Source organism: Crotalus tigris, unplaced genomic scaffold (genome assembly GCF_016545835.1).
Source record: "Crotalus tigris isolate CLP2741 ecotype Arizona unplaced genomic scaffold, ASM1654583v1 scf7180000017774.6281472, whole genome shotgun sequence".
In the NCBI taxonomy this organism is placed as follows: domain Eukaryota; kingdom Metazoa; phylum Chordata; class Lepidosauria; order Squamata; family Viperidae; genus Crotalus; species Crotalus tigris.
In genome coordinates this window covers 1,522,560-1,743,824 of record NW_024096625.1, presented here as the reverse complement: position 1 = coordinate 1,743,824, position 221,265 = coordinate 1,522,560, and the positions used below count along the sequence as shown (strand labels likewise).

Below are 221,265 nucleotides of genomic sequence, written 5' to 3'. Positions count from 1 at the left end.
AGCAGCAGAAGAGTGGAGATAAAGTTGAAGGCATGGTTATTACAGAGCCTGTGGGAGGGGCAAGACCCAAAAGATCTTCGACAGTGGATCTGCAGGCCATGCTCCAGAGGCTCCAGGCCAGTGGAGATGGCCAGGCTCCTGACCTGGAATGTTAATGGCTTAAATGTGCCACAGAAACAAAGAAAGGTTTTCCACTCCCTGGAGATTGAATGAGAATTTGTTTACTCGGGAAGAGTTTGTACAAAAATGTAAAGAGCATTTAAAGGACTTTTTTGCTATAAACATGAATAAGGGAACATCGATGTCCATGGTTTGGGATTCCAGTAAGGCATATATGAGGGGAATTTTGATTCAATTGAATAAGGTTTTTAGGGAAAAAGGATTAAAAAGACGTAGAGAAATAGAAGAAGAGATTAAATTAAAAGAACAAGAGTTTGTTCTTAATCCAACTGACAATAATTTAAAGGTATCTATAAAGATGCTTAAGGAACAATTTAATATGTTGATGGCAGATCAGGTGGCTACTAATTTGTCGTATATGAGACATAATACTTTCTGTAACGCGAATAAGCCTGGGAGATGGTTGGCTTATCAGTTACAAAAGAAACAGAAAGCTAGAATTATAGAGAAAGTAAAATATAAAGGTACTGAGGTTTTTCAGCAAAATTTGATCCAAAAGAGTTTTTTAGATTTTTATACAAAATTATATTCAAGTGATAACATAAAGGGTGTGGATATAGACAAATACTTACAATCTGTGCATTTTCCTAAACTCTCAGAGGAACAACAAAATGGGATGAATAGATTAATTACTGTGGAGGAAATTGGTTTAGCTATTAAGCAGTTAAAGGTTGGAAAATCTCCGGGAACAGATGGATTGACTTCGAGGTATTATAAGACTTTATCTGAAGAAATGATGGAGCCTCTAAAGGAACTTTTTAATAGTATTATGTTGGGTACACAAGTGCCTCCTTCTTGGAAAAGAGCTTTTATATCACTGATTCCAAAGGAAGATCAGGATCTTACAGAGCCTAAGAATTATAGGCCAATTTCATTATTAAATGTTGATTATAAGATTTTTACAAAAATTTTGGCAAACAGATTAATGCAGGTTATGAAGGACTTGATTCATAATGACCAAGCAGGATTTATAACAGGGCGATATATGAAATATAATGTTAGACAAATTATAAATTTAATTGAATACTTGGATAAGAATAATCAGATTCCTGTGGCTTTTATCTTTTTGGATGCTGAAAAAGCCTTTGATCAATTAGATTGGAAATTTCTATTTTCATTGGTAGAGAAAATGAATTTTGGGGATAATTTTTTACATGCACTTAAAGCTATATATCAGCAACAATCCGCACAAATCGTTGTAAATGGGGGATTGACTGAGAATTTTAATATTGAAAAAGGGACAAGACAAGGATGCCCATTATCCCCATTGTTATTTGTTTTAACGTTGGAAATTTTATTGATTCAGATTCGAGAATCAAAAGTAGTTAAGGGCGTAAAGATAAGGAAGAATGAGTATAAATTGCGGGCTTTTGCGGATGATTTGGTCTTAATTTTGGAACAATCGAATCAAGCGATTGATTGTTTATTAGAACTTATAACACAGTATGGGAATGTCTCTGGTTTTAAAGTCAATAATTATAAGACTAAGATATTATCTAAGAATATGTTAGTTAAGGATAGGGAAAGTTTGGTCAAAGCCACAGGTTTTCAGATGTAAAAAAGGTTAAATATTTGGGAGTATATTTAACCGCTTCAAATGGAAAATTGTATAAGAATAATTATGAACCATTATGGGGAAAAGTACAAAAGGACTTAAAAGACTGGAAAAAACTGCAATTGTCATTGTTGGGGAGAATTTCAGCTGTAAAAATGAATGTTCTACCAAAGTTCTTTTTTTGTTTCAGATGATACCTATTTTAAAAAAAGAGGCAAATTTGGATGAATGGCAAAGGGGTATCAACAATTTTATATGGGCCGGAAAGAAACCAAGGGTTAAGTTTAAGATTTTACAGGATGCTCAAGAAAGAGGAGGACTTAAGGCACCCAACTTGAAATTATATTATGATGCAGCCGCTTTAACTTGGTTAAGCGATTGGCTCAACTTCACAAATAAGGATATTCTGTTTTTGGAAGGTTGGGACTTAATATATGGTTGGCATGCATACCTGATTTTCAATAAGAAAATTGATCGAATTTTTAAATTACATATTTTGAGGAATGCCTTACTTCGTGTTTGGAAAAAGTATTATTTTAGATTGAATTATAAAATACCTATCTGGGGGATTCCCAGACATGCAATTGAGGGAATTTCTCCCCTTATGCTGCGTTCATGGGTTTGATAGGGATGAGAGATGGGCAAGTGTAGAGAGGAAGTAGGGTAGTGAGAGGAGAAGGGGAGGGGAAGAGAGTAGGATGGGAGGTGAGAAAGAGGAGGGAAGTAGGGAATGTTTTAAGAGAGGGTGGACGCGGCCTGGGAGGAGTGCGCAGGTCGTAATAATGTTTATTGTATACTTTTTTTTATAATGTTTATATGGAAAAAATAAAAAACTTTCATTAAAAAAAAAGAATTTCATTTTGTTAGATAGCGCCCAATGTTCAAGTCTGTCAAGATCCTTCTGTATCTTAAGCCTATCTTCTGGAGTGTTGGCTATTTCTGCCAGCTTGGTGTCGTCTGCAAATTTGATGAGTTCCCCATCTATTCCCTCATTCAAATCATTGATGAAGATGTTGAAGGGCACTAGGACCAGAACAGAGCCTTGGGGCACCTTACTACACACTTCCCTCCCTGTAGATGCAGTTCCATTGAGGACCACACGTTGAGTACAGCCAGTCAGCCAGCTACGAATCCATCTGGTGGTGATGCTGTCTAACCCACATTTTTCTATCTTATCAAGTAATAGGTTGTGGTCTGCTTTATCAAATACCTTACTGAAGTCCAAGTAAATTATATCCACAGCATTCCTCTGGCCAACTAATTTTGTCACCTAGTCAAAGAATGCAGTAAGATTTGTCTGGCATGATCTGTTTTTTGACAAACCCATGTTGGCATTTGGTAATGACTTTGTTTGCCTCTAGGTGTTCGCTGATTTGTTGCTTGATCATCTCTTCCAAGATCTTCCCACGTATTGAGGTTAGGATGATACGTCTGTAGTTTCCTGGATCCATTTTTTTCCCTTTTTTGAAGACGGGAACAAACCAGCTCTTTTCCAATCCATTGGTAGTTCCCCAGTACTCCAGGATCTTTGAAAGATATAACTCAGTGGTTCTGAGATCACATCTGCCAGTTCCTTCAGAACCTTGGGTATAATCCATCTGGTCCTTGTGATTTGAACTCATCTAATTTGGACAGGTGCTCCCTTACGATTTTCTTGCCTATTTTAACTTGTGTTTCTAATCTGTTTTTTATGGCACTGTTTTTCATAGGTTGGACTGTTTTTTCTCTTTGTGTAAATACGGATACAAAAAACAAGTCGAGTAGTTCTGCTTTCTCCCTGTTGCTTGTCACCTTCTTGGTACTTTCTCCTACTAATGGACAAATCATTTCCTTAACTTTTTTCTTGTTTTTTACATGTTGAAAGAAGCTTTTTTTGTTGTTGTTATTTTTGACTTTTGTTGCAAGCCTTAGTTCATTTTGAGCCTTAGTTTTCCTCACTTCATCTTTGCAGGCTCGGGCTATTTACTGATATTCTGCCTTAGATATATACTCCTCTTTCCACTTTTTATACTTGTCCTTTTTGTCTTTCAATTTATCACAGAGTTCTTTATGCAGCCATGTTGGTTTCTTTTGAGAGCTATTATTTTTCTTCTTTGTTGCTATTACATACATATCATTTATATACACAGCTTAAATACTGTGACAATGTACTTTTCATGGATCTATATAGAGGACATAGCCAGTACGGAGTACAAAGATTTCATTTACTTTCACAATGAGCTGAATTTTTGTGATCATTACTGATATACTTTACTTCGGAATCTAATGCCATAAAGTATAATTCAATTAGAAGAATTTTTAATGTAAAAAAGGATACCTCACCTGGGCTGCAGAGGGTGTAATCAAGTTTGATCAAACAAAAGTTTAAATTACATCCTCATCAGCAAGTATACATATCAATATTTTTTTCATAAATATTGTTCTCAACCTCTCCTCTAAGTCCTTTATTAACAGCCTCAGTGAATATAGACCAGTGGCACTCACCCCTATTATCATGAAGTGTTTTGAAAAACTGGTCTGCAGGTACATTGTGTCCTGCCTCCCATACACACTTGATGTCACCAGTTTGCATACAGAGCAAAAAGATCCACCGAGGATGCCATAGCTATCATTCTCCAAATTGGTCTGACTCATCTGGAGCAGCGGGGGACCTATGTAAGCATGTTCTTTGTAGATTTTAAATCTGTATTTAACATAATTCTTCCATACATACTGGTGTCTAAACTTGTCAATCTCAGACTTTCACATTCAATCTGCCTTTGGATTATGAGCTTCCTGTCTGGCTGCTCTCAGAGGGTTAGATTAGGCAACTATATCTCTTCAGCCCTTATTAATACGGATTCCCCATAGGGCTGTGTGTTGAGTCTCCAACTTTAAACCCCCTACACTTATGACTGCACCCCCACTCATCCCAGCAATATTATTGTTAAATCTGCAGATGATACAACAGTGGCGGGGCTTATCTTCAAGGGGGATGAATCTGCCTATCAGGATGAGGTGGAGCAGTTGCTCTTGTAGTGCAGAGACAATTTGGTTCTCAACACAACTAAGACCAAGGAGCTTATAGACAATTACAGGAGGAATAGATTAGATGTTCAGCCCCTGATCATCAGCGGAGACTGTGTGGAATGGGTGGCAAGCTTTAGGTTTCTGGGTGTTACCATAAAGGAGGACCTGACCTGGAGAGCTCATGTTATAGCATTGGTTAAGAAGGCCCAGCAGAGATTATATTTCTCAAGACTTCTGAGGAAACAACAAGTGAATGAAAAACTGCTGGTGATCTTCTACCATTGCTCCATAGAGAGCATTCTAACCTATTGCATTTGTGTGTTTGTTGCACAATAGAAGATAGGAAAGAACTCCAGAGGGTCATTACCATCGCCCAGAGGATTATTAGCTGCCCTTTCCTCTCCCCCACCCCTGGACAAACTGTATAGTTTCCGTTGTCTTAGGAAAGCTCATAATATTCTTAAAGACTCATCTCATCCCATTCTTTTTTTGAACAATTACCATCTGGCAGATGGTATGAGCTAATAAAAACAAAGACAAATAGGCTGAAAAATAGTTTTTATCCCAGAGCCGTAACCATATTAAAAACCAATGCATAGTGCAACATTAAAGTGCAATATTAGGGGCAGTGCAATGATGAATAGAATGTGAAGGATGTGTGTATATAATGTATGTTCTTATTTGTGGCTTTTACTTGTCTATAGTGTGCACTGTGGACAGCACTTAATTTCGTTATGAGTTACACAAAGACAATAAAGATATTCTATTTTATTCTGTTCTATTCTATTCTATATAGTATCATTTGTTTGAACAATTATGACAATATGATATTATTCTAAATTTTCAAAATTACTAAGTTATTAAGCATCAATTAATATTGTTTTGGTGTTTCCCATTATATTTGGATATTTACACTGCTCTGGAAGTACACTAGCTGTCAGTTGGCTTCTGGTTATTATTCAAAATATTAGTTTTTGCTTTTAAGTCCTACAAACTTGGGTTCTAGTTATCTGTAAGATTGCTTTTTCCCATAGTTGTTTGCCTGTCCAACTGATCAAACAGAATAAACTCCCCTCAGGTCCCATTTATTTAAGAATGCCATTTGACAGAACTTAGAAAATGCTTTTTAAAAAAATTGCTATTCTGATGCTTTAGAGCAGGGGTGTCAAACTGCCAGCCCGTGAGCTGGATGCATCATAGCAAAATGTGCCCACCTCATTGCCGGCAATGGCAAAAAAGTCACAATATGTCACGTGACATTCTGAGTTTGACATCCCTTCTTTAGAGGGTTTTTTGTATGTAAATATGGTCAGCTCTTTTCTCTTGGATTTCAGGGAAACAGACCTGGCTTTTCTATTTAGCCAAGGAAAAAGCATGAATATTGGAATGCGCTGGCAGACATATATTTTCTGTATTCTTTATGGATCCTATTATGATAATTATGATTTTAATAGGTCTATTTTTGTTGAGATGTTCTAAAGTCAGAGCTGTTAGGAATGAAGAAATACAAATATAATTAGTTAGTTTGTTAGTTAGTAGTAAAGTGACACCATTTTTGGCTTGTGTTGCAACTACATTCCTGTTTGGACAATAATCTGATCACCTTCATAGCTTAAACCATATAGCCATGGACAGCTAGTAATGGGGACCCACAAGATTATAAACTTTTAATATTATTATGTGCATTTATATACATTAGACAATTCCTCTTCACTCAATGTAGCCTAGACAAACCAAAAGGTTGAACATGCCTGGTTTAAACATAAACAGCCTCCAATTTATACCACCATATGCAAATTTATATAGAGCTATCCTTGTAGCATTCTTTCTTACCTTCCAAATTTGTCTTTTTTATTAAAATCCGCACCTGTGTTGAGCAGCAGATTAAGGCACTCCAAATTTCTGAAAATTAAGAGAGTTAATATCTGATTATATTTTTTAAAAGAGGATATGACCTTTGACTCTCAGACTTTAATTACTGAAATCTTTTTTTTATAAAATAGCACTATAAATTCTCTAATATTTTAAATTTCTTATGCATAATTACTTCTCCATGTGTTTATGCCAATAATGTTAAGAAGGTTATTTTTTTTTCTTTTCACCCAATTATGTCCAATTCTCAGAAGCTATCTAAAGCATCCCTACAGTTTCCTTGGCAAGGTTTTTCAGAAGTGGCTTGCCATTGCCTCCTTCTTAGAAATGAGAGAAACTGACTAGCCCAAGATATATAAATCCTCTAGTAGAACGTAATGTTTTGAGGATACTTCCAAAATTTAAAACTTTCTTAAACTACAAAAATACAAACCCTCCAGCTGCAGCTGCATGAAGGCAAGTCCTGCCAAAGTCATCTGAAGTATCTATTTCAAAGCCTATGAAAGAAGGATTTTGTGAAACTACTGATAAAATTCATCAACTTTATCAATTCGAAACAACATGCCATTAATACATCTTTTTAATGCTGTAACTGATTATTTATAGAAATATAGTATATCAATAGGATGCTTATTTCATATGGTTTTCATCTTAGTTTTGAGAAATCAATAATTTTATCTTTTACAATAGAATACTACATTATGGTCTAAAGTAATGTAGAAGAGATTATGAACATACAGTTCTGACTTTCATCTTCTTAGCAAAAGCCAGAAGATATTTTTTTTGTTTTTAAACTGAAATAGAAACATGATAAAAGACAAACTTGGAGAAAATAAAATCAGTAGTATATATATTTTACTTACATTGGAAATAATTCCCTTTTATCTCTTTCATATACCACTGAACTAATCAAAAATAAAATAATTATCTTTCCAACCTATTCTATTCAAAGTCTTGTACTTTATGAAATCAGGAAAGGTTCACGTTAATTTTTAGTGCAAGTCTCAATATGAAATTTCATTAAAGAGATATAAGATTTAAAACTTTATAAGAATTCTGAAGAATAAATGCTTACATCATACATTCACTACAATTAAAGGTGTAAATAGTTCAAACATTAAATGAAGAAAGTGTATCTGAATCTAATTTTAGTTCTAGGAATGAAAATAAAAATAATGCACAATAATACAGAAGGCAGGAGAATAGCAAATACTTTTTACTGTCTAAAAATGATACTTCAAACTAGAGCATTTTTTTCCTATACCACTGTCAAAAACTTGGTAGAAAGCAAATGGGAGTCTTACCTAGGCCACTCTATTCATCTCCAATTAATTAAATTAATAATACCGTAAATAAACTTACAATATTTGTTAAGTATCTATTAACACTCTTATTCCCTCTTCCCAACAAAAAAATAAAAATAAAAAGCTAACAATATTTATTTTATCTATAGTAGTTTTACTATGAAATTAAAACTATAATTATTTCTCTTACCTAGAAAAAAATAATTAAATTTAGTATAAACACTATCCATCAGTTTAATTGTGGATGGCATGCATAGTCATGAAAAGTAAGTACAACCCACTGAAATTTTTGACTTTCTCAGTAAATTTCAAAAAATAGATATTTGATCTTCATTTCAACAATATTGATAGATGAAGATATTATTACAATATCATGCACCATTTATATTTTGTAATTAATATATATATATATATATATATATATATATATATATATATATATATCTATATATAATAGATATATATATATATATATATAATAATTATGAATTAGAAATCCAGGAAGTATACGAATCCCATGTACAACTTGTCCCCCACGATACATCGTACAAACCCACCGAAGAATAAGTGGCAAGATATGAGAACTAAGATACTCAGTCCCAAAAAGAGGAACCACATCTTCCCTGGTCCAAGCACCTTAAGCCCACAGGACATGAAAATGACTTTAAAATACCAGAACCATTGCCCAAAAGTGAAACATTTTAATAACAGAATAACCGAGAGAAGCCATCGAGATAGAAGAAACGCCCACACACAATGAACAGCGAGATGAAACCTCCCGCCTACCAGCCATTTGGAAACCCGCCCTTATTGACAAACGAGTCCCTAACACAAAGAATGACACCAGACCCACACTCACGAAAACCACACAGGATGTCACCACCACACATCCATGCAAAAAGCAAACCCAAACCCACACCGATGATGAGGCACGACCACAAACAAGAAGCCAGACCACAGCTGCATCATTAGCCACTTTAAACCCCTCCAATCCATACATGAAGCAAACTGACACCCTCCATGAAGAGGAGGCACGACCACGAAAGCGAAGCCAAAAAATAGCAAGGCAGCCCAAAATCTTAAACCCCTCTGCAACTCAGACTAACCTGAGCACAACCAAACAGAACACTCCCCCAGCCAATCAGAGCACAGCCAAGCCCCTAACCATTCAGAACACACCTCCACCCAATCAGAACACAGCCAAGCTTCCACCCAATCAGTTCATACCCCCACTGGCAGTTAAAAGGAAGAAACAGCTAAGACCACACATTGCTGCTCAAAGCACGAAGCTGAAAACACCAGCCTGAAGATGACGAATGGGACTTCGTCGAAACGTCGCCAAGACACTTCCAATTTTACGCGGGAGAAAACCCGAACAACCAAAGACCTACATACAAATACCCGCGAAAACCTCAGAATATATATATATATATATATATATATATATATATATATATATATATATATATATATATATATAGGTCTTTGGTTGTTCGGGTTTTCTCCCGCGTAAAATTGGAAGTGTCTTGGCAACGTTTCGACGAAGTCACATTCGTCATCTTCAGGCTGGTGATTTTAGCTTCTTTCTTTGAGCAGCAATGTGTGGTTTTAGCTGTTTCTTCCTTTTAACTGCCAGTGAGGGTATGAACTGATTGGATGGGAGCTTGGCCTGTGTTCTTATTGGTGGAGGTGTGTTCTGATGGTTATGGCTTGGCTGTGCCTGAGTGGCTGGGGAGTGTTCTGTTTGGTTGTGCTCAGGTTAGTCTGGTGCAGAGGGGTTTGTAAGATTTGGGTTTAGGGAGTCGTTTGTCAATAAGGCGGGTTTCCAAATGGCTGGTAGGCGGGAGGTATCATCTCGTTTGTTCATGCTGTGTGGCTGTTTTTCTATCTCGATGGCTTCTCTGATTATTCTGTTATTAAAATGTTCATTTTTGGCAATGGTTCTGGTATTTTTAAAGTCAATTTCATGTCCTGTGGCTTTAAGGTGTTGGACCAGGGAAGATGTTGGTTCCTCTTTTTTGACTGAGTTCTTATGTTCTTCAATGCGTGCACTTATTCTTCTGTTGTTTGTCCGATGTATGTGGTGGGACAAGTGGTGCATGGGATTTCGTATACTCCTTGATTTTCTAATTCAATTTTATCTTTGGGGTTTCTAAGGATGGTGGATATTTTTCTGTTTGTGCAGAATGCTGTTTTGATGTTGTGTTTCTGAAGGATCTTACTGATTCTGTCTGTGGTGCCTTTTATGTATGGGAGGAGGGCTTTGCCGTTTTCTTGTTCTTTGTCTTGGATTTTAGTGGGGGTTTCTTTTTGGATTAGATTTGTAATCTTATTTCTATGGAATCCATTGGATGTTAGTACATTGGTGAGAGTGTGTAGTTCGGGTTTTAGGTGTTGTTTGTCAGCTAAGCGTTTTGTTCTGGAGATGAGTGTCTTGGCTACAGAGTTGATCTGTGCTGGGTGGTGGTGTGAGAGAGCGTGCAGATAGCGGTTTGTGTGTGTTTTCTTCTGGTAGATTGTGTGTCCTAGGGAGCCATTGGATTTCTTGTAGACTAAGACATCCAGGAAGGGAAGTTGGTTGTTAGTTTCTGTTTCCATGGTGAACTGTATTTTGGGGTGTAGGCTGTTGAGGTGTGTGAGGAGGTTGTCCAGTTTTTCTTTCCCATGTGGCCAGATTATGAAGGTGTCGTCTACGTATCTGAGCCAGAGTTTGGGTTTGTGATCCGATTTTTCTAGAGCTTGGGGTTTACAGTGTTCCATGTATAAGGTTGCATGACAGGTGAGAGGGGTTGATCCCATGGTTGCGTCCTTCTTTTTTTGTATTTTTGTCCGTTATAATGATGTCATGTGTTGGATAGGCAGTGGTTGGTCAGATCTAAGAGTGTTTTGGGGGGGTTTATTTGTTGAATAGCTGTCAAGGCTTCTTTGATAGGCACTGGGGTGAAGAGGGATATGACATCGAAGCTCACGAGTAGATCACTGGGCTGTAAGTTTTGTTTCTTTATGATCTCTATAAACTGGAATGAGTTTTTTACATGTGAGGTGATGGATTCTGCATAGGGCTGTAGTTTTTGGGAGAGAAATTTGGCTAGGTTTTGTAGAGATGAGCTTATGGAGCTGACTATGGGTCTGAGTGGGGTTCCTTCTTTGTGTATCTTGGGGAGACCATAGAGTTTGGGGCATCTGGATGATTCCTCTCTGGGGATGATTCTTTGCTGGATCTCTTCGCTAATAGGGGAGGCTTTTATTTTGGATCTGGTGGTTTTTTCCAGGTAGGTGGTGGGATCTGTATTTATGGGTTTGTATGTGGAGTCTTGGAGTAGGTTGGTTAATTTGGTTTGGTAGTCAGATGTGTTCATAACCACCGTGGTGTTGCCCTTGTCTGCTGGTAGGATTATTATGCTGGTGTCTTCTTTCAGGTTACGTAGTGCTGTCTGTTCCTCTTTTGGTAAGTTGCTTTTGGGTGGCTTGCTGGTGCAGAGGATGTTGGTGATTTCGAGTCTGATTCTGTTATCATCGTCGGGGTTGATTTTGGTCAGGCTGGTTTCATCTCCACATATAATGGTTTCAGTGGGGATGTGTTTGGGAGCGACTGCAAAGTTGAATCCTTTGAAAGACATTGGTTTCGGCTTTGTGAGGATTCCTATCTGAGATGTTATGCACTGTTTGTTTCATGTGTGTGCTGTTGAGGGAGGCAGGGGTTGGGTTTCTGGCGTTCTTGTAGTCTTCGGAGTTTGTTTGGTGTTGTATCTGTCTTGAGGTGGTCGGTGTTTCGGCTCTCCAGACGGCTAGTTTGTTTGGATTTGGTCCAAAGTGCGGGGTGGGTCTTGTTGCTGATTTGGTGGAGTGTGAGGAGATCTTTTGTAATTCGGCTCTGGAGGAATCTTTTTGTGTGAGTTCATTTCTTGATTAGGGCCAATTCTGTTCTTTTCAGGATCCCGTTTGTGGCTGCGATTGGAGTGGATTTCAGTTGAAACATTGGGGATTTAGATTTTGATTCGCAGTTAACGTAGAAATCGAGGTCACATAAAAAATGGGAAGCTCTTTGGACTTCAGTTTTCATAGGTCCTGTTCAGATGTGGAGTTTCCTCCCCGTAGAGGTTCGATATATGTTTTCTGAGGTTTTCGTGGGTGTTTGTATGTAGGTCTTTGGTTGTTCGGTTTTTCTCCCGCGTAAAATTGGAAGTGTCTTGGCGACGTTTCGACGAAGTCCCATTCGTCATCTTCAGGCTGGTGTTTTCAGCTTCGTGCTTTGAGTAGCAATGTGTGGTCTTAGCTGTTTCTTCCTTTTAACTGCCAGTGGGGGTATGAACTGATTGGGTGGGAGCTTGGCTGTGTTCTGATTGGGTGGAGGTGTGTTCTGAATGGTTAGGGGCTTGGCTGTGCTCTGATTGGCTGGGGGAGGGTTCTGTTTGTTTGTGCTCAGGTTAGTCTGAGTTGCAGAGGGGTTTAAGATTTTGGGGTTAGGGAGTCGTTTGTCAATAAGGGCAGGTTTCCAAATGGCTGGTAGGCGGGAGGTATCATCTTGCTTGTTCATGCTGTGTGGGCGTTTTTCTATCTCGATGGCTTTTCTGATTATTCTGTTATTAAAATGTCACTTTTGGCATGGTTTCTGGTAATTTTAAATCAATTTCGTGTCCTGGTGGCTTTAAGGTGTTGGACAGAAGATGTTGGTTCCTCTTTTTTGACTGAGTTTCTTTATGTTCGCAATGCGTGCACTTATTCTTCGTTGGTTTGGTCCGATGTATGGGGTGACAAGTTGGTGCCTGGGATTCCGTTACTCCTTGATTTTTCTAATTCGAATTTTATCTTTGGGGTTTCTAAGGATGTGTGATATTTTTCTGTTTGCAGTGCAGAATGCTGTTTTGATGTGTGTTTATGTATATCTTACTGATTCTGTCTGGGTGCCTTGTTATGTATGGGAGGAGGGCCTTTGCCCGTTTTCTTGTTCTTTGTCTTGGATTTTGGTGGGGGTTTCTTTTTGGATTAGTTTGGTAATCTTATGTCTATGGAATCCATGGGATGTTAGTACATTGGTGAGAGTGTGTAGTTCGGGTTTTAGGTGTTGTTCGTCAGCTAAGCGTTTTGTTCTGGAGATGAGTGTCTTGGCTACAGAGTTGATCTGTGCTGGGTGGTGGTGTGAGAGAGCGTGTGCAGATAGGCGTTTTGTGTGTGTTTTCTTCTGGTAGTGTGTGTCCTAGGGAGCCATTGGTTTCTTGTAGACTAGCATCCAGGAAGGGAAGTTGGTTGTTAGCTTCTGTTTCCCTGTGAACTGTATTTTGGGGTGTAGGCTGTTGAGGTGTGTGAGGAAGTTGTCCAGTTTTTCTTTCCCATGTGGCCAGATTATGAAGGTGTCATCTACGTATCTGAGCCAGAGTTTTGGTTTGTGATCCGATTTTTCTAGAGCTTGGGTTTCAAAGTGTTCCATGTAGAGGTTGGCAATGACAGGTGAGAGGGGTGATCCCATGGGTGCTCCTTCTTTTTGTTTGTATTTTTGTCCATTATAGATGAAGTATGTGTTGGATAGGCAGTGGTTGGTCAGATCTAAGATGTGTTTGGGGGGGTTATATTTGTTTTGAATATCTGTCAAGGCTTCTTTGATAGGCACTTGGGTGAAGAGGGATATGACATCGAAGCTCACTAGTAGGTCGCTGGGCTGTAAGTTTTGTTTCTTTATGATCTCTATAACCTGGAATGAGTTTTTTACGTGTGAGGTGATGGATTCTGCATAGGGCTGTAATTGTTTGGCGAGAAATTTGGCTAGGTTTTGTAGAGGTGAGCCTATGGAGCTGACTATAGGTCTGAGTGGGGTTCCTTCTTTGTGTATCTTGGTGAGACCATAGAGTTTGGGGCATCTGGATGATTTCTCTCTGGGAATGATTCTTTGCTGGATCTCTTCGCTAATGGGGGAGGCTTTTATTTTGGATCTGGTGGTTTTTTCCAGGTAGGTGGTGGGATCTGTGTTTAGGGGTTTGTATGTAGAGTCTTGGAGTAGGTTGGTTAATTTGGTTTGGTAGTCAGATGTGTTCATAACCATCGTGGCATTGCCCTTGTCTGCTGGTAAGATTATTATGCTGGTGTCTTCTTTCAGGTTACGTAGTGCTGTCAGTTCCTCTTTGGGTAAGTTGCTTTTGGGTGGCTTGCTGGTGCAGAGGATGTTGGTGATTTTGAGTCTGATTTTGTTAGCGTCATCGGGGTTGATTTTGGTCAGGCTGGTTTCAACTCCACATATACTGGTTTCAGTGGGGATGTGTTTGGGAGCGACTGCAAAGTTGAATCCTTTGGAAGGACATTGGTTTCGGCTTTGGTGAGGATCCTATCTGAGATGTTATGCACTGTTTGTTTCATGTGTGGCTGTGAGGGAGGAGGGGTTTGTTTCTGGCGTTCTTGTAGTCTTCGGAGTTTGTTGATGTGTGTATCTGTCTTGAGGGTGGTCTGTGTTTCGGCTCTCCAGACGGCGAGTTGTTTGGATTTGTCCCAAATTGCGGGGTGGATCTTGTTGCTGAGTTTGAGGTGGAGTGTGAGGAGATCTTTGTTAATTCGGTCTAGGAGGAATCTTTTTGTGTGAAGTTCATTTCTGATTAGGGCCAATTCTGTTCTTTTCAGGATCCGTTTGGTGGCTGCAGAGTTGGAGGGGAATTTCAGTTGGAAACATGTGGGGATTAGATTTTGATCTCGGCAGTTACGTAGGAATGCGAGGTCACATAAAATGGAAGCTCTTTGGACTTCAAGTTTTTCATAGGTCCTGGTCAGATGGTGGATTTCCTCCCCGTCGAGGTTCGATATTTGTTTTCTGAGGTTTTCGCGGGTATTTGTATATAGGTCTTTGGTTGTTCGGGTTTTCTCCCGCGTAAAATTGGAAGTGTCTTGGCAACGTTTCGACGAAGTCACATTCGTCATCTTCAGGCTGGTGTTTTTAGCTTCTTGCTTTGAGCATCAATGTGTGGTTTTAGCTGTTTCTTCCTTTTAACTGCCAGTGAGGGTATGAACTGATTGGGTGGGAGCTTGGCTGTGTTCTGATTGGGTGGAGGTGTGTTCTGAATGGTTAGGGGCTTGGCTGTGCTCTGATTGGCTGTGGGAGTGTTCTGTTTGGTTGTGCTCATGTTAGTCTGAGTTGCAGAGGGGTTTAAGATTTTGGGTTAGGAGTCGTTGTCAATAGGGGCACGGTTTCCAAATGGCTGTATCCCGGGAGAGTATCTGTCGCGCTTGTTCATGCTGTGTGGGCGTTTTTCTATCCGTGGCTTCTCTGATTATTCTGTTATATAAATGTTCACTTTGTCAATGCGTTCTGGTATTGTTGAAAGTCTATTTTCGTGTCCTGGTGGCTTTTAAGGTGTTGGACCAGGAGATGTTGGTTCCTCTTTTTTGACGTGTAGTTCTTATGTACTTCAATGCGTGCACTTATTCTTCTGTTGGTTTGTCCAATGTATGTGGTGGGACAAGTGGTGCATGGGATTTCGTATACTCCTTGATTTTCTAATTCCATTTTATCTTTGGGGTTTCTAAGGATGGTGGATATTTTTCTGTTTGTGCAGAATGCTGTTTTGATGTTGTGTTTATGGAGGATCTTACTGATTCTGTCTGTGGTGCCTTTATGTATGGGAGGAGGGCTTTGCCGTTTTCTTGTTCTTTGTCTTGGATTTTAGTGGGGGTTTCTTTTTGGATTAGGTTTGTAATCTTATTTCTATGGAATCCATTGGATGTTAGTACATTGGTGAGAGTGTGTAGTTCGGGTTTTAGGTGTTGTTCGTCAGCTAAGCGTTTTGTTCTGGAGATGATTGTCTTGGCTACAGAGTTGATCTGTGCTGGGTGGTGGTGTGAGAGAGCGTGCAGATAGCGGTTTGTGTGTGTTTTCTTCTGGTAGATGGTGTGTCCTAGGGAGCCATTGGATTGCTTGTAGACTAAGACATCCAGGAAGGGAAGTTGGTTGTTAGCTTCTGTTTCCATGGTGAACTGTATTTTGGGGTGTAGGCTGTTGAGGTGTGTGAGGAAGTTGTCCAGTTTTTTTCTTTCCCATGTGGCCAGATTATGAAGGTGTCGTCTACATATCTGAGCCAGAGTTTGGGTTTGTGATCCGATTTTTCTGAGCTTGGGTTTCAAAGTGTTCCATCTAAAGGTTTGCAATGACAGGTGAGAGGGGGTCCCATGGGTGCTCCTTCTGTTTGTTTGTATTTTTGTCCCGTTATAGATGAAGTTATTGTTGGACTGGCAGTGTTGTCAGCACTAAGTATGTGTTTGGGGGGGTATATATTTGTTTTGATAGCTGTCAAGCTTTCTTTGATAGGCACTTGGGTGGAAGAGGGATATGACATCGAAGCTCACTTAGGTCGCTGGGCTGTAAGTTTTGTTTCTTTATGATCTCTATAAACTGGAATGAGTTTTTTTACGTGTGAGGTGATGGATTCTGCATAGGGCTGTAGTTGTTTGGCGAGAAATTTGGCTAGGTTTTGTAGAGGTGAGCCTATGGAGCTGACTAGAGGTCTGAGTGGGGTTCCTTCTTTGTGTATCTTGGGGAGACCATAGAGTTTAGGGCATCTGGATGATTTCTCTCTGGGAATGATTCTTTGCTGGATCTCTTCGCTAATGGGGGAGGCTTTTATCTTGGTTCTGGTGGTTTTTTCCAGGTAGGTGGTGGGATCTGTATTTAGGGGTGTGTATGTGGAGTCTTGGAGTAGGTTGGTTAATTTGGTGTGGTAGTCAGATGTGTTCATAACCACCGTGGCGTTGCCCTTGTCTGCTGGTAGGATTATTATGCTGGTGTCTTCTTTCAGGTTACGTAGTGCTGTCTTTTCCTCTTTGGGTAAGTTGCTTTTGGGTGGCTTGCTGGTGCAGAGGATGTTGGTGATTTTGCGTCTGATTTTGTGAGCGTCATCGGGGTTGATTTTGGTCAGGCTGGTTTCAACTCCACATATAATGGTTTCAGTGGGGATGTGTTTGGGAGCGACTGCAAAGTTGAATCCTTTGGAAAGGACATTGGTTTTGGCTTTGGTGAGGATCCTATCTGAGATGTTATGCACTGTTTGTGTTCATGTGTGGCTTGTGAGGGAGGAGGGGTTTGTTCTGTGCGTTCTTGTAGTCTTCGAGTGGTTAGTGTGTGTATCTGTCCTTGAGAGTGTCTGTGTTTCGGCTCTCCAGACTGCGAGTTGTTTGGATTTGTCCCAAAGTGCGGGGTGGATCTTGTTGCTGATTTTGAGGTGGAGTGTGAGGAGATCTTTGTTAATTCGGTCTAGGAGGAATCTTTTTGTGTGAAGTTCATTTCTGATTAGGGCCAATTCTGTTCTTTTCAGGATCCGTTTGGTGGCTGCAGAGTTGGAGTGGAATTTCAGTTGGAAACATTTGGGGATTAGATTTTGATCTCGGCAGTTACGTAGGAATGCGAGGTCACATAAAATGGAAGCTCTTTGGACTTCAAGTTTTTCATAGGTCCTGGTCAGATGGTGGATTTCCTCCCCCTAGAGGTTCGATATTTGTTTTCTGAGGTTTTCGCGGGTATTTGTATATAGGTCTTTGGTTGTTCGGGTTTTCTCCCGCGTAAATTGGAAGTGTCTTGGCGACGTTTCGACGAAGTCCCATTCGTCATCTTCAGGCTGGTGTTTTCAGCTTCGTGCTTCGAGCAGCAATGTGTGGTCTTAGCTGTTTCTTCCTTTTAACTGCCAGTGGGGGTATGAACTGATTGGGTGGGAGCTTGGCTGTGTTCTGATTGGGTGGAGGTGTGTTCTGAATGGTTAGGGGCTTGGCTGTGCTCTGATTGGCTGGGGAGTGTTCTGTTTGGTTGTGCTCAGGTTAGTCTGAGTTGCAGAGGGGTTTAAGATTTTGGGGTTAGGGAGTCGTTTTTAAATAAGGGCAGGTTTACAAATTGCTGGTAGGCGGGAGGTATCATCTCGCTTGTTCATTCTGTGTGGGCGTTTTTCTATCTCGATGGCTTCTCTGATTATTCTGTTATTAAAATGTTCACTTTTGGCAATGGTTCTGGTATTTTTAAAGTCAATTTCGTGGCCTGTGGCTTTAAGGTGTTGGACCAGGGAAGATGTTGGTTCCTCTTTTTTGACTGAGTTCTTATGTTCTTCAATGCGTGCACTTATTCTTCTGTTGGTTTGTCCGATGTATGTGGTGGGACAAGTGGTGCATTGGATTTCGTATACTCCTTGATTTTCTAATTCAATTTTATCTTTTGGGTTTCTAAGGATGGTGGATATTTTTCTGTTTGTGCAGAATGCTGTTTTGATGTTGTGTTTATGAAGGATCTTACTGATTCTGTCTGTTGTGCCTTTTATGTATGGGAGGAGGGCTTTGCCGTTTTCTTGTTCTTTGTCTTGGATTTTGGTGGGGGTTTCTTTTTGGATTAGGTTTGTAATCTTATTTCTATGGAATCCATTGGATGTTAGTACATTGGTGAGAGTGTGTAGTTCGGATTTTAGGTGTTGTTCGTCAGCTAAGCGTTTTGTTCTGGAGATGAGTGTCTTGGCTACAGAGTTGATCTGTGTTGGGTGGTGGTGTGAGAGAGCGTGCAGATAGCGGTTTGTGTGTGTTTTCTTCTGGTAGATGGTGTGTCCTAGGGAGCCATTGAATTTCTTGTAGACTAAGACATCCAGGAAGGGAAGTTGGTTGTTAGCTTCTGTTTCCATGGTGAACTGTATTTTGGGGTGTAGGCTGTTGAGCTGTGTGAGGAAGTTGTCCAGTTTTTCTTTCCCATGTGGCCAGATTATGAAGGTGTCGTCTACGTATCTGAGCCAGAGTTTGGGTTTGTGATCCGATTTTCTAGAGCTTGGGTTTCAAAGTGTTCCATGTAAAGGTTGGCAATGACAGGTGAGAGGGGTGATCCCATGGGTGCTCCTTCTGTTTGTTTGTATTTTTGTCCATTATAGATGAAGTAGGTGTTGGATAGGCAGTGGTTGGTCAGATCTAAGATGTGTTTGGGGGGGTTATATTTGTTTTGGATAGCTGTCAAGGCTTCTTTGATAGGCACTTGGGTGAAGAGGGATATGACATCGAAGCTCACTAGTAGTTCGCTGGGCTGTAAGTTTTGTTTCTTTATGATCTCTATAAACTGGAATGAGTTTTTTACTTGTGAGGTGATGGATTCTGCATAGGGCTGTAGTTGTTTGGCGAGAAATTTGGCTAGGTTTTGTAGAGGTGAGCCTATGGAGCTGACTATAGTTCTGAGTGGGGTTCCTTCTTTGTGTATCTTGGGGAGACCATAGAGTTTGGGGCATCTGGATGATTTCTCTCTGGGAATGATTCTTTGCTGGATCTCTTCGCTAATGGGGAGGCTTTTATTTTGGATCTGGTGGTTTTTTCCAGGTAGGTGGTGGGATCTGTATTTAGGGTTTGTATGTGGAGTCTTGGAGTAGGTTGGTTAATTTGGTTTGGTAGTCAGATGTGTTCATAACCACCGTGGCGTTGCCCTTGTCTGCTGGTAGGATTATTATGCTGGTGTCTTCTTTAAGGTTACGTAGTGCTGTCTGTTCCTCTTTGGGTAATTTGCTTTTGGGTGGCTTGCTGGTGCAGAGGATGTTGGTGATTTCGAGTCTGATTCTGTTGGCGTCGTCGGGGTTGATTTTAGTCAGGCTGGTTTCAACTCCACATATAATGGTTTCAGTGGGGATGTGTTTGGGAGCGACTGCACAGTTGAATCCTTTGGAAAGGACATTGGTTTCGGCTTTGGTGAGGATCCTATCTGAGATGTTATGCACTGTTTGTTTCATGTGTGGCTGTGAGGGAGGAGGGGTTTGTTTCTGGTGTTCTTGTAGTCTTCGGAGTTTGTTGGTGTGTGTATCTGTCTTGAGGTGGTCTGTGTTTCGGCTCTCCAGACGGCGAGTTGTTTGGATTTGTCCCAAAGTGCGGGGTGGATCTTGTTGCTGAGTTTGAGGTTGAGTGTGAGGAGATCTTTGTTAATTCGGTCTAGGAGGAATCTTTTTGTGTGAAGTTCATTTCTGATTAGGGCCAATTCTGTTCTTTTCAGGATCCGTTTGGTGGCTGCAGAGTTGGAGTGGAATTTCAGTTGAAACATGTGGGATTAGATTTTGATCTCCAGGTACGTAGGAATACGAGTCACATAAAATTGGAATCTCTTTGGACTTCAAGGTTTTCATCGGTCCCTGGTCAATGGTGGGATTTCCTCCTCCCCGTAGATTCGATATTTTTGTTTCTGAGTTTTTTCGCGTATTTGTATAGAGTCTTTGTTGTTCGGAGTTTCTCCGCGTAAAATTGAATTGTCTTGGCAACGTTTCGACGAAGTCACATTCGTCATCTTCGGCTGGTGTTTTTTAGCTTCTTGCTTGAGCAGCAATGTGTGTTTTAGCTGTTTCGTCCTTTAACTGCCAGTGAGGGTATGAACTGATTGGATGGGAGCTTGCTGTGTTCTGATTGGTGGGAGGTGTGTTCTGAGATGGTTAGGGGGCTTGGCTGTGCTCTGATTGGCTGGGGGAGTGTTATCTGTTGGTTGTGCTCAGGATAGTCTGAGTTGCAGAGGGGTTTAAGATTTTGGGGTTAGGGAGTCGTTTGTCAATAAGGGCAGGTTTCCAAATGGCTGGTAGGCGGGAGGTATCATCGCGCTTGTTCATGCTGTGTGGGCGTTTTTCTATCTCGATGGCTTCTCTGATTATTCTGTTATTAAAATGTTCACTTTTGGCAATGGTTCTGGTATTTTTAAAGTCAATTTCATGTCCTGTGGCTTTAAGGTGTTGGACCAGGGAAGATGTTGGTTCCTCTTTTTTGACTGAGTTCTTATGTTCTTCAATGCGTGCACTTATTCTTCTGTTGTTTTGTCCGATGTATGAGGTGGGACAAGTGGTGCATGGGATTTCGTATACTCCTTGATTTTCTAATTCAATTTTATCTTTGGGGTTTCTAAGGATGGTGGATATTTTTCTGTTTGTGCAGAATGCTGTTTTGATGTTGTGTTTATGAAGGATCTTACTGATTCTGTCTGTGGTGCCTTTATGTATGGGAGGAGGGCTTTGCCGTTTTCTTGTTCTTTGTCTTGGATTTTGGTGGGGGTTTCTTTTTGGATTAGGTTTGTAATCTTATTTCTATGGAATCCATTGGATGTTAGTACATTGGTGAGAGTGTGTAATTCGGGTTTTAGGTGTTGTTCGTCAGCTAAGCGTTTTGTTCTAAAGCCACAGGACACGAAATTGACTTTAAAAATACCAGAACCATTGCCAAAAGTGAACATTTTAATAACAGAATAATCAGAGAAGCCATCGAGATAGAAAAACGCCCACACAGCATGAACAAGCGAGATGATACCTCCCGCCTACCAGCCATTTGGAAACCTGCCCTTATTGACAAACTACTCCCTAACCCCAAAATCTTAAACCCCTCTGCAACTCAGACTAACCTGAGCACAACCAAACAGAACACTCCCCCAGCCAATCAGATCACAGCCAAGCCCCTAACCATTCAGAACACACCTCCACCCAATCAGAACACAGCCAAGCTCCCACCCAATCAGTTCATACCCCCACTGGCAGTTAAAAGGAAGAAACAGCTAAGACCACACATTGCTGCTCAAAGCAAGAAGCTAAAAACACCAGCCTGAAGATGACGAATGTGACTTCGTAGAAACGTTGCCAAGACACTTCCAATTTTACGCGGGAGAAAACCCGAACAACCAAAGACCTATATACAAATACCCGCGAAAACCTCAGAAAACAAATATCGAACCTCTACGGGGAGGAAATACACCATCTGACCAGGACCTATGAAAAACTTGAAGTCCAAAGAGCTTCCATTTTATGTGACCTCGCATTCCTACGTAACTGCCGAGATCAAAATCTAATCCCCACATGTTTCCAACTGAAATTCCACTCCAACTCTGCAGCCACCAAACGGATCCTGAAAAGAACAGAATTGGCCCTACTCAGAAATGAACTTCACACAAAAAGATTCCTCCTAGACCGCATTAACAAAGATCTCCTCACACTCCACCTCAAACTCAGCAACAAGATCCACCCCGCACTTTGGGACAAATCCAAACAACTCGCCGTCTGGAGAGCCGAAACACAGACCACCCTCAAGACAGATACACACACCAACAAACTCCGAAGACTACAAGAACGCCAGAAACAACCCCCTCCTCCCTCACAGCCACACATGAAACAAACAGTGCATAACATCTCAGATAGGATCCTCACCAAAGCCGAAACCAATGTCCTTTCCAAAGGATTCACCTTTGCAGTCGCTCCCAAACACATCCCCACCAGTATATACGGAGTTGAAACCAGCCTGACCAAAATCAACCCCGATGACTCTAACAAAATCAGACTCAAAATCACCAACATACTCTGCACCAGCAAGCCACCCAAAAGCAACTTACCCAAAGAGGAACAGACAGCACTACGTAACCTGAAAGAAGACACCAGCATAATAATCCTACCAGCAGACAAGGGCAACGCCACGGTGGTTATGAACACATCTGACTACCAAACCAAATTAACCAACCTACTCCAAGACTCCCCATACAAACCCCTAAATACAGATCCCACCACCTACCTGGAAAAAACCACCAGATCCAAAATAAAAGCCTCCCCATTAGCGAAGAGATCCAGCAAAGAATCATTCCCAGAGAGAAATCATCCAGATGCCCCAAACTCTATGGTCTCCCCAAGATACACAAAGAAGGAACCCCACTCAGACCTATAGTCAGCTCCATAGGCTCACCTCTACAAAACCTAGCCAAATTTCTCGCCAAACAACTACAGCCCTATGCAGAATCCATCACCTCACACGTAAAAAAACTCATTCCAGTTTATAGAGATCATAAAGAAACAAAGCTTACAGCCCAGCGACCTACTAGTGAGCTTCGATGTCATATCCCTCTTCACCCAAGTTCCTATCAAAGAAGCCTTGACAGCTATTCAAAACAAATATAACCCCCCCCAAACACATCTTAGATCTGACCAACCACTGCCTATCCAACACATATTTCATCTATAATGGACAAAAATACAAACAAACAGAAGGAGCACCCATGGGATCACCCCTCTCACCTGTCATTGCCAACCTCTACATGGAACACTTTGAAACCCAAGCTCTAGAAAAATCGATCACAAACCCAAACTCTGGCTCAGATACGTAGACGACACCTTCATAATCTGGCCACATGGGAAAGAAAAACTGGACAACTTCCTCACACACCTCAACAGCCTACACCCCAAAATACAGTTTCACCATGGAAACAGAAGCTAACAACCAACTTCCCTTCCAGGATGTCTTAGTCTACAAGAATCCAATGGCTCCCTAGTGACAACACCTCTCCAGAAGAACCACACACAAACCGCTATCTGCACGCTCTCTCACACCCCCACCCAACCAGATCACTCTGTAGCCAAGACACGTCATCGCCAGAACAAAACGCTATCTGCTTGACGAACAACACCTAAAACCCGAACTACACACTCTCACCAATGTACTAACATCCAATGGATTCCATAGAAATAAGATTACAAACCTAATCCAAAAAGAAACCCCCACTAAAATCCAAGACAAAGAACAAGAAAACGGCCAAGCCCTCCTCCCATACATAAAAGGCATCACAGACAGAATCAGTAAGATCCTCCATAAACACAACATCAAAACAGCATTCTGCACAAACAGAAAAATATCCCCCATCCTTAGAAACCCCAAAGATAAAATTGAATTAGAAAATCAAGGAGTATACGAAATCCCATGCACCACTTGTCCCAACACATACATCGTACAAACCAACAGAAGAATAAGTGCACGCATTGAAGAACATAAGAACTCAGTCAAAAAAGAGGAACCAACATCTTCCTGGTCCAACACCTTAAAGCCACAGGACATGAAATTGACTTTAAAAATACCAGAACCATTGCCAAAAGTGAACATTTTAATAACAGAATAATCAGGGAAGCCATCGAGATAGAAACACGCCCACACAGCATGAACAAGCGAGATGATACCTCCCACCTACCAGCCATTTGGAAACCCGCCCTTATTGCCAACGACTCCCTAATAACCCAAAATCTTAAACCCCTCTGCAACTCAGACTAACCTGAGCACAACCAAACAGAACACTCCCCCAGCCAATCAGAGCACAGCCAAGCCCCTTACCATTCAGAACACACCTCCCCCCAATCAGAACACAGCCAAGCTCCCATCCAATCAGTTCATACCCTCACTGGCAGTTAAAAGGAAGAAACAGCTAAAACCACACATTGCTGCTCAAAGCAAGAAGCTAAAAACACCAGCCTGAAGATGACGAATGTGACTTCGTCGAACCGTTGCCAAGACACTTCCAATTTTACGCGGGAGAAAACCGAACAACCAAAGACCTATATACAATACCTCGAAAACTCAGAAACAAATATCGCACCTCTACGGGAGGAAATGCCACCATCTGACCAGGAGATATGAAAAACTTTAAGTCCAAGAGCTTCCATTTTATGTGACCGTCGCATTCCTACGTAACTGCGAATATCCAAATCTAATCCCCACTGTATTCCTTTTCCACTGAATTCCACTCCACTCTGCAGGCACCAAACGATCTGAAAAGACCAGAAAGTGTCCCTAATCAAATGACTTCACACAAAAAGATTCCTCCTAGACCGAATTAACAAAGATCTCCTACAACTCCACCTCAAACTCAGCACAAGACCACCCGCACTTTGGGACAAATCCAAACACTCGCCGTCTGGAGAGCCGAAACACAGACCACCCTCAAGACAGATACACACACCCACAAACTCCGAAGACTACAAGAACGCCAGAAACAACCCCCTCCTCCCTCACAGCCACACATGAAACAAACAGTGCATAACATCTCAGATAGGATCCTCACCAAAGCCGAAACAAATGTCCTTTCCAAAGGATTCAACTTTGCAGTCGCTCCCAAACACATCCCCACTGAAACCATTATATGTGAAGTTGAAACCAGCCTGACCAAAATCAACCCCGATGACGCTAACAAAATCAGACTCAAAATCACCAACATCCTCTGCACCAGCAAGCCACCCAAAAGCAACTTACCCAAAGAGAAACAGACAGCACTACGTAACCTGAAAGAAGACACCAGCATAATAATCCTACCAGCAGACAAGGGCAACGCCACGGTGGTTATGAACACATCTGACTACCAAACCAAATTAACCAACCTACTCCAAGACTCCACATACAAACCCTAAATACAGATCCCACCACCTACCCGGAAAAAACCACCAGATCCAAAATAAAAGCCTCCCCCATTAGCGAAGAGATCCAGCAAAGAATCATTCCCAGAGAGAAATCATCCAGATGCCCCAAACTCTATGGTCTCCCCAAAATACACAAAGAAGGAACCCACTCAGACCTATAGTCAGCTCCATAGGCTCACCTCTACAAAACCTAGCCAAATATCTCGCCAAACAACTACAGCCCTATGCAGAATCCATCACCTCACACGTAAAAAACTCATTCCAGTTTATAGAGATCATAAAGAAACAAAGCTTACAGCCCAGCGACCTACTAGTGATCTTCGATGTCATATCCCTCTTCACCCAAGTGCCTATCAAAGAAGCCTTGACAGCTATTCAAAACAAATATAACCCCCCCAAACACATCTTAGATCTGACCAACCACTGCCTATCCAACACATACTTCATCTATAATGGACAAAAATACAAACAAACAGAAGGAGCACCCATGGGATCACCCTCTCACCTGTCATTGCCAACCTCTACATGGAACACTTTGAAACCCAAGCTCTAGAAAAATCGGATCACAAACCCAAACTCTGGCTCAGATATGTAGACGACACCTTCATAATCTGGCCACATGGGAAAGAAAAACTGGACAACTTCCTCACACACCTCAACAGCCTACACCCCAAAATACAGTTCACCATGGAAACAGAAGCTAACAACCAACTTCCCTTCCTGGATGTCTTAGTCTACAAGAAATCCAATGGCTCCCTAGGACACACCATCTACCAGAAGAAAACACACACAAACCGCTATCTGCACGCTCTCTCACACCACCACCCAGCACAGATCAACTCTGTAGCCAAGACACTCATCTCCAGAACAAAACGCTTAGCTGACGAACAACACCAAAAACCCGAACTACACACTCTCACCAATGTACTAACATCCAATGGATTCCATAGAAATAAGATTACAAACCTAATCCAAAAAGAAACCCCCACTAAAATCCAAGACAAAGAACAAGAAAACGGCAAAGCCCTCCTCCCATACATAAAAGGCACCACAGACAGAATCAGTAAGATCCTCCATAAACACAACATCAAAACAGCATTCTGCACAAACAGAAAAATATCCACCATCCTTAGAAACCCCAAAGATAAAATTGAATTAGAAAATCAAGGAGTATACGAAATCCCATGCACCACTTGTCCCACCACATACATCGGACAAACCAACAGAAGAATAAGTGCACGCATTGAAGAACATAAGAACTCAGTCAAAAAAGAGGAACCAACATCTTCCCTGGTCCAACACCTTAAAGCCACAGGACATGAAATTGACTTTAAAAATACCAGAACCATTGCCAAAAGTGAACATTTTAATAACAGAATAATCAGAGAAGCCATCGAGATAGAAAAACGCCCACACAGCATGAACAAGCGAGATGATACCTCCCGCCTACCAGCCATTTGGAAACCTGCCCTTATTGACAAACGACTCCCTAACCCCAAAATCTTAAACCCCTCTGCAACTCAGACTAACCTGAGCACAACCAAACAGAACACTCCCCCAGCCAATCAGAGCACAGCCAAGCCCCTAACCATTCAGAACACACCTCCACCCAATCAGAACACAGCCAAGCTCCCATCCAATCAGTTCATACCCTCACTGGCAGTTAAAAGGAAGAAACAGCTAAAACCACACATTGCTGCTCAAAGCAAGAAGCTAAAAACACCAGCCTGAAGATGACGAATGTGACTTCGTCGAAACGTTGCCAAGACACTTCCAATTTTACGCGGGAGAAAACCCGAACAACCAAAGAAATATATCTATATATATATATATATATATATATATATATATATATATATATATATATATATATATATAATTTGAACAGTGACATCTAGTGGAGGATTAGAGAAAAGTATAGCAGCATTGACCCAGAATTTGGCAAGATGCCTAGAAATAGCAAAAAACAGCTGGGAACAAAGCATTGAGCTATCTACTTTTGAGTGAAACTACATATGTTTAGAGACTGCTGACCTTCTGGGATTATAAACACTCTGACCTGCATTCTTAAACCTAAGAACTGTTTGCAGAAAAAAGAAAAATCTTGGCCTTTGGCTAATCTTCTAAAGCAGAAATTACTGAAAAACTTTTAGATGGTCAAATACTTTGGACTGAATTCTGACTGGTGGTTGATAATTACAAGACCCCTGAAAAGAAGAACTGTCACAAAATATTGTTTTCAATGGCGCCTTGACAATTGGAAACGTATTGGATTATAAAACCATTATATAAAGATAAGAACTACGTAAGATTTGGCTGTTTGGATTTTAAGTTGGGCTGGCTTGATAAAGCTAATTAAAAAGATTATGACACTGAAGAAAACTACATAGAGGGGAGAGATAAAACAGATATTATATACCTATCTAAAAGTGATAGAAAAAAATACCCAACACCTTCTCCTAAAGACCCCAGTTTGGAGCTTCAAAGATCTACAGGAACAATGAGTGAAGACAAAACAAATATATTCCAGGAGAAAATATACAAATTTCTGCGACAAATTCAAACAATAATTATTTCAAGCCATGATGAGATTAGAAATAAGTTTGACAATATCAACGAACATATCTCTAACTTAAATCTACAACTAAATAACACTCAAAAAATGACAACAAAGAATGAACAAACAAATCAGATAACAGAACATAAATTAAATGAAAGTGACTTAAATAGAAAAGCTACAAATGAAGAAAATTACAATTTAATACAAAAAAAAATCTGCCTTACTATAATAAAGAAGACAAGAAAGATGCTTTATCCTCCATGACTTCAAACCAAATTTGAGGGTAAAAAAGAACTAGTAAAATGGGTTAAAGAACTGTCAGAAGAATCATTAAAACATGGGAGACAAAAACCTGATACTTTACTTGATTTGTCTTTTTTTTCCCCAACAACACTTACAAAAATACAACCTGGCAAGCCAAACTTACTGATTTGGAATCAGTATATATAGAGAGATGGTGTATTATAGGACTAAATATTGTTGGAATATGGCCAAAAGAATAGATAAAGCTTGTAAAGGGGCCCTATAGTAAGAGGAATAAGATATATAATACTTTTAGAATATATGAAATGTTAAAACATTGAGAGGGTCTATTTAAATGAAAAGTTTGGATATTTAAAGGTTATGAATTTTGAGAAAATTATGACTGATAAAAGTGGTCTGAATACTGAGGGGAAACTAAGCTTCAATAAGAATCTTGAAAACAGGACATATAATCATTTAATAAGATGACCTTTATAAATACAATGGAAACAAGCTTAAAAAACATGTTATATGTCAGTGATGGCGAACCTTTTAGAGACCGAGTGCCCAACTGCAACCCAAAACTCACTTATGTATTGTCGGGTGCTGGGTGGGCGCGGCCAATTGGGTGGGTGTGGCCCATTAGGTGGGCATGACTCATTGGGTTGGTGTGATCCATTGAGTGGGTGTGGCTTCGGTGATAACGGCAGACTGGGTGGGACTAAAAATTTCAATCAATCAATTCCAACTTTGCGAGATCTTTTTTTCCCCCGCGAGAAGTCGAAATTGATTGATTGATTTGAACCTTTTTTTTTGCACACGGCGACAGAGGCCTAAAGCGAAAAGGTTTTATAAAACCCAGCTGAAGGCCTAGGACTGGGGCAATGGCGCACGTGCCCACAGAGAGGGCTCTGAGTGCCGCCTCTGGCATGCGTGCCACAGGTTCGCCACCATGGTTATATGTTAATGTTATTATTATACGCATAAATACTAAAAATGTTTATATTCAACTTGGTATATACTGAAAATATTAAAAATTATATTTGTTTAATGTAGACAAAAGAATATTACAGGAAGAAGAGAGGATCAAGAAATATATTACCAACATATTAATTGTAGAAATCAATTATCATTGACTGTTTTAAATATATGAACCCAGACAACACACTGTTCACGAGGCACTAAAGATTGTTATTGTAAAAAAATAATAAAATATATTTTTTTAAAAAGAGATGGGTGGTTTTGAAAAAGCAGGCATACATAGTGAGGTGAGTGCTCTTAACGTAGAGGCATTTTCTGGAAAGGGAAACCCCCCCCCCTTTTTTGTATGGACCACAAAAATCTAGAAGCTTTAAAAACTTTTGGCCAATGTCCTCTCATGACTGCCATAATACAATAGTTCTAAAGTTGAAGTCGTTAGCCCAGTCATCTCCTCCCAACATCTGGCATCAGCCACCATTACCAGAGCATAGATAAAACCACCCCGCAAATGCCAGATGAGTTACTGGCAATGCTGAAAGGGGCTTTAGAAAAAGATAATTGGTTCAAAACCACAAGCCAAGAAAGCACCATACAGGATGGCTTAGCCTGGATGGGGGTCAAATTGTATATAACAGAGAATCAGTGGACTCTAATCCTCAAAAAAAAAACCATGACTCAAAGACTGCAGGACATTTTGGTTTTGTAAAAACCTTCCACCTAGCAAAATGCCAATTCTGGTAGTCATCTCTGAAAAAGGACATTGAGAGCTAGGTGGCTAGCTGCCCTATCTGTTTATAAGCCAAGAGGCATCCAGGGAAAACCCCAGGTCTCCTACAATCAGTAGCAAAACCCCAAGCACCCTGGAAAAAGAGTTCTTTATAGTGGAACTTTATAGTGGAACTACCAGAGAGCTCAGAAAACATGGTGATCTGGATGATAACCAACCCCTTCTCCAAACAGGTGTACTTCATGCCTTGCCCCAAGATCCCCTCAGCACGTATCCTGGCCAAGCTCTTCATTCAACACATGTATAGACTTCATGGGTCCCCACAATGAATCAACTCTAATTGTGAGGTGCAGTTCACTTCACAATTTTGACAGGAGTTCCTGAAACTACTTGGCGCCATCCTGGACTTAGCTTCTCCCATCATCCCCAGACAAATGGAGGCTGTGAACATGCTAATGGGGTCTTGGAACAACACCTGAGATGGTACGTTAACTAACACCAGGACAACTGGGCTGACCTCCCTTTTGCAGAGGTAGCTTATAATAATGCAGTGCATAGCAGCACTAGTTTAACACAATCCAAAATCGTGACAGGCCAGGACTTTGTGGCCAAATCAGAACTACCACTGACCAAACCACAAACTATCTCGTTTGTGGAGTGGACTGTTAAACTTCAAAACATCTGGCCAGTAGACCGCAAAGCCCTGGAAGAAGCATAAGAGAGATACAAAAAACAAGCTGACAAAAAATACTCCAAACCGAAAGACTTTAACAACGGGGACAAAATCTATGTATCCACCAAATATTTCCAGTCCATGCAACTCACAAAGAAGGGGATGTCAAGCCAGAGGTGTCAATCCAGAACAGACTGACCAATCAAGGATGAAGCCATGAGAATGGAATGTGAACTTCAACCAAAGAAACGCCAAAACCGTTCCCAAAACATCTAATTTGAATATCATTAGACACTGATGGACTGGTCTTGGGGGGAGGGCCAGGGAAGGGGGAAAAATGCATGCTTTGTGTGGAAATATTCAGATACAACTTTGCTTATGCTGTAACTGCTTGACTTTAGCAAAAGTAAACCTTTCACTTCAAAGTGAAATAGAGAGCCTTTTTTTCCTAAATGTTCAAGTTGGGATAAGCCTGACATTAACTTACTAAGAAATAGGTTGTGGTCTATTTTGTCAAATGTCTCACTGAAACCCAACTATACTATGTCCACAGAATTTCTCTGGTCCACTAATTTAGCCCCTTTGTACAAGTAGGACATGAGGTGATAATGAGAAAATCTGGGAAGTGCAGCACAATTTCATGCTAAGCGTTAGCTACATAAAACAAATCAGACCAATCAGCTTAACATCAATACCTGGAAAGATCCTAGAAAACATAATCAAAAAAACGATCTGCGAACAACTACTGTGTTTCCCCAAAAGTAAACCCTACTCCAAAAGTAAGCCCCAGCTGATTTTCGGGGGGATTTTTGAAAGTAAGCCCTAGTGTGGGGCAGGGCAAGTCGGCCCAGATCTTCTGGCTAGCTGCCAGAGAGCCCCTCCTGCCACCGGCCTGCCAAGGTCCTTCACCAGCAGCCGCCTGTGGAACCAGCTACTGTCCCACCGTCTACTTGCCTGCAACCATAATGAACAAAACCATCGGCGAGCCCTGGCCTCCACCTGTTCTGCCTGCTGGCCCTACTGCTGCTGGGACATTTCTCGGCTGCGTCAGGTGCTATGTGGTAACAAAGTGGCTGCCCGTGCTGCTTCTGCTTCACGGGGCTCTTTGCCCACCTAGCCACACTGCTCTGGGCTGCCTTGCTGGGCTGCACCTGCCTGGCATGGGGCGAGTCGGCCCAGATTTGAAGTGCCAGCCCGCCACCGGCCTGCCAGGGCCATTTGCCAGTGGCCACCGGTGCCACTGTGCTGGCCATGCCTTTGGGCTGCTTGAGCGCCAGCCTGAACGCCTACTTGCTGCTGCCACCAGCCTGCCAGGGCTATTTGCCAGCAGTAGCCGGTGCAACTGCACTGGCCACGCCTCCACCTTTGGGCTGCTTGAACACCAGCCTGCACGCCTGCTCAGTGCTGCAAGCGCCGGGCTAAGGGCTGAACCTGGCACTCTTCGGGCCCTGGCATGCACAGCAGCTTTCATGCCGGCTGGGTACTTTTGGCCTCTACTGGCTGCTCCCGCCGGATCGCCTTCTGTCCAGCTGCTGCCACCGCCGCCGCCACCATGAGGTGAGGCAGGTGGCACGGGGGTGGAGTTGCTTCCTTTCGCCTGCCAGACACCTGCCAAAGCCGCGCAGGGTAAGGTTGCCACACCCGCTCCTGCCCAGATGCCCTTGCCTCTCCAAGCGTTTTTTTTACTAACCTGCTTCAGCTGCATTGCATTTCTCTGTCACTTCTCAGCCTTTGTGGGACAAAAAATGTTTGTGGGACAAAAAAAAAGTTCAATCAGACTTTCTTATTTCTCGTGAGATCTTAAGAAGTTAGAAAGTCTGATTGAACTTTTCTTTTTTCTTTTTTATTCCATAAACAGCCCTTAGTCCGGCGCCTTCAGCAATGAGTAGACCCTGGCGAAGGGCCCTGGCAGACCAGCGGCGGGGCGTCACTCTGGATCTGGGCCGACTCACCCCACACCAGGCTTGGCACCCTTTCCACCACCACTCACCATGACTGCACCGGTCCACCACCACTCTTGCACTGCATTGCTTCTCCACCCCACGTACAGGCCCCTTCTCATCTGTGTGCTCACGGCCTACTGATACCAGTAGAAGCAAACAAAGTCATAACTAGTAGCCAGCACGCATTTGTTAAAAACAGATCATGCCAAACCAATTTCATCTCATTCTTTGATAAAGTTACTAAACTAGTAGACCAGTGAAACGCAGTGGACGTAGTATACTTAGACTTCAATAAGGCATTTCACAAGGTAGACCACAACCTACACCTTGGTAAGCTAGGAAAAGGTGGAATAGACAACATCACCACCAAATGGATCTGCAGCTGGCTAACAAACTGTATTCAGCGAGTAGTCTTCAATGACACTACATCCACATGGAGTGAAGTAAGCAGTGGGGCACCACAAGGTTCCATCATAGGCCCAGTACTCTTCAATATCTTCATAAATGACTTAGATGAGGGAATTGTAGGGGAACTCATCAAATTTGCAGAGGACACCAAACTGTCAGGAGTAGCCAACACCCCAGAAGACAAACTCAGGATCCAAAAAATCTTGACAAACTTGAACAATGGGCCCTATCCAACAAAATTAGTTTCAATGTGGAGAAATGCAAAGTCTGACATTTAGGCAGGAAAAAACAAAGGTACAAATACAGATTGGGCGAGACCTGACGTAAAGACAGTAACTGTGAGAGGGACTTGGGAGTCCTGGTGGACCATCACTGGCAGCAACCAAAAAAGCTAATACAATCCTGGGTTGTATAAACAGAGGCATAGAATCAAGATCACGCAAAGTATTATTACCACTTTATAAAACTCTAGTGCACGGGTCGGCAACCTGCAGCTCCAGAGACGCATGCAGCTCTTTGAGCCATCACCTGCGGCTCCAGAGCCTCCTCTGCCATTTGCAGAGGAGGGGGCACTTGCACTTCCCTTCTGTCTCTCTGCCTCAGGTGGACTTCCCCCTCGCAGGGCTCCTGATTGACCCTGCGCCTGAGTGCCCCACCCCTTGGGAGAAGCGCAGCTAGGAAATCCCTTTCCTGAGCTGGCCCCGTCTGAGGTGCACGGGGCCATAGAGCTGTGCGGGGAAGCCCCAGGATCCCCACTGGGAGCGGCCCGCCAGAGGCTCCGCTGAGCAGGCCAGTCCTCCCGCAAGCCGTGGCCCAAGGGAGAGCAGCCCCAGCGATTGCCAGTCAGTGTGACCGTTGGCCCTGCTGGCCGGGAAGGCATGCCGGAATCACGGCTGCCAGGAAAGAAGAGGGAGATGCAGCAATGGTAGGAGAAGAGAGACTCCTCCTGGGGCTTGGCACTGGTGGCGGCTTCCTTGTCCTCCTCCTCCCCTTCTTCCTCCTGCTGCCCCAAGGGCGGCACAGGCGGTGCTGGGGCAAGAGGGGCACCCGGGGGGCCAGCTGGGCCGGCATAGGTGCTGGCAGGGCCGATCAGGCAGAGCAGCCACAGCATTGCAGCCAGGGCCAGCGCGGCACAGTCCCTGCCACAGCTACATCGGATGGGCGGAGGGCGAGCCAGGCAACGCAGAGTATTGGTTGGGTCGGCAGCAGTGGCTTTCTCACCCTCCTCCTCCTCCCCTTCTTTCTGTTGCTGGCCCCCGGGCGGCTCAGGCGGGTGCCAGGGCAAGAGGAGTGCCCGGGGAGCAGCCAGGCTGGCGGAGGAACTGGTCAAGCAGAGCAGCCATAGCATTGCGGCCAGGGCCAATGGCCCATGTGGCACCAGCCCCCACCGCCGCCTGCCGCAGCTACATCAGATGGGCGGAGGGCGAGGCCAGGCAGCGCGGAGTCTTGGCTGGGGCAGCAGCAGCAGCTTTCTCACCCTCCTCCTCCCCTTCTTCCTCCTGCTGGCCCCCAGGTGGCTCAGGCGGGTGCCAGGGCAAGAGGGGTGCCCTGGGGGGAGCAGCCGGGCCGGCGGAGGGGCTGGTCAAGCAGAGCAGCTGCAGCATTGCGGCCAGGGTGAGCAGCCCGCCGTGGCTACATCGGATAGGCAGAGGGTGAGGCCGGGCAGTGCGGAGTCCCAGCTGGAGCGGCGGCGGCAGCTTCCTCGCCCTCCTCCTCCCCTTCTTCCTCCTGCAGCCCCCCGGGTGGCAGTCCAGGTTGGGGCAGTGGCTGGTGCCAGCATCACTCCCTGGGCAGCCGAACTGGCCCGCGTCTCCCTGAACCGGTCCGGGCGGCACTCCCGGGGGGGGTGGCTGCCAGTGGGGGCATTGCTCCCTGGGCGGTCCCTGGGCAGCTGAGCCCATTGACTTCCATGGGGACGCTTGGCAATGGCCGATTGAAACAGCTTGATCCTTGATCCTTGAAACAGCTTCAAGGATCGAGCTGCGGGATGGCTTTGAGTGGCAGAGAGAGACACAGAGATGCAAATGTGTCTCCACAGGAGATGCAGCAAGGGCAGGAGATGAGGAGGAGTCAGCCTATGTCTGTGCACATGCACAGACTTAATCGGAGGCTTCCAAACCTGACACCCATACACACGTGGATGTCTGGAAAAAAAGGGGGAAAAGTGGGTATGACTATTTAAAGACCCCCACTTTTCCTTTCCTTCCTCCTCTTTGGCAGTGTTGACTTCTGCTCCTCCAATCCTGGTTGCTCCTCACAGTCCCTGCCTGCCACAGCTATTTCTGAGAGCGGAGATCAGCTGCCTGCTGGGCAAGCCCCGAAAGCTTTCTTCCTCTCCCTGATCTTGCCTTTCTTGCTCGCCCTTTGATAGAGGTGTCTGCTGGGTTTCCTCAACCTCCTCCCCCCCCCGTTTTATTTTAATCCCACCAACGCCTCCCTCTTTTGCAAAGTTGACATTCCGGGGACTCAGACCTCACTTCACTTCTGGAGTCACTTGGCGAAGCTTGAAGGAGAGGCTGCCTGCTCCCACCTCCTGCGGAGCAGAACTGCTGCTTCCTCGCCCTCCAGCAAAAGAACCCCAGAGAGGTGGAAGACGTCCTTTCTCCCACTTTCTGCTTCTCATCCTCTTTTCCGAGCACCCCAACCAGAGCGAGCCAGAAGCCTCAACTCCGGCTTCCCACAGCAGGCTGAGATAGGCGAGCCTGAGCAGGCGTCTGCTGCTGCCTCGGAAGATTTGCCGCAGCAGCTCTTTCTCCCCGTTGGCCTCCTCCTCCGCTCCCTGGGAACCTTCACGACAAAAGGCGGAAAGAAGAAAGTCCCAGAGAGGGAGAGTGTGGGGTGGGGGGAGAGCAATCTTTTCTGAGGGGAGGAGAAGCCAGGATGGAGCTGGATGGGGGCAGAGCCGGTGCAAGTCTCGCCTTAGGCTCCACTCTTTAATCAAGCCCCCTGTCCATGCGCACACATTATGCAGCTCCCAGTTTTTTCTTTTGTGAGGAGAACGGGTCCAAGTGGCTCTTTCAGTGTTTCAGCTTGCCGACCCCTGCCCTAGTGAGTCCACACTTGGAATGGTCACCATATCACAAAAAAGATGTTGAGAGTTTGGAAAAAATTCAAAGAAGAGCTACCAAGATGATCAAAGACCTGGAGACCAAAACATACAAAGAACGGCTATGGGACTAAAGAAAATAAGAAATAGGGGAGCGTTCCAGTATCTGAGGTGCTGCCACAAGGCAGAGGGGGGCAGGTTGTTCACCAAAGCACCAGAGGGAAGGACGAGAAACAATGGTTGGAAACAATCAAAGAAAGAAGCAACCTGGAATTAAGGAGAAACTTCCTGACAGTGAGGACACTCAACCAGTGGAACAGCTTACACCCAGAGATTGTGGGTGCTCCATCACTGGAGATTTTCAAGAATGGACATTCACCTATCTAATTCATTATTAGAGGATTCTGGTATGAGCAGGTCATATTGGGGAGAAGCCATATTGACTGCCAATTATATAGTTAACAGGCTGTGGAGTTCCTCCATTAATAATACTCCATATGCCATTCTATATGGGAGAAAGCCATCACTGGCACATTTGAGAATTTTTGGAAGTACTGCGTGCGTACATATTCCGAAAGCAATCAGAAGAAAGAGACAGCAAAAGGCAAGAAAGCTCAGGTTTGTGGCTATGAGCCAGGGTCAAAAGGATATCGCTTTAGCGATCGAAATAAAAGAAGGTCTGCTAATTTTGCAGAACAAAATTGGGACAGAATTAATGCAAATTCTGGATATGTCTCACTTAATGACGGTGATCTATTTAACGACAATAACTCATCTAATGATAAAAAAATGATTATTGAAGATGTCACTGTTCAGGGAGGAGAGGCTGAACAAGACATGAAACCAGAAAGACTTGAGACACAGGAACAGTTAATACCACGTTGGTCAGAGCGATGTAACAAAGGCATTCTGCCTGACAGGTATTCTTCCAGCAAGGTAAAGGTTTGCAATGTGTGATATGAGCCAAGAAGTTATAAAGAGGTGTTGGCATTACCAAAAGCTGAACAAGAAAGATGGAAGGAGGTCATGGATAAAGAGATGAAATCCATGGGAGAACATGAAGTATTTAAATCAGTGATTTTACCACAGGGAACCAAAGCTGTGGGTTGTAGGTGGGTATATAAGAAAAAGGTATTGCCAAATAATGATGTACAGTATAAGGCCAGGTTAGCGGCACAAGGTTTTTCACAATTAAAGAATTTGGGAGAAATAAAAAATTATCTCTGTGTAGAGATACAGAAAAATGAAAAAGGTGGTTATATTCTCAAAGGAGAAAAATTGAGCAGTTATTGAAAAATATAATATGAAAGATTGCAATACTGCTCCCACACCCATGAGTACAGATTTTTATAATAGTTTAAGTGCGGACAAAGGTGAAACCTGTGATCAAGGGATATATCACTCAGCAATAGGGAGTTTGTTATATCTATCACAGTGGTCCAGACCAGACATAGCTTGCGCAGTAAGCATTTTGAGTCGTTTTACTGCTGCACCTATAAAGTTACATTGGATGGGTGTAAAAAGGGTTCTCAGATATTTAAAGGGAACTATAAATTTGGGTCTTCAAATACAGATTACTGAGGAATTGAAATTAAAGTGTTATGTCTTGATTCACAGTGATCAATCAGGATTCATAATAGGGCGATACATGAAATATGTTAGACAAATTATTAACTTAATTGAGTATTTGGATAAGAACAATCAGATTTCCGTGGTTTTTATATTTTTGGATTCTGAAAAAGCCTTTGATCAATTAGATTGGCAATTCTTATTCTCACTGGTAGAGAAAATGAATTTTGGGGATAATTTTTTACATGCACTTAAAGCTATATATCAGCAACAATCTGCTCAAATTGTTGTTAATGGGGGATTGACTGAGACTTTTAATATTGAAAAAGGGACAAGACAAGGATGTCAATTATCTCCATTGTTATTTGTTTTAACATTGGAGATTTTGTTGATCCAGATTTGAGAATCAACGGTAATCAAGGGCATAAAGATAAGAAAAAATGAGTATAAATTACGGGCTTTTGCGGATGATTTGGTTTTGATTTTGGAACAACCGATTAGAGTGGTTGTTCCACTCTGTATTAGAACTTATAACACAATATGGAAAAGTTTCTGGTTTTAAAGTCAATAACCATAAGACTAAGATATTATCTAAGAATATGTCAGCCAATGACAAGGAAAGTTTGGTTAAAGCCACAGATTTTCAGATGGTGAAAAAGGTTAAATATCTGGGAGTATATTTAACTGCCTCAAATGGAAAATTGTATAAAAATAATTATGAATTACTATAGGCAAAAGGATTTAAATGACTGGAAAAAACTGCAATTGTCACTGTTGGGGAGAATTTCAGCTGTAAAAATGAATGTTCTACCAAAGTTTCTTTTCTTGTTTCAGATGATACCTATTTTAAAAAAAGATGTAAATTTGGAGGAATGGCAGAAGGGTATCAATAAATTCATTTGATCTGGGGAAAAACCAAGAGTTAAGTTTAAGATTTTGCAAGATGCCCGAGAAAGAGGAGGACTTAAAGCATCTAACTTGAAATTATACTATGATGCAGCCGCCTTAACTTGGATAAGTGATTGGCTTAATTTAACAAATAAGGATATTCTTGCTCTTGAAGGGTGGGATTTAATGTATGGTTGGCATGCATATTTAATTTTTAATAAGAAAGTGGACCGGGCTTTCAAATCACATATTTTGAGGAGTGCTTTACTTCAAGTTTGGAAAAAGTATTATTATAGGTTAAACTATAAAATACCCATCTGGGGGATTCCTAGACATACAATTGAGGGGATTTCTAAGGGGATGAACTTTGATAAAATTTCGTATAAAGAATTATTAACTTGGTCTGGTTCGGATTGGCATTTAAAATCTCTAGATGTATTAAGGCAAGAAAATATTCTACAGTCATGGTTTCAATATTTACAAATAGTGGACAGGTGGACTGTAGATAAGAAAGAAGGAATAACACTAGAAGATGGAAATCTGGTTATTCAGATTAAAGATCAGAGTCAGGCCCACATAAAAAGAATTTACAATGCTTTAATAGAATTAGACTCTGAAACAGAATTGGTTAAAGACTGTATGATTAAATGGGCTCAGAATATCCAGGAACAGATCCCATTGGACTTATGGGAGACAATTTGGATTAGAAATGTTAGATTTACACAAGCTCAAAATTTGAGGGAAAATTTTTATAAAATGTTTTACAGATGGCATTTAGATCCTAAAAAACTATCTTGTATGTATCCAAATGTACAACCCAAATGTTGGAGATGTGGTAATATGGATGCGACATATTTTCATGTTTGGTGGAATTGTAAAAAGGTAAAGGCTTTTTGGATTATGATTTGGTGGAACATTCAAAAGATTTTTAAAAGGAAGATAAAGTTCACCCCTCAATTATTCCTATTGGGTATCTTTGTGGATTTAAATGACAAAGAAACTACTTTAATGTTGAATTTATTAACTGCAGCAAGGTTATTAGTAGGCTCATATTGGAAGAAGGACTCGTTTCCTACTTTAGAAGAATGGATATTTAAAGTTTCTAATTTTGCAGAAATGGCAAAAATTTCTGCTTATTTGAAGGATCATACACAAGAAAGATATATTATTGTATGGAGAAGATGGATAGATTATATTCAGAAAAAAATGGGACTATAAAGTTTCATTTACTTTATGAGTAAATTTTATAGTAACTGTTGTAGAGATTTGTTTATACGACTTAATTTAAGGGGAGTTAAAGGTTAAGTATGATTTTTTTTCTTTTTTCTTTCTTCTTTTCTTTTTTTATTATTGTTAACTTTCTTATTAATAACCCTGTACTCTGCTCTGGGAAGCGAGGGGGGGAGGGTTGAGGGTGGGTGGGTGGGTGGGTAATGATAATATAGTCATGGAAATGCTTGGGCATTTCTCCTATGCTGCGTTCATGTGTGTTAGAGGGATGAGAGGGGAGGAAGGAGCAGGGAGGAAGTAGGATGGTTAGAGGAGAAGGGGAGGGGAAGAGAGTAGGAGGGGAGGAGAGAAAGAGGAGGGAAGTAGGGAAGGATTAGAGAGGGTAGATGCGGCTGGGGGGAATGGGCAGGCGGTACCAATGGAGGAATTTATTTTAATTGAATTGTATTTTGTATGAATAAATGGAAAATAAAAACTTTTTATTAAAAAAAAAGAGTTAGGAGCTGAATTTTCAGTCTCAGGTTTGTCTCTGTATCTCTCCGTAAGAAGTATTCATTGAGCTATGTTGCTGTAAAGAAGAATGTATGGTATTATAAATATTTTGATATAAATATAAAGGTTATTTTGAATCAGCTAAATGCAGTCAACTGTGAGAGCTTCTGATTTATTTTTTCACCAATAGAGAAATTAAAATTCTCTAACAGAACTTAAAGCTGTTTACCAGTAGAATGTTTACTGAAGATGTGACAATGGGAAAAAAAAATACAATGTACAAATACTGGTAGAAAGCTAAGAGATAATATGTAGCTAGTTAAGAGGAATGAGTGTAAAAAGTGAAAATAGCCATGCATATGTCCATAATGGAACCAAGAATTCAGTATATCAACAATCACAGAACAAAATTAAATGGTCTGGGAAAATTTATGTATAAGACACTGTGCTGGCTTCCGGTTCCGGATCGTGGAGCCTCCGGACATGCGGAGAGAGCCTTCTCGCCGCTGTTTGATTTCCCTTCGTCAGAAGACCTTGGAAAGGGTCGAAAGTTGCCCTGCAGGGGCGACCAACCTTGGGGAAGACTCTTGCTAGATCGCAGAAGGGCAGCAGTCCTTCCGTTTGATCTGAGGCAGCTCCCAAGAACCGATGAAGAAAAGATCAGCCATTAACATGGCCAATCATCAAGTTGCACCAGCCGAAAGCCAAAATAACAACTAAGCACAACGAAGCAGGAGTGGAGGATTGGGGTGAGACCCTTTTTTTTACCTTTCTTCTTCCCTAACCACTTTCCTGTGAAAGCTCCTTGAAACTTTTCCCTGCTCTCAATACAGTGTCATTTGCGTACTTGGGATATTAAATTTTTTGGGAAAAAAGGACAATTAATCTCAATAACCAAATAACTGGAGTTTTGATTTGTGGATACCTGAGGGTCCTAAAACGTCCTATTATAGAGACTTAATATCTTCTTTAACTATTAACTTTGGAAAATATTTTTTTTGTGTGTTTTGACTGAATAAAAGGCTATTTGGCGTCTGGGAAAGGATTTTTTGGTCTGCTGGGGACATCTTGTGGTGAAACCTGGCATAGCAACTGATTTTTTTTCTTATCAATTGTTCCTGTTGATTTCCCTGATTTACCCTTCATATTATCTAAAAAGATAAGAAGTGGAAACAGCTGGGTGGTGACAATAACTTTTGCAAAGTGTGGAGGTGGACAATGGCTGATTTTTACTAAACATAGCCTCCACTAAAGGACTATCTCTAATCACCATGGAAATGGAGGAACCCTACCCACAACTTAATTATAAACTTATCCTTGAAAAATTTTTTGAAGCCACTGAACTAATAAATTCATGAGTGAAAGCCAAGGATATTTTCACAAAACTACAAATTGAACCCCAGACTCAAATTGATCAACTGACAAGCCAAAAAATAACAGAAGAGGAACAATTTAACACCGAAGAAGATTTTACTCAACAACATGTACAATTGATTGAGAACTTTGATATTCAAACATTGACATTAATTACAGTACCTATAACTCCAAAAGCAACAGGAATTGATCAACAAACATGCTACACTGAGAATCTAGACAACCCAGACAACCAAATAATAATGACAACAATGGACGTGACTTTCTATTTTACTCAGATGAAACTGCAAGAAGAAGAAGAGGACCAGATGGAACCGATGATAAATATTTTAAACCAAACATGGAGATTTGAACTATTAGGGCAACAACCTAATAATTACAAAGGGGCCAGTTCTCTTGAAAGATTGATAATTGGATGTTCTCCTTTGATTCAAACAACAGGTGTGGAAATAAAGGGAGATACAGCTGAAAGTTTAGAGGCTCTGGGATGGAAACCTGCTTGGCACAAAAAGAAAGCCAGAGTTAGATTTAAAAATGGGATTCAGAAAATGGGCCAAGCAGCTTTTTAGAGATAATGATTCCTTTAACATTTAGGATTTAGATTTATAATGGGAATTAAAATTAACTCTTAGATTATAACTTCAATTGTTATTTGGAAATAGATTTGTGACAATGAAAGACATTTTGCTACTAAATGAGGAGTTACTAGGATGAGAAATAGAATATACTTGTCAATAAAGTAAGAAGGTAAATTTTGGAATAATATGTGTATTTTAGTTACATTAATTATTTTATAATGAAATGAGGGAAATTAAGGTTATCCGAAGCTTAAACATTGGTTATAAAAGGCTAAATTGGAATATATAAATTGGAATTAAATAAAACCTAAAAACAGGACTTGGATATGTATAACTAAAATGTTATTGATAAATGTGATGATTGATTGAGCTTTAGTTAGAAACTTATTAATATGAATATAATATAATATTTGTGGGAAATAGGGAACTTTTATTGATGTAACCTGAGATATATATGAATGACTTTGTTATTGGACTATTGATTACCCTATCACCATGCTGCTTCCTAAGTATTTGGATGTAAAAATTTGAAAAATTAATAATTAATAAAATTTAAAAAAAATGCTAAAACAAGAAGTCATAAAGTCAAGAATGATGTCAAGATGACAAATGAATCAGAACTGAATGCAAGGTGAACGGCCATTACAAAAATATATTGAAGTGGTTTATCATATGGAGTGTGTGAATAAATACTAAATTATAAAATAAATATCTATAGGAACAGTAAATGAATTGAGAAGAAAGGGAAGACTGAGAAAGTTATAATTCAATGGAGTGGAGGTAATCCCCAAAAAGAGAGGTAAGATTTGTCTGAAATGATAGGGTTTCCTGCCTGAGCAGGGTGTTGGACTAGAAGATCTCCAAGATCCCTTCTTATTATTATTGTTGTTGTTGTTGTTGTTGTTAATCTAGTGATCTAGTGGTTAAGATGCCAGAAGACTGAATTCTACTTCCACCACAGGCATGAAAAACCATTTGGGTGTCTTTGTGCTAATCATTCTCTCTCTAACCCACCTCACAGGGTTGATGTTGTGGGGAAAATAGGAAGAAGAAGGAGTATTAGTTATGTTCACCACCCTGAATTATTTATAAACAATAATAAAGGGATAAAAAATAAAATAGATTTAAAAATAAAAAGGTGTTATCAGTATGTGGACATAAGAGAAATATTATTTGCAAAGATAGAAAGGTATATAGACCGTGAATGTGCAGAGATAAACTAGATGAAGTAAGAATAGCTATTTATTTTTGCTCGTCAGCTGCTCTTAATGTCTTTTGTTTACTGCCTTTTACTCTTTTCTGCATTTTGCACACAGTACTTTCCCTGAAAGGTAATAATGTTATGGGCACATATCTAAGTACGTTCTTTGATAAAATATGTATTTTGTGTACTCTTTTGAAGGTATTTTTTATCTAATAGCCACTACATGCTTAATTATTTCCTTGGCAAATTTATATTGAGGACTTGTTCTAACCCATCATATTTCCAGCTGGAAAATCATGCAGAGATGATCAGTTTGATAAGTAATTTATTTTCCAGCATATCTGTCTTTCACTGATAGCTGAAAACTCCCTTGGAAGCACTGTTTACTAAAGTGGATAGAACTTTAATATGGAAGTTACAAAAATATCTGAGCCAACTAAATCCAATATTAAATAAGGAACAATTCTGATAGTCAAGATCCTAGTCTGAAAACTAATTGCTGGATATAATGCCTATAGTGCCAATCACAGATCAAGAGCTCTTAAACCAAAACAGGCAGCACAAACACCTAGTAAGGTAAAAAAAAAAATGCCATAGGAAAAGGCCTGGAATCCACTTATTCAGCCAGTTAAGAATAATAAAAAGAAACTTCTGGTTTTTGGCATATTACTGCCATTAGCAGTAATGCATCTCAGTGGGAGAATGCTATCCCTAGAAGGAAGGACATTTTAGGGCAGCAGTTCTCAACCTATGGGTCGCGACCCCATTTGGGGTCGATCAACCATTTTTCGGGGGTCGCCAAAGAAGGCGATCCGCCATTTCCTCCCCTCAGGGGGCGCCGCCACGCATGCGTGCCGCGCATGGGGGTGCCGCCACGCATGTGCGCCCCCGCCCCATGCGCACGGCGCCGCGCATGCGCAGAACGTTTGTGTGACGGGGGTCGCCGTCACACAAACGTTGAGAACCACTGTTTTAAGGCTTAATGGAGATATGTCTAACTAACTTGTCTATAGTAATATGAAAGTTCTCCCTCAAAGGAAGATTATGGATTTGATCTCTCATGTAAAATCAGAGATGACTTTGGAAATAACTGAATTCCTTCTGAACTAATTAAAAAGTACTATGAATTCTGGGTACCAATCTGGCCATTGTTTGTGATTACTGATAAATCTGACCATGTTCCTAAGGAATAGTTGGTTGCCATATCCTCATCTTCAAAAACAGTAGGCTCCTGTCTGTTGATTATAGATGTTTTTAATTCTATTAGCAAGCTATAAGACAGACATTAGAAATTAGGGGACTAGCTGGAGCAAGAAAATTAGTTGATGAGGAGGCAGGCTTCTATTGCTGTTATTTGGTAGACCACTGTTTTTGAAAACTACTACTTTAATACAATAACCTTTATTTTCAGAAAAGGTAATCAAGCAATGGATTTGTGAGCACCTAGAAATGAACAAGACAATTAATAGAAGCCAAAATTGTTAAAAACAGATTGTGCCAAACAAACCTTATTTCCTTCTTTGATAAAGTGATTAAATTAATGGATCAAGGAAATGCTATGGATATAGTATATATACCTGGACTTCAGTGAGGTATTTGACTAAATAGACCTATTGGTAAATAGAACAATGTAGAATAAATAATACCATCACGTGGATTGGTTAACCATCTGATTCAGCTTGTAGCCCTCAACAGAACTATATCTACATAGAGAGAAGCATGCAGTGGAGTACCTCAAGGTTCTATATTGGGCCCACCATTCTTCAACATGATCTAGATGAGGGAATAGAAGAGAAACTCATCAATCTACTAACAGCAACCAGTTGGGAGAAATTACTAACAGTTTGGAAAATAGACTCAAGATTCAGAAGGATCTTGAAACACGGACCCTATCCAGTTCAGTGGTGAGAAAAGTAAGGTCTTGCACCTAGGCAGAAAAAACAAATGTGCAGGTATAGAATAGCCAGTACCTTGCTCAACCATAATAACCTCGAGAGGGATCTAGATATCCTAGTGAGAGGTCCCCAATGCTGGCCCACCTTTGTGCCTTGAACCTTAAGGAACCAGGCCACGGAAATGGTGGGTGAGCATGAGCATCCCGACTTGCGCAAATAGCAAGTTGCACCTCTCCCACCCGCCAGTTCGCAAAGTCGAAAAGGTTGGGGAATTCTGTCATAGTGGACCATCACTTAAGTATGAGCCAGCAGTGTGCTCAGCTGTCAAAAAAGCCAAAGTAGTCCAAGGTTACATCAACAGAGAGATAGCATCAAGATTACAAGAAGGGACAATACAGCTCTGTACTGCACTAGTGAGACTACACTTTGAATACAGTGTACAGTTCTAATAGCCATAATTCAAAACAGATTGCAACCCGAGATAGAGTGCACAGAAGAGTCTGGAGGCTAAACTGTACAATGAATGGTTAAAGGAACTAGGTTTGTCTAGCCTAATGAAGAAAAGGATTCCCCTGATAGTTTCTTTCAGTAGTTGAGTGGCAGTCACAGAGGTGAGAGGGCTGACTTATTCTCCAAAGCGTCTGAGAGCAGGACAAGAAGCAACAGCTGAAACTTGTTACCTGGAAGTAAGAAGAAACTTTCTGACTGTGGGAGGAATTAATCAATGGAACAGTTTGCTTCCCAGAGTTGTGGATGTTCCACCTCTGGAGATTTTCAAGAAAAGATCGTACAGTCCCTTATCCAAAATAGTATAAGGACTTCTGCCTTGAGCAGGTGGGTGGATTAGAAGACCTCCAAGGCCCCTTCTAGCCCTATGTTTCTATGATTTCAAATCAGTAGTTGATTGCACGTGCTGTGGTATGCTCCAGGGGAAAAAAAACTCTAGTCCAACCCCTATCCAAAGCAGGAGTCCTTATAGTATCCCAGACAACTCTTCTCTACAGAGAAGACGTAATCCCCAGGATGTTTATTATATGAACAAACACAGGTCTAAAGAAAGTTAAGGGTTAGAGATTGTCTAAGAGCATTTTATTATTACCTGAGACTTTTTTTCCTATTGGTCTTTACCTTTTAAAAATTCATGGTGGTCTTAAATCCAAGTGGAATCAATATTTTACAGCAGAACTTTCCTTTTTTTGGTGTAACTGTCTAATCTATTTGGAGTACTCCTTGGAATAGTAGAGCATAATGTAGAACAGGGGTCTTCAAACTTGGCCCTTTTATGACTTGTGGACTTAATTCCCAGAATTCCTCAGCCAGGCACACTGGCTGAGGAATTCTGGGAGTTGGTCCACAAGTCATAAAAGGGCCAAGTTTGAAGATCCCTGATGTGGAACAATAACTTAAAAGATTCCCCAATCTTTCCTTACCAAAAAGCAGAAAGTACAGATTGATAGCTCAAATGTGCTACAAAAATTTCAGTCTTTGCTCACAGAAGAGTCTTTACTTTGGGCTCACTGCAGTGCTTTCTTCTTGGTGTTAGAATAACTTCCACTCTTGGAATGCTGATGCCTCTACGGTGATGAACAAGTTGAAACAACTGAGCTGTGCTGTATTGACACTTCTACAGAGATACCTGCACTGCTTTTATTTTCTCAGTTCTGATTATAGGCTGTTCAACAAAATGCTATTTGTTTTTCTTATTTTGTGACAGAAATTCTTCTATAAGATACAGTATTGTAAAATTGTGTGCAGTAGCATGTAAGAATTGCAAAGTACCATCAGGTAATAAACGCTTATTTGCTGCTGTTACTTTCAATCATTCTTGCCTCCTTGGGATTCTTTGGCAAATCCATGCAGGTTTTTTTTGGCAACATTTTCAGAAGTTGCCATTATCCTTTTCCTAGGGCTGAGAAAGAATGACTAGTCTAAAGTTAACTGTATCTGTATGGTTGTTAAAACATTGCTTTTTTGTTGTGTAGTATTAGATAATTAAAAATGTGTCAATTTCTTTTAGGAATTCTTACATTAAAATATTCCTATCCTTTATAGTAATAATTTTGCCATCTTTGGCCATTCATTCTCTACTTTCATCAAATCACTATCGTATTATCATCCCCTCTCCTCAAAAAGCTAAGGATACATTTTAATTTAAACTGTACATGTTACCTATGAGTTCAATTAGCTTTTAAACTCCAATGTTCATAAAGTAGAACCCTCATTTGTCATTTATATTCATTTACAAGAATGATGGGAAACCTAGGATAGTGGTAAGAATGCTTACCCATACCAGAAATGAGGATCATTGGAAATGCAGTGGTTGAGATTTCGTTGAGCCAAAGCCTTTTTTTTATTTAAAACAAACTCTTGCAATTTCATTTTTACTTCTGTACTTGCCACTGCACCTAAAATACCAAACCAAAAGAAAATAGATATAACTACATAAAATTGATGAACTTTAACTTTAACCTTTTCAATATTATAAGCTGGCAATAATATTTTTATAATGTAAAAAAGATACAGAATTAGAACCAGTACTTGAAAATAGATAATTATATTTATCTTTTTCCTATAAACAGAAGATCAGTTAAGTAAGATTTCAGGGATAAAATTATACAGAGTTTGCAGCACCTAAAGAAGTTATTTAGCTTTTGTTTAAGTAAGTATTCTACATATCATTTTTGGTCATATCAGCCTATGTACAGAAAAAAATCTCTTAAAATGGTTCATTTTTCTTCATTTTATTTGAGCAATTCTATATAATTATTATATAAATAATCTGGTCTATTAAATAGAAAACCTGGCATGTAAAGTAGAAATGAATTTTAATTTGAGTTCTGTTTTTTGTTAGATTTCTAATTTTGAAACACGATTTCCTGTAGTCCTGCAGTGTCCCTGAGTTAGTCGGAAAGGTGAACAATTGTGGGGGAGCTGCAGCCGCCCTAAGTTTGAATAAGGTTATATGTAGCATTGGGGGAGAGGTGTGTGTTATATCTTTGAATGGCCATTAAGTGACCAGTGTATATAGAAGTCTACCTGTAAATATGTCTGATAAAAATTTAACCATCTATCCAAAACATGCAATTTCCAACCTTTCTCTCTTTTTTTAAAAAAAAACTTTTTATTAATTTTCCAATGTTACAATTATATCTTTCAAAAGCAATGTGGTGTCTGAGTTACAAATATTATTAATACTATTACAACTATTACAGCCAATATTTCCTCTCTTTTTTCCCTTAATACATACTGTCTCTTGTTTAGATTAGCATACTTCTTATTCTATCCATCAGTTACTTAATAGCTTTCTTATATTTATCAATAATTTTATATATCTTATTTATTTTAACACTCTATCTTTTGGACTATTAATAACCTTATGAATTTTCCCAGCTTTAATTTTACGTTGATATTTAAATTGAACATTTAATATTTATTATTTCCAAATTTTTAAATGACTCCAATTCCCTTTGTCACAATTCCCCCCAACATCTAGTGTTCCGGATACATATCTTATCTATCTCACTTCTATATCAACAGATTAGTAATACAATATAATATTCTTGTTTTCATTATAATTTCCAAATATTATAGATTCAATAATCAAAATTTCTCCCATTTCAGCATTCTTTCTTATGTCCACTTTCTCATATTTAAACTTATAATTTTTATTCTTATCACTACATCAAAACATGTTAATTATATTACATCGCTCTTAACATATATATGTCTTAATCACCTTTATCTAACCTTTATAAACAACTCAATATTTCAATTTAACTGTTGATATTTATGCATCTAAATTTTGATTAGCCAACATTTTTCTTTATCTTCACATCATAACAATATCTCATATTCAAAATATAGGTCTTGTCTACTTAAGTATATTCTATTTTAAACCTCCTAAATATGTCCACATTCCATTCTTCTTCAGCCTTATTCTGGCTTTTTTTCTTTGCCAAATCATCTTCCATGTCCTGGCTTCAGGGTCCTTAAAGAATGCTTGTATTATTGTATATATTATGTCATATTGAGATGACCATCCAGTCGCCATTTTTGGAAGGCTGAGGGGTCTGGCAGGATTACCAGATCGTCTCTTTATTTTCTCCTCTTGATGTAGTTGTCCTGAACTGTTTATATCTTTTCTTCCATCTGTTTCTCTTCTTGATCTTCAAATTCCTTCTGATTTACATAGCAGGTTTTTTCCTTCATCCAAGTTGTGAAGCGTTGTCTTACCTGAACATCTTTTCTCAGCATGGTGATGGAGAATCCACTACAGATGGGTTGATCCTTGACTTCCTGCCAAAGACTAAGTCAATCAACCTTTGCCACACCTCTTCCCCTGGGCTAAGGACCCAGTCTCGACAAAGGCAAAGCCGTTGATGACATTACCATGTGGTGGCTCAAATACCCCTGACAAAGGGCCTGACGGACCTAAACAGGGGGGAGTGGATTCTCCATTGTCATGCTGAGAAAAAGCGTTCAGGTAAGACAACGCCCCTTCTCCAGCATGATCAATGGAGAATCCACTACAGATGGGACATATCAAAGCCTCACTGTCCCCATGGGTGGGAAGCACTACTCGGCGGAGGACTCTCCAACCAAAAGCAACATCCGCCAAAGCGAACCTATCCAGGTTATAATGCCTCACAAAAGAGGAAGGCGACCTCCGTGTCGCTGCCCTACAAGTTTCCGCGATCGACGCCTGTGTCGCCCATGCCTCTGAGTGTGCAGCACAGCGGGTTGAATGTGCGGTGATCTGACTGGGAACCAGCAAGAAGAGTGCCAGGTACTGCCATGTAAGCCCCAAGCCATCTGCCAATGTCAGAGGCAGATACCATCATGCCCATTGAAGAGGGCTGGAATGCAACGAAGAGGGCTGCAGATTGCGAAAAGGTGCGCACGCGTGACATAGTGACGTAAGACTCAGCGAACGTTCAAGATGTGCCACTTATGTTCCAAGTTGTGAGACTGTTGAGGGCAAAAATCTGTCAGCACAACCTCCAGCACCCTGTGACACAAAGAATTGATCTCGGGAACGAAAGAGGGATCCAATCACAGGACCATCCTGTCGACATGGGAGATGCATAAGTCATCCCTGAAAGACAGAGCTGCCAGTTCAGAAATGCGCCAAACTGATGTAAGGCCACGAAAAGGGCAACCTTAAGCATCAGAAACCTCAGAGAGTAGGTTCTGACAGCTCAAATGGAGGTGAAGTGAGGGTCTGCAGGACCCTGGACAGATCCCAAGGGATATCTGTGAACCCCATTCGGTCTGGTGTTGATTGCTCCCTTAACAAAGGGGCACACCATGGGATGCTGAGCCAAGGACCCGGAATTATCCTACAGAAGCACCGTGGACCAGGTAGCACTTAGCTGCGGATTGTATAGGGCGTCTAGCCCTTCCTGAGTCCCCCCCCAACAAATAATCCAAAATCTTTGGAATAGTGATCATCAGTGGGCTCAATTGTTGCTCTCCACAGTGGGTACAGAAAACTTTCCATGTGGAATCATAATTCCTGTTAGATGATGGCCGTCTTTTAGCCTGAATCACAGTATCAATGTCTGATGAGCAGAGCTCTTGCGTCAAGAGCTGCCGTTCAAATGCCAGGTGGTCAACCGGAGTCACTGGTACTCAGGGCGTTGTAGAATCCCCTGGCTGATGGAGATTCAACCTGGAGGTATCCTCCATGGAGAGATCGAGAGACCCACAAGATTGGCAACCATGGCCGTCCGGACAGTGTGGAGCAACCAATATCCCCTCTGCTTATTCTTGCAGTATCTTACAGGGAACTGCCTGAGTCAGAGGAAGAGGAGGGAATGCAAATAACAGACCCCTGGCTACAGCCTGCGGAGGGCATCTGCCCTTTCCGCCCCTGGAAATGGGAACTGGGGAAAAGGCCTCAGGGACTGGGAATTCACCAGAGTAATGAATGAAACCAGTACTGGAAACTGAACCTCTCCGATATCTCCCAGAGAAGATCTGGATGCAGGCTTCACTCGAAGTGATCCACTGTCGCCCTGTTCAAGAACACCGCCTGCCGATTCACCTCTCCCGAGATGAGCTCGGCCCGAGGGAGGAGAGGTTGGTCTCTGCCCAGGTTCCCAATAATTGAGCCCCGGCCATAAGGGACCTGAAACGGGTACCCCCATGCCGGTTGACATGGGCTTTCACCGCCACGTTATCCGTGAGGACTGAAACATGTTGCCTTGCCACTGTGCTGTAAAAGTGGATTAGAGCCAAGTGTATAGCTCTGAATTCCAACGCGTTTATGTTGCGTTTCAGGTCTGAGCGGAACCACCGGCCCTGAGCCAGCTGTGCTTGTAAGCGCACTCTCCAGCCGAACAAGCTGGGCTCCAAAGTCAGGATGATCCAGGTAGGTTCCTTGAACAAGGTCCCCCTGGCTATCGCTGGGGAGATCCACCACTGGAAGGATCTTAGGGTCTGAGACGGAGCCTTTACCCTTGAGCTGGAGAAACTGGTGTCCAGTCTCTGGAATGGAAGCCAGAACCATTGCAAGTTCCTGGAGTGTCATCTGGCCCAAGGCACTATCGCTATGCAGGAAATCATATTTCCAAATAATTAGAAGAGTGTAGCCAGGGCAACTACCCACTCCCCTTCTACCTGGATGACCAGGGATAGGATGTAGTCTAGCTGCGCCCAGGAGAAGGAGGCGGGTGGAGGGAACTGTCTGGCTCTTCAGAAAATTTACTGAAAGCCCGTGACTCAGGGGGTCTTGGCAGACAATGGCAGGCCTGACAGAGCCGACTGAACCAAGGAGGATGGAACGAAAATATCACCAAGATAACACTGGATACGCACCGGTCAGTCCTGAAATGTGTGACCAGCGCCACCTGGGCCCTATAAACACCCTGAGGCCAATGAGAGGCCGAAGAGTAGGGCCCTACAATGAAGTGTTGGCCTGTGTGGCAGCACTTGAGGAACTGCCGGATTGGAGCATTCCTGCCTGAACCTCTCGTATACCAAGTGAGTATTGATTCCCTTAAAACTCGAGGATTGAGGTGCATTGTTGTCTGCCATTGCATCGTTGTCTGCCCTCGCAATCAGAGATATCTCGGTGGTGGCCAAGAGGGATCTCAAAGGAGACGTCTCAGTGGTATGCTGAGAGGGGTCTCAATAGTAAGGAGCAGATTACTGATAGTGGCAGGGCCACTCGATGGAATGAACATTTGTACTCAAGGGTTAAGTGTGGCTACAGGACCAAATTAATGGTACTGCTCTCACTCATGTAATGCTCCTGATGGCAGCAGGACCAGTAAGAGCACATCCAGTGCTCTGGTCAATGTCACTGTGGTGGCAAAACCCAAATTCAATAGTAATAGCCAGCTCACAAGTAATTCACTTAGTGACGTTAAGATCAACTTAATGGCAATGGCCACCACACTAGTCCTAGCTAGTGGCGGTAATACCAACTTAATGGTATGGCCATACCTTCTCCTGTCAGGATAAGGAGGTAGTCAATGCTAGGCTAGGGTCTTATGCGAGCCCAAGATAGCAGTTGTAATGCTCGCCTCCTTATATCGGTCCAAAGCCCTGAGGCCTGAAAGGATCCAACGAAGGGAAGGAGGCTAAGCAGATTTGAGGCAAGGAGGGCTGAATTGAATGGAGTCCGACCCTTGATATAACAATTAAATGGTATTCAAATGCCTAGCGATTTGTGTTTCTGTAGTAGGCCGAATCCTCATCGCAGACGCAGACATCTGAAGACCAAGCCCTCCGTTGGAAGGGGCCATGGAGAATTGTTGCACTAAAGCCTGGTGTCTCCTGCTGGCTTCCTTCGCAACAGCCGCAGACCGAGATAGTTTGGCCGTGAGCTTCCTGATTGCAAATAAACTATATCCCAGTGGTGAGCTGAGAGGGATCTCAATAGCAAGAGGCCAAGGGCTGGATAGTGGTGATGGCTGCAATAGCCAGCACACTCATGATTCAGATAGTGGCTATGAACCAACCTAATGGAAATAGCCAGTACACGGAAGTCTAGTAGTGGTTGTAAGGCTAATTCAATGGCCATGGCCAGTCCACATGTGATCCACTCAGTGATAGCAAGACCAAGTTAATGGTATCAGCCAACACACGTATAATCCACTTAATTGGTGGTAAGCCAAATTAATGGTTATGGCCAGCACAATTGGTTCCTTTAGAGGCGGCAAGATCATCTTAATAGCAAAAGGTTGTAGAAGGGAGGTTTTTTTAAAACAAATTTTATTTGTTTTTTAGATCTTAATACAAAGTGTTGGAGACACACCATGGTGTTGGGGTAATCAGAAATACAAAAACAAAACATATGTAATTAATTCAATCAGTACATCAAATATTTCCTCTCTATTTCCCTCAAAAAGCTTATATATTTAAAATAGTCTATTTCTAACTTAAATTGCTATTAATCCTAAACCTGTTTTAGAGCTTTATGCAATTATAATACCATAATCAAACTTAACTGTAAATACACACATTATCAATTCAGGTATCCCTTCCAAATATATCCTAATTTTTTAATTTCATCATAAATCTTGTTTATTACTTCTTCCACTAATATCTCCCAATTAAGATAAAATATTAATCTATTCTATACATATCTAATGCATCCATCAATCGATTTCTAGCTACAAAATAATATCAACCTTAAATCATTTGAGTCCCTTAAACAAGGTTCTGATTTCATCCAATTAATTATCAAACCTAATAATATCCATATTATCAAACAAAACACATCATCTTATTAGAATCACATTCAATTAATTATTAATTCGAATCCCGATCTAGAACATCTCTTCATTTTTCTTCATTCTATTAAATAATAATTTTCATACAAATAAACCTATTACTCCAAAATATACATTCTTACTTTATTTATAATATAAAATAAATAACTTACGACCACCAGGAGAATCCAAGTAGGAAAATACTTTAATAAAACCAAGCTTTCGTTGGGAACTCCCAACATCGTCAGGGTTGAAAGCCACTTTACTTTATTTAATATATATATTCTAATAATCCCCCTTTTTCTTATTTCTACTCAAGAACTTAATCCTTAACTCAATCCACAGTTCTAAAATGCCTTATATCCAATATATATAACTTTAAATTTCTCTTTTCAGTCTTATTCTAGGCTTTTTTTCCTGCCAAACAGATTTCCATAACAACACTTCCCTTTCATCCGATAGGTCTCTCTTTGTTGCTTGTGATGCCACTTGCGGCATTAATAAGCTTCTTGTTCTCTGCATTGGACCTCCATTTCTCTTATTCTTGAAGCCTCGCTGCTTTGAAGGTTCAAATTTCAGTCTTTGCTTTTTCTGATCCTCAAAAATATAGGTAAAATGCTTGTAGGGTGAAATAAGTTCCTCTGTATCCTCAATAAAGTCATCTTTTAGTGTATTTTGGTGTGTAGATAGTCAAGTGTAGTCTGAAAGTCACTTTTCAAATTTAAAGAAGAATCTCTGGTTCTTAGTTCTGTGGTAGTCTCTTTCATTGTAACAAATTCCTCTTTAATCTCTCTTAATTCCTCTTCTGGTATGTTTTGGTTCGTAGCATAAACAGTTGTAGTCTGAAAGTCAGTTTGAAAGTTTGGGGCAAACTTTCCTTATAGCACATATTTCTTCAGAAACCTCATAGATCTTTTCCAGTATAAGCTTGCAATTTAAGTGAGAGTAGAGTTTCTCCATTTTAAAAATAATCAAAGAAAGTCCTTTCTTTATTATTATTATTATTTTAATGAGGGCTGTAATTAAACAGTGTCAACCCCCTCAGTTCCCACAGCTGCACCAGCTTATCTTTTCCAAGAATAATCTGAAGGTCAAATCCTTCTCTCCAAAGAATAGTTGCAATATTAACTTTTCACCACTAGATGTCCTCAGTAAATAGAAAATCTTTTCCAGACACCTTTTTTTCCCTATCTTTTAAAGGAAGTGGGGAAAGAAATAATCTTCCAATATTAGCTACTTACACAATTTGAAAAAGCATTTTTTCCTGTATCCCCAAATGACTGAAAATAGAGTGTAGTCTTTAAAATTTTTTTATTCTCAATGCCTTTCTTCCCACGCATACAGAAGCTGCTTTTTCCAAACGGGGAAATAATTCCAACCAAGTTTTTTCAGGCAAAAAAAAACAAAGTGGGGGAAAGAGAGGGGCAAAAAGGGTCTCACTCGGATCCTCTGCGGTGGGTCTAATATCGCTTAGCTGTAATTGTGACTTTGGCCGGTGCAGCAGGATAATCGGCCATCTTGCAGGACGATCGTTGCTCCGTAGGCCCTAAGAAAATAGCTGGGGCCACGGGAGAAGCTGCCGCTCTCCCGCAGTCACCAGCAAGCCTCCTTCTTGGTGGTCGCCCCTCCAGGGAGACTTTCGACCCACTAGGGGGTCTACCAACGCAGAAAACCCGGCTGGACTGGAGACGAGTCCCCAGACCCGACCGGCATCACCGCGTACCGGAACCGGAAGTCAGAAGGGATGAGGTCTTTAGTCCAGATGCAGCTACGCTCTGTCGCTTTGTGCCTCAGAGAAATGTTTCTCTAAGGCCTGGAGCCTCCTGCTGGCCTCCTTTTCAGCCGCCCTAGAAGACTTCTTGACAGAAATAGACTCGGTTAAATCTACCGGCCGCCTCCTATTTGGAGAACTTGGACTTCCCCTTTTCATGGAAGTCTGAGATGCCAAGTTGTCTGCCATTGCAATCACACCCAGTGGTGTGCTGAGAGAGATCTCAATAGTAAGGAGCAGAGTACTGATAGTGGCAGAGCCACTCAATGTAAAAAAACAATATACTCAAGGTTCCAACGTGCCTGCAGACCCAAATTAATGGTACTGCCCTCACCCATGCAATGCTCCTGATGGCAGTAGGACCAGTAAGAGTACATCCAGTGCTCTGGTCAATTCAACTGTGGTGGCAAGACCAACTGAATGGTAATAGCTTGTTCATAAATAGTTCAGTTAGTGACATGTGTCTCACTTAGTGATGGCAAGACCAACTCAATGGTAAAAACCAAACGTACATGTGTTTCACTTAGTGACGGCAAGACCAACTCAATGGTAACAGCCAAACTTACATGTGTTTCACTTAGTGATGGCAAGACCAACTCAATGGTAACAGTCAAGTCACATGTAGTTCACTGAGTGATGGCAAAACCAACTCAATGATAAGATCCAATGCACATGTGTTTCACTTAGTGACGGCAAGACCAATTCAATGATAACAGACAGTTCACGTGTAGTTCGCTTAGTGATGGCAAGATCAATTCAATGGTAACAATCAGGTGCATGTGCTTCATTTAGTGGCGAGTAACAGCCAGCACACATTCACCTTCAGAATGGTCATGAGACCCTGCTTCCAAAGGTGGCTTTGCCTCTGCTGCCTCTGCTTGCAGGCCTGAACGCCCAGAGGCTGAATAGAAATTAACATATAGATTGAATTGAACCAAGGCGGCAGTTATACTGAATCTGTACTTGATGCAATAATTAGTCCCTTTTAGATATAAATATGCAATGGTATTGCTGTAGTTGTGTGAACAGAGATATTAATGCAAGTCCAGATTGCTGGTTGTGATGCGCGGCCTCCAAAAGAATGGCCGTCCTCAGCCTCGTTGAGATCTAGGGTCTCAGTATATAGTGTAGCTGGATTTAAATTCCGTTGCTGCCTTTGCCTGGTAACCAGACACAAACATAGTTCCGGGAACAATGCTGGCTTTCACCCCTGAATAAGCAATCAGACTTGAAAAGGGAAAACAACAACTTAAACGCTGCCTGTTTCTGCAGCCCGCCCATACAGCGCCCAAAATAGCGATGTTGCTGCCTTTGTCTGGTAACCAGACACAAACACAGTTCTGGGAACAATGCTGGCCTTCGCCCCTGAATAAGCAATCAGCCTTGAAAGGGAAAAACAACAACTTAAATGCTGCCTGTTTCTGCAGCATGCCCATGGGCGAAAATGAAAGTAGCTAGGGCTTCAGCCTATGCCCGGAGAAAAGGCGGCCAGAATTAAGCACTCAAGCGACATGCTTTCAAACCGATCGACACAAGAAGGAAACCAAGCAAGGGGAGACAATTAAAGGGAAAATCAGCGAGACTCCACGTGGCGTCTGTTGGCGCACGCTAAAACAGCCATCCTACAAAGGCTATATACAAGGCTTCAATGTATATATATATACATTGCTTACTGGTGTACACCGCTTAGAGAGTGCTTGCACTTAAAGCGGTATATAAGTCTCATAAATAAATAAATAAATAAATAAATAAATAAATTGAAGCCTCAAATCCCCTGAAAACCCGGCAATTCAACCTGTGCTGTGAAAGCACAGCAACTGGAGAAAAAATCCACAATAGATGGGAAATAAACAGAGAAACAATACCTGATCTGTCTCTGCCTAAAGTCTGGGCCAATCTTACCACATATTTCATTGGGCTGAAGACTAAGTCGAAACTGGATCCTTAGACCAGGGGAAGAGGCGTGGCAAAGGTTGATTGACTTAGTCTCTGGGCAGGAAGTCAAGGATCAACCCATCTGTAGTGGATTCTCCATCAATCCTGCTGGAGAACAGATTTTTTTCTGAATTTTCTATTGTCTGTACTTGTTGGGCAGTTAGGTCTTCTGTGATAATATTTAATTGTTTGATTTTTTTCTGTTGTATTCTGTATAGATAAATTTTTAGTTATAATCAAAGTCTGTGTTTGCATATCTAAGATGCTTTATGGTTTTTTCCCGAAAACTCTTATTTCACCACCAGCTGTAGGAAGAATTTGGTTAAGTTTGGTAAGGTATTTTCAATATAGCAAAAATTTTGTTTTCGCATTTCTTCCATAGAAAAGGTCTATTCTTGCTCTTCCATAGTGATGAGTTGAATTGAAAACTTTTACAGTTTTTTCCCCCCAGTAAATAAGAAACAGAGCTAAAAGTCTCACATCTGGTGTTCAAGGTCATATGAATCTTATCTTGTTTTCTGAACTGTCAGCAAAGTCTTTTTTCTTTAAGAATAATAAATTGAAATTTCAGGTTTAGCCACAAGATGTCATATCACTGTTTAAGGAATTCCTTTAAATCTCAAAGTTATTTTAATCCTTTTGGGTTTTTTCTTCTATTTTAAGAGGAAAAACCCAGACTTTCAAATAAAAATAGAAAGTAAAAAGTAGATAATCAAAAATCTTTTAATCCACAAGCTTTAGGAAATAAAGTTCCGATTGGGATCCAATTATTTTTTCAACGTTTTCAAAACTCCTCTGTATATTCGATTGCCACTGTTTCTAGAGGGAGGGCTAAAATCCTCCTTCCCTCTCCACAGGAGGGAAAGTACTTTAGCAGCTTGAATAGGTACAAAAAAGCAATTGGGATTTAAGAGAGGTAGATCTCACCCAATCCTTTCCACACTGCTTTGAAGTTGCCAGATGGTAGTGTGACTTCGGATGTCTGCAGCCTAGGGAGGAGCCATATTTCTATGGCCAGTCCTTTCGTCCGCCAATTTGGAGGGATCGCCAGCTCCAACAGGAGAGTTGCTGCTCTCCTGCGGTCCAGCGAGAACCCATCCTTGCTGATCGCCTCTTCGGGGCAATTTTGGGCCCTTTTCAGGCCCCCCCCAGCAATCTGAAACTGAATGGGGGAGAGAGAGCAAGTCTCCCAGCTGTCCATGGCGGCCGCACAGCAAACTGGAAGCCTCAATTTCCAGCCTTTCTCATTCACCAAGATCCAAGAAATCTACCATGCATATGGTTCTGTAATGCCTACATAAAAATTAAGTTAGTAACAGAATGTTTGTCAATTATGAACATTCAATTTTGCAGGATGCAAAAGGGTTAGAAGGTCTCTTCCTGTATTTCCTAGAAATACCCATAACATTGGAATGGCAATTGATACTGTAAAATTTGATTGACTGAAATCGAAAGGAAGACTGAGCATCTGCAACATATTTAAGGTGTGAGGTTCTGTCAATATGCACAACAGTCCAACTGCCCTTATCCAATTAGAAAAGGCAAGAACAATATTGCCTCATAGCAATAGATAGGAGGGACCTATACAGTATAGGAACAAACCAAATAAAACTGGTTAATAAAATACTGAAAATAATAAAGAAAATCAGATAGCAGTGCCACAATCTTCACAATATTTCTACTGTGGTTTATTATTTATTCTATGGCATACTCACACATATTTCAGTAAAAACGAACAGAGTTAAAATACAAAACATAGAATATAGAATCTGAAATCTTAATAGGAAGATTACAAATATTGCAAATATAATATTGCAAATATAATTTTTATTTCATTTGTCGCAGCCAGAAAATCAGCGAAATCTCCATTATAAGTTCTGTTTTGACACTGTCACTATATGTTGGATAGTTTTTCAGCCCCACAGTGTTGTTAAATATGGGCTGAAAAGTCTGATAATATTCTCAAGGTGGGCATGAGCCAACAGGGCTCAATCTCACAAAAAAGTTGAATCTTGGAACATAGTAAAATAGTAGATTATGCACACACAGTTCTGTAGGTCCACCATGAAGACTGTGGTGAATATCCTTGGGCTAAATTAGGATTGTAGTTCTAATGTCGTTTGAAATCTATCTATAAAATAGGCTCTTGATTAGTTTTTCCAGGTTAAAGCGGAAGGAGCAGTCAATGAAGTACATGTTTTTTCTTGATGTTTTGTTGCAGAGAAATGTGTCTATTACATAAGCATAACCTAGCATGCTTTTACTTACTTTCTTTTCCTTTCTCTTTATTTTTAAGCTGCTGGAGCTTCTGCTCTCTGTGTTGTTTCTCCAATTCTTGCTCCTGCCGATGCTGTTCTAATTTTCTCTGGTGTTCCAATAGTTCCTGATGATGTTTCATTGCTAAAATCTCCTGTTGCTGCTGTTAGGCCAATAAAAGAGGGGGAAGTTAAAAATGCACACAATTCCTTAAAATGGCATCTTAATATTTGTCAGAATAAAGCATTTTAAAGGAAGGAAAAAATTACATTCTAAATAAGAAACCAAGGGAGAAACTGAAGATCTGTGTTTGATGATATCACAACACAGATTCTGGCAAGCATACTGAACAGTATTTTCACAACATAATTCTGTATCATAAATTATTTTTTAAAAAAACCATCATTCAGTAATAAAAAAATTCCACAACTTCTACAAAATAGAAGTACAACTATAGTCTTCAATCTATTTATAGGTATCTACCTGGAAAGGAGGTATTGCTCTACATTTACGGATACTTTGTTAATTATGTCACTTTTATTAAAACGGGGTAAGCAGTGTTGTTTTTTTAATTGTATATTTGTAACTGGCTGACCAACCACATTCAACATGTAATCCTTAATGGAACTGCATGTACATAGAGGGAAGCATGCAGAGGGGTAACCCAAGGCTGTATCTTAGGACTAGTACTCTTCAGTATCTTCATCAATGATTTAAATGACTTGCCAAAAAAGCAAACATAGTCCTAGGCTACATTAACAAAGGGATAGAATCAAGATCACATAAAAAGTTAGTACCACTTTATAATGTCTTCATAAGACAGCACTTGGAATATTATATCCAGTTTTGGTCGCCACAATATAAAAAAGATGTTGAGACTGTGGAAAGAGTACAGAGAAGAACAACAAAAATGATTAGGGGACTGGATGTTAAAACATATGAAGAACGGTTGCAGGAATTGGCTGTATCTAATTTAAAGAAAAAAAGGACCAGGGGTGACATAATAGCAGTGTTCTAACATCTAAGGGGCTGCAGAAAGAAGAGTGGGTCATCCTATTCTCTAAAGCGGAATGAGACAATTTGGCCACAGCCAATTCACCACAGGACTCACTGCAGAACAATTAAACAAATACAAAAGTTAAATTAATTTCAACAGAACCATGGCCAATAATAATAAAACAAAGAATCCAGAAATACAAAAGTTACAATAATTTCAACGAAAACACGGTCACAAATAATAAAAGTAACAGAATAAAACAATCAATACAGCATTAAATTGTCCCGTGGGTAAGTTGTCCCATGGCAAGTTGCGTTGTGGCAAATTGACCGTGGCAGGTTGTCCTAGAACCCTCCCCCCCGAAGGCAGGACAAGAAGTAATGAATAGAAACTGATCAAGGAGAGAACCAATCTAGAACTAAGAAGAAATTTTCTGACAGAACAATTGATCAGTAGAATGACCAGCATTCAGAAATTGTGGAGATTTTTAAGAAGAGATTGGACAACTATTTGTCTGAAAGGTATACCAGAGGGTCGGACTAAAAGACCTCCAAGTCTCTTCAAACTGTCATTCTGTTAATTACTTTAAAAACACCCAACATGAATGATGAATAAAATTATGAATAAAATGAAATTATGTACGAGCAGTTACTAGAATGGCTAAACCTATCTGGATCTGGATCATTTAACTATTGGACAGCAGTGCCTACAAAATATTGTAGTTCTTGCAGGTATCCAGGGAATCTTCTGAGGAGAGCATTCTGTCAAAATATGATGTAAAGTTTGTGGCACATTCCCTCACAGAAAATCTTTCTGCAGCTTTTTTGCCTGATGTAAAAAAAAACCCAAAACCCTAAAAGTTGTGCCAGAAATGGAGGACTCTGAGTCTTTGCAAACTTTATCTGTCCATTTAACTGCATGTAGAGTCCAGCTAGGATTTAAAGGCTAGACCAGTGACGGTGAACCTTTTAGAGACTGAGTGCCCAAAAACTGGCCCCGCCCCTGCTCCACCCCTTCCCCGCCCCCACCCTGCCTGCCCGCAGGGCCATTCACCACCTCCAGGGCCCGCCACAGATCGCCGAGGCAACCCAGCAGCGCCATGACAGCCATGCCCTCTGCCTGCGCCCTGCAGCATCAACTGTGCACAACGGGGCATGAGGGCAGAGTCTTGTCTATGCTTCCTGGCTGCCATGTCCTTGGCTGCGCTGCTCCGTGTGGGCCACGCTCGGGGCGACTCTCCTCCAGGGGAGCTGCTGGTGAAGAGGGGGTCACGGGGGGAGGTGAGGCTGGGACAATGGCACGTGTGCCCACAGAGAGGACTCTGAGTGCCACCTCTGGCACCGTGCCATAGGTTCGCCACCACTGGGCCAGACTGTAGACTGCCCACTACAGAAAGTCAATCAATCAGGTAAGGTTTTTAAAAAGGGATATTGATTGGATGGGAGAGTTTAGTTTTAGCACCTAATTGGAAAGGGTGAGGGAGATATAAAAGTTTGTCCCTCCCAGCTTTTTGTTTTTTTATAGAAGAAATGTGCTTTAGGCGGAAGGGAGGAGATTAAGCAAGGGAAAGGTTTTAGGAAGTCCGTCCAGAAGCTGCCTTAAGGGCCAGTTTACCATAGACACAGAAAGTTTGGTAAGTAGCTGCTATTTTAGGGGTGCTGAAAATGGCAACTGCTTCCAAGAGGCATGGGGAGCAAGCCTAAGCAGCACAACAGGGGATGGGTGGGAAGACAGGCAGGAAAGGACACTGTAGCGCTCCTGTAGTCTGTCATAACTGCGAATGACTGCAAGAACATTTCTTCTGTCATAACATGGAAACAAGTTCGTATGTAGTTTGGGGGTGTTAGTCATTGTTTTAAATAGTCATTAAATGGCCTGCCATTTCTTGAGGATAACCTGTATAGCATCCATGCAAACAGAGGAGTCAGAGAAGCCTGGAAGCCTGGCACCTAAATAAAGGAGCCAACAGCAAACTACAGAACTAAATGTGTTTTACCAACCAATCAGATGCAAGATCCAAACCATTCACAATAAAATGACAAGGCAGATCAATTAAAACTAACAATCCACCCACCAATTAATGGACACTTCCCTACAAGCAGCCAATCACCACATAGAATTCAAACCTGCACAGATTATGAATGCAGCAAGGTAACCCTCATTCTAGACTGTTGCACTGATGAAATGTCTATTTCTATTTGCAGGTCCAAAGACAAAATAAAGCAGAGGTAGTATTAATAGTAATGGGGGCAATCCCAAAGCAACTGGAGCACCATTTGCACACCATCGACATTGACAAATTTACCATCAGTCAACTGCAAAAGAAAGCTTTACTCAATACAACTCACATCCTGTGACAATACCTCTAAGTACCATAAAACATCAACCTCTTCCTATCCCAGGTCCTTGGGAAGGGCTCAATAAGTAGATAAAAATGCCAAATCCAGTATGAACATGTGACTGACCGTATGATGAATCATAATAAAAGCATAAAGTTCAAGTTCTTTAATTGAAAAATTAGTCTTTTCAAAAGGTACTGTATTTTGGAACAAAAGATTCCCACAAAAATGTGAAACCGTGTATTAAAATTTTGAAAATTTTTTTGCAAATATAATATATTCTACATAAAATATATAATAAACTAGCAAATTACATTCATTTTAAAAGCATTAACCTTGCCACAAACATTAAGGCAGGAGTGTCAAACTGCCAGTCCGCGGGCCGGATGCATCACCAGGAAACCGCGCCCACCCCATTGTCAGCAAAGGAGAAAAAGCTCCAATACATCGCGCGACGTCATGTAAGATCGTGAGTTTGACATGTCTGCATTAAGGTGTAAATGTTGCCATTTAAGAGCACAATTCAAGGGGTTAATTATTGCCTTTAAATCCCTACATGGCACGGGACCAAGTTATTTGCAATAGAAACTCTCTCTAAAGACATTTGCCCATCCTACCAGATTGGATAGGGTGGGCCTGCTTTTTTAAAAGTTGCCATTTTATGGGACCTAGGAAGTGTGTCTTTTCTTTGGCAACCCCTGCCCTATGGAAGACCTTTCCCCCTTTTTGAAAGCTCCCCTTTTAACCTTTCAAAAAACACCCAAGACCCCCCTCAGGTGCTGGGATAGGATGAATTTGATGAGATGAACTTGTGGACTGCATGGGTGAGTTTAGTTATAGTGTCAGGTTTTTTGGTTCTAGTAAGTGATTATCAGTGAAATTTCATATAGGATAAAAACTCCAAGGTAGTTAATATATTCATTACAAATAGAAAACTGATTGCTTAATGCTATGATAAGAACTTTAACCATCTATGCCAAGGGATTTTAAATTTAAATTAACTAGGTTAGTAGATCAAGGGAATGCTACAGATGTATATTTAGTCTGCATTAAGGCTTTTGATAATATAAACTATAACTTTCTTCTTGATGAACTAGAACGACATGGATTCATAGTTGACTGAACAATCTTTTTTCAATAAATGATTCTTAATGAGACTATGTCCACATGGAGAGTATCGGGCCCATATCAACATACTTGTAAATGATTTAGATAAGAGAAGGATGCTTACAATATTTGCAGGTCACACAAAAGTGGGAGATTGCTAGACTATCACAAGACAGTCTCAAGATTCAAAAAATTCTTGATATACTTGAGCATTGGCCCTTAGATATTTTGCTATCAATAATGATGAGAATTGCAAGGTTCTGCACTTAGGCAGGAAAAATCAGATGCACAGGTACTTGTAAGAATGATTGTGGAATCTTGGTGGGCCACAGATTAAGCATTTATTTATTTATTTATGAGACTTATATACCGCTTTAAGTGCAAGCACTCTCTAAGCGGTGTACACTAGTAAGCAATGTATATATATATATATATTTACATTGCGCCCAACAATCTGGGTCCTCATTTTACTACCCCGGAAGGATGGAAGGCTGAGTCAACCTTGAGCCGGTGAGATATGAACCGCTGACCTGCTGAACACAGTCAGCTAAAGCATGAACCAGCAATGTATTGTAGCTGCCAAAACAGCCAATGCCATTTGAGGCTGACTCAACAGAGGAATTGTGTCAAAAAGACAAGAAGTGATAGTACTAGTCTATGGTGCACTGCTCAGCTAATAGTAATGGAACACTGTGCCCACTTCTGGTCACATGTCAAAACAATGCTGAGGAAGTGAAAAGAGGGCAGATGAGAATGCAGCAAGGATTACAAGGGGCTTGGAGGCTAAATTCTATGAAGAATAGTTCCAGAAACTGGATATGTTTTACCTAAAGCAGGGGTCCCCAACCCCCAATCCATGGACCAGAACTGGGCCGCTGCATGTCAGAAACTGGTCCACGCAAACAAGCGAAGCCCCATCTGCAGGATGCAGGCAGCATGTGAAACCACGCCCCTTCCGGTCTGCAGAAAAACCTCTTTCCATGGAACCGGTCCCTGATGCCCAAAAGGTTGGGGACCACTAACCTAAAGAACAGCTTTTTCCCGTGAATTTGTGGGTGCTCCATAATTGAGGTTTTTTAAGAAAAAAAATGGATAGGCATTTTTCCAGGATGTTGTGAGGATTTCTGTTCTGGGCAGTGGATTGGACTAAATAATCTGTAAAGTCCATTCATACCTTACAGTTCTATGAGTTGAAGCAAACTGATTCTAATACAGATTTTTTTTCTGATCTGCATTATATCTAGCCATCTCTTTCCCTCTCAGCCTGTGCTCACCCACCATTATGGCACACCTCTTCTTTTTCTCAAAGCAGCTCTTAAGTTTCTTTGATCAATGGGGATTTATTTAAGTATCTTTTGTCCTCTGAAGGGAGAGCCTGCACCAGTTTCTGAGCTCTACTAGTACAGAATGGTTCTTTGGAATACATTTTCCATATGTTGGTCTCCACCAAAGAGATTTTCCTGTCCTCTGGTTTCTTTTTCTCTTCTCTTGTCACTCCTGAAGAGCTTTAGCTGTGCTGTTCAGGAAATTAGCATTTTCCCTCATGTGTTGTACATAGCAATCTTGTCTTCATTCACTCTTCCAATAAGAATATATGCTAGCACTTGTAGCAGAAAAACAAAACACTTTTGCTGATCATGATGATATTACCTTTGCTGTCCATGTGGTTTTCAACCTCCCCCACTGAACATTCCAGCCAAATCCACAATTTTTTCCCCATGTAACTAGCTCTGGTTCTAAGTTTTCAGAAACCATTTTTTGGGATGAAGATTAGCCTGAACTAGAACAAAAAAGAATAAAGAGACTCCCTTGGTAAAGTCTTGTTTATTCTCGTTGTTCGCTTAAATCACTAAGACACTATGGAAACTGAACTTCTTGCACATCAGCAAGAATAATACTCCAGTCAGTGTGTCAGTCAGGGAGGCAGGGAGGCACATACACAAACTGAATTTTTAAAAATATAATATATAAGAACTATAAGCTTGCACATATACCCCACATCCCTACCCTTCAAGCTGCATCACACACCTTTATGTGTTCATGTAGTTGGGCTTCATGTTGACGAGAAAGTTGTTCATGTTGTCTCTGGAATTCTGCTATGAGGATCTGTCTTTGGATTTGTTGTTTTTGTTTGAGGGCTAACAATTCCTGTTGGAGCTGCTGTTCGCGTAATGTAGGTTCAGTCACTGATATGGAGAATTGATGATCCAAGTGAAAATCCATAGATGAAACTTGCAAGGGTATTGTTGCGGACACATCAACTACAAAAGAGAAAAAGTCCATTCATCTGCAATTATTATTCAGTAAGCTATAAAATATTTGTCCTATTATTTATATTAAACAGTGTTAAGTCTGGACTTTGAAAACATAATAGTTTATAATATTGTATACTTTTCAGAATAAAGTCTGTTTTCTTTTTTTCCCTTTTATTGTTATAAATGTAGATATATTGTATTTTACTTTTATTTTAATGTTGACTTCAATACAATGATATTTATGTAATATGTTTATAAATTATTAACACTATTATTTAGAAAGTTTAAAGTATTGAAAACAATTCTATTAATATTAATCAACTTTCATAATGTCAATATTACAAGCATAACATTATTTAGCTTTTTCTAAAATTGAATGTAACATAAAAAGAACTGCTGTATTTCCTATAATAGTAGTAGATATATTGACAGTATTTTTTATCTGAAATCTGTTTTTCTAATATTAAGGAAAGTTTTATTCAATATATTGCACTGCTATTAGAATTTCCATATATCTGTCTATGTTGCAAAGCATAAAGACTAGATTAAAAATATCACTGTCAATAGCAGTATTCTTTTTTGAGGCATTTGATATTTGAAAATAATATCGGTAGGACCTGCAATTTGTTTTTGAGTGTTTGCTGCTGCATCTAAATTAATTGTCAAGTTCGGAAAAAACTTCATGCTGTTCCAGATTCTTTCTTTGTTCTCTTGACTTGCTAACAGAGACAGGGAGAGAGAATGAAATGTGTGTCGTATCTGCAGCTGTGGAGATTGTTTTGGAAACTAAAGGTTCTTTCTCATAATAATTGTCTGCAGCTTAATTGGGTAATATGACCTGCATGGTCAGGAGGGGAAGGGGGTAGCTATACTTTGAACATATTGCTTTTGCGCCAGTTTAATCAGAGCTGACTTAGAGTTCATTACTGCCAGAATGCATTTCCTAATAAAATCTAGCAGTAGAGATTGAAATGTCTCAGGTATGCTTGCTTTGTTGGGATCATCGACTGGAGTGGTAACATTAAATCAGCTCTCATTAAATTTAAAATTCAATTAAGGGGTACTGAGCCCCTACACCCTATCCGGTCACCTCCAGAAGTGCTGTGAAGACTCAGGGGAAGATGCCTGGATGGAAGAGGAGGAAAGTTTTGGAATGGAAAGGACCGGTGGACTGGAGGCATTTTGCAGTAGGCAGCAGTCAGTTGATTGAGCAGCAATGGAAGAGATGGTATAGCATGCAGGTGTGGGGAGAGGAGCCAGCTGGGAACCAGGAGTGGATTCCCCGGGAGAGGTCCAGCCAACTCCTGCCAGCCACATGAAGCCTGTCATCTCGATCCACCCTGAGGGCAGCGACTACTGCAACTGGGGAGACGGCCAGCCCCCAGGGGATTGCCACACCTCAGTACAGTGCAAGTCTGAGACCCGGGGCTGCCGGTCCTCCAACAACCACACAACCACTATGCATGGCAGATCAGCCGCTGCTGCAATCATCAAAGCCAGCTGCTCAACCTGGGCCCTTCCCCTATGCGGGGGAGTGGGTTCCAGGACATTGGCTTGTGCTCAGAGCCCAGCAGCCCCCCTCGCTAAAAGCAACCTTTGATGAGACCCCAGAGAGCTGGCCTTCTTCCTAAATCAGGTGCAGTTACACCCGGATCAGTTTGGCCAGATGTATCCTGACGAAGATGCCTGCGTGGAGATTATTGTGGCGAACCTTGAGGGAGAAATCACGCAAGGGATGGTCACCCTACACGACGAGGGAGCTCCCAAGCTGGGGGACCTGGCTGTATTCCTGGGAGAGCTCAGAGCCCAGTTTGGCAACCCCACGCAAACCCAACATGCTGAGGCTGAGGTCCAAACTGCTAGACAGAGGAGCAGAGCTGTAGCGGAGTACATCAGAGAGTTCAGGAGCATCACGAGAGACTACGACACTGGCCCGAAGGACTCCTGACCCAGTACTTCCGAGAAGGGCTGAATTGTGACCTGTTCCACTTATGCCTTGCCCGAGGGATCCTAGATCGGCTCAATGATTGATACCAGCTGGTCACCACTATGGAGCTAGACCTCGCAGTATGCAAAGGCTGCGAAGAGTTTGAGACACGGCTGAAGAGGGATCAAGAAAAGTTCATGTTAGGAGGTAAGCAGCTGGCGATGGCGTCCCCTACCTCTGCTGAAGTTTTGAGTCGCGCCTTCATCCTGTGCTTCCGCTGCGACCAGGCCATTGGGCAATGGTATGCCCAGCACCAATGCCTAGAGCGGGTCCTGCTGCCCCTGCCCCTCCCGAACCTGCCATGAAGAAGGGGAAGGAGAAATCGCGAGCAGCAGCCCAGGTCGTTGAGGTCCCCCATCCAAGAGAGCGATGGGGATGGAACCCCGACCAAAGAGCTACAATGATTCTCTATGGCAGTGAGAGTGAAGGAGAGGACGACCCGATGGTAAGTGGACCTGTCAACCACCTTGAAGCTAGGGTAGACCTCAAGGCATCCCGCAAGGGGGTGAGGGTAAAGGCCATCATAGACTCAGGCTGTGAAGTTCAAGCAGATTGATAGCACATTGATAGGAGGCAAAGCCACTTCCCATCTGACGGAGATGGTGCAGCTAGAATTGGGGACCACCAAGAGACTACTCATTTTATGGTCGCCCCACAGATGGCAGAGGATATGATCCTGGGCCTGGCTTGGTTAGCCAAGTGGGGGGCCCAGATCTATTGGAAGAAAGCCTCAAAATAAATAATTATAAGGAAGCAGGCCCCAAACCCTTCTGGCAAGAGAAAAGAGCAGCCTGAGAAGGAAGGGGAGGCGAAGAAAACCGCTGAGTGCAGCAAGGGAGCATCAGAGGAGGGGGAGGAGCAGCAATCCGTCCTGAGGGAGTACGAAGACCTCATGGAGGTGTTCAGGGAGATCCTGCCCGGGGCGAAACTTCCCAAACCAAAAATGTATTCCATGACTCCGACGTAGATGAAGGAGTTGAGGGACTACATTGATAAGAACTTAGTAAAAGGGTTTATTCAGGTGGCGAAATTTCGAGTAGTGGCACCAGTGCTCTTTAAAGAAGGGGCGTTGTCTTACCTGAACGCCTTTTCTCAGCACGGAGATGGAGAAGCCACCCATGGGTTTAAACTGTGTTCCTGCCCAATCAAATCAAGTCAGCCAAACTTGCCACGCCTGTCCTGGACCAGGGTGTCCCAGTCTCGATGCGGGCGAAGCCATTGATTGACAGCAAGACGTGTTGGCTACTGACACTAACCGTAGGCCTAAAGGACCTGCGAGGGCGGGAGTGGATTCTCCATCTCCCTGCTGAGAAAAGGCGTTCAGGTAAGACAACGCCCCTTCTCCAGCACTGGAGATGGAGAATCCACCAATGGGACATACCAAAGCCTACTGTCCCTGAGGGTGGGTAGTAGACTGGTCCGATGTGGCACTTTGATGTGAAACTTGTTGGAGAACTCTCCTACCGAAGGAGGCCTCCGCCAAGGCGAACCTGTCGATCTTGTAATGGCAGATAAAGGGTAATGGTGAAGACCACATGGCCACCCTACAAACGTCCTCGATGGACGCCTGAGTGCCCCAAGCTGCAGAAGTAGCCATGCTACGGGTTGAATGGGCCGTGAAATGTCGTGGAATTGGCAATGACTCAGACTGGTATGCCTCCGCAATACACGCCCTGATCCACCTGCCAATGGTGGAGGAGGATACCTTCCGGCCCTTGGAGGAAGGATGGAAGGAAATGAAGAGGGCTTCGGAGTTGCGGAAGACAGCTGTCCGTGAGATGTAGTAATGGAGTGCTCTGCAAACGTCCAGAAGGTGCCACTGCCACTCCAGAGTGTGTAATGGATTAGGGCAGAAATCTGGAAGTACGATTTCCTGAGCCCTATGGAATAAAGAATTGACCTTTGGTAGAAAAGTAGGTCTAGACCAGTGGTTCTTAACCTTTTTGAACGAATCGCCCCCTTGAGCCAATGAGGAAGTTCTCATTGCCCCCCTCCCTCAACATAACCTTTCGTAAGAAATAATTCTTCAATTTATGCAAACACTTTTTTTGTTTTCTTTAAAATTGTCAGCAGGACATATCGATGCAAATAATTTATTTCCAGTCTTTATCTCAACTTTGTGAAAAATTTTGGTGCTACCCATCACTTTATTCCCAAACTTCGTGATACGTGTATTTCATTATTATCTTATTTATTCAAGACACTTAAATGTAATGACCACTGAAAACAAAATTCAATTGCAAGAAAGTGAAATGCCCGAAAAGAGAAATAGTAACATTTAATGATTGAATTACAAGTGAAATTTAAGACTCAAAAAGAAATATAAAAATGGCACAAGAACAAACCGCAATGCAGGAACTAAGAATTTCAAGACGAAAACTCTGAAACTAAATTAAGATTCGAGGTAAGTATATATAGTCACGCACACTGTAAAAAGGATTAAAAAGACACAAAGAAAATATAATATCGAACTGGAGTGCACGCTAAAAAAGTACAATACAAAGAGACATACAAAATGTTTTACGGAGCACAACAAAAATTCGAAAACGAAACCAATGCATATTCACATATGTACGGCGTTCTGTACTGAAGCTAGCTGGAGGAACATTTGAAAACACAATTCAATCCACTAATAGCGAGTGATCTGATGTTTTTGTACGACAGATATACAGCGATTCACTGTACAAAAAAGTCTCAAAAGTGTCCCTAAAACTTCTCGCTCCATCGCCCCCATATCGCCCCCTTTTCGTTCCTTCGCCCCCGCGTCAACCCTTTTCGTTCCATCGTCCCCCTTAAAAATGAAATCGCCCCTTGGGGGCGATATCACCCAGGTTAACAACCACTCATCTAGACGAAGGACCACCCGGTCCTGTTGAAAGATGCATAGGTCATCCCTGTAGAAAGTGCCGCTAATTCTGATATCCGCCACGCTGAAGTAATAGTCACCAGGAAGGATACCTTGTGTGACAAGTATCGCAAATCACACGTACTGACAGGCTCAAAGGGCAGTTTAGTGAAAGCCCGAAGAACCTGCGGCAGTTCCCAAGAGGGGTACCTATGCACCACAGGGGGCTTGGTGTTTGTGGCACCCTTGATGAATGAACGAATCAACGGATGCTGACCAAGGGATATTGCGGTGTCACAGGTAAGAAGAGTGGAAAGAGCAGCTACTTGTCTGCATAACGTGTTCGGCGCCAAACCCCTCTCCAGACCATCTAGGAGATAGTCTAATATCTTTGGGATTGTTAAGTCAGAGATGTATAAATTACGGTTCGTGCACCATGAACAGAAATTCTTCCACGTGGCATCATAAATGCAGTTAGTAGAGGGCCTATGGGAGGCCTGGATCATGGATATGACCCCTGGTGAGCAAGACTCCCAGGATAGGAATCCTGCGCTCAAGTGCCAGGCGGCTAACTGGAGCCATTGGGGATCTGGGTGAAGAAGAGTCCCTTGGCTGAGTGAGACCTGATCCGGAGAATCCTCCAAGGGGATGTTATGGAGAGGTTCACGAGGTCGGTGAACCATGGTCTCCGTGGCCAGTACGGGACTACCAGAACAAGCTCCGCTCTCTCCTGAAGGAGCTTGCGGATAATCGCTGGAAGAAGAGGGAGAGGGGAAATGCGTAAAGCAGTCCCTCTGGCCACGGACTCCGCAGAGCATCCGTCCGCTCTGCTCCTAGGGACAGGAAGCGGGAGAAGAACCATGGAAGATGAATGTTTGCTGGAGAGGCAAAGAGGTCCAATATGGGCAAGCCAAAGCGTTTGGAGATCTCCCTGAAGAGGCTCGGATGTAGACACCATTCCGAGTGGTCCACTGTGGACCCGCTCAGGAAGTCTGCTTGTCTGTTCGCCTCCCCTGATATGTGGTCAGCCTTGATGGAGGCGAGGTGGGCCTCTGCACAGGAGCCCAGTAACTGGGCCTCAGTCATGAGGGCACGGGATCTGGTACTCCCCTGCTGGTTCACATGGGCTTTTGCCGCCACGCTGTCCATGAGGACTAGCACGTGACGCCTTGCTACTCTGTCACGGAAGTGACGGAGTGCCAGGTGTATTTCTCTGAGCTCTAACCAGTTTATGTTGTGTCGGAGGTCTGAGCGGGACCAATGACCTTGGGCCCACTGCGACCAAAGGTGCACTCCCCAACCGAACAGACTGGCGTCTGTCATGAGGGTGAGCCAGTTGGGTTCCTTGTAGGAAGACCTTCTGGCTATGGCTGGAGAGAGCCACCACTTGAGGGACTGCAAGATATGATAAGGGACTTTTACCCTTCGATTGGAGGAGCTGGTGTTCAGCCTTTGGAAGGGGAGTAGGAACCACTGAAGGTTCCTGGAATGAAGCCTGGCCCAAGGGACGATTGCAATGGCCGAGATCATTTTTCCCAGTAACTGGGAGAGGTTGGCCAATGTTGCTGTGTGTTCTCTGCATACGTGGAGGATCAACTCCCAGATGCTGTCCCGGCATTCCTGAGAGAGATAGACCCGGCATTCTACCGTGTCTATGACGGTCCCTAGACGTAATAGCCTGGTTGTGGGGACCGTATGACTCTTGGAGAAATTTACTGAGAATCCGTGCCTCTGGAGCACCCTTATCACCAGTTCGAGGTCCGACTGAGCAACCTGGACTGACGATGACTGGATTAGAATGTCGTCCAGGTAACACTGGACTCTGACAGGCATCATTCTCAGGTGAGCAGCCAAAACCGCCAGGATCTTGGTAAAGACCCTTGGAGCCGAGGATAGGCGAAACGGGAGCACCCTGTATTGGTAATGATGACCCCTATAGGCGAACCTTAGAAATCTGCGGTGGTTGAGAGAGATGGGGATGTGGAGGTATGCTTCCGTGAGGTCAATGGACGTCAGAAAATTCCCCTGTCATACGCTTCTCAAGATGGAGTGGAGCATTTGCATCTTGAATTTTTTGTATGCAAGATGATAATTCAAGCCTTTTAGATCTAGGATAGCTCTCCATCCCTCCGAGGCCTTGGGGACGACGAAGAGGATGGAATAAAATCCCCGACCTCTCTGATCCAGCAGCACCGGTTCTATGGCCCTTATGCTTATGAGGTGACGAACGGCCTCTTGCATTAGGTCTTTCTTTGTGGTATTTCTTAAGTGGGGGCAAGATATGAAATGTCTCGGGGGACTGGAGACAAATTCCAGGGACAGACCATGACATATGGTGTCCAGAACCCAGGCGTCCATGGTGGTGGCCTCCCACTGGTGGGCAAAGAGGGACAATCTGCACCCTATGGGAGGAGCCACCTGAGAGTCACTTGGACTGACGGAATGGGCGACCGCCCCCTCAAAAGGGCCGCTTGCCCTGAAATTGCTGTCTGGGTTGGGAAAATGATCTGTCAGGTGGCCTGTCTTACCTGGCAGGAAAGGGACGGTTGGGCTGGTTATATCTAGTATTAGCCCCCGAGCGAAAGGACTGTCTCCGGATATAAGAGGTAGTCCTTCTGTCTGTTCACTTTATGAGGTGGTTGAGCACCTTGCGTTTGTCCTTATTTTCTGTTAGGAAAGGCGCTAAAGCCTCCCCAAACAGTTTTCTCCCCTGGTACAAAGCTGCTGACAAGCGCCATTTGGACTTTGCATCAGCATGCCAGCATGTGGCGTGCAGTTACATTCAATGCCATGACTTTGGAAGAATATCTGGCAGCCTGCAGCGTGGCGTCGGAAAAATATTCTGCGGCCACCACAAGTTTACTCAGGTCCTGATGTGTGCGGATATCCTCCGCAGGAATTCTGGCCTGGAGCTGCCGGAGTCAGAGGAGAGAGGACCTAGTAAAAAAGGAAGCAGAGGTGGCTGCTTTAACAGCCCACGCTGTCGCTTGATGGGTTCTGTGGAATGTTAGTTCCCATCTGCGATCCTCTGCCTTCAGGGCCTCCAATATATCCCCTGAAATAACAGTAGGGGATACAAGAGGATCCAGGGGCTCGTCCACCACGGGCACCTCCAGCGCATCAGCCAAATCTTGGGCAACGTTGAACAATTGTTTGTCCTTCCCACTGGGAAGGGAAAAGGTGCCCAGGGAGGCCCACTGTTTCCAGACCGCATTCAGGAAAAGGGGTGGACAGGGCACACGGTGTTGAGTTGTTACCGGTTCGGTGAAGACTGGGTCCGCCTCAGAGTCTGGTGCAGTCGAAGTTGCCGGTGCCAGGGGATCAGGCCCGATATGGGCTGTGGAGCTGTTCTTACAGAGCAGGGGAACAAAAAGAGAAGGGTTAAACAGACCCCCCCGAAGCTGGAGGATCCGAGTGAGGAGCCTCCTCATCCGACCATGGTGCATCCAGTTCTAGATCATACTCATGAGGGGATGAGGCCCTGGAATATGAGGATTGAGACGGGGAAGAAGGCGCCTGATATGCCACAGTAGCTGATTGAGGGATTGGTAGTGAACTAACCGACTCATCCCTGGTTGCCTGTGACCTGGCCTCGAGAGCTCGCTCAACTGCCTGAGCAATAAGCACCTGGAGGCGGTCCTCGGAGGGAAAGTTGGCTGGTTCGGCTGTCCTGAGTCCAGTAGGAGTGAAGGTGGCTTCGGGCACCAGGCGCTGAGATAGAGATTGAGAACCATCGCGATCTAGCCCAGGTGCAACAGTAGGGGTGAGAAGATCCTTAGGCAACCAGACCCCCTGGGAAGAGGTAGAGGGACCCAGGGGTAGGTCAAAGGAAGAGGCCTGTTCGGCTTCAACCCTGGCCTGCTTTTGATCTCTGGAGAATTCTTTTTCCAGGGCCTGGTGTCTCCTGCTGGCCTGCTTCTCCGCCTCTTTGGAGGCTTTTCCAGCCGAAAAGGCCTTGGCCGACGCCAAGATCCTGCCAGCTATTACTTGGTTGGAGGATCTATGCCTTTTCCTGCCCAAAGAGGAAGGCAAAGGGTCCTTGCTCATAGGAGCCGTTTTGTCCTCCATCTTGGCAGGATAAACACAGGGTACCCCTGGTCTGTATGACAAAAGCACAGGTGCACGAGAGGGTACCCCTGGTTTGTCTGAATCAACTCCAGGTACATGAAAAGGTACCCCTGCTTTGTTGAGTAAAGAGCAGGAGATATACTGGTCTCCCTGCTCCCTTGGTCACCAGACCAGTCCTGTTGAGTGGCTGGTCGTGTCTGAGGCTGTGCAGTGTTGCCTGGCCAGCTAGTTGAGAAGTGGTAATGCAGCTTATGCGACAGGCGGGCCTGTGAAACGGCGAGGTCTCTGCCCCCCTGAAGTGACCAGGTCTGGAGACACCTGGCTCAAAATTCCAAGAGATATAGTTGAAGACAACTGCAATCTGATGAGAAGAATAAGAGGCCTGTCTGGTGTAGGAATAGGGCCCTGAGGCCTGTCTGGAGCAGAGGCGAAGAGGAGAATGCCACCCAAAATGGTGGCCATGCTTCATATCCAGCACCCCAATATATATAGAGAGGTAAGAAACCCTCCTATATCCCCCCTTCCTATCTCCCTATAGCTAGCCAAAGTCAATATAAAGGTGTAGAGGTGGAGGAAGGAGCCCTCTCCTCCAGATGCCTTCCTACACAGAAGGAGTCAAGTTGCCACGCGGTCCCCAAAATGGCGGCTGCGTGAGGAAAATTCAATTAGGCCTGAACTCTTGATGTAACAATCCAGCTCTAACAGGCCTTGGAAAGTTGGCCAGCCAAAAGAACGGGCGTTCGTGATCCTCTAGAGGGCGTCCGCAGCTTTTGGAGAGCAAGCGGAGCTCGTCCGAGCACCCTCAGACTACGTAGTAGAGATCCGGAAGACAAAATGGACCTCTCGGAACGTGTGCAAGCTGTGAGCAGCCGCTTTAGCTTGTGCACACTTCAGGGCACCGGAGCTTCAGGCACAAGCTGAAAAAACCGTCAACAGTAAAAAAGCGGACCTCCGGAATGCGCGCTGGCTTCCAACGGCCGTTTTCAGCTTGCGCACGCGCCCGGGCATCAGAGCTGCAACCGCAAGCTCTGGAAAAGAGAAAGAAAAGCCTGAATATTGGAACGAGCTTGCCAAACGCGCGCTGGCCTCAAACAGCCGTTTTCGGCTCTCACACACACTCGGTAGCCTCTTTGGCCGGTAGCCTCAGTGAGAAAGGAAGGCTGAGGGAGAAATTTGAGGCTCAAGGAGTGAAGGGGGTAGTTTGCAGAGGAGAGACAGCTTCCCCAGCTAGCAATCATTGCTGCAAAAATGGGAGTGGGGGGGAACGAAAGCCTCCGTTCCTCCAATAATGTAAATTTGTGTTGTGGGGAAAAGGATAGTCTACAGAGCTGACCGCAGCTCTGTTCAGAAGACTTCCGGTTCTGGTTTGTCTCGCACGGGGAGACTCGTCTCCTCATCGGCTAGCCTTCTCTCCGCCGGTAGACCCTTATGTGGGTCAAAAGTCGCCCTGGAGGGTGCGACTTCTGTCGAGGAGGCTCTGCTCGGCTGCTGAAGAACGGTGGCTGCTTCAGCTGTCCGAGCTATCTCCAAGGACCTACGGAGAAGAAGATCGGCCAATAAAATGGCCTATCACCCTGCTGCTTCAAACCGCAAGCCCAAGAATATCTAAGCTGTAAGAACCCCCGTGGTGAATTCAGGTGAGATTTTTTTTTTTTTTTGCTATTCTCTCTATTTTATTTTATTTTTGGTACCTGTAACAGCCTTGTTGGAATTATTTCCCTGGCTTGAAAAGGCAGCTTCTACATTCTTTGGGAAGAAAGATAGAAAAAAGGAAATGGTGTTTGGAAAAGACCTTTCATAATTCACTGAGGACATCTAGTGGCGAAAATTTCATACTGCAATTTCTGGTTACTTGGGACCTGACCTTCAAAGTGTTTTTGAAGAGAAAAGATAAGTTATGCAGCTGTAGGAACTGTGGGGGTGGATATTGCCTAAATCATATCAAATATAGCCTCCACAAAAAAGAAAAAAGAGACTCTTTTTAATCACTATTAAAATGGAGAACCCTCAGTCACAATTAAACTGTACACTTATATTGGAAAAGATCTATCAGGCTACTGCAGAAATATGTGCTACAATGAAAAAGTTTACTACAGAACTAAGATCCAGAAATTTCACTTCAAATGCTCAAATGGATGTCCAGGCTACATCTGTCTATGGTACAGATCAAAACATACTAGAAGAGGAATCAACAGAGATAAAAGAGGAACTTATTCTATCTTACAAACCTTCCATCTGCAACTTAGAGGAACAGAAGAAGCAAAGACTGAGACTTCAAACTACAAAGCAACAATGCTTCAAGGAGGAGGAAACAGATGTCTAATGCAGAGGATGGGATTTTTATCCTTTCAAAGGCTACTGCAAGCAACAAAAATAGATCCACTGGCCAAAAGGGAAGCATCTTTATGGAAACCTGCTTGGCACAGAAAAAAAGCCAGAATTAGACTGAAAAGAGAAATTTAAAATTGTGTAATGGATTAAAAGGCAATGTTGGATTTATGGATTGTTTTAAGGATTATGATTTAGAGTTAGAAGCAAGAATATATATATATGTATGTATGTATGTATGTATGTATGTATGTATGTATGTATGTATACGTATACGTATAGATATGAGGGTGATTTTTAGAACAGATATTTTAAATAGATTAAGAATGTACTTTCTGGAATAATAGATTTATTTTGATGAAAATTATGTATTGGAATTGAAAAAATGTTGATTTTTTTTAGATTGGGATGGTTTTAATAATTAATGGAGTGTTTTAAATTAGTTAATCTTTTTGTACAGTAACATAGATGTGATAAGGTATGATAATCAATTGGATGAAATTTGAAGTTTGTGTAATGAATTGAAATGAAGTAAGGTTTAACATTTTTTAACTAAGATAGTTATTGTGTAGCGGAAGAAGAAATAAATGAGATTGGTGATAAAAGGAGGGATGAGAGAGATTAAGAACTAGAATATATCTGGAAGGGATACCTGAATTGATAACTTGTTGATTTAAGTTAAATTTGATTATGGTAATTGTAAACTGATAAAGCTTTAAAACAGGTTTAGTAGTAATAGAAATTTAATTTAGAAATGGAATATTTTAAACGTATGATGTTACTTGAGGGAAATAGAGAGGGGACAGTGAATGTATTAAGTTGAGTTGTTTATATTTTTACCTTTGAATGTCTGATTACCCAAACACCACGGTGTGTCCTGAGTACTTTTTTAAAAAAAAATTAAAAAACCAATAAAATATCTTAAAAAAAAAAGAAGACTGAGGGGAAATAGAAAATCCACCAATGGAAACTGTACCTGCCTAAGAGCCAAACTTGCACGTCTGTTCTGGGCAAGATCAAGTCGAGACTGGGACACCCTGGTCCAGGACAGGCGTGCAAGTTTGGCTGACTTGATCTGATTGGGCAGGAAAACAGTCTAAACCCATTGATGGATTCTACATCTTCAGTGCTGGAGAAAAGATGGGTCACTGAGATTGTGTGTTATTTCCATGGGATTAACGGAGTGTGCATAAAGAACATGTATCCCTCCCTCTCATGAAGGACATTCTAAGACATTTAGTCAAAGGGAAAATATTCAGGAAATTAGACCTGTGGGAGGCGTCTTATCGGGTGAGAATTAAGGAAGGCGATAAATGGAAGACTGGATGACATCCTCAGTTACACTGAGACCATGGGGAACACGTGAAACTCGTGCAACAGGTGTTGAAAAGTTATTGGACGCTAAGTTGTATGCTAAACTGTTGAAATGCGAGTTTCATAAGATCAGCCTGCACTACTTGGGCTACAGTATCTCATGTGGGGGTGTGCAGATGGACCCAGCAAAAGTGAAATCCATCTTGGAGTGGCAAGCCCCTCGCACCCACAAGCAGTTACAAAGCTTTCTAGGGTTTGAAAATTTCTATAGACAGTTCATCCTTTCCTTTGCCAAGATTGCCTTACCAATTACTGAGCTGTTGAGAACAGGGAATGGGGGGGAAGGCCTCGACCAAATCAGCCCTTGAAGTGGACAATGGAATGCTAAGTGATATTCGAAAACCTAAAGAGGCTGTTTGCAGCTGACCTAGTCTTGAAACACCCAGATCCAGAGGAACTGTTTGTAATTCAGGCGGATGCCAGTTATGTAGCCATGAAGTCAGTCCTCCTCCAGCAAAATGAGGGAAAGTTACAACCATGCACATACACGTCTCACAAACTGAATGAAACAGAATGGTGATGGGCTGTTTGGGAGAGAGAGGCATTTGCAGTACAATGGGCATTATTGACATGAAGACAAATCCTGGAGGGAAGTAATGCGCCATTTGAGGTGTGGGCTGACCATAAAAATTTAGAAGCCCCCCCCCCCCCCGCAAGCTCTCTCCCAAGCAAATCCAATGGGCACAGTACTTCAAAAGATTTCAAAAGTACATTCCAGGGGTGAAGAATTTCCTTGCTGATGCCCTGTCCTGCATGCCCCAGTACAAAAGAACTCGGGTGGAGGTGGTGAGTTCTATTGTTCCCAATAGACAGCAAGCGACGCAAACTACAATTAGGTGGCAAGAGAAGAGGAGGAGCTCATCCCCAACTGATGCGGTTGGTTTGGCGTGGAAGGGGGACAAACTATATGTACCAGAAAGCCTGTGACTACAAGTCCTGCAACACAGCCACGATGCTAAGCAAGTGGGTCATTTTGGATTTCGAAAGGCTTTGCACCTTGCTAATCATCAGTTCTGGTGGCCAAAGATGAAGAAAGACATTGAAAGCTATGTGAGGAGCTGTGCAGTTTGTGCAGCCAGTGACAGACTACCAGGGAAGAGTCTGAGACAGCTGCAGCAAGTAGCTGATCCGAGCAGACCATGGGAGGAAATAGCCATGGACTTTATAGTGGAGCTACTGGAAAGTGGGGGAAACACCATGATTTGAACTGTGAAAGACCTGTTCTCCAAGGAAGCCCCCTTCATCAAGTGTGCTGGATTCCGCTCAGCCTAGAACAGTGGTTCTCAACCTTTCTAATGCCGTGACCCCATAATATAGTTCCCCATGTTGTGGTGACCCCCAAGTGGGTGTGGCCACCAATAAGAGGGAGTAGGTGTCAATGCTGCAAATACTGTATATTCTTGCTTTGACAATATGCAAAACTGTCTGGCATTTATTGGGTTAATACTTAGCTTAGACTGGGCGGGGGAAAAAAGCCCGGGAAAGAAAGAGGAAGTAAACGTTTGACCTTCTCACTAATTGGATAATGTGACCTGTGACTGCATGAGAAGGGAGGGGTTGAGCAAGGAAAGCTTGATGCCAGCGACCGGAAGTTCAGATTCTGGCATCAATTAGTCCAATGGTGACCGGCATAATTTGTAGCTCTGCAAATAAAGACTTTAGGAAACATGCCTGAAAGTTCTTTGAAGTGCTTCATTAGTCGGAACTTGTGACATCATGCCAGAATCCACACTTTTTTCAAACGATCTACGTCCCGATCTATCAACAGCTGCCTTTATGCCTGAAAGGAGCTGGCAAAGTTTCGGGGGAGATCTCATCATGGAGAAAGAAAGATTGCCTGAAACCAGCCCCGCAGCTGCAGCAGTTTCCCCGGGGGGGAAAGCGACAGCCAGCAAGCTGGGGGAGAGAGAAATTTGGCAGATTGCCCATCCTCTTACAGAACTACTCAAAACAGGCAAAGGAGGAGGGAAGCCACGACCGGGCCAACCACTAGCATGGACAATGAGCTGTCAAACAGCTTTTGAGAATTTAAAGAGACTATTTGCCGCTGAACCGGTTCTAAAGCACCCCTGCCCAGGGGAACCCTTTGTGATTCAAGCCGACGCCAGCGATGTGGCGGTTGGAGCAGTGTTACTTCAAAAGAACAAAAATGGGATCCTGCAACCCTGTGCCTACACCTCTAAGAAATTCACTGAGAGCGAGCGAAGATGGGCAATCTGGGAGAAAGAGGCCTTCGCAATTAGGTGGGCGCTATTGAACTGGCGACACTATCTAGAAGGGAGCAAGGTGCCATTTGAGGTATGGACTGATCACAAGAACCTAGAGGCACTGAAAACTCCTCGCAAATTGTCACCAAAGCAAGTACGGTGGGCACAGTACTTTAACAGCTTCAACTTCACTCTAAAGTACATACCAGGAGGAAAGAACTTTCTAGCTGATGCGCTATCCCGGTTACCCCAGTACAAAAGTGAATGAGAGCAGGTTAACGAGGCAATTATTCCCAATCCACAAACTGTTACTCAACTTACACCTCGCAGGGTCCCCAATCCGGATGACCCTGGAGTGAAGAAAATAAAACGAGAGCTCCTCACTGACCAATGGTTCAAAGATAATCAAGCGTCCCTAACATGCAGGGATGGCTTGGCTTACAAAGGGGGGAAGTTATATTTGCCAGAAGCGCTCCGTCTAAATGCTCTCAAACACAGCCACAATGTAAAGCAGGCTGGACACTTTGGATTTGAAAACCCTACACCTCACCCGCCGGCAATTTTGGTGGCCGGGGCTGAAAAAGGACGTGGAAAACTTTGTAAAAAGTTGTACTGTATGTGCTACAATGAAAAGAATCCCGGGAAAAACTCCTGGGTTACTGCAACCCGTGGCAGACCCTTCTCAACCTTGGGAAGAAATAGCTATGGACCTTATAGTGGACCTACCTGAAAGTAGGGGAAATTACAGTACTTGGTACAATGGAAGGGAGACCCATTGTCTGAAGCCACATGGGTGAAATCTAGTGAAGTGAACGCTGACAGATTGATCAAAAGGTTTCATGTGAAACACCCCAACAAACCGAAAGATAACACTTAACATATGCTTTTGTTTACTTTACAGGTTCTGTCCTTCTTGTAAGGGGGGCCGGATGTCAATGCTGCAAATACTGTATATTCTTGCTTTGACAATATGCAAAACTGTCTGGCATTTATTGGGTTAATACTTAGCTTAGACTGGGCGGGGGAAAAAAGCCCGGGAAAGAAAGAGGAAGTAAACGTTTGACCTTCTCACTAATTGGATAATGTGACCTGTGACTGCATGAGAAGGGAGGGGTTGAGCAAGGAAAGCTTGATGCCAGCGACCGGAAGTTCAGATTCTGGCATCAATTAGTCCAATGGTGACCGGCATAATTTGTAGCTCTGCAAATAAAGACTTTAGGAAACATGCCTGAAAGTTCTTTGAAGTGCTTCATTAGTCGGAACTTGTGACAGTAGGACAGCTAGGGAAAAGGGAAAAAAATGGCGGACAGCGTGGTTTGGTGACCCCCATGAAATGGTCATTTGACCCCAAATGGGGTCCCGACCCACAGGTTGAGAACCACTGGCCTAGAAGCTAGCAAAGATGTTTTTGCAGCACATGTACTGGCTGCATGGAGAGCCTAAGTGCATCATTTCAGATTGTGGGGTCCAGTTTACTGCTAAGTTCTGGAAGGAGTTTTTAAGGATTGGGTCCTCCAAGGGGCTTAGCTCCGCTTTCCATCTGAGTACGAATAGGGCCGCAGAATGAGCTAACGCAATAGTGCAGCAGTACCTGCGTTGTTATGTCAACTACCAGCAAAATAATTGGGCAGCACTCCTGTTTTTGCAAAGTGGCACATAACAATGTAGTGCATAGTAGCACCAATTTCACGCCATTCAAGCTAGCCATGGAGGTAGAGTTCATGCCAATGCTCGAATGCCCTCAGAAGCCTCCCCCCTCAGGCACCTTAAATGAATGGGTAGATTTGTTCCAACGTGTTTGAAGTGATGCCAAGAAAGCTTTAGCTAAAGCAGCAGAAAGTCAAAAGAAGCAGGCAGACAAGAAACAATCTCCCCAGAGGATGTTCTATGTAGGAGATAAAGTGTATCTATCTACTAAGTACCTCAAATTGAGACAAACGTGCAAAAAAACTAGATCCAAAGTACATTAGCCCTTTTTCTACTGTGAAAGTTATAAACCCGGTGACAGTGGAGCTGAGATTATCTAGAATACTGGGCAAGGTATATCCAGTATTCCATTGTAGCTTGCTGAAGCCATTTCAAGACTCCAGAATGAGGCCAATGGGGACAGCAGTCCCAGGTCCAATAATGGTAAGGTGGGGGAGACGCCCTATGAAGTCAAGCGGATTCTGGATTCCAGAATCCACAAAGGAAAGTTACAGTACTTAATTCAATGGGAAGGCTAGCTGATGACAGAAGCTAGGTGGGTAAAGGCTGACCACACAAAACCAAATCGTTTGGTGAAGCGATTCCACAGTAAGTATCCCCAGAGATTCCACAGTAAGTATCCCCAGAAGCCTGGACCCCCACCGGGGATGAGGTAACACAGGATAATGTATATTCATTTTGTTTTCCAGGTTCCTTTCAACTTCTAGGCGGGTCAGCCTGTCAAGTTCAGAAAAAACTTCATGCTGTTTCAGATTCTTTCTTTCTTCCCTTGAACTGCCAACAGAGATAGGGAGATGAGAGGAAAGAATAGAATGTATGTTGTATCTACAGCTGTGGAGATTGTTTTGGAAACTGAAGGTTCTTTCTCATAATAATTTTCTGCAGTTTAACTGGGTAATGTGACCTGCATAGTCATGGGGGAAAGCGAGTTGCTATGCTTTGAATATACTGCTTTCACGCCAATTTAATCAGAGCTGACTGCCGGAATGCATTTCCTAACAAAATCTAGCATTAGTGATTGAAATGTCTCAGGTGTGCTTGCTTTGTTGGGATCATCAGCCGGAATGGGGACATTAATGTTAGTTGCAAAGAATCAGGACCACTTGTAAAGTTGCACCATATAAGATTTATTCAAATCTATATTCAAGAATCTAATCAACTGTCACCACGCCTTAAGGACAAATGCATACAAAGCCAGAATTGAAAAGACAGCAAGAGACAGTAAGTGCCACCTATGCAAAGAAACTGAAGAAACAGTGGACCACCTGGTAAGCGGCTGCAAGAAGATTGCACAGACTGATTACAAGCAGTGGCATAACAAAATAGCAACAATCGTACATTGGAAGATCTGCAAGAAATAATATTTGCCTGCAAACAAGAACTGGTGGGAGCATAAAATAGAGAAAGTCATAGAAAATGAAGAAGCTAAATTGTGCTGGGACTTTAGAATTCAAACAGGCAGGACCTGCCACATAACACCTGGGACTTAACAACTGTTGATTAGAAAGACAAAAAAGTCTGGATAGTTGATATGAGAGTACTGGAAACAGCAGAATAGAAGAGAAAGAACTGGAGAAGATAACAAAATACAAAGACCTACAAATAGAAATAGAATGACTGTGGCAAACGAGCAAGGATAGTACCAATAGTAATAGGCGCCTTGGGTGCACCCCCAAAACATCTGGAGCACCACTTGATCACCATTGACATTCACAAATTCTCTATCAATTGCAAAAGGCAATGTCATGGTTCCGACAGATGAAACTCTTCAACATCAGATTTTTGGCATTGACAGGCAGCTTTACGGGGAACAATTTCCATCCTGTGACATATTCTTGACATAAAGTATAATAAATAGTATTCTTTCATACGTAGCACCTTTAATTGTTAAAAGATATTTTACAATGAAGTTCTATGTTAACTACAAAAGTTACTAGTAATAGAATACTATATGTACTATGATTATCATTTAAATAAAACTGATTATAAAGTATGACAAAAATCAGCAAGAAATATAAATGAAAGCTACTACAAAGCTGATCACTAGATACTATTTTGAGGATTTTCTTGAAGAAACAAGTATCTCAATCACAGAACAGTCAGCAATTTTAAAAAATTATATCAGATATTATTAAGCCTAACTCAAGAACAACAAACAAAGCATGTATAGGCAGGTACACAAACTGGAATGTTGCTGTTTTTATAGTACCCAGTTAAAAACACCTATGTCACATGTACTTCTTCCAAGCAATTACCATTTCACGTATTTATTTTTTTTGCAAAACATGATCATACAAAATAATGGAAAGAGTTGAAACAAATTAGACAAACTAGAATCTATAATAATTTGCAGTGAGAATATTGTGAAAGAAAATAAACTTTCTTCCAATTTTGTTAATTCACTCCAAGCAAGCAAGCAAGCAAGCAAACAAGAAATTGCAGTGCTTTCCCTCTTACCAGAACTTGGAATATGATTTACTCTGGATGTGGTTAGCAATTCTACTGGCTGATCTCTGCTAGAAAGTCCACCTGAAAAAAAATAATAATCCAGCTAGTGTTAATCTAGTTCAATTCTGATAAAGTTAGAGGTTCCATGCATCAATTGACTGAACAATTAAAAAAAACTAAAAGAAAAATCAACTATGCCATTAAGTTCAACAAAAAGTTTAATTGTCAAGTATATGTATCTCTTACATTGTATTTTAATCTTTAATTTTGTTTAATTTAGCTTTTATATAGTATGTTTTATTTGCAACTTATAATTTACATTTTATTTCTGAAAAAGTATGATACTGACAAGAGAAAAATAGACTGAAAATTTTTGATTAAAGATAGTAGTAAAGATAGTCCTCAACATACAACCACAATTGAGCCCAAAATTTCTCTTGCTAAGTGAAATGTTTGTTAAAGGAATTTGCCCCATTTTACAACCTTTCTTTCCACAGTTGTTAAATGAATCATTGCAGATGTTATGCAGCTGGTGTGTGTCTTTTGAATTCTAGAGTCCCAGGGTCAGTTCTGCCATCTTTGGCTTGGTGCCTTGCTAGCATCCTGCCATCAAAAGCTAGGAGGAAGGGGGCAAGTGGGACAGGTGGGCAATAAACATATAGGGCGATGTGATAGGAAATAGGGAGGGGGAATTACACCTTGATGAAAACCTGAGAGCTTGTGCCAACCTTCAAGGCCATACACCCTGAAAATGTAATGTGGATTGCCCCAAACATTTCAGTAGTTCTTAAAATACCTATGAAGCTCTCCATTGACTGGAAGATGAATTGATCAAGGGGGAGAGGGCTGGGATGAGGGGGAAAATTTCTGTCCTTTTGTGCGGGAATCTTAGTTCTAGCCTGACTTAATGCAGCCAGCAACCTTTAGTAAAAGAATCTATCACTTCACCCGAATTGAGTTCAGGGGTCTTTCTTTCCTAATGGAAATGACTGGGGCAAGTCTAACGCCCAGAGCACTTTAACTTCTTCATTATTGTTGTTGTTGTTGTTGCAATAATCCATCTTTCTGCCAAGACATAACATAGATGCTCAGTCATCTGAAACGCGAGATGGGTGGCAAATAAATAAATAAATAAATCATGTAATATCTTATAAGCATTATTCTATTAAAACTAACTCAAATAGAAAAGATACCGATTCCTGTGTAAAATGCAAGGTAAGCAGGATTGAGTTCATCACCCCAAGGACTGCATTCCATTGCTTCAAACAAAGAAAAGGGATGGGGTGGCTGTTGCAGTTCATCAGGTAAAGAGGGAGTGGAAGTTTTATTTGCTTTTCTTCGTAAGGAGGATATTTTAAGCAGAGGCTAGAGCGAGGGGGAGTGGGATTTTATTGCTTTCCTTTGTAAGGAGGGTATCTCAAATGGAGGGGAGAGAGAGAGTGGAGTTTTATTGCTTCCTTCATAAGGAGAATATCTCAAACAGAGGCAAGGGTGTGTGTGTAGAAAGGACTTGGCTGAGGCTCCTAGCCTCAGATTTTAGCAATAAAGATAATGGGGGGGGAGGGTTTTGACGCCGGACCTGACTGAGAAGAAGCAACAGAAGGACAGGAGAGACTGGTGGTGGCTACTGTTGCTGCGAAGCCTGGAGGCTATTTGGACTGTGATTATTGTTGCTGGTACAGGTTTTAGACTTTGTGGGGGAGTTGCCCTGGGGGGGGGCGAGCTATTGCTACAGCACACTGACTGTTGTTGTTTCTACTACCGTCTGGAGCCGGGGTTTTCCGCCATCCCACTTGACTCTGAACGACCGCTGAGGAATCCTTAATTCCTGCTGCTATAACGGCCTTGGGCTGTTGGATATCATCATAGCATTGACTATCGTGGCTGGTTATTTTCGTTCCTGGAAGCCTCTTCTTGACGACAAGAGCCTGCTACCTCCCAATTCTGCATGACCTCTGGCTGGAAGAGACATCTTATCAGCCCTTAGAGAATATTACTGCAGGGCTTGACACAGGGGGACGGGGCTGAGAGGGGCTGGGTTTTTGGCGGCCTCCGAGGAGGTAATGCTACATAATTATTCCATTTTTTTCTGTTCTTTTCCAGTCAATATATATTCTTGACCTAATTTTTTTTTCTTTCAATATATTGACATTGTCTTGTTTTATGTAGGTCTCTTGTAAACAAATAAGGTTGGTTTTGTGTTTCAAACTTGCTGGGAAAAAAAATCCTGGGTTTAAATCCAGGCTGGGTCATTTTAAAGAACACACAGGGCATGTTGCATGGATCAGAGGCAGAGTTTATTTCAATAGTTTGTGGTGTAGTACAGCAATCAAAAAGAAGGCTACACAGTATGCCAGGAGTATTTATAGTAACAATAGGCTTTGATTGTGAAATGTATTAGATATATAAATTGTTCTTGTCAGGAGGACATGTGAAGTCCCTATGGCGTATGTTTATCTTAGATATCTAATCTCTAATGTCAAAAAGTGAGTTACAAGATTGGAGAAAGCCCTGGCAAACCACTCCACCAAAAAAAAACCCAAGTAAATTCTATAAAAAGGATCTCAAACATGTCAGATTGGATGCCCAAAGATAGGACAACAGGAATCCCAGTTGCTGAGGCAGCCAGTGGCATAAGTAAATGCCTGCATTGTACAGAAAAACATCAGATAGCCACATGGAATGTCAGAGAAATGAGTCAAGGTAAATTAGATATTGTTAAACGAGAGATGATCAGATTGGAAATTGATCTCCTTGGTGTTAGTGAGTTGCACTAGACAATGGCTTTTTCCAGCTGGAGGAGTTCACTGTCTATTACTCAGGACATGGTATCAGGAAAACAAATGGAGTGGCATTTATTGTGAGCAATAAATCTGCTAGAGAATTGGAAAGCTTCTCAACTATTAATGACCATCAGAATTTGTGCCAAGCCCCTCAACATCACAGTTATCCAAGTCTATATCCCAATGACTGCAGCAACAGAGCTTGAAATAGAGGCCTTTTCTGCCATGGTCCAAGAAACTCTGAAACAAGTGGCCAAAAAAGTCATTTCTTTACATTCTGGGAGGCTTCAAAACAAAAGTTGACAAACAAGCAGAGACAGGCATCACTGATCATTTTGGATTAGGTGTGAGTAACGACACAGATGATCATCTCATTTAATTGTGCCAAAAAAACTGATTTAGGATCATGAATACAGCACAAGTGCCGCTTATACACTTGGACCTCAATGAACTTCAATGTAATCAGACTGACTATATCCTATGCGTTCATCGATGGACCAGTTCAGTTCTTGCTGTTAAGACATATCCAAATGCTGATTGTGGCTCAGATCATAATGTTGGTGGCAAAGATAAAAGTCAAACTATGCACTATCAAAAAAGCAATGCTTCCAAAGAAATTTGATGTCACCAAAATCACTACTATATGTATAACTGAAGTAAAAATAGGTTTGAACTACTGGACACTGCTAAGAAAATGTGGCAAGAAATTCAATCAACTATTTTTGGAATTGCAGCCCAACACATACAAGAAGCGAGAGAAACAATACAAGTGGCTCTCAGATGAAACCATCAAAATAGCTGAGCAAAGACAAGCAGCAATCAAATGGAAAGAAGCAAGAAGATTGAATGCAGCTTTCCAGAGGGCAGCAAGAAAGGACAATGAAGTTCAGGTTGAGTGATATAAACAGCTTGAAGCAGAAAACATGAAAGGTCACACCAGGAATGCATTAAGGCAAGTCAAAAAGATCCGAACACCATTTATTGCTTGTAAAGGCATCATTAAAACAAGCAAGGGAAAGAAGTTTTTAACTCCCAAAGTCGCAGTCCAAGCCTCTCCACTACATTTGGGCTAACTAGGCAATGGGTGCACCCAAAGTCCAGTAAAGCCGTCATCATGCCCCTGCGCCCCAAGGAAGGCACCATTAATTCTACACTGATCATCACTGGGATTAGGGAGCAAATTACCATCTGGTCTTCTTCTCCTCCACTGTTGCTATCTTGATCCCACTTCAGGCCATTGATCAGAGTTACCTCATCTACACTGGATGATGGGATGAACTCTATGATCTCAACCCTTTTAGCACCCCCTCTCGGGATTTACAGGTTGCTTTAGTCTTCTTGGGAGCTTTGCGCATCGCGATTCTTGTTTGGCACTGGGAAAGACAGTCTACTAGTCAACCAGCTAAGGCTCTGGAACTCTTGGATGTAGGCTGCAATGGATCTCTTCCCTTGCCTGATTGATTTTATTGGGTCACTGCTTTCCGAATCACCAAGAGGTCTTCGAACCTCTGCCGTAGGGCCAATATGAAGTTGGTGGTGTAGCTCCTCAACATCATCATTATGCAGGGCTACAAATCATTCGGCCACCTCACTCCCAAGGCCTGGACAACACAATATACTCTGGCCAGGTCACCTGGCAGGTACATCCCGTACTCATCCATGGAATACTACACTTGAGCTAGGAAGCATGCCAGCTGCTTCAGGTTCCCATTGCAGTCCTGGAGGGACTGCTGCCCCTGGTACTGGTGGAGCGACAGGTGCCACTGGGGCCACTAGTATCACCAGGACAGCCGGTATTGATGGGGTGGGAGCTGGTTGAGCACCTGCTGCTGCTGGATTTGGTGTTGGGAGCTGGGACTGGTTGATCTGTGTGGGATGCTGAGCTTGAGTTGGCTGCTCCTGGCACCTGTTGAGCTCCCAGGGTTTCTGGTTCTCCCTTCACCCTGGAATGTTCCATCTCTTCTTTTTCCTTTTCCAGAATAGACATGTTTGCATAATTTCCCTGGTAGTCATTACCTCCAGAAAAATTGGTATGCAGATCTGGCTTAATGTCAGACCTGCCCCAGCCTTGTCTCTTAGGAAAAAAAACAATCTCGATTCTATTTGTAGCAAAAAGATTACTTTTACTAAAATCCAAGTGGTTACAGTAGCAAAGCTAGGTCTAAGAGTTTGCTCGCAAAGATTCCCTAGTTATTTTCCCCTTCTTCATTCCAACCCGTTATCTCCCTATTATCTAGTCATATTCAAAGATGTTTTGGTAACTGTTCCTGCAACAGTTGGGTAAAAGGATAGGAATTGCATCCATTCCCAGGTCCACAGCTTTAGGATGTCTCAGGATGGCACAAGGATCACTTTTGGTTTCCCCCTAGTCTTCCCACAGCTCCCTCCCCCCATGCTTATGGCAGAATGGCATCTAACGAAGCATTAGTGGAAGCAAAGGGTGGCAGCTCTTATATGTACGCTAGCTTGAATATTCTTCACAATATTCATAATCTGTTATCAAGTCATCAGTGCTGATATTTTCTAACTCTGTCTTTAAACTGGTTTAACATTCTCCATTTTGTCCTTTAGATTACTATTCACTGCTGTCCTTTGTGCTGACAATTTCTTATATATTTCATTGAAATGTATGAGTGATTCTTCATCACCATTCCTCCTCTTCTTTTCCCTTGACGCTGTTTCTTTTGTTGTATGTAAAGAAAAATGTCTTTATATACACAGTATTTATTTATTTTTGCTTTATCCAAACATGTTTTCTAATTATTCCAACTCATGATAAATAATGAATCAGTCAGAGAGATGGAGTGCTACTTCTTATTCTCCTGCTTTTATTACCATATTCTTAACCCTCTTACTTTATCTTCACTTAATGACTGAGTTGTTAGTCAATTGCAGTCACTAAATTAGGACTAACTATAGTTGGAACTCATAACTTCCTCCCAATTTTTATAATTTTATTAAGTATTTTGATTATAATAGTAAAATCAAATAAAAACAAAACTTAAGAGAATGTGAAATTTAAAAATGCAAGAAAAACAAGAACAAAGAGAAAACTAATATAATAAAGAAATGAAATATACTTCTAAACTTCATCACAATAAGTATACAGATAGTCTTTGATCTACAACCAGAATTGCCACCACTGCAGCACCCCTATGGTCATGTGATCATAATCTGGGTACCTGGCAACCAGTTCACATTTATAACTGATTGCAGTGTCCCTGTAAGGACCCACTTCAATCCCACATCTCTTGTTTTATTAGAGTTAGATTCGGAAACAGAATTGGTTAAAGACTGTATGATTAAATGGGCTCAGACTATATAGGAGCCGATCTCATTGGATTTATGGGAGACAATTTGGATAAGAAATGTTAAATTTACACAAGCTCAAAATTTGAGAGAAAATTTTTATAAAATGTTCTATAGATGGCACTTAGATCCTAAAAAATTATCTTGTATGTATTCCAATATACAGCCCAAATGTTGGAGATGTGGCAATAATGATGCGACATACTTTCATATTTGGTGGAATTGTAAAAAAGTAAAGGCTTTTTGGATTATGATTTGGTGGAACATTCAAAAGATTTTTAGAAAAAAGATAAAGTTTACTCCTCAACTATTTTTACTTGGTATTTTTGTTGACTTAAATGAAAAAGAAACTACTTTGATGTTGAATTTATTAACTGCAGCAAGGTTACTAGTAGGTTTATATTGGAAGAAAGATTCTTTGCCTACTTTAGAAGAATGGATATTTAAAGTATCTAGTTTTGCAGAAATGGCAAAAATTTCTGCTTATTTAAAGGATCACACACAAGAAAGATATATTATTGTATGGGGAAGGTGGATAGATTATATTCAGAAAAAGTATGGAATTAAAAAGTTTCATTTATTTTATGAATGAATTTTAAATATTATAGAGAATTGTTTTATAGGTTATGGAATTAAAGGTTAATTATGATATTTTTTTTCTTTTTTTTTTTCTTAATTATTATATATTTTATTATTATTAACCCTGTATTCTGCTCTGGGAAGTGAAGGGAGGGGGGTTGGGGGTGGGAGGGAGGGTAGGTTTTTTTTGTTTGTTTGTTTTTTGTTTGTTTGTCTCTTTTTTTGTTTTTTGTTTGTTTGTTTTTTCTTCTACTTTAAAATTTTATTGTATTTTTATAAATGATTGTATGTTTAAAAAATAAAAAAATTTAATAAAAAAAACCCCACCTCTTAAGAAAGCAGAACTCTTGGAGACAGTTTCCATCCACAGGAACTTTTATTAAAAGTAGTTGATAGCAGGCATAATAGACAGGATCTGAGGGATTCCTTTACAGATCGATACTTTAAAGTGTCCCCAAGCAAACCCTACCCCACAGTTCATCCAGACGGCTCAGACCAGCCAATCCCCAGGTGTTAAGTCCATCGCGGAAAAGGGGAGATAACACTGGTCTGGCTCTGGTTGTAGCATGATGTTCAAGTAGCTCTTCGCACCTCCTTTTGAGACCGGAGAAATAAGCCAGGCTCCGGAGGTTGTATTTCTTTCTCCCCTTTTCCTAGCTGACAGGTTAGGGCAGTGATGGCAAACCTTTTAGAGACTGAGTGCCCAAACTGCAACCCAAAACCCAGTTATGCATCATTGAGTGCCGGCTGGGCGTGGCCAATTAGGTGGACGTGGCCCATTGGGTGGGCATGGCTGCAGTGGTAAGGGCAGACTTGGTGGGACTAAAAAGTTCAGTCAATCAATTCCAACTCTGCAAGACCTTTTTTTCCCACGAGAAATTGAAATTGACTGATTGAACCTTTTTTTTTTGTATATGGCAGTGGAAAGTTTTATAAAACCCAGCTGAAGGCCTAGGACTGGGGCAACGGCGCGCTGAGTGCTGCCTCTGGCACCCATGCCATAGGTTCGCCACCACTGGGTTAGGAGAAGAAAGTTCAGAGAGAGATGCAGTGTAGGAAGCAAATTGTTACATTGTAGCGAGCAGCGGACACAGGCAATAACAAAGTAAAAGGTTACATTGTAGCGAAGAGAGGAAGCAAAAGCAATAACCCTGCAGGCATATCCCCCCTTCCCCTTGGTAGTATGGCAGAACCCAGGGAAAAGTGAGATTTGTTTTTAGATCAGAGGAGATAGAAATAAAATAGAAATGGGTTCTCACATCCTGCCCCCCTTAAAAATAGGAGAGAAACCTGTAGAGAAACAAAACAGGTATAGAGGTTAGTTTGGTTTGTTGGGATATTCTGTATGAAACTTCTTTAGTAGTTTAGGTGCTCTGACGTGACGTTTATGGACCCACTCGTTTTGTGAGGAGAGAAGGTGTTTCCATGCTACTAGATATTGAGTTGCCCCAGGATACTTCCTAGAATTAGGATTTCTTTTATCTCGAAGTGTTGTTCTCCTTCAACCATGATTGGAGGTGGTGGTGGGGGATTTTTGGCCGTAAGGGGGACTGTTGTTCTCGTTTCAGCAAGCTGCAGTGAAAAATTGGATGTATTTGCCTGAGGTTTTTGGGTAGTTCTAATTCTACTGTTACTGGGTTTATGAGTCTTTTAATTGGAAAAGTTCCTATATATTTTGGGCTAGGTTTTTTACAGGGCTGTAGAGATTTTAGATATTTTGTAGACAAATATACCATTTCTCCTACAATGAATGGTATGGGTTCAACTCTTTTTTTATCCGCTTGTGCTTTGTATACTTGTCTAGCTTCGTCTAAGGCTTTCCAGACTACTGGCCAGGTGTTTTGTAATTGTGCTATCCATTCTTTAAGCAATGGGATTGCCGGTTCATTTGGGATTAGTTCTGGCATAGGGTTGAAAGTCTGACCGGTGGCTACTTGAAAGGGAGTGTTGCCTGTGCTGGAGTGGACTGAGTTATTGTAAGCCACTTCTGAGAAAGGAGTAGGTCCATCCAATTCCTTTGCTGGAAATTAATAAAGCATCTTAATAAAGCTCAAGTACTGAGTTAGAATGTTCTGTCTGTCCATTGCATTGAAGATGATGACTAGATGACAGTCCCTGAGTGGTTCCTAAGAGGGATAAAAATTCCTTCCAAAATTCTGACATAAATTGCACTCCCCTATCAGATATGATGCATTGGGGTGCCCCATGCAGTCTATAGATGTGCTGCACAATAGTTTCGCTAAAGTTTTTGCGGTGGGAATCTTTTGGCAACGGATAAAGTGTACTTGTTTGGAAAACAGATCCATAACCACCCAGATGACAGTGTTTCCATTGCTTTCTGGTAATTCCACTATAAAATCTATGGATATTTTTTTCCAGGGGGCTGGGGGATTAACTACTGGTTGTAACAGTCCGGGCGATTTCCCTTGCAACCTCTTAGCAGGTGCACAAGTTGGGCAACAGGCCACATAACTTTCTATGTCCTTTTTCATGGACAGCCACCAAAATTGCCTTTTAATTAAATGTAGTTTTTACAAATCCAAAATGCCCTGATTTTGTATCATGGCATAGCTGCATGAAAGTGACCCTCTGGGTGGTTGGTATATATAATTTCTCCCTCACCCATGGCAGTCCGTCCTTGATTGTGCACATGTATCTATTTTTCTGGAACCATTCATCTGTTTCCAAAGTTTTCTGGATTTGGATTCCAGTTTGGCTACCCAGCTGCAGCTTTATTTTAGCTTTGGCTCTGGTGGTTACTGGCGCTGCCAGTTGTGGTTCAGGCATGAGTGATTTAGAAACTGGTGGCTCACATGCTGTTATATTGGGGCATGGGAGACAGTACATCTGCCAGGAAGTTTTTTCGCCTTGCAAGTGTTTGAGCATAAAACGGAATTGGTGAAAATGCTGGGACCAGAGGGCTTGCTTGGGAGTGAGCTTCCTGGGTGTTTTTAAGGCTTCCAAGTTTTTCTGGCAATTCATGGTCCATTCCACTGGTTGACTAGGGCGGGGCTTTCCCTTGATATGCTTTGTTCGTAAGAGATCTGTTAGGGGTTGGACCACCGCGGCAAATGATGGGATGAATTGCAGATAAAAATTCGCAAATCCCAAGAAACTTTGAAGCTGGCACCTTGTCCTGGGAGCTTGCCAATCCAAAACTGCCTGCACCTTACTTGGATCCATCCCCACCCCGTACCCCGAAATACGATAGCCCAGATAGTCCAGCTGCTTTTGATGAAACTCACATTTCGACAGTTTCACATAGAGGTGGGCATCAAGAAGCTTGCGTAACACCTGTCTAACGAGACTGACATGTTCTTTCATCGCAGTTGTATATATCAAGATGTCATCCAATACACGAGGAGCCCTCGGTATAGATGTTCATGCAACACTTGATTAATTAGTTGCATGAAAACCGCAGGGGCCCCTTGTAGACCAAATGGCATGACACGAAATTGAAAACTGCCCAATGGACAATTGAATGCCGTCTTCCATTCGTCGCCGGCTTTGATTCGTACTCTGTAATAAGCCTCTCGAAGGTCTAGCTTAGTAAATATGCAGCCCTCCCCCAGGTGTGCTAGCAAGTCCTTCATGAGGGGAAGGGGGTATAAATGTTCAACACATACCGCGTTTAAACCCCGAAAATCGACACACAACCGTAGCGACCCATCCTTTTTCTCCTTGAAAAGAACTGGAGCAGCTACTCGAGAACGGGCTGACTGGATAAATCCTCGCTCTAGGTTTTGGTCGATATACCTACGTAACTCTTGCAACTCTTTCGGCGTCATGGCATACATTCGCGGCTTTGGAAGTTTGACTCCTGGCATCAACTCAATGGCGCAGTCCGTTGATCGGTGAGGGGGCAACTGATTGCATTCCTTTTCACTGAATACGTCTGCTATATCGTTATACTCCTTGGGAAAGGGGTGTATACCCTCCTTCTCCTGGAGTTGTGCTACCATCGGAACCACGGGAACCCGATCCCCAGAACAAGTGTCTAGCGGTAGTGGTCCTATCCTTAGACGTACCCTGCGATAGCCACCCTCCCACCATATGGTGGGAGTCCACTTATCTAACCAGGCCAGTCCCAATATGACCGCCTCCGTCATGATAGGCACAACAATGAAGCAAAGGACTTCCCAGTGGTCTCCCAACTCCATACAAACCAGTTCGGTGACATGGGTAGCTGGAACCCCCCCTAAAATGGACCCGTCCACTTGCTCAAACCGGATGGGTTGTGCTAACCTGTGTATCTGGATGCCACTTTCCACTGCTACCATCCTGCTAATTAAGCAGCGTGTGCATCCAGTATCTATCAAGGCCTGGCATTCCCTACGCACCCCTGTAAGAGGACTCGTTAAGGCTATAGGCAGAACAAATGGACTAATGGGGTCGCTTACCATTGGATCGGTGGACATGTCGTCTGGACTATCTTCGTTGTCCGCTGGTTGATAACATGCTATGGGTTCCATTGCAACCGGGGAACCCCGTTGAACCCCAGGGCTTGCTTGTTGTTTCGCAGCTCTCGATCCCTCCACGAATTTCTTCGTTGGGGTAGCACCACTGACCGCTGTGGAACTCCATGGGCTAGGCGCTGGGCACTCGGCCGCTCGATGACCCGGCTGGTTGCATCGAAAACAACGCAAAACAGACCCCCCAACTGCACTAGGGGGCCTCGGCGTTGTCAACTGCTGGCTCTGGCCTCCCTCTTGCAGCCTTTCTCCCGGACGTCGCGAACGAGGGGTGTCCTCCCCTCCTCTATACACCTCTTTGAGGCCCACCTCCAGATCAACAACTACTTTGAACCACTCCCGGAGCTTATTTGGAACCCCCCTATATACACAGGCCTGGCAGAGATCATGGTCCAGACCTGCTCGAAAGTGATGTACAAGCAAACGCTCCGGCCACGAAGAACACAACCGACCAGCCAATCTGCAGATGTCCCGAACATACTCTATGGCCGGACGCTTTCCTTACTTTAATGCAAGGAGTTCTGCTTCTGCTCTCTGGAGTCATGTAGGATCTTAGAACTGCACATGTAGAGCATCCAGAAACAAACCTGCACTACCCAATTCTCGGGCGTGGTTGCTATAAAGGTCGGCAGCCCAAGCTGCCGCCTCTCCGCACAAAGCAGCGGTAACCGCCCCCACCATGGCCCACTGGGAAGTGTACAATTGGGTGTACTGGTCCAAATGGCTTATTGCCTGACCTAAAAACATAGCCAGCTGATCAGGATTGCCATCAAAAGTTATGGGAATGGGGGGGGGGCATAGACCTCCTGGGACACACGGTCCTGCAGGCTGGCCTGGCATGATATTGAAAGGCCCAGAACCAAAACCCTGGGACTCTACACCTCCCCTGATTGGAGGACCTCTGGCCGCACTCCTGGACCCTCCCTGCTGTGCTGGTTGCGACTGCGCCGGTGGCCCGCTGGGTAGAACCGTAGCTACTGACCCACCTGCTCGAGGCGGCATATGCAGCCTCGGGCTACTCAACCGGAACCTGGACGATGGGGTGCGTGCCGTGGAGCCATCCTCCTGTTGCCACGCCACAGGACCCCGGTAACTGGCCTCACTGAACCGGTTACGCAACACATCCATTGTATCCTGTCCTGGGGCCGTGGAGTAGCTCCAGTCCTCGTCGTCGTCACCTGTAATGCGCCGCTCTCTCCATTCTGAATGAGCGGCTTTGAGTCTGGGCGTGAGGAGCTGCCCAGTCTACGCACCGGCCGTCGGCGGGCTTTGCCACCACTCTTCCTGGGGTTTAGCAGCCACAACCTCCTCCACTCCGCCTCCCGGATTCATGGCCAGCACCAACTTCGGCCGCACCACAGGTTGGTCCGGTGCCTGCTCCAGCACTGGAACGGATTCTGCAGCCACGCCAGGGTCCGCCTCCCCGTCTCCTTGAGGAACGTCCTGCGTGCCTTCCGCCATCTCTCTCACCCCAGGAACGGGGACAAAAGGAAAGCTAGATGAAAAGGAGTGCTGACTTACTGTCAGAGTATCCGCTGTCGTCCATGAATGAAGAGACAGGAACGCTGAACTCGTCAAAAGGTTTATTCTTCAGATGAAACAAAGTCAGCACTGGGAGTGGCTTTCTCCCAGTGCCCTATAAAGGTTTGCCACACCCTGTATCCCCGCCCCCAACCCCAAACTAACATCCACTCGAGCCGGATAAAGGTCCCATCTGCTCCCTGTGCCCTCCCTTTCACCAGCATGACTCCACCTCCGTGCTTCCCAGTCCGCGCAGACCCCTGTGTGCAGCCAACAAGCTCCGCCCGCTCCTCGTCCGATCGGCCCGGTAAGGTTTTCCCACCCCCTACGCTGTCCAAGACCGCCTGTAGGGCCGCCTCAGAGTTCCGACAATCCCCCGCGCTCCGCAGCATCGGCTCAGGAAATGGCAGCCTGCTCCGGTTCTGCGCCGGCGCGTCGGCAGTCTCCTGTGTCTCCGTTGGCGACCGTCCATCGGCAGACGTTGGGTCCACGCTCTGCCTTGCTGTCATCTACGTCTGCACGACTGCTGCAGTATGCGAGTCCTGGGACCGGGTCCGTTTGGTCTGGGCAGCAGCCGTATTGATGGGCGGCATGGCGGGTCTCGGCAGTGGTGAGCTGTTGTGTGCACCCCCCCTTCCCCAGTTACATGGCAAGCCCCCGGAGGCTTGACACTAGGTTTTTATTTATGAATTTTTCCATTTCCTCCTTCTCTTTAGGGCTCATAGATATAGTCTGGGCTTTGGGAGTTTTGCCCCGGGCTTGAATTCCATGGTACAATCCGTGGGTCGGTGAAGGGGAAGCTCATCCGCCCGCTCTTCACTGAAAACTTCAGCAAGGTCTCAGTATTCCTCTGGTATTTTGGGTAGCCCCTATTCCTCTCCCATAATGCTTTCTCCGTTCCTAAGTTTGGTAGGGCTCCTTGGGGTTTTAATTTCGCACAATCCTCTTTCAGGAAATTGAGTTCTGCCGTCCTCCAATTTACCCAGGGGTTCCATTTCTTTAACCATTCCAGCCCTGGGATCACTCGGCATTTCATGCCTGGGGTCACTACAAATGTTATGTCTTCCTCATGGTTCCCCAGGGATAAGTGGACTGGTAAAGTGGCTAGGGTAGCTGGCACCCCCCCTGCTATGGATCCATCTAACTGGACAAATGAGATTGGTTGTTTCAGCCTCCTCACCAGGATGCCCAAGTTCCCCACTAGTGTCGGGCTAATGAGGCAGCGCGTGCAGCCAGAGTTTATTAAGGCTTTCACTTTGACAGCTTCAGGCATGGAGGGGGCTAATATAGTCACTGTCTTGAGGATGGGTGTGATGGGTCCACTTACCAAGGGTTCGCCCTACGCGCTGACATCCGAGGTGTCCACCGCCCCTGTGGTGTAGGCCGGAGTTCCCTCCCCACGCTTGTCAGGGGGTGGGGACTCCACAGCCTCTGTCGCCCTCATGGCAGGCTCTCTTGGGTTGGCTGGGGACTTCCCTGATTTCCTGGCCGGTGATCAGTCAGGGTTGCGCTGAGGGGCTTTCGAGCGGCATTCTACTGCGCGATGCCCCTCTCTCCCGCATTTGAAACAGCCCGTTGACTTCTTGGCCATAGCCGGTGGTTTCACTGGCTCACGCATTCACTCAGGAAGCGAGCGGCCCCATGCTTTTCCTCGGCGGATGCCTCTTCAGTAGGTTGATCTCTGCTTCCTCTGCCAGGATGTACCATTCGTCGAGTTGGCATAGGTCCCCTCAAAGCAGGCAAGCATCATATAGGTTGTAGTTTAGGCCATCTTTGAAATGGCTAAGGAGGATGTCTTCCGGCCAGTTCAGTTTGTTGGCGATGGCTCGGAATTCTTGTGTATATTCGGCTACCGGGCATCTGCCCTATCTCATCATTTTGATTCTCTAGCGGGCCTTTTGATCACCCAGGGGGTCCTCGAATCACCTTCTTAGAGAGGACATGAAGCGGTTGAAGTCGTAGAGCTCTGGGGCGTTAGAATCATACAGGTTCACCATCGTGCAGATTGCACGATACGCATGAGGGCTTTGTTGCTGGGGATGTCCCGTCCATATTCTTCCATGTAGTTAAGGACTTTGGTTAGGAAGAACCCCAAGCATGGCTCCCCCCTGAATTTCACGTCCAGCAGCGGGAATCTTTGGATGGATCAGTGCCTTTGCTGTCGATGGTATTGTCTCCCATCCTGATTGACATTTGCGGGTTGGAGGGGAGTGGGGGCTACCGAAACGGTAGTTGCTGTCTCTGCGGACGTCCCCGGGGCTAGTTTCCGATTCCCCCTCAGTGTCTCTCCGGTTGTAGCCCAAGGTATTGGTGCGGCCCCAGGATTCAGGGTGCTCCTCTATGAGGGTTCTTTTCATCAGGTCAATAGCTTTCTCTAGGATCCAGTTCGAGTGCTGCTTGCGACCTTCTTCCTCTTCGCTAAAGTGTCCCCAAGCAAACCCCATCCCACAGTTCATCCAGATGGCTCAGACCAGCCAATCCCCAGGTGTTAAGTCCATCGTGGGAAAGGGGAGATAACATTGGTCCGGCTCCAGTCGTAGGACGATGTTCAAGCAGCTCTTCGCACCTCCTTTTGAGACTGGAGAAATAAGCCAGACTCTGGAAGTTGTATTTCTCCCCCCCCCCCTTTCCTAGCTGACAGGTTAGAGAGAAGAAAGTTCTGAGAAAGATGCGGTGTAGGAAGCAAATTGTTACACTGTAGCGGGCAGCGGACACAGAGGCAATAACAAAATAAAAGGTTACATTGTAGCGAATAGAGGAAGTGAAAGCAATAACCCCACAGGCATATCCCCCCTCCCTCTTGGGAGTATGGCAGAACCCAGGAAAAAGTGAGGTTTGTTTTTAGATCAGAGGAGATAGATAGAAATGAAATAGAAATGGGTTCTGACAGCCCCAATATCCCATAACTGCCATGTGAAATTTCCCCTGCTGCTTTCCCAAGAAAATCAGTGGGGAAATGAGTCACTGTGATAAGTCTCTCCCATCTGCACAACCTCCTTCAGGCCCTTTATGTTCAGACCACACTGGCCACTCCCACCTCTGCACTGTACCCTCATGCACTTTATTTGACCTGTGCCAGACTCCATGAACTGATTTGCACTCCCGCAATTCCTCCTCGACCCATGCCATGCTTTTTGTGTACCACACACACTTCCCAACCCATGCTATACCCTCATGCACCCTTCCTGCACTTCTTTTGCAATGTCTTTGCACTCTGCTTCACTTTCATATACCTTCCAAGATTTCACCCACCCTCACAATACCCTTTCACTCCACAACCCAGCAGAATCCTGACACACACACCTGCCTATCTGGATCTTGCAACTTCCTGCTTACTTTTCACTTTTGCACTGTTTGTGGGAAAGCTTAGCCATTGCCAAGCAACACATTTCCATTGACTTTGGTCCTGTGAAACTGGTAAGAAATTGCCTCACCTAATTGTAGAATTCTGTTTATGATGGCAACAGGACTGCAGGGATTGCTGTCACTAAGTATGTGGTAGCGCTTTTTAATGGCATTCCTTAGCAATGGAAATTCCAGTCCTAATTGCCATCATAAGTCAAAGACTAGTTGTATTTCTGTTTGAAAAGAAATTGTTCCAAATACCTTGAAACAGATCTGCACAGCATCTCATTAAATTGGGCCAACCCCAAAGATATTTAATAATTATAACTAACATATGAGATAACCCTTCTTCAAATAATATACATAATCAAATAGTGGCATTTCCACTAGAGCAGTGGTTCTCAACCTTTTTAATGCCGCGACCCCCCAACCGGTCGTAAGTCGAGGACTACTCAACTGGTTGTAAGTCGAGGACTACTCAACTGGCGCAGCACCGTTTGCAGAATGGGACTTTTGGCGGGCTCAGCAGGGCAGAGACAGCCTGGACAATTCCTATTGGCTTTTGAAAGCCAATAGAATTAGACTCTATTCAAGAGAGTCTATTCTATTGGCTTTCAAAAGCCAATAGAATAAAAGGGAGTAGCACAGCTAAGGAAAAGGGGGGGAAAATGGTGGACTGCGTTGCTTGGCGACCCCCATGAAATGGTCGTTCGACCCCAAATGGGGTCCCGACCACAGGTTGAGAACTACTGCACTAGAGGGACTTCAACTGAAAAACATAATACATTTTAATGAAATTTTAAACCACCTTTCAATAAAGAACTTACAAAAGTTGTTTTACTGGTAGTGCTATTTTTTTCTGATCTCTCAAGAGAACATTCTGGATAAGTCTAAATGGGTGGCAAGTGTAATGACTTTGCTCTACCTGTAGAGTGTGTTTCAGAAGAAGTACTGAAGAATTCTGTTCAAAGTCCAAAAACTTCTGTTCTGACGTTCCTGAAGTATGTATTTATCACCCATGGTTTTAAATATGTAAAAGTACAAAACAATTTTGATATCCAAACTAACTCCCTATTCCACCAAAGTACTAGAAAGTTGACTTTTTTATTCTAATAATTAATATTCCATGTTTGTAATAAATGTTTGCTTTAGCACATAAGGTATTAATGTCTTTAGTGTCTTTAAGAAACCTGCCTTGTCAATTGGCAAATGCCCAACTTAGATTTGCAGGTAATCAGAATTCCTTACATCCATATTTGTCACTTTTGGTTCATAATATCCTGTAACAGTTCTGATACATTTATTCTAATAAAACATTCAGGCTGCTGTAAACTTTTATTCCTTATTTCATTCCAGATACTTAAAATCCAGAGAATAGACATCACATAATTTGTTTTCAGGACATATAATTTTTCCACAATTTTTTGGCTTTAGAAAAAGATTGAATTTTTTTTAAAACCTTACCTGAATGGTTTTGAGAACTCATTGCTAGCAGAATCTAATCTCTTTAATGAAGTATGACAAAGGCTGGCTTCCACATAGACAATAATCTTGAAGAGCTTCAGTATTCCAGAACATAAAAAGTATATCCAGGAAGCAGATTCATACTCATTAGATAAACTTTCAGTCAGAAAAACATTTTATTATGTAAAATAGTGCAATCCAGAAGAATAGTAGCTTGTATACCTGTAAAAAAAAGTATACCTGTAAAAAAAAGTCTTATACATTTGAATGCTTACACAAAGAAAGATTCGTATTCAAGAAGCAATGCCATCATAAATAAAGTATAAAGATAATACCGGTAATCAGATAGAAAGTACTTGCATCCCTCCCTATACATTCTATTTTTCTTTTTCTCTTGGTCTTTCAGAATATGCCATGCTTTAATTACTCTCCCTCAATAAGAAAGAGCAGCATTGGAAGGGCCTGTCACTAGCCAGTATTTTCTTTCAATGGGGTATTTTTTTGTATCTCGGTTATTCTTCCTGTTCAAAACAAAACAAATTATAGTTAAGTGCCTAGCCTTCCTTAATTTGTAACCTTCAGACGCTATTATCAATAGTCACGAAGATGCAAAATTAAAGAAAATGATTTTTTAAAGTAATATTTTCAAGAAAAGGGATTTGTCCTGGAAAAATAAACAAAAGTTATTTTATTTTATAATAGAGTTATTTCTCTATTATTTGAAATAATTATATGATATTGTATTGTATTGTATTATACTCCATGAACTGTTTGTATATATTAATACTGTTATAGAGCAATATGCTTTTTTCCCTTTTTTGTAAAGATATTTTTTATACAGTGAATGACATGAAGCAATAAAGCACATTTTCTCACATTGGTGTTGACTGCTCTATTTGGTAATGGCCTCAAAAATTTATCTTGTAAAAACAATATATACAGATTTCTTTTAATTGCTGATTGCCTGTCTTAAGGCGGTAGTGTCAACCAACCTTGGTTGATCTTGGAGACATTAGGCTAAATTGAGAAAAACTTTTAAAAAATGGAACAAGATGGTGATTAATCACTTTTGCATTGTTGCCAAGAAAAATCAAGGATGAGATTGTGAAATCCGAAGATAATGAATCAACTGAAAGAATTCTTCTTAAAATGTCCACATCATAGGGATGTTTGTATTGTAATTACCTTAGTATGTACTCTGTAGAAGAGCAATACACAATGGCACAATGTAAATAATTATTTAGTTGATGTGTATGTGCTGTATTTCATTCTTACAGCATACTGCCATAACATTGTGCCAATAATTAATGTTAAATAAATCCTAAAATAACTTGTTTTTTTTCTAGGACAAATCCATTTTCTTCAAAATATTACTTTAGAAAAATCATTTTCTTTAATTTGGTATCTTGGTGACTAGTGATTATTAAATATATTTTATCAGAATGGAAATAGGTGCCTCTTCTGTATTTGCTTTATTAGAATTTTAAAAAGGAAAATTAAGTTTCATGAAGATCACCTGTTTTCACTTGATGTCTTGCAATACACAGCTTTAACTATTTTCTCATTTTAGGAATATCTGTACTTTTTGTAAGCAGTTAGTTCAGACATTATTTATATTTTCATCTTTTTTTTTCCATCTTTCATTACCTCTAAAACTATTCAGTGTGGTATAGCAGTTTAAAGTGCTAGACTAGACCAGGGAAATCCTGTGCAAATGCAGATATAAAAATTCCCTGTTTACTCTGGGCTACTCATTTTATTTCAGTCCAATGTACAGAACTTTACAGGGAAGGAATAAAATACTGTCTTGAGTTCCTAAAAGAAAGGCAGGAAAGAAATCAAATAAATTACCACTATACTCCCTCATTCTCCTCACAATAATTGGCATAATTGTATAATCTGCAAATCTTCATTCCCATCCTGGTCTGCTATTTTTTCCTTTGCATTCTGCTTTTTTTTGGCTCATTCTCTATTATATATTTCTTTCTGGGCTTTTGCCAGCCCTTCCCCTTTGTCCTAATTTAATGCCCCCCTATCAGCCCTCCATAGGATATCAGGGATTCCAGGGATTTTCTTTATTGTAATAAGGAAGAATGGCAAAATCTTGAAATCCTGTCCAAGTTTCCCTGTGCCTAAACAATATCAAGATGGAGATTGTTTTCTCAAACATTCCCTTTATCTCAGGACTGTCTAATCTTTTTTCAAAGTCTCTCCTTAAAGACTCATTCATTCTTTGCCTCTTAACAGCATTCTTATGCCTTCCCCAAGGTTAATTTCATAAGCCTTTACACACATGCTTTTATCAGAATCAACCCCTCATCCCATATATGACAGGTCCAGCATTTTATCAAGGACAACGGCAGAGAATCACTTCTTATATGATGTTGTTTTCCTGGTCAAATTGTCAAAAATGAGCTAAATCTTAGCATGATTTTAAACTAATTAATTAACAATGGGTCATTGCCCTCAATGAGGGACAAAAGATCAAAAATCACCTTAGTGCAGTGGTTCTCAACCTTTCTAATGCCGTGACCCCATAATACAGTTCCCCATGTTGTGGTGACCCCCAACTACTTATACATCGCCTGGTGCCAGGGGCGTGGCCAAGTGGGTGTGGCCACCAAGTGGGTGTGGCCACCAAGTGGGTGTGGCCACCAAATTGTGGTGACCCCCAACCATAAAATTATTTTAGTTTCTATTTCATAACTGTAATTTTGCTACTGTTCTGAATCGCAGTGTAAATATCTGATATGCAGGATGTATTTGCATTGGAAATAATTAAGGTATAGTGATTAATCACAAAAACAATATGTAATTATATATTGTTAAATATTTATTTTTAATTACAAAAAAATGAAATTTTGTGTTGAAGCATGGTGTAGCATGGGTAACATTCTTAATATAACAACACTAAACTACATTGCTACATTTTTCAACAGTATGCGCAAAAAGCCAACATCAGTGTGAAGGTTGAGGTTGCTTATTTTTCACCAGATCACAAATTCTCGGGGCAGTCTTTGCAAGAGTACACCGAAGATCATCTTCCACAACAAGTCTATTTCTGTATTTAGACTTGATAACCAACAAGCTGGAAAACCCTGTTTCACAAAGATATGTTGTTGGAAATGGAAGGTGCAACACAGTCTCAGACAGAACAGGATATGACTGCAAACATTTGATCCAGAATTTTGTAACTGGCATTGTGGAGAAATCAGTTCTCGCTGCATCACTGTTAATAAGTTCAATGAACTCCTCTTGTGCTGTCTCAGGAACATTTTCAACGTTGACTGTGAATGGGCTTCTGGCAAGTGCAAATGGGGTGTCAGGTAGATTTGGAAAGTACGATGAGGTTTCATGTGCAAGCATGCGCAGGTGTTCTTTAGCAGAATTTATCAACGTAATCCTGTTGTCTGGTTCAATGTCATGTTCCTCAAAGAAAGCAGATAAGGTAGGCAACATGAAAATTTTATTTTCATCCAATTTTTTTTGCCAAAGCTGCAGTTTCATTTGGAATGATCGGATCTTTTCAGACAAATCAAGGCACGTTGCATTTGGTCCTTGCAATGATAAATTTAACTCATTCAAGATGGCAAAGATGTCAGCCAAGTAAGCTATTTTCTGCAGTTCGCTGTTATCGCTGAAAAGAGCTTCAAACTGCGGTCTTGCTTTCTGAATAAAAAACATTTTGAGTTCATCACAAAGCTCAAAAACATGTTTTAAAACTTTTCCTTTTGACAACCATCTCACTTCAGTGTGAAATAGCAGAGCATTGTTTGGCGCATCCAACTCATTGCACAGTTGTGAAAACAATCGTGTTTAAGCTGCTTCCCTTTACAAAGTTGACACAATTTATGACGCTTTTCATTACTTCTCGTAATTCTTGTGGCAGTGTCTTTGTTGCTAATATTTGCCGATGAATCATACAGTGAGTTCCGATGACTTTTGGTGACTCATTCAGTACCAAACGTTGAAATCCAGATCTACATCCTAGCATAGCTGGAGCACCATCTGAGCGAACACCACAAACCTTTTCCCAAGATATGTTACGTTCTTTCAGAAATGAACCAACTGTGTCAAATACATCATGTGCAGTAGTTGTTGTTTCAAGAAGTTTGCAAAACAGAAACTCGTCTTTAAAGTTGCCATTGTTAATATACCTCACGTAAACCAGTAACTGGGAACAATTTGCAAGGTCTGAGATTCATCAAGCTGGATACTAAATATTGGAAGTGGAGCAGATTTAATTTCTTGGATTATCTGATCAAGAATATCAGCAGACATGTCATCTATTCTTCTGAGGACAGTGTCATTGGACAAGGAAACTGCATTCAATTTCATCACAAATTCGTCTCCGATCATAACTTGAACAAGGTCTTTGGCCGTTGGCAACAGTAACTCCTCTGCGATAGTGTGAGGCTTATTGGCTCTGGCAATTCTGAGTGCCACCAAATATGACCCTTCAAGGGCCGCTACATTTTGCTTGTGGTACTTGCCACCAGTGTCAAGTCTGCCTTTCTTCAGTCCATCAGCTTTGGATCTGAAATAGTTTGTGTCCTTGCCAGCATAGCTTGAATGCTTGCCCTCAAAATGGCGTTTTAAGTTTGTTAGGCTTCATTGATTCTGCTGATAAAACTTCGGAACAAAGTACACACTGCGGTTTCTTGATTCCCACTGTATATATAGACGTGAAGCCATATTGTAGGAAATCCTCACTATATTTCCTTTTCCCGATGTTCTTCGGATCCATTGTCTTGAATGGTTTGCTAGTGAAAACATGTAACAATAGCTCCAATAATACAAAACATGACATATGGCATAGTTCATTAAAATTTCCTATGATTTACCATTCTCTGTGCTGTTCTATTTACAAACCCAGTGTTTCTCAATCTTGACAATTTTATGGCATGTGGACTTCAACTCCCAGAACTTCACAGCCAGCAATCACCAACTCCATGGGAGGAGTCTTACTCCTTTTGTGGAAAATCAACTCTACTATCCTGGGAAAAAAACCAGGCTCATGCAATTCAGATTTTTAGCCAGAGATCTGAGACCATGAGAAAACACAAGTCCATATTTAGGTGGCCACATAACTGAGTATTCATCATGATTTGGGAGCCCAAGATGCACCACCCAATCTCAGGGAGGGTAGGCAGAATCTGCCCAGTATTTGCTGAAATACATTGCACTCAGATTTCATTCTGGGAATGAAATATTAAAAAGGAAAAGAGCAGAAGAAATCAACTTTTATTCCCCATTTTCAAACCATCTTCCTGGAAGTCATAACATGTAATTAAGCACTTCAACAAAGTAATTACTCCATTATTTGAGTAGGCAATCAATTAAGAAGTTGCACCATGTAAGGAAAGAAAAGAAAATTAAACAAAAGAAAAAGAAAAGGAAAGGGGACAAGAGGACAGGACAGGACAGGACAAGGAACAATAGAGGAAGAAAGGAGAGGGGGAGGAGAGGAGAAAAAGAAAAAAGGAAAGAAAAAAGAATAGGGGAGAGGAGAGGGGAGGGGAGGAGCAAACAGGAGTCAATATTTTCTCAAATGACAATCAATGATTCATCCACAATATGTAACATTGATCCTGAAGTCCAATTTTTTTCCCACCAGGCAATCCCCAGGCTACTATAATTCAGAAAAGAGGAGGGCAAGTTGCCCATTCTTAACTTCCCATTGCTGACCCACCATCTCTCCAGGTTTAAGGGATGGGAAATCCTGTTTTTTTCTTTTTTTTACACGTAGCAATAAGCATCTTTCCCTTGAGTAGAAAGGTATTCCCAAATGAAGGATTTATTTATATATCCTATTTAGAAACCACCCATCTCCCTCATGGAGTGACTATTGTAGTTATACCCCACCTGTATTAATTTTACAAATAACTCAAGGCAATGAACATACCTAATATTCCTTCCTCCTCCTACTTTTCCTGACAACCACCACCCTGTGAAGTAGATTGGGCTGAGAGAGAGTGACTGGCCCAAATTCACCCAGCCAGCGTTCATGCCTAAGACAGGACTAGAACTCACAGTCCTAAAAGACAACAGATCTGGGAAATCAATAAACAAGATCTAACTCAATTCTTAAAGCATCTAATTTTACCCCATCCAGGCAGAATCCCTAAATGTGCTTTTTTGTCCTTTAAAAGAGAATCAATATTCGCGATTCCTTACTGGGGAGGGGAAAAATATCTCTGTGCAGGGACTCAGGATTCCAGCAAAAAGCCAGTGACTTCTACCTTTGATGGGCTATGTTTGCATGCAGAGCACATAGGACGGACACACACACACACACACACACACACACACACACACACACACACACGGTCTCTATGTACAATGCACCGTCTTGCATAGATCAGCCCATGATATTGACAGCCCTTTTGCTAGTAAATAAATAATGCAGCAAGATGTGGGTTGAAAAGCAGGGAGGTGGGAAGACGAAGCAAAAGATCAGGGGATGCTATGTAGTCTCTGAATAAAGGGGTTCCCTGCATCAGATCAGAGCATGACACACTCCCTGCACAGCATTTACCATACAATGAGAGGGCCAAGCCATTTTGCTGTTTCAGGCAGAGAAATGAATATTGTCTGTTTGGTAGTAGACAAGATGCAAGGGAAATTATTTTAGCCCCTCCCCCCCAGGCAGAAAAATCCCACAAGCAACTCCCTGGCAATTAAAATAATAGAATAAAATTAGATAAGCCACAGTCTGCTGTCCCTTCGTGACACCCATTACCAGTTGTCTGAAGCAGCCAGCTAACTCCATCTATCCACACCAGCCTTGTCAGCAGCACAGCACGTGGCTTTGGCGAGAGTCATTAATCAGGAAGCCCACTGATTAAAAACCTAAGGCGGGTGGAAATGTGGCAGCCCATCCGGAACCAACCTCCATCACGCAGCCAAACAATCATCGTCAAGTCAGGCAGCCACCGGGATGGGACAAACACAATTTCTGAAGCCTGGTTGGCACATCCAGTGCCAGCCCTTGGCACAGGTGTAGGCAGAGAGAAAGGTCGAAGGGAGATTCCTCCACCTCCTCCCTCCCTCAATTTTTCGGATATAATTTTGAATGGATAAACTAAAGGTACCACGGGGATCCCTAGTATCATCAAGACAGAGCTTCTCTTGGGAATTGCCCGATTCACAGAACATGGCAAATTATTAGTCTTCTCACCAGGAAGATGGAAAAAGATTGATTTTGCACGTCTGTGCAAGAAATCCTGATGCTGCACGAAAGGGAGGGGGTGTGCATCTTTCTCTCCCCCCCAAGGATAGACACTTGCTATCATTAGTTTAGACCAGGGGTAGGCAACCTTGGATCTTTTATGACTCATGGACTTCAACTCCCAGAATTCCTGAGCCATTTACTTTCCCGGTTTTATCCTTTGATGCTGTTCTCGGTGTCATGGTAGCCTGTTTCACTCGCCTATTCTGGATAGCGAACCGGGCTTAAAGTCAGTGCCACAGGTGCGGATGAGTTTTTTGGGGGAACCCCTCTCGGCTCGGAATGGTAGCGGCGTTATTAAAGTGTGTTGCTTTGGTGAGTTGGTTGCGCTTAGCAAAAGGAACGGCTGGATATTCCGGCTGGGCGGCTTCTTGGATTTGTTGGGAGGATGGGATAAGGACTCCAGAGGCCAGAAGAGGAAGTTTTTTTTGTTCCCAAACAGTACGAAACTTTTTTGGGGGTTTAAGGAAGCCAAGAGTGGCTCTGGAATAGCAAGGCGCCCGCCGCTTTCTGAGTGTGAAAATCGGGAGAAGTGGGACGGCTGAAGTTTTCCCGTAGCAGTTTCCTTCAAGGAACTGCCCTAGAGATGCCGGTGAGAAGGAGTGATCGCTATCTGCCTGCTCGGCCGATGTTTTCACTGTGGTCTACTCTACGGTAAGTTTTTAAGCATCCTCGCCTTCCCCGTTTCTTCATATATCCCAGGGGTAGGCAACCCAAAACACTCAAAGAGCCACTTGGACCCGTTTCCCACCAAAAACAAAACACCGGGAGCCGCAAAACCCTTTTGATATCTAAAATGAAGATAACACTGCATATATCCTTTTTTACCTTTATTATAGGTGTGTGTATATATGTGTGTGTGTGTATGTGCGCGCACACACAGACACACACACACACACACACTAAAAATAAAAGTAAAAATATGACTCTTGGGAATATCCATACTATTAAAACAATGATCACCAGGAGAATGCTTTAAGAGAATAAAATTACATACACACAAAGGTAAAAAAGGATATATGCAATGTTATCTTCATTTTAGATGTCAAAAGGGTCTCTCTCTCTCTGTCTCTCTCTCCCTCCCTCCCTCTCTATCTGCCCTTGGTCTGCCACTCCTCTTTCCCCACTCTTTTTTTCTCTCTCTCTTTCCTCTCTCTCTCTCCCTCCCTCTCTCTCCCTCTCTTTCTCCCCCCCCTCCTATCTGCTGCTCACCTGGCAAGCTTCAAGCTGTTGTCCAACAAGCTCAGGGGTAAGCAATCTCGTCTCTTTTATGACTCATGGACTTCAACTCCCAGAATTCCTGAGTCAGCCTAGCTGGGCTAGCTAGCTCTCTCCTGCCCTTCCTGCTTCCTGCAGAGACGCAGCAAAGGGAGGAGCTCCGCCCAGTAAGCTTTTCAGCTCCTCGGAGAACACTGTGAGTGCACTCTCTTTTACACACACACACAAACACAAAAACACAACACACACACACGAGAGAGAGAGAGAGAGAGAGAGAGAGAGAGAGAAAAGCAGGGAAGCACAATTGCCTCTCTCTGTCTCTGTCTCTCTCTGCAAAGGCAGAGGAGGCTGGGAGCCACGGGGGAAGGCTCAAAGAGCCGCATGCGGCTCCGGACCCGCAGGTTGCGACCTGTGATATATCCCCACGTCTATGTAAGGACTCCTGATGCTGCACGAAAGGGAGGGGGTGTGCATCTTTCTCTCCCCCCCACAAGGATAGACACTTGCTATCCAAAAGCATAAAGGGGGGGAAACTAGCAACAAATCAAAATACGAAATACGTATGTTCTCCTCCTCCCCCCATATCTGGCTTAACTACCCCCTCCTACACTCACCAGATCCTTAAGAAAGGAAGAGAAGGCAAATTGGTAAACCAAAACTTACCGCTTTTGCTTGTTTTCTTTCTTGCTTTCTGCTGCTTGCTGTCTCTCGCTTTCTGCCGCTTGTTCTCTGTCTCGCTTTCTGCAACGTGCTCCAAAAGCAAAACTTTCTAACTTTATATAGAAAAAAGCTGCGCATGCGCAAAGAGGAGGGAGGCAGGAACGGCACATTCAAAAGCCAATAAGAGGGAGTAGGACAGCTAGGGAAAAGGGAAAAAAATGGCGGACTGCCTTGTTTGGCGACCCCCGTGAAACGGTCGATTGACCCCAAATGGGGTCATGACCCATAGGTTGAGAACCGCCGCCTTAGTGCAATCTGGAGTAAATTCTGCTGGCAGAGTTCACACATACAATTCCCACTGAGTTATGAAAATCAAAAATTGATCTTGGGCTTTTTCAAACTTCTCTGGCATACTCTCACAAGAGTACAAAAACACTGGATGGACTGCATGTTGTTGTTTTGCCGCACTGAGACAAGTCTAATTGCTGTGTTAGTTGTATTATAGCATGTACAGGTTCATTATTTGTACATCCACTGGTTGATGTTTCAATAATGTAGCAATTTGGGGCTTTCAGTGTGGAAATAGCAAGTTGAAGGAGCTCTTTTTTGTCTCTGAGGTCAAGTTCACAGATGGTTAAGGCTCAGGTATGTTCCTTGGAGCCTGTAGAATAACCCAGATCAAGGAAAATTTGTGAAACTGACTAGACAACTTCTGGACAGCCAATGCTTGCAGTAAAGTCATGAAATGAAGAATTTTGTGACTGACTGCTTGCTAAATGACTGGTTGGGAAATGGGATGACTAACAGTTCACTGCTGCAATACAACCCAAATGTATTTAAACACTAGAACTGATCTGCTAATACACTGTTACATTTTTTTACATTTATGAGAGGCTTTCTTTGGCTACAGAATGATTTTCTCTTGGAACTTTTCAATATTTTTGAAACTATCTTTGTTTTTGTGTATAATTAATTTGTTTATATAGAATAGAATACAGCTGGAAGGGACCTTGGGAGTCTTCTAGTCCAGCCCCCTGCTCAAGCAGGAGAACCTATACCATTTCAGACAAGTGACAGTCTAGTCTCTTCTTAAAACCTCCAATTGGTAGAGTTGATATAAAGCAGAAAGTCAAAAGTATGGACTTCAGACTACTTTCTTTGGGACTAAGCTGTTAACATTATATTGAGATTTTTTTCTCTCTGCTGATTTGACTGGATTTCTAAATAACTATAACTTAATACATCAGGTGGACTTTGCTTTTACTTATATATTTATGGTTACACTTTTACTTTTTTTCCATTAGAGTGTTAACTGGTAGCTGATAATAAAGGTTATGTTTTGCTAAAAAAGAGGAGGAGGAAGAGAAGGAAGAGGAGGGGGAGGGGGGAGGCTACAAGAACAGCTTAAAGGGGGTAGTCTGGAGATAGTGTCATTAAAGCAATACTGAAGAATTTACTACAAACGTTGTGCAAGTAATACACTCTATGGAAAATAAATCTGAACCCTAGGAAAAAAATTGCCAGTGAACTATGAAAGCCTATTGTAGAAGTTAAACAAGTGAATGAAAGAATGGATCTTATTGAAAATAGAATGGAGGCTAACATTGATTGGCTCAGAGAAAAGAGTTTTGCCTAACATTCCAAGGGATTCCTGAACATGCTGATAAGGATATAAAACGGTCAAGCACTATCAAAATTAGACTGGGATGAAAAAAGAATGGGAACCAAAACTATCAAAATGAACATTAATTCAACATGTATTATAAAAGAAAATTCCGAAAGTTGTCAGCTGCCATCTTATGCTTGCTTGTGCCTCACTATTATGCAGTGACAGACTGCCATAAATTGTGGGGAAGAGGGATACTTGGGGGGAAACCGAAAGTAGAAGTTGCCATGAGATGCTGTTCCAAGATCACCCAACTGCAAGAAGGGGTAGCCACATATCAACCTGGACTCAGGCTGGCTGTTGTAGAAACACCTTGCAAGAATTTGATTGATGAGCAGCAAGAGGCAGACAACAAGGGGGAGAAGGGGTGTTGTCTTACCTGAACGCCTTTTCTCAGCATGTAGATGTAGCATCCACCGGTGGGTTATCTCAGCCTTCCTGCTCAGTTGAGACTAAGTTCGAAGTTCAGCCACACCTCCTTAGGGCAGGCCTTCCCCCAGTTTTAACAAGGTGAAGCAAATATGACGAAGTCTGACGCAATGGCTCCTCCTGTAATTACACCTGCCTAGACTGACTGTTAAGGGTGGGTGTGGATGCTACATCTACATGCTGAGAAAAGGCGTTCAGGTAAGACAACACCCCTTCTCCAGCATGATGGATGTAGCATCCACCAGTTGGACATACCAAAGCCACCCATGTCCCTGCCGGGAGGGACAGTCTAGGCATGTGTCCCCTCAGAGGAGACAACCTGCTGCAAGACCCTTCTGCCAAATGAGGCTTCCGCAGCAGCAAACCTATCAAGTTTGTAATGCCTTATAAATGAAGAGGGAGAAGACTAAGTTGCTGCCTTACAAATCTCTTCAACCGAGGCTTGCGTAGACCAGGCCACTGATATGGCTGCGCTACGTGTTGAATGAGCTATGATATGTTTCGGTACAGGCAGGGATTGAGATCTGTATGCGTGAGAAATACATGCCCTGATCCATCTTCCTATGATTGAAGATAAAACCTTCCTACCCATGGAAGAGGATTGGAAAGACACAAACAGAGCCTCCGATTTGCGAAAAGCGGCAGTCCGCTTGACGTAATGTCACAAGATCCTGCGCACATCTAATTTATGCTACTGTCTCTCCAGACGATGAGTTGGGCTTGGGCAAAAGTTAGGAAGAACCAAATCTTGGGACTTATGGAACTATGTATTGACTTTCGGGATGAAAGTAGGGTCCAATCTAAGGACCACTCTGTCATCCAGAAACCTACACAGATCACTTCTGACCGAGAGGGCGGCCAGTTCCGAAATATGCCTTGCCGACGTGATGGCTACCAGAAAGGCAACCTTCAAAGAGAGGAAATAAACTGAGCAAAACCCTATGGGTTTGAACAGTGCCATCGAGAGGGCTTGCAACACCTTCGGTAAATCCCATGAAGGGTATTGGTGTACTGTGGGGGGGGGGCTGGTGTTAATTGCCCCTTTTAGGAAAGTGGCAACTGCCAGGTGTTGAGATAGTGAGTAAAATTTGTCACACGTGAGGACCGTTGATAGGGTCGCAATCTGTCTGCGGATGGTACTATGTGAAAGACCCTTATTCAACCCATCTAAAAGGTAGTTAAAATATCAGGAATAGTGACCTTTAAAGGTCTAAGACTATGAGTGATACACCATTTGCAGAAATTCCTCCACGTGGCATCATAAATTCTATTAGTGGAGGGTCTCCTTGAGGCTTTATCATGGATACGACCTCAGACGAATAGGACTGTCTGACTAAACTCTCCCGCTCAAGTGCCAAGCGGCTAGTTGAAGCCACTGGGGATCTGGGTGTTGGAGATTCCCTTGACTGAGTGATATACGGCTCGGCGGAATCCTCCACGGTGGAGATACCGACAAGTCCACGAGGTTGGCAAACCACGGTCGTCTTGGCCAGTGTGGGACCACAAAGATTACCTCCACCTGTTCCAGAAGGATCTTGCGAATGGTAGCCTGAATGAGTGGAAGTGGGGGAAATGCGTAGAGCAGTCCCCTCAGCCACTTGCTGCGGAGGGCATCTGTTCCCTCCGCCCCCGGTGACAGGAACCTGGTGAAATACCTGGGGAGGTGGGAATTTGTCACCGAGGCAAACAAATCCACCTGCAGTTGTCCGAACCGCTCTGAAATTTCCTTGAACAGAGCCGGGTCCAGCCTCCACTTGTGGTCGACTGTCGCCCTGCTCAGTGAATCAGCTTGACGATTTGCCTCCCCTAATATGTGCTCTGCACTGATGGACTTCAGATTGGACTCTGCCCACAGCCCCAGATCCAATGCTTCCTGCATGAAGGACCATGACCGGGTCCCTCTCTGCCTGTTGACATGTGCCTTGGCTGCTACGTTGTCCGTCATTATCATGGTTCCCCGTCACGATGTCGGAAAAGTGACGGAGAGCTAGACGTTTTGCTGTCAATTCTAGCTAATTTATATTGTTTGTAAGGTTTGACTGTGACCATTGACCCTGTGCCATGTGAGTCTGTAGATGAGCCCCCCAGCCGAATAGGACAACTTGAGCCTGGGAGGTTCCTTGAATAGGGACCCCTTGTTCAATGCTGACGACGTCCACCATCGGAGGGATGACAGGATATGGTGTGGAACTCTCACTTTCCTTGTTGAGGCATTCACGTTCCATCTCTGGAAGGGGAGGAGGAACCACTGGAGGGCTCTGCAGTGCAGTCTGGCCCATGGAACAATGCCCAGACAAGACATCACCTTGCCCAACAGTTCAGACAGCTGGACTAGCGAGACTACCCTCTCTCTCCGGATCCCTTGGATAAGCGACCTGATGCTGTCCTTGCATTCCTGGGAGAGATAAACCTTGCACAGGATGGAATCTATTATAGTCCCTAGGTGGAGAATTCGAGTGGAAGGAACTATGTGACTCTTTTTGAAGTTTATTGAGAATCCGTGTTCCTGCAGTGTCTCTATCGTAATCTGTAGGTCCAATTGGGCGGAATGGAAAGAACTGGATTGGATAATTATATCATCCAGGTAACATTTTACGCGCGCCGGCATCAATCTGAGGTGGGCTGCTAGCACTGCCAATATCTTTGTGAATACCCGAGGGGCTGAAGAGAGGCTGAAGGGTAGAGCTCTGTATTGGTAATGCCGATGCGCATAACAAAACCGGAGGAATTTGCGATGTTGTGGGAGGATGGGAATGTGAAGGTACGCTTTGGTCAAATCTACAGAGGAGAGGAAATCCCCTTTCCTGATGCTGGCCAGAATTGATTTGAGGGACTGCACTTTGAATCTCCTGTAGGCTAGAAATTAATTTAGCTCTTTTAGGTCCAGAATCGCCCTCCAAATTCCCAAGGCCTTGGGAACTACGAATAGGATGGAGTAGTACCCCTTTCCTATCTGATCCCGCGGTACCAGTTCTATGGCCTCTATTTCTAGCAGATGAGATATGGCCTTGGACACTAGCTCGGCCTTGTGTGCGTTTCTTGAGGTGGGACACCGAATGAAATGGTCTGAAGGAATGGAAAGGAACTCTAAGGCGAGACCATATCTTATGGTCTCCCTCACCCAGATGTCGTTGGTGGTGACCTCCCAAGTGTCGCTGAACAACGCTAAGCGACCGCCTATGGGAGGGTCCACTCTGGCGTCACTTGGATTTCCTGAAGGGGTGACCCCCAACCCCTTGAAAGGGACGTTTGGACTGGAACTGACCTTTAGTTCCAGAACCTTGGCGGTCCTGTTGCCAATCCTGCCTGGGGGAGAAGGAGCGAGAGCCTCTGGACCAATCCCAGGTTTGTCCGGTCCGAAAGGGCTGCCTCCCTTCCCAAGAACCCCCGGCACAAAAGGCCTGCCTGCGAAATTCCTGTTGAGGTCTTCTATCCACCTTCTTAGAGGGGTGCGCCAAAACCTTTCGCTTATACTTACCCTCTATCAGGAACGGTTCAAGAACCGGACCAAATAGCTGCTTCCCACTATAAGTGTCCGTTGATAGGTGCCACTTTGATTTCAAGTCTGCCCTCCATTGTTTGAGCCACAGAAGTCTGCGTGAAGAAATCGTGGCCGCAATGTACCTAGCGGAAAACTTGGCAGATTGTAGGGAAGAGTCAGCCATGTATTCTGATGCAGCCACCAGTTTCCCTAATGTCTGGTGAGTACGCACCTGTTCAGGGGGAATCAGACCTTGTAACTCACGAAGCCACATAATGGATGTCCTTGCAAAAAAGGACGAAGACATTGCTACCTTAACTGCCCATGCCAAGGCTTGATAAGCTCTGCGAAAGGAAAATTCAAACCTTTTGTACTCCGCCTTTAGATTCTCTGCCATATCTCCTGGGATTGTGGATGTGGAGAACAGAGAGGTGAGCGGAGTGTCCACCTTAGGCACCTCTAAGAGAGTCAAATGAGGAAGAGACATTAAAGAATTTCTTATCCGTGCTATTGGGAGAAGGCAAAGTGGCCAATGAGGTCCACTGCTTCTCCACGGTAATGCGGAATATGGTAGGACAAGGACTCTGTTTCTCCTCCACTACCTTTGCCGCAAACAAAGGATTAGATTCCTGTGTAGCAGAGGTAGATGGTTTGGGTTCCTGTTCCGTGGCCAAATTGGCCGTGGTACAGGCCTTCAGGAATAAAGACCTGAACAGGGATGGATCAAAAAGACCCGTTGTCGGAGTCGGGTCCGGAGCCTCCTCCTCATCCTCTGACATGGGAATATCCACCGATTCCAGGTTCACCGATTCACCTTCTTCTAATTGAGATGATGCTTCAGAGACACCTGAACCTGGTATCTGAACATGCCCCGCCTATAATGCAGGTGTGGGCAGAGGCGGTGGTGCCTGGGGAAACCCTTGACTCATTGAAGAAGTCATAAATTGGTTGAACGCCTGATGCATATAGCTCTGGAACTGTTCTGCCCACATGCCTTGATCTGTGGAACGAGCACCAGCCGCTGTGGGAGGATGTGTGGCCACTGGAACTTGTTGTATGATGGAAGTGGAAGAAACAGAGGGAGGAGGAGGAGGAGGAGGAGGAGGAAGATGAGAAGGAGGAGAAGAAGAATTTCAGTTTCCCCTTGAGGAGACCAAGCCCTGGGGGCATCATAAAAGGCACACTTGGAGGCTCAAATGGGGACCAGTCCAGTGAAACAGTGGGAACCACTTCAGCCTCATTGGACCTGAGCCTTTGAATTCTGGAAAATTCCTTTTCTAGTGTCTGATGTCTCCTAGTGTCTGATGTCTCCTCGAGGCCTCTCTCTCAGCAGCTTTGGAGGGTTCCTTGGTGGTTAAATGTTTGGTTTTAGCCTTTTTCTTTCCCCCCATGTTCAATTCAGAAGATCTGCGTTTTGGTTGTGTGTGGGGAACTCCAGAACCCTGCGATGTCTGAGGAGTTTCACTGTCTGCCATCGCTCGCTGGATATTCCGAGTAGGAGATATCCAGGAATGGGGGAAAAAATATGCAGATCTAGTTGTCAGAGAGGGAAGTTCCCACGCTCTGAACAATAGCAGTGGCAAACAGCCAGACAGTCCACTAGAACTGCCTGGTTAGGCCCTGCTGACAACATCTCCTGTGAACTACGAGGAACAGGTAATTCAAATAGTCCCTTAATTATAAACAGAATTGGATTATGTGTATATGTCCTGGATTCCACTCTTCCTTTATTCAGAATAATAAGGTAAGTCAACAAGATATACTGTGTAATTTCCCCCTTAGGAGCCTAACACAGTAGGCTATAGTATAAAATACTCAGGCCTGAAAAATACCACTGGTAAATAAGACCTACAAACGGTGACCACGCCCAAGGTGCAATGCAAAATGGCGGCCGCAAGCCTCGTGTCTTTCAAAATGGCGACGCCCCAGGGAGAATTTCTCCAATGCATAATTCGGCTGGAATAACAACAATACTGGGGAATCCTGCAACACTTGCTCCTTCTCCTTCTTTATCTATAAGGCAGAAACACTTGCAGTTGGTTGCGCAACCTCCGCTGCGATCTGGATCAAGGCTGGAGTCTTGTGGTCACGAGGAAAGAATGAGGCCTCCTAACCAAGCCACGCTCCACTAGAACCGACGACGAGACAGCCTGCTCCTAAGCGTCGAAATCAGGCTTCGTTTTAGCGCTAAACAGCTGCTTAGCGCTATTCCTGGCTCCGACAGAGTCGGATTGATCAGCCCCAGAGGTCTACAAGCCTCTGCTGGCTAAGGCTCTACTTGCCTTAATACTACTGAAATACTACTAAAACTACTAACAGTAAATAACTTCAAAACAAAACACAAGTTAAAGAAAGCTTAAATGACTATCTATTCAATTAATTAAGTTTAAACTCTAGTCTAACAGAGGAGCCACCAAATTTGCGTCCTCCTGAGCAGAGACTAAGTTAAAACTGGGGGAAGGACCGCCCCAAGGGGGCGTGGCTGAACTTCGAACTTAGTCTCAACTGAGCAGGAAGGCTGAGATAACCCACCGGTGGATGCTACATATATCATGCTGGAGAAGGACGTGATGATTTTGACATGAAAATCTCAGTTCTGTCTTTGCACTATTGTAATTCACTTGACCTCTATTAAACTATATTTTTCTCAACAGATGGAGTTAAATATCATTCTTACTTAGAGGGTCAAGCTAAGATAGGTCTGATATTAAGCCATCATTTTTTAATCCATTCAGAGGATTAACCTACCATGGGGAATTTGTAATTTTTAAAACCATAGCTAGCTCTGGCAAAGACCAAGTGGAGTTGGAAGCCAGGAATGTTTCCCAATGGGACTAGAGGGAAGCCATGAGAGCCCTGACCTGGGAGAGGAGCCAAAAACTCTACCAGCCTGAAGGAGGAACCAATAAGTCACTGTATAGCCCAGTGCCCATCCTGAGACAGCCACAGGGAATCCTGCGCTGCTGGCCCCCCTCCCCCAAGAGATGGAAGGAACCTCCATCGGGAAGTCAGAGGAGCCACCAACAGGGATGTCCATCACTAGAGGGATTGGAGCCAAGCCATGCCAACAGGGGGAGGGAGCAGTACAACCTATGACAATCCCAGAAGGGAGCTCCTGATGTATCCATGGATGAGAGGATTGAACTCATTGAAGAAATGTGAAGGGAACTCATAGCCCATCTCCCTCTAGAGCAGCCTGCTCCTGCACAGGCACAGCAGCAGTGATCCAGCTGGTCACTCCACCACCCCCTGCAGGGCCAGAGAGGCAAGATGACCATAGGATCCCAGAGCTGAAAGTGAGATTTGGCAGAGATGGAGAATAGTTGGGGTACATCCTCAGTCAACTTTGGAACTTCATGGCACACCATGGCCAGAACTTCCCGGACAACGAAACCAAGGTGAACTGCGTTATCATGGCCCTGGAGGAAGAAGTGGCCAACAAGATGGTCTTGCTCCACATGTTGAAAGTAGCTTCCTCTTTGTTGAGAAAGTACAGAGTGGGCGTGGCTAGCGTTGCACCTACTCCCACCCTGTCAGCCTTTAAGAAAGCCATTAAAACTCTCCTGTTCCGGCAGGCCTGGGGCTGATGTCCCCGGGGGGCGGGGGCGGGATATGATCGGACACCCTGTATGAATGTATTTATTTTATTGTTTTATTGTCAGATTATTGTTTTAATTTTGTACGCCGCCCTGAGTCCCTTGGGATTGGGCAGCATATAAATTTTAGAAATAAATAAATAAATAAATAAACATGACGATCTGTCACAGGGCTCCGTGAAAAATCATCGAAATTCTCTTGACCTGGGGTCTGGAGAGACCCTAGCCAACCCTGTAAGGGTTAGTGAAGAAGAAAGGACATTCTGCGGACCGCAGGGACATCGCAATTTCCTGTGGGAACAGAGGAGAAGCTCTCAGACCGGGTGTGACAAACGGCCATTGTGTGCCTGTCAAAAGCTATGGCAGCCCAACCAGAAAGATACAAGAAGTTTGAAGAAGGGTGTGTTTGCTCTGAGTGAGATTTTTTTGATCTCTGTTAGAAAATATTTTGTTCTCCCTTAACACTGGATTTGGCTGAGAGTCATCATCATAGGCATCCTTCAGTCTCGAGAGACTATGGTATCATGCTCTGGAAAGAGGTCCTAAAACAGCATCTGGTGTGGCTAAAAAGGCCAATTCGAGAGTGGCAGTCCCTTCCACACTGAGGGCACATAGAATCTGTCCTCAGTCCAGCCCCCAGATTTCGCTGGTTCCGGGACTGCCTCTTTGCCTCAGCCTGCCGCATAAGTGTCTCTTCGAATTGGAGAAGTCCATGCTACATCTTTAGCCTCCAGGCTGAACGGTCAGAGGTCAAGGATTCCCAGCTGTTAATGTCCATTCCCACGGCCTTCAGATTTCTCTTGCAGATATCCTTATATCGCAGCTCGGGTCTCCCTCTGGGACGCTTTCCCTGCACTAGTTCTCCATACAGGAGATCTTTCGGAATCCGACCATCAGCTATTCTCATGACATACCCAAGCCAACGTAGATGTCGCTGTTTCAATAACGTCTACATGCTAGAAATTCCAGCACATTCCAGGACTGCGCTATTTGGGAATCTGTCATGCAGGTGATGCCGAGAATACGTCGGAGACAGCGCATATGAAAGATGTTCAGCTTTCTCTCCTGCCATACGTAAAGGGTCCAAGACTCAATGCAATACAAGAGTGTGCTCAAGACGCAGGCTCTATAGACCTGGATCTTTGTATGTTCTGTCAACTTCTTATTAAGCCATACTCTCTTTGTAAGTCTGGAAAATGTGGTGGCCACTTTACCAATACTATTCAGCTCAGTATCTAAAGAGAGAGTGTCGGAGATAGTTGAGCCGAGGTACACAAAGTCATGAACAACCTCCAATTCTTGTGCAGAGATTGTAGTACAGGGAGGTGAATCCACATCCTGACCCATGACTTGTGTTTTTTTCAGGCTGATTGTTAAACCAAAGTCTTGGCAGGCCTTGATAAAACAGTCCATAAGTTGTTGACGACTTATGGGGGATGACAGGGAATGAGATGGCTGGATGGAGTCACTGAAGCAGTAGGTGTGAACTTAAATGGACTCCAGAAGATGGTAGAGGACAGGAAGACCTGGAGGAATGTTGTCCATGAAGTCGCAGTGGGTCGGACACGACTTCGCAATTAACAACAACAAAGTTGTTGAAGATCTTCAACAGAGTGAGCAGTAACGGCAGCATCATCAGCGAAGAGGAAATCCCGTAGCATTGCTCTCAGTCTAGAGAGATTAAAGAGTTTTCCATCTGATCTGGTTCGGAGATAGATACCCTCTGTTGCAATTCCAAAAGTGTGTTTCAGCATGACAGCAAAAAAGTTCCCAAATAAAGTTGGTGCGAGGACACAGCCCTGCTTCACTCCACTTCAAATGTCAAAGGAATCAGATGTTAAGCCATCAAACACAACAGTGCCCTTCATATCCTCATGAAAGGACCTGATGATGTTGAGGAGCTGAGGTGGACATCCAATCTTCAGGAGGATTTTATATAAGCCGTCCCTACTAACCAAATCAAAAGCCTTTGTGAGATCTATGAAGGCTACAAAAAGTGGCTGTCTTTGTTCCCTGCATTTCTCCTGCAACTGTCTAAGGGAAAATACCATATCAGTGGTGGACCTGATGACTTGGAATCCACACTGTGATTCTGGATAGACTCTCTCTGCTAGCACCTGGAGCCTCTTCAGTACGACATGGGCAAGCAGCTTCCCTACAACACTAAGAAGAAAGATGCCACAATAGTTGTTAAAGTCACCCCGTCGCCTTTGCTCTTATACAGTGTGACAATATTTGCATCCTTCTTGTCCTGTGGTACTCCACCTTCCCTCCAACAAAGGCAGAAGATTTCATGCAGTTCAATGGGGATATGCAGTTCAATGGGGATGCTCTTTGCAGCACTTCAGAATTTCGGCAGGGGTGTTATCTTTCCCAGGTGCCTTGCTGGAGGCAAGAGAGTCCAGGGCCGTGTTTAGTTCTTCTAGAGTTGATTCACTTTCAAGCTCCTCCAAGACAGGCAGGCACTCAATATTATTTAATGCTTCTTCAGTTACCACATTTTCTCTGGAATATAACTCAGAGTAGTACTGCACCCAGCGTGCCATCTGCTGTGCTCGGTCCTGGATAACCTCGCCTGTAGCAGACTTCAGAGGGGCAAATTTCTTCTGTGTTGGACCTAAGGCCTGCTTGATGCCATCATACATCCCCTTGATATTGCCTGTGTCAGCTGCTATCTGGATCCAAGAGCAAAGCTGCAGCCAATAATCGTTAGCACATCTCCTGGCGGTCTGTTGGACTTTGCTACGTGCAGCTTGCAGAACCCGTAGGTTGCGCTCACTGGAACAGGCTTTATATGCAATTAGAGCTCTCCTTTTTTCCTCAATGGCTGCTGTCAGTTCCTCCGAATAGGCTTCAAACCAATCTGCTGTCTTTCTGGTCTCTTTACCAAATATTGACAAGGTGGTGTTATAAGCAGCGTTCTTGAAATATTCCCAAAGTTCAGATGCATTTGCTTCAGCCGGGCCTGGGAGAGTTTCCTTTAGTGCTTGTGCAAATTCCTCCACTTTGCCCTAATTGCGGGTTTTGCTAGTATCGATACGTGGTCTTCCTTTCTTCTTCGAGTGATGCAATCTCTTTATTTTCAGTTTTATTTTGCTGCACACCAAGGAGTGGTCTGTATCACAATCAGCACCCTGATAGGTGCGTATGATTGTAATACTGGGAAGGTTGGAGCGCTTGGTAAGAATCAAGTCAAGCTGGTGCCAATGCCTCGATCTTGGGTGTCTCCAAGAGACTCTGTGTTGAGGCTTTGTTTTAAAGAATATATTGCTGACACAAAAACTGTAGTAGCAGCAAAACTCCAACAGACATTGGCCATTTTCGTTCATCTTCCCAACGCTGAACTGACCTAAGCAATTGGGCCAAGAACTATAATCAGCTCCAACTCTGGCATTAAAGTCACCAAGGATAAACAGTGGTTCTTTCTCAGGGATTTTCTTGATAGTAGCAGCCAGATCATCGTAGAATTTGTACATATGCGCTAATAAGAGTAACCAGTCCTGCTGATGAGTGCGTATGCGCTAATAAGAGTAACCAGTCCTGCTGATGAGTGTAGCTGCAAGGACAGAATTCTTTCACTTCCAGCAGCAGGTGGAGTAATGAATCCTAGTAGGGTGTTTCTGACTGCAAAACCAACCCCGTATTCCCTAGTCTCATTTGAAGGTTTTCCCTGCCAGAAGAATATGAAATTTCTCTCCTTAACAGATCCCGAGTCTGACAGCCTTGTTTCTTGAAGGGCAAAGATGTCCATCTGCAGTCTGCTCAGCTCCATATTGATGACAGCTGTCTTACGTACGTCATCCATTTCTTGCAGGGGTCATTGTCCGAAAATTCCAAGTGCCCAACTTTAGGGCTAAAATTTTCTTAGGTTTGTTGTATGGTGCAGAGTTATCAATCTGCTTGTCGGCTTTAACCCTAAATCCCACGCACCCAGTGAGGTTAACAGACCATGGCAGGGTGGCACCTTACTGGCTGGGAGCTGCCCAGCTTAAGGCGGGCGGTAGCTGCCCAATGAGATACTATGACCTCTTCCACCATTGAAAGTGGCCCCTGGCGTCACGCTCCATGCCAATCAAGCAAAGATTTATAACCGGTAACTGCCACTTCCCGTGTTATTTCAATATTATGTGGAAAGCTGGAGAATCCTTTCCAGAGCATGAGGCCTGGGTAGATTAATATGGAGGATAAGCTGTTACCCAGGCAGCAGATCCCCCTTCTCCATGTAGCTGAAATAGTCCAATGGAACTGAGAAGCCGATACAATTAGTTCCAGCTGCATCACAGGAGTTACCAGAACGTGATTGTATGCAGTCACGAACTGCTTCCAGGACTCCGGCTCCAGATTTTGCTTTGAGGTTAACTCCTGAAGCCTTTTCCAGTAGTAGATATAGCCACAAGGCAGTGGAGGTTTGAAATCGGAGTTTCCCTTCTCCTAGAAGATGGTTCTGCCGCTTTATCCGCCGTTGGGGCATACAGCCCTCTTCCGCCTTCAAAACTATTGACCATCTTCTCCTGTAACCCTGGAAAGGGGCCCTTACAAGGTGCTACCAGCCGTGCCAGCTGGACCAAGGTTTTTTAAGGAGGTATTACTCTTCCAGCACTCCTCCTCACTCCAGGACTCCTGCTCCAGATTTTGCTTCGGGATTGCTCATTCACTCCTTCACTTACTACCCCATTGCTTCCAAACGCCATTTGCTCATTTACTCCCACATGTACTAGCCCGTCAGTTGCAAACGCCATTTACTCATATACTCCCTCACTTGCTGCCCCTTCTCTTCCAAAATGCCATTTACTCATTCATTCATTCCCTCACTTACTTCCTCATCACTTCCAAACGCTGCCATTTACTGGACAGGGTTTTAATACCTTGAAACCAAACCACAACAAACCACATCTAACTACATTACAACAAGCCAAACCACAAAAATCACATCATAACAAATCAAACCACAACAAATCAGACCCGTGCTTTTGTTTGTTGTGGTCTTCTTTTATGTGGTTTGGTTTGTTATGGTTTTATTTGTTTTGGCTTTGTTGATTTAGTTGGTTGCTATGGCTGAGAGTGGGACTAAAAAAAAGAGGTGGGATTTTAAATCTTCTGTGAAGTCATTAAGAGGACGGAAATATGAAGAAGGATTTATTATTCTCTTTTTAAGTAAAATCAAAAAACAGAGACTAAGAAAGTAATGGGATTGAATTCTTGTTTTTCTTTTTTCAATAAGATTTGAAATAAGAGCTGGAAGTTGGACAATTTATACTTTATAAAAGAAAGTTTAAAATTTTAAAACTAAATAAAAAGAGAATAAAATAGAGGAAAGCAGAAAGTGTGCCATCTATTGGTCCTTACTGGCAGAGAAAGAGATCAAGAAGCGAAAGTGGTTGACCTTGAACATGAAGCGTAGATTGGAGTGGAAACTGTAAATAATAACTAACTTTGGCACTGGCAAATTGTTTAGTCTGGAAAGCTGGAACAGAGAGTAGAAGCAGTATGATTGGGTGAACCTAGCAGCTCTCTGGCTCTAACAGATAATAAAACAATCAAGCAGGCGGAAGCTGGAAAACAGCAGGAACTTGTTTTCAGGCTAAACAGAAGAATTTTTTTGAGATTTGTAAAATCTAGAGACTTGCAAAATATAGAGACCTGCCAGACTTTGATGGATTATAAATAACCTTGATGGGCTTTGATGGACTACAAATAATTTTTGATATGATATTTGTTAAAGAGGAAGAAAAGAAGAGACTAAAATAGTTATAGAAAAACTCTTGGGTTATTTTGTAAAAGAGTGTTGGGGACACAGCTGGGCCTTTGTGGATTACAAATAAGTTCTGATATAAGATTCGTCAAAGAGGAAGAGAAGAAGACTTCCAGTGGATCAAGTAGCTACGATGGCTGCTTTTCACAAAGCAGCCCGTTCCTGGGTCATGTAAAAGCCGCGGGACTTTGGCTATCAGCTGTCCCGCGGCTTGAATCTCTTCCCTGGGAGAAATGGAAGAGCCGCTCAGGTAGAGGTAAGAGCTCCCCTGGATCCCCATAATTTTGGGGATCGGAGGGTAGAGCTCCCTCGGAGCCTGAGCCAACTCCGCGTTCCGGGACATCTTTGTCCCGAAGTTCTGGGATGAAGCAAGGCGCCGCTCCCACATCTGCTTTTTTCGGAGGCTTGTGAGTATTCAAATGCAGAACAGAGCAGACCAGGAGAAAATGGATTTAAGATTGATTGTGACTTTAACGCCTGCAAGCATCTTCTCCCCCTTTTTTTGTTTACTTTCCCTTTTGAAGAAAGGGAAAGTGAAAGGCAAAATGGCGACTGTCTTTCTTGTTTGACTTTGCAACAAAGTTAAAAGTTCATGTTTTAAATATAGAGGCAAGAATTTTGTTCCTCTTTCTTTTTTTTCCTTCTTTTTTTTCTTTTTATTATTATTTAAAGAACTGTGATATTGTAGAGGCAAGAATTTTGCTCCTTTGAACTTAACAGAATGGCTTCAAAATGTTTGGTCTCTGTCCCTAAAGCTTCTATCTCCTCCCCAATGACTCAACCTGCTTCTCAGTCTAAACCAAAATCACCCCCACCCTCTCCTCCTCCTGCAATCCCTCTTAAAGACTTACAAGAGGCTTTAAAAATGAATGCTTTGGATATTAAAGAGGAAGTAAAAGATCTTATAATTGCAGAGAGGCTATTACAGAAGAATTATTGGAGAAAAAGAACAAGCAGGTCAGAGAAGACATATTATTTGCATTTCAAGGTCTTGCCCTGCATATTGAAAGGATTGACGATAAAATGGAAGAGATTACTGAAAATGCAGCAAAACTGGAATTTAGAATGGAGAAAGTGGAGAATAAGATAGAAGTTACACAGGATGAACAAACTATTTCACAATACAGAGAAATGGAGTTCGCATTGCGCATCTGGGGACTGAAAGAAAATTCCCAGGAAGATTTGAAGATGCTTATTGTTAAAGATATTGCTCTTAATCTTGGATGGAGACCAGAAGTAGTTGGGAATGAGATAGAAAATATCTTCAGAGTTAACTCACGGGTTGCCAGACAGAGAAATCTACCAAGAGATGTGGTTATTTACTTTTCCAGAAGATCTATTTGTAATGAAATTATACAGGCTTTTTATAAACAGAGGTTTCAAATTGCAGCTAAAGATGTGATAATTTTAAAAGAAACACCTCCAAAAATTTTAAGAGGTAGAAAAGATTTTACTTTTCTGTCTGATGAGTTAAAACGTCAAATCCAGTTCAGATGGGAGATTCCAAGAGGAATAGTAGTGAATTATGATGGAATACGTTACAGATTTACTACAGTTTTAAAGGCAAGAGATTTTTATCACTCTATTCTAAAGGCAAGACCGTCTTCACCTCCACAAACAAGGATAATTGAAGAGCCTGTTATGGCAGGAGCTTCCTCATTTATGGTCATGGAACAAGCGGTGTTGCCTGTACAGAATCTTGAGATAAAAGATCAAAGGATGACACGAGCTGCCCATAAACGCAAAGAAAAAGAGCAGCAGCAGAAGAGTGGCGATAAAGTAGAAGGAATGGTTACTACAGAGTCTGTGGGAGGGGCAAGACCTAAAAGATCTTCGACAGTTGATCTTCAAAGGCTTCAGGCCGGTGTAGATGGCCAAGTTCCTGACCTGGAACGTTAATGGCTTAAATTCACCTCAGAAACGGAGAAAGGTCTTCCACTATTTGAAATAACATAATAATGATTTGATATGTTTGCAAGAGACTCATATAACTTCCAAGGACTCAAAATATTTGACAAATTCTCGTTTGGGATCACATTTTATAGCTCCAGCTCCAAGGGAAAAAGGGGGTGTTGTAATTTATGTGAAGAAAAATTTATCGGCTAAATTAATTGAGGTTGATCTTGAAGGAAGATATGTCTTTGTGGAACTACTGTTACAAGGCAAGAAAGTTCTTATTGTTGGATTATATGCCCCTAATCAACAACAGAAGCAATTCTATAAGCTTTTGCATGGGAAGATATCCCAGTTGGATTATAAATCTGTAATTTTGATGGGTGACTGGAATGGAGTTTTGGATATAACTATAGATAAAAAGAGCTCTTCAAAAAATTTCACTCAAACTAAATTACCCAAAACTTTTTTTGATTTGAAAGAAGAGTTGGAACTTATTGACATTTGGCGAGAAAGGAACATAAGTGATAGAGATTTTACCTTCTATTCGGATAGACATCAGTCATTTTCAAGGATTGACTTCTTTTTGATTACTAGTGATTTTCTTTCTAGGGTGAGAAAGGTAAAAATCTTTCCCAGGACCCTTTCAGACCATAGTCCTGTGTGGATGGAGCTATACTTGGAAGATGGGAACAGAAGGCCTTGGAGACTGAATGAGAATTTGTTTACCTGGGGAGAGTTTGTACAAAAATGTAAAGAGTATTTAAAGGAGTTTTTTGCTTTAAATATGAATAAGGGTACATCGATGCCCATGGTCTGGGACACCAGTAAGGTGTATATGAGGGGAATTTTAATTCATTTAAATAAAGTTTCTAGGGATAAAAGGATACAAAGACGTAGAGAAATAAAAGATGAGATTAAAATAAAAGAAGCGCTTGCTCTTAACCCAACTGATAATAACTTAAACGTTTCTATAAAGATGCTTAGTGAACAATTTAATATGTTGATGGCAGATCAGGTGGCTACCAATTTGCGTTATATGAGACATAATACTTTTTGTAATGCGAATAAGCCTGGGAGGTGGTTGGCTTATCAGTTACGAAAGAAACAGAAGGCTAGGATTACAGAGAAAGTAAAATATAAAGGTACTGAGGTTTTTCAGCAAAATTTGATTAAAAAGATTTTTTAAGATTTTTACACCAAACTATACTAAAGTGATAATATAAAGGGAATGGATATAGATAAATATTTACAATCAGTACATTTTCCTAAACTTTCTGAGGAACAGCAAAATGGGATGAATTGTTTAATTACTGTGGAAGAAATTGGCTTAGCTATCAAGCAGTTAAAGGTGGGAAAGTCTCCAGGAACAGATGGATTAACGTCGACGTATTATAAAAATTTATATGACAAAATGTTGGAGCCATTAAAGGAGCTTTTTAATAGTATCTTGCTGGGAGCACAAGTTCCTCCTTCTTGGAAAAGAGCATTTATATCATTGATTCCGAAGGAGGATCAAGATCTTACAGAGCCTAAGAATTATAGGCCGATATCATTATTAAATGTAGATTACAAGATTTTTACAAAAATTTTGGCAAATAGATTAATGCAGGTTATGAAGGATTTGATTCACAGTGATCAATCAGGATTCATAACAGGGCGATACATGAAATATAATGTTAGACAAATTATTAACTTAATTGAATATTTGGATAAGAACAATCAGATTCCAGTGGCTTTTATATTTTTGGATGCTGAAAAAGCCTTTGATCAATTAGATTGGCAATTCTTATTCTCACGGGTAGAGAAAATGAATTTTGGGGATAATTTTTTACATGTACTTAAAGCTATATATCAGCAACAATCTGCTCAAATTGTTGTTAATGGGGGATTGATTGAGACTTTTAATATTGAAAAAGGGACAAGACAAGGATGTCCATTATCTCCATTGTTATTTGTTTTAACATTGGAGATTTTGTTGATCCAGATTCGAGAATCAACAGTAATCAAGGGCATAAAGATAAGAAAAAATGAGTATAAATTACGGGCTTTTGCGGATGATTTGGTTTTGATTTTGGAACAACCGATTAGAGCGGTTGATTGTCTATTAGAACTTATAGCACAGTATGGAAAAGTTTCTGGTTTTAAAGTCAATAACCATAAGACTAAGATATTATCTAAGAATATGTCAGCCAGTGACAAGGAAAGTTTGGTTAAAGCCACAGATTTTCAGATGGTGAAAAAGGTTAAATATCTGGGAGTATATTTAACTGCCTCAAATGGAAAATTGTATAAAAATAATTATGAATTACTATGGGCAAAAGTGCAAAAGGATTTAAATGACTGGAAAAAACTGCAATTGTCACTGTTGGGGAGAATTTCAGCTGTAAAAATGAATGTTTTACCAAAGTTTCTTTTCTTGTTTTAGATGATACCCATTTTAAAAAAAGATGTAAATTTGGAGGAATGGCAGAAGGGTATCAATAAATTCATTTGGGCTAGGAAAAAACCAAGGGTTAAGTTTAAGATTTTGCAAAATGCCCGAGAAAGAGGAGGACGTAAAGCATCTAACTTAAAATTATACTATGATGAAGCCGCCTTAACTTAGATAAGTGATTGGTTTAATTTAACAAATAAGGATATTCTTGCTCTTGAAGGGTGGGGTTTAATGTATGGTTGGCATGCATATTTAATTTTTAATAAGAAAGTGGACCGGGCTTTCAAATCACATATTTTGAGGAGTGCCTTACTTCGAGTTTGGAAAAAGTATTATTATAGGTTAAACTATAAAATACCCATCTGGGGGATTCCTAGACATGCAATGGGGCGTTGACTTACCTGAACGCCTTTTCTCAGCACGGAGATGGATAATCCACACAGTGGGTTGAGACTGTATTCCTGGCCAATCAGATCAGTCAGCCAAAGTTGCCACGCCTGTCCTGGACCACGACTATCCAGTCTTGACACGAGCGCAGCCATTGACTGATAGTAAGACGCTTTGGCTCAACTAAATATACCCTATTATCCTAGTCTATAAGGGTGGGTGTGGATTATCCATCTCCGTGCTGAGAAAAGGCGTTCAGGTAAGTCAACGCCCCTTCTCCAGCACTGGAGATGGATAATCCACGCAGTGGGACATACCAAAGCCTATTGTCCCTTGGGTTGGGGAATAGACTGGTCCCGTGTGTAACTTTGGTCTAGAACCTGCTGGAGAACCCTCCTACCGAAGGAGGCCTCTGCAGAGGAGTACCTGTCGATTTTGTAATGGCGAATGAATGGAGAGGGCAAGGCCCAAGTGGCTGCCCTGCATACTTCTTCAATAGAAGCCTGCATGGCCCATGCTGCTGAGGTGGCAGCGCTCCTTGTGAAGTGGGCCGTGATATGCTTGGGGACTTGCAAGGACTCCGACTGGTATGCCCCAGTGATGCATGCCCTAATCCACCTACCAATGGTAGAGGACGAGACCTTCCGGACCCTAGTGGTGGGGTGGAAGGATATGAAAAGCGCTTCCGAGCGTCGGAATTCCGCTGTGCGTGAAATGTAATGTCTTAGTGCCCTTCGTACGTCCAAGGTGTGCCATTGTTTCTCCAGGGGATGAGCTGGGTTTGGACAGAAGTCTGGTAGGACTATTTCCTGTGATCTGTGAAAAAAGGAGTTGACCTTTGGAATGAAGGAAGGGTCTATTCTTAGGACTACCTTGTCCCTGTGAAAGTGACACAGGTCCTTCCTCGTTGAGAGAGAAGCTAACTCGGATATCCGTTGAGCTGACGTGATAGCTACTAAGAATGCTACCTTATGGGTCAGGTAGCGAATATCACATGTTTTGAGTGGTTCGAAGGGCGCTCTGGTAAGAGCTTGTAGCACTCGTGGTAGTTCCCACGATGGATACCTGTGCACGGTTGGCGGTCTGATGTTCGCAGCCCCCTTGAGAAAGGATCGTATTAAGGGATGCTTGCCCAAGGGTTCACCGGGGCTGGCAGAAAGTATAGTTGAGAGGGCGGCGATTTGCCTGCGTAGTGTGCTTGGCGAGAGGTCCCTCTCTAGGCCATTTAGTAAAAATTCTAGGATCTTGGGGACTGTGATCCCTTCGAGTAACAATTCCTGTTTAGAGCACCATGATTGGAAGCTTCTCCACGTGGCCTCGTAGATACGGTTCGTGGAGGGGCGCCTTGATGCCTTTTTGACCCTAATTACACCCTGTGAGCAAGCCCCCTTGGCTAAAATTGACCGTTCAAGAGCCAGACGGCTAGTTGTAGCCATTGTGGCTCTGGGTGGGAGATCTCCCCCTGCTTGAGGGAGATCCTCTCCGGAGGAATCCACCATGGATTCGTGCGGGAGAGACTCCTCAGGTCTGCGAACCAAGGTCTCCTTGGCCAATAAGGGGCCACAAGGATTACCCTGGCTCTTTCCCGCAGAATCTTGCGTACTACCGCCGGAAGGAGAGGTAAGGGTGGAAACGCGTACAGGAGTCCCCTTGGCCATGGGCTCCGTAACGCATCCGTCTGCTCTGCTCCCCTGGATGGGAATCGGGAGAAGAAGCGAGTTAGGTGGGCATTGGAAGGAGAGGCAAATCGGTCCACCTGGGGAATCCAGAAGCGGTGACAGATCTCCCTGAAGATCTTCGGGTGTAGTTGCCACTCCGAGTGATCTATTGTTGATCTGCTCAACAGATCTGCTTGGATGTTTGCCTCCCCCGATATGTGGTCGGCCTTTATGGAGGCCAGATTTTGTTCCGCCCAGGCCCCCAGTAGGAGGGCCTCGGCCGAGAGCGAGCGAGTGTGCCCCCCTGACGGTTTATGTGGGCCTTGGCTGTCACGTTGTCCGTCAGGACCAGTACGTGCCTGCTTTTTATGCTGCTGTGGAAATGCCTTAACGCTAGGTGAATAGCCCGCAGCTCGAGCCAGTTTATGTTATGTCAGAGATCCACCGCTGACCCTGTGTCCACTTGGTCCCCAAGTGGGCTCCCCAGCCAAATAAACTCACATCTGTTGTGACTACTACTCTGTCTGGTTCCCTGAAGGGGGGCCCCCTGAAGAGAGCTGGAGATAGCCACCACCTGAGGGAGTGTCGTACTCCCAGAGGTATGCCTACCCTCTTCCGGGATGCACTGATTTGCTGTCTCTGAAACGGGAGCATGAACCACTGCAGTTCTCTTGAGTGCAGCCTTGCCCAAGGAACTATTGCTATAGTTGATATCATCTTCCCTAGCAGCTGGGAGAGGCAGACCAGCGTCACTGACTGACCGCGGCTTACCTGTTTTACGGCTTTCCGTATGCTGCTGAGGCGTTCCTGTGATAGGTACACCTTGCACTCCTCTGTGTCTATGACCGCTCCCAGATGGAGTATTCTCGTAGTTGGGGTTAGGTGGCTCTTTGGAAAGTTCACCGAGAAGCCGTGGTCCTGCAGCAGCTTTATCACTAACTTTAGGTCTGCCTGAGATTGTTCAGCAGACGATGACTGGATTAGAATATCGTCCAGGTAGCACTGGACTCTGATCGGGACGTTTCTTAGGCGTGCTGCCAGAACCGCCAGAATCTTGGTGAACACCCTGGGCGCTGATGACAGGCCGAATGGAAGTGCCCTGTATTGAAAATGGTGCCCCCTGTAGGCGAACCGTAGAAAGCGGCGGTGAGCCAGAGAGATAGGGATGTGCAAGTATGCCTCCGTGAGGTCGATCGATGCCAGAAAATCCCCTTTCCTTACGCTTCCAAGGATGGAGTGTAGTGTCTGCATTTTGAATTTGCGGTATTTTATGTAGAAATTTAGCCTTTTTAGATCCAGAATGGCTCTCCAACCCCCCGAGGGTTTTGGGACCATGAAGAGGATAGAATAAAACCCCTGGTCTCTCTGGTTCATAGGCACCGGTTCTACGGCCCGTATGTTTAGAAGGTGCTGAACAGCCTCATTCATGAGCCTTCTCTTGGTTGGGTTCGTGGGACAGGGGCGGAAGCGGTTCGGGGGCTTTGAGAGAAATTCTAGAGATAGACCGTGACGTATGGTGTTCCTGACCCATACGTCCGTGGTGGTCTCTTCCCACTGGGGAGCAAACCCTGCTAGTCTGCCCCCCATGGGAAGGTCTGGGTGGGAGTCATCTGGTACGGCGGAAGGGGCGGTTGTTCCCCCGAAAGGGCCGTCTTCCCTGTGTTTGTCTATTTCTTGTGTTCTGTCTGTCCCCCTGTCTTTCCCTATCCTGTCTAGCTTGGAAGGGTTGGGAATTTTGGAAGTAGTTGACCCTGGTTTCCGTACGAAAGGATTGTTTCCTTCCCCAGGAGCTGGGTCTCTTGTCCTGCCTTTTAAGCATGTGTTTAAGGACCTTGCGCTTGTCCTTGTTCTCTGTCAGGTACGGCGTTAGTGCCTCACCAAACAGCTTTGCCCCTTGGTATGGAGCCGAAGCCAATTTCCACTTGGATTTGGTATCCGCCTGCCAGTTCTTTAGCCAGAGGAGGCGTCTGCTCGTGTTGTTTGCCGCCATTGCCTTGGCTGAAAACCTGGTCGCTAAAAGCATCGCGTCCGACGCATATTCTGTGGCCGCTACCATTTTGCTGAATTCCTGGTGAGTGCGTATGTCCTCCATGGGAACCCAGCCCTGTAACTCACGGAGCCAACAGAGTGTGGCTCTGGTGAAAAAGGACGCGGAGGTAGTTGCCCTGGTAGCCCAAGCTATTGCCTGGTGCGTTCTCCTGTAGTTGGACTCACTCTTTCGGTCCTCGGCTTTAAGAGCCTCAGCAAAATCTCCTGATATGGCCGTGTCCGATATCAGGGGACCTATGGGTTCGTCCACCACCGGCACCTCCAATGTTCCCTCTAGCTCCCTTGCTACGTTAAATAGCTTCCTCTCCGCATTGCTAGGAAGCGGTAGGGAGGTTGGCGCTGCCCACTGTTTCCTTATTGTGTTTAGGAACATGGTCGGGCATGGTATGCGGTATTGAGTGGTTACCTTTTCGGCGAACGTTGGCTCAGCCTCCGTGTCAACTGTGACAGGCTCCGCTGGTGTCCCATGCCCCAGATGGGCTGTGGCCTCAGCCTTGCGCAGAATGGTAACAAAAAGAGAAGGGTTAAACAGGCCGCTGAAGGACGGCCCTTGAGGTGAGGTGTCCTCCTCTTCCTCAGACATTTGAATCCCTTGTGACGTACCTGGCTGGTCCAGGTAAGCTTCCTCTGAGACCGACGAGTCTGAGAAGGAGGAGAGGTCCTGATGGTCCTCCGTTTCCTCCCGATGCCTCGTTCTAAGTCCTAGAGGTTTGGCTTTGGAAGTTTGAGCCCTGGCCTCAAATGCACGGTCCACTGCCTGTGCTATTAGGGTAGCTAGCAGATCCCCCGTCAATGCAGGAGGAGTAATCATTGCCTGCGACCCTGCAGGTGCTGTGGTTAGCGTGGTCCTTGGGGTTTCCTGTAACCTCCGTGGGGAGGGGGACCGGGAGAGCGATGAGAACTCGCCTATCCCACCCTCTGTTTGGGACTGTGATGAGTTCCCTAATGACCAAACGGCCCGTGGGGATGTAGGGAGACCCAGCGGTAGATCGGGACCTATCCCCCCATTCTGCCTATTTTCAATTCTGGCCCTTTTCTGGGCTCTGTTGAACTCCTTTTCTAGGGCTTGGTGTCTTTTGATTGCCTGTTTGTCAGCCTTCTTTGATGACTTCCTTGCAGCCTTTCTAGGGGCTGCAGAGGATTCCGAATCCTCTGAAGCGGGTTCTCCAGAGGATGAAGGCAGGGCTCCAGTGGAGGGAATGATTGCTTCCTCCATTCTCCACTAACGCCGGGCCGCGATAGGGGGGACCCAGGTAGTAGGAGAGCTCCAACTTTGAGTAAGGACAGGCGCACTACTGGGGGCGTCTGGAACTCAGGAGCAGACTCTGCAAAATTGTCAGAGTTAGTCACTGTGCACGGATAAGAACAGGCACGCTAATGGGAATGCCTGGAACCCGGCTTGACTATGGTGGGTAAGGACAGGCACGCGACTGGGGATGCCTGGAACCCACCACTAAATCCAGAAGCGTACGGGCCACTAATGGGGGACCCGAAGTCCGGGATGAGCCAAAGGCAACTAAACACAGTTGGTTATGAAAGGTTCTTATTTACTTTGGATTGTAGACACCAAGTCCTGGGACAAGCAGCTATGTGTCTGATTTGAATGTCTCTAAATGAATAATAGATGCTCTAGTATCCTAGTACTGCTTGCCTATTCATTTACTCCAGCAGCTGGACCTAGGCTTCTCAAGGAGCTTTGGATCCCCTGCTTGCACAAAATATAGCCGCCGCTGCCAGGAGACTACTGCGCATGTGTTAAAGAAGCAGGAGACTACTGCGCCTGTGCTAAAAAGGCTGCCTGTGCCACGTGTGGTTGTAACAAAGAGCCGCGCGTGCTCCCAGCTGCCCAGACAATGGCGCCTCGTTTAAAAGACCCTGAGCAGCCTGGTGAGTGAAAGAAACTGCTCCTTCGCTCGCCAGCTGTTTCCCGTAATCAATCTCCCTCCCAGCATGCGTCCCCTTTGTCCTCCGCTTCCCTCGCTAATTGCTTGCCTTTCTGTCTTTTTTTGTTTTGTTTTAAACGCGAGGGGTTGCCCGAGCCTCCCCGTTTGTTTAAGGCGGCTGCCGGCTGCTCCGGCTGTGGGAAGGTGGTTGGGGTTTGGGTGAGGGAGGGGAGTTAGGGAATTCCCCCTTTTAAGTGAGGGTGGTTTCCTCTGTAGGGAATTTGACTTCCTGAGTCTTACAATTTAGCAAGGGAATTTTAGAGTAATCAATTAAATGAATTAAATTATCTCTAATTAACTTTTAAACTAAGCAATTTCAGCTACTAGAAAAAAATCCCCCCAATGGAAAGGAACTATACCTGCCCAGGAGCCAAAGTTGTACGTCTGTCTGTGTGGCCAGATCAGTCAAGACTGGATAGTCGTGGTCCAGGACAGGCGTGGCAACTTTGGCTGACTGATCTGATTGGCCAGGAATACAGTCTCAACCCACTGCGTGGATTATCCATCTCCAGTGCTGGAGAATGAGGGGATTTCTAAGGGGATGAACTTTGATAAAATTTCGTATAAAGAATTATTAACTTGGTCAGGTTCGGATTGGCATTTAAAATCTCTAAATGTATTAAGACAAGAAAATATTCTACAGTCATGGTTTCAATATTTAAAAATACTGGACAGGTGGACTGTAGATAAAAAAGAAGGAATAACACTAGAAGATGGAAATCTGGTTATTCAGATTAAAGATCAGAGTCAAGCCCACATAAAAAGAATTTACAATGCTTTAATAGAATTAGACTCTGAAACAGAATTGGTTAAAGACTGTATGATTAAATGGGCTCAGAATATCCAGGAACAGATCCCATTGGACTTATGGGAGACAATTTGGATTAGAAATGTTAAATTTACACAAGCTCAAAATTTGAGGGAAAATTTTTATAAAATGTTTTACAGATGGCATTTAGATCCTAAAAAATTATCTTGTATGTATCCAAATGTACAACCCAAATGTTGGAGATGTGGTAATATGGATGCGACATATTTTCATGTTTGGTGGAACTGTAAAAAGGTAAAGCTTTTTGGATTATGATTTGGTGTAACATTCAAAAGATTTTTAAAAGGAAGATAAAGTTCACCCCTCAATTATTCCTATTGGGTATCTTTGTGGATTTAAATGACAAAGAAACTACTTTAATGTTGAATTTATTAACTGCAGCAAGGTTATTAGTAGGCTCATATTGGAAGAAGGACTCATTGCCTACTTTAGAAGAATGGATATTTAAAGTTTCTAACTTTGCAGAAATGGCAAAAATTTCTGCTTATTTGAAGGATCATACACAAGAAAGATATATTATTGTATGGAGAAGATGGATAGATTATATTCAGAAAAAATATGGGACTATAAAATTTCATTTACTTTATGAGTAAATTTTATAGTAACTGTTGTAGAGATTTGTTTATACGACTTAATTTAAGGGGAGTTAAAGGTTAAGTATGGTCTTTTTTCTTTTTTCTTTCTTCTTTTCTTTTTATTATTGTTAACTTTCTTATTAATAACCCTGTACTCTGCTCTGGGAAGTGAGGGGGGGAGGGTTTCGGGTGGGTGGGTGGGTGGATAATGATAATATAGTCATGATGAATGCTTGGGCATTTCCCCTATGCTGCATTCATGTGTGTGAGAGGGATGAGAGGGGAGGAAGGAGCAGGGAGGAAGTAGGATGGTTAGAGGAGAAGGGGAGGGGAAGAGAGTAGGAGGGGAGGAGAGAAAGAGGAGGGAAGTAGGAAGGATTAGAGAGGATGGACGCGGCCTGGGGGGAATGGGCAAGCAGTACCAATGGTTAGGAATTTATTTTAATTGAATTGTATTTTGTATGAATAAATGGAAAATAAAAATTTTGTATTAAAAAAAAAATAGGAAGAGAAGAAGAGTTGAAGACGGTTCATGAAGGACGTTTTGGCCTATTTCACAAAAGATATTTAGAGATATATTTGGGACTTTGTGGACTATAAATAATTTCATATAATATTTCTACATAATATTATTATAAAGAAGAAGAGAAGAAGGGTGAAGAACTATATTTAAAAGAACTCTTGGATTAATATACTATAGGTTCTCCGGAAAGAGTTTGTAATAAGAGTGATGGAGGGATCTGGCAGTGAGATTGTTAAACATAAGGAATTTATTGAAGCTGGGAGGCAATTGGGTACGAGACTACGGAATATCTAGAAGTGTATTGCAAAATTGTTGTTTATTTTATTTGTTAATATTTAAAGATGAAGAAAACTACATCAGCCCTCTCCTCAGCAGTATCAGCAGCAGCTTCGAGTCCAGCCAGTCAAAGATATCTGGATAATATTTTGCAACAGGAGAAAATAAACATGATGCAAGCGGAAACAAAAATGATGTTTCAATCAATTCAGGAATCAATAACCAAATTACATGAAGAGATGAAGGGAAGAATACAAAAAGTGGATGACAAAGTAGAAAATATTCAACAAATAATGACTAAAAATGAAGAAAGAATTAAGAAGATAGAAGAAAAATCAGAACAACCTGAGAAAAAGGTGGAAGAAATAGATCAGAGACTGACTCAGGCAGATAAGAGCCTTGAGGGAACAGTAATATCTTTAGAAATGGAGAAGGCTAAATACTTTTTGAGATTTCGAAATGTAGAAGAAGAGAAAGGGGAAGATCTTGCTGGCTGGGGTGTTGGAACTGAGTAAACAGGAGGCGTTATCTGAAATGGATGAAATTTTCTGAGTTCACACAAGTTATGCAAGAAGGAATAAACTCCCCAGAGAAATACATTAGATTTTTGAAGATTAGAATGAAAATACTCCATAGAGTAAAAGGAAAGCCAATAGTTTACAAAGAGAAAGAAATAGTTATTTTAAAACAGATAGTTAGAAGGGTGAGAGATATAAGGAGACAACACCTATTTCTGGCAAGAAAACTGATCAAACTTTAGATGGTTGATACCTGAAAGACTGTTGGTGACTTGGCATGAGAAAAGATATAGGCTAGGTTCAATAGACAAGGCAACAGAATTTTATGACTATCATTTTAGTATGGAGGAAGAAAAGGAGAAAAGAGTGAAAATGGATGATAAGGGACAAGAAGAACCAAATGGAGAGAGAACTGTACAGTTAAAAGAAAGTGAAATGGAACAAAAAGAAAGAGCAGAATGGGAAGGAACTAGAGCAAAGGAACAGAGAGAAATAAGAACCACCAGGACAATTAGACCTATTTATAAGTGAAATGATGGAGGAAGAAATCATTTTACTATCAGTGAATGTTAATGGACTGAACTCAGTAGTGAAAAGGACATTTTTAAAATAAATTAAAAAAACTGAATTTAGATTTGATTTGCCTTCAAGAAGTACATACTAAAGATGAACAGTAAAAACTACTGGAAAACCCCAAATTTGGGAAATTATATGCTTCCTTAGCACAAAAAAAGAGGGGTGGCTCTATACATTAAGGAAACAATAAAATCAAAACAAATCTATAAAGACGAATAGGGGAGAATTTTGATGGTAGAAGCAATAATAAATTATAAACACACATTATTAACAGCAACATATGCACCAAATAGTAACAAGAAGTCTTTTATGAACAATTACATAAGAAAATTTTAGAAATGGAATATGATATTTGTATTGTGGGATTGTTGATGTAAAATTGGACTATAAAATAGTAAAATAAATCAAAAAATATATATTTTAAAATGGTAGAAGAAATAGGAATACAAGATGTATGGAGAAAATTAAAACCGGAGGAAAAAGAGCGTTGTCTTACCTGAATGCTTTTTCTCAGCAGGATGGTGTAGAATCCACTGATTGGGTAATTTAATCCCTCCTGCTCAGACTAAGACGCCTCCTTCTGGGTGTGACTTTCCCCAGTTTTGTTGAGGCGAAGCATCCAGACGCAAGGCTCCAAACAAAAAACAAAAGACACATGCCTAGACCAACGCTTAACAGGGTGGGTGTGGATTCTACACTATCCTGCTGAGAAAAAGTGTTCAGGTAAGACAACGCTCTTTTCTCCATCAGGATGGGTGTAGACATACCAAAGCTGTTCATGTCCCTATAGGGAGGGAAGTCTAGGCTTGTGTCCCCTGAGAACTAACTATTTGCTGTAGGACTCTCCTACCGAAGGCAGCCTCTGCTGCTGCAAATTGATCTATCCTATAATGTTTTATGAATGAGAAGGGAGAGGACCATGTCGCTGCCCTGCAAATCTCGAGTGATGCCTGGGTAGACCAGGCTGCTGAGGCTGCAGCACTACGTGTAGAGTGAGCAGTAATGTGTGAAGGGACTGAGAAATATAAGCCGACCAATAGTGGAGGAAGAGACCTTCCTACCCATGGCAGAGGGCTAAAAGACACGAATAACGCCTCAGACTTCCTGAAGACCAAGGATCATTTAATGTAATGGCGCAGGGCCCTGCGCATGTCCAACGCATGCCACCGTCTTTCCAGACGATGGGAAGGGTTAGGACAGAAGTTAGGAAGGACTAGGTCCTGCAAACGATGAAACCCCATATTGACCTTTGGAATAAATGCAAGATCCAACCTGAGGACCACTCTGTCCTCATGGAATGTGCATAGGTCCTCCCTGACCGACAAAGCAGCCAATTCTGAAATTCTCCTGGCCGACGTGATGGCCACTAGGAAGGCCACCTTCAATGTAAGGAAGTGAAGGGAGCAATTGCTCAGAGGTTCAAATGGAGGAGAAGTTAAGGCCTGTAACACCATGGACAGGTCCCAGGATGGATAACGATGAACCGTAGGTGGCCCTACATTGGCCGCGCCCTTGAGAAAAGCACTAACTGCTGGATGTTGAGATAGGGAAACTTGGTTGTCACAGGTGAGAATCGTCGACAAAGCTGCTATCTTCCTACGTATGGTGCTGGTTGACAAACCTCTATTTAACCCTTCAAGTAAGTAATCCAATATGTCTGGGATGGTGACAGCAAGCGGAGAGAGACGCTTCTTGTTGCACCAAGAACAGAAATTTCTCCAAGTGGCGTCATAGATCCTGTTGGTCGAGGGACACCGCGAGGCCTGGATGACAGAGATAACCCCAGAGGAGAAAGACTGTCTGGTTAGACTCTCCCTCTCAAGTGCCAAGCGGCTAATTGGAGCCACTGTGGATCTGGATGTTGGCGGTTCCAATGGCTGAGAGCTACTCGGTCTGGGGGGGATCTTGCATGGTGACGAGAGCAACAGGTCCACCAGGTCGGCAAACCATGGGCGTCTTGGCCAATATGGAGCAACTAAAATTAGCTCCGCCTGTTCCTGGAGGAGCTTGTGAATAGTCGCTTATAGTAGCGGAAGAGGAGGGAAGGCATAAAGTATGCCCTCCGGCCATCTGCTCCGGAGGGCGTCCGTTCCCTCCGCCCCCCCCCTTGTCGGGAACCTGGAAAAGAACATGGGGAGCTGTGTATTGTTCGGGGAGGCGAAGAGATCTAAGATGAGCTGTCTGAACCTGTGTGATATTTCCCTGAACAGGTCTGAGTCCAGCTTCCACTCTGAGTGATCCACTGTGGCCCTGCTCAGGGAGTCTGCCTGTTGATTTGCCTTCCCCGAGATGTGTTCCGCTCTGATGGAGCTCAGAGTGGACTCTGCCCAAAGCCCTATGGCCAGGGCTTTCTGCATGAGTGGCCAAGAATGGGTCCCCCCTTGTTTGTTTACGTGAGCCTTGGCCGCAATGTTGTCTGTTAGGATCAACATGTTTCCCTGACACAAGGGGGGAGAACCTTTGGAGAACCAGGTGGATGGCCCTGAGCTCCAGCCAATTTATGTTGTGAGTCAGGTCTGACCTGGACCACTGACCCTGGGCTAAGTGGCTCTGAAGATGTCCCCCCCCCCACAACCGAAAAGATTGGCACCTGTGGTCAGGGTGAACCTGGACGGTTCCTTGAAAAGGGTGCCTTTGTTCAAGGCAGACGAGGTCCACCATAGAAGGGAGGACAGGGTGTGATGGAGGACCCTAACTTTCCTGTTGGAGGCACTGATGTTGCGTCTCTGAAAGGGAAGGAGGAACCATTGGAGGTTCCTGGAGTGGAGCCTGGCCCACGGAATGATGCCCAAGCAAGAGACCATCTTCCCCAGGAGTTGGGATAGTTGTACCAGTGGTACCCTCTTTTCCCTTCGGATCTGCTGGGAGAGCTTTCGAATGCTGACCTGGTGCTCCTGGGAGAGATATACCTTGCATAGGCTGGAATCTATCAGTGCTCCCAGGTGGAGCAAATGTCTTGTGGGTGTAGTGTGACTCTTTTTGAAGTTCATGGAGAACCCGTGATCCTGAAGTGTTTGGATTGTGATTGCCAGGTCCGACTGGCCTGATCGGAAGGATTTGGACTGTATCAGTATGTTGTCCAGATAGCACTGTACGTGTACAGGCCTCATCCTTAGATGAGCCGCCAGCACAGCCAAGATCTTTGTGAAAACCCTCAGGACAGAGGATAGACCGAAGGGGAGGGCCCGATACTGGTAGTGCCTGTGCACATAACAGAACCGCAGGAACCTGCGGTGTTCCTGGGGGATCGGAATGTGTAGGTAAGCCTCTGTCAGGTCGGTGGAGGAAAGGAAATCCCCCTTCCTGATGCTTGCCAAGATGGACTTTAGGGTCTGCATCTTGAACCTCCTGTAAGTGAGGAAGTAATTTAGACCCTTTAGGTCCAGTATCGCTCTCCAACCGCCTGAGGCTTTGGGGACTACGAACAGGATGGAGTAGAACCCTTCCCCGATCAGGTCCTGAGGAAACCTTCCTATGGCTCTGATCTCTAATAAGTGTGTGATGGCTGTCGTGACTAGTTGTGTTTTTGATGTATGGTTTGAAACCGGGCACTGTATGAAACGATCTGGGGGAGAAGATCGAAACTCTAGGGAAAGACCCTTTCTTATGGTCTCTCTGACCCAAGCATCCATGGTTGTTCTCTCCCAGATGTCGTAAAACAGTGCCAGTCGCCCCCGATGGGGTAGTCCTCCTTGGCGTCACTTGGACCGCCTGTAGGGACGACTGCCCGAACCCCTGAAGGGGCGCTTGGTCTGGGACTGACCCCTGGCTCCACTAATCTGGCGATCCTGTTGCTTATCCTGTCTGGAATAATAGGATCGTGAGCCTCTGGCCCAATCCCAGGACTGCCCTGCCTGAAAGGGCTGCCTCCAGTCCCAGGAACTACTGGGACAGAATGATGGCCTACGATAATCCTGTTGAGGCCGTCTATCTGATTTTTTAGAGGGGTGGGCCATCACCTTGCACTTGTCCTTGCCCTCAATGATATAAGGCTCTAGGACCAGGCCGAAAAGGTGGGTGCCACTGTATTTGGATGTTGCTAGGTGCCACTTTGCCTTTAAATCAGTGCGCCATTGCTTCAACCAGAGCAGCCTACCGGACACCACTGAGGCTGCAATAGATCTGGCCAAACATCTGGCCGAGTACAAGGATGCATCCGCAATATATTCAGATGCTGCCACGACTTTCCCTAGTGATTGGTGCACTCTGACCTGATCCGGCAGAATGAGCGCTTTGAGTTCCTGCAACCACATTATTGCCAAACGTGCAAAGAAGGAGGATGAGGTTGCCGCCCTTATGGCCCAAGCCGAAGATTGGTGAGCTCTACGAAAGGAGAACTCAAACTTTTTGTCCTCTGCCTTCAAGAATTCAGCCATGTCCCCAGGAACGGCGGTATTGGAGAACAGAGATGTCAGTGGAGTGTCCACAGACGGAACTTCTAGAAGAGAAGCAAAGGAAGAAGAGACATTGTAAAGTTTCTTGTCCAAACTGCTCAGGGAAGGAGTGGTAGCTAGGGATGCCCATTGCTTTTCCACCGTAGTCCTGAAGACTAATGGACATGGGATCTGTGGGTCTTGACCTTTTCCGCAAACGGGGTTGGCTTTCCGGTTGGTTGAGGAAGATGGTGTCTCCTCCTGGGCCGAGGTAAGTTTTACTGTGGCAATGGCCTTTAGGAGGAGAGACCGAAAAATGGATGGATCAAAGAGACCCAAAGAAGTCACCTGCTCAGGTGTTGGGTCCTCATCCTCAGACAAGGGAGTGTCTGCTACTCCCAGTTCCATTGATCCCTCCTCCCCTAATTGCGAGGAGGTCTTCGAAATATCAGAGCTGGGTCTAGTGTCACGTTCCATCTGAGGTGAGGGAATAGATGTGGGAGGGGAAGATGTGACTGCACCTGGCTACTCCCAGTGGAAGACATAAACTGCTTGAATGCGTGCTGCATGAAGGCCTGGAATTGAGTCTGGGACCACATTTCCCCTTGGTCCCTGGAGCTGGCCCCAACCTCCGTTGAGGCACGCCTGCTCTCAGGTGTTTGATGTAACAATGAAGGAGAGGAGTGAGGAGGACCAACCTGCTCAGTTTCCCCCTGAGGAGACCAAGACCTTGGGGCATCCTGTGAGGATTCAATTTGAAGTTCTGACAAAGGAGTGTCCAGTGGGGCGGGGGAAACCATTTCAGTCCCACTGGACCTGAGCCTTTGTGCCTTGGAGAATTCTCTCTCCAGTGCTAAGTGTCTCTCGCTCGGCTGTTTTGGAGGTATCTTTAGAAGACAAATGTTTGGTTTTAGCTTTTTTCTCCCCCCCCCCACGTCCAATTCCTCTGATCTGCGCTTTGTTTGTGCGGGGGGGACACTGGTCTGAGTTGCCTGGGGCGAGGAGCTGCTGCCATTGCAGTCTAGGTACTCCTGGACAGTTGTGCCTAGAAATGGGGGGAACCAACACGCAGATCACACAGTCAGAGATGGAAAACCGATCCTCGCTCTGAACAGATAGCAATGGCAAGAACAGCCAGACAGTATTCTAATACTGCCTGCACAGGCCCTCTGACTAAAGGTCACTGACTAACTGAAAAACAGGTGGTCAGAAAATATTTCTTCACTCTCCGTTCCTAGGTCATGAGACCAGATATTTGTACCTTTGACTGCTTGAATGCAGACAAGCCCCACTCCTGGGATAGCCCCCACGAGTTTCACCACACCTGCTGTGGCTATAAATAAATATCTTCCCCCCTGAACAGGTCTGCTCACAGACCAAGGCACTCAAGCAATAACAATTCAATGGTTCACTCAGGCAATAACAATGCAATGATTCAAGTAGGTCTTCAAAATGGTGTCCGCCACGTGAGCCGATCAAAATAGTGGCCGCGCTATGACCATACGGTCAAAATGGCAGCCGCAAGTATTTTAAGGCCTCCGGATAAGCAAACGGAAATTCCTGGGATCTTTTAAGGGAGGATTGCTTGCTTGCAGCAAGGAATGAAATAGCCTAATTACTGATTCCCCCTGGTCCCCAAGCACTTGCGGTTTGTAGCGCAGCCTCCACTGCGATCCAGATGAGGCTGTAATCAGGAAAAAGCCTTCCCCAAAGCCACGATGTAAATGAAGTGCTCCGGAGGCCTCACTGCCAAAAGGCCGATCTCTGCTTCACAGCTGATCAGCGGGATTTTAAAAAACGGCTTGAGATCGCCGGAATGGGAGCCCCCAATCAATGATGCTTGCAGCCTCTTCCTTCGGAGCCCCGAAGGGCTGCAAAGGAGCAAGGACAGAGTCCTTTCCCCCCCCCAACGCAATCTCAATCGATTTTTAGAATTTGTATCTCAAGCCGAATTAGTCCAATTGAGTGATCAAATGTAAGTTTAAATGTAACCAATTTTGATCTGAATGAATCCAAAAAGCGAATCTGACCTAGCTAAGGAGCCTTCAATAAAGCGTCTTGCTGAGCTCGAGACTAAGACAAAATTGGGGAAAGTCACACCCAGAAGGAGGCGTGGTGAAGTTTTTTTGTCTTAGTCTGAGCAGGAGGGATTAAATTACCCAATCAGTGGATTCTACATCCATCCTGATGGAGAAAATAGTATACCTTCTATTCAAATAGGCATAAATCATGGTCGAGAATTGACATGATATGGATGTCATCAGAGCTACAAGAAAATATACAAGAAGTAGAATTGGAGCCAAACACCTGGGCAGACCACAGCCCAATTAAACTTAAATAGAAAGGACAAATAAGAAAACCAAGATGGACATTAAAGCAGTCAATACTAAAAGATAAGGAGTTTATATAAAGAAGGGATAAAGAAATGGATCTCTTTTTTTAAAGAGAATAAAAATGGAGAAACGTCCTTGCAAAATGTATGGGACACTGCCAAAGCGTATTTTAGAGGATTAGCCATCTCTTATATAGGAAGGAAGAACAAGGGGAAAGAGCAAAAACAAAAAGGGTTGGAAGAAGAATATAAAAGATTAGAACTAGAAGTACAGAAAGAACCACAAAAACCAAATCTTAAAAATCAAATGGTATTAGTAAAACATAAATTAAATATATTAGAGAAAGAGGAATTGGCATAAAAAAATCAAAGCAGCAAAACAGAATTTTTTTGAAAATGCAAATAGGCCGGGAAGATGGCTGGCATACAGACTTTAAAAAGAGAAAGAAAAGAAGTTGATACAAAGATTGAGAGATGGGGCGTTGTCTTACCTGAACGCCTTTTCTCAGCATGAAGAATGGAAATCCATGAATGGGTTAAAAAAGTCCTTTAGCCCAATCAGACCTAATCAATCAAGTTGCCACACCCCTGCTGGACTGGACCTTGCCCCAGTTTCGAAAAAGGGCGAAGCTAATGACTGTGTGGCGTGTTGGCTCCCAGTGTACTGACACTGACCTGATTGTGAATTCCAAAGAAAAGGGAGGAGGTGGATTCTCCATTCTTCATGCTGAGAAAAGGCATTCAGGTAAGACAATGCCCCTTCTCCAGCATGAAAAAGAATGGAGAATCCATGAATGGGACATACCAAAGCCCATGTGCCCCTACGGGTGGGAAACAGGCTGGTCAGGTGTCGACACTGTCTGAACCACCTGTTGTAAAACATGGCAGCTGAAGGAGGCCTCTGCAGAGGCAATTTTGTCAAGCTTGTAATGATGGATAAAGGGGGAAGGGGAACACCACGTCGCTGCCCTACAAATATCAATGATAGAAGCTTGAGTGTGCCACGCAGCTGACGTAGAGGCACTGCGTGTGGAATGCGCCATCAAACGGCTTGGCACAGACAGGGAACATACCCGGTATGACTCCGCAATGCAGGCCTTGATCCACCTGGCAATGGGAAGAGGAAGAGACCTTCTGTCCCCTAGAAGCCAGATGGAAAGATACAAAAAGTGCCTCCGATCTACGAAAGGCCGTTGTCCACTTAATATAACATTGCAGGGCCCTGCAAACATCCAGAGCATGCCATTTCCGCTACAAGTCGTGTGATAGGTTAGGACAAAAGTCCGGAAACACAACCTCCTGTGCCCTATGAAATAAGGAGTTAACCTTGGGAATGAATGAGGGGTCCAACCGCAAAACCACTCTGTCCCGGTGAAAGGTGCATAGGTCTTCCCTTACGGAAAGAGGTGCTAATTCCGAGATGAGCCTTGCTCTTGTCACAGCTATTAAGGCCACCTTAAGGGATAAGTGGCGCAGAGTGCAAGATCTGATGGGTTCAAAAGAGGATCCAGTAAGAGCCTGTAGTACCGAGGCCTCTCCCAAGTGGGATAATGATGGACTGCAGGAGGCTTACTGTTTGTAACCCCCTTGATAAAGGAACGAACCCTCGGATGTTGAGACAACGGCGGGGAATTGGCACAGGTGAAAACCGTGGAGAGAGCCGCCACCTGCCTATGGATAGTGTTGGGTGCTAGGCCCTTATCCATGCCCTCCAATAGATAGTCAAATATTCTTGGAATAGTAACAGAAGAAATGGACAAACTATTTTGATCACACCAGTGACAGAAGTTCCTCCAAGTGGCATCGTAAATCTGATTTGTCCCAGGCTGCCAAGAGGCCTGAATCATTGAGATCACACCCCGAGTCAGGAACTGACATTCAGATGCCAGGCGGTTAAATGGAGCCACTGCGGGTCTGGGTGTTGTATGACCCCTTGTAGCAGGATTATCCGATCTGGAGGAATCCTCCACGGAGGAGCTACGGCGAGGCTCACGAGATCTGTGAACCATGGTCGCCTCGACCAGTGTGGGGCCAGAAATATCAGCTCCACTTGCTCTTGCAACAGTTTTCTAATGACCGCCGGAATCAGGGGAAACGGTGTGAAGGCGTATAGTAGTCCCACAGGCCAAGGGCTGCGGAGAGCGTCTACTCCCTCCGACCCGAGAGGGAAAATGAGAGAAAAACCATGGGATCTGAGCATTCATTGGGGAGGCGAATAGGTCAACACTCGGTTGACCGAACTGTTGTGCAATCTCTCTGAAGAGACGTGGATGCAGAATCCATTCTGAATGGTCTACCATAGAGCGACTCAGATAATCCGCCTGCTGGTTCGCCTCCCCTAAAATGTGCTTCATCTTCAGGGAAAGAAGATTCCGCTCCGCCCATGATCCCAGTAACCGGGCCTTGGACATCAGGACCCGCAATTGAGTACCACCCTGCCGGTTGACATGGGCCTTTGCCACCACATTGTTCGTCAGGACCAACATGTGGCACCCTGCAATCGTTCTGTGGAAGTAGCAAAGTGCCAGGCGTATAGCCCTGAGTTCCAGCCAGTTGATGTTTTGTCTAAGGTCTCACTGGGACCACTGGCCCTGGGCGAATTGATGTTGGAGGTGTGCCCCCCAGACGAATAGACTGGCGTCCGTGGTCAAGGTCACACAAACTGGCTCTCTAAAAAGGAACCCCTTGGACAAGGCTGGGGAGAGCCACCAGAGAAGGGATCTGAGCATCTGTGCTGGAACTCGTACCCTCCAGGGAAAAGAGCTTATGCCCCACCTCTGGTAGGGGAGTAAGAACCACTGGAGCACCACTGGAGCTGTCTTGTGTGAAGCCTGGCCCAAGGAACGATGGCAATGCAGGAAATTAGTTTCCCCAAAAATTGGAGAGCAGGGCTAGGGTCACCCATTGTTCCCTGCGGACCTTGAGGACCAGAGTACGGATGCTGACTTGATGCTCCTGCGATAGGAATACTTGACAAAGTGTCGTGTCTATTATAGCGCCTAAGTGCAATAGGCGAGTGGCTGGAATCAAGTGGCTCTTTTGAAAATTAATTAAGAAACCATGACCTTGAAGCATCCCTATGATTAGCTTCAGATCCGTCAGTGCATTCGGTGCAGAGGACGACTGGATTAGGATGTCGTCCAAGTAGCACTGAACGCGAATTGGGACTGACCTGAGATGTACGGCAAGTACTGCCAGGACCTTGGTGAAAACCCTGGGGGCCGATGACAGGCCAAACGGGAGAGCCTTTTATTGGAAGTGATGGTTGGAGTACCTGAACCTGAGGAATTTTCTGTGATTTGGATGAACGGGGATGTGAAGGTATGCCTCTGTAAGATCTACTGAAGTCTCCCTGCTGTACACTGGCCAAGATGGATTGAAGAATCTGCATCTTGAACCTGCAATACGACAGACGCGAGTTTAAAACCTTGAGGTCCAGTATCGCCCTCCATCCCCCTGAAGATTTCGGTACTATGAATAGGATGAAGTAAAATCTCTGCCCCAGTTGGTCTGCTGGTACTCACTCTATGGCCTCTATGCATAAGAGATGTTTAATGGCTTCCTGCATGAGGCCCTTTTTTACGGGATTCCGTGACAGGGGACAGGTGATGTAGTAACGAGGGGGGGTTGTCACGAATTCCAGGGACAAGCCGTCCCTGATAGTGGTGAGCACCCAAGTGGTGGTGGTCCTCCCATTTGCGAATGTAATAAGTCAGTCTGCCGCCTATCGGAGGAGTCCACCCCAAGTCACCTTGACCTACGGAAAGGGCGGCCTCCCCTGCCTCGAAAAAGATGTTTGTTTGGGACCTGCTATCTGGGCCTGTCTCTGTAACCGGACCGGTCCAAGGAACGGTCTGGTCCTGCTGGAAAGGGCCGTGATACATTACCTAAGATCGATTCCGATCCCAATTGAAAGGGGGGGCGACGGCTATATGGGCTTTGGAAAATTGCCTTTCTAATGCCCTGTGTTTGCGACCAGCCTGCTTTTCAGCCGCCTTAGATGTTCTTTTGGTTTTGGCCTTGATTTTCGCGGCCGCTTCTTGGTTGGATGACTTGTGTTTCTTATTTCCACTGGAGGTGGCCCACCGTTAAGCACAGAGTCACACTTTGCGACAAATGCCTCACATCACTAAGGGAGGTCTCCTCTCCCTCCCATATATAAATATACATATATATATAAAGTCAATCAGATAAAAATAAAGAGCTCTGAGATGTAAGATAAAAGGCTTTTTTAATTAATTGCTGAGCTTTCATTAACAACCTGTTAACATCATCAGAGCAAAGCCCCCAATTGAGATATTCCAGGGGTAAGCTAACAAAACGAAAGTTATATTCTATGACTCCCAAACAGCTAGATAAGCTATGAAAGTTCATTGATAAGAACTTAGCCTGGGGTTTTATTCAACCAGCCAAACACCAAGTGGCAGCTCTTGTTCTTTTCTGAGAGAAAAGGGACAGGTATTTTCATCTCTGCATGGATTATAAGTGTTTGAACGTGGACCCCCTGCCCCTCATGAGGGACATGCTAGCTCACCTGTCGAAAGGGAGAAACTTTTCAAAGCTAGATTTGCAGGAGCCATACTAACATATCAGAATCAGGAGGGGGATGAATGGAAAACTGCTTTCAACTGCCCCCCTAGGAGGTTTCCAATTAAGAGCCCTCCTTTTCGGATTACAAGAAGCCCCAATGGTGTTCATGCAGCTGATTAACAAATTATGAGCACCTGTATAAAGAAGGTTTTGGTGTATTTGGACGATATCTTAATGTACACAAGGGGTAGGCAACCCAAAACACTCAAAGAGCCACTTGGACCCGTTTCCCATCGAAACAAAACACTGGGAGCCGCAAAACCCTTTTGATATCTAAAATGAAGATAACATTGCCTGAAGATGACGAATGAGACTTCATCGAAACGTCGCCAAGACACTTCCAATTTGACGTGGGAGAAAACCCGAATAACCAAATACGTATGTATGTATGTATGTATGTATGTATGTATGTATGTACAGGGAGTATACTTGCCTTTAACCCTGACGATGTCAAATGTATTTGACGAAAGCTTCTCTTAAAGCATTCTCTTGGTGATCACTGTTTTAATAGTGTATGTATGTATGTATGTATGTATGTATACATATATATACATAGATAGATAGATAGATAGATAGATAGATAGATAGATAGATAGATAGATAGATAGATATGTTAAAAATCAATAAAGTCGATCACCAAGAGAATAAAAATAGAAAATTTATTACTGAACCTAGCTTTCGTCGGGGACTCCCGACATCATCAGGGTTTAAAAGTAGTTGTTAGGAAAAACTTATATACAATCACTAATTGCCTGCATCCGGCTTCTACATCGTGTCACGGGTCCCAGCTGAACATGCTGTGTTCTAAGTGTATCTCTTGCATCAAAGTACGGTTCTTTCCTATTCCTTCCCTATGCTCCATCACGTACATCTCCTTCGCTAACCATAGGGTTAAACGGAGTCCTTCCACTTCCCTCACAGGGGGTGGCTATTTCCTTCCCACCGCCCTCCTGCCCACGGTTCTGCTTGCTAGGGGGGTATGTGCTTTCTCCTGTTTTCTCCTAATCCCTCCATCTGTCTCAGCCTAGCTATGGTCAGATCCCCTCATCCTTTGCGACTGCAGCCTAGGTATTCCGTCCCATTCTGTATTACCCACTCTCCTGCTCATTGTATTGTATCTAAATCCTGCACCCCCATCCTTCACCAGGGAATCCCTCCATCGTGTAGCCAAACACACTCCACTCATAGTCCTCTGTTCCCCTATCGGACCGGTCTGTGCAGGATTGCTCTCTCTTTCCTGACGTAACCTAGTTGCCATTGAGCATCCGCTCATTCCATTCGCTGGGGAGTGGTCAAATCCTGTCATTTGCGACCGCAGCCTAGGTATTCCATCCCATTCTGTATTACCCGCTCTCCCATCCCTTTCCATAGGTGTTATCTCGGGTTGTATATCATTGAGTCCATCGGCTCTCCCCCTATGCTCCTGAGGGCAACTCTTTTTAGTCATATGGATAACGGTCCGTCTCATAATCCTCCATTCCTTTATCAGACTGGTCAGCACAGGATTGCTCTCTCTTTCCTGGCATGACCTGGTTGCCATCGTGCATCTGCTCATTTCATTCACCGGGGAATTCCTCCGTTGTCGTCGATCGGGTCTCGGATGGATGCCTGTAGTTCGTAGGAAGTTATTTAAAGTCATACTGATCCAATCCAGTGCTAAAAGGATGTCTGTTTGATCGTGTTGTGGCGAGGGCGTCCCTTTCTTCTCCCGGTCATGTAACGGTGCCTTGACCTTCTCCAATGATTTGAGGGTCGATTCATGTGCCATGTCCGTAATGTCTGTTGTGCTGGGCACATATCTATGTGGCGATTGACAGAATCCTTCCCAGAGAACCAGACCTCTTTCAACAGGCGGCCCCCTTTTGTGGCATCGCTAGCTAGAATTTGTGTGTGGTCAAAATCAAAACGATGACCATTTTCAGCCATGTGCGACCAGATCTGCAAATATTGTTCGCACCTCTTAATCGCCAACTTGTGCTCATGTAAGCAGGTCTTCAATCTTTTTGACGTTTCTCCCACATAATTGCTCTGACAATCCATGCAATCGATTTTATACACCACCACCGATTTTTCTGCAGTGGGAAGTGGGTCTTTGGGGTGCATGATCTTCGATCATAGAGTCTGGTCAGGCTTATGTGCCACCTTTATGTTGTAGGGGGCCAATAGCCTGGCTGTGGCCTCGGACACGTTGCTAATATACGGTAGGGAGATGCGTGTTGTTTGTATTTGGGGTACTTCTTCCTGGTAATTACGTCGGGATTCAGATATACTACTATGGCATCTTATGAACCATAGTGGATATCCATTCAGTAGCTAAAAGGTGTGTGTGTATGTGTGTATAAAATAAAGGTAAAAAAGAATATATGCAGTGTTATCTTCATTTTAGATGTGAAAAGGGTTTCTCTGTCTCCTTCCTTTTTCTTTCCTCTCTCTCTCTTTCCTCTTTTTTCTTTCCTTTTTCTCTTTCCTCTCCCCCTTTCTCTCTTTCCTCTCCCTCTTTCTTTCCTCTTTCTGTCTTTCCTCTTTTCCTCTTTCCTCTCCCCCTTTCTCTGTTTCCTTTTTCTCTTTCCTCTCCCCCCTTTTCCTCTCTTTCCTCTCCCTCTTTCTCTCTTTCTCTTTCCCTCTCTTCTTTCTCGTTCCTCTTTTCTTTCCTTTTTCTCTTTCCTCTCCCCCTTTCTCTATTTCCTCTCCCTCTTTCCTCTCCCTCTTTCATCTTATCTCTCCCCCTTTCTCTCTTTCCTCTCCCTCTTTTTCCTCTTCCTCTTTCTCTCCCACTCTCTCTTTCTCTTTCCTTTCTCTCTCTTCTGTCTCTCTTTCCTCTTTCTCTTTTCTTCTCTCTCTTTCTCTTTCCTCTTTCTCTCTGTCTCTGTAAAAGCAATCCTGATCTATATGAGGTTGTCTTATAAGGCTCACACAGTAACATGAAAAGAAGGGGCACAAACTAGATCCATCTTCTGGTAATCTTAGAGGACAGTGTGATGTTTGTAAGCAATATAATCCTGCACTGAAAAGTAAGCTGAGGAACTGACTTGGGTTTGCTGAACTATAACACCTGCTGATAGGACTCTGGGAGTTGTAGTTCAATCCTATTTGGAGGATCAAAGAATTCCTTCCCAGATATATAGGATGTTTAGAGAAAACATTTAGCAAAGTGTCTGTGGCACAAAACTCCAATTTATGCAAAGTATGGGTGGGGAGAGGGAGCAGGATGGGAGGCAGTGGCTCCGGCGGCGGGAGCGGTCCCGACGCGTCCTCAGCCAAACGGGTGGGGAGAGGGAGCAGGATGGAAGGCAGCGGTTCCGGTGGTGATCGCACGGCACGGCTGCTGCATTCTAAGCCGAATGGGCGGGGAGGGGGAGCAGGATGGGAGGCAGCGGCTCTGGTGGTGATGGCACAGCACAGCCGCTGCATTCTAAGCCGAACGGGTGGGGAGGGGGAGCAGGACGGGAGGCAGCGGCCCCGATAGCAGCGGCCCGGCCCGGCTGCCGCGTCTTCAGCCGAACAGGTGGGGAGGGGGAGCAGGATGGGAGGCAGCGGCTCCAGTGGTAGTGGCCCAGCCCGGCTGCTGTGTCCTCAGCCAAACGGACGGGGAGGGGGAGCAGGATGGGAGGCAGCGGTTCCGGTGGCAGCGGCCTGGCCCAGCCACCACGTCCTCAGCCGAACGGGTGGGGAGGGGGACAGGACGGGAGGCAGCAGCTCCAGTTGTGGTGGTGTGGCCTGGCTGCCATGTCCTCAGCCGAACGGGTGGGGAGGGGGAGCAGGACGGGAGGCCGCGGCTCCGGTAGCGGCAGTGCAGCCCGGCTGCCACCCCCGCTGTGTCCTCAGCCACTTTGCTGTCATAAGAGGAGGGCGCCAAGGCCGGGTGCACCATGGGCGACTGCGCTGGCAACGGGGAATGCCGCTGCAGGGACATCCCGGCTGGCCCTGCTGCCCTCACAACCCAAGGTCTCCTTCTCCTGCAGTGGCGGCGGTGAAGTGGTGCGGCTGCCCACTCGCCACCACGCTCAGCGCGACCGGCAGCAGCAGCAGTGGGAGGACGGCCAAGAGGACCGCGCAGCAGGTAGGGAAAGGCCAGGCAGGCGCCACGGAGGAATCCGCTGCCCATGAGACAGCGGAAAAACGCAGGCGGAGAGGGGAAGCGCTGGACGACCCTGACTAACAAAGGCGGTGGTGGAGCAGGGCGAGGGGAGATCTGCTGGGCAGGGAAGAGGCACCCCAAGACTGGCCACCTGCGGCTCCTTACCAGGGACACTTTTCCAGCAATCCTCCCGGCCACCACCTGTAGTACGAAGAAGGAAAGAGGTTTGTGGGCAGTCCCACAAACCAAAGAAGTTCAACCAATCAATTCAAACTTTATGAGAAGTTTGAATTGATTGGTTGAACCTTTTTAGTCCCACTTTTGTTTTCAGACTGCACATGGTGGCTGAGGACAGGGAGCCGCAGGAGACAACTGAAAGAGCCGCATGCGGCTCCGGAGCTGCGGGTTGGCGACCCGTGATCTACATCAAGACCAAGACGGAGCATGTGAAACTGGTTAGGTAGTTCTAAAGAAACTCCACTCTGCCAAATTATATACTAAACTATCAAAGTGTGAATACTACAAAGACAGGATTGACTATTTGGGCTATCGCATTTCGCATGAGGGGTTGGAGATGGATCCGGAAAAGGTGCAGGCTGTCCTGGAGTGAGCCCCTCCCCACACCAGGAAGCAATTGCAGAGCTTTCTGAGGTTTGCCAATTTCTACAGACAATTTATCCCCTTATTTGCCCAGATTCCACTCCCTATTACAAATCTACTGAAAACAAAGGGAGAAATTAAGTCGAAACCCAACCAGCCATTAAAGTGGACTGTAGAATGCCAAGTCACATTCAAAAAGCTTAAGAGACTTTTTTCCACAGAGCCGGTGTTGAAACAATCGGACCTGGAGAAACCATTTGTGATTCAGGCAGATGCTAGTGATGTGGCCATAGGCACGGTGCTGCTCCAAAAGAACCAGGAGGGTCAGTTGCAACCCTGCGCCTATGTATCTAAGAAACTGATTTGAGACAGAACAGAGATGGGCTGCTTGGGAGAAGGAACCTGTGCGATGCATTGGGCCCTCCTTATTTTGGAGACATTTTTGGGAAGGGAGTAAAATCCCCTTCCAGGTTTGAACTGATCATAAGAATCTTGAAGCACTAACCCCCCCCCAGATAACTCTCTCCAAAGGCAGGACAAGAAGCAACGGATGGAAACTAATCAAGGAGAGAAGCAACCTAGAACTAAGGAGAAACTGCCTGACAGTTGGAACAATTAACCAGTGGAACAACCTGCCTCCAGAAGTGGTGAATGCTCCAACACTGGAAGTTTTTAAGAAGAGACTGGACAGCCATTTGTCCAAAATGGTATAGGGGTTCCTGCCTGAGCAGGGGGTTGGACTAGATAACCTCCAAGGTCCCTTCCAACTTTATCATTATCATTATTATTATTATTATTATTATGGATCATCACACAGTCAGCCAGATGTTCAGACTAGATTTGGCATTTTGTCTACCTATCGAGTCCTTACCCAGGACCTGGGATAGGCAGATGTGGATGTTTGATGGTATTACAGGTATCGTCGCAGGATGGAAGCAGTTCCTAATAAGGCCGCCTTTGCAATTGACTAATAGCAAATTTGTCAATGCCAATGGTGTTCAAGTGGTGCTCCAGTTGTTTTGGGATTGCACCCAAGGAGCCTATTACTATTGGTACTACCCTTGCTTGCTTTTGCCACAGTTTTTCTATTTCTATTTGTAGGTCTTTGTATTATTATTATTGTTATTATTATTATTATCAATCATCGCACAGTCAGCCAGATGTTCAGACTGGATTTGGCATTTTGTCTACCTATCGAGTCCTTACCCAGGACCTGGGATAGGCAGAAGTAGATGTTTGATGGTATTACAGGTATCGTCGCAGGATGGAAGCAGTTCCTAATAAGGCCGCCTTTTGCAATTGACTAATAGCGAATTTGTCAATGCCAATGGTGTTCAAGTGGTGCTCCAGTTGTTTTGGGATTGCGCCCAAGGAGCCTATGACTATTGGTACTACCCTTGCTTGCTTTTGCCACAGTCTTTCTATTTCTATTTGTAGGTCTTTGTATTTTGTTATCTTCTCCATTTCTTTCTCTTCTATTCTGCTGTCTCCAGGCACTGCCACGTCCACTATCCAGACTTTTTGTCTTTCTTATCGACAATTGTTAAGTCTGGGGTGTTATGTTGCAGGTGCTTGTCTGTTTGAATTCTGAAGTCCCAGAGCAGTTTAATTTTATCATTTCTATGACTTTCTCTATTTTATGATCCCACCAGTTTTTGCTTACAGGCAAATGATATTTTTTGCTGATCTTCCAATGCACCATTGTTGCTACTTTGTCATGCCGCTGCTTGTAGTCAGTCTGTGCAATCTTCTTGCAACAGCTTACCAAGTGGTCCACTGTTTCTTCAGCTTCTTTGCATAGGTGGCACTTACTGTCTGTTGCTGTCTTCTCAATTTTGACTTTATATGCATTTGTCCTTAAAGCTTGGTCTTGTGCAGCCAGAATTAGTCCCTCGGTCTCTTTCTTCAATTTCCTGCTCTTAGCCATTGCCAGGTCTTGTTATTATCTGCTTTCCCAGCTATTTTTTTCATGTATTGGCCATGTAGTGCTTTGTCTTCCCATGCCTCTATTCTTTTCTTCATTTGGTCTTTCTGTAGGCCAGTTTGGTCTCTCCAGTAGTCAGTAAGCCTTCCTGATATACTAATTTCAGTGCATCTTCATCATTGTTCTTCAGATATTCTTCCAAAGCCATTTTTTCTTCTTCAACCATCTGATGTACTTGTAGCATTCCATGCCCACCTATTTGCCTTGGTAGATAAATTCTATCAATGTCACTGCGTGGATGAAGGGCATGATTCATTGTCATTATTTTTCTGGTCTGCCTATCCATTGCTTTTAGTTCTGCTTGAGTCCATTCCACTATTCCAGCTGTGTACCTAATTACTGGAATTGCCCAGGTGTTGATTGCCTTTATGGTATTTGCTCCATTGAGTTTGGACTTTAAGATCTTCTTCACTCTCTTGATGTATTCTCCTCTAATCTTTTTCTTGACTTCAGTGTGCTTGATGTTGTCAGCTTGAAGGATACCCAAGTATTTGTAGTACTCTTCCTCATCCAGACTCTTAATGTTATTTTCGTGGGGCATCTTGATTCCTTCAGTTTTCACTATTTTTCCTTGTTTGATAGTAAGTTTGGCACATTTGTCAAGCCAAACTCCATTACAATATCTTGGCTATATATACGGACAGTGTTGAGCAGCGATTCTATTTCAGATGATGTTTTTCCATACAGCTTCAGATCATCCATGTAAAGGAGATGGGATAGTCTAGCAGATGTTTTTGATGTTTGATAACCATTATTATTATTATTATTATTATTATTATTATTATTATTATTATTTTCATTGATTTAACTTCTCAATCTATTATCTGCCAAGAGGGAAAATTTTCCTGGCAAATGCTTTGTCAAGAATGCCACAATATAACACTGTGAAATCGGGGGCAGTTAAGCCTTTATTTTCAAAAGCATCAATTAGCTGCTCCGGTCGTTACACGGGTGCAGTCTAAAGGCACCCTGGCCTTAGACAACACAATGGCTGGTGAGTTCAAAAAAGCACTGGAGAGTGATGAGTTGTTCCGGAGCCATAAAAACCACTGTTCAGTGCAAGATGGGTTAGCCTGGATTGGTGGGAAGTTATATGTTCCCGTAAACCAGAGACTGAAGATCATGCAGGCATGCCATGACTCAAAACTAGCAAGAGACTTTGGGTTTATTAAGACCCTTCACTTGCTTAAGACCATTTTGGTGGCCTTCTTTAAAAAAGGACATTGAAAGTTATGTAGCCACCTGCCATACCTGTGGCTAAACAAAGACAAGGGAAAACGCCTGGGCTCCTAAAGTTGGTAGCAAGCCCTTCAGCACCCTGGAGAGAGATCTCTATGGACTTTTTTTTATAACATATTATTAATTTTCTAGTTTTAAATATAAGTATTTAAAAAGCAACGTGGTGACTGGGTTAATCAATAGTTCGATAACAAAATCTTTAGTGCAAATCTCAAGTTACAACATCAGATATTTCTTCTCTTTTTCCCTTAACTCTCTCGTATTCAAGCTAGTACAATTCTCCAGCACTGGAGATGGAGAATCCACCAATGGGTTTAGACTGTATTCCTGCCCAATCAGATCAAGTCAGACAAAGTTGCCACGTCCCTTCTGGACCATAGAGATCCCAGTCTTTGACTTGATCTTGCCCAGGACAGATGTGCAAGTTTGGCTCTTAGGCAGGTATAGTCTCCATTGGTGGGATTTTCTTTTTTCCCAGTTGCTGAACTGTGCTTTGATCAGTAATAGAATTTGGCTCCCCTATTATAAATTAATCCATTCAGGAACATCATAAAATTTCAAAATTCCAACAAATTACATAAAACAGAGGGAAAGAGAAACTGAAAGTATAGGAGGGATCTCCATATTTTCCTTCTTCCCTGCTGCCAACCCTGTTCAATTTTCCCTTAACCAGGGTCCCTAGACTAATTGAGACACAGGTAAAATAGCGGCTGCTATTTTCCCAACCGGTCTCAGCTTGGTTCCACTCTGTAGTGGAGCTTGCAGCTGCAGCTCCAATGATTCGTAGGCGTAGGTGGGAGGAGACTCCTCGTTGTTTCCGACGCTGTTAGGAACCTTATCAAAATTTTGGAGGTTGCGGCTGCAACTCCGAAGATTGATTCTGCGGGGTTTTTTTTCCCTCTACTCCTGTAGCTTGGTTTTTTCTCCACTGCTTCTCAGGCAGTGCACAGATATAGCTGGGTTCCAAGCGCCCTCTATCGTGCGTCTGTTCTTATCCACGCTACTGACTTACCTGGATTCCAGGCATCCCCATTAATGCGCCTGTCTTTATCCAGTATTTAATTCTCTCTGCATCCCAGGGGCCCCTATCGTGTCCCTGCAGTATCAGAGAATGGAAGAGTATGTCAACTACAAAGGGCACTTTACCATCCTCAGTGACTCCTTTGAATCCTAATCCTACTGGCCTGGTGAGCGCAGATAAGCCTGCGGCTAAAAGCAAGGACAAAACTACCACCAAGGCTTCAAAGAGGTCAGAAAAGCAGGCCAGCAGGAGAGTTTTCCAAGGCGCAGAAGAGGGCCAGGACAGAGGCCTCCCAAGTGGAGGAGTTGGCCTTGGACCTACCTTTAGGTCCCCCAACTTCCCCCCTGGGCATATGGTCAACAGGGGATTCATTCCATTCCCCAGCACAAAGTGGAAGTGGCAGAGTTCTGCCGGGTTCCCAAACCACGGTTTCACAGGCTCCTCACGGAATCCCAGAGGCGACATTCACTCCTACTGCAGCAGGCCTCCGACCAAACGAGCTCCTCCCTACGGAGGACTGGCTCGCCATATTGATAACACAAGCGGTAGACTGCGCTCTTGATGCCAGGGCACAAGCTTCTGGCTCGGGGACTGTCCCTCCTACTACTACATACCACTCGGTCCCTCAGACCTATTATTCCCCATCTTCCCCATCTGGGTCCACCTGCTCTGAGGGTTCATCCCTTCAGGCACATGACACAGAACAGGGGATTCCAATGTCTGAGGAGGAGGATCCTACCCCAGAAGCCCCCTCATTCAGTGGTCTCTTCAACCCTGCTTTCTTTGTCACTTTGCTCCGCAAGTTCACATCCACAGCCCACCTAGGCCCTGAGCCTTCCACATCTACAACCACTGTTTCCCCAGAAGGGGAGGCGGATCCAAATTTCATCGAACCGGTGACCACTCAGCATCGCATCCCTTGTCCCTCCATGTTCTTGACTGCGATAAGGAAACAATGGGCATCTCCCGCCTCCTTTCCTCCTCCACGTAATACTGACAAAAAGTTATATAATGTGGCTAAGGATCTGGAGGAGGCACTGGAAATGCCTTTGGTGGACGAGCCATTCAGGCCCCTAGTATCTCCCACTGCCATTCCCAGGGATGTCTCGGAAGCCCTCAAAGCAGAGGACCGTAAGTGTGAACTCACTTATCGTAGAACGCATCAGGCGGCTGCATGGGCTGTTGGCAGCCATCTCAGCATCCTTTTTCAACAGATCCGCTCTCTGCTGGCTCAGGCAACTTCAGGCCTAGCGGAGGATATCCGTACACATCAGGATCTTAGCAAACTGGTGGCTGCCACAGAGTATGCGTCTGATGCCACCCTCCAGGCTGCCAGGTTTTCTTCCAGAGCTATGGCGTCTAATGTAACTGGCTGCCAGATGCTGTGGTTGAAGCACTGGCAGGCAGATGCCACATCTAAATGGTGTCTTTCAGCTGCTTGATATCAAGAGGGTAAATTGTTTGGGGATGCATTAAATCCTTACTTAACTGAGGACAAGGATAAGTGCAAGGTCCTTAATCACCTCATTAAGAAACCAGACAGATGGCAAAGTTATTACCAAAGGCGACAGTCATTTCATGCAGGAGCTAGGTATAGTTACTCCCAACCTATGCGTTCCTTTCCGGCCAGACAGGACAGACAGGAGAGACAACCTGACAGACAGGCCTAGAAAGCAATCTCAGGGCAAGCGGCCCTTTCGCGGGAACGGCCGACCTTTCTACCGACCCAGGTGACTCTCTGGTGATTCCTCCCATAGGGGGCAGACTCTCCCTGTTCACCCACCAGTGGGAGGCCACCACCACATACGCGTGAGTACTAAACACTGTACGTCACGGTCTGTTCCTAGAATTCATTTCCAACCCCCCAGCTCATTTTCTTTCTTGCCCCTACCCACAGAACCGAACAAAAAGAGACTAATGAGGGAGGCCGTTCAACATCTGTTAAGCATACGGGCCATAGAACCGGTTCCAGTGGACCAGAGAGGTCAGGGATTTTACTCTATCCTCTTTGTCGTCCCGAAAGCATCAGGGGGATGGGGAGCCATTTTAGATCTCAAAGGTCTGAATTTTCATCTGGCTTACCGCAAATTCAAAATGCAAACACTCCGTTCCATCTTGGGAAGCATGAGGAAAGGGGACTTTCTCACGTCTATCGACCTTACAGAAGCATATCTTCATATCCCCATCTCTCTCGCCCATCGCCGGTTTCTAAGGTTTGCATACAAGGGGCACTATTTCTAATACAGGGCGCTCCCATTTGGCCTCTCTTCGGCTCCCAGCATCTTTACCAAGATCCTGGCGGTACTGGCAGCTCATTTATGAATGATACCAGTCAGAGTCCAATGTTACTTGGACGACATATTAATCCAGTCATCGTCCATCCAGTCCGCAAGGACGGACCTCAAACTGGTGATAACACTACTCCAAGACCATGGGTTCTCCATAAATTTTCCAAAAAGTCACTTGGTCCCCACAACCAGACTGTTGCACCTCGGGGCCATTATAGACACAGCGGAGTGCCGGATGTACTTGTCACAGGAATGTCAAAACAGCATAAGAAAGTCCATCCAAAAATTACATGGGGGTCGGTCAGTAACATTGGTCAGTCTTTCTCAGCTGTTAGGCAAGATGATTTCGGCCATAGCAATTGTCCCCTGGTCCAGGCTTCATTCCAGGAAACTACCGTGGTTCATGCTCCCTTTTCAGAGACAGAACCTCAGTGCCTCCCTACGACGGACAAGTCTCCTGCCACAGGTGGTGCGTTCTCTCAGGTGGTGGCGATCAACCGCCATGCTCAGAGGGTTATGTTTCAGGGAACCAGATCGGATAGTAATAACCACAGACGCCAGCTTGTTCGGCTGGGGAGCACATCTGTGTACACAGTGGGCTCAGGGCCGCTGGTCTTGCTCAGACCTGCGCCACAACATAAATTGGCTAGACCTAAGGCCCATACATCTAGCCCTGCGTCACTTCCGCAGTCTGGTGAAGGGGCGTCATGTACTGGTCCTCATGGACAACGTGGCCGCCAAGGCTCATGTGAACCGCCAAGGGGGCACCAAATCTCGGGCCTTACTGATCGAGTTGCTCTTACTGGGTTCTTGGGCAGAACAAAATCTGGCCTCCATCAGGGCCGATCATATTTCAGGGGAGGCGAACACCCAAGCCGACCTTCTGAGCAGAGCCACAGTGGATCACTCAGAGTGGCGCCTTTACCCGAGACTCTTCAGAGAGATCTGTCACCGTTTTGGTCTTCCACTTGTGGACCTCTTTGCGTCCCCAAGCAACGCTCAGCTGGCTCGGTTCTTCTCCCGGTTCCCGTCTCCAGGGGCAGAGCAGACGGATGCTCTTCGGAGCCCATGCCCTCAGGGAATGCTTTATGCATAAAGCATTCCCTCCTCTACCTCTTCTCCCAGCGGTAATCCGCAAGCTTCTTTGGGAGCAAGCGGAGATACTCCTAGTGGCCCCTTATTGGCCAAGGAGGCATTGGTTCGCCGATCTGATGAATCTCTCCCTAGTAGACCCTTGGCGGATTCCTCCGGAACAGGTCTCTCTCAGTCAAGGGTCCATCCTTCATCCGGACCCCCAATGGCTCCAGTTAGCCATCTGGCACTTGAGCGTTCGCTCTTAATGCAAGAGCTCTGCTTGCCAGGGGTCATTACTGTCATCCAGGCCTCCCATCGTCCTTCCACAAACCGGATATAGGAGGCCACATGGAAGAGTTTCCAATCGTGGTGCTCTGGGCATCACTTATCACTTGCGGGACTCACTGTTCCACATATTCTGGACTATCTGTTACAGGGCCTAGAGAAGGGCCTGGCCACAAACACGTTGTGCAGACAGGTTGCTGCTCTTTCCACAGTCCTCACCTGTGACTCGTTGGGGTCCTTGGGATATCATCCATTAATTTGCTCTTTCCTTAAAGCGGCTAATTACAGGCCTCCTACGGTACACAGGTACCCTTCATGGAATCTACCACGGGTCCTTAGGGCTCTTACCAAACCTCCCTTTGAGCCCCTGAGGACGTGCGACGTCCGATACCTGTCCCACAAGGTGGCATTCCTAGTGGCAATCATGTCGGCACGCCGTATTTCAGAATTGGCAGCACTTTCTACAAGGGATGACCTGTGCATTTTTCATCAGGATAGGGTGGTCCTCCGACTCGACCCTACTTTCATCCCAAAGGTTAACTTTCTGTTCCATAGGTCCCAGGTAATAGTGCTGCCGGATTTCTTCCCCAACCCATCGCATGCGCTGGAAAGCAATGACATAGACTGGATGTTCGCAGGACACTTAGGTACTATATGTCGTGGACAGCGACATTCCGCAAATCGGAAGCCCCTTTTGTATCCTTCCATTCTTCCTCCAGGGGACGGAAGGTGTCTTCTTCCACGATTGGCAGGTGGATCAGGGCGTGTATAGCTGAGGCATATCAGGCTGAGTCTTTGCCGGTTCCACGGCGGGTCACGGCCCACTCTACAAGGAGTGCGGCCACTTCTGCAGCATGGGCCACCCAGGCATCCATTGAGGACATCTGCAGGGCAGCTACATGGACTTCACCATCTCCCTTCATACAACATTACAAAATTGATAGGTTTGCCTCGGCTGAGGCCTCCTTCAGTAGGAGAGTTCTCCAACAAGTTTTACATCAAATTGCCACACCGGACCAATCTACTACCCACCCTCAGGGACAGTAGGCTTTGGTATATCCCATTGGGGGATTCTCCATTTCCAGTGCTGGAGAAGGGGCCTTGTCTTACCAGAACGCCTTTTCTCAGCACGGAGATGGAGAATCCACTCCCACACTTGTAAGTCATGTAGGCCTAAGGTTAGTCTTTTAGTTTATGAGCCACAACGTCTTGCTGTCAGTCAATGGCTACGCTCGCATCAAAGACTGGGATCTCTATAGTCCAGGATGGGCGTAGCAACTTTGGCTGACCTGATCTGATTGGGCAGGAATACAGTCTAAACCTATTGGTGGATTCTCCATCTCCATGCTGAGAAAAGGCGTTCAGGTAAGACAACGCCCCTTCTAGTTATATCAACTCCGAGGTGGCGCAGCAGTTAGAGTGCAGTACTGCAGGCCACTTTAGCTGACTGTGTTCAGCAGGTCAGCGGTTCAAATCTCACCGGTTCAAGGTTGACTCAGCCTTCCATCCTTCCGAGGTAGGTAAAATGAGGACCCAGATTGTTGGGGGCAATGTAAATATATATATGCATTGCTTACTGGTGTACACCGCTTAGAGAATGCTTGCACTTAAAGCGGTATATAAGTCCCATAAATAAACAAATAAATAAATAAACTCAATAAAAACATCATTATTACATCTATCAATAAATTTTTAGCTTATACATATCTTAATTACATTCAATCTTCATAAATAATCCATATCCTGTTATTAATATTTGCCCAATTTTTAGTTTCTCATCAATATTCCATTTAACCTTTGATATTTATAATTTTCAGGCTTTGGGTAACCAAGATTTCCCTTTTCTCAATTCATAACAAAATGTAATATCCAAAATACACATTTTATCTATTTGAGTATAATCTATTTTTTAAAAGGTGTCTATTTCCCACCATATTAAATCATCTATTTAATAATACAATATCTGCTTTAATAAATCAAAACCATTATGTATATTACCTGGGTTAATCAATAAATCAAACATAGTCATGATAATTCATTTTCTTTTCCCTTTTAGGTCTAATTTTTAAATATTAAACAAATAAAATCCTTATTTTCAACTAATTTGCAAATATTTTAAATTTAATAACCAAAATTCCCCTTATCTCAACATCTCCCTTTAACCCTCCAATTAGTAATATGAAATCTCCTCTAGTAAGTCAAAACCCCAGTTTTCTTCAACTTTATTCTGGCTTTCTTCCTTTGCCAACTAGCCTTCCACGTGTGCTTTTAGATCAGCGGTTCTCAACCTGTGGGTCGCGACCCTTTTTGGGGTTGCACGAGCCCTTCACAGGGGTCACCTAAGACTATCGGAAAACACATATTTCTGATGGTCTTAGGCAGGGCTTGTCAACCGCCTTCTCTCCCTCACCCCCTCTGCTCCACCTCACTTGTTTCTGGAAAATATGCTGCTTGGCGGCAGTCTGCACGAACTCTACCAAATGTGCCCTGCAGGGGGCGCATGAAGAGCGCAGGCGCAGAGCAAGGCACCGCCCTCCCCAGAGACTCACTGTGCAGCAACCGGATTGACTTCCCGTGCATGCAGGTTAGGCAAGGGGAGGCCACGCAGCACCCAACTCTTGCCCCCGTCAGCTGGCGACCCTCGAACTTGCGCTTGTCAGCCGGGAGGTCTGGCGAAGGCTGCAGGTCTCCTTTGCCACCCCGCCCGTCGTCGTCTCTTTCTCCGCCCGTTCATGTTGAGCCTGCCGGGGCTGGACAGGGAGAGAGGGAGGGAAGGAGGAAGGGACTCCTCCTCTCCTAAGCTTTGATCGGCTTCCCAAGGGCGCCACGATCCTCACAAAAGTGGGGGGGGAAGCAAAGGGGGCAAGAAGGGGCGATGTCTTACCTGAACGCGGAGATGGATAATCCACTAATGGGTTAACTTAATCCTCCTGCCCAATCAGATCAAGTCAGCCAAACTTGCCACACCTGTCCTGGGCCTGATTTGCCCCAGTTTTCGACGACGACGCAGCTACTGACTGACAGCATGACATATTGGCTCACAGAACAGACCCTAAGCCTAAGGACCTAATTGGGTGGGTGTGGATTATCCATCTCCATGCTGAGAAACAGCGTTCAGGTAAGACAACGCCCCTTCTCCAGCACTGGAGATGGATAATCCACTAATACGACATACCAAAGCCCACTGTCCTTACGGGGGGGAAGCGGGCAAGTTTGGAACCGTGCTGTGTGGCACCACTTGTTGGAGGACTCTCCTGCCAAAGGATACCTCGGCGGAAGCATACCTGTCCAGTTTGTAGTGCTGTATGAACGGTGACAGGGAAGACCATGTGGCTGCCTTACACACTTCTTCGATGGAAGCTTGCATGGCCCAGGCCGCCAAGGTGGCCGCACTGCGTGTAGAGTGGGCCGTGACACGGGGAGGAACCGGCAAGGAATTGGACTGGTACGCCCCCACAATGCAAGCTCTTATCCAATGAGTGATTGTGGAGGCGGAGACCTTCCGATCCCTGGACGAAGGTAAGAAAGAGACAAAAAGAGCCTCAGAGTTACGGAAGGGTGCTGTCCATTTGATGTAGTAACGGAGAGCCCGGCGGACGTCCAGAGAATGTCATCGCCATTCCAGCTCAAGGGACGGGTTGGGGCAGAAATCAGGAAGGACGATGTCCTGGGTCCTATGAAAAAGAGAATTAGCTTTGGGAACAAAGGTGGGGTCTAAACGAAGAGTGACCCGATCCCGGTGGAAGATACACAGGTCCTCCCTGACCGACCACCATCTCAGAGATACGCCGGGCCGAAGTAATGGCTACCAAAAAGGCGACCTTGAGGGATAAGGATCTCATGTCGCACGAACTGAGGGGCTCAAAGGGAGCCCTGGTAAGAGCTTGAAGGACCCTAGGAAATTCCCATGTGGGATACCTGTGGACCACCGGTGGCTTCCGAGACATCCCCGGGAATGGCAGTGATACCCTGTCTGGAGGGATTTTCCAGGGATGCGATTGGGAAAGACCAACTAGGTCAGCGAACCAAGGTCTCCGCAGCCAGTAAGGGGCTACCAGGAGGACCTCTGCTCTCTCCTGTAGGAGCTTGCAGATGACCGCTGGGAGGAGGGGAAGGGGGAAAGGCATAAAGTAGGCCGTCCGGCCATGAGGTCCGGAGGGCATCTGCTCCCTCCGCCCCGAGCTGGGAACCATGAAAGGAACTGTGGGAGCTGTGCATTTGCCCTGGAGGCAAACAGATATATGATGGGGAGACCGAATCTGTGAGTGATTTCCCTGAATAGTCTCGGGTGCAGATGCCATTCCGAGTGGTCCACAGTTGACCTGCTCAGGAAGTCCGCCCTCTTGTTTGCCTCCCCCAAGATGTGGTCCGCCCTGAGCGAGGCGAGGTTGGCCTCTGCCCAGGAACCCAGCTGCTGAGCCTCGGCCTGGAGCGCCCGGGACCGGGTGCCCCCCTGCCTGTTCACATGGGCCTTTGCCGCCACGTTGTCCGTAAGGACGAGTACATGCTGTTTCACTATGCTGCGGCAAAAGTGGCGGAGAGCAAGGTGTATGGCTTGATGCTGTTTCTCACGTCCGCCCGAGACCACCTCCCTTGGACCCATTGAGACTGATAGTGTACTCCCCAGCCGAACAGACTGGCGTCCGTCATGACCGTGAGTCGCCTGGGCTCTTTGAAAAGAGACCCTCTGGTCATGGCTGGAGAGAGCCACCATCTGAGGGAGCGTAAGATGTGAGATGGAATGCTTACCTCTCGGGTGGAAGTGCTTGTTCCCTGCTTTTGATAAGGGAGTAGACACTACTAGAGAAAAATGTAAGTAAAGATGACACATATCTAATTATTCACATGGTTGCGGCGGGAAGGATACTATTTGCTCAAAAATGAAAAGCAATGGAAGTACCGAGTGGGGAAGTACTAATTAAGAAAATTATGTATTGCACAGAATTAGATAAGATAAAAAAAAGATTAAAAAACCAGGAAGAAACAGATTTTTATCAAATATGGAATAAATTTTATAGATAGAGGGAAAAAATGGAGGTCACAGCAAAGAGATCAGTTAAGATAGAGATCAGAAATGTACAGTTGTATATAGATATATTGTATGTAATTAATGTACAATATGGACTGCGATGTGAGTCAAAGACGATTTACCATGTTCAATGTTTTTAATCTTTTTTTTCCTTTGTACTCAATAAAAACTATGTAAAAAAAGATGATTAGGGGGCTGGAGGCTAAAACATATAAGGAACGGTTGCTGGAATAGGGTGTTGTCTTACCTGAACGCCTTTTCTCAGCATGATGATGTAGAATCCACCGGTGGGTAATCTCAGCCTTCCTGCTCAGATGAGACTAAGTCAGAACTTTAGCTACGCCTCCTTCTGGGAGTGTCCTCCAGTTACTGACGAAGCGAAGCATCCATGACGAAGTCTGACGCAATGGCTCCAATTATCATGACACCTGCCTAGACTGCCTTAAGGGAGGGTGTGGATTCTACATCATCATGCTGAGAAAAGGCGTTCAGGTAAGACAATACCCTTTCTCCAGCATGATGAATGTAGAATCCACTGGTGGGACATACCAAAGCCGCTCATGTCCCTACAGGGAGGGAAAAGTCTAGGCTTGTGTCCCCCAAGAAGAAACTACTTGCTTCAGAACTCTCCTACCAAACGAGGCATCCGCCGCTGCAAACCTATCAATCTTGTAATGTTTCACAAAAGAAGAAGGGGAGGACCAGGTCGCTGCCCTACAAATCTCTTGACCGATGCCTGAGTGGACCAGGCCGCAGACGCAGCTGCACTGCACATCGAGTGAGTGGTGATGTGCGTAGGAACTGGAAGTGACTGAGAAAGATAGGCCCAAGCAATACATGCCCTAATCCAGTGGTTCTCAACCTTTCTAATGCCGCGACCCCATAATACAGTTCCCCATGTTGTGGTGACCCCCAACCACTTATACATCACCGGGTGCCAGGGGCGTGGCCAAAGAAAAGGGGGAAAAATGGCAGACAGCCTTGTTTGGCGACCCCTGTGAAATGGTCGTTTGACCCCAAATGGGGTCCCGACCCACAGGTTGAGAACCACTGCCCTAATCCATCTACCAATGGTCGAAGAGGATACCTTCTGATCCATGGCAGAGGGCTGAAAGGACACAAACAAGGCCTCTGACTTACGAAAGGCTGAGGTCCGCTTAACATAATGACGCAGAGCCCTGCGCACATCTAACTTATGCTATTGTCTCTCCAGACGATGTGACGGATTAGGACAAAAATCTGGAAGAACCAGGTCCTGTGACCTATGAAACCAAGTATTAACCTTTGGAATAAAGGAAGGGTCCAAATGAAGGACCACCCTATCCTCAAAAAAGGTACACAAATCACTCCAAACTGAGAGTGTGGCCAATTCCGAAATCCGCCTAGCCGATGTGATGGCCACCAAGAATGCTACTTTTAAGGAAAGAAAATGAAGTGAACAAGACCTGAGGGGCTCGAATGGCGGAGAAGTCAGGGCTTGTAACACCTTAGGCAAGTCCCAAGAGGGATAACGATGGACCACAGGTGGTCTGGCATTAGCTGCTCCTTTCAGAAAAGCACTAACTGCTGGATGATGCGATAAAAGAACCAGGTTGTCACTGTTATCTCTTCTATGGTGGGCTTCATCCGCAATGTCCAAGGGGACCATTTTCAAGGAGCCTCTCAGGCTCACCTTGACTACAGACGCCAGTCTGTTCGGTTGGGGTGCCCATCTTCAGACTCATCTGGCTCAGGGACAGTGGTCCCAGTTGGATCTAGCCCACAACATAAATTGGCTCGAACTCAGAGCCATACACTTAGCACTCCGTTGGTTTTCCTCCCTAGTGACGGGACAGCACGTCCTGATCCTGACGGACAACGTGGCAGCCAAGGATCACGTCAACAAACAGGGAGGGACTCGGTCCTAGTCACTCATGCAGGAGCTGGGTCTGTGGGCAGAGTCCACTCTGGGTTCCATCAGAGCGGAACACATCTCGGGGGAAGCAAATCGGCAAGCAGATTCCCTGAGCAGGGTCGCAGTAGACCACTCAGAAGCCCACCATAGAAGGGATAACAGAGTGTGATGAGGAACCCTGACCTTCCTGATGGATGAACTGAGGTTCCGTTTCTGGAAGGGAAGGAGGAACCACTGAAGGCTTCTGGAGTGAAGTCTGGCCCATGGAACGATCCCCATGCAAGAAACCATCTTTCCCAGGAGTTGAGACAGCCGGACCAGAGGCACTGTTTTCTCTCTCTGAACCTGGAGCACGAGCTGTCGGATGCTGACCCGACGCTCCTGTGAAAGATAAACCTTGCAAAGATCGGAATCTATGATCATCCCTAGATGAAGGAGGCACCTTGTGGGGATCGTGTGGCCCTTTTTGAAGTTCACGGAGAACCCGTGAACCTGAAGAGTATGTACCGTGATTTCCAGGTCTGACTGAGCCAACTGGAAGGAACTGGACTGTATTAGGATATCATCCAGATAGCATTGCACGCGCACCGGCATCATCCTGAGATTGGCCACCAATACTGCCAAAACTTTTGTGAAAACCTTTGGGGCTGAAGAGAGACCAAAGGGAAGGGCTCTGTATTGGTAATGCTGGTGCGCGTAACAAAACCGAAGGAACCTGCAGTGGTCTGGAAGTATCGGAATGTGTAAGTAAGCCTCTGTCAGATCTATGGCGGAGAGAAAGTCCCCTTTCCTGATGCTGGCCAGAATGGACTTTAGGGACTGCATCTTGAACCTTCTGTAGGTCAAGAAGTAATTCAGGCCGTTTAAGTCCAGTATCTCCCTCCATCCCCCTGAGGCTTTGGGGACAATGAACAGAATGGAGTAAAACCCCTCTCCTTCCTGTTCCTGTGGTACAGGATCTATTGCCTTGATTTCTACCAAATGGGAGATGGCCGTGGCTACTAATTCTGCCTTGGTTGTGTTTCGAGACACTGGGCACTGTATGAAATGATCTAGAGAAGGTGAATAAAACTCTAGAGCTAGACCGTGTTTTATGGTCTCTCTGACCCAAGAGACCTCCCAAATGTCGCTGAACAGTGCCAAGCAACCTTCTATGGGAGAGTCCTCCTTGGCATCACTTGGACCGCCTATAGCAGTGGTTCTCAATCTTCCTAATGCCGCGACCCTTTAATACAGTTCCTCATATTGTGGTGACCCCCAGCCCCCCATCCAGATGGCCGGGGAGGGGGGACAGGAAGGCCGCTCCGCCCAGCCTGGTTGGAGAAGCGCCATTCCTCTCCCTCTTTCTCTCTTTCTCTTTCCTCTCTTTCTCTTTCATCTTTCTTTCCTCTTTCTCTCTTTCCTCCCTTTCTCTTTCTCTTTCCTCTTTTCCTGTTTCTCTTTCCTCTCTCTCTTTCCTCCATCTCTTTCCTCTTTCTCTTTCCTCTTTCTCTTTCTTTCCTCTCTTCTCTTTCTCTCTTTCCTCTCTTTTTCTCTCCCTCTTTCTCTTTCCCTCTTTCCCTCTTTCCTCTTTTTCTCTGTCCTCTTCCCCTCTTTCTCTCTTTCCTCTCTCTCTCTGTTTCCTCGCTCTTTCTCTTTCGGTCTCTCTTTCTCTTACAGCAGCATCGTCAGGGGTCCCCGCCACCCCTGGCTCAGCCTCTGCTGCGCCTTCAGCCGAACAGGCCGGGAGGAGGAGCAGAACGGGCGGCAGTGGCGCCGGCGGTGGCGGCACGGCATTTTGAGGTTTCCTCCCCACCGCCCCTGGCCCAGCTGCCACCCCACCATGTCCTCAGCCAAACGGGCAGGGAGGGGGAGCAGGACGGGAGGCAGCGGCGGCATGGCAGCATCGTCGGGGTTCCTCGCCCCTGGCCACCACCCCGCCACGTCCTCAGCCGAACGGGCAGAGAGGGGGAGCAGGATGGGAGGCAGCGGCTCTGGCGGAGGCAGTACGGCAGCATCGTCGGGGTCCCCGCTGCCCCCGGCGGCCACGCTGCCCGGCCTCGCCCTCCGCCCATCGATGGAGCCGCGGTGAAGGCAGCACCTGCCCGAGCTCCCTGGGGGGCAGCAGGAGGAAGGAGGGGAGGAGGGCGAGGAAGCAGTCGCCCCAGCCGGGACTTCGCACTGCCTGGCCTTGTCCTCTGTCTATCGATGGAGCCGCGGTGGGGGGCTGGTGCCGCATGGCCCGCCAGCCCTCCACCAGCCTGGCTGCTCCCCCCAGGTAGCCCTCTTGCTCCGGCATTTGCCCGACCCACCCAGGGGGCACCAGGAGGAAGAAGGAGAGGGGGAAGCTGAGGAAACCGCTGCCGTCACCCCAGCCAGGACTCCGCGCTGCCCGGCCTTGCCCTCCACCCATCCCCTGCCAGCACCTCTGCTACCCAGGCTTCCCCCCAGGCACCCCTCTTGCCCCGGTGCTCGCCTGAGCCGCCTTGGGGGCAGCAGGAGGAAGGGGAGGAGGAAGAAGAGGGCAAGGAAACCACCACCAGCGCCAGGCCCCAGGAGGCAGCTCTCCTCTCCTACTTTTGCTGCATCTCCTTTTTCCTTCCTGGCAGCCTAGACTCCGGCGCGCCTTCTCGGCCAGTGGGTCCAATGGTTGGGCTGGCTGGGGATCGCAGGGGCTGGTCTCTTTTGGGCCGCGGCTTTCGGGGAGGGGCTTCCCCAGGCAGGAGGAATCCCAGGGGCTCCCCCGGGCAGGAGGGATCCCGGGGCTTCCCCAGGCAGCTCCAAGGCCACGAGGCCCTGGCCACGCTTCTCCCAGGGGGTGGGGCAATCAGGCACAGGGCCAATCAGGAGCCCTGCAGGAGATAAGTCCACCTGAGAGAGAGAGAGAAGGGAAGCGAAAGTGCCTCTCTGTCTCTCTTTCTCTCTGGAAATGGCGGAGGAGGCCATGTGGAACGGTGTCTCGGTTCCTAAGACCATCGGAAATATGTGTTTTCCGATGGTCTTAGGCGACCCCTATGAAAGGGCTGTTTGACCCCCAAAGGGGTTGTGACCCGCTGGCCTATAGGGATGGACCCCGGAGCCCCGGAAGGGACGCTTGGACTGGAACTGGCTCTTGGCTGCAAAGCTCTGTCAATCCTGTTGACGATCTTGCCTGGGGAGAAAGGATCATGAGCCTCTGGGCCAATCCCAGGACTGCCGGTCTGAAAGGGCTGCCTCCATTCCCAGGAACCACTGGGATGGAAGGCCTGCCTACGGAACTCCTGCTGGGGCCGTCTATCCGATATTTTGGATGGGTGTGCCAGGATCTTGCGTTTGTCCTTGCCCTCAATTATGTGTGGTTCGAGAACTGAACCGAATAAGTGTGTACCACTGTACTTGGCTGTCAACAGACGTCACTTGGACTTTAAGTCAGTCCGCCACTGTTTCAGTCACAGTAGTCTGCGAGAAGCAACTGTGGCTGCAATGGATCTAGCGGAATACCTGGCCGAATGAAGAGAAGCGTCTGCCATGTACTCTGACGCTGCCACTAGCTTCTCTAATGTCTGATGTGTCCGAACCTGATCAGGGGGAACGAGAGTGCCTGGAGTTCACGGAGCCACATGACTGATGCCCTTGTGAAAAAGGAAGATGAAGTTGCAGCCCTGATCGCTCAAGCCGAGGATTGGTGAGCTCGGCGAAGAGAGAACTTGAAATTCTTGTCCTCTGCCTTCAGGGCCTCAGCCATATCCCCTGGAATAGCAGATGTGGAAAACAAAGAAGTTAGAGGAGTGTCCACAGAAGGCAAGTCTAAGAGGGAAGCAAATGAAGAAGAAACCTGATCAGTTTCCCCGAGGAGACCATGCCCTAGGGGCATCATGGGAAGGTGCAAAAGGAGGCTCAAATGGAGAAGTGTCCAATGGAATGGGGGAACCACTTCAGCTTCACTGGACATGAGCCTTTGGGCTTTGGAGAATTCCCTCTCCAGCACCTGGTGTCTCCTCGAGGCCTCTCGCTCGGCTGCCTTGGAGGGCTCTTTGGTGGATAAATGCTTTGTCTTGGCTTTTTTCTCCCCCCCCCCCCGCGTCCAAATCAGTTGATCTGCGCTTTGTCTGTGGGGGGGGGATACCAGAACCCTATGATGCCTGGGGCGAGGAACTGTCTGCCAATGCAATCTAGATAATCCGGGCAAGGGATAACCAGAAGTGGGGGGAACCCAAACACGCAGATCTAGTTGTCAAGAGATGGGAAACCGACCCTCTCTCTGAACAACAGCAATGGCAAAAACAGCCAGACAGTTCACTAGAACTGCCTGTTTAGGCCTTGTGGTACAGTGCCACAAACTAAAACAGAAGAGGTGGATTCTAAATAAATTCCCCTTTGCTCAACCACACTAGTAAAGAAGAATATACAACCTGAACTTCAATGAGTAGTCAGAATAATAATGCAAATGCAACGAGGCAATCACTGATGTGATTCTCTTAATAACGCACTAAATATCCAGAAAAGAGCAACAAGTTCTTCCCCCCAGTGAAGGCCTGACACAGCAGGCCAGAGCAATTGAGAAAAGCAGGCCCCAATAAAGCTGAGGAACACGAGGTCCCTACAAAATGGAGTCCACGCCTAATTCGTGCTCAAAATGGCGGCCACGCCCTGAACACGCGTTCAAAATGGCGGCCGTGCCTTTTAGTGCCTCCTAAACAATGGCAATACACAAAAAATGAAGGAGAGGGAACTACAAGGTCCCCTGGAAAGGAAAGGCTTTGAGGAAATTGCAAATCAAATAGGTTCCCTTCACCCCGTTCTTTAAAGGCACTTGCGGTTTGGTCACGCAGCTCCGCTGCGATCCGAATTCGCCTGCTTCCAATCAGAGAAACCTTGTGCATTGGCAACAGTAGGAAAGGGAAGCCCTCCGGTCTGTTGAGCTCCGAGGAAACTCCTATTCGCCGCGACCCAGCTGCTGGGCTGATCCGCGCTCCCGTGGATCAGCTCGATCGGAGCAAAAAAACCTCACTTTACATCAGCCTAGCTCTGCAGGAGCCTGTAGGCTCGTGAGGCCCAAAGGCCTGAGAAATATCCAAAAAGGATTAAACTACTCAATCCTTGCCAATTTGAATCCAAATATCAAAGAATAAAAAAACACCCTAATTTAGATGATTTGAGAATAAAATGAATTCCAAATAGAAATCAACCAATTAATTAACTTAGTCTACTGAGGAGCCAAAGGAGTTGAGTCCTACTGAGCTGAGACTAAGTCAATAACTGGAGGACACTCCCAGAAAGAGGCGTGGCTAAAGTTCTGACTTAGTTTCATCTGAGTAGGAAGGCTGAGATTACCCACCGGTGGATTCTACATTCATCATGCTGGAGAATGGGTATGTCTAGTTCAGTGATGGCGAATCTTTTAGAGACTGAGTGCCCACACTGCAACCCAAAACTCACTTATGCATCGTCGGGTGCCGGGTGGGTGTGGCCCATTGTGTGGGTTTTTAAGAAGAGACTGGACAGCCATTTGTCTGAAATGGTATAGGGTTTCCTGCCTGAGCAGGGGTTGGACTAGATGACCTCCAAGGTCCCTTCCAACATTATTATTGATGATGTTGTTATTACTATTATTAAATGTCAAGATGTAGTCTTTGTCTGAGCCTGAGCTTGAAGCCCTCAAGGACTTCATTGAAAAGAATTTGAAGGGCTTCATCTGGCTGTCGACAATCCCTTTGGCAGTTGCGGTTTTCTTCATCAAGAAGTCATGGAAACTAACGTTGTGCTATGATTATTGCAAGCTCAATGCCATCACAGTGAAGAACCGGTATCCGCTCCTGCTCATTCTAGAATGCCTGGAGTGGTTAAGGTGGGCCTGTTTCTTCACGAAGTTGGGCTTACGAGGGGCCTACAATTTGGTGAGAATCTGTGAAGGGGACAAATGGAAGACAGTTTTCCATACCTGGTATGGAAATTTCAAATACACTATAATACTGTTTAGGCTTACCAGTGCCCCAGCCATGTTTATGCACCTTATGCATGATGTTTCAGGATCTCTTGGACACCTTTGTGATCTACCTGAACGACATCCTGGTATATTCATCGTCTGTCAAGGAACAGTGGTGCTACAGCGATTGCGAAAACCACCTTTTTGCGAAGTGCAAAAAAAGTGCCATGTTGCTCACACTACCATTTAGTTTTTGGGCCACCAGATCTCACACAAGTATATTACTGTCGATCTAGAGAAGACCAAGGTCCTGCATTCATGGCAACCCCCGCACAGAGTGAAACACATTCAGAGACTTCTGAGGTTTGCCAATTACTATCAGATATTTACTCCCCAGTTTGCCACAATCATTGTTGTTGAAGAAAAGAGTGCAATTCACGTGGGGATTGGCTGAGCAGCACGACTTCGAGGTCCTGAGGAAGGCCTTTGCTATGGACCCATCCTTCGCTACCCTGGTCTGTGATGGCTATTTGTGGTGGAGTGGTTGGGCAGAGTGCTGCAAGCTGCCTTGAACTTGAAACTTGTGTTTATTACTCATGTAAGCTCAATCCTGCTGAGCATAATTATATCATCTGGGATAAGGAGTTGCTGACAGTCTAGATGGCTTTTGAGATGTGGCAGCACCATCTAGAAGGCTCAACATCACATGGATGGGCCATTGGAACCTGGACCACCTGAAAATGGCCAGGAAGCTCAACCAGCCGCAGATTCTATGGTATCTCCTTTTTGTCTGTTTCAATTTTCAAGTAACCTACAGACCAGGGGGCTGTAACCAGAGGGCTGATGCTTGTCACACAAACTAGAATATACCTGGGCCAAGACAAGGTGTTCCCCGGGTCAGTGATTCTGGTCAAAAAGTTTGCAGCAACCTAAGTGCCCATCAACTTGGAAGAGCAAATCCAGCTAACCCAGCATTGGGACTCATTTGCCTAGGCCAAGGGAGCAGAACTGGACTCTACTGCTGACCCATCAGGCCCTTGGTTACACTCAGAGGACTTGTTGAGGTTCCGGGGAAGGATTTATGTGCCCAAGGGGCTCTCCCATAGCCTCATCTTGCACCAGTGCTATGACAAATCTGCAGAGAGGCACTATGCCTGTTCAAAACTTTGCACAGTGTGCGCTCTGATAGCCACAGATCCATCATGATGTGGAGTACTGGGTGACCTCATGCCCAGAGTGCTGGCAAGCAAAGAAAGAGCCAGGACATCCACCCGATCTACTACAACCATTGCCTACTTTAAAAAGGCCTTGGGGAAGCGTGTCTCTGGACTTCATCACCAACCTCCCAAAGTCGCAAGGGGCCACGACTGTGTTGGTGGGAATGCTCACCAAGATGGCCCATTTTGTGCCATGCACAGACATACCCGCAGCATGGGAGACAGCACAATTGTTCATGTGCCACATCTTCCAGCTGCACGGATTCCCTGACTGCATTGAATCAGAATGAGGTACCCAATTTACAACCCAGTTTTGCCGTGGACACTCTTGGGACTCCTACAGGTATAATGCCTCTTGTCCTCGTATCATCCGGAGATGGATGGAAGCACAAAGCATGTGAATACTGTGCTGGAGCAGTATTTGTGATGTTTTGTGAATTTCCAGCAAGACAACTGGTGGATCTGCTGGCATTGGCGGAGTTTGCCTACATTGCACAGCACAGCACACGCATGTCCCTGTTCTTGGGGCCTACAGGTTTCAGTCACATTTGTTTCCTCTGAGCCTTGCAGACTCACCGGTCCCCTGGCACCAGATTTCCTGCAAGAACTCAACGCTGCACACCAAGTGCTGCAAGAACAGTTGGAGTGGGCCAAGGATGACTATAAAAAGTTTGTGGATTGGCAGCGATGAGACATGCCTCCCTTAATGATCAGCGGCTGGGTCTCCATCTGGCACCTCCCTACAATGCAACCATCTCGCAAACTGAACCGTCGCTTCTTAAGTCTATTCCCGGTGAAAGCTGTCATCAATCTGGTGACATATTGTCTGACTTTGCTTATCCAAATGCACATCCACCCAGTATGCACCAGTCCCTACTTGTGCCTGCCATGCCAGTCAGCCCCACCAGGTGTCAGATCCCCTGCTGGAGCTACTGCAAAAGCAACCGGAATATGAGGTGCTGCACATCATGGATTCCTGAGTCCACCGAGAGCACCTCCATAATAGCCTGGAAGGGCTATGAGCCCAAGGACATGTCTTGACAGAATGCTGAAGTGGTTCATTCCTCCCAATTATTTCAACATTTCCATTAATAGTACCTGCAGAAGCTAGGTCCATGGGGACCTGGGACAGCAGGTCCTGCCAGGGGGGATAGTGTCATGGATCTGCCTTCAGATCCCTCCAGATGCAAATTCAGAGGAGGAGTGTTTGAGTCAACAAAGCACAGAACCGAGTATTGGTCAGGATTGGGGTTCGGAGAGTGCTAGCCTGATGCAGTGGCCTCAACTGGATTAATTGGACAAGCAACAGGCAGATGCTGAACAATGCAAACCATAGATGCAGCAACTTGTTCAATGGACTGCAGGCGAGGATTGGGAGCAGCTGACATCCACTAGCAATGAGGAGCTGGTGGAGTCCAGACCTCCTCCTGCTCCAAGTATGCAGAGAGGAGACAGGCACAACGCCAGTCAGCTAGACTACTCGCAAGGAGGCAACTTCGCCTCTCATGAAGGGCTGCTCTGGTGTTGCTTACTTAATCCTGCCCTGAGGACTTGAGTATTGCTGCACAATGAGAATGCACTATGGGAACCTGCACAATGGGGATGTTTTACGAGGACCTGTTTTGGGGGTTTGAATAAACACTTATAGAACTCTTGCTGTACGTGCGTGGGGGGGAGGGAACAGAGTAGCACAATAGGCCTATCACTTTGCTCCAAGAATAAGAGAGTTGGAAGGGACACTAGAAGTCTTCTAGTCCACCCCCCTGCTCAAACAGGTAACTGTATACATTCCAAACAAGAGGTTCTCCAGTCTCTTCTTAAAAGCCTCTAGAGATTGAGAACCAACAACCTCTGAAGGAAAGTCATTCCACTGTTTAATTGTTCAAACTGTTAAGAAACTTCTCCTTAGTTTGAGATTGCTTCTCTCCTTAATTAGCTTCCATCCGCTGCTTCTTTGTTTTGCCTTCTGGTACTTTAGAAAATAAGCTGACCCACTCTTCTTTGTTGCAGCCCTTAAATATTGGGACTCTGCTATCGTGTCTCTCCTAGACCCTCTTTTCACTAGAATAGACATCCCAATTCTTGCAATCGTTCTTCGGTTTTAGCCATCAAGCCCTAATCATCTTTGTTGATCTTTCCTGCACCCATTTCACAGTCTCTACACTTTTTTTATAATACAGCGACCAAAACTGGATGCAATATTCTACGTGTGGTTTTACTTCTTTTTTTAATAAATTTTATTAAATAACAAAAAAAGAAAAAGTTTAAAAACATTGAACATGGTAAATCAGACTTGAGCAACATCTTAGTTCATTCCTATTCATAATTAATTAAACTCTATACAATAACATCACTCTGCACTCAATCTTAACTTATCTCATCACAGTGACCTCCAAATTTTTTCCCCCATTTATAAAATTTGTTCCATATTTGGTAGAAATCCATAACATCCTGATTTTTAAGTCTTTTAGTTAACCTATCTAATTCTGTGCAATGCATAATTTTATAAATTAACATTTTCTCACTAGGTACAGATGAATTTTTCCAATTCTGAGCGAATACTATTCTTGCCACTGTAACCACATGAATAAATAAATACATATCCTCTTTACTAACATTTTCTTCAACAATTCCTAACAAAAATGTTTCAGGCTTATACTGAATATTTTGTATGCTCATTTCTGTTACCCGTTTCCAAACCGTACGCCAATACCCCTGTGTTTCCTTACATGACCACCACACATGAAAAAGTGCCCCTTTCTTTTTTACATTTCCAACATAAGGCTGAGTATCCTTTATACATTTTGGCTAGTCTTGCTGGAGGGAGATGCCACCTATAAATCATCTTATACGAATTTTCTTTATAGGATGACGCCAATGTAATTTTATTATTTCGCATCCATACCTGTTGCCATTGATCCAAATTAATATTATATCCTAAATCTATCGCCCATGTCACCATTGTTTCTTTAACTTGTTCTTTAAATAACCTATGTTCCAATAAATGTTTATAAATATTCTTTGTTTTTTCTTCGGACCAAGCAAAATTTTATCTAGTCTTGTCTATATATACCCCAATCATGTTTATCTTTCAAATATCTTGCTTGGATCTGGAGATAAGACCACCACTCTATCTTTATTCCTTGTTGTCTTAACTCTTATCTAGATTTTAAAAGACCCTCTTCCGTCAAAATATCTTTGTATCTAATAACCTTATCTTTCCTAAGCAAGGTGTATAACTGCCTCCAATGGAGAAAACCAAATCGGGATCTTTGTATAGTATTGTGATTTAACTGTATTCCAACTTTTAATTAACCCTTGCCACACTTTGTGCTTTAAAAAATATTGATAGTTTCTGCTTTGCTCCTTCCACATATAAGCATGCAATCCCTGTTGAAGATCAAAACCCTCTAACTATATACATCTATGATTCTCTAAAGTTATCCAATCGCTAGTCCAAGATAAGGCCGCAGCTAGGTAATATAATTCCCAGTCAGGGAAGCCTAGACCTCCCCTTTCCTTAGCGTCTTGTAGTGCCTTCAATTTTATTCTAGCCTTCTGACCAGACCATACAAATTCTAAAGTTATTTTATTTAACTCTTTAAAAAAATTTCTTATCCAAATAAATTGGAATATTCTGGAACAGAAATATCAATTTAGGTAGAATATTCATTTTTATAGCAGCAATTCTCCCCAGTAATGAAAGATGTAAATTTCTCCAACGCTCTAAATCAACTTTAATTTTTTGTATTAATTTAACATAATTATCTTCTTTGATTGAAGAGCAACGTGCAGAAATAAATATTTAAATTTAAATTTCTAAATATTTAAATTTAGAAACTATTTGTATACCTAATTTATTCTCGAGAGATCCTTTTTGTATATTAGTCATATTTTTAGTAATAATCTTTGTTTTATTTTTATTTATTTTTAAGCCTGCATATTCTCCATAAACTTCCATAATTTCAAATAATTTCTGCCCGGAATATTCTGGGTCTTCCATAATAAATACTAGATCATCTGCGTAAGCCTGAAGTTTATATGTTTCTCTCTTAATCTTAAGTCCTCTAATCTGTTCTTCTTGCCTTATCGCTCTAGCAAGAATTTCTAGAGTATAAATAAACAGCAATGGCGAGAGGGGACATCCCTGTCTAGTACCTTTCTGTATATTAAATCTATCAGTGGCCACCCCGTTCACTATAATCTGCGCGTGTTGTTCAAAATATATTGCATTTATTACATTTAAAAAATTCCCTCCGGCTTCCATTTTTAATTGTTGTTATCATAAATTGCCAATTAACGTTATCTAAAAGCCTTCTGTGCATCAAGGAACAGTAGTGCCACTTGCCGATCGTTGTGAAATTCATAAAATTCAAAGATATCTAAGATTGTTCTCATATGTTTAATTTGCCTGTTTGGTAAAAAGCCGTTTTGATCCGGGTGTATAAAATCAATTAGATACTTTTTGAATCTCTCCGCCATTATTGCAGCAAAAATTTTATAATCCGAATTCAATAAAGATATCGGTTTATAATTTTGTATCCATATTTTTTCTGCGTCTGCCTTGGGGATCAATATTATATTTGCTTCTAACCAAGATTTAGGTATTTTAGCTTCGATAAGTATCGCATTAAAGATCTCTAACAGGTATTGATTAAACACATTTTGTAACTCTTTATATAATTCTGCAGGTATTCCATCTGGACCTGTCGCCTTATTAATTTTTTGTCTATTTATAGCCTTAGTTAATTCAAGCATGCTTATTTCCTCATTTAGTTTAGATTTTATTTCCTCCGGTATCTTTGGCAACTCTGCCTTTGCTAAATATTCTATTATCTGTTCCGTGCTTTTTTCCACATTACTTTTATATAAATTTTCATAGTATCTTTGAGTGATACCCCTTTTTATGGTCTCCTCCCCCTGAATTTCTCCATTTTCATCTACCAAGTTTGTGATCCATGATTTCTCTTTCTTTTTTCTTAATTTGTATGCTAACCACATCCCGATTTGTTTGCATGCTCAAAGTAATTATGATTTGCTACTTGTAATTTTTGTGCATACTTCTCCGATTCTTCTAGATTAAGTTTATGTTTAATTAAATCCATTTTTATTTTCAATCTTTTATTTCCAGGGTCTCTCTGAAGCAATCTTTCAGCCTGTTTATAATTTGTCTCAAGACTCATCTTATATTGCTGTTTCTCTTTATTTCTCTTAGCAGTATACGCAATAACAAGCCCCCTTAGATATGCCTTAGCCGTGTCCCAAAGGTTCTGCAAGGATGTATCCTCATTATCATTCAATTGGAAGAACAAAAACATTTCTTTCTCTATGCTTTCTCTAAATTCTTTATCTTTAAGAATCCCTCTTTGGAAAGTCCATCTTGGCCTATATCTTTGGCCTTTCAAGCTAAAACCTATCGGATTATGATCGGCCCAAAGACTAGGTTCTGTATCTATTTCGTATATTTCTGAGGCTAATTCTTTAGAGCACCAAAGCATATCTATCCTAGTCCATGATCTGTGTCTCCCAGAATAATACATATATTCCCTCTTTTCCAAATTCCTCTCCCTCCAAACATCCTGCAAGCTAAAATCTGTACACATCTTGAAAAAAAATTTTGGAAGTATTTTTTTTATGTACTTTCCTTACCTCTGTACATTTATGGTCCTTAGTGTTATCTACAATCGCATTGAAATCTCCGATTATACAGAAACCATCTCCCTCCATATCTCTCAGCCTGCTATATAAGTTTTTAAAAAAGGATACTTGAGCATCATTTGGAGCATATATTACTACAAAAATTATATTTTTTTGTTAAGCTTAACTTCAACAATCAAAACTCTACCCTCTTTATCACTGTAAATTTGTTTCGAAACAATCTTCTCGTTAACATACAACGCCACACCTCTTTTTTTCCTGATTGAGTGAAACATATAGTTGACCTAATTTAGGTCTTTCTAATAAAGATTCCTGGCCAAGTTTTATATGAACTTCCTGTAAAGCTATGATATCAATTTAAGAAGATTACTAAAAATCTTCCTAACTACATGTGGTTTTACAAAGCTTTATAAAGCAGTACTAATACTTCACATGATCAATTCTATTCCTTGTTAATGAAACCTAGGATTGCATTATTGGCTGCTGCCGCACACTGCTAGCTCATATTTAAGTGATTGTCCATTAGGATTCAAAAGATCCTGCACACAATTCCTATTACTGAGCTAGGTTTCACCTAATCTGTACTCGTAGGTTTGGCTTTTCATGTAACACCTTACTTTTATTTACATTAAATTTTATTTTGTTAAATAAGGCCAATGTTCAAATCTATCAAGATCCACCTGCATCTTGAGCCTATCTTCGGGAGTATTGAGCTATTTCTGCCAGTTTAGTGTCAAATAAAATTTGAGGCACTCCCCTTCTATTCTCTCATCTAAATTGTTTATGAAGATGTTGAAGAGTACTGGGCCTAAAACAAAATATTGGGGTATCCCATTGCTTACTTTCCTCCATGTAGATGTAGTTCCATTAAGGATTACACATTGAGTGCGATTTATCAGCCAGTTATCAATCCATTTGGTAGTGCAATTGTCTATCCCACATTCTTCTAGCTTATCAAGAAGTAGGTTGTGGTTTACTCTATCAAGTGCCTTACTGAAATGGGGCGTTGTCTTACCTGAACGCTTTTTCTCAGCAGGATGATGTAGAATCCACCGGATGGGTTATTACAGCCTTCCTGCTCAGCAGACTAGGTCAGAACTTTGGCCACGCCTCTTCCTTTAAGCATGTCTCCAGTTTTGACGAGGCGAAGCAGCTCTGACAAATTCAACACGATGGCTCCATCTGCTATAAATCTAGCCTAGACTACCTACACGGGAGGGCGTGGATTCTACATCATCCTGCTGAGAAAAGGTGCTCAGGTAAGACAACGCCCCTTCTCCAGCAGGATGCCTGTAGAATCCACCGGATGGGACATACCAAAGCCGCTCATGTCCCCTTGGGAGGGAAAGTCTAGGCCTGAGAACCCTGAGAAGAAGCAACCGCCGCGAAGGCATCTACGTGGTAATGTTTGATAAAAGCTGACGGAGAAGATCACGTCGCAGCCCTACAAATCTCCTCCACTGAGGCCTGCGTGGACCATGCCGCTGACACGGCAGCACTGCGTGTGGAGTGAGCTGTCACGTGTGAAGGAACCAGGATCGATTGCGAAGAATAAGCTCTGGTTATGCAGGCCCTAATCCACCTATCTAAGGTAGAAGAAGAGACTTTCTTCCCCATGGCCGAAGGTTGGAAGGATACAAATAGGAACTCCGACTTATGGAAAGAAGCAGTACGTTTCACATAATAGTGCAGAGCCCTGCGTACGTGCAATGTATGCCACTGGCATTCCAATCTGTGTGTGGGATTGGGGCAGAAATTGGGAAGGACTAATTCCTGAGACCTGTGAAAAAAAGAATTAACTTTTGGGACAAATGAGGGATCCAGTCTAAGGACCACCCTGTCCTCGAAAAAGGTGCACAAATCTGCTCTGACGGAGAGTGCGGCTAATTCCGAAATCCTCCTAGCTGAGGTAATAGCCACGAGGAAAACCACCTTTAAGGATAAGAAATGAGAACACGAACTGAGGGGTTCGAACGGTGAGGAAGTCAGGGCCTGCAGCACCTTGGTCAAGTCCCAAGATGGATAACGATGGACTATAGGAGGCATGGTGTTAACCGCTCCCTTTAGAAATGCACTGATTGCTAGGTGTTGCGACAAGGGACCAGAATTGTCGCAGGAAAGGACCGTTGAGAGGGCCGCTGTCGACAGATGGTATTGTATGACAAGCCCTTGTTCAAACTTCTAACAAATAATCGAGGATATTTGGAATTGTGACCGAAAGTGGATCTAACTTGTGTGAAGAACACCAGCTGCAGAAGCCCCTCCATGTGGCGTCATAGATCCTGTTCATCGAAGGACATCTCGATGCTTGTATCATCGAGATCACTCCAGACGAATATGATTGGCTGGCTAGAGCTTCCCGCTCAAGTGCCAAGTGGCTAGCTGGAGCCACTGCGGGTCGGGATGGAGGAGGTTGCCCTGGCTTAGGATCACTCACTCCTGAGGAATCCTCCACGGAGGTGAAACCGAGAGATCCACTAGGTTGGCAAACCACGGACGCCTTGGCCAGTGTGGAGCAATCAAGATTACCTCTGTCCTTCGAGAATCAGTTGGCATATGGTTGCCGGGAGCAGAGGAAGTGGTGGAAAGGTGTACAGGAGCTGTGCCGGCCACCGACATCGGAGGGCATCTGTCCCCTCCGCTCCCCGTGTCGGAAACCTGGAAAAGAACCTGAGGAGCTATGTGTTTGCTGGGGTAGCAAACAGGTCCAGGTGGGGTCGTCCGAACCTCACTGCAATCTCCTCGAACAGAGCCGGATCCAGGCGCCATTCCGCGTGGTCCACCTTGGCCCTGCTCAGGGAGTCTGCTTGCCGATTGGCCTCCCCTGAGATATGTTCCGCTCTGATGGAGCCCAAATTTGACTCCACCCAAAGACCCAGATCCGATGCCTCTCGCATCAGTTCCCAGGACTGGGTCCCTCCTTCTTTGTTTACGGGAGCTTTTGCAGCCACGTTGTCCGTCAGGACGAGGACATGTTTCCCCTTCACTAAAGGGGCAAAATGAAGGAGCGCTAGGTGTATGGCTCTGAGTTCGAGCCAATTGATATTGTGGGCGAGGTCCGGGTGTGACCACTGCCTCTGAGCCAGATGGGTCCCCAGATGTGCTCCCCAGCCAAACAGACTCGCATCTGTGGTTAGGGTGACCCGTGTGGGCTCCCTGAAAATGGTTCCCTTGGTCATGGCGGGTGATGCCCACCAAAGTAGGGACAGTAGTGTGTGATGTGGGACTATGACCTTCCTGTTGGAAGAGCTGAGGTTCTGTCTCTGATAAGGAAGTAGGAACCATTGGAGGAGTCTGGAGTGGAGCCTGGCCCATGGAACAATACCCATGCAAGAGACCATCTTTCCAAGGAGCTGTGACAACTGTGCCAGAGGCACCCTTTTGTCCCTCCGAACCTGGTGCACCAGTTTCCTGATGCTGGATCGGCGTTCCTGAGAAAGGTATACCTTGCAGAGCATTGAATCTATTATTGTCCCCAGGTGTTGGATTCTTCTCTTGGGAGACGTGTGACTCTTTTTGAAATTCACGGAGAACCCGTGGTTCTGGAGCGTGAGTATTGTGGTCTGAATGTCCACTTGTGCGGTCTGGAAGGAACTGGACTGAATCAGGATATCGTCCAGATAACATTGAATGCGCACCGGCATCAGCCGGAGATGGGCTGCTATGACTGCTAATATCTTGGTAAAGACCCTTGGGGCTGAGGATAGCCCGAAGGGAAGAGCCCTGTACTGGTAATGCCTGTGCACGTAGCAGAACCTGAGAAACCTGCGATATTGTGGGTGAATGGGAATGTGTAGATAAGCCTCCGTGAGGTCTATTGAGGAGAGGAAGTCCCCCTTCCTGATGCTGGCCAATATGGATTTCAGAGACTGCATCTTGAACCTTTTGTAGGTTAAGAAGTAGTTTAGTCTCTTTAAATCCAGTATTGCCCTCCACCCTCCTGAGGTTTTTGGAACCACAAACAGAATGGAGTAAAACCCCTTTCCCTCCTGGTCTCTTGGTACCGGTTCTACGGCTTGAATTGTAACTAGATGAGAAATAGCTGAGGCTACCAATTTTGCCTTGGCCTTGTTTCGGGAGAGTGGACACCTTATGAAGCGGTCTGGCGGGTGAGTGTAGAACTCTAATGTGAGACCGTACTTGATGGTCTCTATTACCCAGGCGTTGGAGGTGGTCAGTTCCCAGACGTCGCTGAACCTTTCCAGCCACCTCCCGATGGGAGATTCCTCCCTGGAGTCACTTGGATCGCCTGTAAGGATGGCCTCCAGATCCTCTAAATGGACGCTTAGACTGGAATTGTCCTCTGGCTCCTGTATTTTGGCGATCCTGGGAACGATCCTGTCTGGGGTAGAAGGATTGCGAGCCTCTGGACTAGTCCCAGGATTGCCCTGGCCGAAAGGGCTGTCTCCACTCCCAGGAGCCGCTGGGACGGAAACCTTGTTTGCGGAACTCCTGTGGAGCTCTCCTGTCCAGCTTTTTAGAAGGATGGACTAGAATCTTACGTTTGTCCTTGCCTTCACTGACGTGCGAATCCAAGATGGATCCAAATAGAAGTGTCCCGCTGTATTTGGATGTGGACAGACGCCATTTGGCCTTCAAATCTGTCTTCCAATGTTTCAGCCATAGGAGCCTGCGAGAGGCCACTGTGGCTGCTATCGATCTTGCGGAATATGTGGTTGAATGGAGGGAAGCGTCAGCCATGTATTGTGATGCAGCCACTAGTTTGGCCAGGGTATGATGTGCTCTAACCCAGTGATTCTCAACCTGTGGGTCGGGACCCCATTTGGGGTCGAACGACCATTTCATGGGAGTCGCCAAACAAGGCTGTCCGCCATTTTTCCCCCTTTTCTTTGGCCACGCCCTTGGCACCCAGTGATGTATAAGTGGTTGGGGGTCACCACAACATGGGGAACTGTATTATGGGGTCGCAGCATTAGAAAGGTTGAGAACCACTGCTCTAACCTGATCCATAGGGACGCTGGCTTGTAGTTCGCAGAGCCACATGATACAAGCCCTGGCGAAGAAGGAGGAAGTTGCCGCCTTGGCTGCCCAGGCTGAGGCCAGGTGTGCCGACGGAGTGAGAGCTCAAATTTCTTGTCCTCCACTTTCAGTGCCTCCGCCATGTCCCCTGGAATAGCAGATGTAGAAAACAAGATCAGTGGACTATCAACAGTGGGCACCTCCAATAATGAAGCGAAGGAGGGAGAAACGTTGAACAGTTTCTTTTCCCTGCTGTTTGGATCCGGAGGAGCTGCCAAAGAGGACCACTGGTTTTCCACTGAAGTACGAAAGACCTCTGGACAAGGAATGTACTTGTCCTCCGCTACCTTCATTGGGAACAGAGGGTTGGTCTCCTGGCTAGTGGAAGATTTCTCCTCCTGTACGGAAGTAAGATTAACAGTGGAAATTGCTTTGATCAAGATGGACTTAAGGAGGGAGGGGTCAAAGAGAGCCGAAGATGAGGCCTGGTCAGGAGCAGTCTCTTCATCTTCTGATAGGGGAATGTCAGATATGTCTAGGTCAACCAATTCAGCCTCTCCTAGCTGTGAAGAGCTCTCAGAAACACCTGTGGCGGAAACAGTTGCTACCCCAGGCTGGGGTGTAGGTTGAAATGTCACTCACTAGTCCCTTGGAGGACATAAACTGGGAAAATGCATTTTGCATGAAAGACTGAAATTGAGCGGACCATATATCCTCCTGAGACCTGCCACTAGGGCCAGCCACAGCTGGGGCCTGGTCTGGTGATGATGATGAAGAGGAGCGAGGGGAACCAATCTGCTCAGTTTCCCCCTGAGGAGACCGAGATCTTAGAATGTCTTGAATGTCGGCTCAGATACAGGTGCCTCCAATGGGGCGGGGAAAACTATCTCAGCCTCATTGGACCTGAGTCTTTGGGCCCTAGAGAATTGTTTTTCCAATGCCAAATGTCTCCGTGAGGCCTCTCACTCAGCTGTTTTGGAGGGCTCCTTCTGGGAAATATGCTTTGTTTTGGCTTTTTTCTCCCCCCCCCCGACTCAGATTCAGTGGATCTGCGTTTTTGTTGTTGTGGGGGGGGGAGCATCCTGGAGCCCTGTGAGGCTGAAGGTGAGGCGCTGTCTGCCATTGCGCACCGGGTATACCGAGTAGGAAATACAGGGGTTGGGGGGGGAATCCCAAGTACGTAGATCAATTGACAGAGATGGAAGGAAAGCAATCCTCGCTCTGTACAACTGCAATGGCTGGACAGTCAAGTGGCTTGCTAATCAATCCCTTGTCAGGCCGGTGACAAATGTCACGCTCTACTGAGCAGTTGGAAATCAAGCTTCCCTTTCGCTCCTTCACCAGGAATGTTTGAAAGAGAAGCACTAGTTATTAATAACAACCTAGGGCGAGTTCAGGATTGATTCTGAGGGCGAATATTGAGCCTGATAACTGGCTTCTCTGTCTCTTCCCCCCCCCAGTATGAGCTGACAAGTCAGCTCTTTAACGAGAGTCCGGTATTCCTCTTGTAAGGGAGAAAAATGTCCCCTGAGTTAACAGACAAAAAGCGGAGGAATCGCTGCAAAAAGTGCCCCCTAGATGGCATCCGTGTGTAGGCCACACCTAAAATGGCGCCTGCTGCTGTGACGCACTCAAAATGGCGGACGCCAGTGAGAACGTGTGTTCAAGATGGCGAGAGCGCGCCCTTCCGAGCCCGGAGGAATGAAAAGGAAAGGGAAAGCAGAATCAGTAAGAAGAATTATAGCCAAAGTTTGTAAAGGCCAAAAGACTTGCTGTTTTTAGTGTTCTTCCGAATTGTGCTTTCCCTGCACGGAGTCCTCCGAGTGCAGCCGGCTGCTTGGAAAAGCTCTCCACCTCTCAACTGCTCAGCCGCTGGCGTTCCCAATAACCGAGTAGCCCCCTGCAGGGGGAAACGATCTGGCTGCCGATGAACTGAGGCTCGATGGAGATCGCAGAGAAAGAGCTTGAGTCCAGTCGATTGACCGGCCGCGGAGCTGAGGCTCGCAAGCCAAAGCCAAAATCCAGCTGATCCCTTTACTTTTTTTGAATTAAATTTGTAAATGCCAATTGATCCTAATCAGATAACTAACTAAAGTTTGATTTAAAGAAGAGTGCCTAATTAACCTAATCGATCTATGGAGCCTAACAAAAAGTATGTGCTGCCAAGCCCAAGACTAAGTCAAAACTGGAGACACGCTCAAAGGAAGAGGCGTGGCCAAAGTTCTGACCTAGTCTGCTGAGCAGGAAGGCTGTAATAACCCATCCGGTGGATTCTACAGGCATCCTGCTGGAGAACCAAGTGTACTACGCCCACAGCATTTCACTGGTCCACTAATTTAATCACTTTGTCAAAAAAACAAGATTTGTTTGGCATGGTCTGTTTTTGACAAACCTGTGTTGGCTTCTAGTTATAAGTTTTCTCGCTTCTAGATGTTTGCAGATCTGTTGCTTATCTTTTCCAGCATCTTCCCATATATTGATGTCAGACTAGTTAGTCTGTAGTTTCCTGGATATGTTGTTTTTTTCCTTTTTTTGAAGATGGGAACATTAGCTTTTTTCCAGTCCTCTGGTAGTTTCTTGGTGGCGCAGGATCTTTGAAAGATATGGTTCAGTGGTTCTCAGATCACATCTGCCAACTCCTTCAGAACTCTGGTTTATAATCCAACTGGTCCTGGTGATATGAACTCATCTAGGCTAGAGAAGTGTTGTCTTACCATTTTCTTGCCTATTTTAACTTGTATTCCTAGTGTGTCTTTTATGGTTCTGCATTTGGTAGATTGGGCTACTTTTTTTCCTTTTGTGTGAAGACAGATGCAATAATTGAATTAAGCAGCTCTGCTTTCTTCCTGCTGCCCGTCACTTCCTTGCCATTTTATCCTATTAGTGAACTGTTCCTTTTCTTTTTTCTTATTTCTGATAAATTGAAAGAAACTTCTTTTACTATATTTTGGATTTGTTGCAAACCTTACTTCATTCTGAGCCTTAGCTTTCCCAACTTCATCTTTGCAAGTTCGTGATATTTGTTGGTATTCCAACTTAGTTTATGTGTTCCTCTTTCCATTTTTTGTACTTATTCTTTTTGTCTTTCAATTTATCAGAGAGTTCTTTGTGTAACCATGCTGTTTTCTTTTTGGACTTCTTGTTTTTCTTTTTCAGTGGTATTAAGCTGGACTGGCCTTTTATAATCATATTTTTCAGAGTTTTCCAAGCTTCTTGACTTGTTTTCTTTTTTTAAGATTTTCATCCATGGAATCCTTCCTAAGCTCTAAGTTTGTTAAAATCAGCTCTTTTAAAGTCTAAGACACTGGTTTATGTTCCAATTGTTTGTGTTTGCATTATATTGAATTTCAATATGACATGGTCACTCTCCCTCAAAGTTCTGGCAACTTCAACCCCCTCTATCACTTCTTCTCTGTAAGAATTAGGTCCAGGATAGCAATTTCTCTAATTCCCTCCTCTACCTTTTGGATGACAAAGCTGTTAGCTAGGTTGGTCAGGAATTTCTTCAATATCCCACTTGATACAGAGTTTGTTTCCCAGTTGATGTTAGGGTAAAGTCCCCTATTACTACTGTGGTGTGTTTTCTACATACATTAGCAAAAAGTTCATCTATTTCTTCTGTCTAGTTGGATAGCCTGTAGTAGGTTGCTTTATTTAGCTGCACCATAAGTATGCTAAAAGTTAAAATCTCTTCTGCTTGGTGAGGTAATGTAGATTTCCAAATGTAAAAAAGCAACTGTTGCCATGGTAATTGTGATACTGCACTGACCTGAAATGACTTGAAGCCTATTGTTTTAAAACATTAGGCTCAGGAGCAGTAACTAATCTTTGATCATGGAATTCTCAGTGCAGGTTGCCACTATTCCCATCTTGCACTGAGAGTTTACTGAAAACAGATGTGATCTCAGAACTACTGAACTATAACTTTCAAAGATCCTGGAGCACTGGAGAACTACCAGAGGACTGGAAAAGAGCTAATGTAGTTCCCATCTTCCCAAAAAAAAAAGGGGGGGGGCAAATGGATCCAGAAAACTACAGACTTATCAGCCTGAACTCAATACCTGAGAACATACTGGAAAAGATAATCAAGCAACAAGTCAGCAAACAACTAGAGGCAAACAAAGTCATGACTAAAAGCCAGCATGGGCTTGTCAAAAACAGATCATGCCAGACAAATCTTACTACATTCTTTGACCAAGTGACAAAATTAGTGGATCAGAGGAATGCTGTAGATATAATTTACTAGGACTTCAGTAAGGCATTTGCTAAAGTATACCCACAACCTACTACTTGATAAAATAGAAAAATGTGGGTTAGACAGCATCACCACCAGATGGCTTCGTAGCTAGCAGACTGGCCATTCTCAGTGTGTGATCCTCAATGGAACTGCATCTACATGGAGGGACTTGAACACTGGGCACTAACTAACAAAATGAAATTCAATGGTGAAAAAAGCAAGGTTCTACATTTAGGCAAGAAAAACCAAATGCACAAGTACAGCATAGGTGGCACCATGCTCAATAGTAGTAACTGTGAGAGGGACCTCGGAGTCCTAGTAGACAATCACTTAAATATGAGCCAGCAGTGTGCGGCAGCTGCCAAAAAGGCCAACACAGTACTAGGCTGCATTAACAGAGGGATAGAATCAAGATCACGCGAAGTATTAATACCACTCTTCAATGCCTTGGTAAGGCCACACTTGGAATACTGCATCCAGTTTTGGTCACCACGATGTAAAAAAGATGTTGAGACTCTAGAAAGAGTACAGAGAAGAGCAACAAAGATGATTAGGGGACTGGAGGCTAAAACATATAAGGAACGGTTGCTAGAATTGGGTATGTCTAGTTTAACGAAGAGAAGGACAAGGGGGGACATGATAGCAGTATTCCAATATCTCAGGGGCTGCCATAAAGAAGAGGGAATTAAGCTATTTTCCAAAGCACCTGAAGGCAGGACAAGAAGCAACGGGTGGAAACTAATCAAGGAGAGAAGCAACCTAGAACTAAGGAGAAACTTCCTGACAGTGAGAACAATTAATCAGTGGAACAGCTTGCCTCCAGAAGCAGTAAATGCTCCAACACTGGAAGTTTTTAAGAAGAGACTGGACAGCCATTTGTCCGAAATGGTGTAGGGTTTCCTGCCCGAGCAGGGGGTTGGACTAGATGACCTCCAAGGTCCCTTCCAACTTTATTATTATTATTATTATTATTATTATTATTATTATTATTATTATTATTATTATTATTATTATTATTAAGTATGTAGCGGGGTGCCCCAGGGCTCTGTTCTGGACCCAGTGCTGTTCAACATCTTCATCAATGATTTGGATGAGGGGATAGATAGGGATAGATAGATATCTGGTGGTGAAAGGAAAGTCCGATGCTGTAAAGATTTTTTCTCCATAGGAACCTGGAATGTAAGATCCATGAATCAAGGCAAGCTAGACATAGTCAAAAAAGAGATGACAAGACTGAGCATCGACATCTTAGGAATCAGCGAACTAAAATGGACAGGAATGGGTGAATTTAACTCAGATGACCATCAGGTATACTACTGTGGGCAAGAATCCCTCAGAAGAAATGGAGTAGCCTTCATAGTCAATAAAAAAATAGGAAAAGCAATACTGGGATACAATCCTCAAAATGACAGAATGATCTCTATTCGAATCCAAGGCAAACCATTCAATATCACAGTAGTCCAAATCTATGCCCCAACCACTGGTGCTGAAGAGGATGAAATTGACCGGTTCTATGAAGGCCTACAGCACCTTATAGAATTAACACCCAAAAATGATGTCCTTATCATCATGGGGGATTGGAATGCTAAGGTAGGAAGCCAAAAGATAACCGGAATAACAGGCAAGTTTGGCCTTGGAGTACAAAACGAAGCAGGGCACAGGCTCATAGAATTTTGTCAAGAGAATACGATGGTCATAACAAACACTCTTTTCCAACAACCCAAGAGACGGCTCTACACATGGACATCACCAGACGGTCAACATAGAAATCAGATTGACTATGTGCTCTGCAGGCAAAGATGGAGAAGCTCTATACAGTCAGTAAAAACAAGACCAGGAGCTGACTGTGGCTCAGATCATGAGCTTCTCGTTGCAAAATTTAGGCTTAAATTGAAAAAAGTAGGGAAAAGCACTAGGCCACTCAGGTATGAACTAAATCATATTCCTGATGAATATACAGTAGAGGTGACAAATAGATTTAAGGAACTGGATCTGATAGACAGAGTGCCTGAAGAACTATGGATGGAAGTTCGCAACATTGTACAAGAGGTAGCAACTAAAACCATCCCAAAGAAAAAGAAATGCAAGAAAGCAAAATGGCTGTCTGAGGAAGCTTTGCAAATAGCTGAGGAAAGAAGGGAAGCGAAAGGCAAAGGAGAAAGAGAAAGATACACCCAATTGAATGCAGAATTCCAGAGAGTAGCTAGAAGAGATAAGAATGCCTTCTTAAATGAAGAGTGCAAAGAAATAGAAGAAAACAACAGAATAGGGAGGACCAGAGATCTCTTCAAGAAAATTGGAGATATGAAGGGAACGTTCATGCAAAGATGGGCATGATAAAGGACCAAAATGGCAGAGACCTAACAGAGGCAGAAGAGATTAAGAAGAGATGGCAAAACTACACAGAAGAACTATACAAGAATGAGCTTAACATCCCAGATAATCACAATGAGATGGTCACTGACCTCGAACCAGACATCCTAGAATGTGAAGTGAAATGGGCCTTAGAAAATCTGAGCAACAACAAAGCTAGTGGAGGTGACAGTATTCCAGCTGAGCTATTCAAAATCTTAAAAGACGATGCAGTAAAAGTGCTACACTCAATTTGGCAGCAAATTTGGAAAACTCAACAGTGGCCACAGGATTGGAAAAGGTCAGTTTACATTCCAATTCCAAAGAAAGGCAATGCCAAAGAATGTTCAAACTATAGCACCATTGCACTCATTTCAATGCTAGTAAAGTTATGCTTAAAGTCCTACAAGCTAGACTCCAGCAGTATGTGGATCGAGAACGACCAGAAGTACAGGCAGGATTTCGAAGAGGCAGAGGAACTAGAGATCAAATTGCCAACATACGCTGGATCATGGAGAAAGCTAGGGAGTTCCAGAAAAACATCTACTTCTGCTTCATTGACTATGCAAAAGCCTTTGATTGTGTGGATCACAACAAATTGTGGCAAGTTCTTAAAGAGATGGGAGTACCAGACCATCTCATTTGTCTCTTGAGAAACCTATATGCGGGTCAAGAAGCAACAGTGAGAACTGGAACACGGAACCACTGATTGGTTCAAAATTGGAAAAGGAGTCCGGCAAGGCTGTATACTGTCGCCCTGCCTATTTAACTTATATGCAGAGCACATCATGAGAAAGGCAGGGCTAGATGAATCAAAAGTTGGAATTAAGATTGCCGGGAGAAATATCAACAACCTAAGATATGCAGATGATACCACTCTAATGGCAGAAAGTGAAGAGGAACTAAAGAGCCTCTTGATGCGGGTGAAGAAGGAGAGTGCAAAAGTTGGCTTGAAACTCAACATTAAGAAAACCAAAATCATGGCATCCGGCCCTCTCAATTCCTGGCAAATAGATGGGGAAGAAATGGAGGTAGTGACAGATTTTATTTTTCTGGGCTCCAAGATCACCTCAGATGGGGACTGCAGCCAAGAAATTAAAAGACGCTTGCTCCTGGGGAGGAAAGCTATGGCAAATCTAGACAGCATTCTAAAAAGCAGAGACATCACCCTGCCAACAAAAGTGCGTATAGTCCAGGCCATGGTTTTCCCAGTTGCAATGTATGGCTGTGAAAGTTGGACCATAAGAAAGGCTGAGCGCCAAAAGAATTGAGGCCTTTGAACTATGGTGCTGGAGAAGACTCCTGCGAGTCCCTTGGACTGCAAGGCGTTCAAACCGGTCAGTCCTAGAAGAGATCAACCCCGACTGCTCTTTAGAAGGCCAGATCCTGAAGTTGAAACTCAAGTACTTTGGCTACCTAATGGGAAGGAAGGATTCACTGGACAAGAGCCTAATGCTGGGAAAGATTGAGGGCAATAGAAGAATGGGACGACAGAGAATGAGATGGCTGGATGGAGTCACTGAAGCAGTAGGTGTGAATTTAAATGGACTCCAGAAGATGATAGAGGACAGGAAGACCTGGAGGAACGTTGTCCATGGGGTCGCGATGGGTCGGACACGACTTCGCAATTAACAACAACAACAACATAGATAGGGAACTCATCAAATTTGCAGACGACACCAAGCTGGCAGAAATAACCAACACTCCAGAAGATAGGCTTAAGATACAGAAGGATTTTGACAGACTTGAACATTGGGCATTATCTAATAAAATGAAATTCAATAGTGAAAAAAGTAAGATTCTACATTTAGGCAAGAAAAAACAAATGCATAGGTACAGTATAAGTGGAACCTTGCTCAGTAGCAGTAACTGTGAGAGGGATCTCGGAGTCCTAATGGACAATCACTTAAATATGAGCCAGCAGTGTGCTGCAACTGCCCAAAAAAAAACAACAAAAAAAAAAAACCAACACAGTGCTAGGCTTCATTAACAGAGGGATAGAATCAAGATCACATGAAGTGTTAATACCACTTTACAATGCCTTGGTAAGGCCACACTTGGAATACTGCATCTAGTTTTGGTCACCACGATGTAAAAAGATGTTAAGACTCTAGAAAGAGTACAGAGAAGAGCAACAAACATGATTAGGGGACTGGAGGCTAAAACATATAAGGAACGGTTGCTGGAACTGGGTATGTATACTTTAACGAAGAGAAGGACAAGGGGTGACATAATAGCAGTGTTCCAATATCTCAGGGGTTGCCACAAAAAAGAGGGAGTCAAGCTATTCTCCAAAGTACCTGAAGACAGAACAAGAAGCAATGGATGGAAACTAATCAAAGAGGAAAAGCACCCTAGAACTAAGGAGAAATTTCCTGACAGTTAGAACAATTAATCAATGGAACAACCTGCTGGGTTGTGAAGTTGTGAATACTCCAACACTGGAAAATTTTAAGAAGAGACTGGACAACCATTTGTCTGAAATGGTATAGGGCTTCCTGCCTGAACAGGGGATTGGACTAGAAGACCTCCAAGATCCCTTCCATCGCTATTAATAATTTTATTATTATTAGCATTATTAGCACTATTGGTATTAGCATTATTAGCATTATTATTAACTAAAACTAGATCTGTGTTATCTAATAAAGGATGAAACATTGTATTCATTCATACACAACTAATTATAAAGACTGCAATTCTAGGCCGACTTTTCTGGGACTTTCACTGAACCAAAGAGATTGACCTCTATGTTAGTATTTTCATGACACCAATGTAAATCAGTAAATAGATATAATAAGGGATATAATAGATCTCATGAATACAGATCTGATGAATTTGATAAGGTATACCAATAAACAAGGGATGTTCTCATTAGACTCAAGAACAACCACTTAAAGCAGCACAGAATTTCATCTAGTACAGTTATATACTGAATAGATAAGAAAGTGACATGTAAAAGATAATTACTCTTCAGTCCACTGTTCTGAAAATAAATATTAAAAAATACAACAGATATTGGTAGGAGTCTACTTTGGTTCTTCTGACAGCTCAGTGGGATTTCTCTTCACATGCTATTTCACAGCAGCAATTTTAGCAAATTTAAGTTAGAAAACAGAGGTCATCCTATTGGATGGGCTAAAAAACAGCACCTTTTCTTTTTCCAAAACTGGAACCAGAATTGAAGGGGGAATCATAATACCATGGCCCCCATTCCTAACCCCCTATTGATAACAGGGTGTTATCAATATATCAAAAGCTGCTGAGAGATCATGGAGGTAAGGACAAATTACATTACCCTTGGGATCAATTCTATCAAGTCATTGCTTGATGACAGTGACTAAACAGGTACATCACAAAGTACTTACCTACAAGATTACCCAAATCACCCACCAGAAATTATTAGGGTTCATAAGCTATCTGGAGTAGACCTCCTGAATTGGTCTGACGATATAATGGAAATCATAGGCAGCACTTAATCTCAACCTAACCAGAGAATGATCTGGCTGTGGCAAATGACTGATGGAAATAACCCCCATATCCAGCTCACCAGCTGCTCTAAGACAAAAGTAAGACTGAATTTTGCCCACCCACATGCACTTAGCCACAAGTGACATGGCGTAGATTCATGGTACCACAGCAGCCATTACTCACAATTCTTTTTCTTATTAACTTCTTCAATATCAATCAGTTCAATACTGCACAATCCAATGTTTTTCCCTGATCCTTTTTCCCCAAATTGTTTTTATTTTCCTAACACTATGCAAATACACTTCTTGCTAATATATACAAAATTGAATATAAACATCCTCATATTTTCTAGTGTTATACAAATAATATCAGTTTAAAACCTCTTTTCTAATCAATTTATATTTCAAATGTATTTGCAATTAAAATTTCCTTATTAAATCAATATTGTTTTTCATGTTCTTATTTAAGTTTAATTTCCCATCAATATTCAAAATATCTTTGTCAGTTATAGTTTTCTCAAGATTAGTTACATTTATATAGCTAAGAGTTTCATTTATACAAGCCATCCTCGTATTTTCATATTCCCCGTATGAAGAAAGAGGTGCTATTCTAGTTAAAATCATATCTTTCTTAGTATAAAAATCTAATTATATCTAAGGGTTATCCATTCTTTTAATCGTATTCAAACAAATATTTAATCATATAATGTCCCCTCTAGCAAGACAAATCTTCTGTTTTTTAAGTTTAATTCTAGCTTTCTTCCTTTGCCAAATAGCTTTCCAGGCCAAGGCAATTAAATCAACAAAGAATTTTTCCTCTATTTTTGTGAAAGTTGCTTGGAATGAGGAAGACAATTTATGTAAGGTGTTTTTGAGGGGGAATTCTGTCCATTTATATTCCTTAAGCAACTCCCACTTTCCTTCTCTCTCAGCTTCTCTTTTAATTTTTTGTCTCTGAATTTCTGGCATTTCCCCTAACAGCTCTATAGTCCATTTTTTAAAATCTTCTTTCTTGTCTTCAAGTGTATTTTGCAGACCTAGGGAGTAAAATGCCTTTTTCATTTTCATTATTATAGCTGGGTCTTGCAAGATTTTATTTGTCTGTAGCAGTTTGTATTTCCCTTCTTTTATGTCTTCCATCTTTGGATCAATTTTCTTTGAATCATTTTCTATTTTCTGGGCTGTTTGTTCATACTTTGTAGTCGTTGTCTGGGAACTTACTAGTTGTAGATTTAAATTAGAAATTTGGTCATTTATGTTAATTACATTGTTTTTAATCTCATAGTTTCTTTTTCTGTCTTCTTTATGTGAAATGTTTGGTGAATTAATTGTAGCATAGAATATATCTCCTGAAAAGTGTTTGTTTTTTCTTGAGGCGTCAGTCCTGCAAATCCTTGATAAGCCTGGCTGGGGGGTTCAAATGGAGGTGTTGAATATATTTTCCTACCACTTTTGGCTGGGTCTGAGGCCTCCATTTTGTTTCCTCCCCTCCAGATAGTCTGTCAGAGCTTTTGAGATCTCCAAATAGAAGTCTTATCTAATATCACCAATCTTGATGGCAATAGAACAAAATTTCATCTAGTTTTTCTGGTCTTTATATATAGCCTTTATAATCCAATGGGTTCCAAGATATGAGTCCAGCACTAAAAGCAATGTTTTGTTATAATCCTTCTGCTTCGGCATCCAAAAATTATCAGTCAGGCCAAGTTGCAATCCACAGTATTCAAAATGTTCAAAATATTCAACCACCCTAAAAACAATCCAAAGCTCTCTCCCAGCCTAATGTAGCCAAAAGTCAATTTTTTCTTTCTCTCCAAATAGCTCTTAAGATTAAAAGTCAGAGCTCAGTAGATATTTATAGTCCACGAAGGTCAGGGTGGTAAGTATGCCCAAATATTTTGCTCTGTTGCCAGCTGTTCTCTGTTGAGCTAGGAGTCATTGAGCAACCAAGAGGCTAGGTTTCTAAGTTTTTTCAACCCTCAAAATATTCTCCCCAATATTTTTTCAAAGAGAAAAACAGTTATTTCAGTTCTCAAATTTGTCTAAGCTATAGCTTTATATTGTTTCCACTTCAGTATTATGTATTTCTGTCCCCCATAAAAAAATTAAAATGCTAAGAGCCCAGCAAGGGCTTTGCCGATCCCGGAGAGATTGGTAAACTGAGAGGAAGCTTTAGAGAAGCCGGGTGGAAAGCAAACACCCGAGCAGAAAGGAGCAGCACTTTTAAAATTGGCAGAGAAGAAGCCAGTCTTTAAGGCCGGCCTGGAGCGATGGCGGCAGTCTGAGAGGGAGTGAAAAGTAGAACTGACAGCTTCATAACAGGAGACGAGGAAAACCCCTGAAGGAGGTAAGGAACATTTGGCTGAGAGAAGGCGCAGAAAAAGCAAAGCTATAAGGAGAGAAATGTTTCAACAGAACACTCCCCCAGCCAATCAGAGCACAGCCAACCCCCCAGCCAATCAGAGCACAGCCAACCCCCCAGCCAATCAGAACACACCTCTACCCAATCAGAACACAGCCAAGCTCCCACCCAATCAGTTCATACCCCCACTGGCAGTTAAAAGGAAGAAACAGCTAAGACCACACATTGCTGCTCGAAGCACGAAGCTGAAAACACCAGCCTGAAAATGACGAATGGGACTTCGTCGAAACGTTGCCAAGACACTTCCAATTTTACGTGGGAGAAAACCCGAACAACCAAAGATCTACATATATATATATATATATATATATATATATATATATATATATATATATATATATATATTCCTTACTATCTATATTATATATATATTTGCATATTTAAGCTTAGACTATATCAGTGGTTCTCAACCTTTTTAATGCCGCGACCCCCAACCGGTCATAAGTCGAGGACTATTCAACCGGTCTTAAGTCGAGGACTACTCAACTGGTGCAGCACCGTTTGCAGAATGGGACTTTTGGCAGGCTCAGCAGGGCAGAGACAGCCTGGACAATTCCTATTGGCTTTTGAAAGCCAATAGAATTAGACTCTATTCAAGAGAGTCTATTCTATTGGCTTTCAAAAGCTAATAGAATAAAAGGGAGTAGCACAGCTAAGGAAAAGGGGAAAAAATGGCGTACTGCGTTGTTTGGTGACCCCCGTGAAAAGGTCGTTCGACCCCAAATGGGGTCCCGACCCACAGGTTGAGAACCACTGGACTATACAGATTGAAAACCAACTTGATCAACAAAAACAACCTGCCATAAATTGGTATATGCAAAAGTGGAGAAATATTATTCAACCTTCTGGTGATTTGATCAGACAAACAATATACGTTCTATTCGTATCCACATCAGTCTTGGTCTAGGATCGATATGGCCTGGGCAACAACAGATGTACAAAAAGGGATAGAGGAAATTGAAATAGGGCTTAATGATTGGGCAGATCACAACCCAATAATAATAAAATGGAAAGGCCAGAAACAGAAAAAGATGGTCAATGAATCAAAGACTTGTGTAAAGATAAATAATATATACAGATGCTAGAAAAGGAGCTGACATTATTTTTTCAGCTAAATAAAAAGGAAGAGACATCAACACAAAATTTGTGGGATACTACAAAAGCTTACATTCAGGGATTGACAATTGCATACAACTCTAAGAAAAACAAAGATAGGAGACTTCAACAAGGAAAATTACAAGAAGAATTAAAAAAAATAGAAGGTGATCTACAGAAGGACCCACAAAATAAAAAGATAAAAGAAAAATGGAATATTATAAAAGACAAGATTAACCTGACAACACAAAAAAATGGCATAGAAAATTAGGATGGCGAAACAAAATTACTTTGAAAATGCGAATAAAACTGGTCAATGGTTGGCCTATAAATTAAAAAAAGAAAAAGGCAAAAGAAGAATACACCAACTACAAGATGAAAATGGAACAGTACAATATAGATGGGAAGAAAAAAAGAAAATAATACAAAATTTCTTTTCAAAGCTATACCATCAGGAAGATATACCAGATGATAAAGTCAAACAATATATAGAGGCAGCAAAAATGAGCAAAATCACTGAAGAACAAAAGGAAATGTTGAATAGACCAATAACTGCAATAGAATTAGAAACAGCATTGAAAAAACAAAAAAACAACAAATCACCAGGCCCAGATGGAATTCTGGTCGAGTTTTATAAAAATACACAAGAGTCACCACAATGGATAATGTTGGAGATTTACAATGAGGTGCTGGAAGAGGTGAAGATACCAACAACTTCGACTGAAGCAATCATCATCCTCATTCCTAAGGAAGACTCAGACCTACAACAAATTCAAAATTATAGACCGATTTCTTTACTGAATACAGATTATAAGACATTTACAACAATAATAGCAGAAAGGATAAAAAAAATTTTGAATAACTACATCCATCCAGATCAAAATGGATTTTTACCAGGACGACAAATAAAAAATAACATGAGGATAATACTGAACACTTTAGAATTTTACAAAGTCCATCCTGACAGACAAGCTACACTCGTTTTTCTTGATGCCCAGAAGGCATTTGATAATCTGAATTGGAATTTTATTATAACACAATTGTGCTATATGGATTTTGGGACAAAATTTGGAAAGATGGTTGAGAAAATATATACTAAACAAACAGCTAGGGTAATTATAAATGAGGAAATGACAGAAAAAATTGATATAACCAAGGGAGTAAGACAAGGATGCCCACTTTCCCCTCTTCTATTTTATCATTAGAAATACTCCTTACAAAAATCAGAGAGGACCAAGAAATAAAGGGTTTAAAAATTAAGAAGGAAGAATATAAGGTCCAGGCCTTCGCTGATGGTTTGGTATTTATTTTGGAAGATCCATTAGAAACCGGCTTTAAATTGATTCAAAAAATAGAAGAATTTGGTGAAGTAACCGGACTTGAGATTAATAAGAATAAATCCAAATTAATAACAAAAAATCTTACAAAGGCACAGGAAAGTGAACTGGAAGATAAAACAAAGATAAGTATAACCAAGAAAATAAAATATTTAGGGATCTGGCTTACAGCGAAATGTTCCTCGATTAAGGAGGACAATTATGATAAAATATTACACCAGATTAAAAAAAGACTTAGAAAATTGGGAAAATTTGCAAATTTCATTTTTAGGGAAGACCGCTACGGTCAAAATGAATGTATTGCCAAAAATATTATTTCTGTTCCAGGTTATTCCAATAAAATTAGGAAAAACATTCTTTCAAGAATTAAATAAATTGGTCACTAAATTTATATGGCAAAGGAAAAAACCAGGATTAAATTAAAACTCTTGCAAGATATGAAAGATAAAGGGGGATTGGCATTACCAGAGTGGGAAATATACTACCAAGCATCGAGCTTAACTTGGCTAAAAGATTGGATGGAATTGAAAAATACTAGAGTTTTAACAATAGAAGGACATGACTTGCAAGCAGAGTGGCGTGCATTCCTATGGGATGAAAAATATAAAATACACAGATACTTTCAAAGACACATAGTTAGGAATGCATTGCTACAGACTTGGGAAAAAATAAAACGAAAACATTATATAAGAATTCCAGTGTGATTATCCCCAACAGAAGCTCTGAAATACCCAAACCTATTGGATATAAATAAGATAATTAGATATAAGGAATTAGTAAATGAACAGGGAAATCTGAAAACAAAACAAGAATTGGAACAAGATATTGGCAGAGAGATTGACTGGTGGACATTTACACAAATTCAATCTAAATATACAGAGGACAAAAAATTATATGAAATACAAAAAGAGCCACAAGAATTGGATAAAATTATACATGGAAGAGAAATAAAATTAATTAGCAATTTATACAAATACCTATTGAGATATAAAATGGAAGACGAAGTTGTCAAAGACACAATGATTAGATGGGCAAAAAATTTTAGATATAATATAGAATTGGAGAAAGGGGAAAAATATGGGAAATAAATATAAAATTGACTATGTCGGCGGCATTCAAGGAAAACCAGTTGAAGATGTTTTACAGATGGCATCTTCCACTAACAAAGCTTGTCAAGATGTTCCAGAACAATTCTCCAACATGCTGGAAATGTAAAAAAGTACATGGAACATATTATCATTTATGGTGGACATGCCCAGTTGCGAAAAAATACTTGACTACAATAAGAAGATGGATCGAAGAAATAATAGACCAACCCATAGACTGGAAACCAGAGATCTTTTTGTTGGGTATTTTAAACAGAAAATAAAGTAAAGAAATATGGTACTTAATTTTACATATAATAACGGCGGCAAGAATAGCATATGCACAGTGCTGGAAAAATGAGAATATACCATCAGAGGAAGAAGTGATAAGAAAAATCCTGGACTGTGCTGAGATGGACAAATTAACAAAAGAGATAAAAGAAAAGGAAGACACAGAGTACTATATAACATGGAACAAGTGGTATGACTGGTTAGAGACTAGAAATAATAGAGAATAAATATGGAAAGGTCAAAAGTGAAAATATGTGTATAATAATGTATAATAATAATAATATGAATTATTCTTAGTAAGAAGTAGAATATGAAGGAAGAAAAATGTAAATAAGAAACAACGGGGCAATAAGGACAAATATTCTAAAGAAGAATAAGGGGGGAAATGTAAATAATAGATTACCGTTACGTAATCGCTGTTAAAAAAAAAGGGAGAGGAGTATATACTGTGTGTGTATGTGTGTTATGTTTTGCTTTGTTTTGTTTTGTTTTGTTGGTTAAAAATAAAATAAAAAAAAATTAAAATGCCCCTTCCATTTCTCTGGAAGGGTGGAGCTACTGTCCCCTTCCTTCTCACGTTCGGAGGTTTTTAGTTTCTTGGGAGCCTTTTCCAAGAAATTCAGTTAAAAAATAGTAGAAAAAGGATCAATATTCTCACCGAGTTCCACATACACTGTTTATAATCTGCTAGTTAGTGCTTTGTTTCTTCAGCTATCAGTAGCTGGAGGCTGGCCACAGGGATGCAGCCAGTCTTTTCCCTACCGGTTTGGAGGGCTTTCCTCAGATCAAACGGAAAGACTGCTGTCTCTCTGTGATCAATGAGGCACCCCTCCTTCATCGCCTCTTCAGGGTGACTTTAGGCCTTTTTAGGGCCCCCAGCAGTACGAACTCGGGCGACTCTGCCTTCCTGCGTTCGTAATGCTATGACATCATACCAGAAGCCAGCATTACTTACCAATTCTAAAAGCCAACTGCTTATATCCAAAGCAATGCAGACAATTCATGTTATTTTCATCATGATATATGGGCACAAATAACATAATTTATATCATTGCCTCATTACATCATTCTGCAAATTAACTCTTTTGGATTTGACAGTCATTGAATATAATCGTGAGAAAAAGTTTAGGTATATGCTATGTAAAAGTTTTTTTAAATATATGGAAATATCAATATCATTCATATTTACACAGGTGCATATACTATTTAACAAAAAAAATTAACAAATACAGATAGTCCTCAACTTATAACAGTTCATTTAGTGACTGTTTGAAGTTGAACAGCACTGAACAAAGTGACATGACAATTTTTCACCCTATGACCATTGTAGCAGCCCCATGGTCACGTGATTTACATTCAGATGCTTGACAACTGACTCACATTTATGATAGTTACAATGCCCTAGAATCATGTGATCCCCTTTTGCGAATTTCTAACAAGCAAAGTCAATGGGGAAAACAGATTCACTTAACAACCATGTTGCTAATTTAAGAATTGCAGTGATTCACTTAACAAATGTCGCAAAAAAGTTGTAAAAAGTAGGCATTTCTTGTAACTATCTACTGACATTGCCTGGAAGCAATTTTTTCCCACTCCCTTCATGCAGAGTATTTTTAAGTTGTACAATGTTGGAGGGATCTGTTGCATCTGGGTCAAATTATCCTCAGTATCTTGGTGGGATTGTGTTAGGAGCTTTGATTCGGCCATTCCAGAACCCTCCATTTCTTTTTTTCATCCATCTTTTAATAGATATACTAAAACATTTTCATTGTCATGGTGCAAAGTCCACTTTTGGCTGATCTTTAATCTTCCAACAGATGGTCTCATATTATTCACAAGCATCCTTTAGTACAATGAAGAATTCACAGTATGAATGAAGTTGTCCTAGCCCTGATGCAGCAACATTTCCATCATCATCCTTTATACTTAGAATCAGGTTCTTCTGGTGAATCTGCCAAACATCTTCCGGTACCACAGCCAAATAACTTATCTTTGTTCTACTGTTCAGAGCACATTGTTCCAGAAGTCCTGGTCTTTGCCTAGGTCAGTGATGGTGAACCTTTTAGAGATCGAGTGCTCAAAAACTAACCCTGCTCCCGCTCCACCCGCTGACCACCCCCGCTCCGCTCCACCCCCTGCCCTGCCTGCCAACAGGGCCACTCACCGCCTCCAGGGCCCGCCACAGATCGCCCAGGCAGCCCAGCAGCACCATGGTGGACATGCCCTCTGCCCATGCCCCACAGCATCAACTGTGCGCAATGGGGTGTGAGGGCAGAAATCTTGTCCACACTGCCTGGCTGCCATGTCCTTGCCTGCACTGCCCCGCGTGGGCCATGCATGGGGGCAACTCTCCTCCAGGGGGACTGCTGGTGAGGAGGGGGTCATGGGGGGAGGCAAGGCTGGGGCAACAGCAAGTGCCGCCTCTGGCATGCGTGGCATAGGTTTGCCACCACTGGCTTAGGTGATCATGAGCAAACTTTAGTCTTGCTCAAATCTTCTTTCTATGTAGCAAAGTTTTCTCCTAGCACATCTCCCATGTAGATCTAATTTCTGCAGCTTTTTTCTAATGGCGAATGGTCACATGATGAAATTTTGCGGTTCTGGGCTTCCGGTTTTGCGCAGTAGCGCAAGTAGCCAAGGGATCGTGAGGCTCCACACCCTACAGCTGATTTCTTTGTTTGGGGACCCTAAATGGGCCTAAAGTCGTCCCAAAGAGGCGACAAAGAAGCCCCGCCAACCGTGGAGGGATGGCAGTAAATCCGGTTGTTTGGGGAAAGCCCTTCAAAAACCAGCAGGCTAGCGTAACTCCAGAGTCTAGCCCAAGCTACACGCAGCCAAAACCCAAAAGCACTATTTTAAGCTGACTGTAAACGACGTGATTGGAACTGGGTAAGAACGTTGATTTTCTCTCTTCTACTTGATAATTGATTTCCTGGGAAAAAAAACCAAGAAGCAAAAAGCCTCCAAAAGTAAAAAGGAGGGGGATCTTTGAATTAAACTTTTATGGGGGACAGAAATATATTGAAATGAAATGAATATAAGAACTAAACCTGGGCAAGTTTGAAATTGGTGGAATTTGTTAAGATTTTCTTTTTAAATCATGAAAACAGAAGAAAGCAATTGTTTATTTTGAAAACTGAAAAATGAACTGGTGCTGGCATCTAATGGTGGATGAATATATACAACAGTAGTTGCTTCAATATAGGAACTGGCAAAGCCTAGGAAAATATAACTTGGTTTGGTGACCTTTAATGTCTTAATAACAGAAAACAATTCTGACAAAAAAGAAAACATTTTGAGCTATCTACAAAGTAAGAATTATAAACTTTACAGAAAAAAAATGACTTTTCTGGATTATAAATACCTACTCAATTGTGACGCTAAAGCTGTTTACAGAGAAAGAAAAATTTTGATTTTTGGCTATCATGGAAAATCAGAGATCCACAGAAAAAAAATACCAAGAAAAAACAAATACTTTCCAGGAGGAGATGTATGTTATGTTGCAACTAATTTGAACAACACTGATCTTGGCGGGTGGGGAATTCTGTGAGTTGGAAGTCCAGCCATCTTAAGGTTACAAAGATTGAGAGAGATGGGTTTGCTGGTGCTGCCCTGGGGCGACTCAAGGTGACATGAGGCAGGTGGCATGGCATGGGAGGGCTGCAATGGCAACTTCCTCCAGGCTCGCAGGCTTCCCGGGCTGGAAGAGAGTGGCGGGGCGACAAGGTGTTGCTGGTGCCACTACGGGGTGATGTGAGACAGGTGGCATGGCAGGGGTGGCCTGACTGCGGGCCTGTCATGCCTCTGTCTGAGCCTGAATCTATGGAAGAAAATGAACTGGAACAGGACCCTATGGAGGCCAAGGGAGAGATGTCTGTAGCTTCAGAGGAATGTGGGGAAGAGCAGGCCAAGGCAGGCCAGGGCCCTTCAGGATTGGAACAGGAGAGCCAGAGTTCAGGCAATGAGCAGGGGCCACCCCTCACCTGATCCTAGAGCACGGAGAGTGGAGAGAAGGAGGGAACAATGCAGGCAGGCTCAATTACTCGGGAGTAGAGCGTCCCACCATTCTCCACAAGGAACACCTGGAGATTGAGATTTAAGGAGACGCTGTGGGGAGAGGCATTTGTCGGGAACAAACGCTGATTCTTGGAGTGTTGTATATTGTTGCTGATCTCTTGTTCTGTGACTTCGGTTTGGAAACCTGGAAACTCGAACTACTGGATTGACTGACCGTGTTACTTGAATGTTTAAAGACCTCAGACTGTATTTCAGATTCTCTCTTTTGAAAACTGCTCAGGCAAGCTAGGATTCAAACAGACTCGTTAAATTTATGTTTTCTTCCTTGTTATCTCTATGGCCTTGAGTACTTTCTTATGCTAATCAGATTGTATTTGAACCTACTTTCAGCCAGAGTCGGCTGAAGGGGTGTGTGTGTTCTTTTGTTGGAGGCTTGCCAGGAAACGTGGGAGCATTTGCGGAAAATTTGGAGCAATAAAATAACTGTTTGAATTGCCAGCTGACTGCATTGCCTCTGTACTGTGCCCTGGGTCATCACAAGGCCCCAAGTCGGCAAAGGCACTGCAAATGGGGCAGGCCAAGCGTACCTTACAATATGCCTGGCGGGATGCGACGATGCCTTTACAACCTTCCCAGGCTTGAAAAGGACAGAGGGGCAGCGGGGCTCCTGCTGCTGTAAGGGCCGAGTACAGCTTATTGGACATCCCTGGCCATCACTGCTGGCCAATGAGCAGTCGAGCAGCCAATGAGCTGCAGCTTTTGCTGGGCTCCACCAGCGCCCATTTACTTGGCACCTCCTGTGCACGAACCCAGGGGGAGTGCCCACCTGGGCCAAGCCGTTGCTGAGGTGGCAGAGGCTGGACCCTTGTTTCCATGGCAGTTCCGCAGGCCAGATCCAACCACTTCACAGGCCGGATTTAGCCTGCGGGCCTTATGTTTGATATGTCTGCTCTAACTGAACATCTCCCTCAAATAAGCAAACAAGCAAAGCTTTTTGGAGATATAGATTTTACAATACATATAACTGTGAGGAAAGTTGGAGAAAGAAGGATGGGAGGGAAGGAGAGAGAGGGAAGATAAAGCAGAGAAGAAAGAAGACTCTTTTCCTGCTAATTATTTCTACATCCCTTAAATATTATTTCATATAGGATGGGAAGTGTGGTCACTGGGAGGTCACCATTGATTCTCCAATTTGCATCTCCATGAAGTAGCAGTTCAAAAATATTTTCAAATCCTCACATGCACTTAACCAATTTTCACTCCATTGCATCTATCTATCAAGTAGATGCAGCAAAAACAGAATTTCTGCTTGCTGTTTTACAGACTCCACAGTTTTAGGACTTTTAAAACCAACTGTAGAATGAAACACAATGTTGCATCCCAAGCTTACTGCATAAATTTGCAGATTAACCAAGAATGTTAGATACTAAAATATACAAAAACATTGGATTTGGTTTATCTGCATACAGGCTTATCTGTGAGTATATATAGTAGGTGTTGCCTTCAGCTTTTTAAAAGTGCTTATATGTCCCTTATATACTTGTGGTTAAGCAGACCCTCAAATGGTACCCTCAAAATACTATGAAAAAATGTGCCACCTATGGACCAGCTAGTAGTAAAAATTAAAATTTTTAAAAATGATAAGGATCAGCCTATCTGCAGACGGTGTATTTTTCATATTTTGGTTAAAATTCCAAGAGTCAGCTTACTACTATATATACAAGGAGATAATACATAGTACTTTAAAAAAAACCGGAAGAGCCATGTTTTGTTGTAAGCCTGAAGTACTCAAAATGGATTTTCCAAGCACAAATTATTTAAAGCTCAGAACATTTTGAACATTCATAATAATGGAGATGAAAATAAATGCTAATTATAAACTTTAATAAAGAGATTGGAAGAGAAATAGTAACAGTAACTAATGAAGCAAAACTATGGAAAAGAACACTTGACATATGCATATTTAATTGGAAATACGAAATTGGCACTAAAATGCCAGACACTAATAAGAGGAGAAAAGCAATAAAAGAGTAGCCTTCTAGTCCAGTACCTCAAGAGATAAAGACAGAGGAAGGAATTACTGAGAGTCCAATAAGACTATTGGTTTATCCTCATTTATACAATGCACAGTGATTGTGTTTTGTTTGTTAGCCTGGCAGTGAAGTACATAGGATTTAAATAAATTAGGACAAGATCCATGCAACCCACAAAACCACCTCTATAGCATTCACTTTCCAGTCAATCTTCCATACTTCATCTATAATAAGCATTTACCTTCTGTTCATTTTGATGGGAGCAAGGCTACTTTAAAGTCATTCTGACTAAGCAAGGCAATATATAAATCAAAGTTATTATTTACCATTTAGAATCACCCTCAACACAATGATTTCCCAATTTTATTTATTGATATACTGCCTCAGTGTTAAATTCTATTCAGCTTCCAATAAATACAGGATAAACAGAATAAGAAACATAAGAAAATGCAATCCTTAATCAATAACTGCCAAAGTAATGTAGCACTCAGAATATGCATACCATCCTTTCAATTACAAGAGAAACATAAACACAATTCACCTAAAGTCTTTCTCACATAGTTATGAAGGCTCTATAGAAAAGCAACATTTTAACAATTTTCCTAAATATCTTCAGAAAAGAAGCAATCTTCATCTCAGGGAACAAACAAGTTTTTCCAAAGGAGAAAAGCCATAAAAGAGAATGCTCATCTCTCAGCCTCCATGTGTCACTTCTCAACATGTAGAGAACTGCAGGACACCCTTGTGTTAGAACTTAACTGGTAAGCAGATTCTATGTGGATTTAACAGTCCTGAAGATACTCAGGCTTCAAGTCATGGATGTCCAACCTTTTGGCTTGCCTGGGCTGCATTGAGTGAAAAGGAATTGTCTTGGGCCACATATAAAATATATAATATAGTTAATATATATAAATCACATGATAATGTTAAAAGTCTATAATTTGTGGAATTGCATTATTAGCTGTCCAGGGTTACATGCTGCCCACAGGCTGGACATGCCTGCTCCAAGGTATGTGAGACTGTTTACTGGGATCAATAGGGGCTCTTAGGCTTGTTTCTTCCCTTTAAAACTCAGACCTATTTTTCCCAGTTTCATGTATTTGATACATTTTATATGGTATTATTGCCCTCTAAGAACTATCAGTAATATTAAAAACCATAGTTTTCAAGCATTAGACAAGCACAGAATGATAAAACATGAACAGAATATAAATATACATATTCCAGTTAAAACCACAACTGCATTCCAAAATAATTTTCATGATGCACTAATCTTTATCCCAAAATATTTGGGGAGGGGGAATGGATGCCTTGAGTTTTTGCATGGCTAAATGCACCCATTTTGCTCTTATATCTAACCCCACCATTTCATTACCAAGAAAGCCTGTTCCCCTCTGGTGAAATTATGCCTCTTTAACAGAATAATAATTTAAATTATTATACCAACTTACATCTCTGAGATAAGCATTATACCAAAGTTTACATCAAGGAGCTGAAAGCCAGAATGCATCACATATTAACAACTTTTTCTCACTAATTCCCACACTTTTGACAATAGACATTTGTTCCCCAGAGTCACTGGGTTATTATGAACAGCTATAGAAAATAAATAAGTAAATAACCCACTGTTGTAAGACCCAATGTTAAAAATAACTTTTTTCCCCTATTGGATTCATCTTTCTTATAGCCCTTCTCCACCCAGTTTTATTTCTCCCTTTCTATCGCCTTCCCTTCTCTCTATAACTTATAGAAAAAAAGTACCCCATTTCTACTATTGATTTTTTTGTTTTCTTCTCTTTTCCTGTTTCTTCTTGAATGAGGGAAGGAAATGCATACATGTGATACAGAGCAAGATTTCCCCTAAAAGCTGGCTTAATTTTCATTGCTTTTAACCTTCCAATAACTTATCCTTTTTAGGCAAGCCACAGACTAGGTCAGTGGTTCTCAACCTGTGGGTCGGGACCCCATTTGGGGTCGAACGACCACTTCACGGGGGTCGCCAAGCAAGGCTGTCCGCCATTTTTTCCCCCTTTTCTTTGGCCACGCCCCTGGCACCTGGTGATGTATAAGTGGTTGGGGTTCACCATAACATGGGGAACTGTATTATGGGGTCGCAGCATTAGAAAGGTTGAGAACCACTGGACTAGGTGGAAAAGGTAAACTGTGGGGGAAACTTGAAGGAAGAGAAGAATTAAGATCCCCATATATAAGAAGGTAATGTGAAGCTGTGAAAAACATCTGGGTAGAATCAGTGAAAGGATAAAGGTTCAAAGAAACTCTAAATGCAAGAAAGCCATCTTTAAAACACAACAAAGAAACCTAATGAAATTAATTTGGCAAAACTGAAAACCATTCAATAACCTGAACAGTATCCAAACTACCGTGGCATGAGTTTTTACAGCTAACAAAATTTAGAGGAGTAGATAACAAAAATAGGTAATAGAAATATGTGTACACATATACAAAGCATAATATTTTGTTAAATTTTCAAGTGGAAAATGCATCACATACAAAAATATAATTGGCAAATGTTACAATTATCAAACGTATCATTATCATTTTTATGTTCATTGCTAAACTTGCTTGCATCTCAGTGTTCCATAAACATCCACACAATAACAAATGCGGACAGATAGACCCATTTGTATCAGCAGTAGGTTTAAATGAAGTGTCATTACTAATTCTTGCACTGATTCAAAAAAACAGAAGGAATGCAGTTACTCCCACATGCAAACACATGACAGCATTTTTCAAAGAAAAAGAGCAATACACACACACACACACACACATATATAGATACATAAAAAATTGTCTTACATCAGTAGGTTTTACCTTACCCACTGCTATGTAACAAGCAACAACTCTATGGCCAAGAGGTAGTTCCAGTAATCCCATTCAAGATCCTCCATATTCAGAAATGTCAGCCTGGACATAGGACTTTATGTACATGAAGAATTCACTCTATCTAAGATATAGCTAGTGAGATATACAGTACTGGACAAGAAACTAGAAGGATATCACTATAACTAAGATCTATATACGAGTCCTGTTAAGTTGCAAATAACCTACTAATAATAGATGTTATCTTTATCTGTTAGATGTGTCTGCCACATACTATAGAAAAATACTGCAATTAGTGCAATAAGCAGGCTATCTACTGTAAAAGAAGCAGTACACCTTCATAGAGGCTATTATATGGAGGGCATGAAAATTATTAAACTGTTATTGCTCACCCTTTCTCCAAAAATCTCCTAACTCCCCATTCTTTTAACAGGGTAATTTTTTGTCAATATACAGGGATTAGGCAAATGAGCCCACAACTCCCATGCACGGAGATCAAAACCTTTCCAGTCCAATATACAGCCTGCAAATGCTCTCGTATATATCCAATTATACCATTATGCATCTGACTGAAGCAAACACCACCCAAATGAAAGCATTTAATGGGACCTTACGTCTGTTACTGAGTAAAAAGATCCACATTTTTCTTTACAACTGCTGTCTCGCTGCTGTAGATTTATTGTAGTTCCCCCTTCATTCCTTGGCAATATCACTATTTAATCTTACTAGGTGTGGCAATATATTTAAATTAAAACAGTACTCCGTTCTACGAAAAGATGCGAGATAGATTTACGGCCTATCGAATGAAGGCAAATATACGTGTCCAGGATAATGATGCGAAATTGAATTTGGGTCTATCACCGGGACTAGAAATCTCTCAATTATAGCCTATCCTCTACAGTGAGTTGATGACGGGAAAATTGAAGATCTCTTCCCGGCCGGCCACACGGCCGGATGTCCTTCCTAGCGCCTCGGCCTTTCCTTCCTCCACCCGCTTGGCCTTCGCCGCCGGGATTGTTGGGAGGGGCACCGCCTAGCCTCACTCCGAGGGGCGTTTCCATGATAGCTGCATCTTACCCGTCCAGCCGTTGCTCATTCAGCCCCGGTTAAGCAGGAGAAATGGGTTTCTTGGGAGCCGCTAGACGGGTGCGGTCCTTGGATCCACCTGCTTCATTCACAAAAAAATGCAAATAAACAGACAACACTCAAAACACACGCTTCCTTGAAGCCGAGAGGGTGCCATCTGCCATTCACGGCAAAGGGAGGGGAGGGGTACAAGATGGGAGCAATGTCGATCTAAGTCCCGCCTTCCAACGGCTGCTTGCTAAAAAAGCCCAACTCCACCCTGGCTTCGACGGCCCCCACGGAACCGATGTCCAAAGAGAGTACGACTCGCATGATGGCTCAAAAGCACCCGCCAGCCTTCGAATGAGGCCCCGATTGGTGCTCTAAAGCGTCAGTCACCCCATGGCCCTGAATATCCATTCCCAGTGCTAAAGGCGCAGGAGGAGACTCTTGCGCCGCAACCTCTCTACATGGTTTAAAGGAAAGATGCCATAACGATTGGGCAATAACTGGCATCATACCGCAATCTTCCAGGAAGCCTCCGCGCCAGATACTGACCTGTGTTTGGAAACAGAAGAAAACAAGGATAAAGAACGAATGACTCCCACGGAAGTCGCCGTTGGCGAGGAAAAGGACTAGAACGGTCCTCGGCGCTACCGCTACGGTGCGCACGCCGCCAACGGAGTCAGCCCGTGACGGAATGCGCCATCTTGGAATTTTCACATAGTAACCCACGTGGTACAGACCTTTTTTTTCTTGCTACCTTAAGCCAATCGCAGAACGAAGCTATTAATAGCAGCACTCCGGTTTTCCCTCCTCACCGTCCCTCGCTGCTTGCTTCTCCCTCCCCCCTCTTCAGAAGGGGAAAGGAGACAAGTTTTGTAGTTTTGGAATTGTACGGTATTTGGGAGATTTCGGAAGTAGGAAGTCCGTCTCAGAAAGGATATAAATTCTCCGCATTATTGGGAATCTTTTCACACGATTCGGGGGAAGCAGCAGTCTGTCATCCTACGCATATGCTAAATACATTAAAACATTTCAAACTTGACTGAATTCCTGTGATGTAACAGAGCTCTGGAATCTTGTACTCTCATTGGTTTAAAAAACATTGATTAAAAGAACTGTGCTGAAGTGGCCAATAACGTCTTTAAAGAGTGTTTACAAATAACCCAATTCCACTGCATTTAATGAAACTTATTCCTTCATAAGGGGAAATCGGTAAAAGAGGAATCATTAAACCAGACATGAATTCTTTTCATGTATAATTTTTACATTGGAACCACTTGAAATCACTTATCAGGTAATATGACATTGATGAGAGTTGGACACCCCCTCCCCAGCCCAACTAAGAAATAATCTAGGAACACCCCAACTAAACTGGGTCAACAGCAGCCTGAGGCTAAAACAGCAAACACTTGACACACACAATGAGGAACCAGCTAGCAGCAATCAGGACACAACAATAAAAGTAATTAACACCTTTTAGGCAAGAAAAAGGAACTAACAATAGTCACAAACCAGCAAATCAAGAAAGACAAATTTTAACTCACCAATTAGAAATGGTAAGTTTGTTACCAATCAGAAATGACAAGTTTGGAAACCACAAAAGGGTATAAAAACCCCTGTTTAAAGATCACTCTGTCTAGCTAGCCGGGGACTCGAGCTGAATTGTCACTCAACGCTGATCCTCGAAATAAAACCTCTTTCTGGTAGATGGCTTCACGATCTATTTCTTCTGCACTGCGCTGTCAAGGAGAATCCCGGCTGGAAGAACTGAACGGGGGAATTCCTCCCAACAATCTGGCGACCTACAAAGGGACTCCCAGCTCACCCAGCCACCGGACCGGGCCCGGAAGAGTCATCACCCAGCCGGCAGCGGACACTTTGATCCGTGGGGAAGCCTCCTCGGACCCTGCCCGGTCGGCATCGGGTAGCAAAGGGAGTTTTTGAGTCTTATGCTCGAACAGCTACCAGGAAAGAGGGTAAGTGCCACCAAATTTAAATCTATTAGGTTAAAGGGTCTGGGGGAACGAAAGGAAGAATGCATGAGTGTGTATGTGAGGCATCCTCCTCTTAGAATCAGCTGGAGCTCGCTCCCTCCGTGTGCCCTCTAGCCGCACCCCGACCTGCTGCTAGCTCTAGTAGAGCCGTGACCGGTGGAATTCGGGAAAGCAAGGGGGGGGCACCGGAGCGTGAGACCTTCTGGTGAGAGAGGAGGACCGAGCGGGCAGAGAAAGAGAGAGAAAACTCTATTCTGGGCAAGCCAGGACCCCTTCTGCCAGTAAATATTAAAGCAGTAGCCCCGAGCAGAGGTGGCCGCTCACCTCCGAGAATCTGTATTGGGAAAGAAGTCTCGCAAGGAGACTTCGACTGTGTATTGGGAAAGAAGTCTCGCAAGGAGACTTCGACTGTGTATTGGGAAAGAAGTCTCGCAAGGAGACTTCGACTGTATTAGGAGAAAGAAGTCTCGCAAGGAGACTTCGACTGTATTAGGAGAAAGAAGTCTCGCAAGGAGACTTCGACTGTTAGTGCCCTTTAACATTGAAAGGAAAATCCCGTTATAAAAGAATGGGGAGTTCCAATTCAAGGGCTGAAGTGGGTTTAAAACCCCGTTATAAAAGGTTGGGGAGTTCCAATTCAAGGGCCGAAGTGGGTTTCCCAGTTGAGAGCTTGCTCGAAGCCTGGGACAGGAATCAGCTTCCTGTCTAGGCTGGAATGAAGAAGAAGCGATTAGGGGAATTATGTAGGAAATGGGCTTTGCTTAAAGATGACCGCGGGAGACAAATTTGGCCCGAAGGTGGCACCCTAGAAATCAGAATACTAAAAGAACTTAGGTCAAGGATAGAGCCAACCCAACTACCGTACTGGTATTGCTGGGTCGAACTATCCAGACAGAGGAACCCGACCCAAGTCAACTTGGACCCCCAGCCTCCCTTAGATAACCCTGAACCGACCTTCATGGCCCCCTTGTTGAACAGGCCCATACCCGGGCGACCGAGGGGCCAGACAGGACACATTTTAACCCACACCCCTTTCTCCCCGTCCGATTTGGTTGTTTGGAAAAAGGATACTGCCACCTTTCGTGCGGATCCTCAAACCGTTATAGAGACCATAAAGTCTATTGTAGACACTCACAATTGGATTTTGCTGCTTCTGGTCTTTCCTAGACGCAGAAAGGATCTGTTTAATTGGCAGAACCTGGAAAGCATGGGGGTTGGCCAGAGCACAGAACCTTTTGTTAGGGAAAAGGGAGAGAATGTGTGAAAATGAAATGGAATGAGTGAATGAAAGAATTGGATTTGGGCAACTAGCTGGTAAGGCCCTGTAAGCAATGCAAAGTTAGGAAAGAAGTCTCACAAGGAGACTTCGACTGTGTAGTGTATGAAAGAAAAGACTTTGCTTAGGGCCTTGCTGGGAAACCAATTTGGCTAAATAAAGGTACTTAAAAGGGAAAATAAGAAATAGTGATTCTCTCTGTCTCTCTGTCTCTCTCTCTCTCTCTCTCTCTCTCTCTCTCTCTCTCTTCTCTATGCAACCACGTGGTATGTTTAAAATATGTGCCTTCCCTAACTTGAGTTATCTGAAATTTATGGTGGGAATGACTAGGATGTGTAAAACTAAGACTTCTGTTCGCTTGTCTTTGTGTATATATGTTTGTCAAAGTCTGTGCGTGAGAGGTAAATGTGACTGTTAACTGTTTCAAATCCAAAGAAAAAAGAATTTTAAATTCTGCTAGAAATTATGCTTAAAAATAAGCCACAAAAAGGAAATACCTCACTCTGTTTGTCTGGCCAACAAACAGAGTGAAGAAAAAGAATGGTGTTTGTTTGTTTGTTTGTTTTCCTCTTTCTCTCTGTGTACGCTCAAGAACAGCCTTAAGTTACCAGGAGGGATTGTTTTTAGTTTATCTGTTGGAAAAGTTTCACTTGCATTTACTGTATGTGTTTTATCTTTCCTTTTCCTGAAAAATGTGTGTCTATCTACAAGAGCCTTTTGAAACTCAAGTCTGCTTGTGTGGGGAAATAATTTTTTAAAGTTACTTTTCTTATCCTATCACTTACTGGTGAAACTACTATGAAGCTTTCTGAAACATAAGCATTTCTCAATCTCTAAAATGATGTGGTCTATTTTAGAATAAATGTTCTCCTACCTCTGGAAAGTTGCACACCTTAAAATATTAGGCTTTTAAAATTATTTGGAGTTTTCAGCATTTTCAAACTGCCTGCAAGTTACCCCCCTTCCAATTCTTTTCCTGCCCTTTGTTCTCCATACCTTTTGTCTGCCTCTCCTGGTAGACTCCGCCCAGAAAGCGGGGGGGGAGACCTTGTTCTTGTATCTTTCAGCCCTGAAACCTTCTCCCAAGCCTTTGGAAGAGAACACACAGACCCAGATGCTGCCTCCATCCATTTGAGCCATGGAATTGAGTTTTGAATCCAGCCATCCACTAAAAAGCCACCAAACAATCTGAGTGGAATATCTTCCCAAGTCCTACCATTTACCCAGATGCCTGTGAGAGCTGCAGAAGGAAGGTGGTGCCATGTGAAGCCTCAGAAGAGAAAATTAAGACTGTGGGGGGAGGGTGGAAACTCATTGTAAACTTTTCTTTCTTGCCCCATTTGTATTGTAACAAGCCAGTTGAATGTATTAATGGAGAGATGGCATTTAGGAATAGGTGGCAGAACAAGTACTGAACACCTTGGACTTCTATCTGGTGGGAGGGAAAACTTTTCCAGAATGTTTGTATTGCCTGTTTTGTAGAAATAGCTGCATATGCACACATACACCATTCACACCATTCAGAGTCTATCCCCTCCACTTACCTTCAGTAAAGTTCCCCAGGCTGATTTTTGCTCTATTGCACCAAAGCTTTGTGGGACCAACTTCCAACAGATTCCAAGGGGTAGGGAACTAGGCCCCCTCAGGTGATTTGCAATTCATATGCCCTGACTAAGGAAACAACAGGAAAAATCCCAAACTTCAGCCCTGAATATCTTGCACTGGTGAGCCCAGATTGGGATTCCTAGAGCTCAGTATGTGCAATTTAAAGAAAAATTTAATAGCCTGGCATATTGGACATTACAAACCTGGATGCACTGAATTAAGAGCTAAGGCAGGAAACAACCCCTAAAAACGGGCAACCATGTACTAAGGAAAACCATGGCTGTGAAGAATTTTGGGGGGTATGCAAACCTGACTGGAAGCTAAAGGTGACATCCAACATTTAAGAGAACTAGCACAAAACATTGGGCACAACCAGTCATCCTGGAACCTTTCCTGGCTCTTTTCATGGTTACCAGACTTCCATTGGTTGAAAATTCTCATTGTTAGTATAATCACAGTCGCAATAGGTGGAGCCCTCCTTTGTTGCCTATGCCAATTAGCACCTTTAGGGTTAAAATGCCTAAAGGTCTGCACAACTCCCATCAGAAGCAAGGGACAGAGTAAGAAAACATCTCTCATGATGTGCCAAATTGATCACCACTACCGTATATATGAACCAGTTGGGCTAATCACTGATACATCAGTAATAGCCCAAAATGGGGGAATTGATGAGAGTTGGACACCCCCTCCCCAGCCCAACTAAGAAATAATCTAGGAACACCCCAACTAAACTGGGTCAACAGCAGCCTGAGGCTAAAACAGCAAACACTTGACACACACAATGAGGAACCAGCTAGCAGCAATCAGGACACAACAATAAAAGTAATTAACACCTTTTAGGCAAGAAAAAGGAACTAACAATAGTCACAAACCAGCAAATCAAGAAAGACAAATTTTAACTCACCAATTAGAAATGGTAAGTTTGTTACCAATCAGAAATGACAAGTTTGGAAACCACAAAAGGGTATAAAAACCCCTGTTTAAAGATCACTCTGTCTAGCTAGCCGGGGACTCGAGCTGAATTGTCACTCAACGCTGATCCTCGAAATAAAACCTCTTTTTGGTAGCTGGCTTCACGATCTATTTCTTCTGCACTGCGCTGTCAAGGAGAATCCCGGCTGGAAGAACCAAACGGGGGAATTCCTCCCAACAACATGCATGTCTTGTCAAGGTAATTATAATTTAATATCCCTGTAAGAGACTGTGTCTGAGGGA

At 43.6% G+C, this 221,265-nt stretch overlaps 1 protein-coding gene across 8 annotated transcripts; it reads right to left on the bottom strand.

The window, feature by feature from the left end:
- Positions 1-43,929: 43,929 nt before the first annotated feature.
- On the bottom strand, positions 43,930-216,517 carry LOC120307309 (histone deacetylase 4-like). Of its 8 annotated transcripts, none has more exons than XM_039341956.1 (8): positions 215,728-216,491; positions 215,182-215,272; positions 102,705-102,926; positions 85,241-85,312; positions 66,041-66,273; positions 59,582-59,732; positions 47,172-47,292; positions 43,930-44,765 (listed from the first exon to the last, which is right to left on the bottom strand). In XM_039341956.1, exons 3-8 carry the CDS (start codon positions 102,724-102,726, stop codon positions 44,756-44,758), a joined length of 609 nt encoding a protein of 202 aa, XP_039197890.1. In that variant the 5' UTR covers positions 102,727-102,926; positions 215,182-215,272; positions 215,728-216,491; the 3' UTR covers positions 43,930-44,755. The 8 variants fall into 8 exon arrangements, with proteins under 8 accessions (XP_039197890.1, XP_039197887.1, XP_039197889.1 ...); XM_039341948.1 differs by lacking the exon at positions 43,930-44,765 and adding an exon at positions 46,276-46,796 and having other exon boundaries at positions 215,728-216,502; XM_039341949.1 differs by lacking the exon at positions 43,930-44,765 and adding an exon at positions 46,276-46,796 and having other exon boundaries at positions 215,182-215,269; positions 215,728-216,502.
- Between the last annotated feature and the right edge of the window lie 4,748 nt (positions 216,518-221,265).

What these genes read in the sequence shown, in the direction of transcription:
- LOC120307309 (XM_039341948.1), bottom strand. Translation starts at nt 102,726, where the DNA reads ATGAGTTCTCAAAACCATTCAG. An exon ending in GAGTTCTCAAAACCATTCAG is followed by an intron (nt 85,313 to 102,704) that starts GTAAGGTTTTAA and finishes ATTTTTTTTCAG; the next exon opens with GTGGACTTTCTAGCAGAGAT. An exon ending in AAATCATATTCCAAGTTCTG is followed by an intron (nt 66,274 to 85,240) that starts GTAAGAGGGAAA and finishes TCTCTTTTGTAG; the next exon opens with TTGATGTGTCCGCAACAATA.